Consider the following 248,540-nt stretch of genomic DNA (forward strand, 5'->3'; position numbering starts at 1 on the left):
GCCTGTGGCCCTTGGACCCCAAAAGAACAATTTTACTCTCATCAGTCCACAAAATGTTCCTCCATTTCTCTTTAGGCCAGTTGATGTGTTCTTTGGCAAATTGTAACCTCTTCTGCACATGCCTTTTTTTTAACAGAGGGACTTTGCGGGGGATTCTTGAAAATAGATTAGCTTCACACAGACGTCTTCTAACTGTCACAGTACTTACAGGTAACTCCAGACTGTCTTTGATCATCCTGGAGGTGATCATTGGCTGAGCCTTTGCCATTCTGGTTATTCTTCTATCCATTTTGATGGTTGTCTTCCGTTTTCTTCCATGTCTCTCTGGTTTTGCTCTCCATTTTAAGGCATTGGAGATCATTTTAGCTGAACAGCCTATCATTTTTTGCACCTCTTTATAGGTTTTCCCCTCTCTAATCAACTTTTTAATCAAAGTACGCTGTTCTTCTGAACAATGTCTTGAACGACCCATTTTCCTCAGCTTTCAAATGCATGTTCAACAAGTGTTGGCTTCATCCTTAAATAGGGGCCACCTGATTCACACCGGTTTCTTCACAAAATTGATGACCTCAGTGATTGAATGCCACACTGCTATTTTTTTGAACACACCCCTTTCAACTAATTCAACTAATTGCCCAATTGCACAGCCTTAAGAGCGTGCATATCATAAATGCTGGGTCTCATTTGTTTTCTGACAATCTACTGAACCTACTGGTAACTTGTTTGCCACGTAGCAATAAAAAAATATACTAAAAACCTTGATTATTCTGGTTAGTCACATTGTACTGCTATTATTTTGAACAATACTGTATGTGATGTACACGCATAGCCATCATTAAACTTGTCAATGTTTGTTGATATTATATAAGTAAATATAAATAACTGATAATGTATTTTAAAAATTAATCACAAAAACATACAGATTTTTGTATATATATATATATATATATATATATATATATATATATATATGTGTGTGTGTGTGTGTGTGTGTGTGTGTGTGTGTGTGTGTGTGTGTGTGTGTGTGTGTGTGTGTGTTTGTGTGTGTGTGTTAATACATTTGCATACATATATCAAATATACAGTATACTATAATACAATATATGTGCATATACTAATTTTACTATGGGGATTTTTATATATGTTACAAACTGTTTTCATCTATCCACAGACTGTATGTAAAAATTAAATATCGCCTTTTGAGTAACTATATAGCAATATTACCTTTGACCTAGTATATGTCATATACATTTCTGTATCGGTCAATCTAATGCATCCTTACAGAACAGAAATATGAATTTATAAAAAAAAAAAAAAAAATTTGAGACGGCAAACTTTTGAATCGTAATATATATATATATATATATATATATATATATATATATATATATATATATATGCATAAAAAAATTCTTTAGACATTTTATGCTGATTTTATCTAAGAGAAATTTGATTGTTTAAGTGTTGCGCGGTAATGACTTTATACATTTATTGAACTATTACTTAAAGTATAGATATTCCATGCAGACTCTTCTCAATCAAGACAAGTCCAGAAAAGTAGAATCATAGAAGGCTTGATCTGGATGCTTTATGGTTAGGGAGGTTTGGCTCACAATATGCCAAAAGCGTTTGTATAGCTTGTGTAGAAATGAAAGGAAATATGAATTGAGAGTTTTACTGTGGGCAGGGTGAAGATGTTTCTGGCTGCACACGCACACTGTTGAGACAAAAGCTGAGGAGCGGATGTGCCCTCTCACCTCTTTTTCCCGTCCTTTGTTTTTTACTCTCTCTCTCTTTCTCTTGTACTTACACTCTCCACATCCTCCTATTTCAGCTTTTCTATCCTTGACCCTATCTGTTAAAGATCCTCTTATCTCTGTCACTCTACATCTGGCTGACTAGGTAAAAACACAAAGACATCTAGTTTTCCCTCAAACCTCCATGTTTATTATTTCACGGATATGAACGGAGAACTTATCCATGCCAGATGGAAAGTTTTAGATGATTGTTCCATCGGCCTGATGGTGAACTTGTATGAGTTTTCAACAAACATCATTTCAAGACGTGTGGGAAGAGATGACAGCTTTTCAAGGAGAGGTTTTACGGCTGATGCTGTAATTTTAGCCCTGCTATCGCGAGAGGAATTCCGGCAGTGACCTAAGGGTATAATGGAGCACCTATAACGGTATGGGTCCCATGGTGAGCTTCCTCAGCAGGACTGCATGCCCATGAGACCAGCTCACACTCTCACACTTCCATATTCAATGCAGCAGCACTCAAGGAGTGAGTCAGTGCGTGTGGAGGCCTGCCAGCTCTCATCACAATGGGTGGAAATGGGAATTTAATACAAACTTTCTCACATAGCCACAATGCATCTAATAACACTCACAGTAGTCCCCTCCCTAGTCAATAACAATTATAGCTGTATTCATGATTTAATCATGCTTATCTATGAGATTCCCACATTTATCTTGCTTAAACGATGTAAAAGTCTTCACTGTCACTTTTGGTCAATTTAATGCATCCTTACTGAACTGATCCCAAACTTTTAAATGTGAATGTATTTAATGCATAAATAAATTTTTCTTTTTAAAACAAAATTTGATGTTGGCATTTATTTATTTGTTTGTTTGTTTGACATTCTAAATGAACTTGAAAAAATATTTTAGTTCATATGAATAGTACTTAATATTTTTAAGTACAAATAGTTGTATTGTATTTATGATTTATGTATTCTTGTGTTTGAGATTCCCACAATTTTACTCACTAAATGTGAAAGTCTTTACTGCAGTTTTGTTCTGTTTAATGCATCCTTTCTGAATAAAAGTTTTATTTGCAACTTTTTATTTCTAAATTGTATTTTAATATTAGTAATAATGATAACAATAACAATGTGATGTGACTAGTATGTATGTATGCATTTATTTATTACTTATTTACAAGTTTTATTTTTATTATAATAATTATTTCATTTTTTTTATTTAATTAAATGTTTTTAAATATATTATTTATTTAAGTGATGTTACTAGATAGATGCCTGCATGTCTGTCTATCTATCTATCTATCTATCTATCTATCTATCTATCTATCTATCTATCTATCTATCTATCTATCTATCTATCTATCTATCTATCTATCTATCTATCTATCTATCTGTCTGTCTGTCTGTCTGTCTGTCTGTCTGTCTATTTAATGTAAATAGTTCTTATTATCATTTTTGCTGTAAAAATAAATATATATAAAATAATATAACACCAGACTTTTATGATGTTTTTTATTATTAGCATTGCAGGAACAAGATCATATTGTTGCTATTGCTCTTACTTGGGGGTCTATTCACTTGGGATAGAAACCACTACCAAGAACAAACTAGCAATGCCCTTGTGTTGTAGTGGAGAGGAAAAAAATATAATATTTTATCCTTTAAGGATAATGAATCCTTATTGTACTCTGTAGGAAACTAGGCAATAAAGTTGTGGCAAGGCAACACTAAGCATGTGGACATTAGCAAAAAACCAAAAAAAAAAAAAAAAAAAATCAAATAATAAACACTGAACTTACACAAAGCCTTTTGATTCCATTTACATGTGTACTGGCTGCCAGCATGTGTATTGTCTCTTGAACTCACAAAGGAAAATTTTTGTCTACTGACAAAAGAAAATAATCAGCATTCATCGTCACTTTCATAATAAAGACGAGGTAAAGCAATTACTGCGGTACTACAAAAGGTGAATGGGACAATAGGCGGCAGTCTGGGGGGAGTTTGTGGTTAAATCTAGTCCCTCTAAAGTACCTTGTTCTTGTGAGTGTTTTTCCCACCCTGGCTCCACGCATCCACAGAATGTTGACACAGTGTCTACTACTTTCCCGTGCGGCTTCCTCATCCAAACACTTTCAACGCTTTATCAGCCAGTTTTTTTATGTATACATATACACATACGCCCCAATACAAAAACACAAACACATTCTACACAAGCCGTGTTAGGATATACAGAAACTACAAAAGCAACTATGCAAATAATTTATTTGCATATTGTTCTTTTGCTTCTAGAATACGAATATTGATACTATAACATTCTGGCAAAAGTGTTCCATTAATACAACAGGCATACTGTGTAAAAATGTATTTAGCTTTAATCTATATTTAATTTAGCAATTTTGATCAATGTTTATCTTGCAGCTGGTTTATTGCTTATTTCTGCAAAAAAATGGGTGAGGTTGGTATATGTTACATTTTTGAAGAATGTCTTTTTTTTTAAATAGACTGAAAAATATTAATTTATTAATAAATCAGTATTTTTATTGTTTTCAAATTGTAATTTATTGACATGATACATATTTTTTCACAGATTATGAAATATATAATAATAACTATTACGGTGAATCCAAAGAATCTCTGTCTTTCTTTACAGTAACTGAGAATATTTCAATGTGATAATAAATGTAATGTGTTTACATTTGTGTTTCACTTACATGCATCAAATGGGCAGGATATAGATGTGACCTGTGAAGAGGACCTGCTATTTGTGTCTGAGCAGTAGAGAGTTCATAGATACAGTATGTGTACCAAAGGTGACAATGCACACAAAAGCAAGAAGACCTCAGCCTCAGACAGCACTTCTAAAAACAGCAACATGTTAGATATTTCTACTCTATATCAGCACTAACAAATCTACAACTAAACTCTGGTTTATTATCTGTGTGCAAAATAGAAATGACTTATTATCTGTCCCTTGCTCTTGGAGTGGAAAACAGGAAAGTCAGAACAATGTCAGTCTGAGTCAGCTTGGATTGTATGATGTTATCAAGAAACAGACAGAAAATATATGTGCCCATTTCAAAAACCATCCATCTACAAATTAGTGAAGTGTGCAAAGACTGTGTAAATGGTTCTGTAGACGTGCGGCGGTGGGCTTTTCCTCTGCAATTAAACTGACCATTTAGACAAAACATACAGTCAGGGATTGTTTCTTGTTTCCTGGCTATGACTGATCTAAGGATTTAAAAGATGCCTTCAGCACTGTGGAGCATATTCATCAATAGGCAAATATGACCATGAGTATGACAGTAATATCTGTTTTATGACAGTGTGGTGCCTTGAGTGATGGGGATATTAAAATACTATAAATCCAGACTGTGTCCGTGCATCATAAGCTGCCCGAAAAAGAACAGTTGACAGGAAACATCTGAATTTTCTCATAATGTGAGATCACCTGACTCAGTAAATCAGTCCATGTTTAACCTCTGAGCATGCTGACATGAAACAGTATTTTGGGTGCATTTTCATTCCATAATAACCAGGTTTATTTTTAAGGTAGCTATATGTGAACTTAACACAGTGAAAACTTTTGACACTATGTGGGATAATGACCTTTGCAATAATATGATATAATAATAAATGCACCTTTAGTTTACTAATCAGACTGTAACAAGTCCTATTAGTAAACTATAACACTTTTATGAATAAAAATGCTTTGACATAGAAGATAAACAAATATAATGAAATAAATTTGTGCTTCTGTGTTGTTATATGCAGTTTTATTTCTATGTCTATATGTTGTTTTAATTTAGTATTTTGTTGTTCCTGGTCATTTTAATAAATTTCACTGTTTGATTTAAAGACATTTTTGTCTACTTCTTGTACAATTTAACGTTTTTGCTATGTGGGTCTTGTTTTAAGAATGTTTAAAACTTTAGACAAACATATTTCTAAGCTTAATACAATTGAACAAAAAATATTTCTATGCGTTAATACACATAATAATGTAGTAGTAAATGTTTTGCAGATATATAGCCTAATTATAGAACAACGCTGGTCTTGATAAACTGACTTTACAGTAGGCCTAAGTCATCAGACAGTTTTGTGTTAACTGAAATTCAGTGAAAATAGTGAGAATTCAGTGAAAATAGTGAGAATTCAGTGAAAATAGTAGCCTATAAACTTTTTGATCCTCTCTCTCTCTCTCTCTCTCTTTCTCATCCCCTACGCCTCTTCCTTCCTTTCCCACCCAAAGTATGAGTGTGGAGTAAGCAGAAGAGTTGAGTTTTCTGCGTGTCAACAGCACAGATTTCCACGCGCAGACTGAATCAGTGCGCGTGCATTCATTCACAGTGATTGTAGAAATGCGCAATTATGCGCGGCGACGGCTGGCGAGCTGCAAAACCCCACTGGAATGAAAAATCCTGAATTTGGATAATTTCTAACGGATTATCTGAGAGTGAACATAAGATTACAGTCATGCTACATTTAATCTGCCTCTTGTGCCTCGTGGACATATCTGGTAAGTACTGTCTTAGGCTCGTTGGTAGTTTCCCAGTAGACCAAAACGTGTCGTTTCTCCTTTTGACTTGATTTCAAAATAAGTATGTATTGATTGACTGATTGGTTGATTGGGAGAGTGGAATTAGTATGGGAATTGGGTTAGTTGTTGCAAAGGCCATCTCATATAGGCTAACATTGAGTCAGAAGAATGTGTCATCTACCAGTCATTTTGTATGTTGGTTTCAAATATTCTATACAATATTTTGGTGTATATTAGAATGACATTTGTCAATTCTATGCTCACCATACGCTATAAAACACATACAAACATTTTTAGCAGTTCAGATCCTCAAACTAGCCTATACAACGCATGCATGCACACTTAATAAAACTGTACTGAAAATCCCATGTAAATTCTGCTATAATTAAGGTAAATTTAACTTTTTAAACTTTTGTTTTTTTATATATTTTTTCTTTGTTTTATTGTCAGTTGTCACTATTTTTATTGAGTTATGACAGGTTCAGCCTTAGCAATACTGTAGCCTATATAGTGTGACAACTATATAGCTATAACTATATAACAGCAGCTCAATATATGTCCAAAAATGTTTTTCTTGTGGAAACGTTTGTTATTTTTTCTGTTGCCAACACTTTAAGGCATGTGCATGTATGGATATTGACTTCACTGGAGTCAAAGTCCTGGGCTTGTCTACATATTTTCACTATTTCGCACATGGGATCTAATGGAATTCATGGTGGGATGATGGTTTTGGATCCTCTTTGTTTCCTGACATTGTTCTTATGTTGAGAAGGGCACATAGTTGCAGACAGCCAGGGGAAATGTGTGAGAGCAGGAATGTGGATGTTCCTCTATTGTGGCTCCATTGTTGTTGATATTTTGTGATCAGTGTAAATAAACAGGAAACTGTATTGAATAAAGTGATGAGAATATTAACTTACTAATTATTTTTTTCTCTCTCTAGCAATTGTTTTCCAATAGTTGTCCAATTTTAGTAAACTGCATTGCATTAATCTGGATGAAATGTGTCCTCTCTCAGATGCGGTCATGGATCTCACAATGACCTCTAACGGGGCCATATCTGCTCAACATTTCCGCCTCTCTTGCATTTCTGGAGAGCGTGATATAGACGGGATTCAGCTGAGCATCACAAAGGACAACAGCATTGTCCGTCGTGCAGATTCTCCACAATTTAAAGTGCAGAGGCCACAGACTAAAGAAGTTGTGGCTACTAATTTTACAGGCTTTGAACACAGTGGGATTTTCTACTGTCACTCAAAAAGGGGCTCCGACCAACCTGGAAGCATTACACTCATCAACAATTACAGCAAAAGTATGATGACATACACCCAAAATATAAATTCTGTCATCATTTACTAACCTGCATGTTACAAACCTGTGTGATTCAAAAAAGACACCTTGAAAAATGTTTCAGCTGTTTCTGCTCTTACAATCTTTAAACAAAGTTTGACAAAACACTTAACAGACTGTTTTTGTTCAAGTATTCAATATCTGAAATGTCTAATCTAAAATATATTAATAACATGAAATATATTTGTAAAAATAATTATCAGAAAAGATTTTATAAATGTGATGTTATACCAGAATACTATTATTATTATGTCTTTAAAGGTAATTTTAAACCAGTGAGAGTCACCCTGACGGCCAGTAAAGGAGACGAAGTGAAACTAATCATGGATGTTGTTGAGACAGAAAGACGAGACATTACTTGGAAATTCAATGGTCAGTATATCTTTAATCGTGTTCTTTATGATTTTGCAAGATGCATGTCTAAAGTGCATGTATGCAGCATTTTATGCATGCAAATATGAGATTCATGAGAATACGTTTCAAAATGATATACAAACAAAACAAAAAAAAGACAGAAAATTGAAAAAAACTAAAATCCAAAATGGGACCCCATGTTGAAAAACAAAGAGGTTCCAGGAGGATTGTTACAACGAGATGATCAGTGAATTGTTGAGCAAAAATCAGTAAATGCGTGAACAATTTATAAGCAAGAATATTCTGATTTGTTTTAGGTAACTACCACTACATGACTCCTATTGCTGATGTTCAAAACCACAAAGCAATTCTGGATCTGATTAAAGTTGATAAAAGCCATACAGGAATTTACAGTGTGAGCTATGTTGGGGACAGTGCTCTTTATAGTACCTGGATCCGTCTCATCGTTCGTGGTAACGTGATCAGAATCATATGACCAACTTAAATATATCCAGAACTATGGATTTTCTATTCTAGTGCTTGATTTATTTTCTAGAATGTCCAAAAAATAAATGGGGCTCCGACTGTGACAAAGACTGTCCCGAATGCTTGAATGGAGGGGTGTGCCATGACAAAGATGGAGATTGTGTTTGTCCACCGGGGTTTATGGGAATGCGCTGTGAGACAGGTAAAGGAAAACCATTTATATGATAAATGTTTTCATCTTAGAGAGTATGCATGCAAGGACTTAAACATACAAATCTTTTTTGTGATTTTGGTTTTTCAGCCTGTCGTGAAGGAATGTTTGGTAGGAACTGCCAGGAATCCTGTAAGTCGGAGAACGGATGCCAGGGCTTGAGTTTCTGTCTCACGGATCCTTACGGCTGTTCTTGTGCCAGCGGCTGGCATGGAGATCACTGTCGTAAACGTGAGTTTTACATAAGATTCCTTTCCATAATAACTGTTCCCTCCATGCAAAATATCATCTGGACCCAACAAAAAGGAGTAAAGTTGAAACAGGTGCTGCTGGAATCTGCCTGAAAAAATTCAGCTTGCATCAATCTGACCAAGATGAACATTTCTTACTGCTCTTTCTATTTTTTTAGTCTTTGTGGAAACCAGTTTCCACCTCAGAGTAAATAAAATATGTAATTGTAAGATAAAGTAAAAAAAAGTCATGCTGTAACATTGGGAAATACAAAATTGCAAATACAGTAAATAGCCATGATTTATGAGAAATAAAGCTGAACAGAGTTATATAAAGTCAAATTGTGTGATGCAGTCACATTGTGAAATACAAAGTTGCAATTATAAAAACAGAATGTTGCAACTGTGGAAAATAAAGCAGCAACTGTGAAATGAATGGCACAGCTAAGAGAAATGAAGTTGCAATATAAAGTAAGATAATATGAGATATTAAGTACATATTTAAGAAGATTAAAATTTAAGAATAGTTACACAAACATTTCCAAACAATTACCGTTACATTTTTTGAGGTCAGAGCTCAGATTAAATTAAATTTTTTTCTGGTCAGGCTCGAACAAACCACTGAATGCTTCTCAAATGCTTATTTTCATGTTGATATATACAATAAAAACACAGAATTGTCAATCTTATTTTTACAGCCTGTCTTGAAGGAATGTACGGCGCTGACTGTCTTTTAAGTTGCAACTGCAAGAACAAAGGCAAATGCAATCGATTCAGTGGCTGCCAATGTCCTACAGGCTGGAGAGGGCAATACTGTGAGAAATCAGGTCAGCCTTCAAAACTGCTTTTCCATCTGCTCTAAAATCATAACGCTTGTTCCTCTTGGCGCCGGTTGTCTAACCTTATCCCTCTTTCAGATCGCGCACCAGAGATTTTGGACATGGCCAGTAACGTGGAGGGAAACTTGAACTCCAGCCACAAGATCACATGTTCTGCAACAGGCCATCCACTGCCTAGCCATTTGAGCATTGAGCTCCGCAAGCTGGAAAGCACCGTTCTTAAGGTGAAAGCGTCATAAGTTTAAGAAGCTTAATAAGAGGTTGCATGTGAAATTGAAAAATAAAAGGAATGTTGTGTCTATCTTTTCAATGTGACAGTCTTTGTGATTGTCTGCTGTTGATTTCTCAGGCATCCCACACTACCATGGACTCCAAAAAAAGCACAGCCCACTTTGAGATCCCAAGGCTGTCTGCCGAGCATAATGGTCTGTGGGAATGTCGAGTCTCCACCGATGGTGGGCAGGATACCTTCAAGTTCACCTTAACTGTGAAAGGTGAGATTCATTTTAAAAATGGATTCATTCTAGTGATGTTCTTACTAAGTGAAAGACATTTACATTTGCACTTTGTTGTGAACTAGAGCCACCCTACCCAACCAATGCTCCTAAACTGCTGTCGAGGAGTAGCAAAAAACTGGTTGTAAAACCAGTGGAAACTTTTATGGGTGACGGCCCCATTATTTCCACTAAGCTACTTTACAAGCCAGTGGATACAAAAGACTCATGGTCCTCCATTATAGGTAACTTTGCCAAAATCGTTTTTGGTTTTAGGAATCCCTGCATTAGGTTCATGCCAATGTATAATCATATCAATATATTATGAAAGTCATACACATCTCATCTTTTTTTTTAGTGTATGACAGTGATCAAATCACATTACCGAATTTAAAGCCCTCAACCAGATACCATGTCCATGTACAACTCGCTCGCCCAGGGGACGGAGGAGAAGGTCCTTTGGGTCCAGAGGCAATCATGGAGACTGACTGCCCAGGTGAGAATCAGTCAAAATAGAATTAAACATGGCTTGGTTGTAGAAAAAAGATGGAAGTAAATTCCTAATTTAAGAACATATTTAGATTTTAGTTTAGCATGTTCAGGAATACAGTGTATAGGTTATACAAAATTCCCCCATTACTGTGGTAAGATGGCCCCCTACCTGCGGCAAAAAGACCCCTTCAGTACAGTCGTCCTAAATGTAAGTGTAAAATACATCTGTTCAATTTAAGTAATTGTGCTTTTGTTGTTTTTATTATTATTACTATTATTATGTATTTCTATATAGCTTTAATTATTTAAATCTAATGTTTATATATTATTTTGTCAGCTTTATTTCAATTAGCAAAAACTATTTTAATAGTTTAATAGTTGTAATTTATTATAATAATGCTGAGTCTGTCCACAAGTCCATTTTTTTATTATTATAATTTCCAACAAAAACTGTTCAGAATAACTCTAATGCTGAAGTTCAGATGAAAAGATTATGAAGTTCCATACATTTTCATGTAAATGTGTTGAGATGAGTTTGAGTAACATCTCAACAGAATAAATAAACGTGTGGGGATATTTCCTCATCTTATGAGGAGAAGAGCGGGGTTCTTTGAGCTGAAGATGGAGGTTTTTAATGAGGCTGACATGGAAACAAGTCTATATAGATTAAAAATATTTTGACTGTTGACTTTCAGTCAATATTTGACCCTGAAAAGACTGACTCTCAGAGCAGTATAGTTTTCACGTAGCTCAGCTGCAGCAGACAGCATCTGATTGCGTATTCTGTGTCGCTAGAGCCCACGGCCAGGCCGGAGATTGATTCCTGCTCATTGGAGGGCCGTAATGCCACCATCAGGTGGTCCCTGATTGGCACATCCCACAAAGCCACTGGCTTTTTAGTACAGCTCTATGGACAACATGGAGAGAAGCTGCGGGAGGAAACCACCTTGGTTAATGTGCTCTCCATCAAGCTCTACAATCTGGAGTATCACAGGGACTACCGAGTGGTTGTCCAGCTAATAAACTGCGGCAGCCATGGGCCCCCTTCAAAGCCCCACCATATTCACATCTATAAGCAGGGTAAACAGAAATCGTGCATGTCCCCAAGTAGGCGCAAATAGGTGACTGACTATAAAATAGGACATGAATATCAGATTTTAAGACAGGATTTGGTGGAAAGGAATAACTCACAAAAGTGTGAAATGAAACTGAAGTGGCACATATAATTTCTCTCCAGGTCCTTCTTCTCCAAGGAACGTCCAGGCAGACACTCTGTCCATCAGTGCAGTCAGGCTTCACTGGCAGCCGCCTGAAGATCCCAACGGAGGCATTGTGAAGTATAGCATTGAATACCAGCCAGTGGGCCAGAGCAGCTTTCACCCTTGGGTGGACACCGACGATGGCAACAAAACCACGAAGGATGTGACATCCCTCAATGGGAGCACATTATACCAGTTCAGGGTGAGGGCTTTCTCCAAGGTGCCAGGGGAGTGGAGCAAGTTTGTACAAGCCAGGACACATGGAGACAGTAAGTGACCAGAGAGAATAAATGTGAGAAAGTCATACTGTAAAGCCGAAATTTCAAGCCACTTACTGTTTTTCATATCAAGCAGGATTCTCCAACTATATTCCCACCACTCAGCAAGTTGGACGGCCGATGGCTGAGGATCATCAGCTTCTTTGGGCTGTGGTTGGGTCAGTGGCTGTGACCTGTGTGACCATCCTTCTGGCCCTTTTGATTCTCTTCTACATTCGTAAATCTGTCCTTAAACGAAAGCGGACGTTCACCTATCAGTCTGGATCAGTGAGTGGACACTTTACTTTATCACTTATTTTTTTACTCTTATGATAGTGTATGTACAGTGGCAGCAAAAATGTTTTGGGCAGTTTTGGACACAAAATCAACATAGTGGGATAGTTATCTATTTTGTATGTATGATTAACTATGTAACATAATTAATTTTATGATGATATGTACTGTATATACACTACCATTTAAAATTTGGAAGTATGCAATATTTTTACTGAAAGAAATTAACATTTTATTCAGTAAGGACATATTCACTTGATAAAAAACTGACAGTAAATACCTTTTCATCATATGGTGCTTAATAAATATTTCATATTATTATCAATGTTAAAAATAGCTATTAGTGCTGCTTAATATTTTGAAATTGTGATTAAATGCTTTTCAGATTCTATGATGAATAGAAAGTTACACACACACACACACACACACACACACACACACATATATATATATATATATATATATATATATATATATATATATATATATATATAGTAATGCTTTTCTTTTCAACTTTCTAATCATCAAACAATCCTGAAAAACATTTAATCACAATTTCTAAAAAAATTAAAATAAAATATTAAGCAGCACTAATAGCACATTTTAACATTGATAATAATATGAAATATTTATTTAGCACCAAATCATCATATTATAATTATTTCTTAAGAATAATGTGAATTAATAGCTGCTGAAAATTCAGCTTTGCCATCACAAAAGTACATTAAAATATAAAATATATGAAAACATAAATCAGTTATCTTAAATTGCAAAATTGCAAAATGAAACTTTTTCAAATAAATAAATCAAATAAATGCAGTCTTTGTTAAGAATTTTTTTTTTCAAACTTTTGAACAGTTATACAGTATATAACAATTCTAATAATAATTGAAATAAGTATATATAACCATATAGTTCATGTCATTGTAACTTGTAGTTTAAGAGGACTGAACTATAAGTACTATAAGAATGATAAGTACAGATAATTCTTTTTTTTTTTTTTTTTTAATTTTCAAAAATCTTGTTTTTTTTTGTTATAATTTTTTGTTATTTTTTTTTATCTAATCAAAACAACCTGATTGCATGTTGACTGAGAATAATTGGAATGCACAATGTAAAAACATGATTTTTAAATATTGTTAAAAACTGAGTTTTCTTTATTTTTATATATATATATATTACTCTTCAATAAAAAAAAAAAACATGCATTCTCAGGGAGAAGAGACTATCTTACAGTTCAACTCGGGGACTCTCACACTGACCCGACGACCAAAGCCTTCCTCAGAGCCCCTCACCTATCCCATACTGGAGTGGGAGGACATTAAGTTTGAGGATGTGATTGGAGAAGGGAACTTTGGTCAGGTCATCAAGGCCATGGTCAAAAAAGATGGCATAAAAATGAGTGCTGCGATTAAAATGCTCAAGGGTAAGAAAACAAGCCAACACAGCATTGTTAGCCAAGGTCTGTTTTGACATGATTGTGATTTTGTGTGTCCGTTGTGTGCACCTGCAGAGTTCGCCTCAGAGAATGACCATAGAGACTTTGCCGGTGAATTAGAAGTGCTGTGTAAACTGGGACAGCATCCAAACATAATTAATCTAATCGGTGCCTGTGAAAACAGAGGTGAGTGTGCCACCCATTGGCTTTACCTAGACATAAGGTCAGATAATATCATGTGCCTCACAGAGATTCATGTAAATCTAGAAGTGTAATAATAATGTTAATAAAGCTTCAAGGTACTTTATTTTGCATGCATGCCATATAAATTGTTCTCTATTATATAGTGCACATATGTGACAGCTTCTGTTATCCACAGGTTACCTTTACATTGCCATTGAATATGCACCTTACGGAAATCTTTTGGACTTTCTAAGAAAGAGTCGTGTCCTAGAGACTGATCCTGCTTTTGCTAAAGAGCACGGAACTGCCTCCACACTCACCTCCCAGCAGCTCTTGCAGTTTGCTGCTGATGTAGCAACTGGCATGCATTACCTTAGCGACAAACAGGTATAACGTTTTTTCAGATTATGGAGGTGTATATATAAGAATCCATGGATGGATGGGCAAAATTAAAGCAACAGTTCACTCAAAAATTCAAACTTGCTTAAACTTTACTCACACTCAGGCCATCCAGAATGTAGATGAGCTTGTTTCTTCATGGGAACAGCTTTGTAGAAATTTAGCATTAAACACTTCCTCTCCAATGGATCCTCTGCAGTGAATGGGTGCAATCAGAATGAGCCCAAACCACTGATTTTCACAGTTTCAGCAAATTTTCATTTTTAACTGGAATATTCCTTTAAGTGCATAATTATTAATTCATTTATTCATTCAAATTGTTTAATTATAAGCCTTTAATGACTACAAGTTTCTATTAATTATTATTAATAATTATTTTATTTACTTAAAAATGTATAGATATGTCTTAATTCTTGTTTTGTGTAAACAGTTCATCCACAGAGATTTGGCAGCCAGAAATGTACTTGTGGGGGATAACTTAGTTGCTAAAATTGCAGATTTTGGCCTCTCACGTGGCGAGGAGGTGTATGTGAAAAAGACCATGGTGAGGACCATATCTGTGAGATGATATGAGATGATAAAACTCATTTGCCTTTACTTACTTAGCCTGTTGAATGCATAATGTATCTAAATTACTCATAAAACTGGTTACATTTTGCTCTCTCTCTCTCTGTCTCAGGGAAGACTGCCTGTGCGATGGATGGCCATCGAGTCTCTAAACTACAGTGTCTACACCACAAAGAGTGATGTGTGAGTATTTTGTGGTTTTGGCACATGTGAACATCACTTTGAACATCTCATGTTCAACTCACATCTAAATTTTAAATGTAATTGCCTTATACTTTATTTTATAAAAAATGTGAGAAAATAATACATTTTCAAATAAGTATTTAAAAACACCAAGTGCTATAGCATCCATACATTTCAAGCCGAAACAAAATGTCTTAATCCTTCTCAGTTTTTATTGGACAACTGATAAATAAGCAGGAAGAAACTGATAACAAACCAGGAAGCTCAAATTTAGAGTAGCATGTTCCACAAGACCACAGTGCCTCTGTCAAAACAACCTATTTTTACCCACTCAAGAACATTGTTCACAGAACATTTTTAAAACAACATGAAATACATGATATGCAACCATAGTTTTCTCCATTAGGTTAGCTTGTTATTGATTTCCCACAAAGCTTGGTTTGATTGACACACTCAAACATTAGCGTTAGCTTTAACATATAGCATTCTACAGTAACTGCAGCTCATCAACATAACTGCTCTTATATACTTGATTTACTTTCCAGCTAGGACACATTAAAAACTTTTTTTTAGCAAGGATGCATACATTTTTTTTAAGTTTAAATAATTCAAATAAACGTTGTTGAACTATCCATCAAAATATCCGGGAAAAAATTATAATATAGTAGATATAGAATGAGTTAAGTAAGAAATGTTACTTGAGCGCCAATCAGTCTGTTTTCTGAAAGATCATATGATATTGAAGACTGGAGCATTGCCATCATATCTATAAATATATTAAATATTAAAATGTATTCAAATTGAAAAGAGTTTGTTATAACTGCAATAATATCTAACATTTAACATTTTTACATTACATTACTGTTCTTAATGTATTTTTCATCAAATAAATGCAGCCTTGATGAGCATAAGAGACTTTCAAAAATACTTTTTCAAAATTTTTACTGACCCCAAATTTTTGAATGGTAGTGCAGTTGCAGTTCAGATTAAGTGCTCTTGTGTTTTGAGCTGTTTTTAACAGTTAGAAACAGTGTGCAAATGTGCTAAATAGATGTTAGTCATTGCGCCGAGTCTTGCACCATGAGCACTATTTATTTTAAGAAACTGCATCAAGTTTAAAAATATCTAAACTTTATACCGTAAACTGAGACCTCCTTTTTTTTAATGAAAATATCTGTCTTGGTTTTTAGGTGGTCTTTTGGAGTTCTTCTGTGGGAAATTGTAAGTTTAGGTAAGTCTGTTCACAACAACTTGAATAGATTGTTACCTACTGCATTATAAACATGTTTCAGCCAAATGAACGCTATGAATCTGTTCTCCTAGGTGGGACTCCATACTGTGGGATGACCTGTGCTGAGCTCTATGAGAAGCTTCCTCAGGGCTACAGAATGGAGCAGCCCAGGAACTGTGATGATGAAGTGTAAGCGCAGACACTCATGTGTGCTTGTAGTCACTTTCCATATTGATTGACTGCAGTTGTATAAATAATTAATAATCCATATAGGTATGAACTTATGAGGCAGTGCTGGCGGGATAGACCCTATGAGCGACCGCCATTTTCGCAAATATCTGTCCAGCTCAATAGGATGCAAGAGGCACGGAAGGTAAGGAAAAATAGACTGATGCTTGCATATGTAAAACTCAGACCACCATGCTGAGGATTTGTGGGTTTTTACCAAGGGAATTGCTATGTGGTTATAGGTGGTTGCTTGGTGATCTCAGTTTGATTTGATCAAAAATACAATAAGTACAGTAATATTGTTCTCTATTTTAATATAGTTGAAAATGTCATTTATTCCTATGATGGCAAAGCTGACCAGCCATTACCCCAGTCTTCAATGTCACATGATTCTTAAGAAATCATTCTAAAATGCTATGTAAAAGTGGGCATTTCATGGAAATAACAGTAACGTAGCAGTTCTATCTGCATGTGGCCATCAACCCACCTCTAATTCTCATCTTTTTTAATCCAGGCCTATGTCAACATGGCTCTCTTTGAGAACTTCACTTATGCTGGAATAGATGCTACAGCTGAAGAGGCCTGACTACCAGCCCCCCCGGACCCAAGAAGGGTTCATAACCCAAGGGAGGTTCATCACAGTAGAGCTTCGCGTTACTGTCACTCCCCTGTGGTCAGGTTCCATCGTTCAAAGAGACACTCCACCAAAACCACATGGCTATAGAGAACAGACTGTGAAAGGACACAATTATGAGCTGTGACTCTAGATTCTAGAAGGATTCATATCTCAGGACATGTTGGATTACTCAAGAGGAAATGGAACCGACAATATAAGCTACAGATGTAGCACACTGGGTCTGTGGGGGTCTGGACCATGCACTGAACTAATTTCTTTTCCATCTTTTATTGGGAAAATCATTGTGTGAGGTTGTTGAAACGTACATTCATCGAACGCAGTTCATTCCGTGGACCAAAACGCCAGTATTATTCAATGTAGCACTTGAGAAAGCGATGTATAGTCCTTATTGAAACTCATTTGTTTAGCTTAAGGCTCAAGTGAGTTATGTACATAATGTTTATGTTGTTTATCAGACCTTAAAAAGACGCTTAAGATCTTTTTTAAGGTGGTTTTTTTTTTTACGAATGATATATGTATGACATGCTATAGCCATCTTGTAATCATTTAATGTATGTTAAGGGAATGTCTTTACTTTGATAAATAAAGCATCTATGTGGTGACTGGACTCATCTCAGAGGCATTTGGAGACAACTGTAGATTAGCTATGGAACAGAATGTACTCACTCTTTCTTTTACTCCTTCAAGTAGTGGGGTTGAGGTCAGGCCTCTTCCCTGTTGCAGCTTGCTGATCTGTCAAGGGCATTTCCTCCTATTATGCCACAGGACCTGGAGCTGTCAGTCAGGGTATGGCAACTCAGTTTCCTCCAACTGACACACACACATCAGACCCCCATACCCTTAAACTCCACAGTCAAGTATTGCATTTAATATTATATATCTAGCTACTTTATTTTGTTGGTCGATGAACCAAACTGCCTTTAACATACGAATATATATGTATATATATAATTATTATTATTTGTCAGAGACTTGATACACAGGGGTATTAAATATGAAGTATGACCTCTTCAATTGGACTATATACTTCGACACATTGTATTGTTAAATATAATATAATATATATCTTTTTTTTTTTTTTTCTTTTTTTTTTTTGCAAGTGATCCATCAGTGCTTGAGTATATATGTGCGTGTGAAGGAGGCAGTTTGTCAGTCTGGGTGCCTGCCTCAATCCCCAGTGCAACCACTTCCTATTACATTTGGCCCCATCTGATGACCACCTAACAACCTCCCCGCCCTCTTCCAAAAACATAAGAAGTACTGAACACTAAAACAACTAGATATCTAAAAAGTCATATGTATGAATGTCCTGTGTGCATGATGGATTCAGCACTCACCTGGTGGATACTTCTTTCCTGTCTGATCAAGCAGGTGCATTTAGAGCCTTTCATATCAAAGCAAGGTAAGACACAAGAGTGAGTTACTCTGTTTTTATTTTAGTTGATTGTGCACGTATCTATTTTATGTTAAGTTAATTCTGCTGAGGAGTTGTTATAGTTGTTATAGTTGTGTTTTAGTTGTAAAAAAAAAAAGTGTCAGTTCAAGACATGAAAGTTGAGGGTGCATTTAGAGCAAAGTGTAGATCTTCAGTGAATGCTGCAGTGAAACTGCATTTTATTAGTACTGTAGCTACATAGAATGTTTTTTCATTCTCAGATTTTGCTCTCTTGGCTATGGATAAGGACCCAAAATGTTTCACCAGGGATCTAGAAGCCTTCACTTGCTTTTGGGAAGCACCTGCTGGAAAGTCCTATAATTTTTTCTACAAAATGTATGAATAAGGACTTTTTTAGTCTTTTAATATTCTACTGTATTATTAAGCTTAAACTAAAATTAATGGACAATTTACTGTAAAGTTGAGCCTGTTAGGTCAAGAATTAATAAAAAAAAAACTGAAGAATTCTGAGATGGGGGGGGGGGGCTGTATGACCCATGGTGGGCCCACTTCAAGCAAACATGTTTCTATCATACAGCTCATCAGAAGAGAAAACCTGTGATGTGAAACAACAAACTTATGAGGAGAAAAAGGTCCTGCATATTTGCACATTCCCATCAAGAGACGTCTTCATGTATGTCGAGATGCACCTCAGAGTGACAGACAGAGACACCAACACAACCATCTTCAGTCGCACAGTCAGTGTAGAGGATCAGCGTAAGTGCAACAGGAGAACAACAACAATTTACTTTGAAGTTTTAATTCTTTATAGTGTATGAATTCCAATTAAATAGATCTGTCTTTCTCCAAGTTTTTCTGTGTCCTCCAACAAATGTATCCCTTCATCCAACTGGCGACGTGGGCCAAATGTTAGTTGAATGGAAAAAACCCAACAAATTTCCAATGAACATGCAGTATGAAATTGGTTACAGATCCAAAAACACATCAAGCACAGTTACACCGGTGAGTCTAACACATACCCTGATCATAATATTACTGTATGAATAGTACATAGAGAAGCAGCTCATTTACTAAATGCAGTCTATACTCACTCTTCATAGGTGGCAAAACACTGCCATAAGCTTGTGTCTCTGGTCGCAGGAGAGAACTGCACAGTGCAAATGAGAGTCAAGCCTGGAGGTGTTTTTTGGAGTGACTGGTCAAGTCCTGTAACAGCTATGGTGCCACAAACAGCAGGTGAGATGAAAAGAGTGTGGTGTAAGTGACACCAACCTTTATTTGAACACCTGAAACCACTAAATGCCATATTTCCACTTTTAATCAACTATTCAAGTCTGGATTTATTGAAATGAAGGATTGTTTCTACATTTAGCATCAACACAACCTCCGTCACAGTACACTGTATAGACAATTGTGAAAAAAATTAAGCCGAAAAATAACATTTTGAGGAAGTGTTCCACAAGAGGACAAAGCCATATCACACAGCTACTTGTGTGATAATGCTCATTTGTGATAGTGTTTATACAACAATTCAACGGCAAGAGTGTGGAAATACATTAGAAACAAGTAATGAAGGAACAATGAGTTGCTACATTGAAAACATTGTATTACTGTAATAAAAGCTTATTGTATTATGCATAGTATTATGAGAGAGAGATGGACTGAGTGTGTGTGAGATCACTTGCATCTGATACAGCATTAATTCTTCAGCTCAGTCTCATATTCACAATAAAACATTGGTTTAAATGTCCTCTGAGGAAAGCAATATCTTTGTCTTACTATCATTTCATTTGTTAAGGGTGATTTCCAATGATTTCCAGCGCTGTTCAGTGCATTTTTTGGCTGTGTCCTGCTGTTGAAAATAAAAATAACCCTGTTTCAGTCTATTTCAGTATAAAAGTATTTACTGCTGACTCACTCATATAATAACAGTCTCTTGTGGCTATCTAATGGTGGAACAATGATCTCCATCTGGTAATAATGGTGGTACCTAAAATCACCATAATGAACACACACACACACACAATTTCTCACAAATACTTTTATTAGATGAAATACTAATAGCCTACTATTTATATAAAATATTATTTATTGAATAATAATATTAAAAAACAACAACAACAGCCATCATAAAAAGTACAAAGGCAGTGCTGTGATACACAATACTAAAGTTTAAAAAAATAACACGATGAGATTTTTTCCCTCAGCCAAATCTATTTGCTCTGGAACGGATATAGTTTAATGAGACCAAAGTCTGCCCGTGATTTACCCAAAAACAAACATCTCATGTTTAACCACTATAGAGACATCAGAGCCAGTATCAAATTTCAGTAAATCTAGCTGAGATGAGGCTGATCTCATAGGGTTCATGAGCGTTGAACTGCCTGGAGCTCAAATCTCTGAAAACGTTGAAGTAGATTTTCAAATAGATGTTTTCTTTATTAACAAATCGCAAACTTGAAATCTAAACAAGTACATTCTGACCTAAAAAACTCTTAAGACTATATTCTGTGACACAAAAATAGGATTAATTATAAAATTATAGTGGATTTGGGCATCTGTCATGACACTCGCTGAGTAAATGTCGTGGACATTTTTAACATTAGAGTAAGTAATTTATGACAATATTCATTTGCAGGTGAACTATCCCCTACTACAAGCAAAGAAATTTACCTAGGTAAAAATAACAGTAAAATGTCCACTCACCTTTCAGTATCTGGCTAATTTTCAGGTGACATAAAGTTGCGTTGCCACACTCCAGATCTGCATCAAGTATTATGCCAATGGAGAGGAGACGTGTATGATGACGGCAGATACAGCTTCCACTACAGACAATTAAACAGGTGTCATGTTTTTTACATCTATAGAAATTCCTGCATAGCAGTTCGTTTGGTTTGTTAACTGCAGTCCTTCTTGTCTGGTGTTTCAGAAGTCTGTGGGATAGTTGGAAGTTGTGTTCAAGAGACAACGACACTGTCCATCAATGTGTCTTGTATGGGCAAGGGTCCAGTATCTACCAGTTTTACCTCAGTGTTGGATTGCAACCATTCGGTCGAACGTTTTATGCAGAAACTTTTAGTATGAACAGCAGCAGTAAGTAAAAAAAACATGTTAGCCTCCATATGTTAAAATAAATTAAATAAAATAACCTAAAATTTTATAATAAAATAAAACAATCTATAAACTGAGCAAAGTGCCATGTAAATATAATGGTACTTGAATATTGTAACCATTTATTACCATGCGAATACTTTCTTTTTGTTCAATATTTTTTCATCTTGATTGCATAACTTGTGGCAGATGTGAGAAAATTAAAATAAACATTTCAGACACACGACTAAAAAAATCACAGAGTTGCAGACACAAAGCAAAAAGTGTTGCAACCATCCCAGGTCTCCTTTACCTGAGAGTTCCACCTCAGGTAAAGGACACCTTGTACAATCCTGTACAACGCCTTTAGTAAGGGTAATATTACAAATGCACTCAAAATTCTCATTTTAGTTACTAATTCTTCTTAAATTGTTAATGACATCAGTTGAAAGCCTTTCGGTGTCTGCCGTGTTTGCTGACATTTGTCTCTATGCTGTCTTTGACAGTCCAGACCAGGCCTCCAGAAGGCCTGAAGGCACAGCCTGAGGAAGGACGTCTTTGTTTGACATGGGATCCACCATTTTTTAAGATCTCACAGTATCTAAAGTACCAGATCCGATACCAGCGGGAAGGAGAGAGTGAGTGGAAGGTGAGTTTCAACCACATGAAATGAGAAATTCAGTTAATTTAAATAGTTCAGTGTTCACTGGTAGTGGACAGATGGATATGAACACATTTATATCAGTTATTTAATGACTTTCTTCATTCAGTGTAAATGAATAGCCACATAACTCATGTTGAAACTAAATTCTCTGTTAGGATTTTACAACACCCAGTTCCAAGACCAGCACTTGCCTGGATGTTCACACAGGGAGTCAATACACTATCCAGGTTCGAGCCCAACCCAATGGATCGTTGTACAGTGGAGACTGGAGTGAGTGGTCAGAACCTCTCACCGCCTTCTTACCTTTAGGCAGAGGTAGAAATTTCTGACTTTGAATCAAGCACAATGCTTAACAACTCTGAAACTTAAACCATTTCATTTCACAGAGTGGATCTTCATTGTCTGTATACCAGTGGCGCTGCTTATCATTGCTTCTGCAATGATCTCTTTCTTCTCCAGATACTTCCGGTAATGTAATTCTTTCCTAATTACCGTAGAATACACTGTGCATTTAACCTATGTTCTATGACTAAAAACATATGTAAAGAATACAAAGAAATGTAAAATATGTCCTGTTTTCACTCTGTTAGGAAGTTCAAGAAGTCCTTGTGGCCATCAGTCCCAAACCTTAACAATGTGCTGGAAAGCTTTCTGACTGATATCAGTGGATCACACTGGGTAATTAATATCTGCTTTGATAATTATGAATTAGTTTTTTTCTAAATGAGATCATTTGAATTTTAAAACTACTTTTTAAAAATATAATTAATGAACCTATTATTAGCATGTTTTTCCCCTTTTTATAAATAAATATATATATACATTTTTTTATAAAACTTTTTTACATTTTATATTTTGAATTTATGTTGCTCATATTATTGTCATTATACTGTCTTCAATTCAGGAGCCAACCTTCAACATCAAGCAATGTGTTGATGACGCTGCTACATCAGTATTGGAGATTCTGCCCGAGAAACAAACTTCAGTAAAATCCTGTAAGAAGTCCACCTCTTTCTCTCTCCCTGATCGGGGCTTCTTGGCTGATGTAAAAAATAAGGAGAATTTCAGGGAGGATTCGGAGATGACTCAAGATTATGTCATTTTGAACAATGATGTGATCCCATGCTTTACATGGAATGACTATGTGTACAGGGATGCTGCTTTATCTCATCTGGCTAATGAAAAACACAGTTGCCCCAGTTGCCCCTGCTCCGCAAATATTCTCAACCATTCCTATCTCCTTCTGTCAGAACAGTCTGATCTTGAAGGTTATCACTCAGACTGTCACCAGTATACCAATCTGGAGATCACAGCAATAGCGTATGAAGCAAATGGAGAGTAAGGTTCAATTTGTCATAAATTCAAAGTTTCTGTGGAATGAGAGAAGCATTTGAGACTTTAAGGAACAGACAAGTTAAGTGGACATATTAACCTTAATCAGCACTAAGAAGGAACTGCACTTAAGTTTCATCATACCAATAACCAAAACATTCAAGAACATCTAGACATGCATAAATGTCAGACCACTGGCTTGAAAAAGACCTTGAAAGATAATATGAAAGTGAATGTGCATCATAAGCAGTAGGCTATACTCTAGATGAAATGCAACTTAAGTTGTAAACAACCATCAATGGCATGTTTTACATCAATGTCAAAGTTCAGCTTGCTTATTGGTTTACAGACTCAAACATGTACATTAAGGGATATCTGTGGGGTACTTTGGGGCTTCAAAGGCAAAAATTTGATGCTTGTATACTTTGTAGAAGCTTTCAGATTCTTCAGTGAAATATTTGATATTTAAGCTTTAAATGTGTGGGAGTTTTTTTTTTTTTTTATAGATAGATGAACATCTTGGTTGTGTTCATCATTCCGGTTTGTGGATTATGATTATAAATGATTTTTCTTATTGTTTACATGGACATCGTACAAATGTAAACAGGTTTTTATGGTAAAGTTAATGGTTGCACTTTGCACAAATAAAGTTGGTTAACACATCTATTCACTCTTGTTGAAGAGACGTGTGAGTGTTATGGCTATACTTAAAAAATAAAAAAATTTTTTTGGCAATTTGGATGTGGCTGGTATTTTGTATAGTGTTTAAGTGTGATTTAACCCTGAATATTCCTTAACTGTTATGCATGTTATTTAGGCTTTGTTGTAATCATTCCTGAGCAACTATTATGCTTGTTGTATTTCTAATACATTGTCTGTAAAATCTTGTACTGATTATTACACAAGAAGCAATATGTCTCATAATCAGGTCTGAACAGTCAATCGCTTTATTGTATCAAGACATCACACAAGTAAAATCTGAAAAATTTCCAACGTTCTGGTGCTTATTCTTGTACATTTTACATTGACAGTCATTAAATGATAAACACCAAATGAATGGGTCTTTATTTCCGACAATAAAATACATAAAAACTGCTTTAGAATAATGCCTTTGTGAAAATATTCTAACATGATCTAAAGCAAAAAGGTATGTGCTACAATACACAAAATGTACAATTCAAATTTATAGAACTACATATATAATACCAAACATTAAAATTGTATAATTTATTCAAAACGGACTTGGGACAATATCTCACATTCAGTTCATAAGGATTTAACTGTGAAGCTCCAGGTAAAATCGGCTCACTGACTGTCCAAAAAGTGGACAGACCCAGTGGGGATCCACACAGGTTGCTAGTTAGGTAAGTCTGAGTTTTAGTCAGCCTTCAATGCATAAAGCACATCGTCCTGACTAACATTGAGTCGGATACGGAGAAACAGGTCCAGGCGGCTTCCCTCAAGGAGAAGCAGGCGACAGGAACCCAGTCTCTGACAGACTGCCAGTCCTTCAGACACACTCACCGGCTGCAAACCCTCAACACGACACAGAGCCTGGTGCTGAACAAACACCTGTGGACAAGAAAATAAACAGACATTCATTCTTTTAGGTTAAACAATTCCTGAAATATTATTTAGTATAATAAAGATCACGATTCAAATGAGGGTTGATGTAAACAAGTTAACTACCTGTTGGAAAGTGGCCTCTTCTAGACCCAGTCGACGAAACTCTGCAATAACAGCCCTCAGGAAAAGCTGCTCCTGAACAGAAGCGCACCTACAATAACATTAAAGAGAATGGAAGTCTGATTGGAGCCGAATTATTACATTTCTGTTTTTTATTACATTAAGGAGTAATGAGCATACAACTGAGGTTCATAGTTCTTTCACTTTTCTTTTCACCTGATAGCTGCGATGTAGGAAGAGGAGAACATCTCATCCAAAGCCTCCATCACATGGCTCATCCCAACCAATCCACTACCATTCTTCTGACTTCCAGAGTGCTCACAAATCTCTGTGGCCCGCCTGCAGATATCAAGGCAACGTCGTGCATCACCTGAAAGCGCTGCCACCTAGAAGACCACAATCTCATCATGATCATGAGAGGACCACAGGTTCATACATTTAAACTGATAACATCTTGAACATGGATTCATACAGTATTGTTCAAAATAATAGCAGTACAATGTGACTAACCAGAATAATCAAGGTTTTTAGTATATTTTTTATTGCTACGTGGCAAACAAGTTACCAGTAGGTTCAGTAGATTGTCAGAAAACAAACAAGACCCAGCATTCATGATATGCACGCTCTTAAGGCTGTGCAATTGGGCAATTAGTTGAAAGGGGTGTGTTCAAAAAAATAGCAGTGTCTACCTTTGACTGTACAAACTCAAAACTATTTTGTACAAACATTTTTTTTTTCTGGGATTTAGCAATCCTGTGAATCACTAAACTAATATTTAGTTGTATGACCACAGTTTTTTAAAACTGCTTGACATCTGTGTGGCATGGAGTCAACCAACTTGTGGCACCTCTCAGCTGTTATTCCACTCCATGATTCTTTAACAACATTCCACAATTCATTCACATTTCTTGGTTTTGCTTCAGAAACAGCATTTTTGATATCACCCCACAAGTTCTCAATTGGATTAAGGTCTGGAGATTGGGCTGGCCACTCCATAACATTAATTTTGTTGGTTTGGAACCAAGACTTTGCCCGTTTACTAGTGTGTTTTGGGTCATTGTCTTGTTGAAACAACCATTTCAAGGGCATGTCCTCTTCAGCATAGGGCAACATGACCTCTTCAAGTATTTTAACATATGCAAACTGATCCATGATCCCTGGTATGCGATAAATAGGCCCAACACCATAGTAGGAGAAACATGCCCATATCATGATGCTTGCACCTCCATGCTTCACTGTCTTCACTGTGTACTGTGGCTTGAATTCAGAGTTTGGGGGTCGTCTCACAAACTGCCTGTGGCCCTTGGACCCAAAAAGAACAATTTTACTCTCATCAGTCCACAAAATGTTCCTCCATTTCTCTTTAGGCCAGTTGATGTGTTCTTTGGCAAATTGTAACCTCTTCTGCACATGCCTTTTTTTTAACAGAGGGACTTTGCGGGGGATTCTTGAAAATAGATTAGCTTCACACAGACGTCTTCTAACTGTCACAGTACTTACAGGTAACTCCAGACTGTCTTTGATCATCCTGGAGGTGATCATTGGCTGAGCCTTTGCCATTCTGGTTATTCTTCTATCCATTTTGATGGTTGTCTTCCGTTTTCTTCCACGTCTCTCTGGTTTTGCTCTCCATTTTAAGGCATTGGAGATCATTTTAGCTGAACAGCCTATCATTTTTTGCACCTCTTTATAGGTTTTCCCCTCTCTAATCAACTTTTTAATCAAAGTACGCTGTTCTTCTGAACAATGTCTTGAACGACCCATTTTCCTCAGCTTTCAAATGCATGTTCAACAAGTGTTGGCTTCATCCTTAAATAGGGGCCACCTGATTCACACCTGTTTCTTCACAAAATTGATGACCTCAGTGATTGAATGCCACACTGCTATTTTTTTGAACACACCCCTTTCAACTAATTCAACTAATTGCCCAATTGCACAGCCTTAAGAGCGTGCATATCATGAATGCTGGGTCTCATTTGTTTTCTGACAATCTACTGAACCTACTGGTAACTTGTTTGCCACGTAGCAATAAAAAAATATACGAAAAACCTTGATTATTCTGGTTAGTCACATTGTACTGCTATTATTTTGAACAATACTGTACCTTTCTTGAGACTAGCTGGAGAGCATCTTCTTCAAAAGCCTTCAGTCTGTTCAGTCTCGATGTGATGATCTGTTGTAGCTGTTTAAAGGTATATGGCTGGAAGGACATTCTTGTCAGACCCTGAAGATGAATAAATGACATTTATGTTTTATTTCCATTATTTACAGCAGCTAAAGTCCTTTCAATCATAACTGAATGGCATCTAAATGTTGTAAAATGGTTATACCAGTCGACTGGCAACACGGTTAATCATGATCCTCTCAGGCAAATCCATTGTGTTTGCAATGGTAAGAACCACCAGACGAGCGTTGCGCCTTGTTGGCCAATCAAACAAGTTATACATCACATTTTGTTTACGGGTCCACAATAGGTCAAGCTGAAAAATAAATAAAAGAGATGAGGCATAAAAAGAGATATTCTTTCAGATTGGAGAGGATTGGACATGTTTAATATTTAAAGTATAAATAGCCCAATGATTGACAGGAACTGAGCAGAATAAAAGAAACTAGAACAGATGTCACAGTAAAAACCAACATCTGAATGACAAAAAGATTACATACGAGTACATATGAGTTTAAGGTCAAGCTGGTTTTTGGAACCTACAGAACGATTTAAAGATAATTACAAAAAAAATCACAAAGATACCAACTCAAATCCTATTTCTTTTTTTTTTTTTTTCAATTTCTTTCTCCATCCTCAATACCACAACTGAGGTGAGACCCTTGAGCTACTGCTCCCCGGGCGCTGCAGCATTGGCTGCCCACTGCTCCGGATGTGTGTTCACGGTGTGTGTGTGTTTGTTAACTACTCACTGCTGTGTGTGCACACACTTGGAAGGGTTAGATGCAGACCACAAATTCCAAGTATGGGACACAAAACCTGGGCACGTCACGCACTTTACTGTCCAATAACTAATGTTTTTATTGAAAATCAAACAGTTCTTGAAACTTATGAAATTTAAACTGTTAATAAAAAAAAAGGTTTGAAAACAAGCAGCTTTATAATTACACAAGGCATACTGAAAATGTCAGCTATTATTTAGAAAAGCAGGAAAAAAAAAATACACATTGGCGAAGTTAACACAATCCTGGTCTGTATAGTACATCCAAATGTCCGCCATATGTCTTATCATTTGAAATATGTTAGAAGCAGCAACTTTACACGGCTGCTACAATCTAATGTGAACCTAGAAAAAGGTGCGCTTTTCAAGTGTCTGTGCGTTGTTATGTAGGCAATTAAAGGCTCAGGATTAAAGGATTAGTCGACTAATGCTCCAAATGAACGACTACTAGTCGACCAGAAAAATCTTTATTCGAGGGGAGGCCTACAAATCATGGATATTGAATCTTTGAATATTGTCTTGGCCAACAGAAGGCTGGGGGCCTTTCAAGTCAAAAAGGTTTAAAACCGGACTAATCTAGAATGATTTGGATCAGCTAATCACAATGAACGATTAGCTAAAAACATACTACACAGGTGATATTATTAGTGTCACTAGTAACAAATGTCTCACCTCGTCTACTAATAGCACAGTTGTCTCTTTTTTGGGTGCAGGAGTGCCGAAGCGTTTCTCCAGTAGTGCAGCTGCATGATCAGGTGTTGCTTTTTGATCAGTCAGTTTCTGCCAGAGCAGGATAAGAGCAGTTTATAAGTTTATAAGATAAGTTTATAGAAAATACTATCATAAGACTGTAAAAAGGAAGAGGAAATTATGTCAAAACTATAGGGGAGGAAGCAGCATACAGACCTGCAGTATTTGTACATAAGCCTGGTGCGGGTCTGTCATTTTCATGCCATTGATCTCGATGAAGTGGAAGTGAGGGATCTCATCTTGTTCAGCGGACTGCTGAAGGGACCGTATCACCTCATGTACTGTTGCAGTTTTCCCAGTACCAGGAACACCTGAGATATACATACACCTGCAGAAGAAAAAAATATTTTATGTACTTTTCAAAAAAAAATAAATAAATAAATTGTTTCATTGTTTATGAACAAACAAATAAAAAAAAGAAGATGGATATTAAATCTGAATCTTACCCTCCAGTGCCATCAATGACTTTACTCTCCACAAAGTTGTAGATGTCCTGGAACTCTTGTTCTCGACATGGCAAAGACTCAGGAATAGAGGAAACATGCAACCTGTTGCAAAAAAAAAAAGAAAAAAAAAAAAAAATGTTTTTTTTTTTAAATTCCATTTATTCCTCTGATGACAAAACTTTGTCAGCAGCCAAGTCTTCAGTGTCACATGATCTTTTAGAAATTACTTTAATATTCTGATTTGGTGATTAAGAAACATTTTGTATTTCTCTTCTATGCAAAGTAAGTTCAAAACAACAGCATTTATCTGCAATAAAGTCTGTCAATTTTGATAAAATGCCTCCTTGGTGAACAAAATATAAACCTTTTATAAAAAATAAACTAGGGCTATCAGTCGATTACAATTTTTCATCTACCGTATTTTTCGGACTATAAGTCGCACCTGAGTATAAGTCGCATCAGTCCAAAAATACGTCATGACGTGGAAAAAAAACATATAAGTCACACCGGACTATAAGTCGCATTTATTTATAACCAAGAACCAACAGAAAACATTACTGTCTACACCTGCGAGAGGGCGCCCTATGTCTTCAGTGTAGACTACAAGAGCACTGAGCACCATAGAGCGCCCTCTGGCGGCTGGAGACGGTAATGTTTTCTCTTGGTTAACTTCTCTTGGTTCATGTAAAATTAATTTTGATAAATAAGTCGCACCTGACTATGAGTCGCAGAACCAGCCAAACTATGAAAAAAAAGTGTGACTTAGTTAGGGTAATTAGTTACATTATGTTTTTGATTAATTTATCTAATTAATTGCACTATCATTTAAATGAAAGTCACTGGTAACCAAAACAGCTTTGTTACCAACACTCTTCAAAATACCTTCTCTTTTATGTTTCACAAAAGAAAGATTTGAAACAACAAGATGGTGAGTAAATTATAACAATTTACATTTTTGGGGGGTGAACTATCCATTTAATGTTTTTATTATTATTATTATTATTATTATTATTATTATTATTATATTCATTAATTAAATTATACTCAAATTTAATTTGAAAAACAAATGCAAATTTTTTTTATTACATTCTCCTCTAGCCAATCAGTCCAAGGGGGACTGTAATCCATGATCCATGACTGCGCTGTTTGTTATTTAAAAAAAATTAGCACTTGTTTTTCGGTTTTGTGCATTATTATTTTAAACGTGTTTTTAAATATTTGATCTTTGCTTATTATTTTTCAATCTGTGGCAGCAATACATTTGGCGGCATTCTGCTCCCATAACTTAAAACCGCGGTGTTGCTCAAGGATGCACAACAATCCTGCTAATGACTTTAAAGGTAATATATTCTTTGCAAAATTGAGCAAAAACACGTAATTTTGATTTTAAAATATAACACTATCATATACTATCAATACTATCTTATTGACTGAAGTATTGTATAAAATCACATTTTAATTTGTGATATCCAGGACAAAATCAGCACTCGTGTCATACATATCGCTTATCATGTAATATAAATATGAGGGATTAAAATGTTAAAATATTTGAATCGCTTAATTTTTTATGTAACTAATTAATTAAGTTAACATGTTAAACTAACAGTCCTACTCCAAACATTTAAACACAATGTCAATGTATAGTTTTTCTGGTTACAGACTGAGGAGTTGCTTACCTTGCTCGTGCTTCTTCCAGAACATTCCCTGGCTTCCTGGCCGGTGCACTCCTGCTGGGTATGCTGGGAGTGGCATGACGTGGTGTCCTTGGGGTGGCTGGAGCAGTCTAGAGTTAAATTAAAAGATAAATTAATGGCCACATCTTCATCTGACATACAGATTTGGTTTTGTGAAGCCACATTGACCGCTAACAGGAAGACTAATCATAACAAAAAACAACGTCTTTGAACCTTCTTGATGGGCGTTTTACGTGGGGTTCTAGCAGAGACACGGGATTTCTCTATAGATCGGGGTGTTCGGGATCCTCGACGCTTCTTCACTATAAGCTCATCTTCACTGTCAATCTTTGCCTCCTCTTCCTCATCGCTGCTACTCTGCAGATCAGTTTTAGTAGGTATGAAGCAGTCATCATCATCCTCACCATCTGACAGCAAGTCAACCTTGTTGCCCAATACATTTCTGTAAAAACAGATAACATTGATCATTTAATTCAAAGTAGAATCATCAAATACAAAACAACACCCAGTTAGACAATGCAAGCATCCTGTGTGAACAGTACCATGTATGTATGTATATGTGTGTGTTTTAATTAATAGATTTACAGACTTAGTGGGACCTACAGCTGCTTTCTGATGTGGGAGGACACAAGCTGGGCAGATTTCCTTTTCGAGCGAGGAGTAGCAGCAGTCTGGATAGGTGAATCTTCATGCTCCTCTTCAGCTCTATCAGTTTGTTAACAGGAATATGAAGAAAAGAGGAAAGAAAATAACACTTTGCATTTAACAACAATCCATTACTCTCACACCACTGCGAGATCATATAAGAGGTAAATGCAATCATTTCAACTTGGTCTGGATAACTGAATTTAAAGATCAGAACTTTAGGTTTGGTGCCATAAATGCCAAAGCAGGTCTGCATAGAACATGCTTCTAATTCACTACTACAGGTTACAAGGCAAAAGTCTTGTTTTCCCAAGAACATGTGCATGCCTGCTGAATTTAATTAATAAAACATATTTTTTCAATTATTAGTGATGCAGCTAAAGGTCTCAGTTTTTCTCCAAGCATGTAATAGATTGCAATATCATTGCAAGTTACAATTCCATGCCCCCAACCAATCAAGTTTAAAGTCACCTTACAATGTAATATATATAATTCAAATAAAAAAGAATAATGCACATTCAGAAAGAAATATTAAATGTGGCTGTTGAGAAATTTGTCTGCTTGCCTCAAAACCTGGTCATGGATGATTTCTGTATGACCACACAATCTTAACAGTTATGTGCTGCCCTCCACTGGTCAACCGATTTAAATGTTTTGTGTAAAACCTGTACACAAAAGTGCTACTGCTCAAGTGGATTTCACAAGATTGACTTTGTTTTGCAATATCACAATAGGCAATTACATCACTTACAGAGCAGCCAGTGCTGGTTCTCTGAGTGCAGCTGAATCTTTCCTCCTGGATGGAGTTCTTGCCCTTGTTTGAAAAAAAAACATTAAGGTTACTATGAGTCGTTTAATACTTAAATTAAACATATCAATGCTAAAGAAAGTGAAGCAGGGGCCACCAGTGCACTGGTCTGGATGAAAGTAGTTGTGTGCTCAAACAATGCATTAAGTGTGAAAAAAAAAAATTAAGCCACATGACACCTTTGTGTTTAATTGGCCAAAGCCAATTCAGAAAAAAAAAATGCATCCCCTCTGTGGGGCAATAAAGGAACATGACTCACTTCAGTCCTCTTAGACCTTCTCTCCTAGGGGTTGCCTCTCTCTTCCTGGGAGTTCTGCTTGTGCTAACTAGTGGCTCTGGATCATCATCCCCAAGAAAGACACTAGGAGGGCAACAGGACTTTTAGAACTAGACTCTACTTTTGTTTTGTTTTCAGTCTTTAAAGTGTGAAGAACAAAACAGCGTTGCTTATTTCTAACTAAAACGAACAGCACAGTACTAAGTAGAAGTACTAAGCCATTTATAAGAACATAAAGAACCAATACATAACTTCTATTGTAAATATACGTACCTGGTTGCATCATCTTTTTCATGTGCAGTCAGTTTGGGCTTTTCAGGGCTGTGTGAGGACAGAGGAGAGACACGCTCCTCCTCATTAAGATTTAGTGGAGTTAGTCTAATAGAAATGGAGATGCGACCTGTTGGAGACAGGTTTAATTTAGACGTCAGCGTCTTCTCTGTGTGTTCATCAAGAATGTCCCCCAGAACATCATCTCGGGACATGTTTTTAGTCGGACCTACCATAATGGAAGAGAAGCACAAGTCAGTTCAGTTTGTGCTTTAGAAACCATTAAAGGAATAGTTCCCCCAAATAGAAGTTTCTCTTTATTTTACACAAAATAACACTTGCTCACCAAGTAATCCACATGACTGTAGTCTATCAATTAATGTCTTATGAAGCAAAAAGCATGTTTGTAATAAACAAATCCATTATTACGTCAAACTGTTGCTTCTGGATAGAATACGAGTTCTTTATCCATAACTTTTACTGGAGGAAGAGTTATTATAGATTATGGATAGTTATTTCGGTCAGAAGCATTGGTTTAAAGTTAAATTGCTTTAATTGTGGTCATTTATTACAAACACTTTGCTTTTTGATTCACAGTACACTGGAGTTGTGTGAATTACTTGTGGATTATTGGGATGTTTTTATCAGGTGTTTGAACTTTTATTCTGGTGGCACCCATTCTCTGCAGAGGATCCACAGGTGAGCAGGAGATGCCATTAAATTTCCCCAGATCTGTTCTGATAAAGAAACAAACTCATCTTGGATGTAGTAAATTATCCACAAATTGTAATCTTTGAGTGAACTATTCCTTAAAAAGCAAAATCTATGTGGATGGATGCCACTCACTGCACAAGTCCAGCTTCTTGCGAACATGCGGCCCAGAGGAAGCTCGGCTTCTCCTCTTTGCACTAAGAGCTTTAGCTGCAGAGAGTTTGGAAGCAGAGTGAAGAGACTCTGCTTCACCGGAGTTCAGTTTGCCGGTGCTCATGCTGCTGCGGGTGAGGGTGCCTGACATGGCCCGTTTCATTACAGAGGGCTCTGGGGTTGGAAGAGCATGAGTCTGAGGGCCCCGTGAAGGTGGTGGGGGAGATTTAGGGCTCTGAGGGGGCTGCATCAGCTCAGGATCCAACACTCTGAAGGATTTGGTATCCCACAAGAGTTTGACAAATAGTATGTCTTTGCTCTTGCCCTCTGGAAAGGAATCCTCAGCTGGGACATACTCAATCTAGAATCAAAGTTATAAATTATTATTGGATATAATGGAAATAATAATGATCATTTATTATTATGGATCGTATTTGAAAAATTATACAAATATATAAATACCTTTAAAAAATATATAATAAAATATATAATAGTAAATACTTTTACCAAATACAATTAATTAAAAAAATAGAATAAATAATTTAAATCAACTACACAAGCATTTCTTGATCATAGTGTGATGCACATTCTTGTACAAATATTAGCTATCACTTTATTGTTTAAATCCGAAAACTATGCCATGCTAGCTTACCTGTACTGCTCCAAGAATGGTCTCTCCATCCACCTCATTATCACAAGAGCGGTCCTGGTAGAAAAATATCTCTTGAGGATGGGGATCTCTGCCCAAGAGCTTGCGTTTATTCTGAGGTACTTCACACATCCGCACAAACCACTGCACTACTGCTGTCTTTTTCTTTCCTGAATCTGGGTACAAATGTTAAATAAACCAATGCAGATTACTTTATGACTCAATACATGCAAAAAGTCAAGGGAAGTTTATTTATATAGCACATTTCATACACAGTGGTAATTCAAAGTGCTTTACCACCTCCAACATCATCAACCGGAGTACAGGAGCCCCACAAGGATGTGTTTTGAGCCTGCTGCTCTACTCTCTCTACACGTGTGACTGTGTGTCCACTCACACCTCCACTTCTGTCATCAAGTTTGCAGCTGATACAGTGGTGATTTGTCTCATCTCCAACAACAATGAGGCTGCCTACCTTGATAAGGTAGAAAGTCTGACATCATGGTGCCAAACAAACTGTCTCTTTCTGAATGTCATCAAAACCAAAGAGCTGGTTGTGGACTTAAGGAAGAGGCAGCAGTGGTTCAACACCCCACTCATCATTAATGGGACCCCAGTGGAGAGAGTGAGCAGCTTCAAATACCTTGGTGTACACATTTCCGAGGACCTGACTTGGACTAACCAACCACATTCAAGCTCAAGTTAAAAAAGCCAGACAACGACTGTACCATCTGGGACTCAGACTTGGCAACACTGGTTGGCCTTTACTACACAGAGCCGTAGTTCACTGAAAATCCACACAAAATCGATTTCAAAATCACAAACGATTCTTTTTCGATTTTGAAAGCAATTTTGTGTAGCTTGTCGGTGGACTATGGCTCTGTGTAGTAAATGCCGCTCCACCTGAACCAGTGTTGCAAAGTCCACGGTTGTTTTTCATGTCCGCGGGTTGAAGCGACCCCAATACCAATAATGTAATGTTTAGCCCCTAAAATGCTAATTTTACCAAGGCAACCCTGCCAAAAAACATGTAATTTAACCCCGGGACGCAATTTTTATCGGGGAACCTCCTGGAAACGCGATTAGGCTAGTTTGGACTACTTTTGAGAAGCAACTGGGGAGGATTTGTTTTGAAAACCTGGCAACCCTGATCTGAATGCATGCGCTGGAGAAAATACTTCTTATCACAGGAGCGCCTTTACTGACGAGATGTGCATGAAAATCGCATTTGATTTTTTGCACAGCCCTACCTAGTCCATTGTGTGATTTATAAACAAGTGATAAATTGAGTGATTTATAAATTGGTAAAATTACTACACATTTAAAATATACACATTTTGCATATAAAAAGAGGGCATATTCCTACCATCACTGTATAGTTTGCAAAGTTGTGCCACAAAGGGATTGTCATCGTCATCACCCTCAATCAAAATGCACTGGCCTAAAGACACTGTTGCATCTTCTGTCTTTCCCTCCACAGAAATGGACATAGATCTGTGAGGATCAATCAAAATATCATTGCTGTTTAAATGGGGATTAAAACATCTTTTAACCATTTTAATTTATATGACTACTGGATAAGGATAAAAAAAAACATTTTAAAGAGACTGCTCTCACTCACAAAGCCTCAGAATCAAATTACAAGTTATATTTGTTCAAATCACTGTCTTGTGATTTGATCTGAATGTGGTACGCAGACTTACTCGTAGTATTGCCTTTTGAGCTTCCTGTCTTCACCAATTGGTTTGCCATTCCATTTGTAGGATCTTCTCATTCTCAGTCTTGTGATGTAGCGGCTCATGGTGCAGATTTGATATGAGGTCTGTAAAGAACAGCATCGATTATATACTTAATAATGAAACCAGTAAAAATGGCAATCAGGAGATATATATATATATATATATATATATATATATATATATATATATATATATATACATATATATGTGTGTGTGTGTGTGTGTGTGTGTATTAGTATAACACACAGACACTAACACTAACACAAACATATATATTAGTAAACAAATATTAAATTGTAGAATTTGGAACTTGTATTATTAAATTTAATGCAATAACTAAGTGATATATTAAACCCCTAAATACCTGGCATTAAGAAAATAACTTTTATTACTGGGGAGGTAAAAATACATTAATAAAATAACCGCGTCTTCTATATATAAGGTATCAAATTTCAAAATTCACTGCGTAACGTTATACAACTTTAAATCCCCAACACCTTTTCTTTCTTACTCACCAGCCGATAGTTTATGCAACCGTCTCAATTCTCCTTAATAAACAAATAAATAAACAACAGTATTCCGTCTCACTTAAACGCTCAGAAATCTAAATTAATATATATATGAAGTTGAACACATCTTACAGCGCAGTAGTTAAAGAGCACAACTTGCACGACTCTTTCCCGCGCAGATGACGTATGAAGTGTTTTTGATTGGACAGGAACACTGCTTGACCTTACGGATGTGACGCAAGTTTTCCCCCGGAAGTCATTTCTTCATGGGATAGGAGCGTTCCGATTATCCGTTCGTTCATTTACAATTTTGAGCAATGGCTAATAGAACGGTAAAAGATGCCAATAGTATACATGGAACAAATCCTCAGTATCTTGTCGAGAAGATCATACGAACACGTATTTATGAGTCCAAGTACTGGAAAGAAGAATGTTTTGGACTTACAGGTGAGAGAAGTGTGCTGAACACATAACGTTACTGTAGTTTCGTGATAATGTGGCATTGAAAACACGCTAGTTATTTACCTTACTCACATAAATGATCTACGATCTACGAAGAATACGATCTTCTTTGTTACCTCATTTTATTTAATCATATTTTAATGCTGACCTGCTGTTGTTCATTGTTTACTGTTGGCAGCATTAGTAATGTGACTTGATACACTATTAGAAAGGAATAACTTCGAGTGTGTGTCTTAAAATAGAATGTTTTATGCAACCTTACCTTTAATATAATAAAAATCGTATGTATGTATATTTATTATTAGCCCCTTATTCATATAGGAGAGTGACATTTTAATCGTGGGGGTCAAAACACAGTGCAATACAATACAATGGTGATTGATGAATAAACATTCCACAAAAAGCCTGTCTCAAAAAGATTCCACAGCAAAAGGTGGTTATTTTTAGAATTATATGAAGAAGGCCCTAAATCCTATCTAACATCAATCAGATGAAAGAAGCCATGTTCAAGATTGTCTACACAGGTTTTTCAGCAAAGGTTTGTGCAGGTTGAAAATTTAGAGTCCTTATTTTAAAAGTCATGTATCAAATAGGAAGCTGTAGGCTTGACGGGGTTATGGTCTGTTATAAAACATTTACATTAAATTACTCCATGTACATTAATGGATTTGTGGAATTAATGTGCCAAGCATCATTTTAAATGGTTTTAATATGGTTCCCTCTGTAAAATCAAGCTGAACTTGTCGTGGACAAAGCAATGGAACTGAAGTATGTTGGTGGTGTATATGGAGGAAACATCAAGCCTACTCCATTCTTATGTCTGACCCTAAAGATGCTGCAGATCCAGCCTGAAAAGGACATTATTGTGGAATTCATCAAGAATGAAGACTTCAAGTTAGTATGCAAATACTGCTCTGTATTCAGTTATTTTCCTGTTTCCATTGTGCTGTGTGTTGCATTACTGATCTGCTTTTCCCCCCTCCAGGTATGTCCGTTTGCTTGGAGCAATATATATGCGCCTGACTGGAACTTCTGTAGATTGCTACAAGTATTTAGAACCATTATACAATGACTACAGAAAAATTAAAAGCCAGAACAGAAATGGAGGTGGGCATTTTTCTTGGATATTTAGTGAGTATGTGGCATTAAATAATTTACCCTTGCTGAAAAAGATATTTGCAAATAACATTTCTTCTTTACGCAGAGTTTGAGTTGATGCATGTTGATGAGTTTATAGATGAGCTGCTTCATGCAGAGCGAATGTGTGACATCATCCTCCCTAGACTTCAGGTTGGTTGGACCTATTATGTGTGTTTGTGTGTGTGTGTGCATATGTATACATTTTATTTATTTATGTTTTTTTACATAAATTGAATGCATTTGTGTTGTCCCTTTGAAGTCATATGAATTCCAAAGGAAATGTATGAGTCATTTATGTGATCAAAGACTGTGTCCACGTGTTCATTTGTTTTTGTTTTCACAGAAGAGACAGGTTTTGGAGGAAGCTGAGCTGCTGGATACTCGTATTAGTGCTCTGGAAGAAGATTTGGATGAGGTGGAAACCAGTGATGAAGAGGATGAGGAAGAAGAGAAGGTAAAAATGATCTCACAATGTCTTGTTTTATCCAAGCAAAATGTATTATTATTAGTTAATATAATAAATTGTGATTGTTACACAACCTCTCCATATGTACTGCAGCCAGAGAGAGTGCAGACAGCAGAGCCCCACAGAAGAAGTTATAGAGATATGGACCGGCCACGCAGGTCTCCTTCTCCACGCTACAGACGCAGCCGCTCACCCAGAAGGTCCGTTATGGTGCTAATCATCCATTTAGATTAAATTATTACAGGTTTCTGGTGTAACAGATGAATAATTAATCTTCTTTTTCTCTTAATTTTTCTTTCTTTCTCATTTTAGACGGAGCAGGTCACCTAAAAGACGAAGGTATATTAAAAAAAAAACAATTTGTAGGCACATTATTAGTGTCTTGGATTCATTATTAGTGGGGCATATTATTTTAGGTGATTATACAGTATACATATTGTCTGATTACTCTGTTCATTCAGTCCATCTCCCAGACGTGAGCGAGATCGGGAGCGTCATCGCAGCAAAAGTCCCCGCAGGCACCGCAGCAGATCCAGGGACAGGAGACATCGCTCCAAATCTCCAGGTAAAGGAAGGCTGTTTTTGAAGTACTCAATATGTCACCACATTTTATTTTAAATATTTCGAGTAATTGGCAAAACTCATAATTAAGAAATATTGGCATATTTCCTTCCAGGCCACCACAGAAGTCACCGGCATCGCAGTCACTCCAAGTCCCCAGAAAGGTAATAGTACTTAGGTATATCAAATTAATTTAAAATAATTGTCTTTGTTTTTACCCTCTTGTTTCATGGTGCATTTGTCTCTCTGTGTTCTAGTCGGTCAAAGAAGAGTCACAAGAGAAGTCGGAGAGGAAATGAGTGATCTCCGTTTTTTGTGTGAATTTTTTTTTTTCTTGTTTTATAGATATTTTTTGCTCTGAAATATATGGAGAAAGAGCAATTTCTGTCATAAATAGCTTGATCTTATTCTGTGTAAATTGCCCAAGCCTAGTTTAGTCCTCAAAGGTTTTTGGTGCTGTTTTATACCTTTAATTGATATTTACAACCAGATTTTTTTTCATCCTGAATTAACTGTACTTTTTAAAATAAACAACTGATGTATTGTGGTTTCCATTTTTTTCTGTTATAAAGACAATGATTGAAACAGTCTACAAGAAAATGAACTTGTTTTTGTTGACTTTAAAATTGCTATTACTTTGGTATGATATCAGTCTCTGAATTTTGAGACTTTACAGGTACTTTCGATTCTACAATAAAATTGAAGCTGAACAGCTAAAGCCAAGAGAAGACTGGACATAACCACTCGTATACTGTTTCAGTTTTCTGGGATAAAGTTGGCCAAACTGAATTTAATTTCATGAGAGAGATGAACTATTTATTTATCTTAAGTATAAATTAAGGTAATAAGCTAAATGTAAAGCAACCTAATTTTTACTTTTGAATTTCGAAAGAAAAGACATGTAGAAGTCTACAAAATCTGGTAGATTATATAGATTAAGAAACACTTGAATGAGTTTCAGATTGATCGTAATATTTTCGTGTGATCAGTGACTAAAATGATATTGGGTTTAGGTATTTTTTGTAATTTAAAAAAATAGCGAAGCTCAAATCTTAATCTTTGTACTTGACACTTGAACTAGAAAAGAGTATGACGGTGAGGAAATTGTAGTGTTAATGTTATGGAGACTTTTATTTTGACGGATGTTATCAGAGAACAGCGAACAGGAAGTAAATACGTCAACGTTATGAGAAAATAATTTTTTTATTATCATTTTTAATCAACCTGGATAGTTGTATAGCTGAGACATTCCTTAAACTATTAATACACGGTAAGTATGTGAACAAATAATATAGAAACTATCCCTGACCTAGGAAAAATATTCACATGTGACACTAGTTGACCTGATTTAGGGAAGAAATGCAGCGTATTCAACGCGCTCTGTGTCTTGTCATTCAATCTCACAAGTTTAATTGTCGAATGGTATGTTATCCAACTGTCTGGGTGATTCACTGCATTAACTAGACAATTAAGAGCAAACCGATATAGAATAATAACTGGAGTAATGCAATGAGGTTAAATTGACGTGATTCCGACAATAATTTCAATTCCCTTTATATTAAAATCCAAAGACTGTGTGTTGCAAACTAATATAATTATTAATTGTATAATATTTGCTAAACCAAAGATTATGCTGTTCCAAAAATGCAGTCCAGGATGTTTTACAATATTTATAATAGTTACATCCGGCTTGAGCTTCTGTGGAAGTCAGCTGATAAATCAGCAGGTTACACTTCCTTTCATTCTGCTCCTGAATTTGAGCACTGAACAGTTTGAATTCACTGCGTCTCCTGCAACCTTTCTGTGAGTGTTTAGGGTTTAGATTGTTTTACTAAAACAGGGATTTAAATCATAGATTTAATATCCTGAAGTCTATTCCATTTATGAACACTCTTCAAATTGTGTTCTTTGTTTTCTTTTCTCTGAAGGCACACAGGATGAGTATGAATGACTTTGCTGTTCTTAGCACTGGACGAAAGATGCCCCTTGTGGGACTTGGGACATGGAAGAGTGAACCAGGGCAGGTAAGTTTTCTGTGCATCATCCCAGTTCTAATTATATCAGAATTTGAATCTGAAGTTTACTAGGATATGCAGTTTTTCAGTATATTATCCAATATGTTCTGCAATAATATTTTGCTTTAATTATTGTGTATGTGTGTAGAACTGCAAACGTATTTTGTATAAATATGTTATCAATTGCAGGTAAAACAGGCAGTTATTTGGGCACTGCAATCTGGCTATCGGCACATTGACTGTGCTCCCATTTACGGGAATGAGCCAGAGATCGGTGAAGCATTTCAGGAAATGATGGGACCTGAAAAAGTAGGTCAACCAAGTAGATAACAAACATGAAACACATACCCACACACTGAAATATATAATGCATGTGTGCTTTACAACTGTTGTCTTGTTTCAGGGAATAAGGAGAGAGGATGTATTTGTGACCTCCAAACTGTGGAACACAAAACATCACCCAGATGATGTGGAACCATCTCTTTTAAAGACTTTGAAAGATTTAAAACTGGAGTACCTAGACCTTTACCTCATCCATTGGCCGTATGCCTTCCAGTAAGCCTCCAGCTATTCTCATAATAAATGTATATGTGTACACAGACACGTAGACAGAGTACTATGTATGAATTAATTTTCTTATAACTAACTTAAATTCTAACATCCAAAAAAAAAAAGCCACCACAAAAAGAGAGAGATTAAAGTATGCAAGACTCTGTAATAGTCCACTGTCATAATAGTCTTATCTAGGTTATCATGTTTATTGCAAATATAAACATTATGTTTTCTTTATCTCCTTTGGGGAATTAATTATGAAGTTCTCATTAGTAGGGATATCCACCAAAAAATAATAATTCTGTCATCATTTGAAGAATTTTGAAGACTGTTGGTACTAAACAGTTGTAGTTCACATTGACTTCCATTGTATGGTCAAAACAAATGATGGAAGTCAATGGAAACTGAAACGGTTTGGTTACTAACAACATTCGTCTTACAGTTTGAATTGACATGAGGGTGAATAAACAGGACATAATTTTTCAGGGTGGAGTGGGCTATCCCTTTAATGTGTTCTGCCTTTTTCAGATACCAGTCAAGTGTTTAATCTTCTTATTTTTGTCCAGACGAGGTGATACCTCTTTTCCTAGGAAGGAGGATGGAACCTTGCTGTATGACAACATAGACTACAAGCAAACATGGGCTGCTATGGAAAAACTTGTGGGAAAGGGCCTTGTCAGGGCCATCGGACTCTCGAACTTCAATAGCAGGCAAATTGATGACATCTTGTCAGTTGCAAGCATCAAACCAACTGTTTTGCAGGTCAGAAGAAAATTTTATGTTTTAATTGATGTTGTCCATTATATCAGTTTGTGGAGTAACAATAGTGTTTTGCAGGTGGAGTCCCATCCATACCTTGCACAGGTTGAGCTGTTGGCACACTGTCGTGATCGGAGTTTGGTGATGACTGCCTACAGTCCGCTGGGATCTCCTGACCGAGCCTGGAAGCATCCAGAGGAGCCTGTGCTGTTGGAGGAACCAGCCATTGCTACACTAGCCAAGAAATACAACAAGACTCCTGCTCAAATTATCATCAGGTAAACTCAGGCTTTTGCACTAGTTGTGTGTGGTGTTTCTTCAAGGATTATTACATAGTATTTCTTCAATGACATTTCGGCAGGTGGCAGACTCAACGAGGAGTAGTGACTATCCCAAAGAGCATTACACAGTCTCGGATCAAAGAGAATATCCAGGTTTTTGCATGTTGTTGTTGTTTTGTTTATTTACTCTTTATGTTCTAGAGTGTGTATGACCATGTATTGTAACTATTCAATTTATTTGCTTTGTTCATTTACAGGTGTTTGATTTCACACTTGAACCTGAGGAACTGAATCAAGTGACAGCATTGCACAGAGGCTGGCGTTACATTGTGCCAACCATTACTGTAAGTTAAATTACTGTAAGCCACATCATAAAACAAAGCACTAAATTGTACTAAAATATCCTTTAACAAAGAAATTTATTTAAAACAAAATAAAACATTGAAGTTTCTGTTTTAAGTGTGCTGAGTGTTAAGAATTTGCAAATCAAATGCATTCCAAAAGTAGTTTGCTAATACATATATTGTTGCATCTGTTTTTGTAGGTTGATGGTAAACCTGTCCCCCGCGATGCAGCACATCCTTATTACCCTTTTAATGACCCCTATTAATCCACACTTCTGTGCGATTCTGTGCCTTGAAACCAATGCCCATTCACTACTCTGTATACTTCTAAACATAAAACATTTTTGTTACATATTGAAATGTGTGCTTAATTTTTTTTTTTTTTTTAGAGTGGAATGAAACCAGGGCTGATTTTAAATGTATTAATAATGTTTAAGGGTGAATTTTATGAAACTTTTATGAATATGTCTGGATTATCACTTTTAAAAGATCAAATGTACATTTTGAAAATGAGGCATGCTTTTAAGACCCTTAAATATGTTTTGAAATCCATTAATAAGACTAATTATCCTAATGATTTATATGTATATATTCAACTGTTTCTACTACCCTCCCACTTGGAAAGGTAATTAGGAAAGTTGTTATATCTAAATATAATAACTATTATAATTATTTTTAGATTTATTATATAATATAATTGATTATAGTTTATTCAGAATAACTCCAGGAACATGTTTTAAATAAGAATGGGGTATATTTTTATAAAAAATGGTTTCATACAAATATAAACTTTTTTTTTTACATTTATTCATTTAGCAGATGCTTTTATCCAAAGCTACTTACAGATGAGGTCAGTGGAAGCAATCAAAAACAACAAAAAGAGCAATGATATATAAGTGCTATAACAAGTCTAAGTTAGGTTAACACAGTACACGTAACATGGGATTTTATATAATATAATAAATAAAAAGAAAACAGAATAAAAAAGAATAGAGCAAGCTAGTGTTAGAGATCTTTACACATGCTCACACACACACATACAATTGCATAATAAATGAAATACAAAAATTAGAATACAAAAAGATTAGAAAGGTAGTTAGATTTTTTTTAAGAATAGAATTAGAATAGTGAGTGTTAAAGTTACAGAGTCAAATAAAGATGGAAGAGATGTGTTTTAAGCTGATTCTTGAAGATGGCTAAGGACTCGGATTGAGGGTCGGAGTTCATTCCACCAGAAGGGAACATTTAACTTAAAAGTCAGAAAAAGTGATTTTGTGCTTCTTTCTTTGGGATGGCACAATAAAGCGACGTTCACTTGCAGAACGCAAGCTTCTAGATGGCACATAAGTCTGAAGTAACAAATTTAGGATATGGGTGAAGAGCCAGTGGTAGTTTTTTTAGGCAAACATCAATGCGTTGAATTTTATGCAAGCAGCTAGTGGTAGCCAGTGCAAATTGATACACAGAGGTGTGACCTGTATTCTTTTTGGCTCATAAAATCTAGATAAAAATAGAATTTCCATTCATCTAGTTCAGTTAATCACATTACAGTCTCAGTTCTTATAGCTGTAGCAGGCGCGTAATATGGTTACTTGCCCTTTAAATTTATTCTCCCGCGTTTTTGTGACAGGGTCGTAGTTCAGCGGAAGTACGGCTTGTATCCGTATTTAAAGGCGCCAACAAAGACGAATTTGGGAACAGCTTCACAAACCTGCCGTCTGTACGAACATCATCCAACACCACACTACAGCTTAGCTTAGTTAACGCATTAAAATGCCTGAGGAAACAGCAGCTGCTTCAACTGCCGAAAGGTAAAGTAACGTCCATTTTTAAGTTAAGTGCGCTCCCCGAGAAGTAAGCAGAAGTTAAAGGAAGTCAGTGTTGAAAGGTTTTTGTTGGTTTCGTTTGATAACACAGCCGCTGCAGCTCCGTCATTGTCACGAAAACCGTGTCGCCCTCGTGCTTCTATTCGCTTTTCTCCCGCGCCCGGACATCGTCGAACGCGATGGGATGGCATCACCGCTTATTCCCGTTGACGTGTTGTGTTTGGCTGGTCTCATTTGGCGGGAGAGGGTTTGATATGAACGACGGTTAGCTTGGTAATGTATCCTAAATGAGGAGATTCCCGCTCTGTTGACACGCAGTCATGAATGGCCCATCGGTGAGCTGTGCGCTGCGTCAAAATGACTGCACACGCGCCAAAGTCGAGCGTTAAGTTTGAAAGGTGGCGGTAACATGCATTTTAAATTGCCCACTTTCGGTATTATACTGACACTAAATTGTGACGTCAGATGTTAGCTATAAACGCGTGTAATGTTTACACACTCCAACAAATAACAGTCGTAGCATCGTGCTAATCTTGGTCCTTCGCAGTGAACTTCTGAAGTAAACTTTAGTGAAATTTTGTTCTCATTGGACGTATTCATCAGACGAAGCGAGGCTTTTTAATAATGCATGACCATATGTTTGTCTCTGCAGTATGGAGGAGAAACCTTGCTCGTCGAGCGCTGCAGACAGGTAAGTTGGTAACGTTACCTGGATGTTGTTTTATTAAAACCGCTCACGTCCCTAAAATGAGTTTTTCGTTACTAATATTTTCATGTACTTTTGCAGCTCTGTAGATGTTTCTGAGGAAGCAAAGAAGCTGATTGGCACAGGCAAACGGCACTTGGTGATGGGTGATGTTGTGTCTGCAGTCAGTGTATTCCAGGAGGCTTGTGCCATGCTGTGAGTAGTGAAGGAGTATTATGTATGTTTTTTTTTTAACGTGTGGTACCTGCTATTGTTTGAATAACTTAACTTTTTTTTTTTTTATAATATTCTCTATTACAATGTCTAACCCATTTTCCCCCTTAAGAGCTGAAAAGTATGGAGACACTGCTGATGAATGTGGTGAAGCTTTTTTCTTGTGTGGGAAAGCCATTCTGGAGCTTGCCAGGTATCTGTATTTAGAATTTAATGTATAACATAAAAAAAAAAAGTAGCAGTTTATCTAACTTTGTTTTGTAATACTACTTTAGGATGGAGAATACAGTGCTTGGTAATGCTTTAGAGGGAGTCCCAGAAGAATCCTCTGAAGAGGGCGAGAAACCGAATGACTCTAAGATTGAAAGCGCAGACAACTTGGATGGTTTGTAGTTTAAGTTTTGTTACCATTAAATTGTGCGTTTATGTATGCTCGAGGATTGTCACATTTGCAAAAAGGAGGCTTCCAGAGCCAAATTGAAATTTGTCCCAGCTCTGCACAAATTGACAAAGCATAACTTGACTATGAGGGTCTCGAAGGCTGATGATGCACTGGGCAAATTACTGTGCAATGTTGCTGGGCCACTTTGTTTAATGGGCAACCAGGTGAGACACTGGGCCACAGACCGATCTAAAGTATCCAGAAAGAAATCTGTTACCCATTCTTAGTGTGAAAGTGCCCAAGCAACTTCGCTCAAAGTTGCCTCCTGTATCATCACTGATTGATGTTAACTGTAACCTAGAAATATCCATCCATTTTGTACTATGATGCAGAGAAAACCAGAGATGAACTTCGAGCACAGGTTTATGATGCCATGTCAGAGGACCAAACTCGGTCTGATGTAAAAGAGGTGGGGGAAGGTGAGCAGAACCAAGAGGAAGTTGAGAAGCAGGAGAAGGTTGACTCGCTAAAGGAAAGGGATGCAGCATCACCCAAAACTGAGAAACCAGCTGAACACAAGGCGAAACTTGCTGAACGTGATGCAAATCCTGCTCAAGATGAAGAGAAAAGAGCTGAACATGAGGTGAAACCTGCTGAAAAAGATGCTGTGAAGTCCGAAGGTGTGGATGAAAGTTCTTCTATGAAGGAAGATGTCACTGTGTCAAATGAAGTAACTGAAAAGGCTGAAAAAGTTGAGAAAAGTGAAAATAAAGAGAATGAAGAGCCCATGGAAGAGGATGGAGGTAGTGAAGCTTGATGGGAGTCTGGGGAGCACAAGATTTGTGTTTCAAATGCCTTTTGCTAAACTTCACCTGGTGAATCGAAGCACTGGTGGATTGATATTGGTGTATTTGGCTTTTGAAGCTGCAGTGCCATTAAGGGTGTGCAAGGTGATGGGTTCTTACATTAGTTCGACGTCAGTGAGTGAACATCTCTTGTTTTAGATGACGACGACGATGATGACGAAGACTCAGAGGATGAAACAAAGGACAAGGTTTGTAATCCATTGTAAAGTGTTTTCTTTTGTTTTTCCTCTAGTCTTCATTGGGGGCTTTTTTTTTTTTTTTTTTTACTGGTTTATCATCGTGTCCTTGTGCTTCTAGGAGAGTGAGGAGGATGAAGTTGGAAACTTGCAGTTGGCCTGGGAAATGCTTGAGGTTTCAAAGGTGATCTATAAAAGGTATGCCCTTATTACATACCCCTTTTAAATTAATTCTGCATTTGCACAAACTACAGTTTGAAAGATGCATGTTCTTTTATTTGGTTTGAAGACAAGACCGTAAAGAAGATCAGCTAATGGCTGCACAGATTTACCTGAAACTTGGAGAAGTTGGAGCTGAATCAGGTGTGTATTTGGTGGCAATAGATTAAAATGTGACTTAATTTTAAGGTCCTTTTTTGGGTTTCACAAGTTGCTTTAAAATGGTTACCCCTCATTAGTCTTCAATCTTCATTAACTAGTCTCTGTTTTATGTAGGTAACTACACCCAGGCTCTGGAGGACTTCAATGAGTGTTTAACCTTGCAGCTGAAACACCTTCCCTCTCATAGTCGTCTTTTGGCTGAGACTCATTACCAGCTGGGCACAACTTACATCTACACAGCCCAGTACAGCCAAGCCATTGAGCACTTCTCCAGCTCCATCAAAGTCATTGAGAGTCGTCTTGGTAGGAACATTCTGGGTTTTGCCAGACCTCGTGTTTTTAACTGAGAATTTGCTTGCTGATCACACTAGTTGCCATGAGCAAGCATGGTACTCTTAATTGATGTGTCACTTTTTCCTAAAGCTATGCTTCAGGAGGTAATAGACAAGTCTGAGGGTGCAGAGGCAGCAAAGGAGGAGAAGAGCGAGCTTGAGGAGTTGAAACTGTTATTGCCAGAAATCACAGAGAAGATTGAAGATGCCAAAGAGGGCCAGAGGACGGCTGCTGCAGCATCTGAGGCCATCCATCAGACTCTTGTGAGTTGCATGAGGGCAATGTAAATGCATGTAGCATGTTATCCATTGTTCAGTGCTTTGCAGTGGCTTACGACCAAAGTGATATCAGCTTGTATTATACACTTAATGAATCTGGTACAGTTATGCCATCAATGCTAGCATTGCTCTTTAGTATTGGGGGGGGGGGGGGTAAAGTGGCAATTAAGTTGGTCATCCAGGATGAAATGAAGATGGTTAAGAGGCACTGAATAGTTTGGAATTTGTTACAGGCAGGAGCATCTACTTCATCTGCATTCCCAGCTGAAAATGGCGGACCATCCTCCTCTACTGCTAGTCAGGTGTGTGTGCATGCTTAATGTTACCTTGATTCCCATTAGGGATGGGTGATACTTTGTTACAACTTTATACTTTGTTAAACCGGCCAGACCTCTTCCTGAAGTGTGGACCTCCTCATTTTGAATGTCTCAAACTAAGCTTTAAGGAGTATTTTTCCATTTTAAGGGTACTTTTATGCCACCCTAAGATGCCTGATTTATTTCAGATTCCTGTGAGGCCAGCTGATGGTGCGTCTTCCTCAAAATCTGCATCTGACATTTCACACCTTGTTCGCAAAAAGGTGAGTTTCTATCCACTGAAGTTTAACTTAACCTTTGCTGTTAACTTGAGGTAGCGTGTGCATTTAAAACTGGAGTGAATGAGGGAGGGTAGTCTGCCCGTAAAGGGCCATCTGTATTGCCACATTCCCTTTAGTTGAGGTCAATTTTGCATGCTGGGTCATGAGCTGAATTTGCAACTAGATTAGGTTTGGTGTTGCTTGATGCTTCTGTGGCGTTTGCGCTTCATTGTGGCTTGGCATATTGTAGTTGTGGTGTTGAAGTGGCCATGTATGCTTGAGTAGCATGTGGTTACTAGGTGTTTAGCGCAAAAAAATAAGTACGTGTTCTGTCCTGCTTTATTCCTGCACAGAGGAAACCAGACGATGAGAGTCCAAAAAAGGACAGTGATGCTAAAAAGACTAAACAGGAGACCACAATTAATGGCAGTGGTGACTCTGCCCACAACGGCAATGGAGTCCAGGAGAAAATGGAGCAGGAGGCGAGTTGATAAACTTGCTGTTTCTTTTATTACGGTCACAGGGCTCAACAAATGGGACCGTTTGTTGGGCCAGCATAAAAGATGCTTGGGACAGTTGACCGAATTCCCATTGCAGTGTCACTTTTCAACTCCAGAAGCTGCAAGCTAGCTCTGTACATGAGCATTGTTTGGCTTTTGTGAGGTCTACTGGATTAAAAAAAATACTGGTGGCATAACCTTGTTTGAATACAAGGGTCAAAAACTAAACTTGAGAGGAGAGGACCAATTCGGCTGGATGGTTTTTACACACGCTAGCAAACTTCCTTTCTCTTGAGGAAGCTTCTTATTAATTGTTTGACTGGCTGAGCTAATGGAATTGGTTGGAGTATTGCATCTGGAATTTTATCTTTTTTGTCAAGCATTAGTTAAGTGCTTAGATTTAATTAAAACAATGTCACTGTGGTTTTTCCTTCTCTCTTGCAGCCAGCCAGTTCTTCTGTGGAGACGTCAGTATGATGGGCATATTGATTGACCACTTGCCTTCCAACCAGCAGAATATGCCTGCCTCCGTTTCCATGAACAACTTTTGTCTGTCTTGTAAATAACCAGTTTTCTTTGTCTGTCCAATTTTTGTATAACTGTAGTAAACTTTCAATAAAGGATATTTGCATACGTGAATGTGGCTTTCAATAATACCTTTTTTGTTTTCAGAGTGTTTTGCCTCAAATAGAGAGGGCTCCAGTGGAAATTCTGGAAATTCAATGGGCAAATTGTGGATTCCCATGATTGGGATAATAATGGCTGTAATATTAGTTTCTTTTTTTTTTTTTTTTTTTTTTTCCTCTCTCAAGCTTTTAATGTAAACTTGCAAAAAACTTGTATGCAATGTAAAGTGCTTTTTAAATTCATAACAGATGTAATGCAAATATGTAGTCACTTGAAGGAAAAACTTTACATTTACAAAGGCTTTTTGTATGATTATTTAAATCATGCGATTTTTCTTCAGACATGATCTGTTTGTGGCAGTGCGTTACGTAGTTCTCGGTTTGCGAGGATTGCGTTTAAGATCACCTAAACAAGACCAGTTTGATGCTGTAAGCTTTTTAAACTTTGCAATTAAAAAGCCTCTTAAGCTAACCATTTAGCATACTGTGGATCTGTGCTTGTATTGGCTGGTGTTGCTGGGGTCTATCTTTACAAGGTTCTTATCACATCACAAGCATTTGCTACCCGTAGACAAGGTTCCATGTTACCCATTTTAGAAAGGAAAAACTAGTATTTAGTCAGATTAAATAACTCCGATAGGACATCTAACCTAGTTAAGCCTTTTAGCTATTACTATTTGATGAATACACAGAATTCTGCTGACCTGGACTTAAGGGTGCTTGAACTGGGAGAGAGCAGAAGGGAAGCTTCCAGTGAAAACTGAACCTGGTTGTCCTGGTCAAAGAGATCAAGCATTTCATGGTTAAACACATCCAGACCTTTAGAAGTCTGGCTCTCTATGAAATAAAGCACAAATTCAATAGCGTGAACACACATCAGCTCTTTGTGTCCATATTTCTGAACAAATGACCTTGGGACAGGTTGCTTAACAGCCACTATGGCATAGTTTCCAGGACTCTTGGTGGACCGTAATGGTCCTACAGGGTGGTCAGTACCCACTTCTGTCCATTTAAAATATAACCTTGCCAATAAATGCACTGATCTCCAAAGTATCTTCAACACCCATCACCAGGTCATAGATCACAAAGCCAGCGCTGTACACGCAAATTCAGAAAACAGGCGATCTTGAGTCATATTGTAATGTATTTAGTGACGTGCATGCATCTATAGGGACTATAAATAAAAATGAATCAATAGATGATGAGGTGAAAATCTGTCTTACACAGGATCATGTTACATGGGAGCCCATAATCGAATGCTGTTTTGAACTCTGATCCTGCAATACTGGTAAATACTAAATATATACACCATATCATTCTTCATTATCTATCATTCACATTTCCTATCAAATATTGACCATCACTTTGTCATGAAGTCTCAAGATATAAGATCTGAGAGAAACAGCAATAATGTGCTCTCCTTTGTTCTTCTCCCTGGCCAGCTGAAGATTTCCTCCTCAAGCCTTTGGTTCTCCTGCTCCACAGCAGGAACATCAGGGGACTTGAGGAGACTTACTCCCCGGTGGGATAGAAACAAGATATGACCCTGCATTTGGCTTGGAAGAATAGTGCACAATGACCACAAAAATCATTCATACACTTAGGCAAGACTTCAAAATGTATGAATGTCACAGGATTACAATAGAATACATTGTTCGAAATGAAGACTTTCTGGACATTTTCAAGATGACAAACAGCATCATTCAAAAGTTTGAATGATGCTGTTTGTCATCTTGAAAATGTCCAGAAAGTCTTCATTTCGAACAATGTATTCTATTGTAATGAAAAAAGTAAGTGTCACCAAAGATGAATTTATGTGATCAAATACAGTAAAGTATTATTATTTTTTTTTTAAATGCATTAAAATACAGTAATATTATTACATTATACTTAAAAAATACTTAGTTTTTGAAACTAGGGCTCCATTTAACACAAAGCATTCAAAACGTCACACACATCTTGCAAAAGCAAACGCTTTTTTTTATTCTTGCATAGTAACTCCACACACAAACATAAAATCATTTGCCACATACATTCCAAATTACATACATGTGAACAATTTTAATCAATGCTCTCGTGTGTCTTTTGCCTGTTCAGACTGCACAGAAATTCTTCATAGCACTCTCACATGCTGTACATGCATATGCATATCTACACTGTATATACAGTATGTATGACTGATGAAACTGAACTGAATCAATACTCAACTGATTTGAGCTGTACAATGACACTATTGACTTATTAGATCTGCTTTACAACAGAATGTGAATTTGATAATATTGTGAAGCTGCTGTGAAACAATCTATATTGTATAAAGCACTTTAGAAATGAAGTTGACTTTTTGACCTGGCTATAGTTAGATAGATAGAAAGATATATAGATCAGCTTTATTTATAAAGTGCTTTGTACAGTATAGATACAGTGTAAACAGAAATGCAAGGGGGTAAAAATTATTTATTTGATTACTAAGTGAACAAATGATGTATTAATGTTTTCCCAAATTAAACACAATCTAATAGTTTATAATGTGTGTAATGTAGAGAACTGTGTTTCGAGTTTTGCTAAAAGTTTGTTTTACAATATCAAACTGAGTTTTTATTATGTGTATGCCAGACGCACAGCTCTGTTAGAAAAACAAATGCTCCACAGTGCAAGAGTGCTCTGGATGGTTTCTAAGGTGTCACTAAATGGTTGCTTAGAGTATGCTGGTTGTTTTGGGGGTCCTTAACTGGTCCCAGTCAAAAGAGACAATTCCCAAGTCATAATATTATTGCATTTGCATACCTCCTTAAATGTAAAAGTACACATTGTTGTTGATTTTTTTCCCCCTGCGCATCTTTTGTCATTCTACTATAAAACATAAGTTAAAAATACCAACCTTATCAGAGCAGAGAGAGGTCCATCCACAGAAGACATCAAGTCAAAATCAACATGTTGTGTCTTCTTTTGCTCTGGTGGGTTTTAGAGGGGACTTCATTTGAACTGGGCCTTACAACATCAGTGCAGTATAAACACGTAAAATTAAGCGATTTATAGCTTCTCTGCACACTTCCACTCTCGAGTTGATGTGAGAGCTGAGCTAACGCAGATCCTCCTCGTTTCTCGGTTCCTGATACCTCAGCTCTTCAGCACTTTTTCAAGATGAGCTGTCCTCTCCATCTTGCCAGTTCGGCAAACCGCTCTTTTGTTTCTGGAATAAACACATCATTAAAAAACAGTTTGGAAGAAATTCACATGAACATGTCCAGTACTTGAGGCGTTTCAAAAATATCACATCACGAATTTGCAGATGGTAAGTGAATTGTTATTTGTTTCTCAACTGATGATGCGTTTAATAACATTAGTGTGGAAATGACATTTAAAACATTTTTGAAATCAAATTTGGCCAAATTAATGCTAAATGCACATTTAAATAATAGTTTAACCTTTTTGCATAATTAATAATAATAATAAAAAAAGCTTTATTGAAAATGATGCACAAGTGTTTTTTTACCATATTTTTCTGCCACTTTTTTTTTCTTTGGGCACGTAAATACACAACTGTTGGGTAAAAGAAAATATATATATATTTTTTTTTTGTAAAACATATTTACTACTTCATAAAATCTTTTTGATTTGTTCTACAGAATAGATATGCTAGAAGTTGAAAACGGTTTTATACATTCCAAAAATAAACTCTTTTATCATTATGATGATTATTTTTTACTAATTGTGAATACATCCAAAATGTGGAAAGAAAACAATAGCTTTCTTTCCACAGTCTTCTTTTATAACCGATCTAGTAGAAGCTTACCCTCTCTCTGCTTCTCCAGCTGATTGTTGTGTGCTCTGATCTAAGCCGGTCTCTGCTCATGAAGACCCCTGTGCACGTCTGAACCCAAGATACCTGAAGAACACTTACCCAGTGTCCAAACCACACATAATACCACTGGTGCAAAAACAGTGTTCACATTACAAATAGATTTTTAGATCTAGCCTATATCAAACCGACTTCTTGCTGTCTTCTGGGCAGGTTTTGTTCAAACGACACACTGAGTTTTTGAAACTATAATATAAGATGCAGCATAAAATACACTTTGAACCAGTTTTATTTTCTTTGTATGTGGTCTTGTACCTCCTCAGTGAGTTATTTTAGAGCAGTATTCTCTGACACATTGTGATGTTTCTCATCCACTTTATGATGTCGCTTTTCCTTTTACTGGCCAATGGAAACATTTTTACTTACACTTACTCTATTACTTTGATTACCAATCAAATCTTTTGGGTAGGTATAGTTTTGTAGGTTCAAGTTTGTTGGTTAGTCACCTTGGAAAAAGGAAGTGGTGAAAACTGGATGAGATTATAGCAAGATGAATCCAACCCTTCAGTTTTTAAATGCTTATTTATATACTTTGCATGCATATTTTGAACATTACCATTTGCCCTTCTAAAACATGAAGTTGTTTCCCAAGTGTTTCAGCAGAAAACGAAAGGCTGGACATGTTTGGCAAACTGATGCAAAATATTTATTACAATTCTTATCTCCGATCTTTTCATTATGATGCAGTAGTTTAGGTCTGCTTCGTCTCATACAGATAAACCCATACATGACACCCTTTATCTTCTCAAAGCTAGAAATAATGTTATCAAAATAATCTTAATCTTCCAAAACTCACAATTTTTTTATTCTCATATTTTTTACAATCCACCCTGAATATCAAGGCTGCAGAAACAATATAATGCAAACAAAAGAAGAAGAAAAAAAAAAAAACTATGTGGGAATTTTTACAGCTGTACCAAAATTAAAAAAGAAACTTAAATCTGTGATAAAGCAATTTTTATACCCTATCAGCAAAAACGAGGTACAAAAAAAGGAGATGCACAATTTACACCAGCAGTCCCTCATGAAACAAAGAACTTTTAAAGATGGATCTCTACTTCACTGCCAGCAGCAGGGATAGAACCGAGCGTCCAAAATGAACAATAAAGCAGAACAAAGCGTGCAAGCCATCTTACTGAATCGCTCAAAGTTCAGTCATTGTAACATCATATAAGCCCAATAATGTTTAATGCTTTCTATTCCATTGGGTAGATTTTATTAGGGTTTGTGAGGGAGTAAGTTCATCTGGCCTTACTTGTTTATTAAATACCCTTTATCAGTCTACATGCAATGAATGTAAAGCTATTGAAAATGATTGCCACAGCATTATTTCTGTAAGCATGAAAAAGCTTTCTAGAGTTACTCTGAAATGTTCAGAATCTCAGTATGGTTTAAATCAAACAACTTTAAGGTGAAGGAAAAAAAGAACTGTTTTACACCATATATGGGCAAGAAAGAAAACTGTCTGTTTTTTTTTTTTACTTAATTTTTTCCTAAACATAACCCAACCTCAGTGAACTGAACATCTTTATTGTCGCCTAGCTTCCCAGAATGCAGCATATAAAACAGACCCTTCCATCCAAACATTACCTTTATTCAAAAAAACAGTTCCTGACAAACTCTTCCACAAGCTAGGTTTCAAATCTAACTTTTAAACATCCTTTAGGTTTTTCTCACATGTACTCGGCGGACATATGAAATCAGGTGTATTAGTATGGTTCTGCAGAATGAAAAGAGGGAAAATGAGCAGTTTGCTGGAACTGGAGCCAGAAATGGAGTGATGTTCTAGCTGCCAGACTGCATGTGACAGTCCATTCAGTGTTGCTTTAGTTCTTCCTTGCTGCAGGGACGACTGGCTTGAGTTCATTTCTATGAGGGACTGGGAAGATTGACAATGATTGTTTCATCTTAACACTAATGCTACGAATAGTTTTTGCGGAAAAAAAAAAGAAAAGAAAAAAAGGAAAATTTAGAAAGGTGTCAAAGCCATTTATAGAACATTCAGATGATGTCATTTCATGTTTAAATCACGGTTATAATTGGTGTTATTATGAATTAGTCTTTTTTTCTCCAAGCAAAAAAAAAAAAAAAGATCTGGTGGAGAGTGTTGTGTGGCTTTCTTGGACACTTCTAGTTCAGGATAAAGAACAAAATGCAGACAAGGAGAGGAGTGGGGGTCAAACAAAAGACTGCCTATACAAGCTGACAAGTGAACTCTTTTTCTCTCCGCCTGGGATATGACCGATGTTCCTTGTCCGTGAAAAGAATCTTTTCTCTCTTCTTCTTTTAGCTTGAAACAAATGGGTGTGATGGAGCAGACAGATTAAGTGATAGAGAGAAAGGGAAACGTGGAGGGGGTGTTTAAAGCCACATTAGGTATCATCATCATCGGAGGTCTGGCTGCTACTGCTCGTCTCAGACTCAGAGCCCTCTTCCAGGCCAGGGTTAGGGGTGTTCCTCCAGGTTAGCAGGGTCACACGACGTGGCTTCACGAGCACACCGTTACGTCCCAGACCAATCTTCTTCATCTGAGAGCAAACACACATATATTCAGGCACAAAGGAAATGAAACAAAACAAAGGATACACTTCAGTTTAAACAAGGAATAAACAAACAATGGTTTACATCTCCCATACCTGTTCAGTTTTAGCTTGAAACTCTTTGAGTTCATCCTCAGTGAGGGGCTGGAAGTTGTCATCATTTTCTGGGTATTCTTGCCACCCCATTGCCTTCAGCAACCTGTCATAGAGGATCCACATTTGTGATCCAAACAAACCAAATCAGTCACCTGCTACACATCATTTAAAAGGAGTCCACTACAAATTGGTAATTCTGTCATCATTTCCTTAACCTCATGTCCTTTCAAGTCTGTATGCATGAAAATCTATTCGAAAAAATGTTTCGTTTTAGTTTTTAATGACTTTCATTATATTTTTTTGTCCATACATGTCAATGGAAACCTAATCTTATCAAGATTCCGTAAAACATCTTTTGTGCATAACATGAATGTGAGTAAATGATGACAGATTTTTAATGTTTGGGTGGACTACACCTTTAAGTTAACAGAAGGCTACATTTGCTCATGTAGGCAGCTAACTAGAATTTGTAAGTGAGCTTATACGTGTCTGATGGAGGAGAATGTGTTGAATTGGTTGCTCTGACCTGTGTTCTGCCTCCAGAGAACTGGACAAGTGTTCTGGGTCTGAGTCACTGAGAGAGTGGGAGATGCCGTTCTCATGACTCTCTTCAAACTCCTTTGGTTCTGGGATACATCCCTCTCCCTAAATACAAAGATAAACCACAAATGAAGCCCCAGATAACACAAATTTAAAGGGACAGTTCACCCCAAAATTAAAATTTGATGTTTATCTGCTTACCCCCAGGGCATTCAAGATGTAGTTGACTTAGTTTCTTTAGTTAGTAGAACGCAAACAGAGATTTTTTAACTCAAACTATTGTAGTCTGTCAGTCCTATAATGTAAGTGGATGGGAATCATGGCTTTGAGAGTCACTAAACATACACAAACAAAACCAAATTTAACCCTGCGGCTTGTGACGCTACATCGATGTTTAAAGACACAAAACTATGGGTCTGTGCAAGAAACTGAATAGTAATTATAGTTTTTTTTTTACTTCTTGCTTTATGGCAGATAGCAGACTTATCTCTCAAATGGACCATTGACACAATCTACAATCTCAATTAGGAGTGTCAATGGTCCACTGGAGAGATAGGTGGCAGTAAGGCACTTTTAAGTCTGTGATCTGCCATAAAGCAAGACGACGCTTCACATGCAGGCTGAAGAAGACCCGAATGCGTTAGGACAGTTGACATTGCAGTGAAAATCAGAGGTAAAAAACAAACGATCGATTTGTGTCTTTACACATCAATGTATTGTCAAGAGCTGCAGGGTTTAATTTTTTTTTTTTTTTGACAATGTTTTATGACTCTCAAAGTCGTGATTCTCATCCACTTACATCATATGACTGACAGACTGCAACGTTTGAGTTAAAATCTCAGTTTGTGTTCTACTGAAGAAACAAAGTCACCTACATCTTGGATGCCCTGGGGTATGCAGATAAACATCAAGTTTAATTTTTTTGGGTAAACTTTCCCTTTAAGGTTGAACTAATCTGTTAATTGCTTGCTAAACTTACTGAAATCATGGAAAAAAGCAATAACCTATGCATCACTTTTGAAAATCTGGTTGCTGATGGCTAGGGGTGGAATGGTTCAATTTACGGTTCAGTATCATGGTTTTAGTGTCACATTTCAGTACGGTTCGGTATTATACTGTCAAAAAAAATAAAATAGATAAGTAAATAAAATAAAAAAATAAAAAATTACCTACAAGCAACAGCACAAATAAATACAAGAGTAAAGATACAAATAAAATAAGCAGTGATTTTTTTTTTTTTTTTTCAGGTTTGCACACTTTGGATGAGCGCACGCACAAATCTTCTCACTGGGTGCGTGAGCTCGTGTCCTCTGGCTCTCAAATGTTTAAACTGGCAAAGCTTAAATGAGTTTAGTTTAAACACAGATATCAACATGTGCCGTTCAGGTCTCACCTGTGCACACTCTCTACTCAACAACTAGGTGATGACGGAATAAATGACTGTGCTCATATTCCAGCATACGGCATTTGCATTGAACAACAGTGAATGGTTTTTACAAGGTTTTTTTTCTTTCATAGCTGTAGTTGTTGTAATGTATAGGGAAGCCAGAATGCGAATCCATCAACAGAAACATGCATTAGCCAAACCCTGTTTATTTTACATATTATTTATAGCAAATCATATTTCAGATGTGTTGTCAGATTAAAGTCGAACTGCAGTCCTAGTACGTGCCGAACCGTGTGTGGAGAACCGTTCTATTTATTTACGTGAACCATTCCACCCCTACTGATGGCTATATAATGCTGAAAAACAAAACAGATGAAAATGACTTTTATACATTACATAATTCAACTTTCTAACCCCAAAATTAAAATCTATTGACAACACTGTAGGTGGATTTGGAACTGATATAAAAGCAGGAAATCTCCAAATCTGCTAATAAGCCAATTCTAGATAATATTAAATGGAGCAAATAATTGGCAAACCAATTAAACTAAAATGCAACAGATTAAAGATGAATTCATCTGCACCTCTGCTGGAGCTCCTGGGCTGTGGCAGTCACTCACATCCCCATTTCTTTCATCCTTTAGCCCACGCAGGAACTCACTCTTACGGTCTGTGCTGCGCCGCATCAGCTTTAGCCGTGAGGGGGTGATGTCTATGGGAGGAGTAGTGCTGGAAGGCGGCTGGGGGGAGGGAGGGAGGGAGGGAGAGAGAGAGAGAGAGAGAGAGAGAGAGAGAGACGGAAAGAGAAACTGAATTCCACTCAAGAAAATGCTGGGTAAGCAGCAGAGTTGATTATTGATGTTTTACTATGGATAAACATGATAACGTTTGTTTGATGAATAACAGAATACTGAAGTGCAGAGAAAGATCTGTGTTGTAAATATTTCTAACCAATTTCCATCTGTTTGTGTGTTTTGTAAATGGCTGAATTACACAATGCTATTATAAAAGCTTTTGCTTTTAAATGAAGCCAACAACAATCATATTTTCTGAGAATGTTGGGTACTAGCTCCTTACTGGCAAAGGAATTTAGAAGGTCTGGTAACACTTTAGCATGCACATTATTACCATACTGGCTGTTTATTAGAACTTATAAAGCGCATATTACTGTCTTAATCTGCATGGCTATATTTTAAATCCATTAATCTTACCTCACACCTTACTAACTATTAATAATCAGCAAATTAGGTGTTTAATAAGGCAAAGGTTGCAATTAATTTTGAGAACTGGACATTAACAGAGTAACCAAAGGCCTACTTATTGTAGAAATAATAACCATCTTGGACAGTGTATGCATTGCTTGCTTAATGAAAAAAAAAAAAAAAAAATCAAGATCAACTTAAAAATTTTTTTTTGACTTGCATGATTTTACCTCTTTAGAAGTGCCATGGGCAGGTGCACTGACGGGTGTCAGAGGTTTGGTCACAGAAACTGGGCTGGTGAAGGCCGAATCCCGTCCAGAGAAATGCAAACCCACTTTAGTTTCCCTTCCATTGGGTTTCCATGGCCCAGGCTATAAAAAGGAAGACAAAGGTTTAATTCATAAACGGAAAATTACACAACTGCCCAATTACAAAAAAAAAAAGTCTAGTCTTCACTTTAAGTGATGGGACAAAATAAGCTTGTATAACAAATCCCACACTGCACGTAAGTACTATTTTCAGATCCATTGGCTTAATACCTTGGTGGGGGCAGTGGCAGGTTTGGGGACCAGATTCTTGTAGACACTGGGTCCAGGGATGGAGACTTTAGAACCATTGGCGGGAAGAGGACCAGCACTAGCAAAACCAGCTGAAAACGCAGCACTGGGATCCTCCTTAGACACTTTCTTAATGACCAGCATCTTAGACATAGCCTGCTTAGCGCTAGGAGGATTCTCTGTAACACAAGTTGCAAAAAACCTTACAGAACAAGCCAATAAATGCAACATTCTATTTAGCTTTTTATGCTGCTCGAAGAAGGTGATTTTATTAATGAAAGCAACTTTACCCCATACTCCTGCCGGAGTCCCGACAGCACGAGCCTGACTGGCTGGCTTTCCAGTTGTCTCTGGGTTCAAGGAGGGCTGAAATTCGCATGAAGACAAATCATGAAACTACCTATGCAGTTGGTTCATGAAAGGCATGAAAATTATGACAGAACTGAACCTCTCTAATGACATAACCAGTTAACTCATGCCTGGCAAGGGTGTGACCTCACTACACAAGTAAACAAACTCAAGAGGAAAAGAACACTTACAAAATCCTCATCAACAAACTTGAGCTTGTCATCATTGCGCTCCTCATCAGAATATCTGTCCTGATATGGGCCACCTTTGCGTGGATGAAAATTTCCATTACGCTGTCGGTGACCCCCTTGTCTGTCCCTCTCGCCTCCACCACGTTTGATATGCCGAGCATGGTGGTGGTGGTGAGGACCTTCCTGGCCCCTCTGTGCCCCATGCCAGCTGGGGGTCTCCTTCCACCCTGGTCCGCCTCCCAATCCCCCCTGACTCCCCTTCGCAACACCAGAGTCTACAGAGTCATGCCTCAACAGAGATGGCTGCTGCCACCCATCACCTGAAGAGAAAATGAACAGTTATTACAAAGGGCAACACAAGAAACAGATCAACTCTGCATGCAAAGTAGGTTAGATGCATGTTCCTCTACCTCCAGGTGCTCTTAGTGGGTCATTGTTGAAAAAGCCATCGGAAGAATTGTGCCTGCGGCGGTTTACTCCCGGCCGGCTGTCTCCGCGGGGAAAGTGCTCTCCATGTTTTTCAAGGGGGGCAGCAGGGGACTAAAAATCACAAAAGCAAATTAAACAGACAGCTTCAGTTTCCAAAAGCTTATTTTAGAAAAGAATGATTAGGCTAAAGAGAATGAGAAGTGGCCTGTCCTGAATAAAAAAATTCAAATAAAAGGCACAAAGTCAAAGTCAACAATCTATTACAATACCTTGGCGGGCTGAGGCGTGGAGAAGTTAAGCCAGGCAGGAACAAAGTCATGCTGCGCCATTTAGGTCCAGTGTCTCCCGTCAGTGGATGGAGGCATCAAACCTCATGGCCTGAACTGACAATCCAAGCAACAAACATCTCATCATTACAGTCTACTAATACAAGTATTAATCCAAAAATATTTAAAGTCTGCAACAAAGGACACTGCAATTATCTTTTATTTCCTATTGTGACAAATACAAAAAGGCTAGAACGATTTGATTGGATCGTTGTTGTTTGCTAATTGCTGTGATTGTGAATATGAGTGCAGTGTTTCCCACAGACTTACACTTTGTTTTAAGTTTGATTGCATCATAATAATTGCTGTAAAGTGTTCATCGTCTGTTTGATTACATCTTTAATTGATTTTTCCACACATCTCTGCCATATGTACATAAACTCACCACTGATAATCTACCACTGATAAGCTACTACTAAATATTATAGGAAACATTAATTTTCTGTAAAGTTGCTTTGCAACGATTTGTATCGTAAAAAGCACTATACAAATAAAATTTAACTGAATTACACTCTGTGTGTGGTGGCACTTCCCCCGGGGAATGAATGAATGAATGAATGAATGAATGAATATATATATATATATATATATATATATATATATATATATATATATATATATATATATATATATATATATATATATATATATAACGAAAACAGCAGATGGTCTTACTGAAAATGCAGATTAATTCTCTGCCAGCAGGAGGTGCTTTAAGAGGAAGAAATAGCGTTTTCCCCGGTAGTGGCTGTAAACAAAGCAGCACTGCGCAAATTTACGTTAATGTATCAGACAATATATGATATAGTAGGTCCCCTTAAAAAAATCAATTAGTATAAATCACCTGCACCACATTTTAATTTTAAAATGTAAAGTGCTCATGTTCACTCAGTGAAGTTAATGCAATTTAGAAAATCTATTTGTGGAAGTCAGTGCTGATATTGTGGGGCGCCACACAAAATTTTTTTTATACGAAACACTGGAGTGGCAAGTTGGTGGAGGAGAAGTTTTGAAACTCGCCTAGCCATTGGATAACTTTATTGCCCATTTGCTGAGAAGACATGTCATCATCCTTGATATTGTTGCAAGGAGGAGATAATGTTTTTGATTAAAGATTACAGAGGTGATATTCATTTTTTTAAATAAAGATGAACATGGAAGAATCGTATATTAAAAATGCTGCAATGTTCCATAAAAATAAGAATTTTGATTTAAAATTGACTTGAAAAATTAAAAGTGCCATTTCTCCAGCAACAAATACAAAAAGAATGACGTTTTTGAATATTCCCCCAACAGACAAAGGTCAGGAAACAAATAGTCTTGCCCTGAAACTCATATCATTGGTTGAGCCAATGTTGCAGAGTCAGGCTGATCAGGACACTCAATGAAAGCGAAAAATGTTTTACCCTTTTTGTGGATATCAACCTGCAAATTGCTTGCTTACAGTATCTGCATATAAAAGAATCTACTAATGATTTTTGGAATACCATGTATAAAATATGCCCCACAGCTCGATAGATATTACAAAAAAAGTTGTCCGTTGTTCTTTCAGGGTATATACAGCAATCCTTAAGTTAAATTTACTACTTTTTAATACCTTTTTTACTACCTTCAGAATATTTTTTAAAACCATCACGACACTGAATTGCAAGTGTTAATCAGCGACCTTTCTATTATTTACACAGATTTTGACATATATAACATACAAAAAAGAATAGATTTAGAGTAAATAACTTCGTAAATAAAACTTAGTAAATAAAATAAAACAAACTACATAAAATTTGCAATGGAGAGAATGTATAGTTCCAGCACACTGGCTGGCATTCATTGCAAGTTGATGCATTACAAACGGGCATCTTCTATGAACTGTTGCGGATTCTATGAAATGTTGCGGATTCAAAAACTGCGCCACGAATTTGCGGCAGTGGTGGTGGAGGTGCAGCCGCGCAGACAGCTGAGATTGGTAGAATTAACTGCTCTCTCCGAGCACGCATTCCATTTTTATGTTTAGTGGATTGCATATGCGACTGAAGTGCGTTAGCTCCCATCCAGTTGACATTGATGTTTTTTTACACACCGAACAATAAGCCTTCCTGTTAGTGTTGTCACGGTACCAAAATTTCAATATTCGGTACCGATAGCCGTGAAAATCCACGGTTCTCTGTACCAATTTCGGTACCAAAGCAAAACACAAAAATATGCTAATTAAAAAAAAAATTACTTTTTACACTAAAAATAAAACCAATGCCATTCTTTATACTTATTGTGTTTAAAGTTTTTCTACAAGTTATATAATTATGAAAAACAGTAAACAAGTTTCACCCAAATTTAATTTGTCTTTTAATTTATGAAATTTAAACATTTTATTTTTGGTAAATAAAGGGGATTTGCTATTAAAATTAAAACATGGAAGAAATATTGTGATTTATTTCTTCAAAAAATAAAGTTTTTTTAATTTTTTTCAACAGTAGTAGCAGTATCACATACATTTTACTAAATAATAGTAATATTTCTAGCACAATGCCCTTATGTAAAAATTTACTTTAAGGCCTAATGAATGCATATTTGTCATTTTAACTGAACTTAAGACTGGTGGTGATGCTTAAGATATTTTTGGTTATTGAGGGTTTCTGTAACAAAATAGTAATAGATCAAATTAATTATTATTAAAAGATAATACTACTACTAATTCTACTATCATACTAATGTATATACAATGCACTATGAATTGATGAGCTGCTGGGTTCATGAATATTAATCACGTTGTAAGCGTTTGGTCAAACTGATTTGCTGAAATCAAAACAGGGACGGTACTAAATCAGCGCCAGCCAATGAAATTGCCATTTGCGCATTAGCTCCACCCACTAGCAGAGAAACCGGTATGTCTTCTGCTTGTTCGAAAATGAATATGAGTAATTCTAAATGAACTCCGTTATTTTGACAGGAGAAGACAACAAAGAATAGTTTACATATAGCGTGTCGATTCAGCGTGGTAAGACTCTCGCTCTCTCTCTCTCTCTTTGCATGTGTGAGAAACAGCGCTATCAGTAAATCTATTAGAAAACTTGCATTTGCCCATGAAGACGACGATGGTTGTCCAGTCTTTGAAGATATGCCTTGAAGCAAGTCTAAAATAAAACGGAAACCAGACACTTCTGTTGAGCGCGCAGTGTTCTGAGATGATGCCGAACGACCACTGAATATGACGTCAGCATCAAACATACATTGAGACGGAGACGAAAGATCTTTGATTATCTGCCCAGATATGCTAAAGCCCATATTTAAACGAACTAACGCGAACGCAGATAGAATTTCAATCAGAATAGGACACCTGATAGTCTGAAAAAATAATACCTAATTTGGAAAAAAAATAATACCTCTGAGACCACATTTAACACTTTTAATGGCCTTAAATTTGACTATTTTGATTTATCACTTTTTAATACTTTTTAAAACCCCGCGGACACCCTGTCTTTGTACAGAATGAAGGAGCTGGTCCACATATTTGAACCAATCAGAAAACCACTTGAATGTGGAGGGATGAAGTTTAAACAGACCAAATAATTGGTGAAGAACAACATGTTACTGGAGAAAAGTCTGTCATATTCACCAGAAGATCAGGTTATGAAAAAGTCATTTAAATATTATGAAGTTAAAAACCGAACAACACATTGAGATTTATGCCATGCATTTTCAACTAAGATATTAATTTCCCGCCCATTTTACAAGAAAAGTAATGTCTTTTGTAAATACAGGCTAGAAGTTTCAAGGTTAAACATTAAAACAAAAAACACAAACTTTTTTTTTTATGGCTCTCTTGGCCTAGATATGATTGTCTGTATTTACTTAGACTCAACAAGAACTAACATTGTACTTAACGGCAAATCTCACATTCCATTACATAAGTGATAACTCATTCAAAGTACAAAATAATCAATACTAAGGAAAGTTCCAGCTAAATGTTGTGGCTTCTTACCCCAGAGACAAAGGCTCTGTAGTTCGATGGCCCTGTCCTTGGCTGTATCTGTGTAGAGGGCCCAACCAACGCTCTTTCAGGCTTTGAAGCCTCAGGACAACCGCAACGGTCACAGACAAACTCCAGTTTCCAGGATGGTGCAAAGAAGGAGATGGAAGTGAAACTTGTGCAGCCCAAGGTAAAATTGTAAGGTGACGGAAGAGATGAAGACGTGTTGTTCTTGATCAGTGGAGTGTAGTTGCGGAAGAACAGAGGATGTGTTTGATCAGTAATGCCAGAGTGACTCTCCACGACACCCTTAGTCCATCGACGATGACTGCGTGTATTCAGGTCGACTGGATACAAATGAAGCAAATCCAAGGGGTTCTGAAAAGAAACTGTTTAGAGTCTTGGATTGTCCAGTCCCTTATTCTGGGTGCTTGTGGTAGCAGCACGTCGTGCCTGCTCTGACACTCAGAAGCTCCTTTACGCACTCATTTTCGGCTGAGGACACACACAGCAATAAAAAATGGAGAGTGGGTTTGTACCACACAAAGCTGTTTTGCACAAAGTGGTGATCTGAGTATGTTCACCTCATCAAAACAGCAAAGGTGCTACGTCAGAGCGAAAAGGGGAGGGGGGCTGATTTGTCACATCACAATAGCTAGAAGTGCTTTATGTTATTAAGCCATGAGAATTGCTTTCGCTTTCAACAGCTCATACTTTGGCTGATTCAGTGAACCAAACCATGAAAACTTGACATCTTTAATTCTCGCCCCATATGGTTGATAAATGGCTGGTGAACCAATATCACGTCAGGCTGCCGAAAAAACTTATAGTAAATATGATTTGACTTCTAACAACACTTCCGACCTTCCAGTTCATCAAATTCAAAGAAGCTTCCACAGGTGAATAACTTGAAGCCAAAGTGGACAGATTCCTGTTAAACACGGTGTACCGTGCATTGGTAATTCAGTGAAACCAAAACACAAGCGCCCAGGTGCAGGCAAACCTTGAACATTCAATGTGAAACAACAGGTGCACTCCAGATTGTATTATTGCATGTTAGGAGATCTCAGGTCTCTTAAAAAGCACAAATCCAACAGTTCGTTCTTCCTCCAGATCTTCACAAATAATCTGCAGACCAACTCTGTAAAACAAGAAATATTTGATTGATCACCCAGCAATCAATACTTTTCATGGTGACATGCTGTACTTAAGTCTAAAATTTTCTAAGTGATGTTTTTCTTGATGTTATCTTAGATAATAGTTATATATAAACTATGCCGTTTCTATTATCTCAAACTGAGAGACTATATTTGGAAATATATTTGAACATATAATGAGTGAGTAAATTTTGACAAAAAAATATATATATATATTGTTTTTGAGTGGAGTACACTTTTAACATGAATAATCATCACTTTGTCAATGGATTTTATATGTAATTTATCTATTCACGGCCGTGAATGGTCTAGCTAACTTTACAGTAAGATAAACAAGTTATTTGTATAATGCAAAACTAAAGCTAAAAGCTGGCGTTTAACTAGCCAAGAGTTAGCTGCAGAACACAAACTAAAATACATTCGTGATAGTTGAAAACTAATATTTAATATGCTCAACCACACGTTCTGGAGCTTATGGGAGTTAAAATTACTGACAAACTATAACGAACTAGGAGTAAATACTTATTGGTCTTTCTACTTGCTGAACACTCGCTAGCACGGCTCTGTTAGCACAGAAGGCCATTCAATGTGTGCAGAAACATTTTAGTCCACGCTGAGCCTTTAAATTCAAACTCTTAGAGCAAATAAAAATTTAGGCATTATGAGACGGAAACATAAGTGTAAACTGTAACGAATTGGGGTCGTGTCGTGACGGAATGAGTGTTGTTTTAGTCACGGCGCGAGCTAGGCTAAGCTAGCATTCCAAGCAAAAATAAAGTGTTGTAAAATGGCTCCCTCTCGACACCAAACCACCGAATAAACATTTCGATAGACACCTACCTTTTGATCCCTTGTCTATCCCAATAAGTTAATCGAAGACAATGATGCACCGCTTGGCAAGTCAAATTGACAGCTTGGAGGTTGTCGTATTTCTGATTATGTATTTTGTTTGTGTTTTTTAATCACACTCGTTCCGACTTTGCCAATCCATCTAACGTTAGCTTGTTCCTGTCTACTTCTGCACAGGCGAGTTAATCGATTGCAGAGCACAGCGCGCTCGCCGCGTCACAACACTCCCACAGCTCAAACCAGCAAGAGGATTTTACCCACGAGATGACTTGACGTACACAGAGTGTGGACTTTTGAAGTTGTATTCATCTTTTTGAACTATTTGTGAAATATATTGAGTTAAATTGCTACAAAATATTATGTGAACAACATGGCAGACTGCGTGCCCTCTAAATATGCAAATTTGGCTCTGCTACCAGAAATGGAGTGATGGAATTTCACGCTTTGGTAGACGTGAAGTAAAGCAAACATTACCAAATGTGTGTGTATAAACTTAATAGACTTTCCAAAAAAATTTACTTAATGTGTGCAAAGCAAACAGATGAATCGTGGAAGTTCTGCAGAGTAAATGTACAATAATCTCAGGTATCACTAAAACAGTAAACTCCCATTTTGCTCAAACATTTATAAGTCATTCAGTCAATAGTACCCCCCCCCCCCACACACAAATATATATATATATATATATATATATATATATATATATATATATATATATATATATATATATATATATATATATATAAAGTTAAAACAAAACGGACGAATCTGCTTCATCTGACCCTTAAAAATAACATTTTGCTAGCAATAATAATTTTTAATTGTTTCGCTAATAAAAATAATTTCCGTTATTCAAATAAAATATGAATAAGACGTTAATTGTATTTTATAATGTACTGTTTATGCATTTGTGCTTTTTTTTTGTTGTTCAGACTGTACGACTGTATCACATGTGCATAAAATTCGAATAATCATATCTGATAGAATATGTTTTCTTTATAATAGACTTGAATTTAAATAGCAGTAGCAAGGTTTTAAATAAATTAATAGCTTGTATGTGTCTGTTTTAATTTTCTGTCAGACCTAGCCACAAATAATATTTGGCATTTTAAAAATATTAAAACATTTTAAAATATAGCTTTAAACTGCTGTTGTTTTGCAACATTCCATTCCCATGAAGACTCCATCCTATCCATAAACGCCTAGTGTAGCTTTATATATTATTATTATAAATACTGGTATGCTAACTTGTCTATCATCTAAATTTAAATACACTTCCGTAGGACTTTTATAGCAACTTGCTAGGCTTTTTCGTGGTATGTTGTGTCTGCCTTCGCATCGCCACATGCCTTGCAATGACCTTCTGCTGATAAATAAAAGCTCCTCGTTTTATTTTACGACAATTTGATATGAAATCAAGGTATGTTTACATTATATTTTTGACCATTTGCTGCCGAGTATGTTTTTGACAGATAAGCACTGCTTATGCTGGGTGCACAGTTAGCATGTTAGCTTTTGTAATACATAATTCAGTTCTGCGGCTTAACTTTAAACTGATCTGATTCAGACAGCACTGCAATGACTGTCTGAAAAACAAATGTTTAATAATGTTTTATTATTATTTGAACTGCAGGTAAAATGTTGGCAAGTAGAATCGGACGTCACATCCTTCGTAACTTTGGGGTGAGTGAAACGTCAAAGAAAGGCACTTTGATTTCAGATTGTGTTGCTCTCATTCACATTTTGTTTAACCTTTTTTTTTAACCTTATGAATAACAGTACTCTGTTATCTCGTCATAAACTTATAACCACTGATCTATATTCTATATTATAGATCAGAGCTTCTAATATGTGATGTATTTTCCATTGTTTATGGGAATTCTCATCAATACATAATTGTATTAACTGACATTTCCTTCCTTCCTAATAACAGGGAATGCAATGGAGTGGCCTCATGCAGGTGTCCAGGAAGTTTGCCTGTTTAGGGCAGCGGATCACTCACTGTTCAACACTGATTACTAGAGGTTTATATGGACAGCTGCACCCAAGACCTGTTGCTTGTTCTGTTCTAGGAACCCAGTCATTTCACTGGTCTGCACATAGGCTGAAGAAACGTCCTCCGGAAGAGAGTCCATCAAGAGAACTCGATTTGGTTCGTTATGACATGAGAGACCTGAAGAAAGCTCCAAAGCCGGCCCTCTATCTCGGATTATCTGGCCTCATACCTTTTGTATCCGCTCCTCTACTTATGGCTGTCACAGAGCTGTATCTTCCTGAAGTTGCATTTGCTCAAGTTGCATACGGAGCATCCATTGTTTCTTTTCTCGGTGGGGTACGCTGGGGTTTCGCCTTGCCTGCCGGGAGCCCAGCAAAACCTGACTGGCTCAATTTAGCCAACAGTGTGGTTCCTTCTCTGATTGCCTGGACAGCCCTACTTTTTTGCCATGACATCACACAGTCTGCTGTGCTTGTGATAATGGGGCTTGGGATAGCATTGCATTATGACCTGTCCCTCCTGCCCACATATCCCAGCTGGTTTAAAGCCCTGAGGACCATCCTCACAGTAGTAGCCTTTTTCTCTTTGATAGGCACTATTGTCATTAAGCAGTATTATCCTGAGAAGAAGTATTTCAATGATAAATGAACTATGTGCATTTGCATCCTATTCTACATGTTTAGAAGTTATTTTGGCTATTTTTCAGTTTTAAATTCTGATAACATTTGCTTCCTTTTTCTAAAATTATAATTTTTGTTCCCTGTTTTGCAGGTTATTGGCCATACAGATAAAAGTTTTTTTTTTCTCACTTTTAATATGAATTCCCATACTGTATCAGTTAGATTCTTTGAAGTAAAATACTGTGTAATTAAAACAGACCACAGTAATGAAATGCTGAAATGTTTAAAATTAAAATCTGTATTGTGTGAAACAACTTCCAGTTCTCAAAATGTCTAATTATATCTCTGTTGTCTTGTTATATATATATATATAAGAAAACATGAAATCCATATACTACTCAGAGTTTTCATTTTTGATGCTTTTGCTCATTATTCTGCATTACTTGATGGCAATGATTAAACTTTACTTTAGGACTTAACTTTAAAGCAAGGTCCATCAAAATTATTCATGTTATGACCTCCATCATTTTTTTTTTTCTGATACAAACCTAAAACCTATATATCTTATGGCTTAAATGAACGCTTTATCTGTTCAACAATTCAGAATCAAGTACTCCCTGTAGTCACTTGCAAATTGTTCCCCATCATTTGACAAATACATTCCATAACAAACATGGAGAACTTGTCTCATAATTTAATTATAAATAAATACTAAAAAGAAATTAAGAATGAAGAAATTAAGCCTGCTGCTCAGATTTGTTGAGCCTTCTTTTTTATTTACAGTATATCTCAATAAAAGACTTAAATTTAATTAGTTCTCCTTGTACATTTTTATCTTTAAACTTCTTTTTTTATTAAAAAAACTTAAACTTATACTGTTTATGCAGAAGGAAAATGAAGCAATGGTTGTCAAAAAAAAAGACATTACTTTCGCCGGCAGATGGCAGCAAAGACAAAGCCCGAAAACTTGCCCATTCTAAACCATTGGAGGAAACAACGTTCCCAGATCAGCCCTCTAGTGTATATGCAATGCAAGACATACAAACTGAACTCAGATCAGCACTCCAGTATACATGCATACGCCCTACTTGGACTCTGCTGCTCGAACAGACTGAACTCAGATCAGCACATTCACTTGATCCAAGCTTCAGGAAGCTGTTAGGTTTCCTCCTACAAGAAAACCAACGAAATGGACCTGCTCTGACTAGCACTTATTTTCGCCACCGAGCCGTTTCCCCTCACCGGCCGGGTAGACGTTTGATGAAGATAAACTGGAGGAGCAAAGCGCAGCTTCGTGCCCCGCGTGATAGAATGATCCGTGTCAACACAGAGCTCGCGCTCGAGACCCGATGAACAGTTGAGCTCGCGCTGTGCTGTGGCTCCGCGGCAAACTATCTTTTCAGTCTGGCAGTTGACTGGATGAACAAATCGCGTTTTTAAATGTTTTTGTTATGACTGAGATAACTCCGGAATGATGAAGCATTAGTTTACAGAGAAGAGACAATCGGCTGGGTGATTCGAAACTGCGGCAAGCACGTTGGAAACCCCGCGTTATTAAGCGTAATGGTGACCTGCCGTTATAATCTCACATTGACAGACACGAGCCCGGCGAGTATATATACACGTTGTTTTTAAACAGTCACTTTATGTTTGTAAGCCAGAAAGGCGTTTATTTTGCGGATGTTGTCAAACTTTATCAGCAAACAGCTAGCGAGCTAGCGAGTTCCGCCGGTTGGTTTGCCGCGCTAAAACAGCACAGTTTACGTAAAACTGAAGACAAAATAGTATTGACTGAAAACTGACGGGCTGTCATGGCAACCCCGTTTGTAAATTAAGGTCGAGAGAGCACCATTGATTCTGTCTTTGTGTTTGTGAACCGAAGTTGAGGAGAGGCTTGCTCACCATGTATCAGAGCAAGGCTCGCTTCACCATCTAAATTCACTGACCACCGGATTCTGACACCGATATATTACTACTGTAGAGTATTACTCAACCTCCTTCCATCAGAATGAAGAGAACCGAGAGCAAAAACAAAAGGAAACTCAGCACCTCTGAGCAGCGGGAGAGCAGCACTGAAGGAAAAGACGAGGTGAGTGATCTTTCACTGGAAAGAAGGTCCGTTTTAACACTGATACTTTGCATGATTATTTAAATATGCAAGGTAAACATGCCAAAATGGAATGCAGACCTTAGATACTGGTGCATGTGACGCAGCTGCCCTGCAGAATGAGCGCAGTGCTTGGATGCAATCCATCCATGATGGATCTGTGCTTATAGATCAAGCACGTTATGACATTGAAACTTTTCTGGCGAAGAAACCTTTATCAAGTGATAATGTGAAGTGATAATGTGAAGACCGAGTGTGAAGTTTTTTTGTTGTTGTTGTTGGTTTGCTTATGCTTGCTCGATTGACTGGTTTGTTTATTTAAATGATTTTCCAGACTGGAATAGTATTAAAAAACAGCACACAACACAGGACATCATATTTGTGTGTGTTTTTATTAGCTTTGTACATGTTTGAGTAAGTTTATGGTACTTGCTCAAGTTTATTACCCACATTATGTTGGCTTTGCAAGAGTTTTATTGTCTTCTTGTTCTTGACAATGTGAGTCTTGTGTTATCATTCATTAGGTGAGGGCAGAGGCATTGGGATGAAATAAACAGAGAGTGCTGCTACTTTAAAACATGGACAAATGGAGTTTCCTAATTTGGGGCACCAGTGCTAAATACATTTTGTAATTATTTATTTTAATTTTTTTTAATGTGTTCTCTCCATTTTGCAGATCTAATAATTAAGTTATATTACATTTGTTAATTTGGTAGATGTTTTTATCCAAAGTGTTTGTATAATATAAAGTGCAATAATATAATTTAAGTGATATCATTCTAGTGAGATGGTAAAATGAGATGTGATGCAATACATCGTTCCAAGATTGTTGTGATAAGTACAGACTAGACTAAAGTGAGAAATAGTGAGATCATAACATAGCACTGGCTGCTCGCATTCTTGCCTTTTCTGAGCAGCAGTCTGGTTTGACCCTCTAACTCTAGCACTGTCTGTTCTAATTCTATTTTATCTATTTGTTGACTTGACCCTCAATTAAATGACTAAATGTCCAGCATTTTTGTTTTTGAGTTATCAGAAGGTCAACCTTGTGTTCACTCTGGTATGTTTGAAGTTCTTTTTTTTTTCCCATACCAGTCACATTGTAATAAGAGGAAGTCAGTGATTCAGTAAATGTAAATGTAATGTTGCTCAATGTTTTAAATGATGAGATCATCAGGGGAGTGGTGCATTTCAGGTGAGCCATCAGGTTTCTTTTTAATCTGACCCAGTTGGCTGAGCGAAGTGATCATCTTTTTTTGCACTTTCATTAAGTAAAAATCCTGTGATTTCTAATCGGGTTTACAATTACGGATGCCACAATTACGTAATCATCCAAAGTGCCAATTAATCAGTCCACTTATGTTATTCTGAATAATAGACAATTATGATTTTTGTCATAATCATGCAGCCCTACTGTGTTTCCATGCATTATTATTTTTTTAATGAACAGTGTTGCATGGCTTCTAAAAGTGCAAATGGTATAGTTTGCAACTTGGAAGACAATATGTATGTAGAGTACAGTAAAATTGACCAGTTTTTTTTACCAGTTTTTTTACCAAAAAGTTTTTTTATTTTTATTTTTTTATTTTTGGCAGTGCCATAGAATATCCAGTTTTTAGAACATTTCAGTCAGCCATTCTTCAAATAATTTATTTTTCTTAGTGTGCAGAACATTTAAATATTTTACATTTTTTTAAAGAACAATTTGTACAGTGAAAACTTCTTTATTGAACCAATAATGCCATTAAAGAACCTTTATTTTTAAGAGTATAAGACTTTTTATTGATGCAGTTATCACCCTGCAGTAACAATTGATTTCCAAATTGCCAGGAAATTAAAGTGAGGCCTAACAGAAAATCTCCTCCCATTGAGAGAGAGAGAGAGAGAGAGAGAGAGAGAGAGAGAGAGAGAGAGAGAGAAAGAGAGAGAGAGAGAGAAATTCCAGGCTTTAGGATTCTAGAAGTCTGGACATGGATCTTAAATTGTGATTCTAGTTAATGCATTTAGTTTTAACAAAGAGGGTCCTCTGTTCAAGTGATTGGTATTGCCATGAACACCACTGATTCTCTTTTTTGAATACTCTCCATGTGCAGTAAAGCATTTTATCCAATCCTATTTTACTATAATTCAGAATTGGAAAGCACAGCTTAAGAGGTTTGGCTCGTGTTTCTTCATGGGCACAGTTTTTTCCCTCTTATAACCTTTCGATGGTGAGCTAAACATCTGTGGGATTCAGCTTTGTTTTAGGAGTTCCTCTCCCCGGTAGTTGTTGAACCACTTTATTATAAAAGTCCTTTGACCAGCACAGATGGCTTGGACTCGTGCAAAATAGCAGTTACATAAGCAACTCCCAATCCAAATCAGCTTTTCATCCTTGCATTTACTTGCATAAATATTTTTACCATTTGAGAGATGAACTGACATAACCGGACTTGGTTGGATAATGGAAAATGGGTTACAACATGTTGTTGATGTTACTGAAGATTAATTCCCTTTTGGCATGTAAGCACTATGCTTAACACTTAGTCTGAAATGAGGGCTAAAATAAGCAAGTGCTGTACTGTGAGCCTGTTTACATTGCTGTTGAGAGCTTTCTGTCTGTCTGGTGTTGCATCTGCATCACTAGAGAGTGCTCCAGATTTACCCACCAATTAGCTTGCAGTGTTTTACGGTAGTATGGTGTGCTCATCATTTTAACGTTATTGAGAGTGCCCTTAAGTGACATAGCCTTGAATAATTCTGTCTTAGTTCATTAGGGAGCATTTAGATTATCGTTTAACTCCTAGCCTTTATGATAGGGTGAATCTATAACTGGGAAATTGCTTCTGTGTACTTAATGAGTCGGTGAAGGGTTTCATCTAGAGCTACAAGGAAGCAAAAGGAAAAGAAGTTGTCACTACTCACTACCCAGTGCATTATGCAGAACTTTTATTTATTAGCTCATGGCCACCTGATCAAGAATGCTTGTCTAGTTTGTAGGGCTGCACGATTAATCGTATTATAATCTCGATAACGATATCCACCTTTCTCGATTAATTAAAAATGATCCACACGATATTGGCCGGCTTGTAATTCATCGTGAAAGTGTTTTGGCATTTGCATTGCTAACAAGTCTTCACTAGCATTTACATTTGTTGTTGCCAGATGTGAAGAGCTTTAAGCCCCAAAATGGAGCGTTTCTCCTTTAAGTATACTAGGGATGCACGATAATATCGGCACAACATCGGTATCGGCCGATAAAAGCTTAAAATGACCATTATCGGTATCGGCCGATATGAATATTTCTGCCGATGAGCCAAACCGATATTCTCCAAGTGAAATAATTGACCTGTTTTTCAGATGTGAATGTCTGTCTACATTTGTAAAATAATAAATTTATGGTAGAATCAGTACAGAAGAGATACATGGATTTCTCTTCAGTAAAATTAAAGTTTAAATATATCAGTATATATTTGTAAATATATCAGTATATATTTGTATATATATCGATATCGGTATCGGCATCGGCCAAAATTATTTAGAAAATATCGGCATATCGAATATCGGCCAAAATCCAATATCGTGCATCCCTAAAGTATACACTTTTGCTGTCTTTCCAGGAAAATTACCTGGAACGGCTGTACCAGGAACTTTTTTCCGCACAAACTATTGCCCCCCACACCTGTTGCTTTCTGTGTTTCCACCGTGGTCTAAAAGTACCGGGAAGATTAGGCAAATAGACTGGTGACATAGGTCTGCGTGCATTTATCATTAAAAAGTATGCTTATTTTGGACTTTCATCTGTGGTAGTTCAGACTCTGCACATTCGACTCGGGAGTGTGGTGTCCGCGATGACGCAAATCCAGTAATTCTGCAAACGGCAGCGTACTTGATAACATAAGTCAGCTCGCCTTGGCTACTGCAATTTTACTCACTTTATATTTTCAAATAAAACGAAATAGGATATATTATGGTGCTTTTATTATGACAAAATTATTTGAATTTGAATTTTGTAAATTTGAATTATTTGCAAGTGTAATCTAATAAAATTGAATTTTAGGTGGTAGTTTAAATAGTTCTGAATTTGATTTTTTTAAACGAATATTGAACATTTGAAATTTAACAAACTTAAATGTTTATATTGCTGAATTTTATAAACATGTATTTTCAAACCGTTAGTTTTTTTGTTCTGAATTCTTATATTGCAAATATTCTTAAAAAAAAAAAAAAATCAGATTCAAGTTTTCAAGATGAAGAAATTCGGAACTTCAAATTCAGTTTTCTAAAATTCAATGTCAAAAATTCAAACTCAAAAAATTCAGATCTTACAGAAAGTAGGTCACAGGTCATCCACAGGGAAGAGTAGATGATCTCAGAAAAGTCGAACAGAGCATTTTGGCCAATTGGGCACTGCGGAAGTTTTCCAGCACGAACGTGGTGGTGGTTCAAGAGGTTGCCGCTCTCTGACTCTGATCATGAATCGCCCGATGTTGTGTGTTATATTCGGTGGAGTTAACATGAATATTCATTAGTTCCCTTATTGTGGGCGTATCCTTGAAACAACGCGCAAACGAATGGAACTGAAAATGTGCACGCTCAGTGCACGCTCGTCAAATCTCTATTTGATTTAATGGATTGTTTTGAACAGGTAACAAAGTGTCAGTGTTAAGCGTTAATTAGCATTAACTGCAACAGTGCCAAAACAATGGATAGTTTGTGTAATATGATAAATCGTCTTTCATGTTTTGCTTGATTGATTACAGGCACACAGAAAAACAACCAATAAAATAATTTAACCTATCTTACCTAATTTTTACTTGTTTGTGTATTTCGCTTTTTATATATTTCATTTGTGGGGCTTTTTTTTATTTTTATAATAGTTTGCTTTGATTAGACTACCTTGTTGTCATTGGAGAGAGACTAGTACAATTTGTATACAAAACCTGAAACAAACCACTACAAATGTATCTGTGTATTAATAATAACGTTGTGAGCATCCCGTGTCATGCTTTCTTTAATCTTTTTTTTATATAACCAGTTTTTACCAGCCTTCACAGCCCCATCAGTGTATTTATTATTATAAATGCAAATTTACATCTGTCACATATTTTATCCTATTACTAAGATTTTAAAGTCATGCAACATTGAAACATGTGAGTTAATTTTTATATTTAAATGAACAGTTTTTAAAATGGACACATTTTTCTTTATTGCATTTAGTTAACAGTCAAATACAGAGCTTAACGGTTTAGACAATCTGAAAAAGAACTACTACTAATAAATATAATAATAATGTATACATTGTATCCGTTCTTTGACCATAGCACTGAAAAACAACCTCATCATGTCATGTTTAAGAATAGTGAATAGTGATCCATTGTGTAAATAATGTTTAACATTTGAAAATCTTATTCAAAATTGTTTTTCACATTTTACAACTATTACATACAATGAAACCCAAATATTACTTTGTCAGCCAAACTCTGTTCTCCTGTCGCTTACCGAAATTAATATCCTCTGAGATTAATTAAAGTTAATATTTCAATAATTTAACAACACTCTTTAATGTTGACAGTTCTCTGATGTGTATTAATAGTAACATGGCATGCAGGTTAACAAATAACATGTTATCTTTAAGTATGTTTACTGTTTAAAATTATACTCAAAAAACAGTTTTGTAGATCACAAATATTACATTCATTAAATGTTCCTATGACAAGTACAGAAGTAATTGCTTTATGAATTTAACACAAATATAAAAGACAAGGAAAGTTGTGTGAAAGTAAGCATGGAATGAAGCAATGCAAAAATGAGGTGAGTGTCTGAGATATTTATTGTCTCTCGATGAGAACAGCCTCCATGTATGTCCAGTTCATACAATGATCAGCTACTGTACCAGTGACTTCAGCTCTCTCATCCAGTCTGAAACAGACAGGGACTTTACATGATGATCAATATACAGTATTGTTCAAAATAATAGCAGTACAATGTGACTAACCAGAATAATCAAGGTTTTTCGTATATTTTTTTATTGCTACGTGGCAAACAAGTTACCAGAAGGTTCAGTAGATTCTCAGAAAACAAATGAGACCCAGCATTCATGATATGCACGCTCTTAAGGCTGTGCAATTGGGCAATTAGTTGAATTAGTTGAAAGGGGTGTGTTCAAAAAAACAGCAGTGTGGCATTCAATCACTGAGGTCATCAATTTTGTGAAGAAACAGGTGTGAATCAGGTGGCCCCTATTTAAGGATGAAGCCAACACTTGTTGAACATGCATTTGAAAGCTGAGGAAAATGGGTCGTTCAAGACATTGTTCAGAAGAACAGCGTACTTTGATTAAAAAGTTGATTAGAGAGGGGAAAACCTATAAAGAGGTGCAAAAAATGATAGGCTGTTCAGCTAAAATGATCTCCAATGCCTTAAAATGGAGAGCAAAACCAGAGAGACGTGGAAGAAAACGGAAGACAACCATCAAAATGGATAGAAGAATAACCAGAATGGCAAAGGCTCAGCCAATGATCACCTCCAGGATGATCAAAGACAGTCTGGAGTTACCTGTAAGTACTGTGACAGTTAGAAGACGTCTGTGTGAAGCTAATCTATTTTCAAGAATCCCCCGCAAAGTCCCTCTGTTAAAAAAAAGGCATGTGCAGAAGAGGTTACAATTTGCCAAAGAACACATCAACTGGCCTAAAGAGAAATGGAGGAACATTTTGTGGACTGATGAGAGTAAAATTGTTCTTTTTGGGTCCAAGGGCCACAGGCAGTTTGTGAGACGACCCCCAAACTCTGAATTCAAGCCACAGTACACAGTGAAGACAGTGAAGCATGGAGGTGCAAGCATCATGATATGGGCATGTTTCTCCTACTATGGTGTTGGGCCTATTTATCGCATACCAGGGATCATGGATCAGTTTGCATATGTTAAAATACATTATACATAAAAGAGGTCATGTTGCCCTATGCTGAAGAGGACATGCCCTTGAAATGGTTGTTTCAACAAGACAATGACCCAAAACACACTAGTAAACGGGCAAAGTCTTGGTTCCAAACCAACAAAATTAATGTTATGGAGTGGCCAGCCCAATCTCCAGACCTTAATCCAATTGAGAACTTGTGGGGTGATATCAAAAATGCTGTTTCTGAAGCAAAACCAAGAAATGTGAATGAATTGTGGAATGTTGTTAAAGAATCATGGAGTGGAATAACAGCTGAGAGGTGCCACAAGTTGGTTGACTCCATGCCACACAGATGTCAAGCAGTTTTAAAAAACTGTGGTCATACAACTAAATATTAGTTTAGTGATTCACAGGATTGCTAAATCCCAGAAAAAAAAAATGTTTGTACAAAATAGTTTTGAGTTTGTACAGTCAAAGGTAGACACTGCTATTTTTTTGAACACACCCCTTTCAACTATTTGCCCAATTGCACAGCCTTAAGAGCGTGCATATCATGAATGCTGGGTCTTGTTTGTTTTCTGACAATCTACTGAACCTACTGGTAACTTGTTTGCCACGTAGCAATAAAAAATATACTAAAAACCTTGATTATTCTGGTTAGTCACATTGTACTGCTATTATTTTGAACAATACTGTATGTGGAAACATCACAAAAGCAAATCAAAGCCATATCATAACATTGGTGATGATGAAACACATGATTTCTTATCCAAATGTATGCTGCTGACCTATGTCCAAGAAGACTGCATCAGAACACTACTTTAAGGTTTATGCACCGTTTTATATAACCAATTAGAAGTTAGATTGATTACAATATTGACATTTTCACTGCAAGAAAAGTGTTTTCAGTAGCCTATGTATGTGATTTATTTAGGTATCAGAAACACTGGCTACATACAAACTAAAGTTTTTATAAATGACACAGGATAGCTAGCCTATAAATATATTTAGTAGACGGCATATATATTTGTTTCAAGCATCGTCATGAATACATTGCAGTAATAGTCACCAGTAGCCTAACTTAGCTAATCATTCTATTCAAACAGCAATTAATGCCCCACAAATAAAAAGTATATAAAAAAAATATGATTAAGAAACCATATATCCCAAGGTTAGCATAGGTTATTCGCTTTTTGTTTTTCTGTGTGCCTTCAATCAAGCAAGCAAATCAGCTTACAGACAATTAATATTACACAAACTGCATTGTTTTGACACTGTTACAATGCTTCAGTGCTTAAGATAGACACTTCGTTACCTTTTCAAAATAATCCAAGTAGCGATTTGAGAAGCGTGCACTGATCAGGGAACTAATGCATGTTCATGTAAACTCCACCCACGGGAACAGTTTTTCACGGGAACCGAATATTACAAAAAAACCAGACACGAACGGTGCGACGCGACCCGTGAAATCACCAACAGCACACGGATTCCCCATCCTATTTCTGACCTTGTCCCAGCTCTTTGCAACAGTCGCTTCAAGCACTGTGTTGCGTCGCGCCGCTCGCGTCCTGTCTGTGTAACTTAGGCCTAGTAGACACGGTGGCTTTCTAATCAATTTTATACAAAATATACTTTAAAACAAACACCTGAGATCGCTTAGACAAATGTCTCACATGCTGAGAACGCTAACCTAACATATAAACACAAAATCATTTATGTTTAAGAATCACTTACCTCCGGGTGATTCATGAGTCAGAGAGTGGCAAGCTCTTGAACCACCACCACGTTCGCGCTGGAAAACTTTTCTGAGATCATCTACTCTTCCCTGTGGGTGACCTGTGACCTACTTTCTGTAAGATCTTAATTTTTGAGTTTGAATTTTTGACATTGAATTTTAGAAAACTGAATTTGAAGTTCCGAATTTCTTCATCTTGAAAACTTGAATCTGAATTTTTTTAAACTGAATATTTGCAATATAAGAATTCAGAACAAAAAAACTAACTGTTTGAAAATACATGTTTAGAAATTTCAGCCATAAAAACATTTCAGTTTGTTAAATTTCAAATGTTCAATATTCGTTTAAAAAAATCAAATTCAGAACTATTTAAACTACCACCTAAAATAAAATTTTATTAAATTACACAATTCAAATTCAAATCATTTTGTCATAATAAAAGCTCCATAATATATCAAATACCACTGCCTCCTTTCGTTTACATTTAAACATAATAACAGCTGCAAGAATGTACTTATATCAGGGAAATGTGTATATATACAGCCATTACAATGAAACTAAATATTATATCAATTGCTTCTTTTTATTTTCATTTTAACATATAGATAAATTTAATACAGACCAAAATTACCTGTTAGATTTGCCCAAAATGAATAATTTTTTATGTTTAACCACTTAAGAGACATCAGAGCCAGCGGCACACATCAGAAGGACTAGCCGAGTTGAGACTGCTCTCGTCGGTAAACATGATCACTGAGCTCCTGCTGATCGCGTGGAGCTGACTGTCTCCGAAATTGGCGAAACACATTTTTAAATAGATGCTGTCTTTATAAATAAACCGCAGAATTGAGTTTTAAATACTTTTAAAATTAGATTTCATGACACAATAACAGTATTATTTTGAAAATGATCAGAATAAATGATGGTTCAGTCAGCATGTTTAGCGCACAAGTCTCACACCCGAAAGTTCTGGAACTTTGAAAAAGTACTACCTCGCCAGCAGTGACTTTCTGAGGGGCATTTTATTTTACCCGGCATTTTTCTGCTTACATGAAAGTGTCATATAGACAATTACTGTTTTTTCAGAAGCCATTTGTACTGTTTTGTTACCAAATGTGCCATGATCAAACTTTCATTGAGTTTCAATAATGGATCTATTGTGTTTGAGGAATAATTGTGCTTTTCCTACCTGTGACAATACAATGGAGAAAAATTTACATAAATTGGAATTGTTGGAATTTATATTAAGAGTTTCTAAAGTTTTTCCAGTTTTCGTGTTGAAAATGGCATGGCAATGTAAGTTTTCAGTGTGTATTAACGGCCTTTTGAGCAGATTTACTGTGCGATCTGAGTGGCTTTTTTCCATTTGCAAACAAATTGTTACTTAGAAAATGTAATGTGAATAAAAGTAACAAAACTCTAACCAAAACCATGAGTTTTGTATTATCATAATCAGTGGAGGTTGGTTAAAGGACACACGAAATGTAATTGGATTTCCCTGCTTAATAATAATAATAATAATAATAATAATAATAAAAAGCTAAGGTGGTTGACTGATTTTAGTCGGTCATCCAGCCCAGTCTTTGCTGGTCAAAACTGGTCAGAAGGCTTCCTTAGCTGGTCAGGCTGGGATACCAGCTGGAACAACAAGCTAAACCAGCTTGACCAAGCTTGAAGACCAGCTTAAACCAGCTAAGTTTAGTCTGGTTTAAACAGCTTTTTTTTCAGCAGGATAGAATGATCGTTATTAATATTTGTGATTAGATTTTTAATCAAAATAATTGTGATTATCAGTTTAACCATAATAGTTCGAAATCAAGAGTTTTCGTATTTGGACATTTTTGCTCGCTCTCCTCTATTTCCACATAGTCTCAGTATTCCTATGACAACCAGTGTAGATATATTGGATATTGACTGTCTGCACTATATGAACAAATGGATCTGATTTCTTCACTTGATTATAAATGACACTGTGACAAACAAACCAATGTTTTCAATGTGTATTTACTAGAAACAAAATCTGCCAAATTCTGCTACACTGAGTTTAGGAGTACAGATAAATTGCCTTTTTTTATAGGAAGAAATGGAGACAGGAGGCCGGGTAATGCAGGAAGATGCTGACTCTGAGAAGAAAGCAAGATCATTGTCCCTCTGCTGCATGCAGTTAGTCACACAGCAGGGGTGTTTCAGTTCGTTTCACTCTGCTGTGCTCAGCATCGGTGGTCTCTGCTTAACTGAATTGGATCATTTAAAGACTAGTGGTCAACCGATATATCTCCAAGGCCGATATATCAGCTGATATTTGGCATTTTTCAAATATTGCCATCAGCCGATACGTTTTTCTGCTTGGCCGATGTGTTTGAGATGCTGAGAGCAGCAGCACCTGAGCGCACACAGTGCTCACACTCTCTCTGTCTTTTGTCATTGTCATTAACCGTTCTGTCGAATACAGATAGAAGTCTGTCTAATAATCATATAGAATGGTTATTATAAATATTTCTTTTAGGTTAGGCCTATTAGTAATAGAAAGGGAAACATTATAATACTTTTTCATTTGCCGTCAGCATTAAGAAAACCGCACATACCGCATGAATCGGCCCATGCCTGTTAAAGACTGCATGAAATTAAGAGACTATGGTCTTTAGTATAACTATGAACATAATTTGAGCCCATCAATTTTATATATATACAGTCATGGCCAAAATATCAACACCCTTGGTAAATATAATCAAAGAAGGCTGTGAAAATTAATCTGCATTGTTAATCCTTTTGAATTTTTATTAAAAAAAATATATAATAATAATAATAATAATAATAATAATAATAATAACAACAACAATCACAAAAATCTAACCTTTCATGGCAAAATAATAATTTAAAATGGGGGGGAAATATCATTATGAAGTCCAAAACACTGTTCTGTGCAGATTTTTCCGATCATGCATTGTTTTTCTAGTAGCGGTGCTGTCTGATCGTGAGGTGATGTTGGTGGTGTTACTGTTAGGACATATTAACCTGAGGACATATCAATGCACAAGGCTGAGATTACTGAAGAATAGCATTATAACATAAGGTAGGTCAGAAGAGGAGAAAGAATGCTACAAGCAGGAGCCTGTGTGTGTACTAGGGAATATGCAGGAAAAACAGCTGTTTAAATGCACTGCAAAGCACTTTGGCTGTCATACCAGTCACTAGAGAGGGGAGTGGTTCAATATTTTGTTGTGTAAAGGGCAAAGAACAATCGAGTAAGTAGAATCACATTTTTCCTTTTCATAAGGAATCCACTGTAATGCAAAGAAAAAAGGATTTCTTTTTGGCAAAGTGAGTGTCTCTTGTTCATTGATTAATTTCACCTCCTTAATAGGATCAGTAGTAAAAAACATTCTGGCATTCTTGGCTTTCCTACTGAACAACAATAGGAAAGTGACAAATCGCACAACTGCATAGTGTTGTCATGTTACTTAAATTTCAGTCGTTTATACCAGTGCTCGTAAACGGTCACTTTTAAACCACAGTTGTCTGTGTTGACTGGAAAGTGCTCAGTTACTTGGTGTTATAAAGATTTGTTTTAATGCTTCTTTTAGACTTCAAGAGAAATGTAATCTGCTAACAGGTAGTTGAAGTCTTCTGTGTTTCCCAAGGCAACCTGACCTATCCTGCATCTTCCCGTTTAACAATAAAAATAATGCCATTTGAAGACTTCTTAGAAATATGGATACATCATACAATTAAAAATAAAAAAAATCACTCCAGAATTCAAACACCCCCCCCCCCCCCCCCCCGGTCTTGGTCTTCTCTTAATTGGCCCTACCTATGAAGCGTCTCCCTTCTGTTATCAGTCATTTCTCAAAATTGAAAGCTTTCCAGCACCATCGTTATTATGGCTGAGCACACATTGTTTGAGCTGGTGGCACAGATGAAAACCACTCGGAGGCACAGCGACTCAACAGCTTCCTTTATCCCTGAGTCTGCACACCGTGTGTAATAAATTAAAATTCCTCTAGATTACAACCCTTGGCATTGCTTAATCCATGAGGCTAACACAGATAGACTGAAGGCTCGAATTCTTTCAGGATGCAGGTTTACATACAGAATGAATAGTTCTAACATGTTAACAGAGAATCATATTTTTAACCTCCTGTATCCTGATATTTTGAGGCAGTGTTTATAGGCACAGTTCGTTGATTAGTGCTATACTTTTCATGTATTTAAATCTTGACAGAGTTTCCAGAGACATATGGCTGAAGCGTTTTATCTATACTAAATTAGTTTTATCATTTCTTGTTGATTTAAAAATCTGTGCCTCAGTTCTCAACAATGTTACAATTGACCCGGCAGGATATATAAGTCCCAACATTCATAGTTGTGGGCACGTGTGTATTTTTATGTGTGCAAATCTGTATTGATTGTGACCCTACATTATAGAGTGTTTCTGGCAAGGCTGGAATTGATGCTGTCCACAGGCAGAATGTAATGATGCAGAAAAACAAAAAGCTGACCAACTGACTCTGCACTGCGCAAAGAGTTCCTGTACACTGGAAGAAAAAAAGCCTTAGTTTAAACTAGTGGAGAGAAATAAAAAAATGAATGGTATGAAATAATATTAGCCCTCTCAGGCTCAAATTAAGTTTTAGTAACTTAGTAAATTTAGTAACCTATAGTAAAGTTTTTAGTACTCCAGATTCATAAAATATGTATCTGGAGTAATAAGGTTTTTAGTTACTTTACTGTTGCAAAACTGCAACGCCTGCCTTGAGAGGGTTAAATGTATTTCTTTGCTTTCATCATAACACTGTTGTTGCACAATTTATATCATCTATATTTCCCTGTATTTTTTAAATTAACAAACCTATCAGCATTCAGATACATGCTGAATTTTGCTCTGGCATTGCTGTAAAAATTTTTTTTCATAATTTTGTTATTATAATTTTTTATGACATTGACAATGTATCTTTTTCCACCCACTATAAATGAAAGATGTATAGGCCTTTAAAATAAATCCCCTTTTTCATACTCCTAAAAACCAGGGCTTAAGCAAAATGAAACTAATCATTTTAAATTAGGTAAATGTATTAATATTTTAAATGAAAATAATTTTTCGTTAATATCTTAAGGTTACTTTGAAAGTCCTAAAAATACAAATTTGGTTAAATTTAAAATGAAACTTTATCTAAGAGATCTGAATCTTGTCACTTTTTACAGATGGGCTGCATTTTGCTCTGTTGCTGGAATGTGTACGTCACACCTAAAAATCTGGGATTTAGGCCAGGTTTTGGGGTTAAAACAATACAGGGTACCGCCAAACTCACATTTCGAGTTGTATTGTCATCTACTGTATGATTCATTAACAGTGTTAGTTTATGTAGGAGTTAGACTAATAGTCTCCCCCTGTTTGAATTCTGTATGTAAACAAACACACAGGCGCACACACCCCTATTCTCGAACACTTCGGCTGCACAGATGGATTTGAATAGTTTGATGTTTGTGTACCAATCAGATTAACATTCTGTTTAAAAGAACTTGAAACCACACACATTTACATGGAAAACATTCTCCCTGTGTACATCAATCTTACCTGACTGAACTATTTGATGACCACAGGGAATAAACTAAAAGGGTCAAGTATGAATGTGTATGTGTTATTTTGAGTAACTGTAAGTGTGTAGATTAGCGTCATCACCAGTGGCACTGTCGTTTTTAGTGACTTCATCTTAAAGGCTCATTACAGCTGTTCAGTAACACTCACTATGTAGCAGAAATTGGTCTTTCTATAATCAGCTGCATTTGACGAGATCAAGAATAATAGCCGTGTTTCCACTGTCACTGTCCACTACACCGGCCAAAAGCAGGCGTGCTAGTACGCGCCAGGGACAGTCGCGTTTCCACTGTCACTTCTGGTGCTTGATCGTGCCTCGTCAGTGCTTCTGGGTTTTTAAACCCCATGAAAACCTTGGATAAAAGCAGGGCAGCTGGGGCTAGTGGAGTGGTTGTACAAAGGTGGAGTTTCTCTTCATCTGGTGAGCATCAGCGTTGCAGATCATTTCATAAAGCTAACATCTATAACACCAACATTAAAAAACTTTGTAAAATAAGTTGATCTCAAAACTCACTTTCAGTCAGCAGTGTTTGAGTGTTTTATAAAAATATAGAAATGATAATTCTTTCTAAATGTGATGAGGCTACTGTGACTACAAATAAACAGAAACAGACTCGACTGAATAAGCAGGCTATGTTCATAATGCTTTATTTCTGTATGACTAATTTTCAATCCTGATAAATTAATTCATTATGATCAGTGTATCACTTATATGCCGCGTTTCCACCGAAATTACCCGGAACATTTTTACCAGGAACTTTTTTTCCCAGGAACTTTTTTTCCCCCAGACCTGTTGCTTTCTGCGTTTCCACCGCGGTGTAAAGTACCGGGAAGATTAGGCAAATGACTGGTGACGTAGGTCCGCGCGCGTTTCTCAATACAAAGTGCCGCTGATTAAAAAAAAAAAAAAAAAAGTATGCTGATTTTGGACGTGCATCATTGGTAGTTAGTTCAGACTTTGTGCATTCGACTGGGGAGTGTGATGTCTGCAACTATGCAAGTCTGGTAAATCTATAAACAGCAGCGTAACTATATATATATGTGTATGTATACATATATATATATATATATATATATATATATATATATATATATATATATATATATATATATATATATATATATATATATATATATATATATATATATATATATATATTATACTTGATAACTTCAGTCAGCTCGTCTTGGCTACTGCAATTTTCCCTACTGTATATTTACAATAAAACGAAATAAGATATCAAATACCACTAAAGACACATCAGAGCCAGCGGCACATATCAGAAGGTCTATCCCAGGTGAGGCTGCTTCTCGGCGGATACATGAGGACTGAGCTCCCGCTGATCGAGTTAAGCTCTCCGTCGCAGAGATCGGCGAAACACATTTTTTAAATAGGCGCTGTCTTTATAAATAAACCACAGACTTGAGTTTTAAACAACTACATTCTCGCCTGAAATACTTTTAAAATTACATTTCATGACACAATAACAGTAATATTTGAAAATGATCCAAATAAATGGTGGTTGAACTCAACCAATGCTGCGTGAACTCAGATGGCTTTGGCTAAAGCAATTTTCCCCTCAGTATATATACAATAACACGAAATAGGATCTAAAATACCACTGCCTCCTTTCGTTTTCATTTAAACATAATAACAGCTGCAGAAATGTACTTAGTTCAGGGATATGTGTAACGTTATATACAGCCATTACAATGAAACGATATATTATATAAATTTGCCTTTTTTATTTTCATTTTAACATATAGATAAATTGAATACAGACCAGAGAAAACCTGTTAGATTTACCCCGCAGCTGAATTATATTTTATGTTTAACCACTAAAGAGACATCAGAGCCAGCGGCACATATCAGAAGGTCTATCCAAGCTGAGGCTGCTTCTCGGCGGATACATGAGGACTGAGCTCCCGCTGATTGCGTGGAGCTCACCGTCTACGAGATCGGCGAAATACATTTTTAAATAGGCGCTGTCTATATAAATAAACATCAGATTTTAATTTTAAACAACTACATTCTCGCCTGAAATACTTTTAAAATTACATTTCATGACACAATAACAGTAATATTTTGAAAATGTTGATTCGAATAAATGGTGGTTGAACTCAACCAATGCTGCGTGAACTCAACCAATCAGAATGTTTAGCGCCAAAGTCCCGCCCCCGAAAGTTCCTGAACTTTAAAAAAGTACTACCTCGCCAGCAGGGACTTTCTGAGGGGCATTTTTTTACCCGGAACTTTATTTAGTTCCTAGTTCCTGCGGTGGAAACATGCCAAGTACCAGGCCAAAGTCCCTAGTTCCTGGGTAAAGTTCCTGCGGTGGAAACGCGGCTATAGTAAAACATTTGATGCTTTTGGATTCAAATATTTAACAGGGCATGCAAACAAGAGGCCACTTTTATCGTGTTTGTTTTGTTATCGCGCTAGTTCCAGTGACTTATTTCTTATTAGTTTTTTGATTTCTCTTTGTTGGTGAAATGATTGGGTTTCATGACGTCGTTACTGAGAGGCGTGTAAAGGGCGGGTTTTAGTGTAGCGCACTGGATCTTTTGGCCCAATGGTGGAAACGCAGCACTATTTTGGCCTTGGTGCTACAGGTCTGAGGCTATTACTCCGGCCCGGCCCATTTAAAGCACTGGCTCGCACTGGGCTGACAGTGGAAAAGTGGCTGAAAACAGAGCAGGCTTGGCTAACTTTGGGCCAGTTGCCAAATAACCCATTTTCATGGGCTTTATCTGCACCCATTGGACATGAACTGCTAAATTCTTTGTTAAAAAATGTTGCTTGAAAAAGTCATTATGTAATGTGTTTGGTGATTTAGGACAATGGGCGTAAAATTTTATTGGATTGATTTGATTATTGCTGAATGATAAAAATGGACTGGGGTAGAGGTTTGAGAATATTGCCCAAACAAATTAATACAAGAGGACTTGGTCAGCTTTGCACTTCAATCCTACTGCATTTTAAATCCACTCTTTGCCCGACAAGCTGTGTACAACTCATTGTTAAATGTTTATTTAGAACTCTTTTTTTCTATTTTTAGTGATCTTTCTTTCTTTCTTTCTCATCCATAGAACCCACCCTATACTTCATCTATGCAGTAATGAATGGCATAAGAATCTAAATTTCTTCTGGATTATTAGCTCTCCTACCTGCTGTGTCGGTTCACCTCAAATTTAATATCTGGAGGCAAGAAGAGAAAAATGATGGGCGTGAGATTTAGCACTGAATAATTAAAAGGAAGAGGCTTTGCTACATAGAATAAAACATGCAAACATATTCACAAATTCATAGCTCCAATGTATGGTGTGAAGATTATATAGTTGCTCCTTCTGATGAGATGGTAAAGATTAGGTTTTTATTACCAGTGGGTATAATTTATGTGGAAATAGATCTGAATGGAAAATGATCATGTGCTATTTATGTTAATCAGTTTATGCAAAGTAAAACCCAATTTAATGGCTAGGTTTTTTCAATGAGGTGCTAGATTGTGTGAGAGTCTGGAGTGTCACGCTCCACGGCCCTCTAATTACTGTGGAGGTTTTGAAGTTGCTCTTCTTTTTTAATCCCGTTGGTAGACAGAGATGGGGTGGGGTGGGGACATTTTTGCAGACACCATCACACCATATAGAGCACTGTTAAATGAATCTCTTCAAGAACAATTATGGTTCTTTCTTTTTAAAAGAAAAATCCAGTTTCAAGATAAATCTAATTCATTTGTTTTTGGATATCATGGATGGCATTGGGGTGAGTAAATTATTAGGAAATTTTCATTTTGAGGTGAACTAATCATTTTTCTCTTGGTCCTCATTTTAAATAGGTCATAAAAATATGAATAATTATCGATATCGACTGATATGAAACACTTATATCGTGATACAGTTTTTAACCATATCATCCAGCCCTAGATCAGCATTCTTGTTTTTTGGGTTATGAACACACTTATCCATGGTCAAAAATTAGCATTTGGCTTTCATGTGACAATTTAGTTTTTTTTTACCTACTCGAATAAAATTTGAATCTTTAGGTTTTATTTTAGAATTGTTATTAAACATTTGTACATCCAAAAATATTATGTTAATAATGTAAAAACATTTTTTATAGTGCCTTTTATGTGTCTCACACATTTTCAGGCATTTAAAGACAGTTTAATATGCTGATATCTGTCACAGTAATAATGGGGTTCAGCTGGCAGAGCTGCGAAGCCATCTCATTTCTGATTCCACCTCCAGCTGATGATCACTTAGCCGAGAACCTCAAACCATTTGAGGTTAATGAAAAAAGACGCCACCACTATTGTCAAAGATTCTGATAGACGGGTAGCAAAATCCTTCAGAGGGAGACCTTTTCTTCGCATCTGTCAGTAGTCTAATTTAGCACTTTTAAAATTCAGTCCCTTGGAAAACAAAGCAATTACAGCATTTGAATATGAATGGAAACATGCAGTTGTCTGAATTAATTGTTTGCTTGGCTTTAAATGATTAACAGTGTACTAGACAAACACACTGACACCCTTTACTGTTAAAATATTTTTTTTTACTTTACATGGCAAATTAACCGTAAACCAAATTAACCACATTTGTGCATTTCTTACACCGACTCATATTGAAAATAAAGTACTGATCAAGGCAGATTGAGCTCCTGCAAACCCAAATGCTGTTACCTTAACTGCATTCTTGGACCATTGTCCAGTGTTTGGAAGAGTTCTCTTATGTCTAGTTCCCAGTGTAATGAATCCGTTAGTCATTGTAGACAGTGATGCTGTGCTTATGGCTATAGACCTATGAACTTTTCCCTTGATTAGCTCAGTGAAAGGGCATTGCTGTCAAGCACAGTGGGGGAGCGGCCCACCCAAAGGCTTTTTTTCTTCTGCTAATGACCTGTGTTAAGCTTGTGGAGTCTCATCACATGTTGGGGAGTGATGCTCTGGGCTAAGTGCTTTGATTGGTGTGAAACTTCTGACCCCTCCTTCTCTAGCAGTATAAATAAATACTCCTTGTTTTCCCATACTTTTAACAGTACACTGGACTGTGGATTACATATTTTGTTTTAGAAAGATGAGATATTTTGTGCCACTTTGGCTGAATGTTTTAAAGTAGCATCATCTGATACTGATCTGAGGAGTATAACGGGTTGTGGGGTTGTTGGTGTGTTATTTTCTCACCAAAGATAACCATCTATTCCAGCCAAAGAGAGATGGTAGGAACTGCACTTTTTTATACTGTTTATTGCTTTATTGTGTGTTTTTTGCTTGCTTCCAACTAATAATAGTTTTCATTTAAATTGAACACTATTTGCTAATAGTCACTTAATCTTTCAAATTTCAAATTTAAATGTTTCAAAATATACCAAACTGAAGATATGCGTTCAGTCACTCTTAACATTGGCTAAATAAAAGGAACATTGGATGTTAATTGATTGCACATTGAAATTAAACAGGTGATCTGCTTGTATACAGGTGTATCTCAAAAAATTTGAATATCATGGGAAAGTTCTTTTATTTTTTTGTAATTTTATTTAAAAAAGCTAACTTCTATTCTAGATTCAATGCACACAAACTGAAATATTTTAAGAGTTTTTTTTTGTTTTAATTCTGATGGTTATGCCTTACAGCTTAGGAAAATGTAAAATTGTGTATCTCAATTTTTTTAAATATTTTCTCAAAGATCAATCAAAAAAATATTTACTAAACATCTTCAAGATCTCCAAAGCAGGATTAATTATGCACTCAATACTTGGTTGGGGCTCCTTTTGCACGAATTACTGCTTCAATGCAGCGTAGCTTGGAGGCGATCAGCCTGTGGCCCTACTGAGGCGTTATTGAAGCCCAGGTTGCTTTGACAGCGGCCTTCATCTCCTATGTATTGTTTGTAAGATGTTACTTATCTTCCTCTTCACTTTATGCCATAGATTCTCTGTAAGGTTCAGGTCCGCAGTCTTTCCCATAATTGTGGTTGCATGTTCTAAACTAGCCGAAGAGGTACCCAGTATTTATACTCAAAATTAATCAAACTAATCAAGCTCAAAATTGAATATTCTAATTTTTTATTTTCCTAATATGTAAGTCGTAACCATCAGAATTAAAACAAAATAACTCGTGAAATATTTCAGTTTGTGTGCAGTGAATCAAGAATATAAGAGTTTGCTTTTTTGCATTAAATTACAAAAAATAAAGAACTTTGAGATGCACGTGTATATTTACTAATTCACTCTGTTCCTTTATTTGATCTGTAAATTCCACTAAGGGCTAATGAGCAATATAGTTTTTTTTTTTTTTTCAGGACTGCTGGCTTGTGACATTTTGTTGCACTTAACCCTGTAACTCTAGGTCAGGGTCATATCGTGCCTTTGGCAGAAACAATAATAATTTGAATTCTGTTTGAACTCTAAGGTATTAATGAAAAAAATGAATACATTACAGAGCATTTTTAAGTTTGTAAGTAATGTGTATTAGCCCATCTGTAAATATCATGGACAATACAGTCGGCATGTACCATGTCTCAGAGGGTTTCTGATTGTGACCTTATCTCCCCCTGCAGGTCCCATAGGCTTGTGCCTTACAGCGTTGTATTTGGGGCAGAATGGGTAGGGGCTTGTTGGTCTGAATTTGGTGCTCCCTTTCACAGCTGCAAGAGACCGATTAGACTCTGTGCTCTAAATATATGGTTTCACCTAAAGCATTGGATTTTGAAATGTGAGGCATGCCCTTCATGCGATACACTGAGAATGAGGATACATTATTATTATTATTATTATTATTAATAATAATAATAATAATAATAATATAATTATTAATCAAATTATATATTTTTTTGTATATAAATAATTATAATTATTAATGAACTACATAAATAATAAGCAAATATTTGAATGTGGTTTTGTGTGGGGGAGAAAATGAATGCCAATTGCCATGTTTTTTTTCTTCTCTTTCCTGCCCCAAGAGATCCGTTCGCTTCCTTTGTATGTGTGGCCTGATCTTTATTAATCCCTTTTAAATGACCTCTGACCACAAAGGCCATGTTCCTTATGTGTTTCACTCCTCAGAGAGTTTCAGATGTGATCATTCAGAGTGATGTGGCTAAACTTGAGGCTTGCCTTCTGGGATATCATATCCCTGTAATGTTGTACAAAGCATTGCGATGTCCCTGTTTAATCCTGGAACTTTACCTGTGTAGCTTCTAATGATAGAATTGTCTCCTTTGTAAACATTGGTGCAGGAGTTCTGCTCATGGACAGGCCCACACTGACTCTGCGCCTACAGAATGCCATAGTTTACCATAGAGTTGGAAATAATGGAGAGGGTTCATAATATTCCTTAAGTGCTTGTATACAATAAATATTGTGACTAATTTGATGAGGTTTCCAGAAGGGTTGGGAATCATTAGAAATTGTCCGGTTCCTCTTGAAATGACCTGTATACTAAATAATGTAACCCTCATACTTGCATAACAATAGCAATCTATTTATTTAGTGGTCCAAATTGAAGTCAGTATGTCTATTAATGACAAATATAATGTAATTAGGCTGCTCACTGTGCTTGGTCACGTGCCACACCAGAAACATTTTTTGGAACCAAAACTTAGAAATTGCTCACAGTTCCGGTTCTTTCCCAAAAACAGAACTGGTTCTGAATAAGAACCGGTTCTTGGTTCCCAACCTTAGTTTCCAGCTATTGATGAGTTAGTAGTACTTTCAGCTCCATTTCACATATTTGACCATGTATACATTTATTCTGCAGAAATCAGTGCCATAAATGTTTAATAAAAAGAAAAGAAAGAAAAAGTCAGCAGATTCCCTCAGCGCCTGTGCATGGTATTACCTCAGATCTCGACCCTACAAAGACATCTTGAATTTGTTTCTATGTAATCTTCTCCTTTAATCAGATCTTACAGTAATACATGTGTGCAATAAAGCATTGGCTTTTTGCTTGGGCATGTCAAGTCTATTTGGTAGGACTCTATTCTAAATCTGACTTTTGTGTCTTGATACAACATTCTCAATCGCTATTCTCATCTTTAATTTTCTCATCTGTCAGGACTTGTCTCAGAAGAGTAATCCTTTTTCTTTGAAACAGTAAGCAGCTTTAACACATGAACATGTAGGGATATGCAAATGTATTTTATTACAAATATAAGATACATTGTTAAAAATGTACCATTTTATGATTTAATAAAGTTGACTCATGCAGTCAGGCTACTTTAATGGATTATAATTGTTTTTAACAGCTCTGAAACAGATTTACACCACCTGTATACTTTTGCTTAGTATGGCAAGGAAACACTTCTAAACATTTTTCCTTTTGTTTGGTTGTTCTGTGAAGTTTTGTGAGACAAACACACATTTATGTAATAATTAGTAAAGGTTCCATAAACTTCCATCATTCAAGACCTCCTCTCATAGAGTACTAGTCCAAAGAAACTTGGCTTGTGTTACAAGGCAGTGGCCTGATAATAAGCCCGGTTTTGTTTTGAATAAGTCCAAATTCCAATCTTTCACAGTTCACATTCAGGTCTTGGCTCAATGTCTGTCTTTTCACTTCTCCATCGCACGCAGCATTATTGGTTTGTCTTGGCTTTGAATGTTAGAGGGTGGTGGGGTTCAACTGGAGAACTGGCAGAGTCATGTTACACTGTGTAACACACAATTACATAACCCGGCAGAAGCACTGCTGCACCATTACTCATGTGCCTGGCAGTTTAAGCTCTGATGAGAGTTCTTTCACAGTTCAGAGGTGAAGCCCTGGGTGATGCAGTCATGGCTGACAGATTTTTGTACAGTTGGCATTTGTTGAATTCAGAAAAGGAATTTGGAGCTAAATTGTGTGAGAAACAACATAGAAAGTCAAATATACCATAGAGTGAATTCTTGAGCTGCTTTGAATTTATTAATTCAACTACAAAACACAGTTTCTTTCCAACTACACTTAAAATAACATATTTGAATTATCTACGTGGTCTCTTGAGGGGGTATTATTGAGGATTATGTGTGCCATGCTAATATAATAAATGCACATTTATTTCTAGAAAGTGAAGTAACAAATGCATAAAAGCTGTGGGTGCAACCATTTTGTGAAAATGAGAACAAGTAGAATAGAATATATAGAAGTGAGAAAACGTATCAGTAATACTCCAGATGTTCTCACATGCAGTGGTTTCATTTAACACAATTGCATGCAGGCATCTTGTTGTGAAATTATGAAACCAGAAATTGTAAGGGGAATTTTTGAAGACTTTCTGTTTCCCACAGAAGACTAACTGTGTTAAATTACTCCACTACAAAGTGTCCACTGTGGCTTCATGACCTTATCAGTCAAATGAACTACACAGAAAAAGATAAGCAAATAAATAATTTTTCTTATTGAGGAGTTTATTGTAATAGTTTTTTGTACACTACCTTTTGACCTCTTATGCCCCAAAAGGCTGCATTCAATTAAATAATTTTAATTGTTTTAACCCGTTTACCTGCATCTGGACACCAGTGCACTGTACGCTCTTTGTTTGGACGTGCCAATGTTTACAAATAGATTAAATTTACAAACTATATATCATTATAAAGGTCTAAGCCTCAAGCATCGGCGACAGATCGCTGTTTTTCAAATTGAAAGCTTAAAAGGAATGTATTTGCTAAATTTGTGTAAGCAGTACACATCAAAACATGCAGAAACAAAACGCAGTATGTACCAGATTCGTCGAAATAGCTAGTCATAAACACATACAGATCTGTAAATCCCAGTTTAGTTAGAAAGTTAAGGGAACTGAACGATATCCCAAAGAGCACTTTTAGTCCAACGAAGCAATAAGGTTGTGATATGGATAGTAATTCCTTTGTTTACGTCTCAGTTCTTCAGGGACAGTATTGTTTGTATCCGTTATGGAATAACTTGTGCTCAAAAAACTGCATCTTAGTAATAAAAAACGGCATGGTTTTGTAGCACACAGTGTCACAAACAGAAAGAGACCATCCCCTAAATTTAAAGATACGCGTGTCATTGTTTATTTGAATTCTTGCTCTTATCTCCTGATGGGTTGTGCACCTGTCATCTGATGGGAGTGTATCTTAGTGATTGGCTTTATGCACAAATACTTTTATTTTCTTCTTCAGCTAGACTTAGTCTCAGAAAAATTGTTGTAGGAATCAAATTTTTCATGGTATCTTCAGATTAGTAATAGAAACTCACGAGACGTGACTTTCAACCCATTACTTTTCTGGATTGCTTTTTCAAGGCACTTTACTGTCTATAACTTTTTATCTTTTTGAGCATAATTAACTCTGAATGATGGATAGTAAAGCCCAAAGGGTCTTCTTTCCAAAGACACCAAAATTGTTTGTGTAGCACACTGAAGTGACACAGGAACAGGAACTGTTGCAATTTTAAAAGGATAGTTCACCCAAAAATAAAGATTTGATGTTTATCTACTTACCCCCGGGGAATCCATAATGTAGGTGACTTTGTTTCTTTGTTTCAATTTCTTAGTAATCTGTCCAAGTATTCTGACTATTTATTTTTTGTTTCTTCTAAAAAAAAAAAAAAGCTTATTGACCCCAAACATTTGAACAATAGTGTATGTTGTACAGCACAGCTGTCAAAGACCACTTTCAAGTACAGTTTGACCTTGCTGTTTCTCACATATTCCCATTAATGCTGGTGTCAAGATTTTCTTGAATGACTTCTCAAGGCCATCCCAGCTGGCTAGTCTGGCCAACACCCTGGCACAGCCCCAGTGTATGAGAACATCATCCTGTCGTTCCCATGGAGTCAGTGCACAAACATCCACTCTTTCATTCAGCAGACCCTGGATACCTTGAGCACATCTGGAAGACATCAACAGACAGGCTACAAACTGACTAATGGGACATTGTGTTTCTGGCTGTGTGTATGTACAGTAGACATTACACGCTAAGCATGGACACACTCAAACGTCGATCTCATTGAGAAGTTGAAGCAGAGAGGATTAGATTGAGGATTAGAAGATTATGAACTCAGGTCTGATGTAGATGATTAAGGATTGTTCAAGCCATCAGAGTGACCCCCCCCCCCCCCTTCAATTTAGTGTCTGGATAAGTGAAGCAACAGAGAGTAGAAAGTAGAGGAACTGGCTGAAATCACATTTTTTGCATAAGTTCCGTCTTTTTTTTCAGAATGTACTTATCCTTGGTTTTAGTTCCTTCCACAAAGGTTTAATTTCCAGCACCAGGACAGTTTTGATTGTTCTCGATCATCTTTCACTGTAGAGGACGTGCAGCATTTGTACAGTTTTATATTTCTGCTGAGTGAAAAAATTCATCCGGTAGTATCACAAAGACATTTTATTATTTTAGTTTTCCCTTAAGGTTCTTCTTATAACCTCTTATTAGGTTCTTGCACCAAAAATATTTGTAATTTAGTTTTATGTGACTATTTTCCACCCTCTGGAAAATAAATGGCCCATTTTTTACTCATGTCTTGAAAAAGGGGTCGACTCAGAAATCCAAATTTCCAAATAACCATGTTAAATGTTTATTTCACTGTCTCATTTGGGTTGTACTTTGTTTTTAATTTTTGAGACAACGCATCTTCTTGGGCAAACAGAAAGGCCAGTAGCTCTTAGACCACAACATGGCAGGCTGCCCAGCAGAGTGAGAGTGTTTATGTTGGTATTCCTGAAGGATTGACTGGTTTTACGAGCTGTTTTGTGTACCGCAGCGGATGCTGCTCAGACTGGTGGATATAACAGGAGGTTGTTGGACTATTCCAGCTGTATGAGGGAAATAATTGATAATTTTTACTTATTCTTAAAGGTACTTTGCCATAAATTTGGGGATTACAGCCAGACTTGTGATCGCTTCTTGGCCATTGCTCATCTGTTTGTCATTGTCTGTCCTATATGCTGTTTGTTCAGTGAGTGTTTTCCCCACGACCAGGAGTCAGATAGCAGAGTGGGTGGAAAGAAAGAAATCTGGATTGTCTTGAAGCAAGAGTGAATCACACTTAGATACAAATGTTTAGATTTGAAAATGCCCTGCCAGAACGGATGGATTACAGATACTGACCTGTATTTCATTCCAGTTTAAGAGTCGGTGTTGAACCCAAACACACTGATGCTATGAACTCAGTGAGCTGCACAATGGCACTTGAGAAAAAATGGAGGAGGTTCATTGGCAGTTGTAGTTGCCTTGAATTATTATCTATACCCTATTGAAATCAAGGTACAAGACATTTTTCTGTTTCTACTGGGCAATATTTAAGTCAGAGTGTTAAATGTTGCTTTGTGCAATAAACTCTGTGTGCTACTTGTAACACATGTTTTGTTTCATATGCAGCTCATACTTTTTTTCCTTCTGTGGTTCAACAGTGCTGAGCACTGACCTTATGTGGTTGTACAGTGACAACTCTTATCCATCACATCCTGACCAAGGGCAGTCTGTCTCTCTCTTCTCACTTTTACAAACAGTCCCATTTCACAGTTCTGTCTGAATGTGTGTGGCTGTAGTGGTGGTGCTTTTAAATGACAAATTAAATGACAAAACTTTCTTCACGAGACTGTGTATCCATCCTTAGCATGAGCAGTGAGCTGTCATCAGTCAGTCTGATTGGGCCTAAATGGAAAGAAATGCCTGGATGTGAGAGTGGGCTGGAGAGACTGATTAGAGGAGACCTCTGGAAAAACATCTGGGAAAGTGAAATTAGCCCTGCTACAAGTGTGCAACGTGAGCTGGGTATAAACATAGTGTTCAATGGAGAGTCATTAAGGCCTCTAGATTTTAAGGTCACAAGTTAACAGTGTAGTTTTCCCTTTCATGCTCCTCAAAGCACGACTGACCAAACCAAGTGAGCAGCAATGTATTCTGGTGCAAAGAGAGCAGTCTGTTAATTCAAACTCAAATGACAACTATATTCATTCATATAGATTCATATATTCACCTTTATATTGTTGCAGAACCATATTGTCGTCTTTTTACGACATCATTTTTTTTTGGTTTTGGTTTTAAGCTGCAGGGGCAAGATTTTCAGAGAATAACAGAAGAAAGTCACGGTTTTTGAACAACACAAGGGTGACTTGTCATTTTTGTTTGAATGATACCGGTTAAGTGCATTTTCTGCTTTTTACACCATGGTTATTTAGCCATGCACAAACATGCTTGAGTTTTTAATACTGTTAGTTACAATACTAGTTATTTCACATTCTTCCATTCTTTCCAAATGAAGTAATGATCCACTGACCTAAGTGCTGCTTACTCACGCCATCAAAACAGAGTTGATGTTTAAGCCTGCAATGCATACCCCGAGGCAGGTGAGAGTATCCCTTCCAGACGTGTGTGTTCAACTGTGTCCCTGATCTTCAACTGATTAGCCTCAGGACTCCATACTGATGTCATAGTCACCCAGACCCCCATGCAACACAATGCCATCTTCTCAGACAGCACTTAACAACGGCTGCATCTTCCAGCCTGTCACTGATGGAGTGTGCACTTGCTCACCTGGGCTATAGCCGGTGGGAGAAAATGGATGGTGTTGGCTGTAAATTTAGCTGCACTTTAAGAGCTGAAAGCATACGATAGATGTAGCAATCTTAAGAATAGCGTAAGTGGTAATAGGGGCCACTGAATGACTTGTCTGAACCTTTGTGTCTATAAATTGAAAAAAAAGAAAGAGCAATCAAACATGTTTGAGGTAAGGGATGCAAAGCATTGTATTTGTGGTGTGAAGTAAAAAATGTGTTGATATTGTGAAATGTATTTTATTCCTGTAATGGAAATAGCAAAGACTATAGATGAGAATACCCAAGACATGTGACTCATCTAGTTTTAAATGGGGAAAAATGCAACGTTCAATATGGCCGCTCCATCGAACGAAGCCTCATCTTTGGTAGTGAATGAATTTGTGTGTGATTGTGAAACTTGTTTACAACAACCCTTTGTTTTCTTTCAGGGTCATTTTTTTTTTGTGTGTCTCCAGTGGCCACTGGTAGGATTGCATTTGGTTTGTTGTTTCACTCTGTGTGTGTGTGTGTGTGTGTGTGTGTGTGTGTGTGTGTGTGTGTGTGTGTGTGTGTGTGTGAGCGTGAGCTAGTGACATCACTGACGTTTGTTTGCTTTGAGGCTTTTTAGTTTTGAGGCCTTGCGGTGTGGTTTTATGAGCATTGCGCGTTTCATACAAACAAGCCCTGCAGATGTTTCTGGAATTTCGTGACACCACAGAGAGGATGTGACCAGCGCAGAGTTCCTGCCAGATTTCCATGGCAACATCTGTTTCACATCCTGACGAAGAACACAGGGAGTATGAATGAATCTGCAGGCGTCTTTAAAGAAATTTATTTGGCTTACAGTTCGGGTCTATATTTCTTACCCCTTAAATTTGATTGTTCTGTTTTTCTGTAATCATAATTTTTCTGCTGATGACAGCTTCACATTGCTGTTGTCTTTTTGTGGCTTGTTAATGTACTGATAGCAAAATACAGGCCAACAGAATAACAGTTGCAGGTCTCTTGGCTAGGGATGGAAATTTATAGACACCTCATGATTTTTTTTTCTTGACACACTCTTTTTCTTATTGATTGTTCTGCTTTGCCAAAGTCAAAATGTTGTAGGGTCAGTTTCTTTCATAATTATGTGTTGCCTTTGAAAATAAGCAATCTAGTTGCTCTTCTAAGTAAATTCATTCTGAATGTCTCACGTTTCAGAATCTCTGAAGAATATGCCCCTCAGTACAAATATTGGCCGCAAGTCATCATTAGTTATGTTTCTATCCAAAGATTTGAATTTAACTGGAATATTGCATAAAACATTTGCGATTTAAAGCATTGGTACTATTCAACGTGTCAAAGAGAACAAAATCATCACTTCCTGATTGGGTTTTATTCGATACCGGTACCATTTTGATACTTTTAAAATGGTACCGGTGCCTGAACCGATACTTCTATAAAAATAAATAAATAAATTAAATTAAAAAAGCCTAAAAAGGATAGCATTAAAGAACATAAAAAAGATTTAAAATAAATCCATAGCATTCACACGCCCCTTGGATACTCTCATTTCCCAAGCTTCCCTTAGTCTAAGGCCAATAAATGCATTTCATGATCTGGGTCATTATTTAATACAAAACCACACATAATGTTTCTACTGTATCTCAGTCAATCACTCTTAATATTTAGTTAAAATTAAATATTTCAATTGATCGCTCAGGCATTTAAGAAGCACTGAAATGAAGCACCGAAAGCTGTGTGCTGATTTGGTTCAGTGCATACTGGTTCCATAGGTACCAGTGCCATATTGGTACTGGGTTTCGGTATGCAACCCTACTTCCTGATAAACTGCCAGTATCTCTAAGAAAAGTAGGAGAAGCCACTTAATATGATAATTTTTAATATATGATGAATTACTTGCACCTCAGAGCAAGCAGGCAAAACACAATAAAAGTGGTCATTGTTTTCGGGGGTGGATTTCTGCTGTTTGAGAATGCAGTCATGCCAGACAATTAAACAGACTTACTTTGATGACAGACTTTGCTGGGGCATTTCAAAATGACCAAAACAAAATTTCAAACACTGTGCGATGAGATCGGTCAGCTGGTTAGTCAAGTTATCCTATCCCATAATGCAAAGTCACATAGCTTTTTTGATGTGCAAGGTGAAATTTATTTGCTGAATGTGTTTCCATCGTAGTTTATGCACATTTTTTCTTATCGGATAAAAAGTTTATCCTACTCGGTAAGTTTTTTTTTTATGCGCATTTTTAGAATTTCTGCAAATCTTGGCATTTTCATGCAATATATATGGATGGAAACTATTTTTAGATGGATTATTCAAGTGTGACTCTCTGTGCGTGATGCAGTGCTACAGTGTGGATGAAGCCACTCCAAACTCTTTCTAAATCAATTGTGTTACTTTTAAGGTGACTCTGTGAACTGTACATCTGTGTCTTGTTTCAAGGTTTAGTACTCCTATGTGGCATTTCTTAATACAGTTGTGTATTTGATTGTCATTGAAAAGAGGACAAATCTGGATGTGTTTCAGCAGGAGCTGCCGGCACCGCCTCCCCTGCTGTTCAGGAAGCTGAGTAACCCCGACCTGTCTCCTGCCGCAGGAAAGACCAAACTGCAGCGGCAGCTCAGTCAGGATGACACCAGAGCCCGACGCAGCAGTATGGCTGGCATCCTCACCGGTGAGAACCACCCCCTCCACCGCCCCTTTTGCTCTTAAAATCTTCTGAAATTTGTCTAAAACCTGATAATCATGTTATGCAGCATGATTTGAGGACACCATGTGCTTCAATGGAAGCAATTTTAAAGGGATACTCCACCCCAAAATTTAAATAGTCATTAAATACTTACCCCCATGTCATTCCAAACCTGTAAAAGCTTTGTTCGTCTTAGGAAAACAAGATATTTTGGATGAAAAGAAGGAGGCATTTTACTGTCCCATAGACTGCCAGGTAAGTTACACTGTCAAAGTAAAAAACGTGTCTTTGTGGTGCATCTGACTCAGAAGAGCATAGGCTGCTTGCGTTCAGCTCATAATCTCCAAAATTGTGCTACAGTGATTTGGTGAGAAAGTCAAGTTGTTGAATAAAGTCATTATTTTAGTTTTCTTCATATACAAAAAGTGTTCTTGTTGCTTCATAATATTGCGGTTGAACCACTGATGGCAGATGGACTATTCTGACGACATCTTTCATTCTTTTCTGGACTTTGACAGTGTAACTTATTTGGCAGTCTTTGGGACAGTCACAAGCCTCCCAGTTTTCATCCAAAATATCTTAAATTGTGTTCCGAAGATGAACAAAGCTTTTACGGGTTTGGAACGACATAGGGGAAAAGTGATTGACAAAATTTTCATTTTGGGATGGAGTATGCCTTTAATGTCACAAATTTGCTTTCATTCAATAAGTGATCTACAAAGACTGCAGAATTTGGTTCACATTATATAAAAGCTATCAGAGAGAATCTGTGGCTTGGCTTTGATTTGGTTTTGACCACAGACACATACTTAACGAGAAACGACTATGTCTTAATTCTGTTTCCTCTGTGTGCCGCAGGAAAGCAGCTTCTGCCTCTGTCCAGCAGCATGCACGGTGGAGTGAGTCAGCTGGCCTGGCAGCAGCACATAGGAGAACCCAATAACTTGGTCCGCATGAGGAGTCAATCCTTTGGCCAGTCTGCCCCCTCTCTCACTGCGGGACTGGTGAGTACTTGTGCACCATGCATGCACACAAACTCAAACACAAGCAGATGCAAACATAGGGTCCGAAATGCAAGTGAAAATCTGACAAATGCAAGTAAAAGTGTTAAGGAACTGCAACATAATACTTGGTGTAAATTGAATTTGTAAGAATGATAGTCTGACCACCAGTGTGTCAATCTCCATGTGATTTTAAATGTGGTTTCTTTTTTTTACATTTTCTTCATTGGCCGATGTGGCAAGCAACAAAAACGAAAACCGTAAAAACATTTTTTGTTACTTGAAAAAATATATGAACTGAAATTAAATAATGATACAAAACCTAGCTATATTTACCATGAAAATGTTTCTTATTTTTATTTAGTATAACTTAAATCTAAAATAAACCAAAATAGCCAAACTAATTCAATTATAGTAATCAATTGTACTAAAATAACAAAGATGGCAAAAGGTTAAAATAGAAGTAGTGAATTTTAAATAACTGCCACTGACACGACATGCTGATTAATGAATAGGATACAATAGCTCATATTTGCTTCTTATCAAGTACCTCTGAGTCAGATCACGTTGTCGCAGAAATTCTTTACTTTTATTGTGTATCTGAGTAAATGCAAAGGCAGTTTAGGTGTGGCTGGTCTGTGTGAGTTTATAGAGGTTTAGATGTGAAGAAAAGTATACGTGTCAATTACAGCAATATACCTTGTCTTGTACCTGCTATATGTGCAGAAGATGTGTTGGCAATAATTTTTTGTGCAATCTAAAGCCTAGTGCAATAGCTACATCTGCTGTCCAAGCCTAGTACTACACCATTGAAAATGGCAAAAAAGGAAGCCAAATGGTTAAGTTTTGTTATTATGCAATATAAATGAATTAACATATTATAATTTATACCTATAATTTTCTATAGTATTTAATTGCATAATATAAGTAATAAGTCTGTGTGTGTAACCTCAATATCTACTTGAACATTTCCCAATTAAACTTTTTTGGATGTAGTCTTTTGTGGCATGCTGGACCTTTTTAATGACTGTATAATAATATTACTAATTAGTTTTGAGATTTGTTCTGTAAACAGCAGCAAAAAGAGGTAAAGTATTCGTGATTCCCTGAGTTTGCTATTTTCAGATTCTTAAGTCCTCTACTGTCTGATAAATTGCAAGTCACAGTGGGCCTCATTTTTCAACTTAACAGATCCGTGCGCACATCACACAAATCAACTTACAACCGAGTTCACGTGTGATTCATGAAACATTCATATGCCGCCAATCTCATCGTACGAATAATTGCATGTTGATAAATGTGGTGGCAGTCAGAAGACAATACTCATGTAAATTATCACACCTTAAAAACTCCCTGGACCTACAGTTTACAACACAGACAAACGAAACCCGGGCAAAAAGAGGACGCAAACTCATGAAAGAGAAATTGATCTTACTCCAAAAACACCTGCTGACCTCGTAATTGCAAACAATTAGGCTACATTAATTTATGTCATTTTATATGTATATTAAAATACTGGTAAATAAAAGTTCCCCTAAATTTAGCTTTATTCAGAATAGAACAAGAATGAAAAATAAGTTAATAAATGCATTAATTTTTTATTGGCCACAAAAATTATCGTGGCCAATACTTGTTGCACAATGCTTTTTCTCCGTTTTGTTAATGTTAATTATATTATAGCTTATTATATATTTTGTGTGATCCTATTTATTTTATTACTTTAATAGACTTTCTCAAAAGCGCTGCAGATTCATGATGCGATGATTCTGTCTGCATGATCTTGTTTACATTGCTATTCGCGCATATAAAGCTAAAGACCTGTATAAAACCCCCAAAAAAGAGACATTCTAATCTTACTGGTTAACAATCGAATAATGAGCTTCATTTGATGGTCAGTAAAATAAAAACGAACAAAATGCTGTCATTCTACAGTCCTCCACTGTATTAACTATTAGTTCAGGTAACTCAAAAACTCAAAAGACCAGACATGAGATTTGAGCGTAGCCACCGTTCATGCTCATATCGATCAATTCCAAGTTTTGCGTTGAAGTGACCGTGCGGCCAGCTTTCTGTCGTACTTTCGTTTTGTAAATGAGGCCCAGTGTGTTTGAGTGGATTTACTTTACACTGCTCTTGTTTGCATGCAGAACACGAAGAAAGCCTTGTACATAAGATAGGGCAGGGCTATTCAAATCTTGCCCTTGGAGGGCCAGTGCGGTGCAGAGTTTGGCTCCAACCCTAGTCAAACACACCTGAACATGCTAATCAATGTTTTTGGGATCATTTGAAAATCACAGGCAGGTGACTTTGATCAGGGTTGGAGCTAAACTCTGCACCGCATTGGCCCTCCAGGGCAAGATTTGAAGAGAGTTCTGTGATGCTCATGGTTGTTTCTAACCATGAGGTGGCAGCATTGCCCACTTACATAAAACTTAACGGTACAACTCTTGAAAAGATAAAGTGCTACACATGGGCATGTGAATATCGCAGCCCTTATGTTTATGGATGAATAATGTACTCACCACCGCAGTGTAGCACACTGTCCTAATAAAGTAGTAATTAATATGCCAGTACTGCAGCAGACCCTATTTAAAAGGCCTTGTCTGTTAAAAGCGAAGCCATGAACACACTAATTGCTGCTTATTAGGCATTATATGCCAGCAAACACCAGCATGCTGATATTAAGATGTAATAGTCCACAATTATTTAAAGTTGCAACTTGCAAGACTTTTATACTGTGTGCCAGTGTGCTGGATAATATAAAGTTTGTTTGTGCCATATTTAAACTGTAATTTAAAGGCCTGTTCATTTAAATTCATCACGGTTTTATATGACACACAGCCTTTGGATGATAAATCTCTATGCGCATCAAGTAAGCGGCATCATTAATATGATATCCATCATGATGCAGGAGTATATCAAGTTTTTAAAAGGAAATTATTATCAAATACATATCGTTTTTTCAAATAGATTGCAATATTATATAAAGCAGCTTCCATAAAAAATGCTAGTGAAATATAATCTGCTGAGCTGCTGTTGCTGCTTTCTTCTTTATTTTCTTGCTCACTCTTTGTAGCTGCACATACTAGTTATTAGGAAATAATGTGTTTTAAACATTATGGTGAATGAAGTTGACGATCAGATACAGTCTGAAATCTTATCATATTATCAATATTTTACGTTACTGTAACGGTATACATCAAAAATAGATATTTTGGCTGGAAAATTGAATGAAAAATAATTTTCTTGTGGTAATTAATTTTTATAAATGATCTGTTGAGCAATCCAGCGAAATATATACATTACAGATGAAAGTTACTTGATCTCATTTGATTATTTTCTCTTTTTATTTGGAACTTGAGGGACGCCAACTAAAAGATTTCATCATCTGTAGCAAATGAATGAGTCTGATTATCAGGTCTTCATCTTGACTTGTTTGGGACAAGTCCTGCTCTGCATTTTCAGTTCTGCCCACTGATATCTAACATATTTAATAGGATATAAATCTTTACTGGTTGACACAATTATGGGTAATGCCATTCGAGCTTTGCAAGTAAGCTGTTATTTTTCTTCTCAGTCATAGACCTAATAGTGTTGCAAAAAAAAGACCCGGTGTTGGTTTATCCTGTGGTGATGTAGTTCATAATGCTCAGATCCAGGCTGTGAGGGCTGAGGCTGCTGCTTTATTGTATGAGACGTGGGAGAGACATAGAAGAGGGAATGGAGTGACTTACAGGGAACCATGCAGGACAGGCAGATGGTGTTTACCTTCCAGCTACAAGCATGGAGTGGTGGGTGTGTTTTGCGCAAGCAGAATTATTATTATACTTTTTTTTTTTTGGGAGGGTATGTGATTTTTGTGACGTGAACCATAACTGATTATGCAAAGTGATTCATCAGATTGGTTTTCATAAGATTTATTGTTCTGCCTACAAGTTACCCACAATGGCAGACAAGGTGCTGGAAATAGCAGTACTCATTGAACTAAGGGATTTGCGCAAACACCATAAGTGTTTAAGTTTTTACCTATGTAACTGATCAGACTTGCATCTAGGACATGATAAAATGATTAAACGATTAGATTTACATTGAAAGGAAGACCTGAGCCATTTGATAGCAACATCTATAATCATGTGCAAGATGTATAATTGTGTAAGTTGTTACGTTCTTATATTTTTAAGGGATATGATAGCAGGAAATTGTCTTTTGGTTATACACCGGTCACTGTTGCCCGTTCAGATCTGACACACACCTTCAGGGAAGAAAAAGGTTATTTTGTTTTCATCCTTTGGTGCTCAGTCTAAATTGAGATGGCAGCGAAGCTGGAATAAGTCAACAGTGGCATTACCATACCGTGATATTTGCATAATATTTGCATATAGCCTGGGGGAAAAGGCAAGGTTGTTCTAGTACTGTTGGTGATATTCTTATTCATTCCGGTTTCTTTTCTTTTTTGGTGCGTTATTGAAGTTCTAGTCTGATGTTCAAATATTATATTAAGATTTAACAGCTGGCCTGCCATGGAAATCTACAACTGTATTTTATCAGCTAAAGAAGAGTGGATAAAGAAGCAGATTCCTAGTTGAAGTGCCTTTTGTACAGAGGATCCCAGACTTAAATTGTGCAGTGGTTGTATATTTTAAATGGTGATTTGTTTTCCCCTCCCAGGGAATCTGGTCTTTAGTGTGGTTAATGGAGCTTTTATAGGCAGTTGGAGACCCACATAAGTAGCTGCGGCTCTCATGAATACACAGTCAATCCTTTGTCACGTAATCTTTTAATGGGAGAGTGAAATCCGTTTCCATCCTTTAAAAATTTTAGCTTGCGCCTATACCTCTTTCATGATCGATTCATTTTTGAAAAATGTTACCCAGAGGCAATAGGCTTTAACGGCCACAAAGAAGACAAAGAAAAACACTAGACCAGTATGTTCGCTCATCTCCCATAATCGAGGTCACAAACAGCCAAAGTGAGTGACTATGTACAGGATTAAATATTCAAAAGGCAATTATGAATAATTACTTGAAAGAGACCCTCTACTGTGCTGCCAGCCAACCCAAGGTGACGACACTCATGGCAGCGGTAGAGGCTGCTGGGATCTGTCTTTTTTGTTTCTGTGCTGTTAGCTGTATTTCTGCAGTATTTACCCACTCTGCTTGTTTTCTTTATCTGGATATGACAGTTGTTTTTGCTTTTTGCTTTGGTGCTTCTGTTTCTGTCTTCAGGCTTTTAATCTGATGTTCCTTGCATTTGGCCCAGATCCTGATTGTGATCTATGACGCAAACTAATGAAACAAAATTTAGCAGTTCACCTGGAGGGTAAAGGCACCTTTTAACACTTTTTTTTTATTTTTATTATTTATGTATATCTCTGATTTAAATCTATCATATCTTGTGGACAGAAAAGAGCAGTAATTTGTGCTTGTACATTTTTATTTATTCTTTTGCTTTTTGAAAAACTTAGTTATATATATATATATATATATATATATATATATATATATATATATATATATATATTAGGCTCACTAAACATTAATTAGTCAATCTATACAATAACAGTTGGGCTTACATGAAAAGTTTAACAGCTAATGAGAAAGTACTGCATAATGTAATAGTCACAGTCATTATTTCCTCATTAAAAGTCTTATCCATCAAGAAATGAATAGGGCTACTTTTGAAAAATATTTAGAATCATGTACATTCGTAACACAGGACTAATAATTAATAACAGTTGACGCTGTATCCACACTAGTGGTTAACAGATATTTGGTGTTATAAAGTGTAATGTGGGACTTTTTTGACAGTGCCTAAGCAAAAATGCAAAGTATTATCCTGCACTATATTCAGTTTGCTGCCATAACATGTTCACTATGTACTACATATAAAATGAAAAATTATTCCCACCATGGACAGATCTACCAAATTATTGACTGTATTGTTGATAGCAATGTTTATTTCCTCATATTCATTTTTTAAAACAATTTATGGATTTTTGAAAATGCCATTTTAGGATTACAGAATCAAGTTATTGCTCTTTTACACATTTTAAAATATCTTTTTTAATGTTTTTTTTTTTTTTTTTTCATATTTTAGTACATTTTATGTAAAACAAATATAAATGTAATTGCAGAAATGTTCTTTGTGTTATGTTTGTGTTCTTATCTAAAAATAAATATTATCCATAAAAGATTATACTAATTAAAAATTATACTAATTTTACGTGAGCTGAACTCAAAGATCTAAGACTCTTTCTATGTGCTCAAAAGGCCTATTTCTCTCAAATATTGTTCACAAATCTGTCTAAATCTGTGTTAGTGAGCACTTCTCCTTTGTCGAGATAATAAGATGCTTATTAGACGGCATGATTATTGCACAGATGTGCCTTAGGCTGGCCACAATGAAAGGCCACTCTAAAGTGTGCAGTTTTATCACACAGCACAATGCCACAGAGGTTGCAAGTTTTGAGGGAGCGTGCAGTTGGCATGCTAACTGCAGGAATGTCCACCAGAGCTGTTGCCTGTGAATTGAATGTTAATTTCTCTATCATAAGCTGTCTCCAAAGGTGTCTGAGACCAGCTATCCGGACTGCTGCTGCAACAATCGTCTTGCATAACCAAAGAATTTCTGGCACCTGGCACTTTAGAGAGGTGTTCTCTTCACGGATGAATCCCGGTTTATAGTGCAGGGCAGATGGCAGACAGCGTGTATGGTTACATGTGGGTGAGCTGTTTGCTGATGGCAATGTTGTGGATCGAGTGGCCCATGGTGGCGGTTGAGTTGTGGTGTGGGCAGGCATATGTTATGGATAACGGTGAATTTTTTTGATGGCATTTTGAATGCACAGACGACAGCATATACGACAGCATGTTCCACTTCCTGCCAATATCCAGAAGCTTTGCACAGCCATTGAACATGAGTGGACCAATATTCCACAGGCCACAATCAACAACCTGATCAACTCTATGTGAAGGAGATGTGTTGCACTGCGTGAGACAAATGGTGCTCACACCAAATACTGACTGGTTTTCTGACCCCCAATACAGTAAAACTGCACATTTTAGAGTGGCCTTTTATTAGGGCTGGACGATTAATCGAAAAGCAATCGAAACCGAAATTTAGAACCTCTAAACAACGTAATTTTCCCATGTCGGTTATTTCGGTTATTTCCTGTTAATACTTCCCCCTTAAAAGCGTGTGTAGCCACATGATTCTGCCAGTCAGTGGCATAACAGCAAAACACGGAGGTGAATGCCGGTTCAACACATAATATACACACACATTTTTGAATCTACGTGTGGTAGATTAAATATTTCAAAAAATTCAAAAGCATATGTAGCATTAACAAATAAAGTGATTTCAGTCATTTTGTCAGTGCTACTTCGAAAATCCAGAAAATCCAAAAGGATAAATATAGAAACTACAAAATTCCCATTGTCCTTGTCACCACAGGTAGTGATGCTGACTCGTTCTTTCTCTTCAAGGTTATGCATTCAATAGCCAGTGTAGAGAGAGAAACAAGAAGAGAAAGCATACATCCTAAACACAGTGATACTTTTCTTTTTACTGCCCTTGATAATTCACCTGTCGAGCCAGCAGGACACATTCATAATTCATCTCTGAAAGTAGACTGGTTGTGCCTGGTTGTGCCTGGAATCAGAAACTGAGGATAGTTACACTTAGCCTATATCCTGCAGAATTCATTTAGGCTAGAACAGCTTTGCAGCATGGCTCTCAAAGAGATGATACAGTCAAAAATCCCAAATGTGTGCTGTTGGTATTATGTAAGAGCCTCACAGGAGAGAATGTGTCCTAAACTTGCACAATTTTCCTAACCAATCGTTATTTATGTACTGGAAAAAGAGGGCAATGTAGCATTTTCATTCTAATTTTCGTCTTCAGACCGAGTCCTGAAACAATTATGCAGATGCTAATATGCATTGCATGTTCCAACAGTTCATGCATTTCCTGAGAATCATTGTGTTGCTAGTGCAATGATGTACTGTAATTTTTATCATGCCAATTGCTTTTTTTAGGAAAACCACAGCTGCAGTAGTTTTGTCCTTGGAGTTCTCGGTTCTACTCTTTAAAGTTGAAACATTTTTGATGTAGCAGACAATCTAATTTATTATTGATATTTAATTTATGCATCTCTCAAAAAGACTTTGCCTTTTTTGGGCACGGTGTTCTCATAAAGTAATCTCAGTATGTTTAAAAGGCAAAATAACAGACCTTTTAAGCTGATGTTTTGAAAATGCACATGCAGTGATCCCTTTTTTAAAAAAAATGTCCTTGATTTCTTACCTCCTCTATATTTTTCCCACAGTCTCTTCTGTCATCACCTCCTCTTGCTCTAACATTTTTTTATTCTCATTTGTCGTAGCTGTGACCTTTTAAAACTCACACAGGGGCTAGATTCAAACTTTAATTGGTTCAGAATATGACAAGTTCTTCTAGACCTGAAATGACAGCTTGACCTCGTAATTATGAACTGGTTCTGAATACTCTTTTAGTCATTAATATCTGAGCTTTTAAATGCAAGCTTATACTGTATGACTATTAAGAGTTATTTTGTTGAATTCATTTTAAGGTGCATAATTGAGACTGTCAATACTGGCTGTTCCTTTTAAATGAGCTGATCCAAATTTAATTAATTACCCAGGTCTCCACAGGACTCACACAGCCCTTTTGTCTATCTTCCTCCCCATGGTGAGATTCTGGTTGACTGAGTCCAGATAGCAATTACAATGCATATGAAAAATTAAACGCATCTGCTTGAGATCAGTGCACATTTGGAGCACAGAGTCAATAAACACTGCACAACATTACTCTTGGCTTCCGGCAACTCATTTTCCAAAAATAATTGGCTGACGAGGTTTTCCGCTTTGTTTTTGTAAGCTCTCTTGTTCCTGTTTTGCTTATTCCCATGTCTGTTCCTCAAGGACTATGAGCACCGGTACTGGTGGAGGGCTTAAATGAGTCATATTCCTAAAGGAAACCCTTTCCTCTTTGTGTTTTGAAGCCAAGCAAGAGTGCAAAAACTTTTTAATCCTCTGTGCTGGGAATTTGGCTTCATATTTTCTGCAGGTGCCTTAAAGGGTTAGTTCACCCAAAAATGAAAATTAGTTCACAAATTACTCACCCTCAAGGCTTCCTAGGTGTATATGACTTTCTTTTTTCAGAAGAATCCAGTCGAAGTTATATTCAAAATTGTCTTTGATCCTTCAAGCTGTTTAATGGCACTCAGTGGCTGTTGCAGTGCATCAGTCCAAAAAGCGCCCATCCATAATAAAATTGGGGGGGGGGGGTGGATGTGTTGAGTAGAGGCCTCATGTAGCAAATTTATGTGTTTTTGTAAGAAAAAAATCCAAATTCAAACCATAATAATCACATTAATCTAGCCTGTGCCAACAGGTGTACACAAGAAGTTTGCATTTACATTTTTATTTTTGGGTGAACTAACCCTTCAGTTAACAATATGGGGATTGAATGCTGTTTGGTCCTTCTGCCACTGCATGAGTGTTACTGACAGAGTCTGAGATTGACAGGTACAAATAATAAGGCATAAAATTCAAACCTTTGTTCACTCTGAAATCCCAGTGCTATGTAGTTTTTACACTTTTCACAAATTTCTAAATGTGAAAAGTGTAATAGTTTTATTTATTTATTTTATTAACGGCCACCAGCCCTGCTTAGCAACACTGGTTAAGTTTTTTTTATGGTTATAAATTAATATATAATGATGTAAAATGTATACACACATACAAGTTCAAAAGTTTGGGGTCTGTAAAATTTTCCTTTGTTTGAATAAATTAATAAATGGTTTTAATAATATAATTGATCATTAGACTAAATTTAACTACATTATTAGTAATAGTATTAATTAAATGCATTGCTGCAAAAAAAAATGTCAATTTTGAAATAAATCCTTTTCTTTTGAACTTTCTATTCATCAAATAATTAGTTTTCACAAAAAAAAAAAAAAAAAAAAAAAGCATTGAACCAAATCAGCAAATTAGAATGATTTCTGAAAGATCATGTGACATTGAATACTAGGGCTGCAGCAAACGATTATTTTGATAATAGATTAATCTAACGATTATTAAAATGATTCATCGACTAATTGTCGATTATCTCACTGATTAATCAGTAGAATTTCATTGATTAATCAGCTCTTGCAATTAGTTAAAATACTGTTTTACATAACAAATACATAAAAGGTAGTCTAATCACTTCAGCTTTGGGAAATAATGTTATGTAATTACAATTATTATACAATTAATTCATATAAATAAATATATTTGACACACAAAATGAGATGACAGAGAAACCTTCCTATTTACCATTTAATTACTATATGAAAATTAACTGAATGACACATCATTCTGCCTAACATCTCCTTTTGTAAGTATATAATATGGTTAAGAAATAAAATAAAGGTAATTATTTTTGGATAAACAATTTTATTCACAATATACACTACAAGTCAAAATGTTTTGAACAGTAACATTGTTTTTAAAGAAGTATCTTATGCTCATCAAGCCTGCATGTATTTGATACAAAGTACAGCAAAAACAGTACAATTTTGAAAGATTTTTTACTATTTAATGTAATTTTTTTATTTGAATATATTTTAAAATGAAATGTATTCCTGTGATTTCAAGTCTGAATGTTTAGCATCATAACTCCAGTCACATGATCCTTTAGAAATCGTTCTTATATACTGATTTGCTGCTAAACATTTATTATTATTGTTTTTATTATTATTATGTTGAAAACAGTTGAATACAATTTTTTCAGGTTTCTTTGATGGATAGAAAGTTCAGAGGATCAGCATTTATCTGAAATAGAAATATTTTGTAACATTTTAAATGTCTTTGTCAATTTAAAGCATTCTTGCAAAATAGAAGTGTTAATTTCTACAATAACCCCTCAATTATATATTCAAATAGAAAGCAGTTATTTTAAATTGTAAAATTAATGCACATTATTACTGCTTTTGCAGTATTTTGGATCAAATAAATGCAAGCTTGGTGAGCAGAAGAAACTTCTTTAAAAGAAAAACATGATAACATTAAGATTTTTTATTTAAAAACTTTTGACTGGGAGAGTAATCTCTCTTAAGATATCTTACTGGGTTATGATAATCAAAACAGCCCTGAGATAGATGAAGCTTTGTTCTCTGCAAACCAAACTATCACTTTAATCAATGGTTGTTGTTGTTTATTTTGTTATTGAGAGGAAAGCGCGCGTCATATAATTTCATATCCAAATGTCATTCGGTTCGGCTTGGGTTCGTTTCTCTCATAGACAGTTAAAGAAATGGAGACAGTGACCCCATTGGATTCAATGGAGACAAGTGAAGTCAATTAGAAGCATGCACTTCCTGGGGGTCGAGCGTACTACACAGACTCAAACTGAGCCTGATGACGTAGATGTGACATGAGCAACCTGTCTGACAATTGTAAGTCTTCTAATATCTTTGCCAAGAGAAATCTGAATCACCCACCGAATCTTGCAGAAACAGCGAGCGTGAACAGGAGCAAATTATGGCAAGTATTCTATGGGCTTCTCCCTTGACTTTATGCCGCATAGAGAGTAAAAGATTACCTGCGAGCTTCTCCTCCTGTCCATACAGTAATTTCTCTACTGTGCGACAGAGACCGTAAAAGACAGTTGTAAAGTTATTCGCTGTCAAAGTGATGGCAAAATGAATGTGAGTCAGTGGAATGCTAACAGCAGGTGAGGGGCCGCTAATCAGTGGCGGCACCCGAGGAAGCTTCGATAAAATATGAAACCCTGCCCCCCTGGTTTCTCTAAAGCAGCACTGATGGGATCTCTTCTGCTCATGAATTGCACAGAGGAGGGCTGAATTACAGTCATGCGCTACAGCGCCACGCTGGTCAAACCACATTATTGTAGTATCTAAATTAGGTCAAATTAAATCAAACAACTACTCGACAACAAAAATATTTGTCGATAATGTTGACTTATCGTTTCAACCCTACTGAAGACTGGAATAACATTCAAATAGATGTGTGATAATATTTCACAGTATTACAGGTCATACTATATTTTTTATCAAATAAATGCAGCTTTAAGCAAAAGAGAGTTCTTTTCAAACATTTCAAAATTATTACCAATCCCACACCAGCCTAAATATCGTACATGGCATCTCTCTCCTCTGACAAGGCGTTGGGTCTGGAGTACCTTGTTTTGTCAGTTTTGAAATTAGATTGAGATAGAAATATCTATCGTTCCTCTCAAGAGGCTTAACAAGTGCTATGAGCTAGACTGTCATAGTATGTTCTTTCCCTCTCTCCAGCATTGTTGTCATAAAATTCTCATTGTTTTTGCCAATATTACATCCTTGTTACTTTGAATTCATGCATTTAGAGTATGAGGCTCAGTTAACATGTGGTTCAATTAAAATAAGTGTTGTATAATGTGTTTATGTGCTCTAATAGCATGCTTGATATGGTTTTTGTGAGAGCTTGATTTAAAATGCATTAGCTGGGTGCTCAGGGAGGCTGTTTAATTGCTGTCAGTGGTGGACTGTATTTCTGCCTTAAGGCAAGCACTGATGTCTGGTTCGGCTCACCTGCTGATCTCACAACCCATCTGTTCAAGGATCTGTGTATTTACTACATATACAATGCTTCATACTGTGTACACCGTTCACGTTCTTGTGATAAAGGGCTTGACTATATGGTCTGTGTGTCTGCTTTAAAAGTATGCAGCTGTCTTCTAAATATGTATAAATCTATTAGCATTTGTTAAACAGGCTTTTTGCCTTAGAGGTGGTTTTCCTGCATAAAGCAGACGATGTTGGCAGATGATTGTCTGTGCCTAAGGCTTTAGCTTGACAGGGTTATGTTAACCTTTGGCTGGGTGAATGACACCGATGTACATGTCAACCACCTTTATTGTTGTTTATTGACACCGTTTATGTTTCACCTTTTTGTGCAGACCTTGTTTAAATAGTGTGACTCTAGTGTTAGAGTAGTTTATATGTCTTGGATGTATTTAATAAAGCCTTATTCATATTGAAAAGATAAGTATCTTGTTTATTACTCTCATGTGTTTACACGTGATGGTCGGCTATGGTTGGTTATCTTTCTTCTGACTTCTGGCACTAGGAATTGATTTACAACATCCTGTTGCCTTTCTGAGGAATTCGGCTCATTTTTCAACCATGGTCCTGATCGACTCTTTAATTTGTCTGGTTCGGGTCTGATATGGTACAGCCGCATCCACACACCTTTTTAAAGGTGTACGAGCTTGACACGCAGTACCCCTTCTGTTTCATCATTCACCTTGCGTACACGTGAAATTAGATAATGCGGACGGCCGAAGTATACTTGAACTTTATCAGTAGTGCACGAGATACAATGACGATGTAAGTGTCATTGCATTATAAGGTTTTTGTTAGCCTATCCAATTGAAGCCACTAAAAAAAAAACAAGCCTTTACATGTTTAGAAAGCCATGTAAATTCAATGTAAGTTCAACTTTTTAAAAAACATATCTTGAGACTCGATTAATTTTGTCCTGATAACCCTGAAAAGAACATCGTACATATAAGAGGAATACATCAATCAAATCTGTAAAGGGTCTACTTTTTTTGTATACAGACATGATAACAACAAATCTTTGTGCATTTATAAAATAAAGATAACAAAAAAGGTGTGCTGTCTGCAGCCTTTGTCTGCGCTGATCTTGATTTACAAATGCATCAATACAATGAACTGTAACTCAGTGTATACTCAGCGAAGAGACATGAAAGAGATCTCTATAGAAAGCCTGACATGTCTACTTTTAAACTAAACAAATGCTGCGGAAAACAAATATACTGTGATAAAGTAATCCATTTGAAAACAACGCAATGTCTGTTTTTACGTCTCCCTACATTATCTTCTAATGCAACCATGCCCCCGCACTGAACACGGTATTCAGATTCTAATGTTTCACTGAAGTGCCCACACAACAGAAGACAACGCAGCGAGACTGTTCAAGTTTTTTTTTTTTTACCGTTTACTTCATGATGAGAGGAATAAGACCTAATTCACCCCCCAATTTTTATTTATTTATTTATTTTAGACATTTGACTAGATGACTTTGTCCTCCATTGTTGTTTCGGATTTTCCCTCCACTTGCTACGTCGTTATTAACGTCACTACTAGAGCAAGCTTCTGATTGCTCAACGTGATGTGAAATTTCGTCATAGTTCAGATTTTTGACCTCCCACGATTCGCATCTCCTCACGTTTCATTCGTCAAAATGCCCGAAACGCTCAATTTGCCTCATTCACGCGAATCGCACCACAGGATGTCTATTCGCATCTTTGCATTGACTTAACATGTAAATCATTCACGCTTAACGCTTCATCCTTGTCTGGTGTGACCGAACCATGAGACACTGCTCATGATTTATAGAGTAGATTTTTATCATTATATGCTGGTTGTGTGTACACACTGCCAACACACATTTATGTTCAAATAACATTTAAAAGTGAATTTTACATAATAGGTGCCCTTTAATAATGAATTAAACTATCTACTGTCAATTGGGTGATTCAATGTATATCTAATTGACCCAGTTTGAATAAATAATTTGATCAATAATTTTAATAAATTCCATGTTTAAATATGTACCCAGAAAGACTTTTTACAGTGGACTCAGATGTGTTTTGTAACTTTGATCTTGCCATTTTCAAATTAAATCTTGACCATTATTAAAAGGTCTCTCTATCATGCTATTCCTTCTTAGTTGCTTAAATGATTTTGATTCTTTCAGTCCGATTGGTATGAAAGCACATGCACTTTCTTTTTTTCCTGCATGTCATTTATCTTTGTTGGTGTCTGTCTGTGCTCTGGCATCAGGTGCTTATTTGAGGTCAGCTCTACCTGAATGCCATTTCACTCTTATCAGATCAGATCTATTTCTTCAGCCAACACTGCCATGGATAAAAGCCACGTGAGGTTGCCGTGGAAACTGTCAGGGCTGTTATGAATGTTGTCTCTTTGTGAATTGATTCACATTTCCATTTCTTTCTCTGTTGCTCTTTGTGTCACTCTCAGTTACAATCAGTTGCAATATTTGAGGGTTGAGACTTATTTATTTATTTAAACTGATTGAATCCTCTGCTTGTCTGGCCGCATCCAGCCTTGACTTTAAAACAGCATCTGCATTTACATAGTTCTAGGTAGTTGCATCAAAAGTGGTTCTTCATTTTCGTGACTATTGCATAGTAAATGAGAAAACATGGGGACAGACTTGCTGTGGCATTCATTCAACAAATAAAAGTTGGCTTTATAAAAACTTTGTGTCCTCTGTATGATAATATAATGGTTCGGATAATATAATTTTTAATGAAAAAAGAAGAAAATATTTGCTATGCTTTTCTAATTCTTATTGAAGAGAAAAACCAAGGTTTCTAGCATAATGCTGACCCTGTTGTTTCCTTATTTTAACTGAGACACCCTAATTCATTATTCATTATGGTTTTTGGAGCGTAGATCTAAATATGGGCTTAAATATACTGAGACAGTTTCCAGCTTCTTTCCTATTTGATCAGATGCGCTCAAACAGGATGTGATGGGCCAGAAAACAGTTATTGAGTTTGTACAGCGATTGATTGGGTCAAGTCTGGATCAGCCAGGGAGGAACTGATGTCTCCCTTTTAATTAACACGCTTGTAGCTTCAGACGATCTGTCAATACAGCCGCCAGCCCTGTGTCTCATTGAACGTCACTGTAAGACTGTGTAAATAAGCTCACCCCATTGGGACAAATGGTTTTATATTTGTAATCTGCACAATAAACAGTGCCATTGCATTTGATGTCAGTCCCATGTTACTCACTGCTTGTTTAATATAGTTGTATGGAAGCAGATCTATGGTTGGTGCTATGGTAGAGTCGCTTCATGGAAAGTCTGCTCAATTAACTACTGTCCAGAGCTGTGGAGACTCACACTTTCAAAGCCGAGATTCCGCACCAATTATAAGGCCAATGTCTAACCAAGAAATAACAGACATTGAAGCAAAACAAGCTCCACTTTTTAATTTACATCCCGCCAGACGTTTATGCACAAACATAATTCTACTATTAGTCTTTTCAGCTTTAGAAAAAGTTCTACATTGAAAATGTTGCTGTAAGGAATAAAAGCATCTCTGAAGTTTTTCTCTGGAGAACCATAAAAAGAGGGGGAATATGTCAAAATGACAGAGTTGGTTGTGTTTCTCCATCTTCTATAATGAGGCAGGAGAATGAAAGAGACTACCGTCTATTACCAGGCTGCAGTATATTCAGGAACTAATCAGTAATTTTGTGATTGTTTTTGTGATTCTAATAGAACATATTTTATGTTGCCTGACTGCTTGCACAGCAAAAACCTCAGTAGCTGTGGAAATGCTTGGTGCTTCTACATTAATGTCGCATATGTGGGAGTTGTAATTTGCCCTGTGATTTATCTATAGATGTGATTTATACTTAGATGAGTTTTAATTAAGAGAGAGCTATTAAGCATCCAATAAAGTGACATCACACTTTGTCTTGATACACTTCTATTGGTTGTCTGTCAGGATAATTATTGTGCTAAAAGCCATCTCATTTATCACAGTAATAATGAACCCCACCAGCTTCCCATAAATGCAGAATTTTTTAGATGAAATATCTCATGAGGCATTTTTGTCTCAAAATGTCATACTTTTTCAGTAGATTCTTTCCCAGGGCCTTTCCCTGACAACATCTATTACTAGCTGCGTTTACATGGACCCATCTACCGTTTTTTTTTTTCGGACTATAAGTCGCACCGAAGTATAAGTCGCACCGAAGTATAAGTCGCATCAGTCCAAAAATAGGTCATGACGATGGAAAAAACATATATAAGACGCACTGGATTATAAGTCGCATTTATTTAGAACCAAGAGAAAACATTACCGTCTACAGCAAAGAGAGGGCGCTCTATGTTTTCAGGGAGAGGCTACAGGAGCACTGAGTAGCATAGAGCGCCCTCTCGCGGCTGTAGACGGTAATGTTTTAACTTTATTCATTTATATTGGTTCATGTCAAATTAATTTTTAGAAATAAGTCGCACCTGACTAGAAGTCGCAGGACCAGCCAAACTATGAAAAAAGTGTGACTTATAGCCTGGAAAATGCGGTAATCCGATCGTAATAGGACTAGAAGCAAAATCAGAATAAAAAAGTCACATGTACACATGTCATTGTGCATAAGGTTGTCGCCTAATTAGGACCCGAAGTAGATAAATATCATGTGTGCTTTTTAAAACAGTATGCAACAGCAGTGGGAAACAAAAGAGTAAATCCGATCAGAAGCTTGTTACATATAAACGCGCTTATCAACCCGATCACTTTATTTAGTGTCCATGTAAACACTACGTTTGGATTCGTGAATCAGAATTAATTCATTCTGATGGGAAGCAAAAAAGTGTCCATGTAAACGCACCTACTTTTGCCAAATCATTTTATTTTTATTTAATTCTTTCTTTATTTATTTATTTTTATTCATGCCCACCTACAGCAATATAACAATCAAACTTAATAGATCTTTTGAGTTCAGTTGAGTTGGCAGTTTGGCATTTCATTCTTTTCCTTATTTTAAGTCTCTGTATAGAATTGATGACTAGAGAATAATCTATACTCTATTGATTCCTTTGTATACTTTGTATTATTTGTACATCTGATGTATTACCTTTCTCATCCTCTCTTTCCCTTCCCTGTGATCTTGACCCAGCACTTCCCAGTGTGGATATTGGAGCTTTATTGATCTTTTCATCCTCTAAGATCCTATTACCTTCTCTCTCTCTTTCTTTCTGTCTCTCTCTCTCTCTCTGTGTGTGTGTGTGTGTATATATATATATATATATATATATATATATATATATATATATATATATATATATATATATATATATATATATATATATATATGTGTATGTAGGGCTGTCACGATAACAAAATTTGCTGGACGATAAATTGTCCAAGAAATTATCACGATAAACGATAATATTGTCGTTCTAAAACCAGTTTCAACTAATAAAATGATAATGGCATAATAACGCAGGTACACCTTTTCAAAGATCATAAACATTTATTTTATTGCAGATTCAGAGTAAGGGATGCTCATATTGACCGTTTAACCGTTAACCAAAAGTAAACATTTTGACCTATGAAGGGGGCCGTTGACATTTCAAGTCTTTTTCGTTTTTTTTGTGCTCAACTTCATTATTTCAAATGAGGTATGCGCAACGCGCTCGCAACGCGCTCGTTTTTTCCAGGCCCGTCCGTGCTGCATCTAGTTAAAAAACATTTCAGAATGACGCAAGCGCACCGGATCATGTGACAAGAACAAAATCAATCAGCAAGGGTTTTTTCGGTGGTGGAAATCCATTACTGAAATTTCCTTGTAACTGAGATCGCAGCTGATGGATGCTTAGCAATGACAGACACCTCAGGAACACAGCTGCCCATGCGCTTTGTGTGTATGTGTGAACTCACTGGCCGCGTTGACACGCAACTACACGCCAACAGACATATTTAGCTGAGCAAGCCAAATGAAGCGAGCGAAAAGTAGGCCCATTTTGAGAGAAAGGGCAAAGAAGTTACTTGCAAAATATGCTACGAAGTATTCAAATAAAGCAGTAGTGCAAGTACAATGCAATATCACTTGCGACGCAAATGAAAGGCGCTTCCCAAAGCTGGCCCCCCCATTGAGACGTTATCTCTTTATTCCCGGGATATCTGTGCCATCGGAGAAAGTGTTTTCTACTGCGGGCTGTCCACAGGCTGCCCTCCAGACTAACCAGACATCATGACATGTTACATTTTTTAAATAAAAATAGAAAAAAAAATTTATCGTGGCCGAAACAGTTATAGAGCTCTTTTTTTTTTCCGTCCGATTAATTGATTTATCGACTATTGGACAGGCCTATATGTATGTGTATATATGGGGTGTAACGTTACACGTACGGCTTTCAGTTTGGTACTCATTACAAACCAAATTATTCTTTGGACTAATCCTATTATATTTGGAATATAAAAAATGGAATATAAAAAATTTAAATTGTGTGAAATATAATTTTCTCAGTGCCACTGCGCTATAAATACACGTGTTTGTGTGTGTGTGTATTGATTTTGCCCTTTAACCATTATGAAAATCCAATAATCGAGATAAAACAATTATTGCGCCCCATTCCAACCCCTTTTGCAGTGTTGCGCTTTCACTCATCCATAAAAGCCCAATTTCCCATGCAAATCAGTAAAATCATGTAAAGTGAAATTTTTTAAATGGTACGTGCTTGGTTTATCTAAGTATATTCATGTTTTTAAAAGCTGTTCCTCAGGACGATATATGTTCTCAGAGACGGAACAGAACACGTAAATGTAAAGGCATCTTTTAGCCCATGGTTTACGCCTAAATGGTCAAAAATGTGTTAAAATACTGCACTTGGTGATTATTCATGCATACTTATGTTGGTCATGTAATAAATGAACGTTAGAGAAGTTGAGAATTTCTGTAGTAGGCTGTACCACACTACATGAACCTTTTCATATAAACTGCAATAAATACAAAACTAGAACCAAACTAAAACTGAAATGAGACATTAATGATAAATAGTATAGCGAATAAATGAAATATTCATATTGCTTGAGTCTTGCATAAATTTTTTTAGAAAATTTAAAGCACAGTTTTTTTTAATTTGTATCTTTTTATTCTGTTGTAGTTATCATTTGCTTTTTTATTACTGAATGTTTCATTTGGCCTTTTTTTTTTTTATTCCGCTGGTCTCTACAATGTAGATGTCATAGTAGGGGTGTAACGGTACGTGTATTCGTACCGTACTGTTTCGGTACAGGGCTTTTGGTACGGTGCACGTGTGTACTGAATGACCGAATGCAATATTTTTCTTTGTTAATATTATGTTAGTTTCCAAACTAACATATTAAGGGGCGGAAGTCTCCGCGTTCAACGCAAATTAGGGCTGCACGATATTGGGAAAAAATGACATTGCGATATTTTATTTTTCTGCGATATATATTGTGCTATTTTTTCCTACAAACAAAAATGAGGTGAGCACACTTACATTCTCATTTTAAATGATTTAAACATCGACACCATCATGTCAATTTTTTAATTATGCGTGAGGGAGCGAGAGCTAGACAGCACTCTTGTTGTTTGAAAAAGGCTCGCTCTCTCTCGGTCTCTCTCTCTCTCTCTCTCTCTCTCTCTCTCTCTCTCTCTCTCTCAATTCAATTCATTTTGCTTTCTTGCCATGACATACAAAGGTACATATTGCCAAAGCATTGTACATAGCAGAATAGAAACAAACAAAACAAAAATACATATATATTCATTAGAAAAAAAATTACATGCAAAATAAATCCATATACATTTCTATAAACATTGATGGTACTTCTCTGTCTGTTTCTCGTGCGCGCTCTGTCTCCCTGTCTCTCTCGCGCGCGCTCTCTGTCTCCCTGTCTCTCTCGCGCGCTCTCTGTCTCTCGGTCTCTCTCGCGCGCTCCCTCTCTCTCTCTGCCTTGTTAAACTTGCATGTGTTTTTCAGTCCTGTCAATGATAAACTTTCACTCTATAATGTTTAAGCTGTGCAATTAATCCGCAAATCACATTCGTCAAGGCCGGGGAGCAGTTGGCCCACGTAATGTTTCTTATTTCAATGAATAACGGATCAACTACGACAGCCTACATCGCACATCCTGCGATGTGACTATCGTGGATTCGTACATCGCGATATCGATGCTTAAACGACACATCGTGCAGCCCTAGCGCAAATGCTGCCCTGCAGCTGATTCTAAGGCTGGTGACACACTGGCTGCATGGTGTGAGCGTGGCGTTTCTGCTGCATGTCAGTTGCATGACGGCTGCTTTGCGTTTTCTGTGTCTTTACACACCAGAATCGTGCCTGACGCGGCGCTGGCACGCTTCTGTAGGGGACATAGAGGGAGGATGCCGAGGCACCGACAAACCAGGATCTTGTCTTCAAGACAACAATATTTATACTTCATGTTGAGCATAAATATAAAGCCTACTGATAAAGGACACCGTCAACAGTATTGACGACAAATTAGACTATGTTTGACAGGTCCAATATGCCAGTGTGTCACTGGCCTAAGGTTTTCAAAAGGCATCACGTGAGTGTGAACATCACTATAACTAGGAAAATAATGATTGTAATTCAAACGCAGCTCCCGTTGGCATTTAAACAGACCTTTGCACTTAATTCTGATCGGTCCAACGCAATAACGAAATCTGAGCAGGTCTAAAAACTGAAACGGTTGATGCTGCACTTTACACTTTGGAAAAGTTATATATATTTTTTAAATAGGCCTACAAGCTGGAATTGGTAATGCTGCACTGTAATCATAGTTATTTATTTATATTTTTCATTATATTTTATTATATGATATTGGTTTGAGACTGAGTATTTTATTTAGTGGAGAACTTTGCAGGAGTATTTTATTTCTTATTCTTTTTTTATTTTATATATACTTTATTAAAAAGTATTTAAAAAAAGAAAGTGTAAACAAATTGTTAAAAACAGTTTATAGTAATAAACAACCTGCAGTTTAATGTTTGCATTTCTTTCCCTTACTGTGCCGAAAATTAACAGAACCGTGACTTTAAAACCAAGGTACGAACCGTGATTTTTGCGTTCCGTTACACCCCTATGTCATAGCAGCCTTATTTACAGGAAATATATATTTGATATGTATCACTATCTTTTAATAAATCACTCATATAAAGTTTTGGTCATATGTTCCCCTCATAATCATGTTAAATGATCGTGATTACATTATTGACCAAAATAATTGTGTTTTATGATTTTTGCAATAATCAAGGAGCCCTAAAATATGTGTGTGTGTGTGTGTGTATATATATATATATATATATATGTATGTATGTATGTATGTATGTATATATATATATATATATATACAGTGATGCTTGGAAGTTTGTGAATCCTTTGTAATTTTCAATACTTCTGCATAAATATAGCCCAAAAAAATCATCAGATTTTCATGGAAGTCCTGAAATTTGACAAAGAAAATCCAAACAAACAAATGAGATAAAAATATATACTTTGTCATTTATCTTTTCAGGAAAATGATCCAATATTACATATATGTAAGTGGCAAAAGTATGTGAATCTCTAGGATTAGCTGTTAATTTGAAGGTGAAATTAGAGTCCATCTGTTCGGAGGTGTTTTTAATCAGTTTGACTGAGATGACTTTCAGGTGTAAGTGTGTGCCCTGCTTTATCTAAAGAACAGGGATCTATTCAAGTTTGATCATGTTTGTGGGAGTGTATCATGGCTCAAACAATTGAGATCTCTGAGGACCTCAGAAAACACTCAGTGTTGGTGTTTCTCATTAGGCTAGAAAAGGTTTCACAGCTATGTCTAAAGAGTTTGGCCTTCACCAATCCACAGTCAGGCAGATTGTGTACAAATGGAGGAAATTCAAGACCACTGTTGACCTCCCCAGGAGTGGTCCACCAACAAAGATCACTCTAAAAGCAAGAAGTGTAAAATTCCACTAGGTTTCAGAGGGCTGCAGACTAACTTCTAAGCAACTAAAGGTCTTTCTCACATTGGCGTATGTAAATATTAATGAGCCCATCATCAAGAGAACACTGAACAACCATGGTGTCCATGGCAGAGTCGCAAAGAGAAAGCCACTGCTCTTCAAAAAGAACATTGCTGCCCATCTGCAGTTTTCTAAAGATCATGTGGATAAGCCAGATGAATCCTGGAGAATTATTTTGTGGATGGATGAGACCAAAATAGAACATTTTGGTTTAAATGAGCAGCGTTATGTTTGGAGAAAGAAAACACTGCATTCCAGCATAAGAATCTTATCTCATCTGTGAAACATGGTGAGTGGTAGTATCATGGTTTGGGACAGTTTTTATCCATCTGGTCAAGGATGGCCGCCATCATTGATGGAACAATGAATTCTGAATTATACTAGCAAAGTCTAAAGGAAAATGTCAGGACATCAGTCCGAGAAATGAATCTCAAGAGAAAATGGGTCATACAGAAAGACAACGACCCTAAGCACACACGTCGTTCTACCAAAGAATGGTTAAAGGAGAAGAAAGTTAATGTTTTGGAATAACTGAAATTCTGGAACTTAATCCAATTAATTTTGTGGAAGGACCTGAAGCAAATAGTTTATAGGAGGAAACCAACCAACATCACAGAGTTGTAGTGGTTCTGTACTGAGGAATGGGCAAAAATTCCAACAAGCCGTTGAGCAGGACTGATCAGCTGTTACTTGCAGTTATTGCTGCAAAAGGGGGTCACACCAGAAACTGATAGCAAATATTCAGAAACTTTTGCAGCTCACAAATAATTAACACCAGATCATTTTTCAAAAGAAAAGTATATATTTTTGTCTCGTTTGTTTGATTGGATTCTCTTTGTTCCAGGATTTGTGTGAAAATCTAATTATGTTTTGGGTCATATTTATACATAAATATAGAAAATTCTAAATTGGTTCACAAACTTTCAAGCAGAATTTTTTTTATTTAAAAAAAAAAGTCATTTGATAAACTGTTCTCTGCCAATCCATCAGTTTCCTACAGGCTACTATTGACTCATGCTCTAAACCATTAATAATTAATGCATTTTCTCCTCTGCTACAATTTAATGTGGAAGCAGTCTCCTGCCAGCAAGGTTTTTTGGCCCTCCAGACATTCATTTAGAGGTGTTCATTCTCCTGCCTCTATCTGGCTAGCACCCTGAGACACTGAACTCTCCAGTCGGGAGGTAGAATATATATATATATATATATATATATATATATATATATATATATGTATATATATATATATGTATATGTATATGTTGCAGTTATATATATATATATATATATATATATATATATATTTTAAAAGCTCTGAGGGTACACACAGTCTTGATCATTTGAGACTTGAGAGCTCAGCTATGGAGTATACTTGAGGTGAATACCATGTAGCTATTTGTAAAAAGAGTAAAACAAATATCAAGGTGTAAATTTTACTTGAAAAAATATAAACTTTATATCTGTCGACTGTTCATTATTGCAAAATAAAATCATGTTGTTGTTTTTTCAGCCTGAAATCATCATCTTGTACATATTTTATATAGGATAAAATAAATGAGATTTTTACAGCTAAAATTGATGACCAGATTCTTGTCATATGAATATAGGCGATACTAGGGGTGGTGAAAAAAATTGATTATTGATTAATCGCGAGTATGTTATGGACGAGTATGAATCGATTATTAAATTTTCAAAAATCTGTTTTTTTTTTTTGCATTTTATACCGGGAGTTGAACGTCACGAACGCGCCCAGTTCCAGTTAGTAAGCAGCCAGAGCAGGTGTGTAAAATGGAAAAACCAGGAACGAGCAACCAACCGATCCACCCAGTTCCATCTGGGCTCAAAGCAAGCGTGTGGATTCATTTTGGTTTTCATGGCAGGAGCTCTAACCCTCTTGGCGCCATGGTCGAGTTTACTCGACAAGATGCGGCACTGAATAAAACGGCCGATTTTGTCAAATAGGGAGTCAAATTTCACACGACCTCCCCTGCACCAGATAGCAGACATGTAATACTTCATCTCTGACTCAAAAAAAACGTCATGCTCCTATATAAAATCTTCGAGCTAGAGTGCATTGAATCAGTGCGAAAAAAAGCGGAGCTAGTGTGAGAGTGAGCCATTTTATCTGACCAATGTTGTCAACAACAGCGAGTATTGTCATTAGATTATTATAATTATCATCATTATTATTATTATCTAATGGCATCAATAAAGCTTCAATAACCCCGAAATGAAGTGTTGGGACTTCTATTCGCGGACACTGATTCTGAAGGGGAATATCTGTATTCAGAAGATGACGGTGATATTGAAAGTGAAAGTATAGCCCTACACCAAGCACAAACGGTGAATCCATTGCCCAATGTAAATGGTCCTTTGCCAAATGTCAGAGGTGTGAACAATGTTTGCAGGCGTCAGAGTGTTCATTGCGAAATTAGCAGGCGTGTTATTGTTGCGGGGACGAGGCGGGAGATTTTTTTCCGCGCTAAACATACATTGTCTTCTGACCGCACCTCTCCGCAATCGTGGGGACAGTAGTGGAGACTTTGTCTAATGCCTCTGGGTATGTTAGACGAGGTTGAAGTATTCATAGGACAGTTAGGAGGCAAGGTGGAGAGTAGCACTAGCAATTTAAAATTAATTTAAAATATTTACCTTTGTAATAGAAGTGAATCTATTTTAACGGTTGCATTCATAGCAAGCTTTTTATTAGTTTCTAAATTACTAGTAGGCTATTTAAAAATATAATTCCTTAAATAGGCTACTAGTAATTAGCTTTTCTTCTTTTTTAATTTTACCAGAACTGCTTAAACACAAACTTAAGACAGATACTCCAACAAGGTGGAATAGTGATGTATTCATTTCTGTTTTCTACTGAACATAAGCTGCATACAAATAATTCTGAAGTTATAACTACATGACACAGAAAGTGCTTTGAGTTGTTGTTACTCAATAAAAGAGTTAAGTAATTCAGTAGCTGACTTTTTAAAATACTGCAATCACTTTGTAGTGTATTTTCGTTTACTGTTGTGAAATGGAAAATCAATAATCGCTAATCGAGAATCGTTAATAATCGAAAATCGACTGTAATCGAATGGGGACTTCAATAATCATAATCGAATCGAATCGGGAAATCAGAAAGATTAACCACCCCTAGGCGATACCAGTCTTGAGTTTTTAAATAACTAATTTGTTTCTTTATTTACTTAACCTCATGTCATTCAAAACCTGTACGACTTTCTATCTATATTCTGTGGAGATATATTTTCTGTTCTGCGGAAGAATGATATGAGGGTGAGTAAATGACAGTTTTTTGTTTCTTTTTTTACTATTTACGTGTTTAAAGGTGTAATCACGTATTTGAGTGTTAATCCAGACATTGGAGCATTTCTAGTTAAAAGCAGTATAGACAGCAAAAACTCTTATTTAATAAATAGTTATTTGTGAAATTTGTCCCTTCTTACACTGCTTAAACTTAATGTGTTCTTAACACCTTTGACATCAGTGCAAACTCGATTTATCACTAACAAATGGCAACTGCTATGTCATTCCCACTGCCCCATGCATTTGGTAGTCAGCAGGAGAATAAGTTGTCTTTATTTCATTAGCAGTTATAGATATCTGGTATTGATGGTCTGACTGGATACTTACCAAACACAAGAACACACTTGAAGAAAGTGCTTAGCTAGTTATACTACTCCCAATGCAGGTTTGAGTGCAGTAAAACGATCATGTTTTCCAATAGGTACAAGATAGCAAAACTGATGCAACTGACTGAAAACTTGCAACATGCACTCTCTGAGCATATAGAAACTTTGCAGATCAACTCACTTTGCTTTTGCAGGAGCTCACAGAGTTCATTCAGAATTATTTTATAAATGAATATGCAGCTAAATAATGTGTTTGTTCATTTGCATTTCTCAGCAGAATTGTTTTATATATATATATACAACTTTTCTAGTTTAATGGGTTCTTTTTAAGAAGAGAGAGCCTTGCTCCAGGCCTTTATCACATACATGATGATTTCTCCCTGTGTGACAATGCTTTGTAGAAACAGAATTATCATTGGTAAATAGTCGTGGAAAAGTAGGCTAAACCTAAATAATATTTTGTGCTATTTGATGGTGATTTTACTGGCAAAACTCACATTATTATATATATAAAAAAAGTTGAACAGTTATGCGTGTTGTATGGTCACCAGCTTTTCTGTCAGCCTTTCAATCTTTCTTTTCTTGTCTGTTATACCAATATTCATTGTTTTAATAACCTCTGCCATACTGTTTTCCTGCTTTGCCTCCAGAAGTGGGCTAACAACTTTGGAGTTGAATGACTAGATTTTCAGTAGTGATGAGATAAAGTAAAAAGAAAGATAGCTCCTATCTTGATGTTCTCTCTGATTCTTGAAAATGCTTGCATCATTGTGGAACTACGGGAAGCTTATTTGTTTAGTTGTGCACATGAAGGAAGGAGGTTATTAAATATGAAGTGTGTAATATGAGCTTCCAAACATCCCAGCATCTGAATATTGCTTCTTCCCTACTACACTATTTGAGAGAAGCCTCTTATGCTCACCAAGCCTGCATTAATTTGATCAGAAATGCAGTAAATAAGTACTATTGTGAAATATTATAGAAAGCTTTTCTGCGCAATGGCTTGTTTAAAATAACTATTTAAATGTTTTATATATTTTAAAATGCAATGTACTCATGTGACGGCAGAGCTGAAGTTTTAGCAGCTATTACTCCAGTCTTCAACTTCAAATTACTAGAAATCAGTCTAATTTAGAGCATTTGTTGTCCGGATTCTTTTTTTGAAAAGAAAGTTAAAAGAAACCCATTTCTTTGAAATAATTTGTAACGTTACAAACATAAAAATGACTGACTTTTGAGCTATGTCCAAATATTATGCAGTATTTCTAAAGCTGTAGGCAAAAAAAAAAAAAATATATATATATATATATGTAATTCAGCAAATTCTGAATTTTCCGTGGATCATGAATTACTGGAGGTTTCATTTTAAATTAGGAAATGGTTTTCTAGGAAATGTTTTCTTAGGGTGTTTTTATTAGCTTCAGGATTTAATGCAATTTTTTAAATATTCTACCAGTTCTTCATAAACACTCGTGTTAAGCACACACTCATGCATGATTTGCAAAAGTTGCTCACCAAGTAAAAAAGATGGCTCCTGTGTGTTTTTTTTTTTTTTTGGCCTGAAGCTTGCTCAGCACTTTATTTTTGATTTGCCATTGACTATGCTGTTTCTTGGAAGCAGCCTGTGCCTGCTCTCCACAGATACTTTGAGACATGACCCTCTCTTTTGAGCCCTCAAGAAACACCCTCTACTGCAGTCTGATCAGCTCTCTAATCAGAACCTTCCCTCAATAGCCTCTCATCTCTATGAAACTGCTTAAGTGGCATCAAATGACATCTGGTTTTGTTTGAACATCTTTGACATTCAAATGTGTGTGATTCAGTGCATTGGTGGAATAGATTTTATAGCACCCGATTTCACTTTCCTTTACCTACAGCTTAAGTTCTCATTCACCTGTTTGCTTTTAAATGAAGCCAACGACCTGTTTGTAATGTTGTTTTTCTATAAATGAATATTTTAAACCTGTCTTAATTTACTAAATGCTAATGAAGAGCCTTCAAGTTCATGTCTGTGTTTTCATCATTAATTTATGGTTTAGTTCTCAATAGAAACACCCAATTATAACCCTGGCGGCTCTGGAACAAGATTTGATTTTACAGAAATGTTTTCCTGTAGCTAGATGTTGCATCAAATTAATTTTTGATTCCCTCTTTCCCTCGGGTAGGTCTAAATGTTTTTGTTTGGAGTATCTATCACACATTTTTAATGGTGCACTAGATTAATGGCATCCATTTCTGCTGTCAGGTTTGCTTTTAGCCCTCTCTGACTCCCTCATTACATGCCCAGCAAATGGCACAGGAACATCACTCTATGACTCGATGAGAAATGTAGTTTGCATGTAATTTAAAGTGTAGCAGAAGAAAATGTTATGATTTTTTTTGTGGAGGTATGTATATTGTGTATTTGTCTAGGCATCTCGATCTGAATGGGCTTTTATGGTTGTTTGCTATTTTGAACACATCTGTAGCTTCAGATATTGGTGCTGATGTTTTGGAGTGTGTCATTTACATGTGCCTGAAGTGTGCAACTTTAAGAATTCATACCATTAGTCAGTCTCATGACATCTTCAGGTCAATAATAGTAAACGTGCTGTCTGTTTTTCTAGAATCAAGCATAGATCAATAAGATTTTCTGCTGTGTCCCTGAGGACGGAAGAGCAGAATGTGATTTGTGGGGGTCCATGTCTTGTTTGAAACAGCAGCAGTGTCTATGGTGTGTGTGTGCTAGGTCAGGACTATCTTATTACATGAACCGTCTGAGAATTTGTCATGAGTCAACTTTTCATTGCATGAGGGCCTCCTAGGTGCAGGTCATCGAGTGTAACTATGCCAGACTTACTTTAGTAATGTAATACAGTACAGTTATTTGAAGCCTTACAGGATGTTACAATAAAGCGAGGTTATTAGTAATGTATATTTACAGCATACAATTCATTTGAATCCCCCTTCCAGGCAATATGACTCTTCATCCTCAGTGTTGAACTAAGTGAAATGTGGTTTGAGTCCTTGATTTTACCCAGATTGAGCATTCATAATCATGTGACCTCCATCCAAATTTTCAAGTTTTCACATATAGAGCAAAAGTGTAAAGTGTAACAGTAAAGTGGCTTGTAAAGGATCGCCATAAAATGTTTACAGTATGGACTGACTTACACTACCCAGTACATCATCATTTTTATTAATGTTGATTTAGATATATCAGTTTGTACTATGCCAACATCAGCTAAAAATACTTGCCCCACTGTTTCACACTATCCTTCAAACATTTCTGAACATATTTATAAGGAATGTAGGCTGCCTCCAATAGCAGATGCCTCATTCTCACACCTCTGGCAAACTGGCAGAATTTCAGTTACTGGGTAAATACACATGGCATAGTGCCACTTTTTTCAAAGAACAGTTGTCATTTATAAGACTTGTAGAAATGGGCTATCTTACCTCTTTGGTCCTTTACTTCACCAGTGATCCTTGTACATAAATGTGATAAATTAGAGAATCTATTTAAGAGCACATGTAAAGGGCCCAATGAGGTCACATTTATGAGGTCACTTTATCTTGCTTGTTTAGCTGGACAGTTTATTTAAAGCTGCATGCAGATTTTTGGAGTTTATATTTAGGAATATCTCCACAGACCATTGGAGGTATGAATGGTAATGGTTCTTTCGGAGATATAGAATTATTTGTTAATAAACAGTCAGTCACTGATTTGTTTTGTGAATCACTGAATCAATATTCTCTCTCCTATCATAATTCCAGGGCCATATAGACATTGAGTATTAAATATTAAAATTAGTGTTGGTATTTTCACTATTTGATTTTGTACAATTGTATTTGGCTTCTCGCTTGGTCCAGAAAATGTTTGTGTCCATGTATATCAACATATACTGTGCAACAAGTGCAATGAAAATGGAATGTGGAGAAAAAAAAAAATATATATATTACGTGACATTTAGAATGCATTTTATCATATTTTCATGGAAATTTGTGGATTCACAAGGACAGGCAAAATTTATGTTTAAAAAAAACAAAACAAAATTTAATGTGTGATCATATTTCATATTTTCCTACAAAAAAAATATTTTGGGGTGGAGTATCCCTCTCATTTTCTTTTTCAGTTTTTGCTTAGAATTAATCATACTAAATTGCAGATTACAAAGCTAGTAATTACTTTTTTTTTTTTTTTGACAAAACTACTTGTGAACGAAGAGTTTAGTATGTTTATTGTGTTTTCACAGTGTCCATTCCACTAAACTCTGACCCTACATGCTTAGTTTCTGTGGTTTTCCATGTGATCTTACTATAAAGGCATGTGCACTGCATACACAAATTCAAACACATAATTTGCTTTTCCTCTGGTACTCACCTGATCATATAATGACTCTCTGTCCGCACTTTACTAAGTGTGTGGGAGGAATGAGCTCCTCTCTCCACGTGTCTGTCTGTCTGTCTCTCTCTCTCTCTCTCTCTCTCTCTCTCTCTCTCCACTACACATGCACGTTCTTCCATGCCCATGTTTGTTATCTTTCCTGTTTTGCTTTTTCTGTGATGTCGGAGGCAAGGAGAGATAGAGAGGAGAGGTGGTGATAAATACACATATATACTGCATGTATGGCAGTGGCAATGGCAGTGTTCTGCCTATGGATGATAATCCCTCTTGCTTTTGTTCCTGCATCCCTTGAGATAAACAGAGCCGCTGCTAATGCATCACTGTACTGAAGAAAAGCCCTGCACAATCTCATTAGACTGTCATTACTGAATATACTGTTATTAGACTCACTTATTGTCCTTGTACAAAACACAAGACTCCTTATATGGACAGGAAGGGGAGGCATAAAGAATAGGACATTTTGTGCTTGTTGCAGCAGTATGGTTGAATAGTAAAAAGAGAAAATGTGTATTTTTGTGTGCATGTGTATTTTTTATGGTTTGGGGTAAAGCAGAGCTTTGTGAGCAGAATGGCACAGAAGGGAGTGAAGGGGTGGGGCCTTTTTGCTCCCCCATTCATATTATGCAAATAGCTCCGAGTCTGTGTGCATCTGATTGGCTGGCTGGATGTGTTGCTGGCTGATAGGACAGATAAAGCAGCATTCAGCAGTGAGGCGCTGGGAAGAGGAGGAGGAGAGCTTACAAGGAACAAGAGAGCGAGAAACGGAAGATACAGAAGGCTTCTATGTACAGCACAAGCAAAGAAAACAAATACAGCTATTTTATTCCTTTAACTACCTGCATGTGCACTGATAGAAGGCAGTACAAGTGGGAGATTGAATGTGGCTGAATTGTGACTCTGCCGTTGCAGCCCCTCCGGCAGGCAGTCCATTCACAAACAGCGGACCACTTCAGTCGCTTTGACAGGGGAGAAGATGAGGAGATTTGAGTGACACTCTTCCTGCATGGAATTTTCATCTTGTCCTCCGTCCTCAACTGTTTTCGGCGGATCAATCTTTCAATCTGCGGTTCAGTTCATCAGGCTGAGCTGAGGAAGATGAATAAAGCAGGGGAGATATGCGAAGAAAAAGCAGACATGCAGTCAGCGTGAGTGCAGCGTTTGTTTGCACCTGCCATTGAAAAGACAGCTCTGCCAGCACGGCTTTTGTCGCTCGCCTGCCTCCCTGGCGAGTGAAAGACAGAGGCCTCTCGGACGAGGGGAATGGAATCCAGCCATGCTGCTCTGACTGGGGTTGTTGTTTGTCTTGTGCTGTCAGTGGGCAGCCAGTGCCTGCGTTCTCCTGCTGCTGCTACTGACTGTTTCTAGATTATCCCAAGAGTGTAGGCTGAAAATATTCTCTGCTTGCTTCCGCTCTTCCACTTTTAGCTACTCTCGTGCTGAAGAAAGTGATAAACAACTTACTTGATCACTTGAATGAACCTACTAGGTAAATGGAAGCACTGGGGGGGTTAAACTTTATTTGGTCGGTTTAATGCAGTCCCATTGCACCTTAGACTGATTCTGCATCTCTGGAGGACTGCGCTGGCCTGAATATTTTTCTATTTTCATCCCCTGATGTGCTGTAGTTTCCATAGAAATGAAGATATCTGGGAATCTCTGGAGACTGAGTATGTTGGAGTGAGGTAAAGGAGAGGCACCGGCAAATAAGTTGTTTGTGATTCTTTAAGCCTGGGGTGAAAAGATGTTTTGATGAGAGTGGAGGTCACCTGTGCTGAATAAATGAACGAAGGAAGAGGAAGAAAGCAGGATTCAGGAAGAAGCATATTTTCCAGCCATTCCTCATTCCGAGGAAGCAAAGATACCGACAGATACAGAGACACCGTTCTGAAAGCTATCCTTTCTCTGAACCGCCTGCAGCAAACAGTGAACGGGGAACAGCAATGTTGAGCCATTGAAATGCTCCCCTTCTGTCAGTTGACTTACTGAGTGTCCTCGGATTGAACTGTGTTCTTAAAATGTTTCAGTTTTAGGAAAACCTGTTAAAAATCTATACTAGGACGTTGTTGTTTTCACTTTTAGGTGAGAAAAGTTACAAACAAGACTTTGTAGCATGCAGGAAAAATAGTTCAGTAGTCATTTGCTTATCTTATAGGATGATTTCATCTGTTTCTTGCTGTGGAAGAGCATGACATCAGCAAAGAGCGAATTCCCAGTACTGATACCCAAAGCCGGGTCTCAGACAGATCATTTGTGCCTCATGGAATTCTGATAAATCTTGGGTAAAAGTCTTTATCCTTGATTAGGAATCTAGGACAACTTCACTAAAGTTGGGATCAGATACAAGACAATAAAATGGATGACTCCAGTATATTAAGGAGGAGAGGCCTTCAGGTAAGGATGAATGATGCATCGAACATGATCAAAAGGTTTTGCTTGAATTTACTCCAGTTTAAACTGTCCGACTAGTCACGTTTCATCCTTTCAATTTGCATCCTTTCTTAGTCTTCACGGTTGCTGTGATGTGTCAGCAAATTCATAAATTTTAAGCACTGCAGAAAGCAAGAAAACTCTGCCTTGGGATCAAATTATCCAGTTTTGTCAAGCAGTGTCAACCTTTCAAATGTATCTCTGTGATAACAGATTGCCGTGCTTCAAATTAATTCAGGGCTGTTTTTCCTTCTCGTATCTGCTGCTGTCTCTTATTCTTTGAATTATTTGCTTACCTGCTTTCCTATTTGAATAACAGGAACTGTGTCAATAGTCATCATCATGACTCAGTGTTTTAAATGAGTACAAACTTTTTGTTTGGACAGCTGAACAAAGACTGAATCAGACTGAGTTAAAATGTGAACAAATACAGTTATTTAGACTGCCATTAATGCTAGAAATGAGGAGCAGAAACCTACTGTCTACTGTAGTAAACCTCAAATCCCCCTCTTCATGGGGCCAAACTCAATTCTTTGTTGGGGCAGTTATCATGTACAGAACATGCCTCCCCTCACCCTGTGTGACAAGGACAGTGTGAGGCATTCTGGCTTTGACTTGCCTGACACAACACAAACATGCGTGTGTATATATAGAGACACAAATTAACACTTAATCACCTGATGCAGATGCTTAACTAGGGAGTGTAATCGCACACATCAACAAATATATTCCTGGCTTTTTGCATGTCTACCCCTTTCCACTCTTCAGTCTTGTTTTTTCTATAACATTATAAAAGTCCAAGAGTGTGTTGTGTAACTGCATTCAACTCTGTCAATGCACTAGTTAACCCGAGTAGATGATGACTGCTCTGTTAAATTTGAGAACATCGCCCCTTGATGTCAAGTACACTGTCAAGAGCTATATAAGGTTGTTTTTTAAATATTCAGTATCAACTCTAATTGAAAGACAGTGTTATCTACACAATGCAGTGCAGGATTCCGAAGCTATTTGATTGTGTAATTTAGCTCCTTGTCCTCAGGGTTATTAGTGGGAAGATGAGATGTTGGTAAACAAGATGAAAAGAAAATTGACAATGTCCTGCTGTAATTTATATAATATTTAAAAGGCTTATGTGAAATGGAGCGGTGCAGGGTTGCGCTGAAGTGTCTTTCAATGGAAAGGTATTATTGTATCCATGAGGTGTGTTGTTCCTGATGGTGTGTGTACTTTTGTTTTACAAGCATCAAGAGCAGCACAGGCTCATTCCGTTTCCATTCCAGTTAATAGTGGGGGTTTTAAGGCACTTTGCAGTTCTCAGTGCTGTCTTTTGTGCTAGGGTGTCTGTGCTTTTGCCTGCTGGCTGTGGAGATGGATGTGGTTGAGCTGAAGTCTGTGTTGTGTCTGTTCACTCATCTGTGCAGTGAGGAGGTTTTGTCTCGGTAAATCCACCGTAGGGCTTTCTGTCTGCCAGAACTGGACAGTGAGATGAAGCAGCGGGCTTATTCTGCTATCTACTGTAACATCTCATTAAACTGCACATCCTGTTTCTACAATCACTCCGAGTCTGTCAGCAGAATCTGAACAAAACCACCATAAACACACACACTACTGTTCAGAAAATTTGGAATTAGTAATGTTTTGCAAGAATTCTCCTATGCTCACCAATTCTGTGCTTAATTTTACTGTATGTATATATATCTCTATTGATAAATTTAATGCATACATGCTAAATAATAGTATTAATTTTCTTTAAAAAATTAAATATTTTCCCAAACTTTTGAGTGCAATTTTATATTCACTTGGGATCTTTTGAGATCCTTATTTTTTACGAACATATTGACTGATTGCTGATGAATAGGGCATTATGGCTTAAGGCCACACATCCCGTTAATGCTTTAAAGTGGTCTGGGCAGTTAGTCACATGGGGACCAAGCCCAATATTGCTGGCCAGTGCGAGACACCGCGCCATGGAAAGCCACATTTGGCTGTGTTTATGGGGAAAGGTTAAAGGCTGAGGGGGAGACTAAATCTCTGTAATGCTTCTGAGTGGTCTCCTGAGGCCCAAGCCTGTTTAATGCTTTTTCCTTCATGTCGGTGGTCATCCACCTGCCCCTGACAATCAGACACTCTTTGGTCACAGCTTAAAATAGTTTGTTAGGCACTAAAGCATTGCGTGACGGACCTAATATATATTTTTATTTTTACATTTGTTAATGAATCAGATCAAACTATGTTTCTGACAAGTAATGTAGCTTAGGTGTAGGCTGTTTGCTTGACAATGTAGCAACTTGGTACATTAATTTGGAATATGGAGTCACAGGTGTTCAGTTAATATAATTATAGTTCTTCAAACACAATTCATGTAAGATAAACATTGGTATTGTAGTGCATTTGCATATTGACTTTAAACATCTCTACACACAATAGCCGCGTTTCCATTGTCGGGCCAAAAGCGGGCATGCTAGTGCATGTCAGGGCCAGTCGCGTTTCCACTGTCACTTCGGGTACTTGATTATGCCTTGTCGGTGCTTCTGAGTTTTTGGCGTGACAAAAACCTTGGGCCAAACCGGGACAGCTGGGGCTAAAGGAGTGATTATGAACAAAGGTGGAGTTTCTCTACGTCTGGAGAGCTCAGCGCTACAGATCATTTCAGAAAGCTAACAGCAATAACACCAACATTAAAACACTTTTTAAAATAAGATGAGCCTAAAAACTCACTTTAACTCAGCAGTGTTTGAGTGTTTGAAATAACTTGATCTGATGTGGATTATAATCACCATACAAGGCAGAAATATTTATAAGCGATGCAAAAGACTATGCACGCTAGGCATTAACATTACCATAGTAAACATGGTAAATGTGACCACTTGAAGAAATCAGAGGTCAGCTTCTAATTCTCTATCACAATCGTGTATTTATTTAGTAACATATTTTATTTGTCATATGCCTCGCCTAGAGATTTTAGCTCCGTGTAGCCTATGTCATAAAAATTTTATGATGGTTTTTGTTCAGGAGCTTTTATAAAAATATAGAAGTGATCATTCTTTCTAAATGTGATGTATATAGGCTACTGTGACTACAATTTACTAAATACTATTTCTGTGTGACTAATTTTCAATCCTGATAAATGAATTTATTATGGTCAATGTATAACTTATTATAGTAAAACATCAATGCTTTTGGATTTAAATATTTAAAAAAAGAATGCAAACAAACGGCCGCGTTTTCTGATCGTGCTAGTTCCAGTGACTTATTTCTTATTAGTTTTCTGATAACTTGCTGTCATTTTACTTTCACTGATCAATTCAAAGGGTTAGTTCACCCAAAAATGAAAATTAGTCCACGTTTTTACCCTCAAAAATTTTACCCTCAAAGCATTCTAGGTGTATATGACTTTCTTCTTTCAGATAAATCAAGTTGGAGTTATATTAAGATAGCCCTATTATCTAATTCACACCCTGCAATGTCAGATATTTAATCGGTGAACTTTACCCTTTATTGAGCCATTAGCACTGGGAATGCCGGTCTCGGTTCTCCAGCTCTATAGTTTGTGTTGATGAGCTAGAGATAGAGGTGTTGGCGTTGGGGCTTTTGGTCTTCAGGTGCAGATGAGCTGTGGAGGAGTGGAGCATAGAGGTGTCGCTGGGCTCTTCTTCTTTGTGTTTCTCCCATTTCATGACAGGTTAGAGTGTTAAATTGTTCTTATGCCCTGGTGCGTTTGTAGGCGATTTCAGACATTAGGAGATTGTACCTATGGGCTCTATTGAGTCGGAAAAGAAAGGGAGGTGATGATGGAGAGGGTGCGGCTTTTGGGGGATGACATTTTTTCAGGAGGCAGTTGAGGTTATAATGGCACATATTTGGACTCCTATTGCTTTTTATTAACCGCAACAGTCTGGTGCAATGACCCACTTTATGCTTATTCATTTTCAACTGCTGGCCCCATTAAAAGAGCTTGTCTCTCCCATCTTTCAACTAGAGATTCATTAATATCATGCTCACTCGTAAGGTTTATTTATTTGTTTCTTTGCTTATATTCATTTTTGTGAAATGGTAGTTTGTGCTATTATATAGGCAAAGTTGGTGCAACAAAGTAACATCATAGTTAAGTTACTTGTTTTATATTATTTAGGTACTTACAAGCTATAGTTTGACAGAATGTTCTAATTCAACATGCCAATCTAACTTAACATTTCTTATATTGATATTGTTTATTTCTTACTTATTAACAGTTCATCAGGCTCTTAATGATTTAATCTGTGCCATCTTTTGGAATATCTGAAGGTCATGTACCATAGTTCTTAGCTGTAGTGTTTGTTTTGTTATAATAAGACTAGCCTATTAATCATATATATATATATATATATATATATATATATATATATATATATATATATATATATATATATATATATATATATATTAGTGCTGTCAATCGATTAAAAAAAATTAACTAATTAATCGCACAATTTTTTTAAATTAATCGCGATTAATCGCAATTAAAAGACTGAAACTTTTTGGATATGTAAATGTAAAATGTAAATAATTAATGTAAACTCAAGACAAAGAAACTATTTAAATTCAAAATATGATTGTTTATTGGAATTTTTGTTTAACTTGTAACACAGATTTTCTCATGTAAACAACATACCTGCAATAAACCATCAATATCCTCCAAATTAACTGTTGGCTTGAAAGCCATATTTATTACAGAAATAAAAACACAGGCATGTAAGTACCATTTGAATTTCAAAACAATCAATGCCAATAAAAAACAAAAATGATTTCCATGTTGAATTCTAAGTGGACTGCAAAAAAATTCCAAAGTCATTGTCAGTGCTTTAAGTGGGCCGGTACACACCAGTACTCAGTACCACCACTTCCAAATATAGCTCTTGAGCGTACCGCCACCTCTCCGTGCGCCCAGAACGTGCTTTTAGCGTACGGTACGCTCATTTGGACATCTGTTTTAATAGAGGTTTTAATCTTTTACCTGCACTGCCGATTTTCAGAGCGCCCTTCACAATGCAAGCTTCCTAATTCATCCCACCCAGAGCAGAAACTATTCACCCATTCACCCTTAAGTTATACAAGTGAATAGCGCATGTGTCGCTTTTCCCACTGTTAAGTGTCAACAACTCAACGTGGCCGGAGAAGGTGTGTGAAACTTGTTGTGAGTTATACTAAAGCAAAATCTTGAGTATTTATTGTCTGATAAACATTAAAAACTGTCTGCGGAGGTTGAGTCGTCCTGCAGCCCCCGCTGGCTGTTCATTGGCTGCAGCATCTTTTTTCTAAGTTCTAAAAAAATACCGTAGACGGTAAGGCACAAATTTAGATATTCATTTATCTAATTAATCTATAGCCTATGCACAAAGACAATATGATCTTTTTATCCCCTTTTTGTTTTAAAGCTTGATGAAGAGAGAGAGCGCAAGTTGCTTCAGCTGCGAGGAGGACAGTGATGCACGGGTACAGGAGTGATTGACAGTTCGCGGCACTGTGTACAAAAAATACTCCGCTACACAATTATTTCGTTATTTTCGTTTAAGCTTATTAACGTTAGCGTTACAGAAAGGTCTGATTTACGCACTGTTACAGTCATTGTTTTTTTTGTTTTTTAAACAATGACATTTGAGTTCCTGATTTTAATGTTGCTGTTTCTTGTGGCAGACTAAATGAAGAGTAATGTTTCTTGTGGCAGACTGAAGAGTAATCCGGCAGAGTTTTATACTGAAACTTTCCGTCTAAAAGTCCTTCCTTGGTCTCTAATCCATATTTCTTTGCACGTTGAACACACATAGGCCACAACTGGAAATAAAAAAACTGCAACCGCGTTAATTGCGTTATTTTTTTTTAACGCGTTAAATATTTCAAATTAATCGAATGCATTAACACGCTAATTTTGACAGCACTAATATATATATATATATATATATATATATATATATATATATATATATATATATTAGGGGTGTAACGGTTCACAAAATTCACGGTTCGGTTCGATACGATACACTGATGTCACGGTTCGGTTCGGTTCGATACGTTTTAGATACAGCAAAATGTAAAAACATCTCAACTTTTCAGAATGCCGCAAGCGCACCGCGGGTCATGTGACAAGAACCAACCAATCAGCTTCATCCTTTCCCGTAACAACGTTGAGAGCTCAGCCAAGATGAAGGAACAGCTGATCATAGTTGTATATGGATTGCAATTTTGAAATTAATTCAGTAGCAGAGCTACTGCAAGCGATTTTTAGAGCTGCAAATCCATTTATCCTTCGCTGAAATTTCCGCGTCTCATGGAGAGAGCACGTCATTGTTGCTTAGCAAAGACAGACGCCTCATGAGCGCTTCTGCCCGAGCGCTTTGGAAAGGAGGAGAAAGACGCGCTTAGCGTTTTCCATTCGTTTTTAGGCACGATATGTGAACGGCCCCTAAGGCGCTCGCTCACTCAGCACGCGCTGAAGGCTCATTGCAAAATGTCTAATGCATTTAACAGACCAGAAATATAAGATCCTAAAATAACCAACAGGTCTGGTGTTTGGGTTGGATTCCCTGTAAGCTATAGTGTCTAAATGCTGCAGGGATAGTTTGCTGCGTGCATGTTTCTCCTTTTTTTCGTCTTTTCCCAGATAGTACTGACGCATATATCCCAGATATTCCCGCTGTTTTTTTTTTTTTTTTTTTTTTTGTAATCCCGCTGGTGTACCCTGTCATGTTGCAGATGCGACATACCGTTGTTTTTTTATCCACCACTCTCTTGCCATCACCATTATAGCTTAAAGGGAATCCAAAGTGCACCCAAACACGAAACACCAGACCTGTTGGTTATTGGAGGATCTTCTCATTTCTAGTCTGTTAAACGCATTGGCTATTTTGCAACGAGCCTTCAGCGCGTACTGAGTGAGCGAGCGCCTGCTGAGTAGCCTAACATAAACATATAAGATGGTGTTTTTTTCTTCTTCGGGAGTGTCAGGGGCGTTGCCTGTTACGTTGTTTGGGTTATTGGGCTACCTTGTTGAACGCATATCATTATATTTCTTTCTCTCTCTTTTTTTTTTTTTTTTCAAATATAATTAATTACTCCAACGAACCGTTCGGTATACATAATGCGTACCGCGTACCGAACCGAAAGCGTCGTACCGAACGGTTCAATACGAATACGCGTATCGTTACACCCCTAATATATATATATATATATATATATATATATATAATATTATATTATATTATATTTTAATTGCATTACACTACAAAAAGTGCCAAAAAACTAAACCTAGATCTTCCTGATAATCAAGAGAGTGCAGAAATCCCTTGTTTTGTTCTAAGCCCCCTGGTTCTCACTTTTGTACCTTTTTTTTTTCTGGTATACTACCAAGACTGAAACAAAAGGTTCTTATTCAGCAAAGAATTATCATACTGGGGCAGTGTAAGCAAAACAAATAATCTGCTTTTACTTTAGCAGATTAAAAGTAGTCAAAAAGGTTTCAAGGTGTCTTAGTCAAGCACAGTTGTTTCTAAAAGGAATGGTGTCAGGCTGGTGTTTGGAGTGCATGCCGGACACTGACGGTTATGGCCTGCTCCAGGATCCTATCAACAGATAGTGAGGAGAACAGAAGGCCATTAGTCAGCAGGCGCTCAGTGAGCTGGTACGGAGTCAGACTGTGCATTCTCAAGGAATCAATACAGGCTGCCTCTCAGGTTGGGCAGGTAAGAGATACATTTAAGGTTTTTAAGCAGTGCTTTCATTCATTAAAAACAAACAACAACAGAACTGTGTAGTGAGAAGAATTTTTGAGGGCCATCTAAAAGTATCATCTCTGTCACTGGATTTGTTAGTATATTTAAATATGTATGTTACATTTAGCCATACTTTATTAAGTTCTTAATCTTCTCAACATTTATAGCTATATTTTGGTATAAAAACAGCAAAAAACAACAGAACTATGATAACGAGATCTACCCGTTTGTTTTACTGTGTGCTTGATGTGATGCATTTCATTTCTAGGAATGATGACACTTTCTGAAGCCATTGAAGTCAAAATCACAGGATGTTTTTCATGCACAATGTTAAAGCTGACTACCAACACAACGGCATCCACATTGAAATTTGGTAGTTGTGGTCATGTGACCCCAATTATTGCTGCTCTCTTTTTATTGATGTGCTCTTGTAACCTTCAGCTCAGAAAATCATAACATGAATTTCAAAAGCAACATTTTGTAATTTTGTTTCTTTATGTCTCTTAGTCAATTCCTAGCTGGAGGCATGACTGACAATTTGCAATTACCGATGCAGCATTGTATTTCGTCACTGTAAAAAAAAAGAAAAGAAAAAGAAAATTCATGGCTATTGAGCTGCTAAATAACTCATGACCGCACTCTGACCAGAACAGCTGCTTAATAAGAAGCTAAAGGGATAGTTTCTGATGACTCAACAATGTATTAGAGCCGGCATTGGTGTAGATTCCCCTGATATTTACATTCTATTTAATATCTCACTTCTGATGCAGCATTAATCTTACGAATAGCTTGGTATCATAATTAAAGGATTAAGGCCCATTAGTTTCAGCAGTCACTTAGTGTTCACCAAGAATAGCTGTTTAGAATGAATGGACCATGTTTCCTAACCCTCTCTTCAGCCCCTGCATGAGACATGCTCGAACTAACACCACCACTGTGGAAGTCATATTACTCTAGTACACTGCACATTGATTGAAGTAAGTTCACTCTGTAAGGTTGTTCAGACTGCAGAGATGCCTGTGTCCTAGTTTTGTCTGTCCTCATAACAGTACAGTGCACTCTAAACACTCAGAGGTGGTAAGATCTTTTTCACTGTACATTTTTCCTAGTAACCGTTTTTCTGAAAATAAGTTCCTCACTGGAACTTGTTTTGCATGTTTTTGTAATATGATAATGCTGTTTCATGATTATCTCATTATCAACATCCAGGAAAAACAATAGCAAAAAAAAGTGTGTACGTTTGTGCACTTTTAGCAAGACAAATGTGAGAAGGAAGAAAAAGAATAAATATAGAAGACCATACATTTTACCCCCCCAACATATTCTGTTTGCACCTCATCCATTTGTTGTGGCATATATTTTTGGTTGCTCTGTCACACCAGTAAAACCTTGTCTTTTCCTAAGGTGGTCGAGTGCTTAACATACCTGGACTTTAAAGCGCATGGGGTGTGAATTATTGCACTGTTGTCTACATTACACATTTCACCATGCTCCTACTTGGGGTAGTGAGGCAATGCTGCCAGCCCCCCGTCAAAGACTTGCTTTAAATGCATTAAGAGCATAGCAATAAGCTCACTTTGAGACAAATGTGAGAGCATGAGATCATCGTTTTAGACTGAATAGAATTGGAGGGGTGAAGGGGAAATTGCCAGAAAGAGAGTGGACTCAGCTGCCAGAGATTAAAACACACACATACACAAACCCAGACTTGGATTGGTGGCTTCACAGCAGACAGTATTACTTACTGGTAATAAATCCTGCTTTCCAAGCGGCCTTAATCAGTGTTCTCTCCCTTGTCTTTGAGCTAAGCCATTATTAAGATAGACAGTAAAAGACATTCAATCAATGACAAATGGGTTAAAAATCCTGTTTAATCAAAATCACAGACCAAAAACTGTGGAAGAGATTCAAAGTCAGCATGAAACTGTATGCACAATCAATTGTGGTTATTTAATGTGACATTTTACGGTGAAACAAGATATTCGCTAAGCAGAAAATGTAGGGAGGGGAATTATTTTATTCATCAGGAATTGATTGCATTGTGAAAAATGGCAAGTGCATATCAGAATGGCGCATGGTCAAGGTTTCTGTCAGTTGTGGGGTCTCAATATGCTCTATTCTTTGTCAAATATATTATTGTTTTCTGTTATTGCCATACTGTTTATTGCACTGTTTTAGTGCACAGCATTACGTTATCATGTTTTGCATCAAGTACAATAGTAGCCTGAAAAAGCTTTATCTATTTTGCTGCTGATTAACTTTTTCTGTATCTGAGTTAGTCATTGCATTTTAAGTTGTTGTTGTTGTTGTTTAATTTTCAACAAAATTTATTTGGAATGACGTAGATCAATTAATCATTTACAGTAAGACCAGGAACGCGTTAAGAAAGTACAGTAAATGGGGTCAGTTGTGATTTCATGTTTGCTTTGGAGTTAAATGAGTGGTTTTCAATAAACTGAAGCACTTCTCTTTTAGACACTTCATCAAGGTCCCAGACAAGCAGCAATAAAAAACTTGTGTTTATTAAAAGCCTGCCACAGATACATAGTTAGTGAAACTAAATCAGTTCAATACTGATCTTGATTTACTGGTGTGACAGTAAAATTTGCCCATTAAGATTGTTTTTATTGGTTTGCGGGTGAAGAATCGAGGAGGATGCCAGAACGGTGTCTAGACATCCCCCTGCCCACAATTGGCCGTAGGCTAAATACTGTTTCCAAACAGAGTTTCACAAAAACAACACATTTGGACAAACAAGGACAGTGTACTTCTTCTTTACACTTAAAACTAACAGATATCTCCCGATGGAAGCTATAATACTGTGACTGCCACCTTGCTTTGTCTCGTTTTTTTTTTATTTTTTATTATTCTGTTCTCTTCTTTCTCATTTTCTGGCACTTGAAGTCAGTGGTCTCTGCAGTAGCACCTCTCTCAGTAGGCATTAATCAAATGCACAGCAAAATAGCAGTATGTTGGTATCGTGTCTGTCTGTTTGCACAGTTGGGGGTGGTTTTTGATCGTCTGCCTCTCGTGTGGTGCCCTCCCTGGGGAGCCAGACCTCAGTCTACCCTCACACAGCCGTTTCTCCTTCAGCTCTTAATAATGAGCGCCATTGCTCCTTTTGTCTCTCGGTGTATGTGGCGCCTCTTCTGCCTTCCATAGCACATTCATGGGCTTCATGCCTTGATGGCTCTTTCTGTACATTGGCTCTTTTATTCATCTTGGTGTGGCTTGTTCCAATCTTGTACTGTTTTCTCAGCCTATTGTCTCTTTCCATTATTTTCTTCATTTAACATACTTCTGTGATTTCATTTTCCTGCTTTGTGTTCATTTTCTACTACAAGAGCACATTCATTGTTATAGTCCTGAGAGGCGCATTTTAGTGGCTGTTTTATTATTCTGGAAAATTCTGTAGCTATTTTCTTTGACCAAGACAAATGAGCTTCTTTCTCTAGCATGCAGACATTTGTGCCGAGCTGTTGTGTGTGTGTGGTGGTGGTGGTGGTGGTGGTGGGGGGGGTTTATGGGGGATGGCTGATATGCCAGAAGTGTGAACTGATGATGTTTGTGTGTCAGGGAGTTTGGTAGCACCTGGGAGTCAAATACTGACAACCGGAGAAGTGTCTGTTCGCCTACTGGTAATGAAGTCAGACTCACTCGCAGTCATGGGGGACAGGAGGAAGAGTGGGAGAATGTCAGAAGCAAAGATGGGACAAATATGACTTCATTACTCTCCTAGAGGAGCATGGGATCTGTTTAGCAGCATTATATAATTTAGAGTACACTTTTCTTTATACTTTTCCTTTACACAATGCTTTCGACAAACCTTTTGGTAAATAATAATTATATTTTAAGGCTTTAGTTTTATATGGCCACAAGCTAAATAAACAAATAAAAAATTGTTCTATAAATACTAGTGATCGACCGATGTATCGGTTTACCGATATTTTTCCCGATATTTAAGCATTTTTCCATAATCGGGTATCGGTTTTGTAATATCGGATTAGCCGATTTACGGCGCCATCTTGTGGCCGTTTTGAGATTTCCGCCATTGCAGCCCGGGCGTCTGAGGTGATCAGTCAACAACAACTCAGTGCACAGGTAAAGTATATGTTCTACTTGGTTTGCTTTAATTAATCAACTTTATTTAACATAACAGACATGCACAAATGAGATCTGAGACATAAATTCCTGATATAGTTAATTTATGCAGCTTGTTTCTAAACAATTGAGACGAACTCATCGAGTTACGTAGTGTTCGTCATGTCCTGCTCCAATAAAGACGTATCTTTAAATGAATTAAATAAAACAGACATGAATGAGTGCATGTTGAAAATAAAAAAAATGTTTTTTTTATTCTTTTATTATGTGTTTTATGTTCTGTCGCTGTTATTCTGTTGTACTGCGGAGCTTCTGTCACGAAAACAAATTCCTCGTACGCTATGTGTAAACATACCTGGCAATAAAGCTCATTCTGATTCTGATTCTGATTCTGAAAAGCGTTGAATTTAATTCTCTATCTGTTGTATTTGCACACCATTAGTCTAGAAGAGAAAGTTCGTTCATATTGCTTAGAAACTGACGGATGATCTGGAGGCTTAAGCACGGCCACTGAATGAAACTTTTGACAAGATTATCTTGTTTAAACACCCTAGATTATATTTTAATTTACTACATAACAAATATTTCGCTAATACACATATAAATATAGCCTACCGCTTTGTGGAAATTAATTATTTATTATCTCCATGCGCGATCGCGGTTGATTAAGTTATAGTCAAACAGCACTTTGTCAGTTGGCATTTCATGATTAAACATTAGATTAAATTTAGATCATAAAATGCCAACTGACAAGTGCTGTTTAACTTTATATAGTCTCGGGAAAAAAAGTTCGTTCATATTGCTCAGCACCTGACTGGGTTGATGATCAGGAAGCCTCAAGCAATGCCACTGAATGAAACTTTTGACAAGATTATCTTGTTTAAACACACTAGATTATATTATCATTTACTACATAACAATTATTTCGCTAATACACATATACATATACCGCTTTGTGGAAATTAATTATTTATTATCTCCATGCGCGATCGCGGTTGATTAAATTATAGTCAAACAGCACTTTGTCAGTTGGCATTTCATGATCTAACGTTAGATTGAATCTAGATCATAAAATGCCAACTGACAAGTGCTGTTTAATTTTATATAGTCTCGGGATAAAAGTTCGTTCATATTGCTCAGCACCTGACTGGGTTGATGATCAGGAAGCCTCATGCACGGCCACTGCATGAAATTTTTGAAGGAAGCAAGCAGGCTTACAGGGCAGAATGCTGAAAGACTCTGTTTTCTACACTAAAACCTAGTTCTGCTTAACTGGGAGTATTAAGTTACACTACTAAATAGCTATGCACTCCTAAATAGCCCTCCCGCCCCCACCAATATGTTAGAATCATTTTTGTGCTTTATTTTTTTACCCGTTTTTATTTTTTTACCTCATCAAAGCTTTTATTTTAAAACAAAGACACTTGCACTTGCACAGTGCACTTAAATTTTTTGGACTCAGAACCCTCTATTTATTTGTGTATAAATATAAAGTTTTTTTTGTATGCAAGGAAGGAGTGATTGTTATAAATAAAATGTTTTTTTTCAGCTCATTTGTGTTGTAATAATTGTCAGAAACAGAAGTATAACAGTAAATAAATATCGGTTCTGCATATCGGTTATCGGGTACATAAACATGCAAATAATCGGTATCGGTATCGGTTATAAAAAATCAATATCGGTCGATCACTAATAAATACACAAAATAATTACATTTTAAATGATGTTTGATCTTTTATGTTTATGTTCACTAGAAAAACAACATTTAAAAGTTTCGGGTTGATAATATTTTTAAATGATTTTGAAATACTTCTCTTATTTTTTTGCAGCTTAATATTTTGAAAAACGTAAAACCTTTTTTTTTTTTTTTTTTAAGTTCAAACTTACAGCATTTATTTTTCAACATTTATAATTGTCTTTGTTGTCATTTTACTTTCACTGATCAATTTAAAGGGTTAGTTCACCCAAAAATTAAAATTAGTCCACGTTTTACTCACCCTCAAAGCATTCTAGTCTTCTTTCAGACAAATCAAGTTGGAGTTATATTAACCCTCTGGAGTCGATTAACGTGTATACGCGTTATGAGGCATTTTCTCCTGATAACCCCGAAAAGAACTTAAATTACACTTTGTTTTGATCGTACAGATAAGAGTAGGGGTTATATTTTTTGGAATGTAATATTGTTATATTTTCCAGAAGTCGTTACATTTTTTTGCGTCAAGTTTTCTATTTATGACTATTTACTTTTTTAGCAAAGCAAAATTAGCAGGAAGCTAAAAATTCTTCATTTATAATATAGTTTGTGAGTTCAGAACTGACTATTCAGTCATTCAAAAATGGGTCAACGTTTAATATTTTTTCACCTCATGATTCCTTCCTGCTGGCTTATGGTTTCATTGATACATTTGTTAACCAAGTATAAAAATGGCCAAGTATAAAAAAAATATTAATACTTTAACACTCACAACTGCTACGTTCTATTCCTGCAACTGTCACTGAGAGCAAAACAGTACTGAATATCATTACAATCAAACCAAGTCCTGCACTGTATTGTTCAAACCCCATTGTACACTATAATGAGCAATCCTGCTGACACTGTGGTTTGAAGCACCTCCGTTTGCAACAGGGGGGGGTGACGACTGTCACCTTATATCTAGGAGACAGATAAGCTAACTTTGAATGTCGCAGCTGGCAAGATATACCAACGAGACAGCCTGCCGCTACACGTGGAGAGCTTTTCAGAGATCTGACCGAACATAGCTCCAGCATCGTACTGTTAGCTTGATGCTAATGCAGAATGATCTTTAGAGAAAACAGTGCTGGCGATAGCATAAGGTGCTAAAGTTCAAAAAAAGGTAAAAGCAACACTGTCAAACAGAAACGTCAAATACACTTCCCGCTTGACATGCTGGTACATCATCACTGCATGTTAATTCTTCAAAGAAAAAAAAAAAAAGGAAAAAAACACATCTGCCAATCTTCACTCCAGCATTGTGTTTTTCTTCACTCTTCATTATCTCCACTTAGACATTTCATGGAGGAATGTAGATTTAATTTGAATATGCAAATTCTAATTAGGATTAGTGGGTTTTTTCATGTTCTTTTTTTTTAATTTCCACAGTTTGATAGTCAGTGTGAATAGCTAGACTGATCACTAGATTAGCATCTGAGTGAGGGAGCGCAGGAGAAGACGGAAAGAGTGAATTAAGGGCTAGACGTCCTCTTCTGCCAAAAGCGTACCACAATAGTAGGGATAATTACTTGGTGCTCCTTTCCAACAACACGAGGAGATCCTCACATATCACGACTGCTAATTGTGCCGGTTTAGCCCTCACGCAGTATGACAGGCGGCTGGCAGCGACCAAGTTGTCTTTGTGTGCGATGATGATGGTGATGGGTGCATCTTTTAAAATCTGCAGCTGCATCTATCAGAAGTGTTTTGCAGCATTTCTCTCTGCATCCGTCCCCTTGCCCTCCCTCTGTTATTTTATTTACTCTTTCCCTCTCCTAAACCTCTTCCCCATGGCCCCGCCTCAGCCATCTTCCTGTCCTACATACTTCCAGCACCAACTTCAATTAATATGAATGAGCTACAACCCAAATGAAACACACTGTTCTCTCATACGCAACTGGGTGCAGTCTATTCCATGCATTCTGTTGTAAATGATGACTATGGGAATGCTGAGATGTTAGAAACTGCATAGCAACACCTTGGTTACCATCTACCATCTTGCATACACGGGCCAAAACCATTCATATTCTGAAAAAATGGAGCTTTAAATGATTCTCCACTTGTACATTGTAAACCTAAACATATTAAACTTTTTTTGTTGTTTTTATTTGAAGCAGTTAACAATAGCCCACCATCCTCTGTTCCAGCCCAACAGTTTTCAATCACTCATTATAATGATGTCTGCTCCGCCACAGGCGCCACATTCTCCTTATTATGTATATTGTTCTATCTGTGTTACAATGACCCAGTTAATTAATATCCTCCTGGTACATATAACTCTTTGATTTGCCTTTCTTTCTCTTTCTCACCCCCATCACTTTCGTTTACTTGTTCATTGCAAGCAATTAGTCTCGACAGGCTTAGTGATGCGCCCCATTTGCTCCATGAAATGATTAAACAGCCTTAGACCTGCTTCATGCAGTCACTAGACTACACCCTCTTGACCTTTCATTGTTTAGGTATAGTGGCAGGAAGCTTGTCGATGTCTAAGAGTTCACAATGGGACACTAATGTAGGTTTACTACTGTGCATTCATATTGCCTTTATATTTTATATATTTATTCAACAAAGATGCATTACATTGTATGACTGACACTAACACTGACAAAAAGCCTCCCAAAAAAATTGTTGGTGAAAAATTTTCAATGCATGTTTAGCTTTTGAACACTTATTATTCGTTAGCTGGCAATAGAGAAATTTTGCACTCCACATTTAAGTTCTCTGATGTTCAGATGCAAAGCCGTTGGTTATATTTGCTGAGCTTTTAGCATGTTTCCCTCTTTGCAGCACTTCTGTAGCTCCATAACTCTGTCCTTTCCCTGGAAACTCAGACCGGGAGCAAGGCCTCCCCTGGGTTCACTGTAATTAGTTCATTAGTCCTGTGTAATGAAATCGGCCAAGACTGCGTCAACGTGTCTAGGGGTGGCAGTGTGCTCGTATCTTTCTCTCACACACCATGTCCTAACCAGGTGTGACTGGAAAAAGCTACAAGCGATAAAAGCTATCTCTTCCTTGTTGTTAATTTGAACAAGCAAACAGCAGCAGGGCATTTTGTTCTGCTTTATTCTACTTCCACCCACAGTGAAATTTCTTTGGCCTGCTTCACACAACAGTGCATTAAATAAAAAATATATCCTGATTGGTTGAAGTTTCAGCAGTTTAATGTACAGTACTGCACAGATCTCATATTTCCTATTTTAGAAGTGGGCGTTACACATCCATCGAGTTTATCCATTGGCATCGGTCATTTTTTGTTGAGGAAATGTGCCAAAAAATTCACTCAAAGACTGAAAGAGTGATTGCAGTGATTGTGGCGCTGTCCTGCACAACGTGCCACTGTCAAAGACTGTCCAATGTCCCTGGTGAGGTCTTGAGGGAACCAGCGAGCTCTGACTTTTTGGCCAGGGCTGTCTGTTTCCAGCCTTGAAGCCTTTTGACACTGACTGTACAGTACATGGCTTGGGACAGGTCAGCACTTTGACAGCTGTCATCAGTTCTTTTTGAATTAAGTTCACGTGGCTGCATTTTTTTTTAGTAGGGATTGCCAAGACAAACATCCTTGTTACTACTACTGTACCATATATCATTTTATACTACTAAACTTCAGCATATAACTCATCTCACTCTGTTTGTCTGTTTCCAGGGTTTATTTGTCTTGGAGTTAAGTTATAGCTGTATAATCTTCACCTATTTTTCTAAAGAAAACAATTGTTTATATACTTCAGTTCAAGAAATAGTGTGTTTTTAATGTATTTTCTTAATCAAATAATTGCACTTTGTGAACACGAGAGATTTAAAAAAAATCTAACCAACCCCAAACTTTTGACATATAATTTTGCTTATTAGACCAAAACAACATTGTTTGCCTCATGTTATGTAATGTAGCAAGAAGTTTTTTTATTTCTTAAATTATTAAAGAATGTCTGCACTTTTTGGACCTTTTAAAAACATATGTATATTAATATATGCATGAAGTCTATCCACAGAGATGTGAGGAGAGGCTGGTGTTGTTTTTGGCTGGCCTTAGGAGTTGCAAGGACCAATTTGCATTTTGACCTGCAGTCATAGCAGCTCTGGTTTGCTTCAGTTCTCTAGCACTGCTGTTGCTTTATTATTGAGCACTGTGCTCTTGCTGGGTCAGGTTGATGTGAGTGGAGCCTGTCTCCGCCTGTAATGAATCTTAATGACACTAAACGAATGTTCAGTGTGTGTTTTGTCTTAATGTATGGCTGCTTAGCCTCAAGAGCTCTGAGGCTTTTGTAATTAGCTATGCTAGCTTGAAATTTATGCTGGAGGGCACGACACCACAAGTCAGCGCTAATCGGAGAGAGATTTAGAGCTGTCAGTCAAACATGAAACTGTTGCTCAGGATAACCCGTTCCCATCAGATTCAACTCTACCCAAGATTAGAACGAAATTGGACAGCATCTTGAATCGACATACTGCTTAAGTCCCTCAAACCTGAAACCCACCACCTCCAGTGAGCTCTTAAAGCAGTGTAAACACAGTTGCTTATCTTGCTGTAGCTCCTGATGGCTGTAACTGTCTCCAGGAGTCCATTTAAACAGCAGCGTGATGCTGCTTTCGGCCCATCTCCCTGATTACATTTCCCTGCACTACGGCTTCCTGTCATGCTGGACGAACTTAAGAAATATTAATGGGCTCCATTGGGGAGATTGCTTTTGTGGGAGAGCAGGGGGCCTGCTCCAGACTGTCACTCTGGCTAATTTCATTGCCTAGCCTTTTAGCCCATGGCGATGACAGAGCCTTGGCCAGCATGCAGTTGCTTTATGCAACTGCTCCCTGGTCTCCCTCAGACCCCACCCTCCATATGGCTTAATGTAATCTGCCTGCCAGAACAGAGTTCAGTCGCTTTAGATTGCATTTATTTTCAATATTAATTATTTGTATGAGACTGAGACACATAATCTACTTTTCCGCAAAGTATAGAGGGAAAGGTTAAAGATACAGTGTAGTTAGTCATTCATTGTTCACATCATTCTATACATTATCCGGCTTATTATGACTCTTTACCAAAATAAATATTTTATTTTTTATTATTTTATTTTATTGGTTGTTAAGTTTGGTCATAAGTAGCCAGTTATATAAACTTGTGAAGTTTATTTATAATAAATTACAATAATTTCAATAAATATCAAATTAAAACATACATATTAATCATACATGATGCACACAAATACTTCTTTATATCTGTCTGTAAAAAACTTGGAATTTTTTTTTCAGACGTCAGGTGACAAGAATTATAACGCAGATATCCTTTAGAAAACTAATGCTTTCCAAACAGGGCTTTATCTAGCTCTTTGGTTCCTTGTTCATCCAATTGATGTTGCTGTTTACTGGATAACAATTTTATCGAAAAATCACAAACTTGCTTTTTTTGTAGTTGTTCATGTAATTAATTTATTAGAAAAAAAAGCAAAGCAATCCTAATTAATTTGCAAATTCATTTCAAAAGATGTTATTAAAGATAGACAAGGGATAAGAATCTGGAGTAGAACTTCTGAAATATGAATGGGGCATTGGACAGCTGAAGGCATCTAAGGATCGCTTTAGTGATAATAATCAAAGTATATATTGTGTTGCACAAACACGGTGTACTTCTCGCTGGTGTAGAGACAAACAAAACTTAGGTTGTGTTCTGAAGCACCCAAAGTACTATCCCAAAAGTCTACATTGGGTAATTTTTTTAAACATCCTCAGTCTGGCTTTGCCTTATTTTTTGTCTTCAGTGCAGAGCTGTAGATAACAGGCATGAAGATTTCTATGGCACGCTCTCCTTCCTGCCACTCATAACGCAGCTGTGTTCAGTTCCCTTGAACACTATCACACACACGTACCATCCAGATATCAGGCAGCGCTGCTTTGCTCCACAACGAATCAGATTTGGCAACGAATGTAGATACTCAATTCATCTTACACACACAAGCTAACAAGATTTAGTCCATCTACAGTGCTTGAAGGCTGATGTATCCATACCTGAGTTCAGTCAGAGCAGTAGGAATGCGCTGATGAGCACTTCAGGCTTGTTATGGAGAAAGAGAGAGGAGAGGAGAGGGCTACAGAGGTCAAGAGAGAAGGAGAGATGCACTTTTTCTGACAGCACAGGGGAAAGTGATCTCAACTTGACATGAAAAGCAGGAAAACTGCCATATATGAAGCCTCCAGGCGTATCAGGCTGCTATCGGTGGAGTTGCTAATTAAAAAGTAGGCTCGTGTTTTGCTAAGGCTGCACTTTGAGAAGTTGCGGTGTTAATATTCTGCAGATGGGTCAGGAGGACATGAAGGTTCCCTGGCTCAGTCTTCCATCGATGTGGGGAGACAGATGTCTCATAGACACGCTCTAAATACAGCTACAGCTCACTCTCTCACTCTCTGTCCTCTAATAATTTTACCTGCTGTTTCTCTCCTGCTCTAAGTACACTGTTGAATTTGTTCTGTTGTCTAATATGTTCTTTCTCCACTTTTGTCCAGTTTCCCTGCAGTAATGAGAGCTGATTTCAGTGAGAGGCCGAAGGTTTTTTTTCTTTTCATAAGTGCACTTGAAATGAGCTGTACTCTCAGCCAGATTGGACTGAAACAAGAATGCTTCTCATTTTCTGAACCAGCATGTCTTTAACAGTCCATTGACAGTCACCGTTAAAAGAATAGCTATCACATTTGTGACCCTGGACCACAAAATAAATTTTTCGATATTGAAATTTATACATCATCTGAAAGCTGTATAAATAAGCTTTCCATAGGTCTATGGTTTGTTATTATAGGACAATATTTGGCCAAGATATAACTATTTGGAAAGTGAATCTGATGGTTAAAAAAAGCTGTCCAAATGAAGTCCTTTAGTAATGCGTATTACTGATCAAAAATTAAGTTTTGATACATCTATGATAGGAAATTTACAAAACATCTTCATGGAACACAATCTTTACTTATCCTAATGATTTATAATTATTGTATAAATATTGTATAATTATTGTAAATATTATAGTATAAATAATATTCACCCATACAGTGTATTTTCGGCTACAAATACACCTGTGGTAATTATGACTGGTTTTGTGGTCCAGGGTTTGAGAGGATTGAGAAGATTATAGGTTATATTATACATATAAACGATAAATTAGCCATGTTTTGCATAACCACAAAGCAAACAATACAAAAGTCTTTTTTTAACAACCAGTATATCACAGCCCCTATGTTTTATTCATCTTTTTTTTCTCTCTCTCTTTATGGTGATTAGCAACATGGAAATCACTTCCAAGTTGCTGCTGTGATGATATGCTAAATTTAGTTGCAATTGCAATTGATTATTTTTCAATTTTACTGTTACAGTACACTTCTTATTTCAACACTGAGCTATTTGAAAATGACAGCTAAGCCAGATGAAAGAAAACATGGTGTCAACAGAATGCGCTCACTACCAAACGCTTGCTTTGTGTAACTGGATGAGTTGAATCCGTAAGGATCAGTACGGCACGTGGCCTCTGCCCGTACACCCACACTGTTAATGGATGGTGGGCCCTGTAAACACATGCAATAATTGAATTTAATGAATTATCTAAAAGCCATTGTTTGTGTTGGCTATTCATCTGTCAAGAATGCTAATGTGCTGTTCAGATTTTGTTTTGTTTGAAAGATTTTACTCTCTACACATCAGATGAGATTTTAAAAGGGCTCTATAGAAAATTTGAGTGAATTTCTTTTTTTCTTCTGTTCTACTGTAAATTTATAAATGTAAATTTAATCAGGCATATTTCTAGATAGGGATGTGAATCTACCATCAGTGTTGTAATGTGGAGAAAAAATTTTTTGGCTTCAGTACAGTAACTATAACAGCACTATTATTATTTAAACATTCAATCTTCATAGATCACTCGGTTTCTCAATCATAGTGTTTTAATTTAAGTGTTTGGCATTGGATATATTTACACTAGAGAGGAGATTGACTATGGACGACAGATGGAATGCCCTTATTCTGTCTGTCCTTTCTGTCCCATGGGTCTTCTGGACCTGATATCACTCGTCTTTTCTCAGTCCAGCTAACAGTAGGCATGCACTGCTCGAAGGTAAATCGAGCTGTGTGTAATATTGGTTCAATTTTGCCATCTAGTGGTGTTTTTTTCCCCCTTCAGTATATGTGATGTTTTATACAGGCCATTGTTTCACTTAATCATCAGTTGAGTCAAATTGAATATATCACTGATTAATAAAGATAAAAGTCTGTTCAATCAAATTAAATCCAGTTGAACTATGTAAATATGGTTCATGCAGTGTGACCTGAGTTGAATTGTGGTGGTTGAATTTTGCCACCTGGTGGATGGTTTAGAGTCTGCACCAAATTTTGGGTTTTCATGATATTTTATGCATAAGTATACATGTTCTGTAATTTGTGCAATAATTGCAACACAGACATTTGTCATAGTTAATCTTTTGTTCTTTTCTTTCTTTATTTCAGAAGGAGCTGAGTCTTCCCAGAAGAGGCAGTTTGTAAGTGCTCGATTTTATTTATTTTTCTTATGGATAGAGAAATCTATGGTCTGTTGTGAACAATCAGACCATGGAAAATTATACCACAAATGTTGTACAGAGGTACAGAGGATGCTATGCCCATTCAGCAAAGAGGTGTTTGGTTATGTTCACTAATATTAATTACACTTCAGGACATACTATGTGTGATTTAAATCTGTTTTAAAAGATTATGGTGGGAAAACACAGGAAACATTTGTGTGAAATGTTTTATCGTTGCATGCACACAGTAATTAAACAATAGAAAGCTAAATACAGTAAAAAAGGAATTAAAGGACTGAACAATCCAGTTATATATTGTTCATGTTGCAGATTGTTCAGATGCAGTTCAAAGTTACAGATCAACATTTGATTGGTAAATATTAAGGAAATATTAAGTATGTATAGTCCAACACACACTGCTGAAATTGTGAGATTAGCATTACAGAATCATGATTGATTATCTAGAGTAAATTCAACTAACCTTTAGAGAACACCGAAATATTCAGACAAAATCTACATCTGAATATTGCCTTATAAGAGAGCATGTTTAATACATCTCACACTGCTGTATCAGTAGGGTCAGCATTCCTACTCGATCACAGAGTCAACACTGTTTACTGCACACGAACAGGGTCACAGGGGTCGTAGGTGACTGGTAGGGCAGTGACAGGCAGATTACTGAAGGCCTTTTGCGACAGCTGAGCATTTTGGTTCCTGTTCTGACACACCTATCTATATCTTCCTTTCTATTTATTTTTAACTCCATGCTAGCAAAGAATATGCTCTTTACAGCCAATCATAAGAAAGCACAATATCAGCATCATGCGATTAGTGGATGGCAGACAATATTTTGGTGTATTATTGAGTGCTGCAAAGGAAGTGTGTGAGCAAACTGTTGTTGTGTTCTTTCTTATACACGTTCAGGGTTTTGTCGCCTTTGTATAGCTCAGAGTGACTGGCAGGGGTGGGCAGAATGCTGGCTATTGTGAGGGTTCACAGAGTTTGTTCCACCCGCCATGGGATTACAGGACTTAATCGAATCAAACCTTCTATTCAGCCACACGGCTTGTCGGAGAAATCTCATTTTAGCACTCATTCAGGCCCTCATTCATTTAGGGTTTTGGTACTTTGTGAGTCACCATCTTGTTTTTCCTTCTTTTCCATCTCACCCTTTCACTTAATGTGGGAACCCAGTAAAGAGGAAATGAAATTATTTATTCTGTAATTATTTACTCAACCTAATGTCAGTCAATAAATGGAAGACTGACTGACTTCTCTAGAACACAGGAGATACTTAATAAAATGTTCAGATTGTGCTTTTCAACATAATCAAAGCAAGTTTATGAAAACTTTGTCAAGCTCAAAAAAGGATGAAAGAGCACCATTAGGTTATGTTTTTATGTCATCTAATGCCCAGTAATCAAAAAAAACAAAACATGAATAATTATTATATAAAAAAACTATTATAATTAACATTAATAATAAACACTGCTAAATCTAATCTTAAGCAAATCTCAAACTGAATATCGATTTTTCGTATTGAATGTAATAATGTTGTGATGGAGGGAAATTAGTGTAAAAGTTAATAATGACAGACTTTCATTTAGATGAACTGCCCTTCAAAAGAGCTGTAGCTCTTGTCTCAGTGTAATTGTATTAGGCTTTTTTCTTGCAGCAGTGTGTGTTGAACTGATCAGGCTTAAAGTTAGTGTCTGTGTTTGATCCTGCCTATTGTCTCCTTGGGGCTACATTTAGCCGAAAACATTCACCTGGGAACTGTGGATAGGACACTGATATTCTTTTGGTTCCCAGAACTGTGTGAACAGAGATGGACCGGTGTGAGGTAGGGGCAACAGCTGCACCTCCCCCAGGGTCTTGTGATATCATGAGAATGCCCTCTCCCTCATTACTCTGTGTGTTTGTGTGTCTCTGACTGTCTTGCCAACATTTAGTCAAGTTAAGAGCAGAGTGAAGCTTCTAATTTGCCTTTAATTTTGATCGTCATGCTCTTCTCGCTCTCTTTTCGTGTTGTGGTACTTCACAGCCCTCAGACAGACAGAACGCTCCTGGATATAGCTTTTAGAGGATTGTCGTTTAACAACAGATGCTGCCATGACCTCAGTTCACAAAGAAGTTGATATTTGCTCTAGCCGTGGACAAGCTGAGACTTGAATGCACATCGTGATCAGACTGTTGATGGATCTGATGAAGATTAAGGAAGTATGGCTGGAATTGCTGTAACTTTCACAATCAGAGTTTTGTAGGTTTTGTAGTTTGGTAGCAGGCTTTAACAGTACGCAATGTAGTGCTTTTTCAACTATTATAAACCTGTCGCTGGAAACACTTTCCAGTTTCACTTCTGAGTAAAAGACTTTATCCAGCTGTTATACTCATGAACATGAAGAAAAGAAAGGAAAGACTTGGAGCCCCCAACCTGCGCTTACAGTAAGAGTTGATTTAGATCTTGTGATAGGGCTGCACAATTTGAGGGGGGGGGGGGGGTAATTGCGATTTTTCTGATAACAAAATAAGGAAAAAAAATAAAACAACCTCAATGTATGTGAAGCTTGTTTGTTGGGCAGCACAATTTAACAAACAAAATTAGTATTTATATTTTTGAATATGAGCATTTTGTTTTTGTTTGATTCATTCACTGTAAAAAAAGAAAGTTACAATAATATCATATTAAATTACTAAGATGATAGTAATAATAATTTAAAGGTACATCTGTGAAAATACACTACTAATATTTATTATATAATATACTATATTCTTAAAATTTTCTTTTTATGACAGTAGCTGGTTTATAAGCACTTCTAATTACATGTAAGGAAAGCATTTAATAAGCGACCCAAACTCAAAGCAGATTAGTTCATGTTATTCATGTTCATATTATTTACTGCAAACCAAGCCACTCTGAGACACTGAAAACACTGGATCATGAGCTACTCACATGTAAAAGAATACAGTGCCTTGCATCACTTTGAGACACGCAGCACATATATTAATTTAATTAAATAAGCCCACAAATTTAGCTTGTGTTTGTTTACCGAACCTTAGTTCTTTCCTTATTCTTTAACTTTTAGTTGAGTCCAGCTAACTGTCACTCATTTTTTTAAATGCATGAACTTTATCCGTTGAGGTTTCTAAACATGACCACAGCATTAGCTTTACACAAACAGACCACAGACTCTGACCTTCTTGATGGTTAAGCACTGGGTTTTTCTCTTTCTCCCTCTCTCAGTCTGTCTGGGAACCCGATACCTGCTTTCCCCTCATGCCCTGAGTGGTGGCTGAATTTCTAGCTCTCCTGGTTGATTGACAGCCACAGTGTGTGGCTCAGTTTACAGCCTCCAAACACAACCCATCAGAACACCAGAAAGACTCAAGCAAAGGGAGGTCTTTACTCAGCAGAATATGTGTGTGTTTGTGCAAGATTTAGTCATGTCAAAGGCCAACTTGTGCCAGGTCAGCTTCTTTTACCCCCTTCACTCCACTCTGAGAGCACGTCTGTGTCTTGGCTGTCTGAAACAGCTCCCTGTTGCCTGAAAACCAAGTTTAAGTCTAGCATGGTTGGTATACTTTTTATTCCAGATAGAGTTCTCCTTAGTATTTAGAACTTGGTTATTTTTTATCCTTTTAGTTATACAAGCCATTTGGGTCAGATCTGTGGCATGGTTGTACAAAGATCTGTTTCTAGATTCGATTCAGGGCCAGGTGAAGTCCCGGGTCCCATTCCCATTGTTTTTCCATTATTCCATGGTCTTTTCCAAAGAGTTGTGCTCTGTCTAGCTGTTCAAAGGGAAGAACACGTCTTGTTTGTTGAGTGTTATTTCTGCCCCAGAATAACACCTACAGGGTGAAGTGATTGAAAACAAGATCCTGTCCCCAGTCTTGGATGTCCCAATTTGAGGAAGTTTTGATGAAGGAGAATGGAGTCCTTCCTTTCTCTGCTTGAGAATGTTGCCTAAAGGGAACGGAGGTAGACCCTGACAGAACTGTCATCCTATCCTTGTGCCAGTCAGCTTTAGCTTGAGTGTGCATCTGCTGAACTGCTGAAACAGCCTGTCAGCAGCATCTCTCAGGAATACCAGGGCAGCTTAAAACAGGATCTTGTTTGACCACATGTCTTCTTCGAGTCTGTAGACATGGAACTGAGAGGTAGGAAGAGTTTAATTCACACTGTGTTTGAAGTGTGGACATACACCGAGTCAGTGACAGTGTGATGTCAAGCCTTTGCCTTGGTCATGTTTATGAACTGCTGTAGGTTTTCCTACCTTTCCTTGCCCTTCATAAGGACAAACATTCTTTTCTTTATTTTTTTACCCACTCACATTACTCCTTGCTCTCCTCTCTTGCCGTATTCACTTAAGAATCTGGCCAACTGCTCAGTACCGTTGTCATGGCAACAGCAGCCTCCTCCAGCATCTCCTCTCTCCTACCACCTCCCCTTCTGCTCTCATCTTCCCGTCCCCGGGTGGACCCGAGGGGCCTGCGTCTGCCCCTGTCCTTGCCCCCAGCGCCAATCCCTTCTTGTGGAGGTAAGGTTATGATGTTAGAGTGCTCTTGCAATTGCTTCTGGTCCAACCTCCCTTTCAACAGCATGCTGGATAACTAGGCATTGTGTGGTTGCTGTTTCATCTAATCTGTTTTTCTAATGGGGTGATGGGGTTTAGTGGCTAGATGCTCATGGCGGGTAACTGAAGGCTACATTTACCTGCATTGTGCCTTCAGCACTGTGCCCTTGAGCAATGCACTTAACCCCAGGTTACTCGAGGGGATTGTTCATGTTATAAATATACTATGTCACTTTTGATTAAAGCGTAAAAGAGTTTTTCTGTGTTGACCCTTTTCACAAGATGCTTGATGACACGTTTCGGTGGTCATTAGCATCGTAAATTCTCATGTTTTCTTATATTTCGATTAAAAAATAAATAAATAATATATGCATGTATAACATACTTCGTATAATATCTCCTCTGCATAAAGAAAAAAAAAAACTAATGCAAGTGAGTTTTTTTTTTTTTTTTTTTGTGAAAACACTATCATGTAGTTTTTATTTTGCCATTTGAGCAAACGAGAATGCAAAAAAAAATATTTATTAATAACTGTAAGCTGATTATTCTGTTATGGCCAGTTTCTGCTACTATGGATAGATAAATATTTGCTTGTTAAAGGCACGATATGTAAGATTTTTGGATTGAAGTATCCCAAAATCACTAGAATGCTGCTACAGTATATATTTTGCTGACTTGTGTACTTTATCCCAAATGTTTTGAAGAATGTTTAAATCCAGAGATATGAATGTTTGAATCCTGCCAATGACTTTATACATCCTCGATTTTTCTGGTTTTACTTTGTTGAAAACATGGAAACACCAAAGACACTTTAGTATGTTATGCATTTTATTCGACAGGTGAAGAACGCACAGGGTAGCATTAAAACAGAACTTTTTAAACACTCAAGTGTATCTAGTATAAATCAGTGCTGTTTTACCCCACATACGCATGTAGCAGTCGACTGTGGCAGAATAAAAGCTCTGCTGCTATCGAGCCATGTATCGCGCTCGTCCTTCATCGGCAATCACTCCAGTGGCCTTGTTTTGCTTCCACAACTTTTAGCCCCACCAAGTGACCTTAACAAGTCTTTAATACATTAGCTTATCAATGAACATGATTTCTGCCTGAGTCCCGTCTGATTGTATCGGCTGTGGGGATGAAGACGACAACTCCCATGATTCCCCACCCAATCACAGCATTATCAAACGTCCAGTGTTAAGTTTCCACAGTCTGTGATGACTGAATTTCTGACCCAGAAATTTTGGAGCACTTCATGCTTCCTTCTGCTGACCAGTTTTTTGAAGATGCTGATTTCATTTTCCAGCAGGATTTGGCATCTGCCCACACTGCCAAAAGCACCAAAAGTTGGTTAAATGACTATGGTGTTGGTGTGCTTGACTGGCCAGCAAACTCACCAGACCTGAACTCCATTTGGGGTATTTTCAAGAGGAAAATGAGAAACGAGACCAAAAAATGCAGATGAGCTGAAGGCCACTGTCAAAGAAAGCCACCTCTTCCATACCACCTCAGCAGTGCCACAAACTGGATCACAACATGACATGCTGAATTGAGGCAGTAATTAAATAAAAGGAGCCCCTACCAAGTATCGAGTACATCTACAGTAAATGAACATACTTTCTAGAAGGCCAACAATTCACTAAAAATGTTTTTTTCTTTTTTTTTTTATTGGTCTTATGAAATATTCTTATTTGTTGATATGGGACTTGGTGGGTTTTTGTTAAATGTGAGCCAAAATAATCACAATAAAAGAACTAAAGACTTAAACTGCTTCAGTCTGTGTGCATCACATTTATTTAATACACTAGTTTCACAATTTGAGTTGAATTACTGAAATCAATTTAAAACTTTTCCATGACATTCTAATTTATTGGGATACACCTGTATGTTTTTAAGAAACTGAAAAAAGCACAACTGTCAGGGCATGTCAAAACATCTTTGGGGCCAAAAACACCCTCAAAGATTCCTTGTGTTACTTTAGTGAAGAAGTCATAACATAACTTTATGGTTTTTACTTAGATTTTTTTTTTGGATTTGAAAGTTTTGAATCTATTGTGCTACAGAGATAATAAAACTGCAACATTACATACATTAAATTTAACAAATAAAGCATGTAGATTTCTTTCATTGATGAAGCTGCCACGTCAGCGGCCTGTTCCGTAGGCTTGTTTTTTTTTTTTTTTACTTGGCACCATGGGTAGAATAAAAAAGGCTATATCTGTTCATCAAAAATACAGTAAAAATACTGTGAAACAATGGAACAATGTGAAAGCTCCTTGCAGTCCTTTTTAATAAAAATATGAATTCCTTTATTGACTTTGAATGTTAATGTATTTTTTTTAGCATCATTGGCTAGTCTTATTGAGCAGATCATTTTGAGCAAATATATATTGCCACTAAGTTTTGATATGGTTTGCGAAAGCCTTGCTCATTAACACGTGAGTGTGTGTGTGTGTGTGTGTTTCTAATGCCTGTGGAGCAGAATGAGAGTGATTCTGCACTAATGAGCTGCTCTGGAATTTCAGAACACCATGTTCTGTCCCAATTGACTGTGTGTGTGTGTGTGTGTGTGTGTGTTCACCTTGATCCCTCACTGATCTCTTGTTTGATGACACAAATTGCTGAGCACAGTCTGCTCTCGGTCATTTTTAACTTGTGGGTTAAGAATATCTTCGTTCACAATGTAGCAAAACAATGTGTGCATGTTTTTTTGCATTGCAAGGTCACATTTTAGGATATTTTTTAGACAGCTCAATGTCTAAATCAGGATAAGTGTGGAAACTCTGAACTTCCATTCACATTCAGCAAAACTCGAGGAAATCATTACAGTCTTTGCTTTTTCATGCACAACTATTTTCTTGCCTCTTTTGCCCTGTCCATTCTCTATTGATCGTGATCACGATAATAGAAAATGTTCGAAATGATTTTCCTTTCCCTTGAAGCCTCATTTCCCCTGTGTATTGACTTGATGCTCCAGACATAATTTCCCATTTCTAAAAGATGTTATCGTATGAGTGGAAAGGCTGTGTTTTGCAGTTCCCCACAGGTTTAGACCTACAGAGAAGCTGCTGGAAATCAAGTCTTAAAACCTTTCAGAGCTCAACTCAACAGGACATCCAAGAGAGGGGCAGGGAACTGTTCCAAAGGCGGTTGCTTATTTCATTTCTCCATCGCTGGTCTTTCCTCTTTCTACACACACACACTCGGTTTTCTTTTTCTCTTAATGTGAATGAAAGCTCCTTTTTGTTATATCTAGACTTACTGTTTCTCTCTTGTGATGCTCTTGTTCTGACCAACTGTACCCAAGATTAGCAAATGAAATTAACCCCAATTGACTTATGAGGTTCAATGGCTATATTCAGATAAAGCTCTATAAAGCAGCTCTGGAGAAACAGTTCAGAATCAGCTCAGTTCAGCTCTCATACAGTAGTGTACACGCAGTCAAATAATACTGCCAAATATTAAGTCCCCAACTAAGCAAGCCAAAAGGCGACAGTGGCAAGGAACCCAAACTCTATCAGTGACAGAAATGGAGAAAAAAAACATTCAGGGGGTCAGAACTCCACTGTTCCTCGTTGGGCATGTAATGGCATATAGAAACTAGAAACTCATACTATCTAGCTTCTTAATTGCCAATTCAGCAGCCTCTAGTGTGGCATAATGGACAAAATCATAGCATTTTGGTTTACCATTACTGTTGCACACCACTCGGCTCAAAATAACTTCCCCAAAGCACAAGAGAGTGTCGTATAGAACAAGGTCGTTGATGTCCAGTGCAAAACACTTTACAATTATGTTTTAAAAAAAGGAATTGTGTTGAGCCCACATGATACACATGGATTTGCTCTAGACCAGCGATTCTCAATTAGAGTCCTCCATGTGTAAATACTCTGTGCAGCACAAATCAGTGAATGAATGTTCCGAAGTATGGTAAACTTCAACAGATTTCCCCTGCTCAGGGAGTAGGGAGCAATAAACAATGGGAACACAGTTCATGCAGGGAGCTCACTTCTAACGAGCTGATTATCTGAATCAGGTGTGTTAGCAAAGAGAAACATGCAAAATATGCAGAGCAGTGGGGCGGAATGACTGGCATTGAGAACTGCTGCCCTAGACACACAAAACAGATCAGGTCCAAATGCGAGGAAGGTTGAAAGCAACACCTGTTCAGTAAGTAATGTAAGCGCAAATTACGCACAAACAAAGGGCCAGACTGGACTCTTTATTGAATATTAACCTGGCATGAACTGTTCATTTCGACTATCCTTTTGTCAGAAAGCTCTTGGTACATAGCAAAGCGCTGTGTAGAACTCACAATGGCTGAGCACAAATCAGATGAGTAAATAAATATTAACAGAAATAGTATTTCTGGATGAACATTAGCCAGGTATTTTACTTATTCACTTTTATTTTGGTTAATTAAACGTTGATTGCTAGAAAATGCATTTAAGACTAGGGTTGCAAAACCTTAAAAAAAGTAAAAAAAAAAAAAAAAATATATATATATATATATAGTCTGTACTTAATTTGAGATTCTAAGATTGATAATTAAGAGTCTCTGAAGGTCTAGTAATTTTATTTCAATTACCATTTCTGAGGGGAATGAAAAGGAGTTTTTGTTGTGATTTAATGGAAGTAGCGACAGATCTTTTCTGTCTTTATTGTGATTGCCAGCTTAAAGCTACTTGCAAGAAATAGGGTGGGGGGAACTTTGATTCTTAGATGCATCACGAAGTGGAATGTGGACTATTCTGAATCAATTCACAAATGTAAAAAAAAAAAAAAAAAAAAAAAGCATTTTTTATTTCTGAATGTAAATTGATAATGTAATGTTGATGGAACACAAAAGGTGCAACTGTAGCGCCCGGACAGTCTGTGGCGTGCACATTACAGATGTATGATGGCAGCGCATGAAATCAGACTGGCATGGTTTCATTAAAAGCTAGCATATGGAAGCATTTTAAATAGTTCTATTGTATAAAAAATATATTTATTAATATAAATATTTTACTAATATTCCTTGTAGTCTCTTAATTAATAACAGTGATTAATAAAGCTATTTGAACAATAATAATTATTAATTATCAAGGGTGTAACTAGATATGTCTATTATTTTGCTACAGGCACATAATTAATTTCACGTTGGTTCTTTAACCTTGTTGTTGACTTGTCAAGTCACTTCCATTAGTTTTATTAATAAAAGTAATTAATAAAATTCATTAGGGGTTTTTATGCAGACTACTGTAAATGACGGGTGAAATCTGTCAAAAGAGAGAAGCCTGTCCTTTTACGGGAAGATCAAGTTGACATTTTGATAAAAAATTATGGTTAAAAATAAGTAAAAAAAAAAAAATAAATAAAATAAAAATAATAAATTAAGGTGCATTCAGACAGTCATTTCCATCATGCTGACTTTAAGCATTTAAATTTTTTTTAGCATTAATCTGCTTTTGTTTACAGGTCTTGCACCAGTACTGAAAATGCAAATGTTACATTTATGAATTTCATACTGGTTTTATCCATTATTTGTTTGATTGAATTATTCATTTTTGGTATAGGCATAATTTGTTATATAATAAAACTAAAACGTAAATAAAATGTATATATTTTTTTATTTGACTTGTTAACCCGCACCTGGACGCTGATGCACTGAACGCTCTTTATTGCATACTTCGGTGTTTACTGAGTAGATTAAATGAAACGGGACAAAATACATCAACACAAACTATACCATAATGAAGTTCTAAGCCTCTCATCGGCGACAGATCACTGTTTTTCAATGGAAAGCTTATAAGGAATGTATTTGCTAAATTTGTGGAAGCAGTATACATCAGAACATGCATATTAAAAACACAGTACGTAACCGATTCATCGCAATAACGAGTCATAAACACATCCACAGCTGTAAATCCCAGTTTAGTTAGAAAGGTAATGGTCCACTGAACGACCATAGAGCCCATACAGCACGTTTAGTCAAACAAAGAAATAATGTTATAATATTGATGGTAATTCCTTTGTCACAGTAGTAAAAAACATCGTTTTGTAGCATGCAGTGTCACTAAGAGGATGAGACCATCCAAAAAAAAAAAAAAACAAGTCAAAGCTAAGCGGAATATAGTTTATTTGAATTATGGCGCTCTCTCGTGACAGCTTGTGATGCATTCTGTGACGTACCAGTCATCTGATGGGGGCGTGACTTAGTAATCGTCTATTTTGCACAAATAATATAATCTTTCTCTCTTATTTTCTTTTTCAACATTTTTAATGTAAGCATGTGTTTTTTTTTTATGAGGAATGTGGCTGTATCTGCATTATTACCATCTCTATGAACGCACACCATTGTGTGATTACTGTGTGTATGACAGCTATCAGTGTAAAATTGTGTGTGTAGCACACTGAAGTTTTACAATTGAGCTATTACAATTTTAAGTTAGGTAGGTCGTTTTCAGCTGCGAGTCCCATAATGCGGGGTGCTGGTTAACAGGTCAAAGAGTTGCCATTGCTCTGATAGGGTCAATATTGGGCATCAATAACATAAGGGCTATCATCCAAATTGAAGTGCATAAACATTTTATATTTCATTTATTCCTTCATTCCTTTATTCATCAGACTGCTATGGAAACACTGTAGGAATGCTTCTTACTTGACTTCACCTCTCATTAACTGCATTTTTGGCCAATGACAATACAATGAGCTCAAGGGAGGCCAAAGAGGTGTAGCCTTCCTCTGAACCTTAATCATTTGTTGTCATGGTTGGACTGTTGTTTTAGCAAAATAAGTGTTTCAATTTCTGTTTTGCAAAATGTAGTTTTATTTATTTATTCATTCATTTATTTATTTATATATTTTTATTTTATGTATTTTTTATTTTTTTATTTTTTTGCTGAAGCCAAATAAACCCTTGCTTCCACAGAGAAATCACAGTCAAAAATACAATGTCAGCTGTGTTGCCTGCTGTGATGTTTGTTTGGTGTGTATGGATGTGTGCTGTATTGGGTGGAGGTGTTTTCTCTCTAGCTGTTTGTTTTTTGATGTGTCTGAAGCGACTGAGCCCATGGTGTCGTTAGCTCAAGGTGACACTGTGCTGCCATTCCTGCCTGCATCTACCCTGCTGCAAAACTGCTCTCACGCACACAGACACACAATTCACTTTTTTTCTTCTTCTTCAGTTGAGTCCTTTGACCTGATTGACTAATGATGAAACAGAACTGTGGACTACACAGAAAAAATCTCTCTTATTCTTGTGCTATTTGTCTGAATAATCCTGTGTGTGTGTGTGTGTATGTGTATGTGTATGTGTGTGTGTGTGTGTGTGTGTGTGTGTGTGTGTGTGTGTGTGTGAGTGTGGACTTTAATCTCCTGTCATTCTGTCACTTTCTCCAGGGACGCTTTACTGAATACTGAAAAATCCAGCCATTTCTGTTTGACAGATAAAATATATCACTATTTCCCACAATTTGTTTTGTTTTACTAACAGCCTCTGACTCTTGCAGTCTATTTTAGATGTTGTATTACTGCCTGCATCTCACATGCACTGCTGTGTTTTTGAGTTAGAGAGAGAGAGAGAGAAATAGAGGAGGGAGGGTGTAGAGGAGAGAGAAAAAGCACATGCCAGCATCTCACGATAGCTGTAGTAGTGTCACAGGTTGGTGCTATCAGAGAGGAAACACGCTCATTTAGCCAGCTGTTCTTCCTTCTCCGGCGCTTTATCGCAATTGATCTCTGGATGACAGCCATGTAAGTGAACCGATATCATGTCTGATTCCTTCTGGACCGTTCTCTCCAATTTCTCCCTGCCAGAGAGAAGCATGCTCCGCCGATCCAAGAGGTACAGCTATCCATTTTCATCTCTTGTTTTCTTTTCCGTCTTTTCTTGATAGTCAGGTAACTTGTTTTTTGTTTGTTTATCATATGAGCTGTAATCGATTACATGCTGCATGCTATCCTGAGGTTTTGCTTATGTTGGTGTGCTCTGTGAATTTCCTCCCTCTTTTTTTTCTTTCTTTTTGTTGGATTTCAGTGGTCAAGCTCATTTCAGACCCTTCACATGCACATTGCAATGTGTTCCTTCCTCTTGGTCAGTGTGCGTAAAAGTAACGACCGCCCTTCTGCCTGGAGTGCAAATGATGACATGGCCATGATGTTTGTGAGTGGACCTTGCCGAAGTGAACTTGCACGCGGATGTGCTCAAATGTGCAGTTGTGTTAGACAGAGATCATCTATAGTTGCTTTCCCTCCCTCCCTGCTTGTGTTCTTCCTGTCTTCCTGTAGCTTGGAGAGACAGATGAGGGGAGGGCACAGTGCTTGCATAGCAACAGAGCTGAGACTTTTGTGGAGTGATCCGTCTCTTTCCACTGCACGTCTATCTCTGTAGTGTCATTATCACAGTGATGTTAAATGTCTGAATCATTCAGTGGCCGTGACGTTGGTGCAGTGCACAGTCTGTTGTTGAAGTCATAATTTAGAAATAGCCTTTTGTGAATCATGAATGAAAGCAAGAATGAGAATTGTGTGTCTTGAAGGAGAGGTGTACGGTTACTTTTCTAAATGATCAGAATTTTGTTTTATGGACAAATGATTTTAACAAAATCACGTATGTTCGCTGTGTACACTATCATATTTTATCGCATATACCTTTATTCAAAAAGGATACATTTATTTCATCAGAAGTATGATTTCTGTTTCAAATAAATATTAAGCAGCACAACTGTTTTTAACACTGATAATAATAAGAAATGTTCTTGAGCACCAACTCAGGATATAAAAAAATTGCTTCTGAAGGATCATGAGTCACTGAAGACTGGAGTAATAACTTTAATTTGCATTAATATTTCACAGTGATACAGTTTTATTTAGTTATCAAATAAATGCAACCTTAATGAACATAAGAGACTTATTTTTAAAACATTAAAAGACTTAGTGTATTTTGTCTGGCTATTAGTGATCATTTCCATAATAGATTAGAATTCAGAAGTTCCTAATTCAGTTTAGGTTCTGTCATCAGGCCTGTTTCAGTTGTCTTTATAGCAGTGTTTGGCTTCTTGAGGCATACATTAATTTTCTCCGTCCAGGTACCCTGACCCCCGTCCCTATGATAACCTGCTGCCCTTTCTGAGAAGATGATAACTCTGTGTTGTTAATATAATGTGGATGCGTTTGTGTTGAGGGGGTTTGTGCCTTCTATGAACACATCGCTTGTAGCAGACACCATCAGACTGAGCTGGGCCTGCCTACACACACACACACACACACACACACACACACACACACACGAACCAGTTAGGGTTGTCATCATAACAGCATTGTTTCATTTGAGTCAATCATTTTTGTGAGTCATGTTTTTCAAGTATTTCAATAGTAAAAAATGTATGCAAATAATTATAAATTAGTCACACTATTGTAATAATTGTAAACAAATTATCAACATTTTTTAAATCAGTATTGTTTTAGTTGTATGTGATTATGGTATTTATTAATATATTGCGGTCTTTATTTATTTATTTTTAAAAATATTAATTAATAATATTAAATATTTAAATAATTAATATTAATGATCCTACAGAGGAGTTTGGAAAAGGGATGGATTTTAAATTTAGTTTTAGTAATTTTGTTTGTTTTTGTCATTTATGTATAGATTTTTTCTAATTTGCTTTAAGTTATTTACATTTTTTGCAGTTTTAATTTAATTTGAGTAGTTTTTTTTATTTAACATTTATATTTAAATTTTTGTAGGACGGGCCCTTTTTATTTTATTTTATATTTTTTCAATGAAATATATTTTTAACAGTTCTAATTTTGGTGTGTGTGAAACCGTTATAACTGACCAGTCTCCTCTTCCTCTGTCCCCTGGGTGTTGCAGAACTAGCTGCAGTCTGACACCTCGCTTGTCAACTTGCATCAACTTACATGACTCCACTATAGAATTTCCCAGCGGTATCATGTCTTGATGTGGTCTGTGTAACATGTTACAAAGTGTACAGTAAATGTAAAGGAATGTAAAGCTGAGCAAAATGGACTCGCTGCCTCTCAACAGTAGCTTTTTAAGCCCATGCGATGCTGTTACTGCTGGGTATAATAATAACTAAAGACCATTTATCTCCCTTTACGCTTTCTTCTTTTCTTTCTATTTTTCTATATCTTCATCTGTGGCCTCCCTGTCTGCCTCTATCGTTCAGCCTCCCTTCAGTATTCTCATTATAGTCCCTCCCCATGACACTTCAGTCTGTGTGCGCGTGCAAAAAGTCTTTGAGTCTCTCATGAAACATTCAGCAGAACCAATTTCATATCGTTCAGACTGTTAAATTGTCCTCTTCCTTGAAGATACAGAATGTGCGATTGATTTCTCTCTTTTTCTCTTTCATCTTTTCCTGCACTTAATAGCCACGTAGCCTGTGGAAAGCTTTCTTAAGTACATCTGAGCAGGTCTCAGTCATTGATTCATTGTATTTCAGACAGGGGTTGATGGTTGTTTGCATTTTAATTACCCACATAGGAATGCCACAGGCAACATAATAACTATACGTGTGGCAGCTTTGGGCGACCGTATTCCAGACTTTCCAGAAGAAAATGAGTCTAATTTGAAACAAAAATGACACAATACTGATAGTACCTTGATTGCAGGAAGGAAGCTGGAGGCAGAAACCATCAGTGCTGTAATTGGCTTTCTGTCCAGCATTGATCCTTTCAGGCTGCTTTGCATCTCGAAACCCCATTCCCATTGTCTCGGTTATATTATGCTTGCCAAACCTCAAATTGGGTCAAGCTTGGATTGGGTCAAATGCAATGCAATGCATTTGTTTATTTTCTAATTTTCCCCCTTTCAACCTGTCCACAGTGTTGAGTGGGGTGGAGTGCTAGGCTAGCAGGTGTTTGCTCATAATTGCAGTGTTCAGTATTAATTGGCTCCTAGCATCTGCTCATGGCAATTACACCATTCAGCTCATGGCATTTTGCAGTGTGAATCCTAAAACCTCCCTGTTTCCTCTGTCCATGAGGTGGATAATTATTTGATATGCTAAACAGCAGAAATTATATTTCCATAACATTTTAACAATAACTTTTTATGCATATTTGTTTGTGTATTTCTAAGTGTATTACTTACCATCTGTTGAGGAATATCAATATCTGCTCATACATGGGAGCGTTTAGATTTTGTTAGAAGGCACATATGGCTTTAAACAGCTGTCATATCACTGGGAATTTCAGTCACAGTCATCAATGCTTTGAAGTGCAGATGTGAAGAATCTCTAGGTGCACTGCGACAAAGTGGCAAGCTATAAATACTATCTAATCTGTGTAAAATCCAGGTTTGTCATCTATATCTGACCAGCAAGACATTTCTTCAGCTTGATTTTTGTTCTACCCACAGTGTAATCCCATTGGTCCATAATCACACTTCCCATAACTTTAACCTCAAATAAATTCTGATTGGCTGTGATTGTGTGGCGTCACGCGCTGTCTTCGTTTTTAGCAAGAATAGAACAATTACTTGTTGTCGCTGGAAACCTGTCAGGTTGCATATGGACACAGTGTTATTCTGAAGCTCAGTACACACAGCAAAGTAAAGGCAGTTCAGCTCACATTATCCTGCCCAGCAGTGTGGAGAACTACAATTTCCTTCTGCTATCTGCTGAGACTCTGCCTCATTTGTCATGAATGAAGATCTGCCTTTATAGAATCTTATCTGGCTTATCTAAAATCAAGTTTAGTGGGATGGAGTGGAAGAGATCTGATAGTTTTCACAAACACCTCACCATTGGCATCTTTTATCCACAGGATTTATATTCAAGGCTATGCAGTATGCCTACAAAGGTGTTTATTCTCAAATGTAGGCTTTATATTAGAGTATTTGTGCTGTTGTGTACAATCTAATCCAGGATAAGCGAGTGCATGAGTGGATTATCTTTTGCTTAGTTCAAGTGGCCCACTTTTAGATAGCCGCAATGTGCATGTGAACTGATTTGAACTAAATGAAAATCTAAAACATGCATATATTCTATTTAACAAGGTGCATCAACAAATGCAAAACATTTGTGGTTAAACACACATAACCTGTTGACTAAAGCTTAGAGACACCAGATTCATAAATATGTTCATAGTTGTTAATTGTATCCAAACATAAACACATTCTACCAAACCTAATGTGTCATTCACGACGGCCCACAACAAATCCAATCACACTTGAATTAGTTTAAATGAAGCTTAATCAACTCAAACTAAAATGAGCACAGACCAAAATGAAAACAAGCAGATTTGCATGTGAATAAAATTGACATTTCTTGGTGTTTAGAAGTCACTGGGAAGCAATTCTCTCTGCAATTACTGTAATTAAGGGATAACTTTCTTTTCACGTGCGTGAACCCTGCACAGCTGCGCGTGTTATTAGCATTTAAATTGTACTAGGGCTTTTTGCAGCCAGGTTTTCCCGCTTTTTATTTTCTGATGATAGAATGATGTTTTAATGAGAGTGTGCAGCTCTTTTCAGCAGCATACCTCCCGGAGATTCATATCCAAGCGCAGTTTATTCCAAAATCAACTTTCATTTTGTTCATTATTGCTAATTCATGTCAATATCCACCCACACACTCACCTAAACAATGTGAATTTTTCTGGATAACAGCTTCTTGGCCATTGTCAGGTTGTGTTCAGCTGTGTTAAGCTTTCCTGACAGCACTGACAGGTTGTGGCTGTTTGTGTATAATAAATGCTTGAGTAAATATCTTTATTAAAAATGTATTTAGGGTAAAGTATAGCTGTAAGAAAATGCATACACACACACACACACACACACACACACACATACACATACACATATATTAGTTCTGACAAATGATTAATCACATCCAAAAAAATTTTTTTTTACATATTTATTATGTATATAAAAATAAACACACACATGCATGTATATATTTCAGAAATTTTTAATATATGTATTTATAATATACTTTTCATGAATATATAGTAGAGGTGTGATGGTTAGTATATAACCGTGTCATTAAAATATTTTTTACAAACGTTTTTTAGATAGGATCATAAGATGCGCAATATATCGGGAGACATGGTTTTTACCACTTAATGAAGTTTTGTAAATCGTCAGTCATGATATTTACCACTTCATAAAATTTTGCTTTGTAGAAAACCTTTCTTAAAAACGAATTTTGTTTTGTACAAATTTTATCTTAATTTTAATAAATGTTTCATCAACCAATTGCATGTATTTTAATAAATAAAAAGCAAATATAGCAGACAATGATAACCGTGACATGGAAGCTCCAGCGTGCCGTGTTCACTTGCACTGCACTGTGAACTAGAGCGCATCTCATCGTAAATGAAACTCAGCGTAGGCCTATGCCTCATACTCTAGCATTAAATATCTTTGCTGCATCCTTTCTAGAACAGACAATGGCTTTTTTTTGCGACTTGCATCAGCAAAGCATTGCATTGCCATAGACCGCAAAACAATCAGCGGATGGTGGGCAGGTGCGGCTTTGAAATTTGCTCAAAAAACGTTGGCGCGGATGATGAGTTTTGTGACAGATCTCCTTAATAAACGGAGGTCTGAAATATCTGCCCCTTTACCGATCAGAGCGCGTGCTGACACGGAGTTAACCCGCTATCTCCAAGAACAACCAATTGACTCTACGGCAGATCCAAGAACCCCCGACGGTTATGTTATGAACCGTCACATTTGACTCACGTCATAACCGTCATCACCAATTCTGAAACCGGCACACCCCTAATATAAAGACATGTAAATATTTTCTAAATATATACTGTATGTATGTGTATTTATATATAGATAATAAATATACATAAAACACATATTATGCAAACAAAAAAATTGATTAATCATGTTTTATAGCACTAATATATATATATGTGTGTGTGTGTGTGTGTGCATGTATGTATGTATGTTTGTATGTGTGTATATATATATATATATATATATATATATATATATATATATATATATATATATATATATATATATTGCATAGCTCTGCCTGAGACTCTCATCTTGTCGCCAGTGGGTGCTATCACTCATGTCTCTGGAAATCACCAGTTCTCATTGAAAATGTATGACTTGAGGTCACAACAAATCGTTGTCAGTGTAAGCGCTCTAGACAAGACTACTTTATAGAAGCCCTGTTTTATTAGGGCATTAAATGGTACTGGTCTTCATTGTTAATATCTGCATAAATCCATTGAGGACTTATTAATATTGCAGGTTGCTTTGCATTGGTTTGACACCAACAGACTGAATGAGAACACACTGCAGTTAGATTTTTTTTTGTAGAATAAATGGATGCAGTATAGCTTTTCCTGTGAGTACGAGATGTGAGATTCCGTTAAAACGTTACAGTTTTTAAGCATTTTGCGGTCAGCATGTACATGGCAGACTACATCACAGTGCTTTTCTGATGTCTCGTACACCTAACATTCTTCTCCAAAAAAAGTCAAATTTTTAAGCCAGCACTGAAAGAAATCTTTTCTTATCAGCCACTTCAGAAGAAAGCCCTTTCTTTAAGTATTAATGTGCCAGCGTTAGCATCGATTTTCTCCTGGTTTCTCACTTTTCTTGTTCCTCCCACCCCTTGCTTTCCCTTTTACTCCATGTCTCCAGCTGTGACTCTACTCACTTCTGAACCTCCATTACATACTGAGTGACAGCTGCCACTGTGAAAGTGGCGCAGGTCTCTGCTGTGATAGTTAACCTTTCTGCAACACTGTTTGGACTAAGAAGCATCCATGCAATTATCCGGAAAATTACCAAACACTTTTAATGTCATTGTCATGGTCGTAGAAGGAACAGAACAGTATTGACATATTATAAAATGTGTGAAATACTCACAGGCATGGCCAATTTCCTTCAGCTAGATGAGATGCTGATTTAAATTTTTATACACACACCAATTACCAAATAATTCTTTGGACACTTATCCCATACTTGAAAATGTATTGTCTTTGAATTAGAGATCAACTGATATGGGTTTTTCTATAGCCGATGCCGATGTTTAGAGGTCAGGGTTAGCCGATGGCCTATATGTGCTGCCGATTTTTAGAGCAGATATCTTGAAGTTCTCCCCTACATTTGCATGCTAAAATGTCATACTAATAATAAGTGGATGCACAACATTTCTAAACGTATCTTTTATTGAGCACTGACTTGAATTATCTCTCGAATCTTAATTTTGTGTACTGCACGGTATTAAAAGAAACAATTAATCCAAAGTTAACCAAACAAATCAATAAATTGACCAAGTATTAAATATATAAAAGAGGTCATATATATATTCAATAGTCAAAATAGTCAATAATTTACATAAAAGTTTTAGAACATTTGTCAAGCAGATTTTTTCAAGTGTGTTGGAACATAAATGTAAACTTAAATATACATTTAAATAAAATAAACACATTATAGTTTAACATTCAGACACATTGCGAATATGGAAACATTTGGATATGTGCAGAACGAGACGCGAGCAATAACCTCCAAATACATCTGGCCAAACCCACGCTCGCTCGTCCACGAATACAAGCACTCATGCACTGTCATGATCTAATGCACTCTAAATTTTTTTAAACAAATATGCCTAGTGGAAGCAAATACAATTCTAAATCGAACATTTTGCAGAACAGGATCAAACAAAAAAGGTACTGGTCATAATACTTGCATTAAATGTTTGATGTGAAAAAAGGGGTTCACTGACTGCGCAGCACAGGCACAAGCGCCACAGTAACGTTTGGGATCATTTTATTTTTAGTACTATAGTGTCATTTGAAAACAGAGCACCACGAAACCATTTAAAGAGGCGCATTCATCAGCCTTCTTGACGCGAAGCAGTCAACAAAGTAAAATGATTTCAAACGTATGGCGTGCTCTCTTCATTTTATCAAATTATCATAATCACATCTATTCATTTTACAGTCCTGCTACTAGCATTTTATTCAGACTAAAACCCCTTTAATTCAGGTGAGAAAGCTTTTTCCAAGTAGCTTTTGCACATAATAATAATACCGCCGCAGACGCATTTTGCAGCATTAAGGTTATTAATTGATTGTTAATTTAAATGACATTCGATCATGGAAATTATCGAATATTGACATCCCTAAATTCAAATGAGTTGGATGGAAACCTGGCTATTGTCTGCATCAAACCATGCTTCCAAACAAATGTCATTCACTGTTCTGGGCAGCTCCAGGACAGCTGTCTCTCCGAGCGCGGTGCTGTCTGTGAGCGGGGTGGAGTAACGTAGCCCTCAATCACGCTGCAGTGTTTGTGAGAGCTGCAAACTTCTTCACCCCATTTACAGAGTGAAATTCTCTGACTACCTTTATCTCCCAGGACTGTTGTTGAATCTTCCAAAAGATTTGGCTTTGGGTCCTTCACATGCGGCAGCAGCAGCACTTTCCTCCACACCAATAACACGGGGCTGCCCGGTGATGTGCCTGACTTTAAATTGGCACTGCTTAACACGGATATTGGCCGATGCCGATATATAAAAATTTTTTTAAAAACTCGGCCCAATATATGGGTCGACCTCTACTTTGAATATTAGTACATTAGGCCAGTTGAGGAAATAGAATAAGTAGTTTATTATCGTTTGTGTTTGTTTGAATATACATTTTTTAAATATCCGACATTTGAATTTGGCATCAGGTAAATAGACTCTTTTGAGTTTATTCCATGAAAGATTATTACCTTGTTGATTCGAATCAATTTTTGTGAGTATTTTATATTGTTGAGGTCATGTTTGTTTTGGAGTGCAGTTAGTTTACATTTTACCTAATACAGACAGTGTGTTGTCTTTTGATGTCTTGTCTTAGCTTTATTTCAGGGAGCACAGGCTCTTTATGTCAATTCATATGCAAAATCAAAACTCTGGCAAAATAAAATTTCTTTTGTTATGGGGTAACTAGATTCAGAAGTGGCGTGATGGCTTTTTTAAAAGCCACATCTTGCTTTTCTGATCACTCAGCTGTGTGTGCGTGTACATCAATATTTTGTTCACATTCAGTAAAGGACCACTCATCCCTTACTTTTCACTACACTGCTCTCCGTCTTGCAGTTCTGAAAGATCAGCCGGTCATCGCTCCTCTCTGCAATGAAGCGTGAGGCTGTATTGTCCTAGCTGGAGGTCTCAAGGTTCATTTGAGCTGAATTCTGAGCTGTAGGTGGCCGTTTTTCTCCCTGTCAGCTTGAGCTGGAGGCTTTTAGCATTTACGTCAGAAGAAAAGAGAGCAGTTATTACCGTGCACTTTCAGCATCAAAATGAGACAGGTTTGTGTGACCTGAATTAGACTGTGACCATATGACTCCATTGCCTTTGAGAGGTGAAGCTCTTTCTACTTGGCTGTCTATAATCTTTCTGAATGGGCATACTCTCAAATTCAGTATATTACAAGGTCTTGAGACTGACCTGTTTTTACATTTTGGGTCAATTTAAAGATCATCATCTTTAATAACAGCTTCCGCACCATAGTGCAAAACATCTACTGTATTTAGTCAATATTATGCATAAATGCTTTCTGAATTTTGTTTTTGATTCTTTTCTACAGCTGTCGGACCAGCAATAGGAAGAGCTTGATAGTGACATCCAGCACCTCTCCCACTCTGCCTCGCCCCCATTCACCTCTGCACGGACACCCAGGTAAGAGATATACCTCTTCCAAGGAGTAATGACAGAAACATTATGCTACTTTAAAGGATACTTTGATTGCAAATTTCTTTGCAATGAGCTTAGTGGAAATCACTTAAGATGAAGGTCGGAGTTGTGTAAATATTGATTCAAAATGTGGTTTATTTAGTTGCTTAGTTTGTTTGCGCTAGTATCATGTTGTTAGCTTAGAAACATATGCTGCTAAAAATAAACTAATATATCTGGGCTGAGGTAACATTGTACAGATTGATGTATTACATATACTACTGATATTGTAACAATACAAAGCTTTTGTATTGCAAGCAAAGAGTTATCCTTTTAAGTGTTGATGTCTATTTAGATTATTTCAGTCACTTTCAAGGTGTCTTTTCTGTTAGGATGCTGTCTTAGCAGGTAGCTGGCTATGTAGACCTCAGATGTTTTACTAGAGTCTGGACCAGAGCCATACAAACTGCACACACGTCACAAGAAAGACACACACATGCTGTTTGTCTTGCTGCACGCAAAAATGGAAAGCTGTGTGGCAGCTGTTCAGAAAATATTACATTATATCTCCATAGCAACCATCAAATCTCAGTTTGCCATAGCGTAATTCTAATGCTGTGCATGGGATTTCTCATTTAATTCATGTGCATTATGAATGGATTGACAGTTGACATTTTCTAATACAGTTTTTTTCTGTGTGCCTCCCTAGGGATTGGCAGATTTATACTTTCCATCTTGTCTGAAATACGTCATTCTGAGTTTGAAAATCGTATTAACCTTTACCAGTAAAACATGAGGCATAATCAAATCCATGTGTTATACATACACAGATACCAGACTAATGTTTATGTAATCAATTTATCATTTTTAGTCATCATGAGATGAGTGAGATGAGTGATTCGTAGTTGGGACACATTTGCTGTAAATTGTCCTCTACATGTGCATTAAAATAACATTAAATGATCGTTAAAGTAGCCAATACCCTATGTGGATAATAACCCCATAGTTAAAGGATCATTATTTAGATTGTAAATCCGAAGAACTGCTGTGAAAATAGGTTAAAGAGCATTCCTGTGTAGAGTAAATTATGAAATGTTTCATAAGGAAAGAATCTATGGGTGGCCAAAAGAAGCCATTAGTCAAGAAAAACGATGTGAAAACACACAAGGGTTTTTCCAAAAACGTTAATATTCACCCATTTGTGATGTGGGAAAGATATTTTGTGGTCAGACGAAACCAATATATAGCTTTTTAACTGAAATTTAATGTGAATTACTTAAAATCGAATATCTAACACTGGCCACAAAGCACTATATCTACAGTGAATTATGATGATGGTAGTTTCATGCTTTGGGCACTAGCCATTTTATTAAAACAGAAGGAAGAATGGATGGTGTAAAATATGGGGAATGCTGCAGTAGAACCTCTCAGTCCACTAATAAACCTTAGCTTGAAGTATTTCAACATGGCAGTGACCGCAAACACCAAACCAGATATTATGAAGTCATTGCTTAAGTTCAGTTTGCTAACACTAGTTAATTCTTTGGTTATTATGTTATTGTTAACTACCAGTGAACAATACATTTATTAGCGTGAGTTTATAAATATATTCTTGATGATCCTCATTAACATAGCTTAGAATAATAAATGCTTTACAATGGTTCATTGTTAGTTAATGAGACCATTAACCACTGTTAGCAAAATTATTATTTTTGTAAAATGTTACAACTTATACATTTAAAACAACAACAACAAAGGCACATAATTAATATTTTCATTATTTTGTTTGGAATGTTGTATATGTACCTTTTTTTGGTAATGTTTCATATTTTAGAATTTAAGCTTTTATGATTACAGATCTTTTAAAAAATTTTTATAATTATAAAAATAATGACAGTAAAACATTTTCATTCACATGTAAAAAACATGATAGTAATACTGTACAATAAAGCAGAGATTTGTCCTTTAGGAAACAAGAGAAATGGTTAATACTTTGCAAAGCACTGTGTATCACTGCAGTTGTCTTAGTAATGCTTTAATAAAGCCGAAGCTGGTGATAAAACACTTAATAAAAGTGCTCCAGTGGGTGTATCCCTTGTGTCACTTCCACATTGTGGAAAATCTGAGCAGGAAAGAGAAATGGAGATATCAGCTGTCAAAACCAACAGGCGTACACTCAAAAAAATGACTCTTTAAACTTACTTAAGTCAATTATGGACAGTGGTTCCACACAACCAAATTGTGTTTTGATAACATTAATGGAATTTTTTGAATCTATGCAAACTCCTTGTGTTGTGACAACACAACTGAATGAGGTAGAATCTATGTGAAATAGTAATGTTCAACCAACTCAATTTATTGACTTTGCTTCAACTTAAACTGGTTAAGTTAACTCAACATGTTTTGGTTTATTACAATCTAGCCAAATTTGTTTCACTCTATCAACATAAGGAGGTTTGTTTCAAATTACTCATTTCAATTATGGACAGTGGTTCCACACAATTAGTTCTAGTTACTTTAACACAATATTTTCTTTTTGAAGTTACTCCCTTCAACAAAGCATTTTTTGTATGTTTTGTCTTGTAATGAGACAAAAGACAAGATGTCACAAATGATCAAAGTGTATTTGTTAAACAAGCAATAAATAATTACACACAGTAAAATACAGTTTAAACCACATTACAAAATTACACAAAATAGCAAATACAATTCTAATTGGCATTCATGGGCAACCAATCAAACCTTATTCCAGGAACAGGAAGTGGCTCCAGAAATAACTTCTTCAGTATTCCAAATGTGTACCTGAGTTCAGGAGGGTTGCTCAAGTTCAGTCCATAAATCAGTCCCAGTAACATGGTTTTACAGACTGTAAACTGCTATAGGTCCTGAAGAACTTTATCCTTTAAAACTCCAACTTCTGCTGGACTGTCTTCAATGATGCAGCTTCAAATAGATTCCCATGAGTCTTCTGGATCACCTCCTGACTGCTGGCAACGTCTGTATCCTAGAAGTATTTAAAAGCATGGAGAACTCAAATTATTGTGTATTAACTTTAACAAATAATTTATTAACCTTGAACTCACCATATACTCCATACTGCTAGGGTCTTCATTTGGATACTTCAATTTCATTAGTCTGAAGATGAAAACAACAAAATTTAGCCTTTGTTTTTTTTTTCTAAAATTACATGAAAAAAAGTCAGTCATTCATCTTCTTATGGGAAATCCAGGCAAGCAGTCAAGATGGGATTCTAACAAACATTACAGTGGAAAATGGTACACACATCTGGACCCTGTACGGTAAGCAACAGAACTGGAATGTTCCCAGACCCAGAAACATAGTAAGGACATCAGTAAAACAGTCCATGTGACACCAGTGGTTCAACCATAATTTTACAAAGTAAACAAAAATACTTTTTTGTGCAAACAAAATTAAAACAGCGACTTTATTCAACAATTCTTCTCCAAATCGCATCTTCCACCATTATCAACAGCACGTAAATAATTCATGCACATGGTGCTGCTGACCTACAACACGCCTGCACTGAGCCTTGATTACACGCAGAGGAAAGCAATGTTCATGCCTCTTGTTACTGTCCATAATGGCAGAATATGTGATTTGGAGAAGAATTGTTGATTAAAGTCGCTATTTTTGTTTTCTTTGCACAAAATGTATTCTTGTACCTTTGTAAAAGTGTGGTTGAAGCATTGATGCCACATGGACTGTTTTACTGATGTCCTTACTATGACTCTGGGAACATTTCAGTTGCATTGCAGCCTTTATGGAGGTTCAGAAATCTCTCGCATTTTCATAAAAATATTAGGGATGCACCAATTGACCGGCCATAAATTGGAAACCAGACGGTTTTTGCTTTAAATACGCAATTGGTAATCGGACGGTCTTTGGAATTTTTTTCAGCCGATTTTTCCGGAAGTGCGCCCGCGTGCTCCGACTACATTACTTCTGTGTGAAAGCAAACACATCCCGGGATTGATTCCAGCATTGAACTCGGGTCGGGGACGTAGTAACATTGCTGGGTTCAATCCCGGGACAAGCGCTGTGTGAACAAAAGCCAGATCTAATGCCGTGTCGTAGTGATGACATTATCGTGTGACTCTTTTACTGGCTGTTTTGAAGGAAGATCAACGTTCACTGAAAAAAAAAAAAGTGCAAACTGTATGAAGCAAAGATCAGTTAGTTCCTCACTTTCCACGGTGACACCGAGATCGTTCGCCAGATTCAGTGAAAGTATTACCTGCCTAATGTTTTCGACTCGTACATTACACGTCACGCCCTGATGTCACGTGTCGTTACGGGATCTTTATTTGCCGGAATCGCAGTGTGAAAGGGGCTTTATTGAGCTTTTCCTCAATTTTGGACTGTAGACTGTGGACTGTCCTTCCTTCTTGTTTGTTGCTTAAAGATAAAAAAAAAAAATCGTCCAGTTTGCTTGTAAAAGAAATCGGTATCGGCCATGAAAAATCATGATCAGGGCATCCTTAAAAAATATCATAATTTGTGCTCTGAAGATGAATGATGGTCTTACGGGTTTGAAACGACATGAGGGTGAATAATGACATGTTTATTTTTGGGTGATCTAGCCATTTAAACACACCTGAACCAGCTAATCAAGGTTCTTGGGAATTTTAAAACAAAAAAGTCTTACCTGAAGTTCCAGGCAGGTGTGTTAGAGCTGAACCCCACAGAACACTGGCTTTCCTAGAGCAGGTCTGGACACCCCTGCCTTGCATCAAAATAAATCTATCAGTTTATAGATATACCACATATTTTGTATTTATTGTATTAATAAACCTTATCTTATCTGTCTTTTTTTGTCAATTTCCAGTAACCAGTGAGAGAATAATGTTTTAATACAAGGTTGTGTTGAGTGCAGTTGTTCTTACCTGTGTAGTGGGCACCAAGAGGGTTTCAGTATTTGTCCAAGGTCTCTTCTTCAGTATGAAAACATCTTCGTAAATTTTGCAGTCCGAATCAAGTTTGGCAAAGATTGTTGATTCTAATGGGCCTATGGTAATTCTGGATGTCTCAAATTCTGCACAAACCTGTACACATGAAGTGCAATGTGTTACAAAAAAAAAAAAAAAAATTTGAACAGCAAAAACCAATTCAATGATCAAAATATTAAGTGATTTATTTGTGTGAGTGATGAATAGTGTCATGTTTACCATTCCTAAAGGAGGACCTGATTACATATCTGGAGCATATGTATAATGTGAACAGCTCAGAGTAGTGTCCGGTTTAAAGTCATTGTATGACCACACCGCCATGTTCCTAAACAAAGCTTCAAATACTCCCACTGTTCTGAGCCAGGGCTCTCCAAACTCGTTCGACATCTCATGGTTGGACATTTATTGATTATTTATCTTTTTAAATTAGTTAAAATATACATATTATAACAAATAAAGGTAATTACTTCCACTTTTTAAAGTCATTATGTATTACTAATACAATTAATTTATACAAATATATTTGGCACACAAAATGAGATAAGAGAGAAACTCCTATTCGCCATTTGATTAGTTATATGAGGAAGTAGCTGAATGACAAATCATTCTGTCTCTTAACATCTCTTATTGTAAGCCATATGTATAATATAAAGTAAAGGTAAGTGATAGGACGTTTTATTTTTGGATAAACATTTTATTAATAAATACAATCTCTCTTAAAATACCTTATTGGGTTATGATAATCAAAACAGTTTGGTTTGATCTAGCGCAGAACTAAGACTTTAATGAAATATTTCCCCCACTTATAAAATGATTTTATTATTAGCTAGCTCCATACCGGAGAGCTGCTTTATAAAAGGAAATCAAGTTATAATTCTAGCGACACTTACTCTGTATTTTCATGTTTAATATTGAAAAGCTATCGATTGCATAAAGGACTGTTATATAAATAAACGTGACTGGACTTTTCTTTACTGGAGTGCCTGGAGAACCTCAGAGTTCGTGCAAACATCCATATCTCTGTGTTCTTAAGAGCTGCTTTTACATCGCGGTCAGTTTTTTGTTGTGTTTATGCAGTTATTGAGAGGAAGGCGTGCAGTATATATTTACATATTCATCCAAGGTTCGGATCGGGTCGGTTTGCCTCAAACTGAAGTGCTATCTTCTTCTTTTTAATTGAATCAGGAGAGTGTATTACAATCTTGCGCTACAGCGCCACACTGGTCAAACTGCATTAATGCAGGCTTTCAAATCAGGCAGATACGAGATCAAACCACTAACGTTACTCAAAAACATTTGCTGAAAATTTTATTTTTATCGTCGACGTTGTCGATAATGTCGAGTAATTGTTTCAGCCCTAGTGTATATATATATATATATACTAAAGTAAATACATTACAGAGAGTCGTGTGCTTTCACATCTCCCAACGCTTCAAAATCATCTATTAACGGTGCAATAAACCGATTACACAATACTAGACTGCAAAACAAAAGCACCTCAAAACAGAAACTCTAAGAGAAATTAAAGACTTTGACTTAACACAATAAAAACTTTAGATTTTCTTACCTGACTGATACCTCTTGCTCCCCTCCACACCGTCATCAAATGCGTTGGAAATCGTCACTTCCGGTTTTTTTTTGAATCACGAAATTAAACCCTTTACGTTACTTTAACGATTGATAATTAAGTAAAATTTAAAATTAAACATTTTAAGTTGATTAAACACAATACAATTGTGTTTTGTCGGAAAACTAAATATATTTGTGTTGTTTTAACAAAACATATATGTGTAAAACGAACAGTGCCGGAAAACCATTTTTTTGAGTGTACTCTCTCTCTCTCTCTCTCTCTCTCTCTCTCTCACTCTCACTCTCTCTCTCTCTCTCTCTCTCTCTCTCTCTCTCTCTCTCTCTCTCTCTCTCTGTGTGTGTGTGTGTATGTGTGTGTAGAGAGATTAAGGAGATGACTAGATGTGTGTTTACAACTGATCTCAGGTCATGAGCACACAAAGCACACAGATCATGCTAACACTGTTCAGCAGGGCTCTAAAAATGATAAATGATGTGCTGCAGCCCTGATCATTGACGTCTGCTTGTCAACTCCATTTACTCACTGAATTACTTGTTTAAATAAACCACCATGCAAACAGTACATGTAGTGTAAAGAGAGACACAAGTAGCATAGATTAGCACACTAGCACTGCAGAATAAAAATATCTAAAGTGTTTTTTTTTTTTTTTTTTAATAACATTGTACTTTGCTGTGCTCAGTCCTGATATAGCCCACATGAGTTTTGATGGATACATTGTTTGTGTTGTCCATACTGCATCGAGCAGTTTTGGGAGGCATCACTTGAAGTTGTGTGCTTGCAATATTTTAAATGAACAAATCTAAAATGGAACATTAACCCAAATGCGGCTTCATTTTAAGCACTTCATAGCCATTAGCAGGATTCTAATGCGACTGCCAACAGAAGCAGCGGAGGCTAAATTATTTCAAACTCAACTGAGCACAATCAACAGGGGGTTTGCACTGCCACACTGCAATCATTACAGTCTGTTTCAGGAAGCTGTTTGCCAGGTTATGACACCAGCAGCACAAGAATTAAATACTGCAGTGCTTTGTGAGGTATCATTACACTTAAAGGGTTAGTTCACACAAAAATGTAAATTATGCTGCGTTTTATTCACCCCGAGGCATCCTAGGTGTATATGACTTTCTTTTTTCAGACGAATCCAATCGGAGTTATGTAAAAAATTGTCTTTGATCTTTCAAGCTCTATCAATGCAGTCAAAGCAGGTGTTGCATTGCTTCAGTCCAAAAGAAGCACCCATCCATTAAAAAAAAAAAGTGTCTCAACATGTACATATTAGTACATGATGTAACTACAGATGAGTCAAGTTTTAAATAGGAAAAATATAGAAACTCTTTAGTCATTTTTGAGCGAGATGCTAACTGTCTAATCAGATTCAATGATCTATGCTAAGCTAAGCTACGCTAAAAATTCTACCACCAGACCCAGAGATCAGCGGAATGGATTTAAAAACGGTAAATCTCAAGTGTTTAACTCTAGGGGAGTTGGAAAATAAGCCTTTTTTCTAAAAATATTGAATGTTCCTTTAAAGTCGTTCACAAAACTAGTTTTGCAAACTGACTGGAATTATATTTTGTATTATAAATGTAAATCAAATAACAAAATGAAACAAAAATAACTTCAAACTTCCACATCAAAAAATGAGATAGTTATATAGCCTGCAGCATAATGCATAAAAAAACTTGTGGCGGTAAAAAGCACACTCTGGTTGACCACCTACTGTATGTATTGATATTATGAGTGAAAAAAGAATAAATAAATCATGCAGTTATAAAGAATGGTGGGTTAAAATGACTTAATATTACATGAATTCCTCTGTGTTCTTATTCAAGGCACATTTGGAAAAAAAAAATCAGTATGTAGTTTATTTCCACATAGGAAAGTTGAAAATGTAAGATTCTGTGTGATTTTTCACACTATCATCCAAAAACCTCATCCGTAACACATTCTGCTGTGGTGTGAACATAGCATGTGTAATTCAACAGGGTGATGATTGGTTTTCTTCTCTCTGCTGTGTATCGTGTGAGAGAGTGTCTGCATCTCTTCAGCAAACCCTTCTTCCACTACAGTCTTCGTGATGAAAAATAAGCAGGTGCTTCACTGTGTAGCACACCATTGTGCCATCTCCTACACTCTCCGTGATGGGATACTCCATTAAATGAATGCATCTCCATGACAGATCCACACTGCTCTGTGTCCCAGTCCAGCTGTGCGCAGCTGTTCCTATAGTCACTTCCTGACAAAGAATTATGCTCTCATTAATATTTAAGATTTGGCGTAGGCCGCTTGACGAATGCATTAATCCATGATTAATGCATGAGGATTGTGACCCGAGCCGTACCACACACTCCAGATAGGAACGCCCCGTTGCTCGGATTGACTGGATTGATTGATGATACCTGTATATATGCTCCTTAATTCACACATGACTAGCAATAGAGGTTTTAGATCAAATTTTCTTCTTTTTAATCTAGTAACATTAGTCATAGCAGTCATGTACATTTTAATCTATAAGCTATACTCTTATGCATTTCATATTAAATTATAATGTAAAAATGTACCACACAGTGATCGAGCTCAGGATATGAAATCTCCTTGCCATTTCAATACCAGTGGAATAGAGATAAAGAGTCTGTTCTAGGAAAAATCCCTTGAATATGAATTTGAGCTTGAGTTAATCAAAAAATGATTTTTTGCAAATGGTCTGCAAATCATTAAATAACATTCATTATGCAATATCACTCCACATGAGGCAATTTTGATTGAGAGGGCTTTTGTCTAAAGCACTTAAACACTGTAAGTGCTTCTCTCTCTAAGCATTAATCTATTCTCAGAGAGCTGTGCAGGAGAACAAAAAAGACCGTGATCAAAGTGTGTTTTATCCCTGTACCTCTGGTCTCAATGCGGCCTACATAAGAAGCCTACTCTTCTAAAGGGGTTTGTTATCTTAAAAGGGCTTTGATGAATAAAATAAATGAGAAAGATCAGCAGGATAGAAGAGGTAAGAACCTTAGGGCAATTGCTATTTACTTTTGACGAGCATAATGTGTCTCCTGGTGGCCGGAAGTATGAAGTCTGTGCTTATTTTGATAATGATTTGTACCAGCCTGGCCTGTTAGTGGGTAGTTGAACTTGATTGTTGTGAATAGTTCACTAAATGTCACATTTTTGGTCTCTTTCAGGAAGCAGCCCATTGGACAGCCCACGTAATTTCTCTCCAAACACTGCGGCACACTTCTCTTTTGTGCCAGCTCGCAGGTGAGTGACATCACAGGTCAAAGGTCGATCTATTACACTTCATCAGAATATTATAGTTCAAAACATTTCATCATAAAACCCCCCACATTTTGTGAATGAGTTTTAATAGAACTTTCTGCAGTCCGTTAAAATGTTTCCAAATTAAAGTTTGAGCATGTAATATCGCTTTGATATTCTTGCGAAGATTGTCATAGTTTGCTTCTCATCTGCTGGTTATTAAGCACCCCACTTTCAATTAATTTGTAATATCCCATAATCCTTCACTGTGGCTCTGAATAACGACACCAAGAATGTTAATGAGTGAATATGAATTGGTAATTGAGCAGCAAAAGATGGTAATGCTTTAACAACTGGAAGAGAACACACAGAGCTGATGACCCCAGGCTTAATTAAAAGGATTCGTTTGAATGTCAGCCATAGAGCAGGACCATTGAGTCATCCAGTGCAAAATACTCATGGACCAACAGTGCCACCTAATGGACACTGTATACACTCTGATAATGCAAGTGGTCATAGTGTGAGATAGGGCTGCACGATGATGGTTAAACTGATAATCACGATTATTTTGATTAAAATTGTAATCACGATTATTAATAACGATTATTCTATCCTGCTGGGAAAAAAAAACTGCTAAAACCAGACTAAACTTAGCTGGTCTCCCAGCTTGGTCAAGCTTATTTTAGCTTGTCTCCCAGCCTGACCAGCTAAGGAAGTGGTCAAAACCCCTCTAAAACCAGCCTTCTGACCAGCAAAGACCAGGCTGGATGACCAACTAAAATCAGTCAGCTAGCTTAGGCTTTTTTTTTTTTTTTATTCATCAGGGAAATGCAAAAACATTTCATGTGTCCTTTAACCAACCTCCATTGTCTATACACTGACTTTATTTAACCAACTATGATAATTCAAAACTCATGGTTTTGGATAGTGTTTTGTCATCTGATTTCACATTACATTTGTTCGTAAATGGGAAAAAGCCACTCAGATCGCACAGGAAATTTGCCCAAAGATCGTTAAAACATACTGTAAACTAACATTGCCATGCCATTTTCAACACAAAAACTGGTAAAAACTTTAGAAACTCTTCACACACATTCCAACAATTCCAATTTATGTACATTTTCCCCATTGTATTGTCACAGGTAGGAAAAGCGCATTTATTCCACAAACACAATAGATCCATTATTGAAACTCAGTGAAAGTTTGATCATGGCACATTTGGTAACGGTACAAATGGCTTGTGTAAAAACACACACTGGCTGTATGACATTTTCATGCAAGCAGAAATCGCTATGGAGAGATCGCTATCTCCAGCACCTGTATGTTTTCATATCATCATCAGTGCTTGTTCCACCATCAATGAGCGCGCAAAGGGTTGCCAGATTGCACAAATGAAATAAAACTCAGGAAAAAAAGCTCTGTTTTGGGGCTTAAAGCTCTTCAAATCTGGCTGCCACAAGCATGAACACTAGTGAAGACTTGTTAGCAATGCAAGATAATACAAGTGCCAAACTAAAAACATGTTTCAGGATAAATAACTAGCCGGCCAATATCATGATGATTATTTTTAATTAATCGAGGAAGGTAGATATCGTTATCGAGATTAAAATACAACTAATCGTGCAGCCCTCGTGAGAGATACATTAGCTCAGTGCATACATACACATAGATGCCCTCACAGCATCACTTTTTATTGCTTTACTCTCTTCCATACAGCCATGGACACAGGGCTGACAGGTAATAATCGCTACTTCCTTTACATCATCATTTTCTGTGTGTGCTTCCAGCATGGCTGTTTACATCAACCATCATGTTTCCATTTCATTAGAGATGACAGTCAGATCTGTTTAAAAACATCTCAGACAACTTCATGTATTTATCGGAATAATAAATTATTAATCATCCCACCTCGTTCAGCTGGATGGATAACAAACAGCTTGACTGAGTGCTGAAAACTGATATTTAATCTTCAAAAATATTTCACAGACTTCAGTGCTTTGCATAAATAAAAATAAAATAAAATACTTATAAGTAGTGGTTGACCGATATTGGTTTCTTGATAGCCGATACCATTTTTTTTTTTTTGAGGATGTTGTGTAAGTGCAGACAATTACTGATTACAATGGGTTTTATAGTATTTTGTCACACTGCTCGTGTCCAATGTGAACACACGCCTAATTGTCTATTGTGGTAATTTGCAGGATGTGTCAAAAAGTTGTTGGTTTAGATAAATACATTAGATAAAAGACATTTTCCAATCTGGCAACACTGTTTAGGGAGATTGTCAATCATGAAAAATATCAACCGATATAACAGCTTTGGCGATATATCAGTCAACCACTATTTATAAGTAAAAATATGGCAACATTTTGGGTACAGGTTTTCTTGTGGAATATTTTTTCATCAGTACGATTTATGATTGTGTACACTACTAATCAAAAGATTTGTTTCATTTTATTACCATATTTTTTGGACTATAGGCCGCACCATAAGTCGCATCAGTCCAAAAATACGTCTTGATGAGGAAAAAAACATAGTCCAGTGCGCATTTATTTAGAAACAAGATAAAACATTACCATCTACAGCCGCGAGAGGGCGCTCTGTCTTTAGTGTAGACTACATAGAGCGCCCTCTCGTGGCTAATGTTTTCTCTTAGTTCATGTCTCTTAGTTAATTTCTCTTGGTTCATGTCAAATTAATTTTGATAAATAAGTCGCACCTGACTATAAGTCGCAGGACCATTCAAACTATGAAAAAAAGTGTGACTTATAGTCCGGAAAATACGGTAAATGTTTTTTGAAAGAACACGCTTATGCTCACCAAGGTTGCATTTGTTTAATCAAAAATATTGTACAACTATTAATATTTCAAAATTTATCATAACTGTAATATTATAGAATTTAAAATAACTGTTTTCTATTTCAATATATTTTAAAATAGAATTTATTCCTGTGATAGCGAAGTCCTCAGCAGTCATTAATCCAGTCTCCAGTGTCACATAATCCTTCAGAATTCATTCAGATTCAGAGGCTGATTTAATGGTCACTGAACATTTGTTGTTATTATTATCAGTGCTGTGAAAAGGTGTGCTGCTAAAAGATTATTATTATATATTTATTTTTGCAATTCATTGATGTTAAAAAAAATGACAAAATAACATGATTTATTTGATATAGAAAACTTTTGTAACATGAAAAATGTCTTTACATTCTCTTTGAATCAATCTGATGCACCCTTACTGAATAAAAGTATTCATTTCTTTAAAAAAACTCTTCCTGACACCAAACCTTTGAACATTAGTGTGCTTATTTGCTTGTTTGTTTATTTGTAATTTGGCATTAAAATCATTGCTTCTCTGCACATTGCAATCAGGGGTCTAACAAATTAAAGTTCCTTATTTTGTCAAAGTAAAGGGACGCTGACTGTCAGTCTTTATTGGTTCATGTGTTTGAGCGATAATGAATGTATTGCTGTTTTGTGATATAAAGCCATCAAGCCATTGGATTCACACTGTGCTATTTGCATGAAAAGGCTTCATATGTGTATCTGCAAAGATGATACACATAAGTTCCTGTGCGGGCAGCTTAACCATTATTGCAGATGCTTATGGCTCTTGTATGCAAGCCTTATTGAGCTGCATAGTTGAATGTGCTAATCATCTTTATTGTTTAAATGTCAGTTAATGTGGACATTTTAATCTGTGGTGCTTTATTCTGCTCTGTTTGTGTGATATTTTATCATTGCTCGTCTGAAAGCTCTTTAGTGCTGCTTATTTCTGCTGGTCCTTATTACTTTGAAGTACATCAACAGTAAAAAAAAAAAAAAAATGTTACATTTTTCTGATATCCACTCTTGTAGGACGGATGGTCGTCGCTGGTCTCTCGCCTCTCTGCCCTCCTCTGGCTATGGAACCAACACCCCAAGCTCAACAGTCTCGGTGAGTGTCTGTGTGTGTTTGTACTTGTGTTCTTTCTGTAGTCCCTCTGTGTTGTATCTACCCTCAGATATGTGCATGTCTGTTTGGTATTGCATTTGATCCCAAGCCTTAACATTCCCAGAAGGTTTATCCTATTGACTCTACAGTGGGATAAACTCTAGGTACAAAGCAGCTCCCTTTAGCCTAAAGTGAAGCCAGTGGCTTCATATCAGTGCATTCACTTCAAAAGAGATCTGTCCCCGAAAATTGACTGTAACTCAGTCTGGCTGTTGCTTTCATTGGGGAATCAGTTCAAACCGCACAAGCCCCATTAAAGTCTCTGCAGAAAGATTAAAAATACATTTTCATGTTTAGCCCAATTTTTTTTATTCTCAAGGCTGCAGAGCTTTTATTCAACTCCAAACACAAGGGGAAAAAACTACTGATTGAGAACAAATTTCATTTTTTTAATTGGGTGAAGCTCACAAAAACTCTTAGGAAATGACCAGAAATAAGAAATTATATCAGAATGGAAATAGAGCCTATTGTTTGGAGTCATTAAGATTTTTTTTCTTACAGTGTGACATTATTTTAATGGCAATTATCATTATGATTTATAGTAATTAGAATGCTTTTTTTTCTTTTGGTATTAAAGTAATAAGAAGTTAAATAATGTCACAATGCAGAAAGGCTTAATGGTCCTAAAATTAGGCTTCATTTCCTTTATGCAAAATATAATTATTAACTTGATATATAACCTAACATTTTCTTAGTTGGCTATTTATAAAGCTATATTACGGCAACTTTTCAAGTTGTATTCTCAATATTTTTTGTCCATTTGGCTTAAATGATTTGAGGAAAAATGTCCTGCCAAGAGTCAAATTCAATCAACAACAATACCAATCAACAACATTATGCCTACAGAGGCAGTTGATTGACAGTCAGGGCAGCCTATGCAATGCCTTCTATCCTTGTAATCCCTCCCTCTCTGCTTCTCACAGTCATCATGTTCATCTCAGGAGAAGCTGCACCAGTTGCCCTTCCAGCCCACTGCAGATGAGCTGCATTTCCTCACCAAACACTTCAGCTCGGAGAATATCACGGACGAGGATGGGAGAAGATCTCCAGCCATGCGGCCGCGCTCCCGTAGTCTCAGGTACAAACACTTAACAGATTCCCATTTCGCAGCAATCAAACATTGCCCTTCAAGTGAACATGATGTTGTGAGTTTGTGATGTCAGCTGGGCCCTCAGGCTCTCACTCAGTCACTTTTAAAGGCCAAATCATTAGCTCTGACAGGAAACTGCCACACCTCAAACTCCACATCTCTAGACTCCTGACTCCTTTAAGGTAGCAGATATGTTATTCAGCCTTTGTGCCCTTCACACTGATGGCTCTTCACTCCTCTGTCTTCACATTTCTGAATGCTTCTCTCTGTCTGTCAATGTGTCCAAGTCATATTTCAACCCCCCAAAAATAAATAAATAACCAAATAACTTTTTGTTTGGATGAGAAATCTATTATTTTTTCATTATGAAAGGAATTTAATGAATTAAGTCCACCAGTTAAAGCAAAAGTAAGTTATATACTCAATATACAAGTTTTAAAATTACATATTTTCAACAGGTAGTATTTGTTGTGCTGCCTATACTTTCATTTAATACTACATTTCTGAACAATTCCTGCTACTTTTGTGCTGTGATTAAAAAGTGAAAACGTTAACAATAATAAGAATAGGAACCGAATAATGAAAATTAAAAGGGAAAAAAAGTTAAATGTCCAAATGTACTGCCTTTATTCTGATTTAATTAAATTCTACTTTAGTTCTGTGATTAAAAAAAAACTGTACTAAAATATTGAGATAATATCTAAATTCATCATGTGAATGGTAGAGGGGAAATCTGGCTTTTCTAATGAAAATAATATCCAAGAAACGTCACGCTATCCAAAATAAATACATAAAATCTGAATGGTCCTACAATAGGCTTCAAAACCTTTGTGAAATGTAAAATCTGAATATATTTTTTCTTTTGATTCTTATGTGTGACCTGGATTCTTCTTAGCCACTCTCTTTCTCTGAATAGGAGTAGTATGATTACTCTAGCAGTCCCTCACTCTTCTGCCCAGGACTTGACAGACTAAATCATCATTTCTTCCTCAATGCTCTAAAAGAGACCTCCTTCATGAGCTTCTTATCTGTAAACACATCTCTCTTCCACTTTCTTTCCCCTCTGGCTCTTTCTCAGTTAAGATGACTTATTCAGGAATCACTGGCCTTGCCTCTTTTAGTATCTAGACACACTCAGCAGGGGGTTCAGAACTCCGGAATTATATTCATAAATATTGGATGAGATGATATGAGGTAGAGAGGTTTGCTGTTGCCACATCTTACAGATTACAGCTTTCCCAGGATTATCCATTTCTACTGTTGAAAGAAGGGAGAGAAGGATGAAATGACTGGATGGAGGGGGAGGTAGAGGGGATTTGCAGGCAAAGCAAGAACTGGTTAATTAGAGATGAGGAAATGGAGCAGTATTATGCTAATTTCATGCCCCGGACAGCAGACGTGCAGAGAGAATTGACAGGGACGCTTTTTCATGCTGTGGTCATACACGGTTCTCCATCATTCTTACTCTTTACATCATTTAACTCACTCAAACACACACTCGAGGAGTAATGAGCTCAACATACAGTGGTCACCATCCATCATCCATATGTCAAGTGATTTTGTAGCAGTAGCTGGAGATTAGAATATTATTTTAATAAATACCTCAGCGACAGAATACATTCCTACTGGCTTTTTTCTTCTTAAAATTACTGTTAATTTTGATTACACTTTCACGTAATATTAAATGACTACGATGGTGTATGTGGCTTTGTTGGTGATGTCATCCAGTTGTGTGTGTTTGTGTTAGTGCAGACCACTCTGTCACGGCCAATTAACTAGCTGATTTCCCTGGTTTCCAGCTCCTCGGAGGGATTTAGAGGTCATTTCTGTGCTCAACTGTGACACATTTACACACTATCTTCCGCTTCTCTCTCTCTGGCAGTCCCTTCCTTTGTTTGCCTTTTGTTCCATGTGATAGTATCCATCTCAACACTCAACACTCTCAACACTATGATGTTTTGGGTGCTTTGGAGATTGCAGACTTTATGCCCTTATTATATTTTAACATTATGATCTAAGTGTAGGTAGGCTATGTCAGTTTCAATCTTATAGTTGGGAATGTGTTCATATATATTCCTCTTCTTTTATTCTTCTATTTATCTTTTTATACTTTTTTTTTAAATAAGTGAACAGTCTTTATTGTTTTGTCCCTTACAGATCACAAATGAATAGCTGTCCTTTCCTCTGTTATTTCTGGTATGACCCTGAACAGAACATCTACTTGCTTCAAATTATAATGAGAATCTTTTTACAAGGTCATTTCTTAAAAAATATGATGCTTTTTGCTGCTGCAAGGACATTTCTGCGTCCATCAGAGAAAAATAATTACATTCACTAATTATCATCTGTCTGAATGCAGAATGTTATTGTGCCGCAGGAGGTTCACATTGATTTTTTGCACACACTAAATTCCTTATTTAATAAAAGTAGAGGATTGCTCTAAGGCAGTTTATTTTTTTCATTTTTTTTTCCTTGTCTTTTCTCTCTACCTCACTCAGCAGGAGAAATATTCTCAGTGTGATTGTTAATGCAGCTCCCTTCGGCTGCGAATCAATCTCTGTCAGAGTTAACCTTTACCGCAGCCATGGTCGGATCGTAATTTTTGATTGAAATGACTCTCAAGAAAGTTGAAGATTTGACTAGAATATTTCTCCCCGTCGCTTATTGTTACTGACATGCCTGTAGATGAGCCAATTTAGTGTGTAAGTGTGTGTTGGCACATTTCTCAACAGCACCCTGGAGGTTGATCAGATGTGCTATGGTTAGTATGTTTTCATTGAGTCAGGAGGTCTAATATGGAGCACAAGCCCTTCGATTGATGGCTTATAGCATTACCTCATCCTCGAGGTCACATGACCAGCTTACCTTTACTAACAGGAGTGACTCATGCGGTCCCAGCTGCATCTGTAATCTGTGTCCCTGACTGAAACGCACACAAACTCGCTTATCTACACAAGCTGTGTCTCTTAGTATTCCCCGTGGAGCGTCTCTGATTGAAGATGTTACTTTGACATGAATGAAGTTGGATATGTCAGAAAATTCAGGTGCTCCAGTCTATCATCCACGTTAGATTACAGGTATAGGCCACCAAACAACATCTGCAAGAAGGCAGAGGGACGACTTTAATGTTGAAAATATGATTAGTTTAAAAAAAGAAAGACATATAAGTCCCTTATTTTTGTTATTTCTCCACTCATTTTTGTTTCTGTATTTTCTTCTTCAGCCCTGGACGCTCGCCCATTTCATTTGACCATGAGATCGTCATGATGAACCATGTCTACAAGGAGCGTTTCCCTAAGGTGAGGTCTAAAACTGATGAACTTGCACATCAGAAGGATATTGGATGGTCTTATTTTCAGAGAAAGAGAAAAGAAAAGTCATATTAATTAATTAATATAAATATTAAATATTTAATATACATATTACTTAACAGAAATATTACAAAATAAATAATGTTTAACATTAATAAAAAAATAAAATAAAAACAGCATTAGCATCAGCGTATACAGACAATAAACAAATAGAAATAAATAAATCACTGTCTTTCTTTTCTATAAGCATAATTTAAAAAAATTTATTCATTTTCTTTCATTTTTAAACACATTTGGTGATTTTTTTTCTGAAAGTGGATGAGTGGTCTTTATAAACTGAAGTATTTTGTTTTGATGCCAGAATAACAAATAAATAAATCAAACTAACAATAAAGTGTTTATGGAAAAATGTGAAGTAACAAATTGTGGGTGGCTGGATATCTCTGTTTTCTCCATGGCTTGGCCTTTGTTTCAACCAAGCCCTTACCAGGACCCTTCTGTCCCACAGGCTACTGCTCAGATGGAGGAAAGGCTGGCTGATTTCATATCCTCCTCAGCTCCTGACAAAGTCATGCCTTTAGCTGACGGCGTCCTGAGCTTCATCCACCACCAGGTCATAGAATTGGCTCGGGACTGCCTGGACAAATCCCGTGAGGGTCTCATCACCTCACGCTACTTCTACGAACTACAGGAAAACCTTGAGAAACTACACCAAGACGTGAGTATGCAAAGATGTGGAGAGTATGTAAGAAGTTGTCAGCAAGGGTATTGACTCCTTGTCATGTAAGGTCTTTCTTGTGGATCCCTAAACATAAATCCATGTCTGCCAAAGTGGTGATGTCATCACATCAGGGCAGAGGTCGTCTCTGGACAGCTGGGCTGTCATAAACAACTCTATCTCTTGTGAATTGGGTACCCTGACGATTGTTCTTTCATCTGTTGGGTCTGTGGTCACCTGTCACATCTGCATTAGTCAGGATACAGGTCGCTGATGTCTTGATTAGCTCAGTTACATTGCCATAGGGGCTGTGTTATGACTCCCAGAGGTCCCATTCCAAATCCACAAATCATGTGTGTGTAGGAATGTGCCAGAGTGTGTGTTTGTTGTGGGGGGGGTTGCAGCACCTTCCTGATTTTAATTTCACACTCCAGTAACCACCACTGGTGACGAATGTGTATCCCAGGCACCCAAGAGGATGGAGCGGGGCGGGAGAGAGAGAATGGGAGGGAGTGAGAATGGAAGGGAGGGATCAGGTCGGGTTTTCCCCTCTTTCTGTTGGTTGTCCATAACCATCCCGTAGCTGTTGCCTACCAGAATCGAAAATGTGCACATCATGATCTCATGCAGTCGCCGTGGCATCACCGCAGCCGTACTTGGCATTCAGGCGAGTAGGGATGACATCATCCAGCCCGTGCTAATTGGCTGATTTAGTTTGGGAGCCGATGGTGACAGGTGGGCCAGACGGGGATCGCGGTATAAACCGCATCTTCAGCAGGTGCGCTCAGAAAAGCATTCCCGACTTCTCCATTTAACCCTTCCTCGCTCGCTGAGAGGATGTCCTGCGTTTCGTGGCAGAGGCGGCTGGAGGAAGAGGAGGTTCTTCAGCAGATTTTAGAGCGCTGGGAGCAGAGCGCGGTCAGAAACCATGTGGATCTAACAGTTGAGTTCCTGATTGTTTTTACTTTGAAGAGTTGCATTGAGTCAAGGTCATAGTCTGATAGCTGCTGTTTTATGTTGTAGAATAGTGGACACACCAGTGATAGGACAATTTAACACTCAAATCATTGACTGTGACTAGAATATTTTTATGCCTGATACCTTCTTGTTTACTTTAAATTGTGAATTGTAGAAAGATTTCAAATATAGTATATGTCTATACATAAAACACAGAATTTAGTTATTAATGATCTACTAATTTTTAAAGTTCTAGACTATTTTATATTAGAAAATATGCACAATTAAATTATTGGCAATATGTATTTAATACTGAGCAATATCAATAAATTAACACAAAATCATTATTACTGGCTTATAACTGATATGGTACAGGTATATCATGCATTTCTATTTCGTATAGTACTATGTTATAGTAACAGTTCCATTCATCTTTTTTTTTTTCTTTTGGTTTCTTTCTATAAGGTCTTTGTTCTTGTTAATAGGCTTTATTTATTAAACTGGACATTTGTCTTAAGGTCAGACTAGTTTTACCTTTTTAAATGACCAGTCTGTATCGTTCAGTCTCCCATGGTTGCATCATTAAAAACACCAGGAGCCAATCTCAAGGCCGGGTCACTTAAGTGACCTGGCTGGCACCATGAGGTTTGGCCCTAGGGGACTCCTGAGAATCCTCTATTGACCCTATATATATATATATATATATATATATATATATATATATATATATATATATATATATATATATATATATATAACTTAGTTTAGAGTATCTCATTTGATCTAGTTTAAGGTAAGATAAAACCATATCCCTCCCTCATCCTGTATCTCTCACTGCTGTTACTTCTGTCTGTCTATAGTGTATTTACTCAGTGCAGAGACCTTTTATTATACTCAGTGTGTGCAGTTTCATTACCTGTATAAATAATTCAGAAGCTGATTAGACATCCCCTGAGGTGGCAGTCCTGTCTGTCAGAGATGGCTCTATTACTGTCAGCCGGCTGTTTAACCATCAGCCCTGAACGGCTCTTCTCTATTCTATTGATGAACTCTCTCCTTTCTGCTGCTTTACACTCTTCCTTTTTATGTACTCTCTTTGTACACCTCATTCAATTATCTCTTGTTGTAGTGCTTTGAGTGTCAGAAATCTCCACTGATATTGCTTCCGACTCATTCGTCACTGGGAAAGCGGAAGGTCAAGTTAAAAGCATTACATTGTAGTATATAATATTCCACCCAGTGTGCTATAATATGTATCTTATATGTATTGCTCATTTTGACAAATGTAGATTATTAAAGTGTTCATTTCATAAAAGTACACACTGAATACTGTGATTAGTATGTTGGTATGCTATTTCAAATCTTTTTTTTTTTTTTTCTGTTTGTTGCCAGGCTCATGAGCGTTCAGAAAGTGGGGAGGTGACATTTGTCACCCAGCTGGTTAAAAAGCTGATGATTATCATCGCCCGACCCGCCCGTCTGCTGGAGTGTTTGGTAAGCACTGATAATTTAAAGGAGTCTAATCTGGACATTATTTGTTCCGAGGCTTCAGAGCAAACTGCCGTACCATAGTTAATGAAGCACATGCTAAGCACCGTATAATTAAAATGCTAGATTTGCCTTGAGGAATGTGCATTTTAAATCAAGGCCACATTGTAAAGCTTCAAAATACATAGTGATTTGTCAGATTTGCTGCATTGTTAAAAAAAAATTAAATCAAGCCAGACATTATGGAAAAACATGTAAACACAAAAGCTGGCTACCACAAGAAGCAGCAGGGCTCCGTGTCTGTGGCCACATGTGTATTTTGAGTAATCTGGTGCATTCAGTAGTATGACAACATACAGTACAGCTCAGCACTGATAGAGGACCAGCAGCTGAGAGAGCAATGAGCTGTTAAACTATTCTGCTTCATGTGTGCACAATGCATCCCAAATACCTCAGTGTGGCACCTGGACTCAAACCTGCCTCAATAAGCACATGAAAAATATTCTGAAGTGTTCATTAAATTAAGGACAGTAATAATGGCCCTTGCTGGGCCGTTTGTTTGGTTCTTATTTTATTCATATTCTTCAATTATATTTTGTAAAAAATACTGTATATGTAGAATTATTTTAACTATTTGTGTGAATGACCCTAAATAAGAGGACCTTTTAGCCTGTTACAAAAAGTCCTATGATTATAATGATTATAAATATTTGTCTGGAATCAGGATTCAAGAAACAAGTAATACGTTTATCATAATTTGACAATTTAGTTCTGAAATATTTGATGTTTGATCTATTCAGGGTTCCCACTCTTAGCCAAATCAAAGTCCCATTCAGAGTCAAATTCCCTGACTTTCCCTGACTAAAAAGCTGAATTTCCATGACTTGTAATGAACAGAAAAAAGGTAGCTGTTGTTCTCCTTCTCCCATATTTCTTTGTTTGATAGTACCGTATTTTCCGGACTATAAGTCGCATTTTTTTTTCATAGTTTGGCTGGTCCTGTGACTTATACTCAGGTGCGACTTATAGTCCGAAAAATACGGTAGTTTTACAAACTTTACTATTGCTTTTCTGTCAGCTTTTGAATTGGTCATTTTGCAAGAAAAGCTCTTGAAATTGATATTTTTCCTGGCATGTTTACCTTTGTTAAAAGGTACAGCCTTGTGACTGCATTTGACTTAAGTGATTGACAGTTGATAAATGGTTAGGGAATAAAATGGCGCTGAAAATAGCCTTAACAATAGGCAAAACGCATGAAAAAAAACACACACACACACAAAATACATTATGATAAATGGAAATTGGAAAACAAAAAAATCCCTTATATCAACCCCCCACCCCCCCCCCCCCACCCCCACACACACACACACACACACACAATTTTATTTTTTTATTTATAATAAATAAATAAATCCATCACTTTCGATGTCTGGAATATACCTTTTTAAATTCCATGATATTCCAAAAATTCCATGTGCTGAAACCTATCTATTCCAGACAGCATCAGAAGTGTACCAAAAAAAAAAATTCCAATACCTTAATAAATTAAATGATTGGGGACTGAGTTGATGTCAGATTTTAATATTCATATCATGAACCTAAAATACTCCCTAATTCACCCTATGTGTTGTAGGAGTTTGATCCAGAAGAGTTTTACCACCTGTTAGAGGCTGCTGAGGGTCATGCTAAAGAAGGTCAGTGCATCAAGTCTGACATCCCTCGATACATCATCAGCCAGCTGGGCCTCACCAGGGACCCCCTTGAGGGTAAGAACGCTACTTACAATGGCCTCAAAAGCATTTGAACACTAGGCTACACTTAAAAATTGGATGAGATGCAAAAATAAATAAAAATCAGACCATGTGGCATCTGCAGAAACAAATGATATTTGTTTTGATATTTTGTTATCTAATACATTGATACATTTTTAGGTGTGGCATAAGTGTCCAGAAGCTTTTTGGGATTGTATGAAGCAACTCTGTTATTAGGTTTGTTGTAATAAATCAGGAACCACAATGACATTCATGTTGTTTTTCAATGACATCTGTTTGCTTTCTTTAAATTTTTTCACTCTCGCTCTCTAGAAATGGCCCAGCTGAGCAGCTATGACAGCGGTAACCCTGAAACGCCAGAGACAGAGACAGATTCCACAGATGTGAGTAATAGAATTGAGTCTTCAATAGAATTGAGTCTTTAACAGGTTTGAAGTCTTAAATGACTCTATTGATTGTATATAATAACATTCCACTAAGACCAAGTGCTTGTGTTTATGTGCAGAGTCGAGGAGCCACCGTACAACCACTCCAGCCTCAGCCTCAGCCTCAACCCAAAACTAAAACTCCACGTGAGGAAGACTTTGAGACCATTAAACTCATTAGTAATGGAGCCTATGGGTAAGACATTAGGATTTCACTACTGCAGCAATGAATAAAAAACCTAAGACCTTTAAAATTTGAAATTATCTAATTGGCTCTCCACCAATAATCATAGAGTCATAGAGAAGGATGTTTCAAGCTCAATAGTAATACATGCCTCTCTCCACTCAGGGCTGTGTTTCTGGTGAGGCATAAGGAGACCCGTCAGAGGTTTGCCATGAAGAAGATCAACAAGCAGAACCTGATCCTGCGAAACCAGATCCAGCAGGCCTTTGTGGAAAGAGACATCCTGACATTTGCAGAGAACCCTTTTGTTGTCAGCATGTTCTGCTCTTTTGAGACAAGGAGGCATCTTTGTATGGTTATGGAGTATGTGGAGGGTAAGAAACACTCTTTTTGGAGGGTGACTGTGTTCATGGAGGATTACAGTGTAGGATACAACACAGTAATGCTGAAGTTGAAAGTGTTTATTTGTGTGTCTGAAGGTGGGGACTGTGCCACTTTGCTGAAGCACATTGGGGCTCTGCCTGTGGACATGGCACGCATGTACTTTGCTGAGACTGTTCTAGCACTGGAATACCTTCATAATTACGGCATCGTGCACAGAGACCTTAAACCTGACAAGTAAGTACATGGAACCCCAAACCACAGTGTCTGTAGTTGACATTGTCGTCGATTTATGGGGCTTTATTTATCCTTTAAATTCCATTTTACTTTATACGAATATAAAACATGCTTGTTAGGCTGCAACAGATCACTTGTCTTTGATTAAAACCAGTGTTTCCCAACCCCTTTTTTTACCTCGGCGCACTAAGTGTGCCATGACAGGTCGTCCGGTTTGCCGTGGAAAATTATCAGAAACTTTTTTATCTCTATTATATTTCATTATTATTATTTAAAATCAGTGCTATTGGTCATCGTTATGTCTGTTTGTGGGGTTTTCAAATATTTAACCAATGAAAAGCATTCAAAAGAGCTTGTGACTAAACTTCTTAACGCCATTGGATCATCAGATTGTCAGTCAAACCTCATAACTCCACCCCACCTTCATTCAGAATGAAGTGCCATGACACAGCTCACAGACTGACAACTACTACTTCACAATGAAATGGAAAATGGTTGCATAGGGGATAGGAACATAGGGCACACCCTGCGGGGGGGTGGGGGCCCTAAATAACAGGAGGGGTTGTGTTGAAAAAAGGAAAATCATGTGTTGATGATAGCAAGAGATTAAATATTGTCATTAAGAGTATATTTGAATTTCCAATGAATGTAGGCTTGTTACATTTTGGCTATTATTACTAGGTTACTTTTATTATTAAATGAATATTACAATTAATTTGCTCTGCAATAATTTCCTAGCGCATCACCGCATGACTGACACACTGGGAAGATGATAAAAGATTATGCTATTAGCTTAGGTTAGTCTTCATTGAAAATGTTTTAAAATGTCTTTTAAAACAGGTCTGTTATAGCCTACAATGAATTATAAGTCTAAAGCTTAAATAAAATTGGTAACACTTTCAAAAACAACCTTGTCAACACGAAATACGTTTCTTCTCATTGTTTTCACTATGTACGGGCTACAAGAGAAACATTAATGATATAAATTAAAACAGTTATACATTGCATATTAAGTAGGGGATTCGTCTCTCATCGTCTCTGAGAGAATGTGCGCCGTTAATTTGTGCGTCGTCAAATGACGAAAGCACTGTTAGTTTTTACTTTCACTTTCATGGTGAAAGTCGTTCACCGGCATAGGGTTAGGTCTTACACAAATGTTACATGTTGCTTGTATGATATTTACTGGCTCGCCTTCACAGTTTAAATCAGAAATATTTACAATATTGAGACACCCCACCACTACAACCCATGCGACTTTTGGTTTCCAGAGGGGGGTTAAAGAGCAGAGAAGAGTTGTAGCGTTTGCTGTCCAGTTGTAGCCAATATATTTTCTGTGTTTTAAATATCCTGTGCATAGTGGTTCATTATTTATATCATGATATTTTGTTCAAATGTATTAAACAACAGCTGAAACAGAGCACCCATATAGCTACAATAAACTTTATAACCTACAAACTGATGAAAACGTAATGCGATCAATTAACTGCTTCAGATGTGGCCATTCTAATGATGAAAAAACACAGATCTCCATTATTTGGTTGTTAAAAACTTTGTTAAATCCATTTAAGTATGATTTTCTGAAATTAGGTGCAAGTGTCTGATCATACATAAAGCCAAAATACCAACTCTGATGATGCTTATGCTTAGTGGTGTGCCTGTGCCGCGGCAGAAAAAAAGTTGGAAAAAAAAGCTGGTTTAGACACCTTTTTAGATAAATAGATGGCCTTTTCATATTCACTGATGTCTGAATAAAGAATGGGTTTTTCAACAGTCTCCTGATTACTTCAATGGGACACATCAAACTGACAGATTTCGGCCTGTCCAAGATTGGTTTAATGAGCTTAACAACCAATCTATATGAGGGCCACATTGAAAAAGACGCCCGAGAATTTCTGGACAAGCAGGTACAGAGACTATTTGCCTCTTTCATTGTTAATTATTGATTTATTAAAAGGAAGCTGTGTAAATCTCAAATCTCTTTCTTTCTCTCTCCAACAGGTGTGTGGTACTCCTGAATACATAGCGCCTGAGGTCATTCTGAGGCAGGGCTATGGAAAGCCAGTGGACTGGTGGGCCATGGGAGTCATCTTGTATGAGTTTCTCGTGGGATGTGCTCCCTTTTTTGGGGATACACCTGAGGAACTGTTTGGACAAGTCATCAGTGGTTAGTGTTAAAAAAAATACTATTTTGTGATAAAAATATTATTTCCTTAAAAATTTCATCTTGATGTATACACTATACAAACATAAGTGCCCAAACTTTTGACTTGTAGGTATATGAATTAATTTATCATTATTATACTCTCACTTTTCTAAACAGTGTAATCTGCTTTGCCAGTCTTTAATTAATTTTGGAAAACTTAATACACTCCTAAATTAGGACTGTTCTTGTGTAATCTAAGATATCAAAATACTCTGATATTTAAAAAAAAAACTCTGTGAACCTAATTCTGTTGATGAGGGGACTTTCAAAAATATGATTCGGTATGTGTGGTTCAATAGATGAGATAATCTGGCCAGAAGGTGATGAAGCTTTGCCTCCGGATGCTCAAGATCTCATCTCCAAACTACTGCGGCAAAACCCTCTGGAGCGTCTGGGAACAGGTCCTCTAGCACACAAACTCAAACTTACTTACACAGACTTTGACTTCCTCTGGTTATGTCTTAAAAGAGTGACTTGACTGGTCTGCTGAGATTAATAGTGCATGAATAAACCTGAACAGAAAGAAGACTTAAATGCTATCCTATATCTCTGTTTTTGAGAAATATTTGAAGAGATGTTCTCTCTCCCTGTCTCACAGGGAGTGCGTTTGAGGTGAAACAGCACCGTTTCTTTACTGATCTGGACTGGAACAGTCTCCTGAGGCAGAAGGCAGAGTTTATTCCTCAGCTGGAGTCAGAGGATGACACTAGCTACTTTGACAGTATGTATTCAGGCTGCAGAGACTGTAGAGAAATTGATAACAAGACACTCTATTCTCTACCTGTAATACAGATGCACACCACATGGGCCTATATTTTCTAAAACCCTATTTGAAATTTCTTTCTTCAACCCTCTAGCACGCTCAGATCGGTATCATCACGTAGACTCAGAGGAAGAGGATGACACAAATGATGATGACCATTTGGAGATCCGTCAGTTTTCCTCCTGTTCACCACGATTCAGCAAGGTATGAAGTAACACATGCTAACACTCTTAACAACAGCAAATGTACTGTAGTATTGCTTTTTCTTCTGTTTCTGTTTGCCTTCCTAACTTAATCAGTCTTCTCCTCTTCATCTCTACCTGTCGGCCTGCCTTTTTCAGGTATATAGTAGTATGGAGCGTCTTTCCTTGCATGAAGAGAAGCGCACCCCTCCTCCCACTAAGCGCAGTCTTAGTGAAGAGGGAGGAGAGCGTATCGATAGTCTCAGTGGCCTGAAGTCTCGAGACCGGAGCTGGCTGGTGGGCTCACCTGAGATGTGAGTGAATAACCTGAAATGATTCTGATGAACAAATAATAGATTTCTTAGTCATGTATCTTTGAAAAATACATTCACTTTTTGTTCAACATGGTGTAATGAACTGGACATTTGGGCTTTTGTAGCCTAAGGAAGCGACTCTCTGTTTCTGAGTCATCTCACACCGAGAGCGACTCCAGCCCGCCTCTGACCGTACGTCGACGCTGCTGCTCGGCCATCATCGAAATGCCTCGATTTGCCATTTCCAGCGAAGAGGATGGTGGTGTGGGGGGCAGGAAGACCCCCGTGAGGGGCCCTCGTGGGGAAGATCTGCCTCAGGCCATACCAGAGCTCCCTGTGGAGAGAGAACTCAGGCTGGATGAATCGCCAACAACACCAGGCTCCACTTCCAGCCAGATCAGCCAGTCCACAGTCACACGTTAGTCTTGAATTGTATCTGTTCTAACTTTAGTGGAAAATTGTTACAAATATTTTTAAGACAGGCCCTAGACTTAATGAGATTAATTGTGAGTGTCGATTTATTATTTTAAATTACACTATATTGGGCCATTCTGATAGTTTGCTATTTTCTGTAGTAGTATCTCTGCTAATTTTTTGTGTGATTTCAGCTGGTAGTTCTGGTGACGTGTTGGATCGAGCTTCTCGCTACAGTGCTGAAGGATCTGAAAACTCTACTCCTAAAGCCATCAGTGATTTGGCAGCTCGTAGAGCTCGTCACAGACTGCTTTCAGGAGATACAGAGAAACACACATCACGTCCACTTAACAAAGTTATCAAGTCCGCTTCAGCGACTACCCTCTCACTTATGATCCCTGCTGGTAAAGTCAATAGTCACAATGATCATTTTGGTTTTGCCATGCAAAAATTTTTCTTTTGTTGGTTCCTAAACAACAGGATGACATATGTCGATAGGTTAACAATCCTAATTCTTCTGCTATCCTTATGATTTGTTGATATAAATATTGTACCATGACCAATATGGACCATGTCTTACTAGTCATTTGTTTGGATTGGCTGTCTCTATCTCTATCTAAACATGTATGTGATGGACTGTCACACTTTAACTGTAGCATTATTTCTTTTTTCTTTCAGATCACCACGGTGCCTCTCCTCTGGCCAGTCCCATGTCCCCTCACTCTCTCTCGTCCAACCCTTCATCACGTGACTCCTCACCCAGCCGAGACCTGTCCCCAGCTGTCTCTAGTGTCAAACCTGCCATAGTCATCCACCGAGCAGGCAAGAAATATGGTTTCACCCTGCGTGCCATCAGGGTTTACATGGGAGACACAGACATATATACTGTGCACCATATGGTCTGGGTGAGTATGGCAGATTCTGTTATTCTTCATATGATGCAGTTAGACTGCATCAATTTGGGTACCGAAACGAATATGTAACCAGTATGTACTAGAAACGAATCAGAACGCAGAGTTCAGTACCTCATTTCGGTGCCACTTAAAAACTTGAGCGATCGATTGAAATATAACGCAAGTGTCTATGTTGTTTTCACATCCTGACTTAAAAGCACAACTCGGCAAATGAGAGCATCCAAGGAGCACATGAACGCAACAATTATACTTGCTTTAATGGCAGCAGGTAGATACCGTTAGCTAGCTAAGCTAAACATTCTTAAATTAAAATGCTTAAAGCTAAACTTCCCTTGTAATGACTTGCAGTGAGAATTGTTTCTAAACCTGTTGTCCAACAAAAGAGAACACTATAACATTTTTACTCCACAACTGCTTCCTTTTGTGATCTGATGTGATGCTTCTTGTCACAGAATGAGGCAGAAAATATTCACAGTACTGAAAAAAGCATATGGTAAAAAGTCTATGTTGATTAGCAATGGATTATAAATATACTTAATTATGATGAAAATGCCAAAGATGACTTAAATAAGACAAATTAACTACATTGTCGCAGTTAAGTGTATATTGTCTTTGATTTGTCATTCAAAATATTTATATCTTCTATTTACTCAGTTACAGCGATAGCAATGCCTTTGTACATATTAGGGATTTACTGAGTTCTATTCCTTCTGTGATGCACATGTGGAGTTTCTGTGCAAGGGGGCCCTCTCGCATCTACTATGAATGAAACGTATATTAAATGTGTTTATAGCGCTCAATAATGGCCAATCCATTTTCTTTTTTTTTTTTTATAAAGTATCGGTTCAGGCACTGGTACTATTTAAAAAGTATAAATTTGGCACCAGTATTGTAAAAAAAAAAAAAAAATGATACCCAATCCTAGTTTTGAGTGCTCTAACGTGGCTTTGCAGCACGTAGAAACTGGGGGACCTGCTCATGAGGCTGGACTGAGAGAGGGAGATCTCATCACGCATGTTAATGGAGAGCCTGTCCATGGACTTGTGCATACAGAAGTTGTAGAGCTCATTCTCAAGGTAAATTGGCAGCCCTAATCTGATGAGCATCATTGCTTTAGAAATGATAGATTTTCAGATTAATTACTTTTTATTTTGCAGAGCGGCAGTAAGGTGTCCATTTCTGCAACGTCCTTTGAGAATACATCAATTAAAGTTGGCCCTGCACGCAAAACCAGCCACAAATCCAAAATGGCCCGGCGCAACAAAAGAACCAAAACCAGAGAAGGACAAGACAGGTGAAGTCTAACGTTTATCATCAAATCCAAAAACTTAAATCACACAAAGTTCTTCCCATTTTAGTTCCTCAGACTTACATTTGCTGTCCCATTTATGGTTTTTATATACTTGTATATCCACTACAGTAAGAAGAGGAACTCCCTGTTTCGGAAGATCACCAAGCAGGCGACCCTTCTCCACACCAGTCGTAGCCTGTCCTCTCTGAACCGCTCAGTCTCATCAGGTGAAAGTGTCCCAGGGTCTCCCACGCACATGTCCCCTCGTTCACCCACACAGGGCTGTCGTTCCACACCTGACTCTGCCCACTCAGGTGAAGCTCCATACAAACTAATGCCAATATGATTTTGATGCATGTAATGTCATGTCAAATCATGTTCTCATTTCATTTAACATTGTCATCTACATACAATATTGTAATTAGTTCCCCATTATCAAATCATAATCATAAACTTTCTCTTTCTCTAATGCAGTTGGTGGGAACTCATCCCAAAGTAGCTCACCTAGCTCCAGTGTGCCAAACTCTCCTGCCAGTTCTGGTCAGATAAGACCAAGCTCCTTGCATGGTCTGGCTCCCAAACTACAGCGCCAGTATCGCTCACCCCGTCGGAAGTCTGCAGGCAATATCCCATTATCCCCTCTGGCTCGTACACCATCGCCCACCCCTCAGAGCACCTCCCCACAGCGATCTCCTTCACCCCTGTCTAGCCACTCACTCATCACTTCTTCAATAGGCCAGTCTTTCCCTGTCAAACTCCACTCTTCACCTCCATTAGTAAGACAGATATCCCGCCCAAAGAGTGCAGACCCTCCTCGCTCTCCTCTGCTCAAGCGTGTCCAATCAGCTGAGAAGCTTGCATCCTCTCTTTCTTCTTCCTCCTCATCTCCTTCTCCTTCCTCTGCTGCTGATAAAAAGCTGCCAGTTGGTGCCAGCCGCAAACACAGTCTTGATACCTCACATTCAGATTTTAAAAAAGAGATGCTGCAGCGAGACCCCAGTCTACAGAGCCTGCAGGAGTCAGCCAGTGAGACTCTAATGGGAGGAAGAGTGTCTCCCGCAGAAAAGGGCAGCCTGCAGAAAGGTTCAGTTCGTAAACTGGGCAGGCAAGAAGGTCCTGAGTCTGGAACTGGAAGTCTGGGACTTGTTCCTGGGAAGAGTAAACTGAAAGACAAGCTGTCTGCCATACGCCAGGATCGTGCTGAGCGTCGAGAGTCTCTTCAAAAACAGGATGCCATCCATGAGGTTGACTCCTCAGAGGATGAGACAGATGAAGGGTCGGAAGATAGCCAAGATGGACGTAGGACAAGCTATGTTCCTCCAAGCCATGTCTTGAGGCCTACTACTGTAATGGCCTCTCCCCATACCATCAGGATGGGACCAGCAGCTCCACCAACACTGGGACTGTTGCCCTCAACGGTTGCACCCCCAGGCTTACCTCAGCCCAGCATAGGACTGCAGATACAAAGCCAAAGTACCACTCAATCTCAGACACAAACTTCAGCCTCACTGTCAATGCAAGGTACAGCCAAGCCCCCAGAACAGAATCCTACAACCTGTATTGTGGCCCAAGGCTCCAGTTCAACACTAGCTGAAGAGTCAAAAAAGAAAGAGTCAAAGGCACAGGACTCTCAGTTCAGTGTAAGGCCTTCTCCGTCTCAACCCAGCCCTCTATCCAGCACCTTTTGCACCCATGGTAGTGCCTTTACCTCTGTTAGCAAAGACCCATTTGTCAAACCTGCCATACCTCCACTGGATCCCCGGAGAACCCCCAAATCTTCTGAGCCCAGGTCCAAGACCAGTGGTAAAATAGAGTCTAGCACAACTTCTGGAATGACCAGGGATATCCCTGTTTCTACCACACCAACTGGAGGCATCACCAAGGAAATGAAGGAGGCTGACAATCGCAGACAGGCTGCAGCTGCCGCTGCTGCATCCTCTCCATCCACTCCCTCTGAGAGTGGAATGGACAAAGTCGTGTCTCAACTGGCCACTGTGGCTAAGAGTGTGCTTGGCCCTGTCAAACTCAACATCCCAGGTACTAAAGAGGCGTCAGAGCGGACAAAGGACCAGCATCCCCAGACAGATCCCACCCACCCAAAGATAAAAGAATGTGGTCTGGAGCGTTCTGATTCTCCTGTCCACTTGAGCCCATCTGCTGCTTCCGGCTCCCAGTCTTCACTGCTGACTGAATCTCCCTCTAAACAAACATCATCTAAATCTGAGCACGTCTCAACTTCACAGAGATCTTTAGAGGTCCCAGGGACTTCCAAAAAGCCAACTCCTCCAAACTCCCAAGCTGGAGAAGAACATCAGGATAGACCAGGGACTCCGAGAAGTGGCACCGCACCAAGGCCTAGGTCTGAAGCACAATCTCAGGCCCAATCAAAGCCTAGTTCCACTACTTCACGAGACAAATCCAACAAGACAACGTAGCAGTCTTGCAGAAAGACCCATTTTCTCCAGCTTTCATTTAACTTGCCTATGACAGACAAATACACATTGTAACACAAAGCAGTTGTCCTGTTTAATTTCAATATCCCTGTGAAATGACTGGAAAGATGAGACTGAGGGAAGAGATGGATGTGTTTACAGATTATCTCAACAGCTTAATTTCAGAATGTTCTTTGCTCTGCCATTTACTTAATAACTGAGGCTTCATAATTGTTAGATTTTCTTGTTCCTTCGTTTTTGAGGATTTTTCTTAGCAGTTAGAAAACCTGGAAAATTGCTTGGGTCTGGGCCTTGAGAGACAGAAACCGTGTCCACTTACAGTATATTACCTCTTCATATTATCTTTATATTACTTAAAGAATCTTCTCTTATAGTAGTTATAGTGGTGCCTTAAAACAAAACCTCAGCATTTCATTTGTATTTCTTTCTGCCTGTTCATCTTTGAAGGAAGACATATTGCAGCAATAAGAGTAGCGTATCCTGAGCAATGTTCACAAACAAACAAAGTTGATTTCATCACACTTGTAGGATCAAACAGTAAAGAAAAACCAGTCTGCGTTTTCTGTCTTTCTCACTTGCACTTGTGTCAGCTTTTAATTTTATCGGACACCTATGAGATGTATGTCTATGAAAAATTCAACCTGAGATTTTCCCTTTGGCAGTTATCACTAATGTTGTACTGTATATGGTAACTAAATTTTGGATGTATAATGGGGGAGAATGATGGCCATTAATTACATTAATGACCTCTGTACAAGTTACTCAATGTTTCTAATAAGAAATAAACGTTTTAGAAATTATTTGGAATGACTTTGTATAATAAATCATGTGATCTTTGGCCATCATTCAGATCTCCGTAATGTTGGCAAGCTACATTTTAGCTCAAGACATTACTTGTAACTTGCACATCATTATGTGTAGATTTTGTTTGGTTTCGCCTTTGTTCAGAATTTCAAGCGGACCATTTTATTTTTTGTTCATCAGCTTGCGTGTTTTATTTTATCTCATTTTAAAATCTGGACCAATTAGCAGTTGTCTCTGTATATTTGTTTGCTTTTTTGTTTTTCTATTTCAGCAGACTTGCCTCTGGTGTGTGTGTGTGCGTCTGTGTACAGAAGCATGTTTGAGTGTTTGTTTGTGTGGGTTCTTATATAATGCATATTTAAAAAGTCTGTTATTTGTTCGTTTTATGCCCTAGACAGTGGGAGTGTGTTTTTGACTGGTGTCCTATCTTTGCCATATCAGCTCTGTCTGATTCAGCCCTTTGTCATATACCAGGCAAAGATGTATTTGCACAAACCCTTTTTTTATTTTGTGTGTCAATAATATGAAAACCAATAAATACAGTATCCAGTTAGATCCCAGTTGGGGTCTTGAGGGGTTTGACCAGTAAGTGAGACTGTGGTACGTTTTCAAGTTACCTTGACATAATGTTAACACTTTAATGTATTTAAAGGTTAACCTGTGGAACTTTAATTTTTTAACCACCTTTTACATTTATAATCAAAATCAGTTAGTTGTCTGTATTATGTTTACATTGTTTCCCACATCTTTTTTCTTAATGTTCAACACTTGCTCCTAGTAAAATGTCTAGTTGCTAAGAACAAGTCAATCCTAAAAGGCTCTTTCCAACATACTCCTGCCCTCCTTTTGACCTTGACCACATAGAAAGGTGTCAAAAAAGTGTTTTTAGTTGGTCTTTATAACTGATTGTGATTGAGTCACATGATGATAGTATGTACAGTTACTCTATAACCTTATTCATGTTTTGTCCATATAAAATGTGAATGGATGTCTTGCACACTTATGCTTCTTTAAGGAATGGAGCTGTTGATCGCACTGCAGCCTGAAGCTTAATTCCTGAAAAACTTAATTAACCTGGGCACCATGATCAGTGAAAAATGCACTTGTGGCGAGAATGGCATTTGGATGAAGTTGGAAATGCATCTGTGGGCAGTCGGGTTTGTTAGAGTGTTTGACCTGTTGGGTCTAGAGAACTTTCATCGATCCTACGCACTAGTGGTCAAGGCGTAAATATACAGTTAAGAACAACGCTTAACCATTATGTCCAAAAGTTTTGACCTACAACTGAATCCCACTCCAAAGTTATCATTCTCAAACCCAAACTTAAATTGGGAGGGCTTATAGAAACTGCCCTTAAATGTTTACATGTGTTTTGAGAGATCATTTGTAAACAGCACACTCTAGTGCATCATGTCTAAATAATGTGTCATACGTGTAGTGTGAATGCTCAGGCACATTTTGTAGCTTAGATGATGGCAGACCACTAGTGATTTCCTTTCTGGCTGCATTGCATTTGAGATTTTACAGGGTGTAAAGACATTGTGTCAAGAAACCGTTGCATTCACTCGATTAGCCTAGTATTTAGTTTTTCACTAATTTTTTACACATAGTCTCTGAAGACCTGCTTCACATTCTACCCGTTGTGCTCTTGACAAAAATGGAAAACAGTATGTAAATGTTAAATTCATCTCTGCTCCCTTTTCGTGAGCTGCCTTGGGCTGTAAAAGTGAACGCTAACTGCTTTCTCGTGTACGTGATGGGGATGTTGATGATGGTTGGGCTATTTGTTGAGGTGAAGTCTGGTTTCAGAAAGCCTGCGGTGGTCATCCATCAATGTCCCGCAGCCACATGCCACCATGCACGCACTAGTGAAATGTAATCTCACACACCGTCTAGAGCAAATTTAGCCGCCACCTCTCACCTGTGGTATAGCTTGGCTCTTTATGATCTAAAAAAAAAAAAAAAAAAAAAACTTTGGAGCACACATACATGCACTACTTACATCTGCCTACCATAAACACGCATATAGGCTCTTATGTCCAACCACTGCCCTCCTAATGTCTGTGTGTGTTGGTGTTTGACCCAAATGGCAGCACAGATGAGATGGTTTACTTTTATGTAAATATTTTTAGGTCTGGTGTTCTGAGTGTCTTTAATATAAACATAATTGAAGTTATTTGGTGTGCAATGGCCACTGCCTTAGACGTGACACAGATGGAATGGGACAATGACTATACTGTGTGTATTTTAAGACCTGGCACTAACATGGGAGTCAATGGTGAAACTGGTGTCATGGATTTAGGGCACTGTCCGTGTGTCAGTCATGCTTTGTCCAAGACTAAAGGAGACTATGTGGTTGTACAGACACGAGTGAAAAGAAAAAGAAAAATCTGCTAAGAGTTAAACCAGTGCAATATCTTACATTTTTCTGTTGTGGTAAGACGCATGTTTGTTGTTAATCCTACCTTATGAATAATAAAGATTTCTTTTTTAAAGTAACTCGGCATGCGTCTTGTATTTATTAATGCAAATCAGTAAGTTGGATCTACCAAACAGATGTTGCTAACAGCAAATGAATAATAGTGTTGCATCCAACAGAATTTTTTTCATCTGTAATGGAATAACAACTGCCAGTGCAAAACAATGCAAAAACAACTTTTTTTAAGCCAGTTTAAAACATGCCTGTCTTCCATTGCTTGGACAAACGGCACTACAACACTGAATATCAAAAGTGTAAAACTTCTCTGCAGAAGTGAAACTGTAAAACAATAAAAATAGAAAAGTAAATTCTTGAACTTGGAGTGCAGATGTAAAAGTAGTTGGTCTCTAAAGATCTATTAAATGCTTCACTTGGATCTTCTTTAGTAAAAAAAAAAAAAAGTGAAAGTTTTTCCATGATGCAGTTAAATCTGTTCAATGTTGCATGGGAAGCCAGTTTTAAATAAAGAAGAGCATTGAAAAATTCACTATCGGCTCATTTCACCTTATTTAAGGCATGTCAAATAGATCCCTTATGGACAGTTATTTTGCTATTTGCTCACCTGTCACAAGCTTGTTTCAGGGAATTCATTGCCATAATGAATGCAGAAGACAGTCAGCACAAGACATACTGTAAACACCATGTTAATAGGTGTAGCATGCCAACGCTAGGCATTGACAAGACAAAGTAATGAAGTCCATTAGGTTCTGGTGAGTGTGTGTTTTCTCCGGGCTCTCAGATGCACTGAATGTATGTTCAAGAGCTGTTATGCCCTGAGGGCAAAGACAAAGGGGTCGAAGGTTATCTGGCTTGCTAAAAAGGCGCCCACCATAAGGGGATAATTGGACTCTGTCTTTCCTTCATTCACTAGTTTCCCATCAGCAGGCCTATTAGGAAAGTATACATTGTGAAAATGTGCACACTCAAACCTGCTCCACAGACCCCCGTGCTTACCATCTCCCAAAGGCATACAAACCACTAGAGAATGAAGATGCTCCGATGACCCAGTGTGTCTCCTCCTCTTGCCCCACCCCCCTCTGACAGGAAGCTGGTGCCTCTGATGGATTGCTGGTTGAGTCTGTCTACATGACCGGGTAAATTCATTCCATTCCTGCCTCTCTCTCTACACTGCCGCCCATCCCAGCATCCACTGCCTGACAGCCAGCCTAATGGGGGGACCAGGCCAAATGGATTTCAGAAGAAAAGCGAAGGGGGGCAGGGCCTCAGGGGGGCAATAATTCTCCCCTATTTCAGAATTTATTTTCCCCAATCCTCTCACTTTTTTTTTTCACTTCCAAGTTTTCTTGAAGAAATGGAAAGGAAGGAAGGTTTCACTACCTATTGATTCAGTTTAAATGTGACAAGTCTGCATGCAGGTGAATCATTGTATCTTATTTACGATCATGAACCACATGTTGAACGTTAACCTTCCAAAATGACTTGGGTGCACTAGATAATAGGATACATAATAAATGCTTTCATAAGTTTGTTCTGATATTAGATGTTAGCAATTAGTTTTACCTGCTTATAGCATGGCATAGAGGAATGGCAGGTGGAAGCTGCATTATAGGCTAATTGCTCTCTGTGGTACCACGCGCCACGTTTAATGAGCCTTATTCTGTGTGATAAATGTGCACACACACCCATAACCTGTACAGTGTGCAGACTTGATGTTGCCTGCCAGGCAAATAGTGTGAAAGTTCAGTTGCTGAGAGCAATAAATTAGCCCGTGGAGAAGAGAAATAGAGTGGGGTATTGGGATTTCAGCTCACCTAATACTGCATGCCAAGAAAAGATCTGTGGATTTTGATAGCAGTAAAGAAACTGTGAGTGAACTGTGGCTGGTGGGTCATTAAGAAGGCCTGAACCTCATAGAAATTGAGAAGGTTATACTGCAGATTGTGAACATGAATGATTCAGTTGTTAATTTTAATAAAATGTTATATGATACTAAATGATTTACATAATGACATCGAATTAATTGGGAAATTCTGTCTCCGAATTCAGAAAGCAGCCTGATATTCAAAATATGTAAATATGTGTAAGAAAAATTTTGCCTGATTCGAAATTCCAAATTGCTCTGATTTTGTAAATATGTAACGTTACAGCACTCTTGCACTCAACGATCAATCAGATTGTTGCAAAGAATCAATTAGGCCTTGCAAAAAAAAAAAAAAAAAAGTTATAGTTTGTCAACTTTAGGTCAACTTTCTGGACTTACAGCTACTGTAGAGAAATTTTTTTCTTGTATCTTTCTCTGTCGAGCTGCTGTGCAGACACGATAATCCTCAAGAAATGGTTTTATTTTTCTCTCGTGTTGTTTGAATAAATAGTTAGAAATAGTGGTTAAATCTCAAAACTCTCCCTCAGTAGGGGTTAATAATGACAGATGGGAGAGTTGGGTCTATATGAGGGTCTGGCCACTGGGGTCTCCATCACTGTCACTCTGATTCATTGGGGCATCAGCCAAGATAAAAGATCCTGTCTTCCCTGCGCGAGAGCCCAGCTCCCTGGGGAAAGGTGAGAGAGGAACCCCTCCAAAACATACACACCTGCATGTGCATATGCTCAAACACACCTGCAGGTGGTCTCCATGCTCCCTTTCTTCTCTCAAGCCCTAAAAACACAGATGTTCCTGCTCCTGTATCTCTTGAGATTCTGCGTGGCCTCTAACATTCAACTGATGAGTCCTTTATTTTCTCTCTCTGTTATTTTCTCCTCTCTCTGGTCACACCATCTTCTACATTACAGTGCTGATAGAACATTAAACTTTAATAGCAGAGAATCAACAGTGTTTGTGTGTTTGCCCCAAGACCCTGCAGTCTTGATGTTATTAATAATTCATCAAGGTTCTGTGTTTTTGAAAATCCCGTCTGGCTGCCTATCTATAATGAAGGTCTAAGTTCAGACTTCAGCACTGAAAAAGAAAGTTTAAGTTCTTGCTCTTTCTCTATCCATCTATATGTGAAAGCATCATGTAGTCTATCCTGTAAATATAGAAACATCAAGAGTGAAGCCAAGACTACAGGCTGCACGCTGCACTGTTGCTTGTACAAATATTTGTGTCTTTTTTTAGTGCTTTGGCTGTGTTCGACTGCACAGTTCAGGACTAAGACACCTGGGTGTCCTTTAGCAACAAAATATATCATCAACAAAGAATAAAAATCCCCTTTGCATTGTATTGATGGTTACACGGTTAAGCCATGGGAGGGCAGTATTTGATTGAGACATGTGCCACACAAAGACAGACCTGGTATATTTTATTCACTATCAGATTCATTTGATTAATTCTCCAGTACGGCTGCTTTTTATTCAATTGTTTTAAATGTAATTACCTTTGTCATTTGAACATTTATTATTATTGTTAGTATTATTATTGATATAATCATTTGTGTAACAGTAATAATAATAATGTATTATTATTATTATTATTATTATTATTATTATTATTACTACTACCTGTCATTCTATCTATTGGCTCTATCAGTTTAAGTCATTGCTGAATGGAGCACACAAAAAAAAAAAAAAAAAAAAATTGGCTAGTAAATAAAATAACACTGATTAATACTTGATGGAGATTTTTGCAGATGAATTATATTTTTCATTGTTTTTGAGAAATGAACATTTATTCTTTAGATAAAGACCATAAGTTAATAAGCAGGTTATAATAAAACTTGTTAAATGTCCAGTCAAAAAGCTTCACACTTGTTGACATTAATTGACAAAGGGCAAAATGTAAATAGAAACTGAATAAAAGGCTACACATTATAAGGTGAATAAGACTGTGTTTGTCTGTCTTAGTGTCCCCCTGTGGTGAAAAGTGTAAGTGCAGATGTAAGAACAAAGCCCCTGCACTGAGTGTCCAATATTCCCTTCTATATTCCCTTTCTTCATTGCTTCATTTCTGTTATTCTCTAAATATCGGAGAGATTTCAAGACTATTCAGGTAGAGCTTGTTTAAATGAGTTAAAACCACTGTACTGGTTTGTAATTGAAGCAGTGGTGCCTGGATCATTATGTAATATATTGTAAAGATGTCAGGGAGAAGGAGTTACTGGATAAATTCCCAACACGCTCTTACAGTTGAATGGAGTCCAAAGAAACAGGCTTTTGCAGAAGAACTTAATAGGGTTAGGCAGCTGCTTTCTTAAGTGCTGGCCTCTTCAGACAACAGAGCGAAAAATTCAGCGAGTCAGAGAGGAAGTCAGGAGGGACAGATTAATTGATTTGTTCAAGGGAGGCAAATATTATCAAGGCAGAGAATTCAATTTTGCCCTGGGTGAAAAATGAAAGGGGCGATCAATATTTTCCCACAAACAGAGAAAAAGTTTTATGTGATTTTTTCACGTAGTTACACAACATATGAGCTGAGGGTCTCTGTGTGTCACAAAAAATAAAAAAAATAAAAAACTTTTTTGAATTAGTTTAAAATGTTTCAAAACAGTGAAAGGACGTTTTACTTTCTCAATATCTGTAGTCGGAAGTTATGAAGTTTCTCAAGATTCAAAGATTACACAGAATATTTGATTTGCTGCTCAAGCTCATGAGAGCTGTACAACTCAAAGAATACATCATTTCAGAAGCAAAAAAGAAAAAGGGGGGCTACGCATGGAGCAAGCCAGTCTACTGAAACTTGACTTTAAAAAAAAGCCAATTCTTATGCATTACCATTTTCAGTGCACCCTTATTCCTACACTTTTTTAATTTCTCATTTCAATCTTTTCTGGTCCTTTACTCTTGCAGTCCTCCGGCTCTTATCATTTATTTGTCATAATCTCTCTTTTATCCCCCCAGTCTCTTTTCATTACCTCACCACTTCCCAGCTGTGAAGAATCTTCTAGGACACTAGTAACACGTTTTGCTGTTATGGAAATCTCCCCTAGTCTTGCTCTTTTTAAATGTATCGACTGTAAAAGGATTATGACCTTATCCACTTACCCCTAACCAGCAGATGGCAGAGGAAAGGGTTCTAAGGATTCTGAACTATGTCCTATGTGAGTGGAAAAGCTTTGGTTCTAATCGGGTGTAACAGGCTACAGTATGGTATACAGTATGGCATATCCTGTGCCATGTCACAATTAAAGCACTTGGGACAAATGCAATTAACCCTCCATTGTTGTTTTTTCCAGCCTGTTTTGAACACGGACAAGACGAATGTGACTCTTCAATGAACAATACCAGAGTTTACATTTTATTTTATTTTATTTTATTTTTATGATGCATTGATTCCCATTCTTTAGTTATTTGAAAATTTGTTTTGTGCCCTATATCAAAAGCCAAAGCTAAAATAATAAATGAACATGGAAAGGACTGGGAGATTTATTTATTTATTTAAAATCTTTGAAGCTTTCCACGTGGGCTTCTCTATCACTCTTTATACCAACGTTCTGTCCTCACATGTCGCTTCACCGCACTGCCCTTGTGAATTAACCTTCCATCCTATATCCCCTTACCATCCGTAGGTGGGTCAGAGAGGTTTGTCTGACCATCAAAGTGAGTAAAGTTAGTTGAGTTAAATGGTTTAGGATTATCACTGAATAAACCCTTCTGATGCCGATCTCTAAATGGTGAATGCTCCTCAGACTTTATTTTTCCAGATAGAGTCATTAAGCTGTGTTTTTTAACCGGCTGTTTGTGTGGTAAAAAAATGCATTGCAGATCTGAGTTGTGGACAGAAGGGAAAAACATTGCTAATACAGTACAACTAACATCAGACACACTTAAGAAATAATTATTTAAGCATAATTATTAAGCAGAGTAAATAGCTGCCTGTCTAAAGTTGTATTGTATAAATTGAATAAATATAAATACAATGAGCGGATGCTGTATGTTGTTGCTGCTGACAGTATTTTAAGCTCAAATCTTTCTCTTGATAGGAGCAGCCAAATTATGTATATTTGCCAACATGGACATGACGCGACATGCTCTCATCTTCAAAACCCAGAAAAAAAAATTAAAGCGGCCTTGACCTGTAATGAGGATCAACATGGTTTGGGACGACCACAGTATTTTGTGCAGTGAAATTTTGTCTGCAACATTGAAACCATAGAAATTCATTTAGAATCCAAATGCCTATGCTATATTTATAGACTACCATTCAAACCTTTGGGGTCAGTAAGACTTTTTGAAGAAATGATTGCTTTTATTATGTGAGGATGCATTAAATTGATCAAAATTTGAAATAAATGCAATTCTTCATTTAAGAAACCCTAGATGTCCATCATGAAATCCATGGCCATAAAATGGTCATAAATACACACATGGACAGGCAGAAATCAGCATTATTTGCATTGTGAGTGGTACAGAGTAATGGCGTATAATCAGTGTATGTCCCTAAGTGTTTCAGATGAGAGGTCTGGACTAATCATCTCCTCTCAGATCCCCTCTGTTATGACTGAATAATTACTCTAAAAGACCTTAATTACCTTGGCCTCTCCACGCATATCCACACACCCTCCTCTGAGCCCGTCCCGCCACTCATCAGAATTCATGTCTTCGTGTCTTTGCCTCCCTCCATGGAACAAGATAGATCACCCCGTCCAATGTGTCACTGATTTGAAAAAAAAATTAAAATGCAGAAAAGGTGTTTTGATGAATGCTATGCTGAAAGTCCTGCTTGCCCAATTTTTCCGGTGAGCACTGGAAGGGTTAGAGATGCAAGTACCTCGACCCTCTTCAGAAGGCCACAAGAAATGAGCCTGTTAATTATTCATATGTTATTCATATATGTAAATGTTTGTTCTGGACTAATAAAGGACTGTCCATAAATCAAAATGGCAAAGACTTTTGGGATTTATCGCTATTATAAATATTATTATTATTATTACTAAGGGACCCTGTAACAGTATATTATTGTGTGTTTTGTGCTGCGTGTGCATATGCGGTCGCGCGTCAAGCTGAGATCATTTTAAATTGCAGAAGCTTTCGATCAGCAGTCAGCACACTGCAGTTACTTCTGGCAGACTTCTTAATGTGGTGTTTTACAGCATGGATTTTTCTTTGTATGTGTGATATGTTGTCAGTGTGTGTGCACGCACGCGTCTCATCAGGTTGTGAATTGTGATTGAAGCCTCCTCTCATCCATCACAGACTGAGGGTGGAAAGCCAGTCAGGGAAATTAAAAGCCATGAGCGCACTAAGCCAATCAATACACTCTTCCTGTCACAGCTTACAATCATCTTTCTTCATCTTTTCATATCTTTTTCCTTCTCATCCTGCTCTGAGGTTTATCACTGTCTTGGCAATCATAATAGATTTTTTTCCTTTTATTTCCATCCTTTTTTAGAGGTGAAGTGACAGTATAGACAAAGGCTGTGGATCTATAACATAGAATAATTAGTCAGTAATTCCATTAGTCTGTCAATTTACCCCCTGTAACAAATCAACAGTCTTACTAAGGGATGGTTTTGTGATGTTCATTTTGAACGCCCTCAGTATTGAAAGCAGTGATATGAAGTGAAAAATATGAAACAATTACTGTGAGAGATACCAGGTGTTCTGAAAATAGGAGATATCAATGCAGACATTATTGTTTTGACATTTTTATCTGGTAGAGAGTTTGAATGGTCAACGTATATTGGTCTTAAATGCTTATATATATATATATATATATATATATATATATATATATATATATATATATATATATATATATATATATATATATATATATATATATATATATATCTCAGAGGTCATGTTAAACTAAAATTTTCTAAAGATTTTTTCTTATGATTTTCTTTTTTTTTTTTTTTTTGCATAAAATATATTATTATATCATATAATAATAAAATAAAATAAAATCTTTGTCTAAAAAAAATATTATTTTGTACTTAATCCCAGTAGGTGACTTACAAAGTGCCAGCGAGATGTTTTTCAGATCAGCTGTTTGAATGATCAAACCCATTTTTATTGAATATGTAAATGTAAATATATATGTTGATCTCTAAAGAGATGAGTCTTTTCCATGACAACGAAATCACTTACATCCAGGTTCATAGCAACTGCTGGTGACCATCATAGCCTCTTTGTGAAAAGTGGGGTGAATAATTATAGAACAACATTTATAGATAATTTAATCATAAATATTTAGTAAAAGTATGTATTTATTTAATAATATAGAATAATGTACACACTTAACATGATTGACAACTACATTTATTTGCCTGAGTGAAAAAATATATAGTTTTTTGTGTGTGCTGAATAAAGGAGTCACTCCTGCAACACTCAACTTGTGATGGTTGATATTGCTAACCATAGTAAACCCTTCCTGTCTTGTTGTAGTTAGCAGCTTGTTAGTTGTTAGTTGTTTTTGGCCGAAGTATTGGCTGGCAATCTATCATTATGCAAATCTTGTGCGATTACATTAATTGTTCAGTTTAGTTTTGTGTACACTATAGATATAACGACCATTCTGAACTCTGAACAGGATTAAGCACTCAACTCTATTTGCAGTAGCAGCATTGTGTAAGTGGCCTTCCGGTCAATTATATCGTTTCTTGGCAATACTGTTGTTTTGGTGACCTTTCCTTGATGAGCAGCTTAATTTGTATCCTTTTTGTTCAGGTTATATTGTTTGATGCCCCACGGTTGTCAGCTGGTTCGAGACTGTAAGCCTGTTTATTTTAGATACTATCTGTGAACAATCCTTTAACACACTTGCCGAAGTTATCAAAGTGGAGAGTGATGGTTTTTCTTTCTGTTTATTTTTTATTGCCTGAGGCTGACATCTCACTAGCAGAACAGAAACAACTCGATTTTGGTCAGGGTTGACACATTGTCACTACCCCTTCTTTCTGCTGAAATTCTGTCAGAGGTCTGTCACACTTAGCGATTTTAGAGTGGAAGATGGGAGAATAAATGACGGCCACTGACATTTCTCTCCTTTTCCTTGTCATGTGTCACAAAATAGAAAAAGGAGGGCCATGCAGATGCAAACAATTATGATAGACGGAATTAGGATGCTATTCAGGGAATACACTTGTGCATGAATGTGAATTTGTCTGGAGGAGAACCCCAGAATATGCTTGGTTGCACCGTGGGTAATTGGGGTTTTGAGACATGTGGTGATCTATTTGCTGTGGAAAATGTTTAGATGAGCAGGAAAAGTGTCCTGTCATTTCAGTTTTTTATCAATAAGCAAAAATAGATGTTTTTAAATTAAATTTGAAGTGCAATGTTTCTCAATCTAATAACATAATTTGTATTTACTTAAAACAACTAATATACTTTTCTGAATTGCCCTTGTCATGCTACCTACACTCTTATAAGTCAAATATATTTTTGGCATCTGTGGTTCCATGAAGAACCTTTAACATCTATGGAACATATCCATTGCACTAAAGGTTTATTCTAATGGAAATTGTTCTTATTAACTTCTTGACAACATAAAAATGTTTTAAGAAATGTTTACTAAAAGGTTCTTTCTAAATCTCAAATTTTGGGAAGCTTTATTTTATGTGTGAATGTTATTAGTAGGGATGGACGATATTATCGGACCTATATCGGCATCTGCCCAATATGAAAAATGACGCCAATATGTCTATAAGAGGAATACATGAACTCACATGTGCTCGGGGTGTGCTGGCGATTAGATCACGTCAACAGTGTGATTAGATCACTTCAGTATTGTGGCTTGAAGCAAAGTTTTGCCTGAATGGTGATTGGATTCACTGCTTTGAATCACTGCATTTAGAGAGAAGTGCATCTTTATGGATTATGATTATAATTAAAGAGTTTTTTTTTATTTGTTTTTATTCTGTGAAGTACTAATTTAAAGCTTTATATGTATATATATATATATATATATATATATATATATATATATATATATATATATATATATATATATATATATATATAGCTAAACTGATCAAACATACAGTAGGCTCACTGTCGCTGGCCACTTGGTCGTTACTTAATTTTTTAAAAATTATATTTAATGAGCAATAAATGCTCCAAAATGTTTTTCTAAAGTTAAAAAAAAAAAAAAAAAAACGAAACGAAATGTAATATAATCACTTTGCTATTATATACAAAATGCCACTATTTTAATAATTGAAACAGAGGTATAAGTTGTTTTGGGAGAAGGGGAATAAAGACGGGCTCGGGGCAGTAATTCTGATAAGCTGTCAGGGTTCTAGTTTTAATTCCGTAGCTTACATGAACAAAAAATCAATAAATCACAAACATGACACTTAAATAAAATAATTGCTGCTTATAAATAGTTAGTAAGGTATTTATTAAGTTTAGGTATTGGGTAGGATTAGGTATGTAGAATAAGGTAATGTAGAATAAGGCATTAATATGTGCCTGATTACTACTAATAAATGGCTAATATCCTAGTAATATGCATGCTAATAAGCAACTAGTTAAGGTATTCTAAAATAAAGTGTTAACTGGCCAAAATGAGTTGAAAATTATCGGCATATGGAATTTCATCAAAAATCAGGCATCCTGTTCAACCCTGAAAATATTTCTCTTCAGCTCCATTTGAATTATGCTTGTAGTCCAAAGTTTTCATGAAGGTATTCATTTTAGTTTGAATATGCCATTTCTTGGGTTGGTGTTCAAAAGGGGGGTTAATGTCCCTTACTGTATATATGTTTGTGTGAAAGGCAGTGGACAATATCAACAGATTTTCATTCTACCTGTACAATATTTTCTCTCTAAAGTTGGTAAATGAATTAGAATATAACAAAGTAAAGATTAGCTGTAACAAGCTACACAAATCTTCCTCAAAGACTATAATCACTGTATTACAGGTACATTGGGAAAATCAAAATCCTACTAACAGTATTTGACACAGTATACGTTAACAGACAAGCTAAGAGGCTAATCGGCTGGAGTTAAATCTGCATCATGCCAACAAGGCGGCTTAGGGTCTAGGGATGAGCCGAGACCAGAGCTGTCTGAGAAAGCTGACACCTGAAGGTTAGAGTTTAAGACCACCATTATGACCCTTTCGTACCAGTCACTTCTATAGCTAGACGAGCGTCAATGCCCTTGAAGAAAATTACTGATATTTATTCATGATTTTCAATGTAATTTCCTTCTGCTTTTATGAGGGAACGTTAGATAGTCATCAAGAGGAAGTCCTTAGCTTAAGCACAGGTCGCAGTGTGAGAGGCTTTAGCTATACGTTAGCGCATTAGTAAGCCCCCACAGTCCGATCATCTGAGGACAAGAAGCTCATAAGGCAGTTTGTTTACTTGTCAGAAAGTACAGAGATCAACACCTATAGGCTAGACATAAGGACATGTTACAGTAGCTCTGACTCACCAGGATGCACCAGGATGTAGGATCACACTGGGTTAATGTAAGGTTGGCATTAGAGATAGGATTTCTCTCCATGACGTGATACAGGAGACTGAGAATATCCCATGTGAGGTGAACTGTACACAAGCGTGACTTTGGTCTGGTGCCTCATATTAGCTTACTATATAACTCGGACTTGGCATTTAGCCCCTAGTTTTATCCAAAACAATTTACATTACACTCAGAGTAGAAACAGTCCTCCTGAGCATCCTACTGGGTTTCGAATCTACAGTGTTTCAGTTACTAGACTATATATCATGAATCTAAAGGCTTATTTAAAAGTTGCAGTGATTTGTTTTTCGTAAGTCTAATAAGGCTTATAATATGTCTCTTTTGAAAGCAAAGACATCTTTAAATACTCTATTTTTACTATACCGTTTGCTAAAAAATAGCAACATGGTTTACTGATGGTAACAAATTTCCATCAGGGTAACAATGTTTTTTGTTTCTAGTTTTTTTTTTTCTATCAGTTATTCGTTTTTGATAGTAGTGGTACTTTGAATATGAAATATTTAGATTGTTATGAATTAACATTATGAATTATTCAATCTAAATCTTAATGTTTCTTATTACATTAAAAACAATATATACTGCAACTATCCCCTTCATAATATAAACTACTGTTTAAAGTTTTGTGATCTATACGATTTTTTTGAATGTTAACAAGTCACTCATACTCACCAAATCTAAATTTATTTAATCCAAAATAAAGTAAAAACAGCAACGTTGTGAAATTATTGCTATTAAAAGTAACTGTTTTCTGTTTAATATATTTCCAAGAGTCAGCTGTGATGGCAAAGCAGAGATAGCAGCCATTACTGCAACTTTTTCTGGAAACTGACACAATTTTTCAGCCTTCCTCGATGAGCTGAAAGTTTAAAAGAACATTTAGAGCATTTGTTTAAAATAGAACTGAACATTTATAAACATATTAACTTTTACTTTTGATAGATTAAATGCATTGTTGATGAAGAAAGTAGCTGTTCATTTCTAAAAGAGAAAAAAAATCCCTAAACTTTTCAGCCGTAGTGTGACCTCTAAATATACATATTCTAGTTCGTCACCTTTGTCAAATGTCATACGCAATATCATGTTCAATACAGCATATAAAGTGAAATTTGAAGAACTGAAGAGCATTAAGAATATAAAAAGTTTCTGTTTCAAATTTTCTGATGATTTCCACAGACGGTTGTCCTTCTTCAATGCAGTCCTGTTCTCTGAAGTATCTGTGGTATGCTACAGCTCGGGGCTCTGCTGTGTGCTACTTTGAGACAGCCTCTGCTGTGTGTGCACATATGCTGCCAGTAAACGATCTCCAAGAGGATGTTTATGGAGGCTGAGAATACACAGGCACACCTCTTCAATCAGCACTGGAAGAGCTGAGCGAGACACGAGAAAGAAGAGAGAGAGAAGGCAGCATTTCTTTGCTCTTTTTCTCTCATTACAAATGCATGAATATTTGCAAGCTCTCTTTAGAGCTCAGTGTCTTTTAAAACTTCATACACAGAACTCAGTAAAAATATATTTGCCTTCTATTCTTTATTAGTGCTAAGCAATAAGTTATGTATTATTCAACTACAACGAAGCATTTAAATGCAATAATATTAATATTTATAGTCAGTTATTTAAATTAAAGCTTACGTATCAATGACATTAAATATACCCAAAATGTATAAATATGTTGTGTGTTTGAGGCAATGATAAGCTCAGTCTCGTTAACTTTTAGTAATTGTGTTCTTTTGTTTATAAAATCGTGATGACTCTACTTATCATTCCATATCTCAAGGCATCTGTTTGCAGTGTCTTAATTAGCCATACAGTAGGAGAAGATCTAGCAGTATGTGTAATTAAGATGAATGCTTGTATAGTTAAAAGGATATGCCATTGTTTCCGTGTCCCTGGTGGATTTTGACATTTTCTCTTCTGAGGTTCTTGCTCTTCCCAGGAGAGTGACACAGAACCCTGAGAGCTGTCACAATGTGAGCCAGCAATGACTTACTTCACTGCGATCAGTGCCACTGTGCAGACCTTCAAAACCTGCACTGCAGCAGGGTCTCTGCAGACTGGTAAAGGGGGGATAAATCTCACTTAACCACACAACCACTTTCTCTGTTGGTGAGAGAGGATGGTGAAGGTTTAAATTGCCTTAGCTGAATACATTGGAGGTGCTTGTACATGCAAAAGCTGAAGCTAGGGTTTTGTTTGTGGTTGCTAGGGTGTTGTGCAGTTGAGTACAAGTCAAAAAAAAAAAAAAGGTTCCCTTAAAGCCTTTTTTTTACCTATTTATTATTCGCTAGATAAATAAAGACCAACTACAATAGAAAGGCATAAGACACATGATGTATTTGAGACTGAGATAAAGTAACATTGATGTTGATTATCTAATTTTAACTTTTTACAAACACACACACACATACATGTTTACTCAGTGGCCTTTTACCCTTTGAGATGATTGTGAGATGCCTTTGAGACAGTATATTAGCTAAAACAGAGTTTGAATTGATTTGTGCGCTATGATTTGATTATCAAATCCATTTGTGATTTATGAACAGTCTGTGTTTAAGATTATCCTTAATGTCCCCCTGCAGCTCACTAACATCCATCTCCATTGATTCTTTGTCATGTTAGACATAATGCCTGTGTTTTTGTATTGAATAGAACTAATCAAATGATTCATGCAAATGTCAAAATGCCAAAACTATTACAGTGTGAACACAAAGGTGTATTTATAGTTACATTAAGGTAGATATTATCAGAGGACTATATTGATTCTTGATTTTCTTTGTGTCCTAATATTGAGCTAGTGAAATACTCGGCAATAGAATTTTGTCTAAATATGTATTTATACAGTGGGATCCAAAACTCTGATACTATATAAAAAAACAAACAACCAAAAAAAAAAACGTATATTTAATGAATTATGCTAATTTCAAAACATCCTAGTAACTGGTATCATGCATAATCATGCATATATATATATATATATATATATATATATATATATATATATATATATATGCATGATACCAGTTACTAGGATGTTTTGAAATTAGCGTAATTCATTAAATATAAGTTTTTGACTCAAATTTGGGGTTCACTTTATATTCAATTCAGCGCTTTTTATGATACAAATCATTGCAAAGCAATTTTATACAGAATATTAAGTTTCTATAATATTTATTAGTAGCTTATCCGTGGTGATATATGACAGTTTATGTGCATATGGCAGAAATTTTAGCAAAAATTTATTAAAGGCGTAGTCAAAAAGGCGATGAAAACTTTTAATAATGTGCATTTGATCAGATATAACTGCAGTCCAAAATTATGAGATTAATTATTTGAACGCTTGGCCAAAGAGATGTGTTTTTAATCTAGATTTAAACAGAGATAGTGTGTCTGAACCCCGAACATGATCAAGAAAGACTATTCCAGAGTTTGAGAGCCAAATGTGAAAAAGCTCTACCTCCTTTAGTGGACTTTGCTATCCTAGGAACTAGCAAAAATCCAGAGTTTTGTGACCTTAGGGAGCGTGATGGATTGTAGCGTGGTAGAAGGCTAGTTAGGTTATTTCCAATGGGTTTGTGGATAAGCTTGGCCCTGGCAGTTTTTAGAGCCTGTCTATTGCTGGACATACTGTTTTTCCATGCAATTCTAAAAACTTCGAAGTTGTTTTTTCTCTATTTACGCTCAAGACAATGAGTTTCTTTCTTGAGAGAGTGGGTACTACTGTTATACCATGGCACAGTACGCTCTTCTCTAACCTTTTACAATTTGATGGGGGCAACAGCTTCTAATGTTTTAGAGAAGGTAGTGCCCATGTTGCCAGTCATTTAGTCTAGTTCATATGTATTTTTGGGTACACAGAGCAATTGAGATAGATCAGACAGGTTATTTGCAAATATGTGTTTGGTGGCTGGAACAATAGTTCTGACCAGATGGCAACGCTGAGCCATATAGTTAATATAAAGTGAAATGCAGCATGCACGATACAAGGAAATGGTCAGTCACATCATCACTTTGAGGTACGATATCTATATCAGTAAGATCGATTCCATGCAATATAATTAAATCTAGTGTATAACTGAAACAATGACTTGGCCCGGTGACATTTTGCTTGACTCCAAAAGAGTTTATTAGGTCAGTAAATGCAAGTCCACACTTTCACACAAGTTATATTGTGTCATCAACTACTATGTACTAAAATTTAAATTAATCATTTAATCAAATGCACTTATTGTGTAATTACATGTTTTTACTTCGTTCATGTTTTTTAAATTAATACCTGTATCTAACTACATCTGTAATTAATTTCAATTATTACACTGTTGATTCTTCTTCTACTGGTTAACCTATCCATACCAACAAACCTCTCCCTAACCTTAATAACAGAAAAAGAGTTTTCAATGCAACAAATACAATAATACATTGTACCACACAATGTAACACAAATTATTAAAGGCATTTTTTTTTTAAAAAATGATTAAATAGCAATAGAAGCACGTTTTTATTTAAATCACTAGGTCTCAAACTTTTGAACCAAATGTAAAATTTTTCTGCATTTCCCCTCTCATTCTGCTCTAATATTGGTGATTTGTATAAAAATGTATGTGTAAAGTTATCTAGATAAAAGTTTTTTCTTCGTTAAACAGCAGTTTTTCTAATCGTTTTTCCTTCTCCTCAAGAAGTCTTCACATTTCAATAAAAAAACTTTTCCACCTCCCTCTCTCTGCCCTCTCATGAAGTTATGAAGTTGAGAAGCTGGGATATGAAATACACTGGAAGTTTCAACCCCCTTCAGTTTCACATGATGCAAGTGAGTGTGGTGACCGTAGTTTGACTCTTGAGTTGTCTGCCTGTGCGTGGCATTGATTTGAGAAGTAGAGAGGGGAAAATGTGACAGGGCAGAGAAAAGCAGTTGGAGTTGGACAGGGTGAGTGAGAACGAGAGAGACAGAGAACGAAGGGTTATCTGATCCCTCCATGGAATTGTTAACGAGCTTGCGACAAACTGCTTTAGTCTCTTAGGGGATAATTAAAATCATGAAATAAGATAGAAGCCGTTGCCATGACGAAGATGGTGCACGCCAGACGAATGCGTTTGCAGATAAAAGACAAGGATTTGTGTGAAACTTTGATAAGAGAGCAGGTTTGGGGAGATGACCTAGAAAGGGTTGAGTTGATAGATGTGACATGCACTTTACATCTGACTTCACTAACATGTTTCATAATAGGGGCATCTGTCTGCTGCTTTAATTAGAATAGACAGTCCTTATAAAACACACACTGAGCATCATTTGAGCGTACAACGCTTCTTTTGCTGTCTAATGATTGAGATATAATGATCAGGGTTATTCAGCTGTCCGACCAGTCATCTAGGCAAGCTTCTGTGAGCTCTTATCATATGACAGATGAACTCTTAGCCTTGCGAGATATCATTTTAATAACTGTCTTATTTCATCTAATGCCCCGAAGACAAGATCTGGGTGTGCTGCAGATGCAGCGCATTGGCTGGAAATGATAAGAGAACAGCCCTCTGACTGTCCGGGTGGATTTTGGGTTATACATAGACCTCGCAGAGGCTTGCAATGAGTGCATTTGCCTATACTAGTTTCCTCAGAGTGCTAACGTCGACAGTTTGTAGTTTACATGCATGCAGATAAGTCCCTCGATGTCGCAAAACCACCTATATTTCATGTTGTAATTGCAACTGGTTTTCTTTGCTCAGCATGTATGTGTCTTTACTGCCCATAAAAGAAAAGTAGCATTTAAACCACTCCGTATCCATTTTAATTAACCCTGTGGTTAACCCCCCCCCCCCCCTGTATTATCACTCGCTGAAATGCAGTCTTGGTGATTAAATGGTTAAAGGTATCTCTAGTCTCTCCTAACCGCAACCTTGCTTTACAACTTAGTCTTATTGCTGCGGTATGTATTGCTTTTCTGTCAACACCCCAAACTAATTATTCAGTAGCAATTACAGACGCAGTAACTCTGGATTTAAATGGAAACACATGGGACTCCTTAAAAGCTGCGGGAAATTTAACTAAAGATATTGTGGGGAAGGAGCTCCAGCAAGAGAGAGTAAATAGTATCTATAGCCAATCCCTCTTTTCTTTTGTTTTCTTACTTTGACCCCAGCTCTCTTTACAGATAAAGAACCAGCTTGTTCCATTATTTCTCGTGTGTTTCCCATGTGAGTTGAGATAACGCTGGAACCGTGCCACCACTTAAGCCCCATGGCTCCAGCAGCTTGGCTACCTGTGCATCTGATGGAGGAATAATTACATTTTACTTTAATTCTTCTTTATGGATTTCTCTGGCCTGTTGCGTGCTCTCCTTATTTGTGGTTAACCCAAAAGTGGAAGGTGGGGTATGAATCACTACAACAAGAGATATGGCTTCCTCTGAAGTGCGGCCAACTCTGAGTCAAGCCACCTTATTTCATGGGTGAAGTAATGGGCTTTTTAAATCCATTATATTCAGCTCCGTGTACAGCTATTTCTATCCCAAACTGGTTAAAAATGGGTCACAGAAGTGGTATTGTTAGTGGTGTAAGTTAAAGGAAAGTATTTCTCTAAAATTAGTGGTTGAGACAGCACCATATGGACCCATATTACATTTCTGGGTCAACTTCTAGAGGTACATGGGAGAGAGTGACCATAACAATGTAATTTTTGCATTCTCATTTGCTCCAAGAGCAAAATAAAATAAAAATCCACTATTGTGTTTTCATGACTTTATAAAAGAGGAGGTCTTTTCACCTGAGGAGAAATAATCAAAACAATAACAATCAACAATTGATTTGTTTTTAGAATATGCTTAAAATGCTAATGCTAAGTGCATTAGCATTAGTGCTAACAATCAGCATACTATCTGATTTTTTTTTATTACTTTTTTTTTAAATATGTTATGCAATTTACTTTTAAGGATAACATAAACCTTTAAAGACAGATGCACAGCGAATTCTGAAGTTGTTAACTGATGGTAATTGATCATGCTATCCTTTTTTTATATATAATAATGTTTAACAGTTGAATTTGTAGTGAAAAGCCACATTGCCCATATACAGAAAATTCTAGCAATCAATGTGGCAAGCAAATTGAACCAAAAAGGCTTGCAAGGAAAATCCACTCCCATGAAGCGCCACAAATGATGCAATCCAGTTGATCTCAATATGTTGTTAAAATACTTAAATATTAGTGAATATTTATGCCCATTTTGCAATAAGCTCAAAATATATCTTTATTATAGGTTTAATAAATGACTTTAAAAAGTTTTTTAAATTATGTAATTTGCATTTGCTTCATTGGATTGTAGTTCTTTCCATCACTGTGGTGTTAAGTACGCATTCTTGTACCTTTTCAAATACTTTCTTGCTTCACATAATAAGTTTGTAATATAGTGATTCACCTCATTTAAAATCTCTATGGGAAAAATATTTTCAGAACCAATGTAACTGAACAATGGGCGGGCAACAATGCACTCTATTAAAACCATGTACTCCACAAAGTAGAAGCAAACCACTAAAAACTTAATTGTCTAGGTGAGGCTCAAGTTGAGTCATGGGCATCTCGTCTTACTCCCTTGCCTCTCTAACTTGCTCAGTTTTCCTTTGGGCCTGACCACATTTGGGTCAGACTGACACCACACTACTGCCAGGTGTTGCCCGTGAGGTCCTCTGCGTTCCTCTCTACACTCTCCCCGTCTCTCAGAGCTGAGCCAGAGAGACATACTGGCCTCATTCATCTCTGTGTGGCAGGAAGTTGTCCGATCCCTTGCCAGTACTTTTCAAAAGGCTGAACTCTGGTTGACTGTGGCCCAGACGGCTAGCTGTCAGGCCTTGAGGGGGGGGCTTGGGCTCCAAGTGTGCATTTTAAACATGAACCCCACCATCCGAGGCCTGGCAGGGTGCTAAAACTTCTGAGAGCAGCAGGACATGATGCAACAGCACAAGAGCTTATTTCCACATACATCCACCTGGATCCAGGTAGAAAGCACAGAGGGGTTACTTATAGAGCTTCATTTATTTCTAAACACTTTCAGCGAGGGCAGAAAGGTGAGTGGGATGAAGGCAGATCGACAAGAGACAGTAGTGAAGCTCGGTATGGCTTGTTGCCAGTGTCAGCTATTCTTCCTCATAAAAGCCTCATGAATTTTTAACAATTCTTGTGGTTGAGCTGACCCAGACTCAGTTAGCATAACTGCACTAATGAAGAGGACCCCGTGTAGAGAGGCCTTCCACACTCATTCCACCAGGGGGCATTGCCAAACTAATTGCCCTTCTGTAGAGGAGGTCTGGATGTCCTCTGCATGAACCCTGATCAAAAGCCTCATTTGGAAAGAATATTAATGAGTAAAGTTACTTAATTTCTTATTCATTGAACTGAAACATTTTTTTCTAAAAATATTGCTTCGAATTATAGAAAATAGGTCACTGCACATGTAGCCAAATAAAATAGTCAATAAAATACCCTTTCAAGGTCAGTCTCTACTAGAAAGGTGAAAAGAGCACCATAAAGTTTTCTGAATTTCACCAGCCAAATCTATTATTCCCTTTGACACTATGAAACATAACAACTGTTTCTTGGGTCTTATTAGTGCTCTGTTTTTTTTTTTTTTTTTAATTTGACTTGAGAAAGAAGCTGGAATCAAGAGACGTTGAAGTAGCAAGCATTGAAGTTATTTGAATTATTTGAGTTATTTTTTTTTACTCCACAATATTTCATAACCACTGGGGAACAGACTTGATAAACATCTGATATTTGCAGTGTATTAAAATATTATCCTAAAATGAAATAATTAATTGGGTCTTATATATGTAAACTAATGTTGTCTTTGTCTTCGAACTGTAATTTTTGGACACAACTGGCAGAGAATCTTCCTCTGTATTCATTCCTTGTTTTATTTTTGTAAAATGTTTTAATATGTGTGTATTATTGTTTTTTGATTCTTGGTTTTTCCCCAAGTTAAATTAATTATTTAGGAAATATTGCACATTAAGTTTACATATAAAATGCAACTAAAAATGTTGCACAAAGAGAAAACAATGTAAACAAAAATGTTATTTGCCAAAGGTCTTGTGTATGCTGCAAAAGTAATATGTATGAGAAAAACGAAACACTTTTTGTGAGGGTTGTCCTAGTTTCGTGACCTTTTTAAACTTCAGGTTTATCTTAGCCATTAGAAATACAACAAAATTAGGTCATACACTCTTAAAAAATAAAGGTGCTTCACAATGCTAAATAGAAGAACATTTTTTGTCTAAATGGTTACATAAAGAACCTTTAACATCTGAAGAACCTTTCTTTTTCACAAAAGGTTATTTGTGGTGAAAGAAGGTTCTTCAGATTATAAAAAGGTAAAAAAGAGATGGTTCTTTGTGGAAGCAAAAATGGGTCTTCTATAGGGGCTTTCTCATGGGAGAAACCTTTCATATGCCGCGTTTCCACCGAAATTACCCGGAACATTTGTACCAGGAACTTTTTTTCCCAGGAACTTTTTCCCCCCAGACCTGTTGCTTTCTGCGTTTCCACCGCGGTGTAAAGTACCGGGAAGATTAGGCAAATAGACTGGTGATGTAGGTCTGCGCGCGTTTCTCAATACAAAGTATGCTTATTTTGGTCGTGCATCCTAGGTAGGTCAGACTTTGTGCATTTGGGAGTGACATGTCCGCGACGACGCGAATCCGGTAATTCTGCAAACAGCAGCGTACTTGATAACTTCAGTCAGCTGACCATGGCTACTGCAATTTTTCTATCTGTATATTTACAATAAAACGAAATAGGATATCAAATTCCACTGCCTCCTTTCGTTTTCATTTAAACATTAATGATTGAGCTGCAGCAATGTACTTTTATATAAATATTATATAAATTTGCCTTTTTATTTTCATTTTAACATATAGATAAATTGAAAACAGACCAAAGATAACCTGTTAGATTTACCCAAAACTAATTATATTTTATGTTTAACCACTAAAGAGACATCAAAGCCAGCAGCACATATCAGAAGGTCTAGCCGAGGTGAGGCTGCTCTCTGTGAATACTTAAGCACTGAGCTCCCGCTGTTCTCATGGAGCTCACCGTCTCCGGGTTCGGCGAAACACATTTTAAAAATATGCACTGTCTTCATAAATAAACCACAGATTTGAGTTTTAAACCACAAGATTCTCAATTGAAATACTTTTAAAATTACATTTCATGACACAATAACATTAATATTTCGAAAATTATCCGAATAAATGGTGGTTAACCCAAACAATGCTGCGTGAACTCAGCTCGCTTTGGCTACAGCAATTTTCCTCTCTGTATATTTACAATAAAATGAAATAGGATATAAAATACCACTGCCTCCTTTCGTTTTCATTTAAACATAATAACAGCTGCAGAAATGTACTTAGTTCAGATATGTGTTTATAAACAGCCATTTCAATGACATATTATATAAATTTGCCTTTTTTATTTTCATTTTAACATATTGATAAATTGAATACAGACCAAAGATAACCTGTTAGATTTAAACAACTAAATTCTTGCCTGAAATACTTTTAAAATTACATTTCATGACACAATAACAGTAATATTTTGAAAATGTTGATCCGAATAAATGGTGGTTGAACTCAACCAATGCTGCGTGAACTCAACCAATCAGGATGTTTAGCGCCCAAGGCCCGCCCCTGAAAGTTCCGGAACTTTGAAAAAGTATACTACCTCGCCAGCAGGGACTTTCTGGGGGTCATTTTTTTTTTTTACCCGGAACTTTATTTCGTTCCTGGTTCCTGCAGTGGAAACACACCGAGTACCAGGCCAAAGTCCCTAGTTCCTGGGTAAAGTTCCTGCGGTGGAAACGTGGCAATAGTTCCTAGAACTATTGGCAAAGACTCACTTTTTGGCGTGTTCGCATTGCAGGAACTAGGAACAGGTTTAGTTTAACTCTGTTCGGGGGAACTAAATTAGCTCCTACTTCAGAGTAGGGTCTAAAACAGTTCTACTGGAACTACCAGTGATGTAAGTGTACACTGGATGGCCAAACGCATACAAAACATTTTTAAAAAGCCATGTGAAAATACTTACTCCATGATAATGGCATTTACCTGTTGTCTGCAGTGTTGTGTTCAGCCTCGGTATGTAAAACTGCAAGTTGTCAGGAGATTTAATCTCTTAGCCCAACTTTTTGCACTTTCAGTTGTGTAAATTGTGCATTTACATTCCATCTCAGTTATCATGAAAACCAAAACACAGAACAAAAACAGCTCTGATCATAGCATTCTCCATTCAAGGGTTGTTGATGTTTGTAAATGACGCAAATAGAGACGCCGCTGTCTGTCGCTTCAGAGTTCCTGCTGAGGGTGAGAATGCAACAAGGAAAACGGCCCGAGGGAGAACCACCCTGCTGGCTAGTCCTAGACCTAGGTTCCTAGAACTACGTGGTGCGAAAGCCCGTTATGGCACCGCTGTGAAGAAACTTTTAAACACTTTATTTATAAGAGTGTAGTAATCATGCTAATTTTATGTAACTACAAAACTACCTATGTGTGATAGTTGAAATAGCTTCAGTGGCTATCAAACTCAGCTCATTACTGGAAAATATATAGAAGAAATCTGCTGTGCATACATGTAGTTTAAACCACATGACAGATAGTCAAAAATAACTTCTCTCTGAGAGCAGCGTCTTCTGCAGTATGGAGTAAAATAAATAGTATTGTATCTTATGTATATTTAATATTACAATGTGAGGTAATGTTTTTAAATAATTCAAATTGTGTTAATAAAGTATATATGGCTATACATTACATGTGTCTGCCTCAGCTTGATGTTGATTTGCCGCAGTGTGGCACAAAATGTCAATACCCAGTTTGCACACTAGAAAAATGTCCCATCCTGGCTACTGTCCCTGCTTCTGAGCAGTATGGGAAAATAGTTCTGGCATGACAGCTCCGTCTGGGCACAAAATCTCTGATTCCTTTTGACTGATTAAGAAATCGTTAGAATTTTTCATCAAGATGAAGAAAAAATGTGTAATTAAGTTCTTTCTAAAACAAACCACATCATCTTCAATTTCCCTCTTTGTTCATAATTGTGACACACTTTAATTTCTCACTCTATCAGTCTCTCTCTCTCGCTCTCTCTTTAGGATTGGGCTATGACGTACAGAAACTCATGGACAGGATATAGTTGTGACTCTAACCTAGCAACGGCAAGCTGATTGGTCAAAATGCAGGATTTCTGAAGCACGCTATTGGTTGGCTGTGCTGGTGTGAGATGAGAGGATGTGGACAAGGACAGAGAGAGAAACGTGAAGCCATAAAGGCTGTAAAACTTGACCATATGGGTGGAAGTGATAGTAATTGCACAATAGACAGCTGTGTATCCAGTATAAACTGTATGTATATATATGTGTGTAATTGTCACAGTTTGAAGAAACAAATGTGTGTTTATGTGTTACTGCTGTGTGTGTATGTACGTTGGATTCAAGTGGCTCAACAGTGTAAAAAACCTTGGTCAAGACCTCATGTAAAACTGAACAGATGACTGTGCGCCTGACTGTCGCCTCAGCAGTGGAACAGTTTTAATGAAACGGCATTCTGTTGTTGCTAATTTCGACCGAAAGCCTCAGATTCCACTGTCACAATAAACATAGGGCCAGTTCATCATACACTGTGACTAGTCTTAGATTTGTGCTAACTTTACAGAATAGTCCTGTTTTTAAGCTATGTTAATAAGTTAGTTATTAAGCATTTCTGTCATTAATTTCTAAATGTATAATTTTAATTTATTCTAATTTCAAAAATGTTCTCTTATTTGATAGATTTAGTTAACTTACTCATTTACTTCAATTATATAAAAAATAGTGGCCAGGATATTCAGAAAATTAAATGTTTGTGTTTTTGTAACGTATACAATTAAAAAAAAATTGGGGGGTGAAATATTCTAACACCCCTGAATTTAAATTCTTCCACCCTGTTGTCTTTTATGTTCAGTAAGTGTCACCTGCCACACAATACCATGTCTGTACTTGTATCCTGAAGTACACTTTTTTGCTCAGCACCATCCTTAGTGAGGTTAATAGTCTGGATAAGAAGGCTCCAGCTTTTACCTCCCAACCCTGGAGGACAGAAAAAACATAGGGCCAAGACTAGAGCCCTGGTGTACTCCAATGGAGTGAAAGCTAATCCACCGGCCTGGATTTGAGTGGATCTTACCCGGGAACATCCCTGGCCCCGCTAGCATAATCCGTACTAAACACAGAGCTCACTTATGCTGATAGGACACCTGCTGCTCACCAGACAGCCAATAGGGTACAGGCAGAATGATAGTGTGCAGACTGATTATCAATCTTTTTTACTGTTTGTCTGTGTGGAATGAGTTGGGCAAAAGGGATGGCCTGTGTTGGGCAGCAGTTTGGGTATTTTACATAAGTGAGAATCAGGAAAGCAAAAAGAGGAAAGAGAAAGAATTGAGTGGTTGGCTATGGTGTGCATTTTTTCTTGCTATCCATTCCTGGTGCTTGCACTTCATCCTTGTGCTTTCATAAAGAGCCTGCTGACACACGTTGACAAGGCAATAATAGTAATTTACATTAGCATTTAGTGCATCTCATTTGCAGAGTGAAAATTTTGGAGAGTAAATACATATTTCAATAGTAAAACCTCTTCTTAATGGAACAATTTTGCAATTTAACATTTAACAGAGCCTAATCTGTAAATGATCAGACTTTAGTTTTCATCAGACTTTAGTGATCATGAGAGATGACAGACTGGTCATAGTCTAATAAGCACAGACAAAAGTTAGCTTGTCACCCCTTTTTAATTTTTATTTGTGCATTTCTCCGTGTGTGGTAAACTGTATGTGCTGTTAAGTTGGTTTCTGAGCTCCAGCTGGGATTGAACATGGCCGCCCATCGAGTTCCAGACCTGGGGTGAAAAAGAACAGGAAATTTGGAAGCACATAGTGGGGAAAATAGTTTATGTCACTCCAGGAGTCTGGAGAAAGTCTTCTCATGGCAGTGGAAAATAGAACCTGAGGTTTTTTTTTCAGGTGATTAATGCTCTCTGACTCTGTGTATATGTATCTATCTATCTGTCTGGAGTTGGTCACGCAAACGGGGGCTAAATCATAACTATGGGTCTCAGGTAAGAAATATTTGATTATTAGTAGTATTTTTTATATCTTAATAGTGTCTGTTTTTGTAGCTCTATGTGTCTTCGTAGTTTCTAATTGTATTTATCCTATAGGGTATTTTTAGAGAAATAACTAAGATATTAACCTGGGTTGAATTTTTTTTATTTTAGGTCAGTGTCTGGATTGGACAAACTTTTCTATTCTGTTATATCAGTGTGCACAACACATATTCTACTGGGGCTAATAGAGTCCAGAATCAACTTTCCACTGCTTTAAAAACCAATATTGGCATAAAACAAAAGAGAGCAGATGGAATTTTAATCATCAGAGGCTTTTGGATTGCATATAGATAGGAAATTGCTAAACAGGGAATTTTTGTCAAAAAAATATTGACATAAAAAAGGGAAAACCACTCACTGCTTTTGGCTTGTTTAACTCAACTCGAATAAGCCATCTAAATTGGAATATGAATACAAAAGTTGGCCTTATTTTAATTGCATGTTTGCTTTTCAGTCAGACTCGCTAAAATAGTATTTCTCTCTCATATTAATATATTATATTTTAATAATTCAGGCTAGAGAAACAATTGAGAAATTAACTTTTTAAATGTACTTGTCCTTCTCTCATTACTGCCATGAGCAACTTGTCTCCCATAGTTCCATTTTCATCTAAAAACATGAATCTTTGTGAATGAGCAGGTGTTGAATGCTGAGAAAAGAAAGGTTCTGTCACTGTACCATGATAGTTACTTTACAACAATGTCATTGGTCTGTCATTGGTTGGACAATTGGATAGCCCCACCACAAACGTCTGTCATTGGCCAGTGTGGCTGTGTTGGAGTATTATGATTTGCTCAAACAAACTGAGCTGTATCTACATTAAACAACAACAACAACAAAAAAATATATACACCAGATATCATTTTTAATGTTTTTTTTTACTAGTGGGTGCAGGACAGTATAGTTAATTTATGTAAGTCAGGATAGCAAAATGCTATCCAGTAAACTGTGACATACCCAAAAATATCTTCAAACAGTGGACTATCAGTAAAAGTGATAAAAATTTGGGACCAAAAATCATTCAGACACTTTGACTTGACCATGTTTTGCTTAATTTCTAATGAAAGATTTTTACACCACAGACTGAACAGAATTAAGGATTGCTTGGTAATTGGTTGACCTAAATTGGTATTATCTAATTGTGTACTTAAATTTAACAACTGACAGCTGGGAACTATACAACCTAATTCATTACATACCTTTCTGTCAAAGTTATCTGACATTATTAAGATGAATTTGTTCTGACACAGTTCAACTCTGAGTTCTAGTCATATTTTATTACCATTTTCTAAATTATAGCAAGTATAACGCAATAATGTGAGAAATGTTGAAGGTGTCTGAATAAGTTTTGGTTTGAATATATCTTTTTTTTTCTGAGAAGAAAGGGTTTTTAACATTCCAAATTACACACTATCTCTTTAAAAAAAAAATCACACCACAGACCTATACCATCCATTTTTAGTACAGCACACACTCAATACACATATGTCCAAACTTTGAAAATGGCTGAGTAACCCAATAATGCTAATATATGCACACACACGCACAGACAGAGAGAACCCAATCTGGCAGTAACAGAGAGGGGTATTGTGCTGGTATCAGGTGTTGGCGTGACCTAGGCGTGTGATAAGGGCAGGAGCGCCTAGCTGACTGAATGTGTGGGGTCAGCTGAGCTCTTCAATGGGCTCCGGCTCCAACCAACACAGCCACTCTCCACTGCTGTATGGAGCCTTTCAGCTCACCCAGCTCCACTTCCAGACCCTCTACTGGGCTTCTGGCCCAGAGGATCGGCCCCGGCTTCATCCGGAGATGTGTAACCAGTGATTCAGCAGGCACAGACAGTAAAGCTTTTTGTCTCTGTATGCATTCCCTTTCTGCGTCTCTCTCACTCTCACACATACACACAATAGGGATCCAGTCATATGGCCGAGACTGCAAACACTGTGACAAAGAAAAAAAACCCTGTAAACCATTCTGTCCCTTGCCTCGTGTTTGATGATGTTTGCATTATGTGTTTGCACAATGTGTGTCTTTGTTGGTGGAACTGAAACTTAGTCTGTTTCTCCTCCATCCTGCTCCTCGTTTCCAGCAGAAGTTGTTGAAGAAAAATCTCCCTCTTTCAATTTTTTATGCTTTCCGTTAGAATAGGCCTGTTAAGCGGAGGGTCTAAAAATACTCCTGAAGGTCTGGCTTTTCCCCTCTCTCCTTCAGGGCACAGAAGATTGTGGCGGGCTGTGTGTGTATATGTGTGCACACGCAAGCTATAATTAGTGTGAGTGAAGGAAAGGTAATGTTACTTGATGGGGTGGGGTCCACCATTAGGGAGTGATGGAGTGGGGGAGCTTTAAAGAACTGACGACTGACACGCACACACTCCCGTGCATATACTGTACAGTATGTGTCCTAGCTTCCATGGAGCCATGTTCAAACACAGACATTTGATATGTCTTATCATATGGCTACAAACACGGTTCCACACTTAGATGTGGATGGATGCTCTTTAACACATTTACACAGCAGTATGAGGCAGCACACACATCCAAAAGTATGGTTGCACTTTATTTTACAGTACGTGTACTTACATGTACTAATAGTGTACTTTCAGTGTATTTATCTAAGAAAGTTCTGGTAATACAAGGTAACTACATGGGGTAGGGTTAGGTTTAGGGGTAGGTTCAGGGTTAGTACCTAGTTATTACATAGTTATTGTAATTACTATAATAAGTACATAGTATGTACATGAGAAACAGGACTGTAAAATAAAGGGCTGAATTCAATCGACAGACAAGAGTTCTTTTAAATGCAATCTGAAACTCTGTAGATCACTTTACAACAAATGTTACTCATATTCTTGAATTGAAATATTATTAACTTCAGACCTACTGTTTGTATATGTATAGATATTTTTATGTAATATTAATTCTTTATGCACTTATCACCTTCTTGTACAAGTAATAAAAAAGCCTAAATAAAATTAAATAATCATATTTACTAGGAAAATTTGAATGCCTCTAAATTTTTGCAAATAAATCTTTTGTACACAGTCTACGACATGCCTTCTGTCATCTGATTGATAGTTTATTTTACTTTAACAAGATAAATTAATTTTAGCATAGTTAGAAAATAACTTTTATATTGTCAGTAATATTTCAGTATGATCACTTACTGCAACTTAGATTTACTTGATCCATACAGGTACATATCCATACATCACAAGAAAACTCGTATTCAAAAAATCCTGTTAAAATGTTAAATGATACATCAGCATTTGAGGAATGTTTATTCAAATCTATCAATCATTGTTATATTGTATATTTGACATCCACAATAAAAAACTATAGGACTACCAAACGACAAGCTACATAATTTCATCTTACTTTTTGGTGATATACAGTAGATAAGCAACAATTATTTCAATTTTTTTCATATAAAAATATCATATTTGAGCCATAAAAGCTAATGAATTGAAATGAAAAATGGGGAATTAAAACATATTTTATTTGATTCAGTAACACATTTAAACCAATTTATTTTTATTCTTCATCTTTATTTCTCTGTATTCCTGTCTAACTCACTCTCATAATGCCTGACGTTAAGCCTAGTGTAGTGAGAAGCAAAATGAAATAATCTCTCTTCCTTTGCAAAGCGACAGACACGTCCTTCCAAAAGTTAAACGCTCCAATTTTGCATGCGAGGATATTTCAAGTGAATGTCCCTCTTCCGTTGTGTTTTTCTAACCCTGCCCTTATTTATTGTTCCATTCCTTCACTGCCATTTCCCTTATTTTATTTTGTTAGCATTTTGGGCTCAGGAAAATTCCTAAAGCGACATCTCTGTGTCTCCCATCAGTGTATCATAGAGGAAAGTTTGAGTAACCGTCGTCAGCTCTTTAAAATGCATGTTATGTTGTGCAGTGTTAGTTTTAGAGTCAGTTTTTCCTTTATAGTGAAGGGTGAATTTATGATCTCATTGTGTGACATTTAGCAATACCGTGAAATGTCATGCTATATATAATAACACAATATGACTGAGCTAAATGCTGATTTATGTTATTTTTGAATCCCTCAAATCTTCTCCTCCGTCATTATTTTACAAACACACACACATATTTATACAGTATACTCGGCGTGTGTGTGTGTGTGTAGTGTATACAGTACATACCCTTTTATTTTCTCTTTTTGCCTAGTCCTTGTTATTTGTCAAGTACCTCAAAATTTGCGACCACGTACAAACTTCATATATTCTCTTTCTAGTGTCAGTATCCATGTTATTACCTAAATTTTCCACGTGTTTTCAACACTGAAAATAAGAAATGTTTTTGAGCACCGAATCAGCATATAAGAACTTTTGGCCTTTGTTTTAAGCACTGTAAAAGTTCACTTATTCTGTTTCACGTGTCAGTTTGCAGCACTCAGCAGTGTGTAAATACCTGAACTAATCTCCAGTCACACTGTTCGCACGTCTTTTCACACTGCTGCAGTCCAGCCAGTGAAAGCATAGACAGCCAGGTCTTAACATTAAATAAGCATTCATTAAACCATTGAAATAGGAGCTGCACATCTGCTGCAGAGTTCTCATAATGTTGTGGCTTTCCTGTCCACTTCAGCCACAGCTGGGGAAACTGGAGCTTATTTCAAACATGCGGTCCGGGTCGTAGCATCAAAAAAACAAGACCATGGCTTGAACAAATACGCCAGAGTTTCTTTAACCTGAGCACAGGGTGGACAAACATAGCCGTTAAAGTGTAGCAGTCCTTCCCCCCATCCAGAAGAACACTAGCCCTCATTCAGAAACTGCCCACTGCACCGCAAGCCAACATCACAGACCTGTAATAGACGCAGGGTTAAAAGGAGGCCATTGAAAGGGACCTGTAGGTCACTGCTATATTTATAAACATTAGTTTGCAGTTTTTTTTTAGTGGCCTGACCGCATATCCTGTAATTTAACCCTCTTTCACACACCCAGCACCACCCTTATGTAAACACTGTCACAGAGGATAGTGCTCCACTTTCCACCGAAGCGTCAGGTGACAGGTACAGTCATGAGAACAAACGTATAGTGCTTTCACAAAAGGGCTCTTAAAAAAATCATTCTGAACATCTCTTATAGTCTAGTTCTCATACCAGTTCATGGAGCAGAGACCTCCTGTTTTATTTTGGGTACGTGCTTGGTTTAAGCCATTGCAAAGTCATTAAAATAGCCATTTGGCCTTGGTTAGCAAAAAGAGACTTCTTTCAAAAAACAT

General features: G+C 37.0%; 9 protein-coding genes and 1 long non-coding RNA gene across 30 annotated transcripts; 7 read left to right on the plus strand and 3 right to left on the minus strand.

Moving 5' to 3' along the window:
* The first annotated feature begins 6,022 nt into the window (after window positions 1–6,022).
* Window positions 6,023–18,041, plus strand: LOC127959384 (tyrosine-protein kinase receptor Tie-1). Of its 4 annotated transcripts, none has more exons than XM_052558542.1 (23): window positions 6,023–6,281; window positions 7,321–7,614; window positions 7,914–8,024; window positions 8,324–8,479; window positions 8,563–8,694; window positions 8,794–8,934; window positions 9,632–9,760; window positions 9,851–9,996; window positions 10,122–10,266; window positions 10,353–10,511; window positions 10,625–10,762; window positions 11,554–11,838; window positions 11,996–12,286; window positions 12,369–12,562; window positions 13,784–13,994; window positions 14,082–14,192; window positions 14,386–14,576; window positions 15,019–15,132; window positions 15,268–15,338; window positions 16,529–16,569; window positions 16,662–16,758; window positions 16,843–16,942; window positions 17,312–18,041. In XM_052558542.1, the coding sequence occupies exons 1-23, from the start codon at window positions 6,239–6,241 to the stop codon at window positions 17,381–17,383; spliced, it is 3,372 nt and encodes a 1,123-aa protein (XP_052414502.1). In that variant the 5' UTR covers window positions 6,023–6,238; the 3' UTR covers window positions 17,384–18,041. The 4 variants fall into 4 exon arrangements, with proteins under 4 accessions (XP_052414502.1, XP_052414503.1, XP_052414504.1 ...); XM_052558543.1 differs by having other exon boundaries at window positions 12,372–12,562; XM_052558544.1 differs by lacking the exon at window positions 11,554–11,838.
* A 525-nt stretch (window positions 18,042–18,566) lies between these two features.
* Window positions 18,567–24,578, plus strand: LOC127959386 (erythropoietin receptor). 3 transcript variants are annotated; one of them, XM_052558549.1, is made up of 12 exons: window positions 18,591–18,836; window positions 19,091–19,205; window positions 19,408–19,586; window positions 19,681–19,832; window positions 19,931–20,066; window positions 21,562–21,673; window positions 21,760–21,923; window positions 22,427–22,569; window positions 22,740–22,854; window positions 22,971–23,052; window positions 23,175–23,262; window positions 23,489–24,578. In XM_052558549.1, the coding sequence occupies exons 1-12, from the start codon at window positions 18,731–18,733 to the stop codon at window positions 23,924–23,926; spliced, it is 1,830 nt and encodes a 609-aa protein (XP_052414509.1). In that variant the 5' UTR covers window positions 18,591–18,730; the 3' UTR covers window positions 23,927–24,578. The 3 variants fall into 3 exon arrangements, with proteins under 3 accessions (XP_052414510.1, XP_052414509.1, XP_052414508.1); XM_052558548.1 differs by having other exon boundaries at window positions 18,675–18,836; window positions 22,740–22,899; XM_052558550.1 differs by lacking the exon at window positions 19,091–19,205 and having other exon boundaries at window positions 18,567–18,836; window positions 22,740–22,899.
* Window positions 24,579–24,840: 262 nt separating this feature from the next.
* Window positions 24,841–37,405, minus strand: LOC127959385 (origin recognition complex subunit 1). Of its 2 annotated transcripts, XM_052558547.1 has the most exons (20): window positions 37,331–37,405; window positions 37,205–37,237; window positions 36,654–36,772; window positions 36,317–36,444; window positions 34,954–35,126; window positions 34,284–34,662; window positions 33,441–33,666; window positions 33,150–33,251; window positions 32,834–32,896; window positions 32,041–32,142; window positions 31,651–31,879; window positions 31,420–31,526; window positions 29,744–29,845; window positions 29,454–29,625; window positions 29,220–29,327; window positions 27,933–28,082; window positions 27,707–27,826; window positions 25,819–25,988; window positions 25,606–25,693; window positions 24,841–25,488 (listed from the first exon to the last, which is right to left on the minus strand). In XM_052558547.1, the coding sequence occupies exons 3-20, from the start codon at window positions 36,749–36,751 to the stop codon at window positions 25,294–25,296; spliced, it is 2,712 nt and encodes a 903-aa protein (XP_052414507.1). In that variant the 5' UTR covers window positions 36,752–36,772; window positions 37,205–37,237; window positions 37,331–37,405; the 3' UTR covers window positions 24,841–25,293. The 2 variants fall into 2 exon arrangements, with proteins under 2 accessions (XP_052414507.1, XP_052414506.1); XM_052558546.1 differs by having other exon boundaries at window positions 37,205–37,386.
* Window positions 37,406–37,427: 22 nt separating this feature from the next.
* Window positions 37,428–40,374, plus strand: prpf38a (pre-mRNA processing factor 38A). Its single transcript, XM_052558551.1, has 10 exons — window positions 37,428–37,645; window positions 38,395–38,554; window positions 38,646–38,767; window positions 38,865–38,950; window positions 39,144–39,254; window positions 39,360–39,466; window positions 39,579–39,605; window positions 39,728–39,831; window positions 39,943–39,991; window positions 40,085–40,374. The coding sequence occupies exons 1-10, from the start codon at window positions 37,516–37,518 to the stop codon at window positions 40,128–40,130; spliced, it is 942 nt and encodes a 313-aa protein (XP_052414511.1). The 5' UTR covers window positions 37,428–37,515; the 3' UTR covers window positions 40,131–40,374.
* Window positions 40,375–40,945: 571 nt separating this feature from the next.
* Window positions 40,946–44,138, plus strand: LOC127959817 (aldo-keto reductase family 1 member A1-B). Of its 3 annotated transcripts, none has more exons than XM_052559203.1 (9): window positions 40,946–41,097; window positions 41,756–41,851; window positions 42,032–42,151; window positions 42,246–42,397; window positions 42,961–43,156; window positions 43,232–43,431; window positions 43,515–43,587; window positions 43,692–43,778; window positions 43,979–44,138. In XM_052559203.1, exons 2-9 carry the CDS (start codon window positions 41,765–41,767, stop codon window positions 44,042–44,044), a joined length of 981 nt encoding a protein of 326 aa, XP_052415163.1. In that variant the 5' UTR covers window positions 40,946–41,097; window positions 41,756–41,764; the 3' UTR covers window positions 44,045–44,138. The 3 variants fall into 3 exon arrangements, with proteins under 3 accessions (XP_052415163.1, XP_052415161.1, XP_052415162.1); XM_052559201.1 differs by lacking the exon at window positions 40,946–41,097 and adding an exon at window positions 41,143–41,249; XM_052559202.1 differs by lacking the exon at window positions 40,946–41,097 and adding an exon at window positions 41,485–41,630.
* A 1,252-nt stretch (window positions 44,139–45,390) lies between these two features.
* Window positions 45,391–50,655, plus strand: LOC127959815 (histone-binding protein N1/N2-like). Of its 6 annotated transcripts, none has more exons than XM_052559196.1 (15): window positions 45,423–45,589; window positions 46,257–46,295; window positions 46,392–46,505; window positions 46,636–46,716; window positions 46,799–46,908; window positions 47,298–47,711; window positions 47,910–47,959; window positions 48,069–48,145; window positions 48,237–48,310; window positions 48,443–48,631; window positions 48,752–48,924; window positions 49,173–49,241; window positions 49,445–49,519; window positions 49,870–50,002; window positions 50,465–50,655. In XM_052559196.1, the coding sequence occupies exons 1-15, from the start codon at window positions 45,552–45,554 to the stop codon at window positions 50,491–50,493; spliced, it is 1,665 nt and encodes a 554-aa protein (XP_052415156.1). In that variant the 5' UTR covers window positions 45,423–45,551; the 3' UTR covers window positions 50,494–50,655. The 6 variants fall into 6 exon arrangements, with proteins under 6 accessions (XP_052415159.1, XP_052415160.1, XP_052415156.1 ...); XM_052559195.1 differs by having other exon boundaries at window positions 49,870–49,998; window positions 50,461–50,655; XM_052559197.1 differs by having other exon boundaries at window positions 47,298–47,708; window positions 49,870–49,998; window positions 50,461–50,655.
* A 4,623-nt stretch (window positions 50,656–55,278) lies between these two features.
* On the minus strand, window positions 55,279–68,493 carry LOC127959814 (vasculin-like protein 1). The gene is made up of 12 exons (XM_052559194.1): window positions 68,079–68,493; window positions 66,094–67,222; window positions 62,061–62,174; window positions 61,773–61,902; window positions 61,363–61,682; window positions 61,114–61,189; window positions 60,806–61,002; window positions 60,497–60,637; window positions 59,649–59,804; window positions 57,664–57,782; window positions 57,138–57,240; window positions 55,279–57,029 (listed from the first exon to the last, which is right to left on the minus strand). Exons 3-12 carry the CDS (start codon window positions 62,118–62,120, stop codon window positions 56,874–56,876), a joined length of 1,458 nt encoding a protein of 485 aa, XP_052415154.1. The 5' UTR covers window positions 62,121–62,174; window positions 66,094–67,222; window positions 68,079–68,493; the 3' UTR covers window positions 55,279–56,873.
* Window positions 68,494–69,351: 858 nt separating this feature from the next.
* Window positions 69,352–71,107, plus strand: LOC127959130 (transmembrane protein 69). The gene is made up of 3 exons (XM_052558128.1): window positions 69,352–69,507; window positions 69,721–69,770; window positions 70,021–71,107. The coding sequence occupies exons 2-3, from the start codon at window positions 69,726–69,728 to the stop codon at window positions 70,729–70,731; spliced, it is 756 nt and encodes a 251-aa protein (XP_052414088.1). The 5' UTR covers window positions 69,352–69,507; window positions 69,721–69,725; the 3' UTR covers window positions 70,732–71,107.
* Window positions 71,108–71,819: 712 nt separating this feature from the next.
* On the plus strand, window positions 71,820–217,821 carry LOC127960229 (microtubule-associated serine/threonine-protein kinase 2). Of its 7 annotated transcripts, none has more exons than XM_052559847.1 (30): window positions 71,820–72,792; window positions 103,031–103,178; window positions 104,052–104,197; window positions 159,337–159,368; window positions 181,526–181,617; window positions 191,355–191,430; window positions 193,144–193,164; window positions 195,286–195,364; window positions 196,363–196,499; window positions 199,735–199,810; window positions 200,331–200,540; window positions 202,890–202,991; window positions 204,619–204,751; window positions 205,070–205,140; window positions 205,263–205,378; window positions 205,532–205,740; window positions 205,846–205,984; window positions 207,756–207,888; window positions 207,983–208,148; window positions 208,487–208,588; window positions 208,786–208,908; window positions 209,045–209,154; window positions 209,292–209,446; window positions 209,572–209,864; window positions 210,055–210,264; window positions 210,539–210,765; window positions 211,728–211,850; window positions 211,932–212,068; window positions 212,195–212,379; window positions 212,540–217,821. In XM_052559847.1, exons 1-30 carry the CDS (start codon window positions 72,712–72,714, stop codon window positions 214,498–214,500), a joined length of 5,793 nt encoding a protein of 1,930 aa, XP_052415807.1. In that variant the 5' UTR covers window positions 71,820–72,711; the 3' UTR covers window positions 214,501–217,821. The 7 variants fall into 7 exon arrangements, with proteins under 7 accessions (XP_052415807.1, XP_052415809.1, XP_052415805.1 ...); XM_052559845.1 differs by having other exon boundaries at window positions 71,821–72,792; window positions 196,345–196,499; XM_052559846.1 differs by having other exon boundaries at window positions 71,821–72,792; window positions 103,034–103,178; window positions 196,345–196,499.
* On the minus strand, window positions 184,217–188,402 carry LOC127960231 (uncharacterized). Of its 2 annotated transcripts, none has more exons than XR_008154351.1 (5): window positions 188,146–188,402; window positions 186,516–186,674; window positions 186,278–186,355; window positions 184,695–184,746; window positions 184,217–184,615 (listed from the first exon to the last, which is right to left on the minus strand). It is a non-coding gene; the product is annotated as an uncharacterized LOC127960231 (long non-coding RNA). The 2 variants fall into 2 exon arrangements; XR_008154352.1 differs by lacking the exon at window positions 188,146–188,402 and adding an exon at window positions 187,689–187,958.
* Window positions 217,822–248,540: the final 30,719 nt, after the last annotated feature.

This window comes from Carassius gibelio, chromosome B6 (assembly GCF_023724105.1).
Source record: "Carassius gibelio isolate Cgi1373 ecotype wild population from Czech Republic chromosome B6, carGib1.2-hapl.c, whole genome shotgun sequence".
Lineage (NCBI taxonomy): Eukaryota > Metazoa > Chordata > Actinopteri > Cypriniformes > Cyprinidae > Carassius > Carassius gibelio.

Excerpts from the sequence above, each read along its gene's own strand:
- LOC127959814 (XM_052559194.1), bottom strand. The coding sequence starts at position 62,120 with ATGGCGCAGCATGACTTTGTTCCTGCCTGGCTTAACTTCTCCACGCCT. Across the intron at positions 61,683-61,772 it reads CCCACTAAGAGCACCTGGAG|GTGATGGGTGGCAGCAGCCA; the intron begins GTAGAGGAACAT and ends TTTTCTCTTCAG. Across the intron at positions 59,805-60,496 it reads CCCATGGCACTTCTAAAGAG|CCGCCTTCCAGCACTACTCC; the intron begins GTAAAATCATGC and ends CCCTCCCCCCAG.
- LOC127959385 (XM_052558547.1), bottom strand. The coding sequence starts at position 36,751 with ATGAGCCGCTACATCACAAGACTGAGAATGAGAAGATCCTACAAATGG. Across the intron at positions 33,252-33,440 it reads GAAAAAGATGATGCAACCAG|TGTCTTTCTTGGGGATGATG; the intron begins GTACGTATATTT and ends TTGCCCTCCTAG. Across the intron at positions 25,489-25,605 it reads AAGAGGCCACTTTCCAACAG|GTGTTTGTTCAGCACCAGGC; the intron begins GTAGTTAACTTG and ends TCTTGTCCACAG.
- LOC127959815 (XM_052559196.1), top strand. The coding sequence starts at position 45,552 with ATGCCTGAGGAAACAGCAGCTGCTTCAACTGCCGAAAG. Across the intron at positions 46,909-47,297 it reads AAGCGCAGACAACTTGGATG|AGAAAACCAGAGATGAACTT; the intron begins GTTTGTAGTTTA and ends ACTATGATGCAG. Across the intron at positions 48,925-49,172 it reads AGGCCATCCATCAGACTCTT|GCAGGAGCATCTACTTCATC; the intron begins GTGAGTTGCATG and ends AATTTGTTACAG.
- prpf38a (XM_052558551.1), top strand. The coding sequence starts at position 37,516 with ATGGCTAATAGAACGGTAAAAGATGCCAATAGTATACATGGAACAAAT. Across the intron at positions 38,768-38,864 it reads AAGCCAGAACAGAAATGGAG|AGTTTGAGTTGATGCATGTT; the intron begins GTGGGCATTTTT and ends TTCTTTACGCAG. Across the intron at positions 39,606-39,727 it reads AGGTCACCTAAAAGACGAAG|TCCATCTCCCAGACGTGAGC; the intron begins GTATATTAAAAA and ends CTGTTCATTCAG.
- LOC127960229 (XM_052559845.1), top strand. The coding sequence starts at position 72,712 with ATGAAGAGAACCGAGAGCAAAAACAAAAGGAAACTCAGCACCTCTGAG. Across the intron at positions 181,618-191,354 it reads ACCTCTGCACGGACACCCAG|GAAGCAGCCCATTGGACAGC; the intron begins GTAAGAGATATA and ends GGTCTCTTTCAG. Across the intron at positions 193,165-195,285 it reads CATGGACACAGGGCTGACAG|GACGGATGGTCGTCGCTGGT; the intron begins GTAATAATCGCT and ends CCACTCTTGTAG.
- LOC127959386 (XM_052558548.1), top strand. The coding sequence starts at position 18,731 with ATGTATGAATGTCCTGTGTGCATGATGGATTCAGCACTCACCTGGTGG. Across the intron at positions 21,674-21,759 it reads CACTACAGACAATTAAACAG|AAGTCTGTGGGATAGTTGGA; the intron begins GTGTCATGTTTT and ends CTGGTGTTTCAG. Across the intron at positions 23,053-23,174 it reads TTCTTCTCCAGATACTTCCG|GAAGTTCAAGAAGTCCTTGT; the intron begins GTAATGTAATTC and ends TCACTCTGTTAG.
- LOC127959130 (XM_052558128.1), top strand. The coding sequence starts at position 69,726 with ATGTTGGCAAGTAGAATCGGACGTCACATCCTTCGTAACTTTGGG. Across the intron at positions 69,771-70,020 it reads ACATCCTTCGTAACTTTGGG|GGAATGCAATGGAGTGGCCT; the intron begins GTGAGTGAAACG and ends TCCTAATAACAG.
- LOC127959817 (XM_052559201.1), top strand. The coding sequence starts at position 41,187 with ATGCAGCGTATTCAACGCGCTCTGTGTCTTGTCATTCAATCTCACAAG. Across the intron at positions 42,152-42,245 it reads AAATGATGGGACCTGAAAAA|GGAATAAGGAGAGAGGATGT; the intron begins GTAGGTCAACCA and ends GTCTTGTTTCAG. Across the intron at positions 43,432-43,514 it reads CCTGCTCAAATTATCATCAG|GTGGCAGACTCAACGAGGAG; the intron begins GTAAACTCAGGC and ends ACATTTCGGCAG.
- LOC127959384 (XM_052558542.1), top strand. The coding sequence starts at position 6,239 with ATGCTACATTTAATCTGCCTCTTGTGCCTCGTGGACATATCTG. Across the intron at positions 12,287-12,368 it reads AGCCAGGACACATGGAGACA|CAGGATTCTCCAACTATATT; the intron begins GTAAGTGACCAG and ends TTTCATATCAAG. Across the intron at positions 16,943-17,311 it reads GGATGCAAGAGGCACGGAAG|GCCTATGTCAACATGGCTCT; the intron begins GTAAGGAAAAAT and ends TTTTTAATCCAG.